Source organism: Rhea pennata, chromosome 1 (assembly GCF_028389875.1).
Source record: "Rhea pennata isolate bPtePen1 chromosome 1, bPtePen1.pri, whole genome shotgun sequence".
NCBI classification, from domain to species: domain Eukaryota; kingdom Metazoa; phylum Chordata; class Aves; order Rheiformes; family Rheidae; genus Rhea; species Rhea pennata.
In genome coordinates, this window is record NC_084663.1 from 14989254 (window position 1) to 15277611 (window position 288358).

Below are 288358 nucleotides of genomic sequence, written 5' to 3' on the forward strand. Positions count from 1 at the left end.
GATTAGCTTTTGCTGCATGCATCAGAACATACAAGACATTACATAAAAAGCTGCTCCTCTGGAAGACAAAATTTTCCTCCTTCAGGTACTGTTTTCTCTAATGCAGGACAACTATCTGTCTTTGCTGCTGGTACTGAGTGTTTGCATACAAAACCCCACTTTGCAGTTCAATTTCTTGCCTTTAAAAAGACTGCACAGTAACTGCGAGATTCTTCCCTACAGTACCTCCAAGACTGACCTTCCAGATACCTCATAAAGGAGCATAAAACATTTTCCCTAGATAGAGGAAGTTTGCAGTGAGAGGAAAAACTGCAATCCTCTCTGCAGAGCTGACAAGCCAATGAACAATTTAAGTCTCAATTCATCCATAATTGCAATACGTTTTACACAGATACTGGAATCTTAATGCCTAGAGAAAAATTGCATGTTTAATAACTATAAAAATTGTTATAAATTTGCAGTGCCAATTAAAGTGAGAATTCCTACGTCTAGAAGCTTCAGCAAAGTTATTTCTCACATTGATAAGGAATGTAAGAATGTATACAGCTAAGCAAAGGAATTTAAAAATGGTTTATCAGTACAAAAACTCAGTAGCCAGTCACGACACGTGTCCTGACATGTAAGTGTAAAAATACTTTAGATATGAACACCACAATAATCCCAGAGCAGTTCAGCCCTATACAGAAAGTTGGGCAGGTCATCTGAACTACTTCAGTCAAATTCCCAATACTGGTTATACATACAGTGTATACATATATACATACATACATGGTTATACATACAGTGTATGTATACATACAGTGTATTTCAGCCTCTGGAAAGAAAAAGCTTTCTAATACATGCCATTTTGTTTTGTAAAGATAAATAATGACAAAAACATCTGTTTCTTACAAACATATAAATTATTTTATTTACAAAGCCATGTTACAAAAAAAATAATAATAATAAAGCAAAAAACAAAAATACAATCGCTCACTAGAGAATATCTCCAGGCCCGGTGTTGAACCATGGCAGTATCAATCAGATACGTTTGTTCTGTTTTTCCTTTTTTTAAACTGTAAGCCATAGAATTTACTATTTACACCTACTTTAGACATTTATTCTGCTTACAATTATCACAAGCATGGAATGAATTCTATTTGATACTGCTAATACATAAAGGTGCAGGACGAAGAATGAAAATACTTAGTGTTACAAAATATGGATTGTAGAAAAGAAATTGGCTGTACAAGTATGGCATTTTTTTTAGAATGACTGGACATGCTTTCTTCAAAAGTCTTCTGGAAAAGGTTCTAAAATCTGTAGTAGGAAAGCACAATATAGCAGGTGCAAATTCATTTCTGTGCAACAACAGTTATTTAATATACCCCATGACTGACCAGCTATGCAAAACCCACAGAGTTTTGTTAAAGTGCCATGGGTCAACAGCATAACAAAATATAAGGTGTAAATAGAAAAATTTCTTTTTTTCTCCTTTTTTTTTAAAACAATAGTTCACTGAGAATCAGCAATAATAGAATATGCTGTATAAACTATTCTCTACAAAGGTTGATCAGCACTATTTACAATTGTTACATCAATACAAAAGAAGGCATACAAGTTATCCAAGTCGCTTTTTTATGGCTGACGGGCCTATGCATTGCGTATGTGTAACAACCAAAGCTTCTGAGCCTCTATTGCTGGAAACGAATCACAAGATTTTCAGGCAAATGGGGAAGAAAAATAACTACCAACTGAATGCTACACTAATAATGCATTATAGGCTGGTCCAGTTTATATCCATTTTTTTCAAATACTTATTTCCATTTCACTTTTCAAGCTGAAAATTTTAATATATAAAATTAAATAACAATTCTTTGATGGTGAAAGAATACTGTGGGGTTTTACTTGGTGCTTAACTTTCCTGAAATGCTGTAGGTGTAAGCCATTTGAAAAAAAAATTAAGCAGCATTCAAAGGACAGGCTTCATATTCCAGCTTTCCAATTAAAAGATGCATGGAAAGAGCTAAAACTTCCTAAAACTACAAAATTGCTCCTTCAGTCATCGACTAGCATTTTTCTCAGAAGCAGCCACTGAATCTCACAACCACTGTTTTTCTTCTACAACTAGAAATAGCAGTTCATTGATTACAGAGGATGACTTTGTTACTGAGATTTTTAAACTCCTGCAGTTTCATAACTCAAAATAAATTAAAAAAAATCAACATAGTACTGCTCCTAAAACAAGACAAAAATTGTGCAAAAATAACAAAGATATGTACACATTTTTCAGTCTGAAGAAATGTACAATAAAAACATAATTCAAAGAACATTTTAAAAATATAAACATTGCTTAAACTTTCCTAAGTTTCATACTGTTTCTGAAACTATTCCGGTCAGTTAGCTCTGAAGTATAGCAAAACATAAATTATTACAAAATTAACACTATAAAATTTATTTTAGGAATATTTCTAAACTTTTTTCAAAGGGTCTAGCCTTGTTTATAATTGCTTAAACATTTTTAAGTCTTAAAATTTGCCTTAAGCCTTCTTTTTTTAAAAAAGAAAGTAGTAATAATCTCCCTATTTGCAGTCTCTCGCCTTTTCCCAAAGATGTAAATAAACCAGCATATAAGTGCACTTTTAACACTGTAGAAATAAAAATTAACTCCTCTGTACTATTGTTCCAGTACCTAGTATTGGTTTCCTGATTATAAAATCTATATTTTATTAAAAAATTATTCAGTAATCCTATAAGAAACACTGTCAGTGCAATTCTATTAATGCAAGCCAATCTGCTCAACTCCTGTCCTTGCAAACTTACTTATCAAGTACTATGATCTTCAGGGTCTAGAACTCCATCAAGATATGGGGATTTTACATGTTGAGCCTCTGGTAACATTAATTGCCATTTGGTGCAAAAATCCTCTATGCATTGATTTAAGTATAGATTCCTTAAGAGCCTGATCCTGGAAGAGGCTGAACACTCAGAATTCCCACTGGAATTAATAAATGCTGTGGGTACAGAGCACCAGTCAGGATTAGTCCCTAAAGTTGCAGTGCCCCCAGCTGTTTGCAAATTGCTAAGAAATGCACCCAATTTTTATCCATAGGACAAGCTTAAATACAGAATTACTGTAGTTTTTGTTTAATTAAAAAATTGCAGATAATTTAAAATAAATTTAAATCATGATCTGATTTTGTTTTTTGAATGTCCAAAGTGTTGTGACAAGGAATCAAAGGGAGCATTGCAACGCTAACAGCTTGAAAAGGCATGAAACATAACTAAGCAGAATGCACAGATCAGTGGCAAATACAAGTGAAAAACTAAACAAATCACTATTACAGTTTTCTATAAATTTAATTCTTTTTAAAACCACAAATTCATAAAAGGTTAAATTCATCTGTAGGATACAGAAAAGAAAAACCCTGTGGAGTAGGGCTGCTGAGAGCTAGAGATTATAGGCTGGTTCCTTTTTCTTGTTATGGAAGAGTCCTTATTCTACCAGTCCGGTTTGATGTCTTCTAAAAGAGAAACCAGAGCTAGATTCAAAATCACAAAATGTCTTTCAGTACATAATACTTTAATAACATCTGCATCTGATAACGCAGGACTAAACCCAGGAATTTATTTCCAAGCTCCCCAGTCAAATTCCATCCCTATTAAAAAAAAAAAAAAGAAAAAGAAAAAACCCCAGTCCAATTACATTAGACCTTTATGAAAAGGAGCTGCTTTGAATAAACTAGGTATTTCCTTTTGGAATTGATTTGAGTACACTTTAGTGAATTTTGTGTTAGTTAGCTTAGCATATCAGGACAAATAAAGAACAATGAGACAACTCTGAAGAATCTTTTCCTTTACAGCTGCATGTATTCAGCACCTCAGGCACAAGGAAACACCATATGGCATACATGTTGTCACCTTCCTTTAATAAAATGATCTAGTTACTCAATATTTAAAAATCACAGCATACTGAAGTCTTGAAGTATTAACAATTCAGGCACCTAAAAACACTATGAAGACAAAAACATTTGATTAGTTACAAACCTACAGCAAGGATAAAATCTGGACGAAACAAACTTTTAATATATAGTATCAATGGGCACTGTCATTTGGACTGTAAAACAATCTTGTATTTGTACAACTATAAAAAATCACGTCATTAATGTTTATTAAAAAACAAGTAGGGTTTGTAGTATTTTATTAAACCACCAATAGTTGGAAAAAAAAAAAAGACAAGCTTTTATGTGTACAAACCCTTCTTCAGGTCTCAAACAGATGCAGCAATGTTCAAGTTAAACATGAACTGAGAACAAATTGTCTGAGTTTAACCTAACGGAGTTTAATGCAATGGGAGACAGCAAACAGGCTCCACAGCAGTATCACCACAGTCCATGAGTCCTACACAGCACTATCTGAGAATACAGTGCATTTCATCACATAGAGCTAAGGACCAGAAGCAGCTGTTTGGGTGAATCAAAACAACTGCCAGGCACCTTTAGTTCACAAATCAGTAATGGAAAACAGGCAGTTGTCAGTGGCAGGTCATTTTCAGGCACTACCACATAACCTCTCGCCTCTGAGGGACTTCTTCAGAAAGCAGCTGGGAAACTCACTTTCTTTGTATGACTGCATATAAGAAATCATAGGTTCAAAAGGGAGACTGGTTTTATGGCCCATTACTGTTTTCAAAATGCCTCATTCTCACTTAGTCCCTTAATGTCCTGTGGATGTTAAGGACATCTCTCGCTTTCCTTGAGAAATAAGAACCTTCTCCCCTGCTAACTTCCCCTCCCCCCTCAGCTTCCTAGACAGCAACTACTTTCTCTGACAAACTGCTTGACTAATTAACATAGTGAATGCAAGTCCAGCATAACTGTTCTAAACTAATACTTAGCTTGAAAGTTGCAATTCAATTTCAGCTGACTTGTTTAAAGTCTGTTGTTCAGACTTGTATTCATAACACTTGGCTGCTTTTTTCCAACCGTAATATCTCGTGTAATAATAGAGATCATCTCTGCCAACAGACCTTGCCTCAACTAGACTCCTTGATTATCATAACAACACTGCTGTTAAAAGCAAAAGAGCTAAGGGTGCCCTAATAATACCTTAGGTGTTTATTTCCCACTTATTATCACCTAATTAATAACTTCATAAAGTAACATTACAGTTTAAAATTTTATTCAGAGACTATACAATTGCCAAATGGGAGATAAAAAATGCATCTAATTTTACTTTTATTCTGAGCTCCAGTTTCAACTATCAAACTGACAGAAACAAATTTTGAACATTAAAGATTCTCTGGGGCTAAAAACAACCAAACATTTCTATCTTTCATAAAGTTACAGAAACAGGCAGCTGAAAAGTTCAGCAATAGCCTCTGTTTACATAAGGCTGTCACAGAATTAATGCTTTGCACTCTTAGGTTTTCCCATGGGATCTAGGCAACAGTTACCCAACAAATTCTGTTCCTAGGGTAGTGTGTATTTTATACAAATACAGTAGGAGGAGGTTAAAGCAAAAAAGATTATACTTCAAAACAGATTTATCATCTCTGTTACCAGCAGTTGGTAACAGTGTCTTACACTGAAAAATGCCAATCCATAGAAACATTTTGGTGTGAGTGGATTTTCCATATTATTTTCCTTTAAATGCAGTTACTCTTCCATATCTATATTCCTTTGCATCCAGTAGCAAAAAAAAAAAAAAAAAAAAAAAAAATTTACTATTTGGCAGTTCATCACAAGATAAGAGTGACTCAGAATATTTTTAATGGGGACGATGTTGTGAATTATCATAATGGTGATTACTATTACTGCTCTTTTATCTTTGTCGACATAGGGGAAATTAAACAGCACAGCCATTTGGAGTAACTGCTCCTGCGTAATTAGAATACATACAGGAAGTGTGGAATAGAAATTTTTGCTTACTTATGACTACACTTTCATGAGGTGGGAAACCTTATTCATATGTATCAAGAATCCTGATAGTGAATTCTTGATAAGCTACCGAACTTGGGAAGTCAAACAGTAAAGGCCAAATAAAAAAAAAAATCCGTGAGTTCTCAAAACAGAAAGTAACAAAATTACTCATCTACTAATCTTTGTGATAAACAGGTACGATGGATAAGTAACAAAATTACTCATCTACTAATCTTTGTGATAAACAGGTATGATGGGAGTGATAAGGATTTCTTACAGTGCAAGAAGAATTCTGATTGGGCTGCGATACTTAGTTTAGTTTTGCTGAATAGTCAAATCCCATCTTCTTTATGTCTTGTTTCCCTTTTTGCCTATTTATATATGCTGCCCCTTCTGTGCCAGTTTTGGGACTTTTCTGTGCCATCTTGCTTGACAGGAGAAGTTAGGAAAAAAAAAAAAAAACATTAGCTTGGCTGGATCCTGAGGGGATACAGTTTCTGCTGCTGCTACCATCAGCTGATTTTTTAATGACCAAAGAAAGAGCCAGTGGGTAGCACATACTATAACTTGAGCCATATTACAGGTGGTGAAAAACAAGCAGAAAACTCATTCATAAATCTCAGAGGATAAAGCAGCTGCAAAAAAATATTAAGTGAGAGGGAAAAAATCTAGTATTAGCTCACTGAAAAAACTTCAATTTATAAAGAAATGTATTTATAAAGAGATTGTATTTTAAGGCTTTACAGTATAAAATATTTCAGAACCACCTGAAAGACTATTTAAGAACATCTGTTTTTTAAAGCAACTTACTTGTCTGTTGTGTACCGGGTTTGATGTACTCGAAGGACTGGATTGTGACAAAGCTACACTGCTATTTTTTCCAATCTGAAAGACATTAATTGAGCAGCATTGAGAGGAATATTTGTCACTTGAATGCAGATGCTAGTAATGGCCTTCTCTTTCCTGTGTAAAGTGGCACTAATCGCTTTGCATTTGGAACATAGGTATTTTCGCTATTGCATATTTTAAAACATACTTCTTCATACAGTATCATAATTATCTCTTGGAGCCTGTATTCTTTAAAAAACTCTTTAGGCAGATAAACATGATTACAGATCAAAAAACAACCTAAGAAATGCTAACGAAAAAATGTAGGTTGTAAAGCCCACTTCAGGTGTCTGGTTTAGTTACGTTGTGACCAGTCTGACATGAGATATAAACTGATTAGGGATGGTTGCTTTAGTGTGTGCATCTTTTAAGAGCCTTCATAGTTAAACTGTGCTCTGCAGAACATGTGTAGAGAGGGGTGGCTGTCAGTGCTGCCACCTCTCATTTGCCTTATCAAACCTACAGAGTCAATTTGTGCAGCCAGGCAGCAACCAACAGAGCGGAGTGTGCACAGGCACAGAACTCCTTCCCAAGAGGCCTCCCCCTCAGCTTGGGACTCAGAGGGTTAAAGCCAGTGGCCAAGCACCAATATCATGCCTTAAAATTACTCCTTTTTCTTCCACGATGTGAGTCTTAATATTTGCTTTATTGAGTAATATTAAACCAGAAGGGCCAAACTTCAGAGGTTTAAATTTGCAATTATATCAATTTACTGGATCAGAATTTCTTTGGGAATTAGTGCAAATTAATAGTGTGTATACACACATTTAAAAGGTATTTAGTTAAAATACTGTAGTAGAACTGCCTCACCTGCATATTACAGTTCTTGAGAGATTATAACACTCTGCAAAAGCAGTTCCTCTTAATTTTTTTCTGTGGAGACCCATAAATATACTGCAGATATTTCTATTGCTACACAAAGAGAGGAGACAGCTGTTGAGTCAAAGGAACAGTTTCCCAGGGACTAAAAGGCTCATACACAATTAACTATGGACATCTGCCAAATCTGGCAGATAGCTAGATTTTGAATAGTTATTTACATGATCAATAGATTTCAATTAATTTCAATTTTAATCATTTGATGGAGAGGCAGTAAGAACCTGTTTTTTAAACATGGTGAGAAATATATTGGTGAGTTTCTTACTGAACGTATGGGACTTAGGCATTGGTTTGGAGGTTTTTACCGACGTCACATTTTTCTCCTTCCTTTTTGCAACACCATTTGCTATTTCGTCATTTAATTTGTATTGTAGACGGTAGCTTTTGTATCCGTATCCATGCTACTACCCTTTTTCACAGTGAGTGTTCAGAACAGTTTTCTCTATTCACATTCTGCCCAAAAGAAATATATTAAGTTTTCATTTACAGTCAATTTTGATGTGTAATAGGCAGTTCCTGTAGTGCACAAAGATTAAAAGGGTACGGCTCTATCTACCCTGTTCCCCCTTCAGCTTTTTGTTTGTGTGCCACAGCTGCTCTTTTCTAAGTAGTAATGTGCAACATCAAGCTTTTTTTCAATGTGCAAATCTTGAAAAAAGACGCACAACTTTGTAAAATCGTTCATAATCATTCGAAGCATCATGACAAACCTGCAACAGGCACCTGAATAATATTATCAGATAAAAAACACAAAGTCTGTCATTTTTCAACAAAACTGAGGATTTACCATTTTTCTTCTTTACATCTATCATTATGGTACTCAAAGCCCTTTAAAGCCTGGATATGAAAACTCTTTACAGCAGAGTACAAGTACATCCCCATTTTAAACATGAAAGAATAGCCATTAAGAAATTGATTTGCTGAGATACTAGAATTATGAAAGGAAGTAAAATATAGCTCTTTAGGCATTCATTCATTCAGTGCTCCTATGGCTAACAAACCGATTCTCTACATAACACAAACAAAGCAAGGAGCAACACAGCTTGCAGCAATACATGTTGCTTTGAGCTGCTTTATTAATATACTGTAATTCAGAGCTGGAGGGCTTGCATTCAAGAGCAGAAAGGTAATTCAGACTGAGACTGAACAATTATGACACTCAAAAATAAGAATGAATTCCCAGTTGTGTTGAGTCTTTAATGATGGGAAGACCATTTCAAAAAGATTAGGATGATGCCAGGAGTCAAATTCTTTTCTTAGAAAGTAAAATGTACTTCAAAACCAAATGATTCAGACTTTCAGTTACTATCTACGTGGGCCAGACTTGAGTTAGATTAGAAAAGTTCCAGAGCCTGTCACCCATCACTTGAGCTTTGGAAACAGGAGCAAGATTTTAAGTGACATTGATCTTTTGTGTGTGTGGAATTTTTACTGTGTTTGCATTTCTAGAACACAGAAAATCAAAATAACAGAGCTTAAAAGTGATTTAAAATATTCTGTTCTCCAGAGTTTCAATACTTACATGTACAGTATGCAGTATTATTTGACCCATATGTTTAAGTGGGTACAAACATCATGTGTTGACAGCACAAATGAAAAAAGCAATAGGAAATAACCTGGTTTGTATAGCACACCATTCAGCATCCTTGTCACAAAGATAACTAGCTACCAATTAGAAATCTGAAATACAATCAACTCCACTTTACCTCCTATTTTTATTAGTATAGCTCCAAAGGCTACACTAATAAGTCTCACTATATTTTTAGACATACGCACACACACACATATATAATTACTGTGTTTAAATATCCTCATAACAGTCATTATATAGACCTAGTCTTTCACTTAAGGGAAGGTTATTAGCTTAAATTACAATTTCACAAATACTAAAAAAGGACATCTGATTGATTCTTTATGGTTTATTTACTTCCGTTTTTGTGCAACATGCTGAAATACACCACAAACTGGAACAGGAATGTCCCAGAGTAACATGCCAAGTCACTGGGAGAGTTAGAATTTGACTCAGGACCTCCTGAATAAATCTGTAAGACTTCTACAGACTGCACGATCTACAGATACCGTCTATGTACTGTGAAAAGAGGATTCATTCCATTTCTTACAACCAATAGATGTACCAAAGCAACAATCTGCAGTTACTTTTTCTTCTCATTTGAGATACTGTATCTCAGGATAATTTAATCTTTTTGGGTACACTTACATTTCAAGCATCAGATGTGTGACAGAATGATGAATTTACACCATGCTCCACTCCACTGACTTAAAGATTAGTTCTGATTGCAAAACACGGATATAAAAGGCTTAGAATAGAAAGCCATTACCCATTTTTTAAAAGCCAAACAAATCATCTCAGCTGTATCTCTTCTGGGAGTAGGACAGAGAAAATACACTTCTTAAGCCACTCTGAGGCCATCACTCTGTCTCCTACAGACTGTTCAAACTTGTTTCCTTCCACTCCTGTCTGCTACTATTGTCTACCGATTGTTGTGCCCAAGATACTACCTTATTTCCAAATCTCATTTTATGACCCATGTCTTCAGAAAGTGAGAGTTTCATGATGGTTCAGAAGCAAAAAAAAAAAAAAAAAAAAAAAAAAAAAAAAAAGTCTTAAGCTACCTACTCTGGATTTTCTAAGCTATCCTATTTTCTCTGTTTCTCACTGCCTTCCAGAGGTTAGGGTCAAGCTTTGTTTTCCCTCCATTGCAGAGAACTGGACACATCAGCTGAATTAACAGTAGATCATTATATAGATACTATTGGCAGTATTTCACCAAAACGAATCAATTCTCGTATCTTATACTTTTGTCCTTCTATAGCACCATGATCTGGGGAGGAAAAAAAAGTGTACTGCTGGTTGACAACGACTTAAGAGATTGCTACCTTACCTGCTGCACTGACTTCAATATTCTGAACATTTGTATACTTAACCCTCCTCCTCCCCCCCCAACCTATCTATTAAAGGATTTTAATTTCTGATTAGGATTTTAATTTCTTATTTTTTTCCTCTTTCAAACAGGAAACAGCATCTGAGGTCTAGGATCGTAGATTCCCCCACAGGAAAAGGTAGACAGATGTAAGCATTTTACATAGGTGAGAAATGAGGTGACTTGCAAAACATTACAAAATCAATCAGCAACAGGTTTGGGAAAATAAATAAATGAACAGCAATGTTGACCCTTATCTTCCTGTTTTAGTAACAGACAATTTATTTCAGAGAGACCAGATTTAAGATAAGAAATTAATTCCTGGAAGTTATTTAACCATTCTAGACATTCAATTTTACTTTCAAAGATACAAATGGCTACTTTATTAATTGAATAAAATTCATTATAAAAATACTTTAATATAGTATAAATGCTTTTTGTAAACTCAAAGCATCTTCCCATAATGGGTACAAAATAAATACAAATATGTTTCTGTGTTAACCTATGGAATAAGTAGTGTGATTAAAAACAATCTGAGGCAAACATTATGTTGTCTTTTTCATAATGCAAGAAATAGTTCAAGTAAGTCAAACATGACCTGCAAGAAAACAACTGGAAGAGTCCCTTACCTGCCGAGAGATGGAGCTGCTTGTAGGATCTGGCACCGCAGAAATAAGGTTGGCAGTGCTCTTTCTATGAACACTATTCATACCAGGCATTTTAGTGATTTTACAGGCTTTGCTACTAGAACTAGAGTTTTTACGTTTTTTTCCTTCTGATTTGTCGAAAGAAAGGGGTAGAGAAGACACTGCATTATGTGCTCCCAGGGAGTGGTCCCCCGAGTGGTGCACAAGAGAAGATACAGACAAATTAGAAGAGTCAATACTGCTTACTACCATGCTCATATGTTTTACTGAGTCTGCTGAGCTACTTGATAATGAAGTCCGTCCTGAGGGCTCCGATTTGGCACTGAGTGGGCTTGTTCCATTATTTGTATTGTGCACAGACATACTGTTATAGGAAGATGTAGCCTGATAGGAGTTCAAAGTTGAGCTGGGGTTCAGGACACAGTTCTTTTTGTGGGACCCTGAAAATGAAGATGAGGAAGATGTCTGCAAAGATAATGAAGACGACGATGATGACTGCGGCTTTTTCTTTTTGTTACTTGAAGACTCATCACTACGAGATGACAGGTCTTTAACTTTTGAGGATTTGCTGGTTTTTGTTTTGGATGGCTTGTGGGATGGGGAAGGGATGACTGCCGGCACTGGTGACACAGCTGATGGCGCTTTGAAAGTTGAGTCCATGATACTTAAACTTGCAGCCACATGAGGAAAAGCTGTAGTGTGCGACATGATCGAATTTGTATCCGACGCCGTCACAAAGGCTGCATTTGGTAACATGGCTGACGTCATTATGTAAGAAGAGGTGATTCTTGAACTGATAGGTGTTGAAGGAATATACACTGCACTAGGGTTGCTGAAAGGCTGCAAGACTGATCCTGGAAAAGGAGTGGAGGCATGTGCTGCTGGAGAAGGCATGGGGCTATCTGCTGCAGGAGGAATTTTCCTGAAGATGGGGGGAGGGGAGGGAAGGAGGAGGAGGAGAACAAACAGAAGAAGAGGTTTAGATATATATTTTCCATTCCATCTAAAATTTCCACTTGAACAATGCAGATAGGAAATAACTTCCTGAAAGGACTTTAAAAAAGTCAAGCATAGGTCATTCTGATTATGACTCCTACCAATCACATGAACTTTAATATTCACAGTGCAAAGCAAGTTCTGTAGTCTACAACAGTGTAAAATGTTTTTACTCCTGATTTTTTTCCTTCTTTTTAGACTTGCAATTCAGACATTAAGTAATTGGGGATTAAGAATAATAGTATAAATAAAGGGCCAACACATGAGTTTTAATATTGTAAGGATTCAGTAAGGCTGAATCCTGAAGTGCGTTTTCCTAAAAATGTATTTTAAAATGAGGCACATTAAATCTATGAAGGTAGTGGAGATCTGACAGAAGACTAGGTAAAGAAATATGCAGCATAATTTTTCCTACAAAATTCTGTCATGACATATGACTCATATTCTTTGCAGTACCTCCACTAATCCAGAACTGTCTTATACTTCAGCACAAGGGCTTCACGTGGCAATTAACTGTATAATGTTGCCATTTAATCACTTTCTTACAAATTTAGTTTCGTTTTCCTTTCCTATTTTACAAAACAATTCAAAAATGCAAATAAAATGCCTGCTTGTAGACCTATAAATGTGCTAGTCACTATTGATTTGTGCTTTGCTTGAAAGTGCAAGTTGTAGAACAGTTTAAATAGTAACCTAAACTTATAAATTAGATTGATGAGGGTCACAACGGAGTCAGTTCTAAGGTTTGTGAATCACTATCACTGAGGTTAAAGAGGAATCAAGTGATTTAGTTCATCCCTTTCCCAATGCGCTATTCCCAAGGGCTCATCTGAGAGCTGGTTAGTCAGAATTAGCTAGGGAAGTTATTCTTTAGTTTCACTGATACTGAAAAATTGACAGAGTATTAAACAATGTTTGGTAAGCTCTATAACTAGTTGAATACTATTCAAAGAATAAAACATAATAATACCACCCGTGAAATTAGCAGAATATATTCAACTTCCTTTCTACAAAGCCACTAATAGTTTATCTTCTATCACTTTATATAGCCCAGTGTTAACAAAGAATTAGACTTCCATAATGTCTCTTACAAAATTATTATGTGGTCTTTTCTCATCATTTGAACCAATATTTAATTCTCAATTTAATTATATTTCTCTTGGTTAATATCCTATACATCACCAGCTCAGCATTTGTTATCCTTCATGTTGACATCTTTTTAATATTTAGATTTACTTTTCCCCTCAAAGAAGTATTCCTAATCAATCTTTTATGGGGTGTTAGTGCTTTATCATAACCTAAATCCTAACTAGAGATGTTCTGTCTTGCTGTTCTTCTCATGGAGACTCTCAGAACACAATGCTCACAACAGAAATGCACACAGGGTTACATGCAGACTCTGCGGACAAAAATGAGCAAGTTTACTGCCCAGGACTTGCTCTGCAACTTTGAACAAGTTGCTTTCAAGATCAGTTTCTCAGTTTCCTTATTTGTAAAGAAGGGGCAATAATCTTAGCCACCTTTACAAAATACTTTGGGGACTAGGGATGAAAGTACTTAATTGTTACTGTTCTCAAATTATGACCTTGCAATCTTTACCCCTTGTCTCAGCTGGATGAGCCATAGCTACAGCTCTGCACTAGCATCAGTTAGAAAATAGTAGTTTTACACATGCCCCTGCTTGGGGAAGACAAGGAAAAGTGTCCACAGGAGGGCTGAGGGTAACAGGAATACAACAGGGGATCAAGCACTGTGAGCTTCTTGTATTCTGTAAACAAGTAAGTATTGATGTAATTCATTACAATATTAGAGATTCCAGAAAGAGCTAGAATTTGAAAAAAAAAACATTTAGAACTGGATTTAGTTTGAGCAGGATGAGGCCTGTTTATTTCTTGTACCACAGAACTAATAGAGAGATTGGTTTTGTTCTTCATGATAGGGGCAATACTAGTGACACGTTTTCTCAGATGCATGAATGTCTCTTCCCCTGACAAACAAAACCAATAGATAAAAAGTTTTCATCCTTCTATTTGGAGATACCAAATTAGTTTTATTCTTGGAAGGCAAAACAGAGAGTGGCACACTCTAGTATAAACAGCTGAACTTATAAGTTAGGAGAGAGGACCCCCTTGCAGATCAAGCACTAGCTGAATAAAAAAAACCCATGAAACTGGCCTTTTTATGGTAAGCCCACCCATTTACAAAATAGGTCTCCCAGGGTACTAGCAGTTATCATTAAGTTCCCAGGTTAGTCAGACAAGTCAAGCTTTAGTGTTTCAAAATACGTATATATACATATATATATATAAAAAAAAAAACCCCAAACCTTGTTTATCTAATGGCTGCCATCCAATGAATATAACACAGTCCTGATAAACAGTAACACAAAACACTGCACTTCAGTGTCATTATATTGGAATACACATACACGTACCATAGCAGAATACAAAAAAGCCCACCTTATCTGTAGATCCCATGAGGCTTTCAAATATTTAATCTTTTTGATTTTATATATATACATGCACTAATTTTTATATATATATATATATATACACACACACACATGTATATTTTTTATATATATAATGCATGCGCGTAGCCAAGGCCTACAGTGCTAAAACCTGAACCATGTGATACAGAGGTGTTCAATATGCATTCATAAATAGAATTTTAAGACTTCAAAGCCAGTGAGTTTAGAGGACACTGGACTAAAACAAAACAAAACAAAAAAACACCACACGTTTTACACTATCTTACACACTCTGGCAAAGGTCTTAAAATATCTTATGGAGCAAACACTGAACAAGAAATCTGATGTGTGATACAAGTATAAAAAAGTTTTCCATCCAGTTTTGAGGGAAAGAGTAGCATGCAAAGGTCCCCTGCTCTACATAACCTGTTGTCTGGTCAGTAGTCTCCAGAGCTGTTTTAACAGCAGAGGAAAGGACAGTTTGGTATGTTTATTTCAATAGAGACACTTTTGCAAAGTTCAGCAAAGATTAGGTGCATCAGTGCATTTTTCTAGTTCTCTAATATTATGTCCATGATGTCAAGAATAACTTAAAGGCCTCTTAGCAAATCTCAGGCAGAAACTAGCCTGTGTGTAATACAACTATATGATAGCAAAACCTATCTCCAAACCCAGAACAGACTGGGCTTTAATGCACCTAAATGTTAACAGATCTTACAAAATTAGAAATTTTAAAGTATCCATCAATTATAAAACTCTCACTTACTTCCACATCTGTGAATTCAAATGTTTTTCTACCATGGAGTTTAGTGCGAATCGAAAATGGTCCCATCTTCTATCAAAAACATAGTACCCTCTTCCCATTAAGCGACTGCCATATGAACAAAACTGAAAGAAAAAAACATTTTGGTGTGTTCTATAAATTAAAAAAATATTGATACATTATAAACTATTATTTATAGATCAAGAAACATACGTATTATACAGAAAAAAAACTTTAAAAAGGTATTTTCCACTATCTACAGTATAATTGATTTTTGTATGACATATGAAATACATGCCTAATGTTTCAGGTTATTGTAAAGTATACTTCATACTTCACTAACAATTCAGTTTACTCTCAGGTAGCTATATGTAGCAGAGAATATATATAAATCCTTAGGTACTCTTAGGAGAGCAATTCTGGCTAATACTACTACTACTGCCTCAAAAACTCTGTTATGCTATTCTGTGCACATTAATCTCATAATTCTGTAAGAGGAATCAAAATAGAGCTGAAGAGGAAAAAGACTCAATGGGACTATCTTTAGCATCTATTTCATAAAGAAACAAACTAATGACATTTCAGTAAAAGAAAACAAAGCATCACCTATGGCACATCCTCTACAAAAGGGCACCCAATACACTCTTCAGAATGTATGAAAAATCAACCAAAGGACAAACAAATATTTTCTGAATTCTGCAAAACTCAGGAGTATCTGCATCATTTCTTCTGTAAAACTTTCTGAATTAATTTTAAACCACAGTTAAAAGGTATTTGGGGGGAAGATCTACCCTTTCTTTTAGGTCATTCTTACTGATCTCACATTAGGTAGAGAAGTGCCGTTTGCGAAAGAGAGAGACTTACTATAAATCATTGTGTTTTCACGATAGCTCTGCAATGTGTAGGGAAAAAGTCAAACACTGGCAAGAGGAGAAGCTACTGATGCAGTAAAAGCAGCAGCAGTTTATACTACTTTTCAGCTGATCAGACAGTGAGGGTGTGACTAACTTTTTATCTTCAGTCTGTTTCATAGCAAGGTTAAACAAATTATTATAAACCACCATCTAGTCGAAAAACTAACCTCGCTTTGCAGTCAAACAGCTCAGTTAACACTGAGAGGTAGTTTATGAAGCTACTGCCTTTTCACTGTTGATTACTACACCACTTAGTTGAGAGAAGAAGTATCTAAGGAAAACTCTTAGGACACCTTTATATCAAATTTAGCAAGGCAGTTTAAACTGCTGAAGGTGATTAAAATCAATCTCTTCTGACTTCACATCAACATGAACTAGAAGCACTTGCACTATCAATAATTGCTTCAGTTGAGACCTGCTAACTAAGATTTCAAAGAAGAGATGAAGCAGTCAGATTTGCCTTGCAACAGCACTAGAATCCTACAACAAAATGACTAGTGGTGCTGACAACCATGCCTCACTGATCACGCCTACACAAGAACTGGCTGGATTTGGATTATTCTTTAAATTGTGTGGACACAAGTGCAGTGAGCCTTGAGCATTCAATTCATAAGGAAGGAGCAGGCCAAAAAGCTCACCAGGCCAAACATGCATGGTAGACGTGAGCAAAGATCAGCATTCTCTAGGAACAAAAATAAGGGGAATACAGAACTACGAGGCAAGCAGGAGGCTACTGGATATCATTTTGTTATACGGAATATAATAAGAATTCTTATCTACTAGCTAAGAACCATATATGCAGTTTCATCTCATTTCTGTTCATCTAATTTTTTGTAGTGTCCTACCTTTACACATTCTCCTTTACTCCAGGAAAGACAGACAAAGTTACTGTTATCACAGTACTTAATTTTACTGTGCACATCATATAGAAAGCATACAGCTGAGCATTCACTAACTGGATTCCTTGATCTTTATGAGAAGTGACTGCTCAAAAGTTCAATAGTTCTCCCATTACTTCTTGTATTGTACTATGTAAACAAATACACACTGCAGATAAAATGCCATATGACAGCCCTTACTCCTTACAATAAAATTTGTTACTAATTTGGGGAAAGACAGAAGAGCTGCCAGAGAAACACACACTTAAGCCACTTCCAGAGCAGATGGGCTATGCTGTGCTGTACCCTCTCCATTTCTAGACGAATGAAGCAATAGCTTCTATGTCCAGATATATTTACATAAATGATACTTAATTATTGCTTCAAAACAAACTACAAAAATGAGTTACAAAGCACTGTAGTAACACTTTGCTGCCATATGATTTTCTGAGCTATAACCAGTCACAAGGGTTAATTTTATAAAAACTGAGACAAAGATTATTGGTTCATGTTATTTTTAAAACAATGCAACTCTTCTCAGTTTAGCAGAATTATGCCTGATTTACAGTCTACTGAGACAAAGGTCTAGAACTACAACTTCATTTTATTTTCTGTTTCTCATCCTGTCCTGAAGCCTAGTAATGTCACATGCACTGACCAGTCTTATCCTCCTATCTTAACCAATCCATACCACTGTTTTCTGTCTGATGTAGTTGTCCTTTTCAGAATACATTTTTTGGGGACATAAGGTCATAATTCCTTACATTTTTACTAAATTGTATCTTTTTTTCTCCCCTCCCTCATCACACAAGAATTACAGCCAGGCATGCCAGAGACAGAGACATACCCCAAGAGGTCTGGGATGGTGTCCAGAAAAATGACAGTCTAATTTCTCAGATTCTTCAGCTCCATCCACTTCTCCTTCATCACTGGATAATCTGCTAGTTAAATCTCCTCCCACAGAAGGCAATGGCAGTTCTGGTACATACCCACTGTGGTTTGAAGAACTGTTGCTGTTGATGCTATTTGCAGATGATGGTCTAGAAGGAGAAAATACATTTTAAAACCAGTGTTCAAAAGGCTCTGTAAAACCACTTGCCAGAGGCAAACTTCAAGTAAATTATGCAAGAAATGAACATACACAGAAGGAAAGTAAAAGATAAAGAATACCTGGCATTTGGTCTTGTCAGAAAGACGTCATGGGTTATCATCAAGTTAATGTTAATGAAAGTACATTTGTATTGCTTGAAATTACATTGGAAATTTGCCATAAAGCTGAGTTTAAGATTTTCAGAGAGGCAAAATATATTAAAAATGCAAACAAAAATAAGATGTGTAACATCTGTTTACATACCACCATTACTGTGCTACCGGATAAATCCTGAAAGTCCAGCTATGAAATTTTATTTCATACAAAAGTTCTACTTACATCAGTATAGTAAATATAACAGGAGTGTTTGGCTTACTTGCTCTACAGCTAGTTTAGTAAATGAAGAAACTGGAAGCACCTCCTAGAGCGTGTATGTTTTCTTTACCTTTGCTAAAACTCAATAAAACAAAGAGGGAATGTCTCTGCACCACCAGGGTGCAATGGTGCCCTGCCTTTCAAAATAAACTTGTAAACGAGCCAAATTAGAAGGGGAGATGAGAAGGATTCTTAATTACTGTCTATACAAGCAAGTATGTGATGTACGCAAACTCTTTGAGATTGGAGGACATGTTCACACTGAGCAAGATCGGAAGATTAAAAAAACGAGCTATCATTTAGTCCTCAGTAATCTAGTAAATTTATGCTATCAGGACATAGCACGAGCCTGTGGACAGATGACCTCTTCTGAACTGAGCAGGCATTGCTCAACAATGTCCAACTACTAGAAATTACTGCTGCGGTAGCTCTTCAGGGGACAGATTGTGCGAGTGCTCCTTAGCTGTCTTCAGGAAAAGTCGGCCAGGTCAAGCTAAGTCACTTGAAGTAAAACCAGCAAACTGCTGCAGCAGACCAGGAAGCACTCCCAGAACCTCCTCCAGTACCAGAGCTGCAGGCTTGCTGAGTCCCAGCAGAGAGCCAGGCTGCTTTTCTCTGGCACAGCTGCTTGCAAAAGCAGACAAGATGACAGAACAGAGGTACTGCAGTAGAAACAAGCATGAGTTGTATAAACACAAAATGTAACTACTAAAATCATCTTCCTCACATATCATTCTACCTTTCTTTGGGAATTCTTCACCTGGCTCTCACTGAATCCCATGCAAGTTTTGTTTGACTGTAACGCCTACTAAAAACATCTGCCAGTCCCTCTGTGCCCCCCTCTATGTAAGGGCCATATAAGATCCTTCTTTTAATGATAATTATGTAGGCTTCTCACCAACTTACTTACATGTATTCTTTTATTGCCCATTCACTTAAAGTCCTGCAATACCCATCTCTGTCATGGTATGGCTAAAACTTCACTATGACTTGATGAACATATAGAAAACACTGGAAATGGCTGTTTCCGAATAAAAATGGCGAAAGCAGATGTAGCAAATATCTGTTTGAGACAGGGACAGTATCTTTGTACAAATGCCCCTAAATAGGCACCCAAACCTAACTTAAGCCTTCTGGAAAGAAAATAAACAATAAAGAAAATAAACACCCAACTAGCTTAGCTATTCCAGCCAAAACTAGTACAGAAGAAAATATACGAGAAGTTTATCAGGCAATAATTAGAATTCAGTTGATTCAGGAACTCATACTAGTTCTTGTAAATGTGAAAGAGTTTCACTGATGTCTTTAGAAGTTTGGATTGTCTCTCTGAAGCCTGTTTTTGGATTGTCTTTCTAAAGTCTGTTTTGTCCAGAAAGAAAAATCTTCTAAATGGGGAATGATATACTCCAAACAGTTTCAAATTAATAGCTTTGAAACCCAGATGTTTATATCTTCACTTACACTAAATTACACCTTTCTTCACAAGTTATTCCACTAATAGCACCAGTGAAGTATCTGCAGAGGAAATTTCTACTTAAACGTGAAAATTTGGTCCTCCAGTACCTGTCCCGATTCATCTAAACAGACTCTTATTCCAAAATGTGTCAGAATATTCTGAATATAAGTGTTTTTAACTATTACTGATGATTTTAGCCAAAACATCCAGCTAGTGTGACATTCAGAAGAGAGGATGGGCACCACTACTTACTCCATTTCCAGTCAGGCAATAGGTACTGTAGAGAGATTTATGTTAACCTAAGTGTATTTTATATTTTCTACTGCTGAAACTCTTATATTAATATATATTTAATCATTCAATAGCACAAAAAAGTACAGAATGTATACTGCATAAGCTGTACACAAGAGTAAAGTATTTGTTACAGTGACATCAGAATGCAGCAGTTCACACTGAAGAACCACTTACCTTGGAAGTGCAGAATTTGGTGGTCTAGATTTTGCAGGAGAAGTTACTTTAGATTCTTGCCCAGAGTTCACTGAAGATCCTGACAGAGAGTCTTGTGCTGGTGTGGGCTGGCTCTGATAGCTTTCCCTTATAGATGTTGGATGCTCTTTGTCTTTTGCAACTTCTTTTTCCCTGGACCGAGCTTTGTGTTCAGCTAGAAGGATGTCAAACTGTTTTTTACGGCCTGGAACTGCTCGTCGATGGTTAAGTGAATGAGTCTAAAAATAGGGTGGTTAAAAAGTATTTGTGTGTGCATGATATTGTTTGTAAGTCCTCTATACTTCTGATACACTACAACTCTAAAAGATAAAAATCTACTTTAAACAACTTTAGGCACAGTTATGGAAATAAAGCTGTTATACCACATTATCTTTGATAATTTTTGAAGTCATTCACAAGAAATCCCAATGTCAATGCTAAAATCACTTTTTGCAACAATTTTCATAATATATACTACTGACTTACCTTTTCTAAGGTAGTAAATGTTATTCCAATAATTTTAGTACATAATATTAAGAAATAAAACCACTGTAGCTCTTAGCTTACAATGAAAAATTGGTTTGATTAGATTGAAAAATATGAATACATAGTGAAGCAAATTATCTGATTATCTCTACTGACAGGCAACACATACACATATAAATGTTCGTTATAAATGTTGTTGCTACTCTTTGACATGATCCTTATTATTATCATAAGGGCAGCCTACAAGTAATTTCTTGTGGGAAAATCACGTTCATTTTAACTAAAAATTGACTATAACACTGTTGTACACATGAACCAAAAAAGGAGCATTTTAAATAACACTCGTGCTTCTACATGAAACATTAATGCCTTCTGCATAACAAAATGATAAGAAGAAAAACATCTTTTTAAAAATATCAGTGGAATAATGCAGATGCTCTGATTCAAAGAAACAGAATTACTCAAAAGAATTACCTGAGGACAGCGTCTGAATACCATACCCATTGTCTGTAAGACAGGAGCAGGTATGACCTCTCAAACTACTGTGGTGGGATTTAAACTATAACAAAGCATCTGATATTTTATCTTCTAAGAAAAATACCTTGCAGGTGAGCGATCTTGTGCAAGGTTTCTTTGTTTCAGGATCCAGTACTCCACAGTGTTTATTTGGGTCAAATTCTCTTTCTGTTTGAGGACAGGAAAAAAAAGGGGGAGGGGAAGGGGAGGGAAAAAGATTATTCCAGAAATTTTAACCAGGCATAACTTTTGCCTGATAGTGCTTGATTTAACCAGGCCCAACTTGAACCACCATGCCCAACACCAGCACCCTGTAATAGTGCCACGTGAGTCATTAATACAATTAAGCATTTTTTTATCCTTACATGTTTCATATTATTCAGAGCAGGATTTCAACCACAGGCTTCATCGGAGTAAGGCTGTGTGCTCCAAGCACAGGCCTAAGTGACCTGCCTCTGAGTTCACGTCTCTCACGTCTCACCGCTAGCTCCCTCTGAGGAGCATTTGCGAATCTGGCCTCTGAGTTTGGCTGCCTAATTTAAGATACCCACAGAGAACATATCACACATGTTTAACGTTATGTCTCTGAAACACTCAAACTCTGAAAATCAACCAATGGTGTCTGAAAAGGTAAATACAAGATTACTAGGGCCATTAGGGAAAAAAAATCTAGATCTCTTTTTCAGGAAGTACAAAAGTGTGTTAGTTCGTATTTCCCGAAGTCACTAAGCTTAAAGTTTATAACAATTTTGAAAAAGATTGTTTAATCATTAACAACACTAAAACTGCATTTAATATTTAATGTGGTATATTTGCATATTTCGGTCATTAATATTTTAATACCACATATAGCATCACCTCCTTTAGATTAGGTTTAACGTAATATTAGGTTTTGTACTACAGGACAGCAACAAAAACATGGATGTATACTTTTTAGTTTATGCCACCAAAAAAACTACAATTATCTTTACATACCTAGACATCATATGTTATCAGTGGCAAGGCTGATTTGTTTTAATTTGATAGTGGAATATAAACTATTTGCCGAAGTCTATTTTAACTAGACAATTGTGTTGTATTCAGAGATAATAAACACTTCTACTTAAATACAATTTAAAATCTAAAAACTCTTTATGAACAAAAAAAATCAGTGCCAAGACGGAGAAAGAAATTCACAGCTATACTAACATGCTGAGACAGCCTCATAGTAGCAGAGTAACTAGAAGAAGAAACTGGACGCCAGGTAATCTATATTAGACAACTCCCATCTTCCAGACATCAGCATTACTAATGGTAATAGTAGCAGTATTGTGCTATCTGGACTTAAAATGATAAAGTAAACATTAAATAAATGGTTATGTTATTGGCTTAGCAGCAGAGATGTACCAAAAAGTGATCTTGGAAAAACAGTTGGCTGTATATCTTTTGGTGAAACGCAGAAGGAACTCACAGCTGTCACAAGTAGTTATAGGTGCTGTGACTTTCACAGCACAGCAGAAACAAAAATGTATCTGTGTTTGACTAAAAAAAAAAAGATTTTTTTACCTAATAGATGAGAATGTGTGTTTACATTCCCTACCCTAGTTTTTGAGTTTATAATGTGCCTATCACAGCTTCTTGAATCATCTGCCTAAAATCTTTCAATACAAATTTAAAAATAAACTGAACAAAATATATGGATTCATAAATATGCACTTGAATAAAAAATGCCATTAAGAGTGTCCTGATCAGGCAAGACTTTCAGGACTGATTATAGGAGAAGTCAGTTTTATAGGAAGCCATATAGAGGTAAAAATCAACATAAATTGGAGCCTGAAGTGGAAGCCTCTGCCGTCTACAGAACAAAATAACATGCTCTCTCTGAGAAAATACTAAGCAAACAGGAAACCGCTTCTCCTGGCTGAAGCTTATATGGACTTTTCAGAGGAGTCATAAATTGTTAGCTACAGATGTGCCTGGCTTGGGCAACATGTTAAATGAAGATCACTGTCTTCTTATTGATAATGAAATACACTTTCTGACTACTTTTATATTAGGTAATCCATAACATGAGACTCCCCAGGCCCTCGTACACAAGCACACTTTGGGAATGCTGTTTCTCCAGAACGGATCCCACCTAATCACATTCAGTGGTCAGAGCGAAGCAGCATTAGAGCTCTACCTAAAGAAAAGGTAGGGTCAGAAGTTAACTGTCTCAAACTCCTGTTTGCAACAGAAAAAACAGTCCTGGTTTAAATTGGACATCTGTATTCTTACCTTCTTAGCTTTACCCCTGAGGAAACAGGAACTAAATAACTTTTTTTTTTTTTTTTTTTTTTTTTTTTCCCCCCAATTTGCTGTTTGGTGACACTGATCTACTTGTGCTGGGCAGCTACAGACTGTCTTTTGTGGTTCCATGAGCTGTTTCCTCTCTTGCCTGCAACAGCTCTCCTGAAAGGAGGGCACGTTCATTCATCACCCACACAACCACTAACTCTCAGCAAAGAAAGCAATTTTAGCCACAGTCAGGAATGGGATGAGAGAAAGTGGAGGTTGCTAAAAAGGAAAGAAAACGATGTAAACCAGCCAGACTTATTACAAAGCTCAAAAATTAACAGCTGTACAGTTCCACAGCAGAGAACTGAAGGGATCTTAAATTTCCCAGTCACCTTTTCATTCTTTCTATGTGAAAGAAATTAAATCTGTATTATAGCTAAAATAATCATCTCATTGACCGTCCAAGATCTTTATGTCAGCCTTTGTAGAGTTCTGTATAGTAACAGAGAGGCATTCATCCTACTGACACAATCTACATAAAATTTATAGTGTTTACAGAACTTCTCTGTTACTTGCATCATCACTAATTTATTATTTCCTCAATATGTGAGACAACAGGAGCAAGATTTAATGGATTCTAAATCTGATGAGAAAAGCTTTTTTTAAAAAAATCATGGATTTGATAACCATTTAAAAGTAAACTAACATCCATCAGAGTACTGAACAGTCCTACGCAGAGCCTTAGCCTATTTAGAAGTTTCCACTAGTGAAACTTCCCTGGTCCTGAAGAGACAGTGAACGACAGCTTACAGATGGAGTAACGATGGAGCGTCACCTCCATGGAACAAAGCAAGCAGCTTGAAGGAAGGCCCCACAGAAATGATTCACCTTTATGAACACAGTGCAGTGAGCACTCACACTGAGTAAGCCCAAATATCACCTACAGTCCTGTGTCACTACAGGTAGTGCGTGACATAAGGAAAGCAAGCATCAGTTTCAGCTGCCTAAGAAACTATTCAAAACTGATTATTAAAAAAATTAAAAATCTAAAAAAAGCTTCAGAACATTAAAGGAAAGAATGGCTTAAAAGAAATCAGTATTTTAAATTAATTGTAAAATATACTATATATAGTTACTCATTAGACTAACAAATTGGATCTTACTACATGACACTGAAGGTATAAAAGCCAAATTGCTTCTCATTTTTTAGCTTTGTGGAATTCTATCATGAACAACTGTTTTGTTTTCTTATAAGCCACCTTTAACTAGTTAAGAAAGAAATCACTGCCCTGCATGCTTTAAGGCAATGGCATTGTTCCACGCCACACACAGCCCTAGCAAACACACCTCTCACTGCTTTGGAGTCAAGCCATGGTAGCTGTACCATAGAGCTAACTGCCAAATTCGAAAACATGAAAAAAAAAAAAAAACCCAAACCAACTGGTATTCAGTAAAAAAAAAGGGGGGGGGCATACTCATATTATTATCTTGTAAAACTTGGTTCATAACTAGTGCACATTTAGAAAATCATGTGAATTAACTTTCTGTCAAACAGATGATCTAATTTGGTTCATGCTGCCATTAGTAAAATTAGTTTTTCAGTACACACAAGAAGTTCCTGCCCAAATCAGAAAGTACTGCCAGTAGATGAATAGGCCCTACACAGCTTCTGAAGCAGGAAACTTGATTCAGTTACTTTTGCTTTAAAAAACAAACAAAAAGCCCACCACCTCAAAACGCTTTGTTTCTTTTCATTCAGAACAAAAATATGTTTTCAGCTTTAGGGGGGCAAACTCTGTACTCACTGCCCAACAGTTGGCATGGGTAACTCCTGGGAACTCCAAAGAGAAAATAAGAAAAAATTCTTCCTGCAGAATGGGTGGCAACAGGCCCTTTCTAACCAACTCTGTGGTCCCACAATGCTTCTGCCTGTGCTTCAGCGGCAGATTTGCACGGGAACCTTCACCCTCACTCCTGACCGCCTTTGGACTTCCAGGGCATTCCCACTCAACCCCCCTCTCCCATCTTCCAGAAAAAGACTGAGATCCCAACTCTATAAATTTCTTACTTCACTCATATACGAATCATGGGCAGAGGTGGGGAAGAAGGTTTATGACTTGTAAGATTTCCCCAGATTTCTTCCTAGAATTTCCCAATATTTACAAGCAGAATGAACATTATTAAAACAAATTATGACTTGGTGAATGATGTCATCTTAGACAAATACAAAATTGCTCTGCTGTTATTAGAGCAATATTTCATTCCCTCTCTTATTAGAATGAAAATTGCCTTTTTGCTAGAATTACAAATGAAATTCTGTAAACAATGTATACTCTCTACAGTCTCATCCCTTTTAAAGATGTAGCAACGCAAAATTATTTGTTATTTTCAGAGAGCAAGATTAACCACTGTATTTCTTCACAGTGCAGTTAATATATTAAGAAAATGTTTAGCATAGGCCCAACATTTAATGTGAAAGACTGATGATATACCTCATGGCCATGTATTTTTCAAGTGGTGGAAGTTACATTTTTCAGTGCAACTGTCTCTAAATTTTGTTACATTAATGTCCTAAATCTCAACTTTTCAACTTGATCATATTACTGTACAAGGAATACTAGGATCATCACTCAACTTAGGAATTTTCTTGTCTACTGCAAATAGGTTCAAATTATATAATAAGTTAAAATGAGGAGACCACCTTCGTTTTATTCGATTTATTCTCTTAAAATGTTACATTGATCCTGCTGGCTATCTGAGAAATGCATCACACAGCCTAATCCTAAGTAAAATGTGTATTTTGGAAATATTTTACAAATGAGAGTTTGAAAGCTCTTTATTCACATATGCAGAACAGCATCCTACAACGAAGAACTAAAACAAATCCAGCCTACAGCATTTTATTAGCATATTGTTTCTAAGCTATGGAAATATTCATGAAGACTGATGAACTACCTCAAAACGTGAACTACAACATCACTCACCTGAAAGTCTTTTGTAAGGCTTGTTACTGCTTTTAGTGCCATTTTGGTGTTTCTTGTCTATTGATGGAGCTATGATTCCTTTGCCGTTCAGAATCTTTTCTGGTGATGGTGGCACTGACTTAGATGTCAAACCAGATTTAACCAAAGTTGGAGCAGGTATGGTGGATGAAGAGGCTGAGGAGGAGGTGATGGTGGTAGTGGTTGCAGAATTCATTTTAACATTGGCACCATCTGCCTTCACTAGGTTAGGAATTTTCTCTAGACTGACTACTGGAACAGGAACACTGCAAAACCAAAGAAAAATCTTCAAGTTGTGTTTTCTGTACCACAGATTTACAATTCCTTAACTCCCTTCCACAAATATAAAAACTTTTGATGCAAGTGACATAACATCTTGGGACTAGACTAAAATGAAATACTTAGTACCATCAGTCACTCTTTTTGTTCAATCAAATGTTTACAAAATCAGCCTTTTTTAAAGCTTGGCAAGGTAGAGAACTATGAAAATGAAACTTCACATTTTTCAAGATCCACTTCCCTGCTACTAGGAAACAAAATAAGCCTTTGGTACTAAGTAAAACATATCCCCTTACATATATGGTCTCATGCCTTTAATACAAGTACATATTGTATATGTGCATGCTATACAAGACTCACGATGATGATGATGATGATGATGTAGTGTACTAACAATACTAGTATTTTTAAATAAACCTTCAAACAATGTCAAATTTTTCAGAAGCATCTGAATAGCATATGAGTTCTGGAGACAAAGAAAAAGGAGATTTTGAACCTAGAAGCTTTAACATCATCCCTTTAAAAGTATTAAAATCCTTGACAGTTTGAGCAATATTTTAATATTTTTTAAATAAAATCTTGTGAACTAACCCCAGTACAATTATTAGCTTAGCTGGTCCTTTTCAGAATAAACTCTGCAATAACTAACTCTACCTTATTTGCCTCTCACAATTAGGGTATTTCTGTCACTAACAAATGCAGTATTCTCAGTTTGGTAGCAAAAAAGGATAAGTAATTTTTAATTCCAATATTATTTTGACATTACTGGCTCATACCTAAATAGGTAAATATGTAATAACTGCAGCTTTTTACCTATGCCCAACTACAAAATGAGGTGTGTTGTGCCTACTAATTAAAATTGTATTTACTCCTCCTCACTCACGCAAACGCAAAAAAAAAGAAAAGATTACTTTAAAATATAAATTAAATTTAAGGATACATACAGATGCTCAGAGCTTTAGGCCCAGGTTCTGCTGCAAACAGAAACATCTTACTTATTTCAGTGCTTCCCATATATGGTCTGAGCAGTCGCTTTTGCCAGACGGTTGACTAATTGCCTTGCAAGCAAATTTACACACTGATCATGCAAAAGCTGCATTTTTCAGGGTATCATTTCACACTGAGCAAACAAGAAAACTGTAAGTTTCCTTAAATATAAATGCAATGGTGAGGTTTATGCGGTAGAACAAAATCCTCATCTAGAAGCACAAACATCTTAACAATATTCCTGTCTTTTCCTTCTTGATTGCAAAGAACTAAGATAATCTCCATAATTTTAATCCCAAGTATAAAGGTGACATTTGAGGAGGCTTCCTGAACAGCAACAGTTCTTAAACCCAGAGATTCCTTAATCTATTATTGTCTTAAAGGTTTAACTTGATGCGCATGCTAAAGGTAAAATGAAATCTGTTTGCAACGAGTATTCTCATCAAAGTTACAAAGTTGCTCCTTATCAGACTGTATACCAAGAACAAGCTGCTTACTGCAAATCACTGCAGTAATTCTGACTGCTAAGTGCTGAGCGTTCTACAATTGCATTACAGATACAAATGTGATGCTTGCTGAAAATACAACCTCTGTTGAATCACTATATATTTTGAAGCATGCTGGCATGTTATAGTTCAGTAAGTGGAGTTTCTTGCCAGAAAAGACATTTTTGCCAGCATGCCAAGAAAGCAACAGCTGCCTTCTTGTACTGTTTGGGATGTCCCCCCATTCACAAATTTCAGTCTGTTGTACCTGAAAGATGGCACCTTCTCTGTGTTCTCACTACAGAAAAATGATTAGCAATTATGGGATTTCTGCTATCAGAAAAAGATGATGACTTTGACAGTCTCTCTGTCAAAGACAGAGACTCTCTCTTTGACATGAAAAAGAGAGTCAACAGTTGATCTGTTCTGCAGTTTTAGCCAGTTAGAACCTCAAGCTCTAGTATATACATGGATCACTGTGCTAATGAACAGCACCCAAGGAAGGGACATGTAGGTTTAGCTTTGTTACAAACCAGTAAGTGAAGCTCAGGACAGGAATAATTATTCATTAAAATTTCTCTGCAGTGTAGTGGGGAAAAAAAAGAAAAATACTCTGGTATTATAAGACACATACTATAGCACACCAGACAGTCTACAGTGACTAGAGATGTTAAAAGTTACAGATGATATACACATTTTTTAAATATAAGTGGTACTGCATTCAGCATTAAAGAACCCTAGTTCTGCCTTAGCATAATTAATAAGGATGAACTGATAAATGGACTGCGAACTGGAAGCTGTGCAGGCCAGTGAAATTTGAGAAGGAAATACGTACATTGCAAATGCTCATATTTACATTTGATGATTGAAGAGAGTACTTCTTCCAGACTGAGGATTATGATAAGTGAAAATTGGGGATTTCTTTAAAAAGTTCGTTAGAAAAAGAAACATAACTCAAGTATTAAAAAAGGATTTTTACAAGAAAGGCCTATTTAGTTTAGTATGGACAACTGCTGAAAGAAACAATTAGAAAAACAATATACATCAAGCTAAAGAAGAGAAAAGGCACACAGAAGTCAGTACAAATGAGAGAAAAGGGAGTACAGAAGATTGCCAAAAACATATAAAAAAATCTGTATTCAGTAAAGGCAAGTTTACTGGGAAAGAAAGAAATCTTAACAATGATACCAGCAACTAAAGGACAGTAAAACTGTTATTAGTGATGCAAAAATGAGAGAAATGTTCAGTATTTCTTTTACGCTAAGATGGAAGCATGATAACGTACTCCAATCAGATAAGAAAGATGTATTTTTGTTTCCTTCAACAATTGTAAAGTGCCAGCTAAAAAAATACCACAAATATTTTTCACATAAGCAGAGCTGGATAATTTATCCATGAATTCTGAAACAGTTGAAGAGATATTTGATCTAAGCATATTAATTTCTAATTGAATCTTGGAATATTTGGCAAATTACAGAACACTAGATGAGTGCTGCTGTTACATCCATATGCAAAACCCCAAACAGAATGTCTTGGAAGAAATAATGCCAAAGCTAATAAAAACAAACTGATAAACAATTAGTTCACATGGCTGTACTAAAAACACATCTTAGCAAGGAAATCTGGTTTCACTTTTTGATGAGAATACAAGTTAGGCTGACAAAGATAACTGTCAAACTGTTCCAGACATTCAGAAGACACTATAAAACACAAAAACAGTATAAAGCAAATGTTAAACACAGAGTTAAAAACGAGTTTTCTGAGATTCATGATTCAGTAAGCATGAACTTACTAGTGTCCTAGTGGGGCACTTTGGCCACCATTACTAAGTCTGACATTATTGAAAATTTCATCAGTATTTAGAAATAAATGAAATATTATCACAGATAACATTTGCTGATGGAATCAGGATCAAGTGAAAGAGTGAATAATGAAGAGAAGGCAGCTATAAAAATTAATCTAGAATGATTTGTAACACTGGCTCATTTAAAGCGTATTTTACTACCACAAATGTAAGCTTATATAGGAAGAAACAATATTCAGTCAACAGTGACATACAGGGAAAAACACACTGGAAAATTGTGACAAGTATTTAGTGGTCACAGTGGATAAACAACATGAGCTTTTATTGTGTTGTTGTGATGAAAGGGTTAATGTAGATGCTTTTATAAAAATGGAATTAGTAAATATGATTAAGGAGTAAATTTACTTCTCACAAACCCTTGATCATTTGGCTACCGGGAGATTCCTTCCAATTTTGCTGACCAGTTTCAGTATGGATACTGATGAATTAGAAGGGAACCAGAGAAAGGCTACAAATACTCTCTGATGGCTAGAGAAAGTGCTTTACCATGATAATCTTCAAAAACTCAGTCTTTTACTTTTTCAGGTAATATGACTGTGTTAATACAAGTGTATCAAATATATCAAAATTAGAAACTGGGTAACTTAGAAGTTTTGCATAGTGAGACAGTAATCAATCGGACAAAAATCTTACTGGATCATCCAGCTAACCATGTTATGTAAGAGAAAATCCATTTCCTTACGTTTTCTCATGGCCTTATGCCTATGGAGAGAATAGTAACTCCTTTACCAGAATCCCCAACAAACTCCTGAAACAAGGAAGAATCCCCCTCCTCAATATCTCATGGAAAAAAAATTTTTTTCAGTTCCAGGCCATTGTTTGTCATTTCATTCCCAAGAAACTTAATGACCGTATCTCACAATACTCATGTTATTTATAAACCTCTCTGTCTCCTTAGAACCTATGTTTTCCTTTCTTCAGGCTTCATTAAATCACTTTTCCTTGCAGTCACATAATTTTGCTGTTTTGTTGTTATCCATAAGTGGATTAATTCTAAAAATCTCAGCCACATGTTCAACTCTTAATTTCATTTGCTTCAAATTAGTAAGAAAAAAAAATCACACACACACAAAAAAAAAAAACTTAAAGCACTATTCTGTTCTGCATTTCTGGATTGCCTACAGAGGTGTTAAAATGTAATCAAAGTATTTGTGGTTGAGTGGTTAAAATATATACTCCAAAAGAACTCTGCAGAATTTTGTTCCCAATTCCATGTTGCTTTAGGAATACTCTTAAATTTTGGCTAGCTTTGTTTTCTCCAGTTAAGTGCAAACAATGGTATTTTCCTATCACGAAGACATAAACACCACGAAATTATTAAAAAAATCCTTGTAAGTGATTAGATGGTTAAGTCTTAGGAATACCTTTGTGATCTTATTTCTATTTATAGAAAGACTGCCCGTTTCCTATATGTTGACCAAATCATACAATTTCTATCACATCATCTTCACTTTCAGAATTTCTAGCAGGCAACGGTAAAATCCTCTGTACTGTGGAGGTAAGGGAAATTTGCTTTAGCTGGTACCCCAGGTGTAACTGGCTTTAACACTTCTCCTCAGTTTTAGACTCACAAATGTGGTGTGGGGAAATGAACACCCTTGTAGCAACAATTCTCCCATCAAAATCCTGGCAGGCAGCACTCCGGGCCCCCGCAGGGGACAGCAGAGCTCTTTCGCGAAGAGGGTAAGTGCGTGGAGGAAAGGTGGGATAAACAGAGCATCAGGTGCAAGGGAGAAACGAGCAGATCATCACCTCTTCAACACCAGAATGACTTTTAGAAAGGAGCAAGTATCTGGGTTATTCTTATGCACTATTATTGCTTATTCATTGTTATTACTATCATTTCCAGTCATTTAATTCTTTGCCTTTTTCACTCTCTTTTCTATCCTCCTGCTACATCTCCTACAACTTCAACTGCAAGCTTCTGAAAATACTGCTTTGCATTTATCTAGAGCATAATATCACAGTGCTCCTGTACTGCTCCAGCCTCTGAGCACTGGTGTACTAACAGCAGCAAAGATACAGGGAAAAAAAAATCAGAACTGGCAAGTATTTTGGATAATGTGCTCTCAGTAATATTTCACATTCTAGTCACAACAAGAAAAGTACCAAAACAGCAGCTACAAAAATTATACAATTCCCAGTCTCCTTCAGTCGATAATTCTGATAGTTCAATATTTTTTCACCGCCTTTGCAGAGTTCTCTCAGCCCTGCTGTGCTCTTAGAACAACACAAGATGTGAAGACAAGATACTGGGTCAGTGTTTAAGATGGTGATTCGAGTAAACCAGAAATAATCAATGGAGGAGCTTGGTCAGCATGCAGGCAGGCGTGACAGCGTGGCAGCAGACATCCACCGGGCCAGACTAGTGCAGAAACCATTACTTAAATACTACTACTGACTGTAACAGATAAGGTTTAGAAGAGATGCTGAAAAAAATATGTAAGATGTGCAACAAGCTTAACCCAGGCATGGAAAGTAATCATTACAAATGACAATCCCCGAATCAAGGTAATTTGGTAACAGGCTGGAAGAACCTATGTGAAGTAAATACTTGTGGTATGGGACTGCAATGTAACAGACAAAATAATGAATAATTGGAAGCTTCTTAGGATGATAAATCTCATTTTACTTGAATATGTGATGAATTCTATATGCATTTTTTGAGACTAATATATTTCTGTCAATTGAATATTTCTTTCTAACACATAAGGAGGTAAAATTCTGTGGCTAGTACAAGTATCTGAATGGCAGATTATAATCTTATCTTAAAAATAAAATTTATGAATAAGAAAATCAGAACTGCTGTGTATTTGCTAGAGCTCTAAATAAAAATAATAATTCACTAATGGAATAAGAACAAACTCATCTTCTCTCCTAGTAACTGTCAGTGCTGTAACCTGGAATCAGACTGATTTTATTTTTTATGAGGTCATCAGATCTAAGACACTTGATACTAAATTTTGAAGAGCAATTTCTTTGGTCTCCAAATTTTGTTCTGTTGGTATCTTAGTATCTTTAAAAACTGAATTTCTCAGTTTTCCCCATTGCCAAACAAAAACCACAGTATCATCCTCCAGCAGAGCCAGAAGAATTTGATAATTAGCAGATAGAACGCTGATGCACACGTTGCCTAAGTGTTAACAAACTAGGACAACAGTTTTAAATAACTAAATAGACCTTCTTTATCATCAATAAACATTTGGGATGTTCCCAATCAGGGGAAAAGGAAATGCTTAGATATCTTGTTCCCTTTTGGCTTTCATGAATGACAGATTTTCTTTTAATTAGAGTTAAAAATATAAAATAACACTCTTGTATGAAATTTTTCCAACATTCAGAAAAGGTTACTACTCAGTCAAGAGTATTTTTCTTACAATAAGTGAAGCAGTTGCATCTTAACCAGTACCTCTGTCTCATCTGTATATGCATGCACATGCATCTGAGTAATCTAAAGATCTAGAATTCCTATTTTCATCAATTAAAAACAATGATTTTCTAGAATTCTCATCACACATATAGAGATGGCAAATTCAGATGTATAGGAAATTAGATTTTGATCAAGTTTGTTCCAATACAAGGTAAATTCTACAGCTAAGCAGAAGCTGCTTGCTTTGAAAGCATAGCAAGTAGCGCAGAATGTCTTAGACAGAAAACATGGTCTATTATTTTAACATAATTAGAGTTTATGTTTTGTCTTACTGATGAATTGTTTATATTAAATTGTTTATTGCTTTAAGTCATTTGTGTCCAGAAACTCTACCTAAAATCGTAATCTTCTTTTGCTTGGCATTACATATAAAAGAGAGAGATCCTTATGCAGTAAGTAGATAGGGAAAACAAAAAATGAAGCCCTATTATCTTAAGTCTGCAGACATATAACTAAGGCCAAAGAGCTAAGTCATAATAGTAGCCTGCATAGAACCAGGAACTGAACCCACATCTCTTGAGTCGCTAAGCTAGTGACCTAATCACAAAGCATCTTTCCTGTAAATAACAAAAGACAAAATTGTTTAACGCATAAAATATAGTGACCCAATTCTGCTCTCCTTTACGTTTCTGCAATTCTGTGCTATCATCACATCACAGGAGGGTGGTCTCAGCAGTTTCAAAGCCTGTATGTGTATACATCACAGTACGTGATGCAAAACTTTTTTAAAAAATAGTAATTTTTGCAGACAGAACTTTCTTTTGTCTTCTTAAAAAGCATCAAGCACTATAAGAACACTGAATAAGCTCCAGCAGCAGCTGGTATTGAAGATAAATGACTATTGCCAGCAAGTTTTCATGAACATCATCTGAGCCAATATTAAGAACTCTACAAAAATCATCCTGTTTAAATGCATCAGTTTTAAAGCCTGATATTGTCATGTCAGATGGACCTTAAAGATAATAAACTGGGTCACTAGCTATAAACTTTTTATATGCAGCTCAGAAAAGCAGACATTTGATGGAACATTAGAAAAGTGAATCATCGATAGTCCTTCCTCCTCCTCAGATTTTTTTTAAATTTAAAAACATCCCAATTTCCTCTCCTAGGAAATTTAGAAGCTTAAATTGTATGCTTAGAAAAGAAGAAAACACAGATTTTTGTGATGCTCATGAAAATACATAGAGATCCTTATTATTTTTCGAAAGCAAACAGCTCAGCTATCTGTTATTTTGGTACTTACCATGGTTTATCCCGTGATACTTTTGAAGGAAAGACTGTGTGCTGTCTGCTACTGGAGGTAAGTAGATTGTCTTTGGGCGTTTTGAATGGCTTTGAGTTGCTGCTGACAGGGTTATGGCCACTGATACAGGATTTCGGTTTCATTTGTACTAGGGATGTCCTGGAATTGCAGGCTGGAGAAGCTGGAGAAGGGGAAGGTTTACACATTGAACCGTGTCTTCGTTCTGTAACAGAAGAAGAATATACTTTACAGTATTTCATAGGCAAAAAAAGGGGAAAAAGAAGAAGTCAGGAAAGGGGAATTTGTGCCTCTATATTCTAATCACAATGATTTCATCACTCCATAGATAACTAATTGATAACCATTTTGAAAGTAATCATGCCAAAAGATTAAACCAAATCAGCTCTGTGAAGTGCTCTCAAGAACATAAAAATAGTGTAGTAAGTGCTAAGTAGCAACACAAATCTCCCAGGAAATTTCACTGAGAAGTCTCAAGCCATTTTGCAAACAGTAAATGACCCCTAGGAAGCGCGCGAGGGACGCTAGGTGGATGTCTCAGCTCTCGCACGGAGAAGAGAGACAGGAGGCTGCGTAACACGTTCCCAGATGACTCAGTGAAAAACTGCGACAGACATGAGATTGCTTCTGTAAGAGTTTGTGAAGAAATCATGTGACCCACTTACTGGGCACCTTACATTATGACTCTCTTGCTTTAAGTTTAATGGAAAGCTATATATAAAAAACATGAACAAACAAAACAAAAAAGCCAGAAGACTGAAAAATAGCTAAAGGAATACAAATCTCTTCTAAAGAGACAATCTCCAAGCTGTTAACCAAGCAGAGCCCTATCTCCAATATCAATTAAGGAGAAAACTCATTTTTGTCACATAGAGTAAGTAACAAGTGCAGAAGAGCAGAAAACTTATCATCAGTTAAGAAACACTGCACCTGGAGGTCGGGCACTTGCTGAAGGACTGTTCGGGCCAACACTGCAGACTCTGAAGTACTGCAAAAAGCAAGGCCTTGCCGACCCATCGCAGGAGAACAGGCTTTAAGACAGACAGACTTGAGTTAAAAAGCTTGGGCCTAGGTATCTTTTTTATCCCTGATATTATCCCTGAAATAAAAGTGTTGTTTTAAGGCAGCATTTGGTCATTTTTTCTTTACCAAAGCCAAACTTCTCATGGGGAGACCTGCTGGTGCTTGGCCAGAGCGCTGGATCACAGGACACCGCCAGCACCAGGCGCGCCACTGCCAGCTTGAGCGTGACTACAAAACACGACACGAGACAGAAAGAGGCAGGCGCGCACGGCACCGACAGTTTGGGGGAAAGAGGAATTTTCCAGTCAGCAGTTCTGCGCTAAACAGCCGCTGATTTGCGTTTGCAGGCTGCCCAGGGACGGAGAAATACTCCAGCAGCCCCAAGGCTGGGACCGATCAGGGCCACTCACCATCGATCCAGCAACCGAACGTAGCAAATACAATTTAATCACAGATTGAGAACTTTTGTCAAGTTAAAGTCTATCTTGCAAACACATGGTAATTTTTCTTGTCTTCAGAGTTTAACAGAACCCAACAGAAAGCTAATTTTGAACTTGCACAGTATCACTCCATTAGCCAAGAGCAAGTTAAAGAAGCAATAGCAACCTGCTGCTTGAAGAAGTTTTGTATTTGCATCATAGCCTGTGCACTGTCTGGTTCGGTATTTCAAGGAAAACTAAGACAAATTTTCCCACAGAGAATCGAAACATGACAATTTGTGTGGCATCTTCACAAGTAAAAACTTGCCTATAGCAGGAAGATTCATCCATGATTAATTGGCAGCAGGCAAATACCTCAAGAACAACGAGAAATGCTTAAAAATATATAAAGAGTATTTCAAACTGCTTTTAACGCACCTCCAATGACTAAATACAGGCATTTTCTATTAAAAATTAGGTACTTCCATATCTTCATATTCAGAACTTTAATTATAAATGCTGAATTCTCCTCAATACTCTCCCATAACAGAACAGCAAAACATTCCTTCTTTTTTTTTTCTTTTTCTTTTTTTCTTTTCTTTAAGAGAGGAAAAAGTAGCTCCCCCCGGCCAACCAAATGCCAACTGCCATTGGCCAGGTTTCCTCCCACCTCCCACCTCAGCATACGGCCTCTGCCTTTAGAAAGTCTTTCCCAGGATACAATTAATTTACATTCACTTCACTTCCAATCTGTGGAAGAACCATTTTAGCTATGCATCTGTTTCTGAAATGCAGAGTTGCTTTTTCCTAGAAAATATTTTTTATTTGGCAGAATATTTTATTTAGCTAAATAACAGTTACTGTTTAAAGATTTACCATCCTTCTACATGACTCCTTAATCTAATTTAAGCTACCTTAATAAAAATATTAATATCTTATTTTAAATTTTATCATTAATTTCTTGAGGGCTGATGAAAAGGAACGGCTATGTAACCAGCAAAATCAGTCAGTATATAAAGTGAAACTTTGGAAAAATCCTGTTTCTCATGTACATTCATGATTAATTACTCAAATCTTCACTACAGCTACTGGTTTTCTCCAGACTGGCTGCCTTCTGGTACATTAGATCTGTGGTATCATGCCTAAGGATATATTTGGAAGTGAAGCACACGATTCTGTTATTAAAATTAGTACTCTGTAAAGACAGACATTTGAGATACTGACCATCTCAAATTATATCTTAAAGTCATCTGAAGTATTGCATACCATAGCAGTTTTTTTTAAGAAAGTCTCTTTACACAATTTTTATTCAATCTAATGTTTGATTTTTTTTTCACCAACACAATTTTTCAATCTATTAATTTCCAAGAACAAAACAGTGTATTAACTTTAGATTTTTAAATATATCTCATAAAATGGTAGAAGTAAGAGGTATAGTTGTAATATGACAATATAATGAAGTGCATCCTACCACTTTAGATATGTGTTTACTTAAAAGATAGGGATGGAAAAGATTACAAAATCACTTATTTTATCAGAAGTGTGTCAGAGCAGAAGTCATTCTTCTGATCAGAACAGAATGCTCTAGTTGGCAATTCCTTTCATCTCCTCAAACTCCTCTCTTCCGCGAAAAGCTGGCCACAGAAAGTCTTCTGTATTTTGGACAAACTTTGATGCTGATTTGGGAATTATCAGCGTTAGCCAGATTCTCGTGAAATTTTCAAGCAGCAAAGTGGAAATTATGACCACTATAGAGTCACACAGAAGAGGGAACATAAGTAGCTAGTGTCGCATAACCATTAATATTTGCAGATACAGCTAAGATGGGGAAAAACAACATTTTTTACTTACACAAGTTAAAATCACCTTAGTATTATCAGGAGGAGAAGGAAGCAACACCTTACATGCAGAGTCACTGTGGAGTGCCAAAAGAATAACTCCTTTAAAAGGGGCAGAAAACCACGGTGACAGCTGGGCAAATATGCCTACAGGCTTTAGGGCTTTCGAAATGTGAAACCTTATGGACAAGTAGAAGAGAGCTGGGAGAACAAAATATAAAGAACTAAGTACTGATGAATATATTCCTTTTCAAGAACTGTTACATTGGCTCTCATTTTCCTTTTCCTCAGTGCACTGTGGTAGTAAATCAGCATTAGACATTGGGAAATAACTTCCAAGTGGAAATAATGGGAGCATTTTCTCTACTATAAATAACAAAGCAAAAATTGTATCAGCTGTCAAAATCAACTGCTTAAACCTGGGTGGCTGTGCTTCTCTAAGAAAACTGAGTTTCCTGGTCACACACTAGGACACAGGTATTCTTTAAAATTTTCTGTGAATATGCCTAGGGGGTGTTTTACATATACTCAAAGAATTACATACACACACAATATAAACCTACTTTTATATAGCCTATGTAAGAAATTAGTATGTGAATAAAAGATATTTGCACATCAAATATTCAAATTAGACATTCACATACTAATGCATTAAGAACATAATAGCCACCTGTGTAAAACTTTCTACACTCATCTGCGGTGCATGTGTAGGCAAATTAGGTCTAGCAGAGCAAATGAATTCATACACACACAACTGTGGATATGGCTATACCTGTTTGTATTAAGAAATAGCATATTCACTGTACACAACTCAGCCTAAAATAAAACGCAATCTTTTGCCCCTAAAAATGAAAAAAAAAATCTTGCAAAGCAACTAGAATGCCAGTTATCACTCACAAAACATGAACCTAAATTCCACAGCCATTATGATTTCTGCAGAATCTTGTTGGTGTGTGGTTCAAGTTTAAAATAGGAAAGAAAACTTTACCAATTCACTTAAATACTTACTATTACTGGTTACTTAAATGCTAAAAAACCCCCCCAAAAAACGCAACAAAAATCCTCAGCAAGCTAGTTGCTGTCAAATCCAAAAGCAGAGAGAACACAGAAGTTACAACCCACTTTACTGCATTAATCCTCCTGCACCCTCTCAGCAGTCTCAGAGCAGCCACTGCAGCCACTGACAAGCAACATGTGACTGCTGGTGTCAGACAGTTACTGTATTAATGACATTAATCTCTGAGAACAAACTGTGCATTGGTAGCCTTGCAAGTGATCTTAAAGTATTCCAGGAGATTCTCTGTGTCCTATGGAAACATGGATATAATCCAACTTTCCCAGCCAAGCCTGAATTGTTTACTAGATATGAAGTCCTTATGTTGTCTGAAACTTAAAGAGTCCCTGAAGCTCCAGAAGTTCTCCATCATGCCCTTCTGCTTCATTTCTAGTCCTCCTTCCTGCACCCCACACTGTGTAATCCTCTACCTTTCCCAAAAACCTCTGCTGCAGCTGCCAAAGTCCTCTAGGTCTCTTTGATTCCTTAATTGCACTGGATCCTCCGTGACCGGTCACCAGGGAATAGCAGCAGCTGTTTTGCAGGAAACGCCACATCTCCTTCTAATCCTAAGCAAAAAAGCATTGCAGTAAAAAGGCAACAGGATCTCCAGTTCCACCAATACAGTGTGTGGGAAGAAGAGGCAAAAATATATTCTGAACTAGCAAGCTTTTTCTCTAACACTTCTTTTTGCCTTGACACTCTCTCACACAAGATCAAGCACCTACTTAGCTCTCAGCAAACCTTAAAAGACAATGACTGAACATGAAGCATGTTGCTAGTAAAATATCCCAACCGTATATTTCTAGGTGGATTGCAGTAGTTCTGTACTCAAATGAAATCTTTTTACGATATTAAAACTGTAGTTTTCTCTAATTTGGACTACAAATAAATACAATTCTTGCATAGCATATTTCATTTAAATCTGTCCTTACCCAGCATGCTCTAATCACAATTGGTCAAATCAAGTGAACAGTTTTTGCCCATAGTTAGTGTCTTCTCCATCGGTGAGACGTAAAGGATTGCAATGGAAAAAAAAAAAGTCACGAGATACCTTGAAGGCAGAGAAAAATGTGCTCTTGGTCTTTCAGTATTTTTTTTTGTAGGTAGTTCAGACAGACAAAAAAAACCCCTCTAATGTTGTCAGAAGAGACATACTAGAACTTTGTCAGCAACAGTCATTTTGAAACACAACTTGCATTTAGCACAATCCTACTTCCTGCGTACAAAAGGCCTAAAGCAAAAACCTGTTTTACATTGATCTATGAGCAACTCAGTGACCCAGTATTAAGTTTTACAGTTTAGTATCACATTTGCTAAAAACAAACAAAGCATAATTGCAAAAAATCAGACATGGAAGAAAGTTATTTGCTGCTAGTAAACACTTAGAGTATAATAAAGTTCAATTTAATGCTTACTTTTGTCACAACAGGTTAGTTTACAGCCATTTTACTTACAATAGTGTAAACTAACTAACCAAACTATCCTCAACACAATAACAACAGTTTACATTTTTTCACTTACAGTATTTAACCAGATGTTAATGTAAACTAGTATCTCATCCACAATGTGATTCTGCGCTACTAATACAGTATCACAGTCCTACTGCTGAATACATTACTTATAGTAACCACATGCAACACCTATGCACGAATTACAGTTCTGTGTACAGTATGTTCTGAAGCGTTCCTTGCAGAGTCCTTCACTGTACAAAGTTGAGCAATGTATACTTACAATTTCAGTAAATATTAAGTGAAACTCTCCGCCTTGTACTTATCCCAGTTGAAAGTTTGAAAATGTATTTGGCATTAATTCTAATGAAAACCAAAACAGCAAAAAAATCCCACATATCCCCAAAGCTGCAGTCAGCAACCAGAAAATTGAACAACTAAATACTCGCAGAAGTGTGTCATCCTGCAGTAACTGGCAGCTGGTTCATAACAAGAGTTCATAAACACCTTGTAAGCACTTTCACTTTGTAGCCACAATCTTAAAAAAAAAATGCGTGAAGTTAAGTAAAAATACTTGTATTTTTTTTCCAACAAACTACAGAATAACGTTGCAAGACCAAAGGATAACTTTACCAGCTTGTCTGACAAAACACTAATCCAAGTCCAGCTGAAAAAGTTTGGAAATAATACCCGCAAAGTGTTCCGCCCTTGCACCGTGCACTGTAAAGGAAACGGCACAGTCGGTTTCATTTTGATACTTCTTGTAAACTGACAAAGGAAATAAACTGCCAGCTCAAACCCCAGAAGTGATAGGCTGAGTAAAACACAGCTCAAGAACTGTGCGCTTCATTCCAGGTCAAATGACATAATTGGGAAATTATCAACTGCTAAAATAACCACCCTTCTGCTCGTGTGTATTTACAACAAACACAAGCTTCACTTTCTGACCTAAAGCTATTAAAACAATTCTCCATTTCACCAGTCTATAAATGAGGAGGATCAGCAACATTATGCAAAACATCCTGCGAGAAGAAGAAATGTAAACTAAGCCACTTACAGCGAGGAACAGGCTGCCAACTTAATCTGATTCTACGACGACTGTAAACATGTACTTTGGGAATGTGAAACGATTCACGTTGCCACAGATGCCGTCAGAGAAATACAGCAACGTGATTAGGTATTCTGCACACGTTGAACAGCAGGCAGATGACCTGCTGCAGCAAATACCCGATCAGGGCTCACACACACCAACTGTTTTGACTACAGGCACTTGTTAAGCACCAAGTTTCAGGTCCTACCAGTTGGACACCAGAGCTGATCCCGTGCCAGAAACAACAAGCGGTAAAAAACTGCTGCAGGCTTTTTTTTCTTTTCTTTTTTTTTTAATTGTTGATACAACTCAAGTAACTGCAAAAGTGAACCAAAGTGCAAAATTAAAGGCAACAGAAATAGCAAGTTTATTTTTACAGGGAGCTACTCTCTCTCTCTTTTTTTTTTTTCCCCTTGAATCAGCAAAGAATTAAGGTATTTGTGTCTAAACCAGTAGGACAAACCTGTTGTTTCCCTGAAATATCTTTTATTTATGGAATAACTTTTATGTTTGCCAGGATGATTATATCAGAGATGGCAGAACTAACGTTCAGAACATCACTAAATTACTCTTAAGTGCAAAACCCTTTAAAAGTGGCCAATTTCTATAAAAAACCACACACAGCATTTCCCAAAACAGTTTTGTTTCTCTTCAGTTGAAAGCACTCACAAAAAAAAAAAAAAAAAAAAAAAAAAAAGAGGAAGGATCAAAAGGATCGAGCAGAACTCCACAATACAAAAATGCTTCAAATAACAGGATTTATTAAGTTATACGTGAAATAAAGCTGCTAGTATTGCTTGCTTCTTTTTGCAAGTATTTTAAGATTAAAGATGCAGCCCCAGCACATCGCTAACAGGGCAAGTTAAGGAGACAAGCAAGCATTGAAAGAGCGAGCATCTTGCCTAGGTGACAACGTTGGGCTCCACATCTCCAAGCCAGAAAGCCCAGATTTAATTCCGCTATCAAGGCCTACTTCTTCAGCTACAAATGAGGATACTAATGATTTAGGCTATCAACTTGCTTAAAAAAAGAAGTTTATGGGATTTATGTGGGAATTTGTCACACCTTATAATGTCACAATTCTATGCATATGAGTAGTAGTGTCCGCCTGACACACTGCTATTGCAGGAAAAACAACAATATTTCTACTCACATCATTCACTTTTCTCAACTCAGTGAGACCAGAAGTTCGTGGGGAAGACAAATAACTGGGCAAATGTATCGGCAGGGACTACCACTGGCAATTTTTCCACCATTTTTGTTCTTAATCAAGGAATTCCATTATCAGCACTAAACTACAAAGCTTAAGGGAGACATGAGGAGATACACTGAAATATTTCAGAAATCAGGTAGTGGGACTGATGTTCAAGCAAAGGTGAGCACTACAGATGAATCACAATTCTGTGGGTGATTTACATAGGTGAGGAGAAATCTTGAACCAGGCTACTTGCTGTATGCAAGAAAAAAAAGATACTTATGTCTAATGCAGAAATGCAATGAGGAACAGCACTCTAGTTTACTAAATAAACAAATTTTAAAAGCAATGCATCTGAAGATTCCTCCAAGAATATGACTTAAATAATTTTACTCCGGCTCATATTGTTGCAAACTGAACAACTCCTTCCCCTCTTATCCTTTATATTTCATTACAGACCTGCTTCCTCAGGCCTAAGGCAGACCTTCGGGGTCATCCGATAACGCATATTTTGATTTATTTGATTATACTTCTTGTGTAAAATAGTTCACTGTATCTTTAGCTCCATTTCAATGATATTTAAAAATTCTAAAGACAAAAAATTTAAAAAGGTAATTTATGTACATGTAATCACATGTTTCTCCTTGTACCTCCTCCATATACCTATTGTAACAGCATTTCCAAATTTGTTACTTCTACTACTTTACTGTTTTAATTAATCCAAAAAGAGATATAACAAGTTAGTAGTATTTTCTTTTACAGACAGGAAAAGATAAGCCATAGTAGAGTGAGGATGAAATAGAGAGGCGCTTTGGCCAGGCCACACAATGAGCACAAGATTAGATGTTGTGTATTTACTCCATATTCAAACCAGAACTATCAGATCAGGAGTATTTAGCCCTTCCTATGAAATGAAATGTAATCACTAAAGGTTTTCAGGCAATTAATTGAACTAATGGTACTAGCCAGGCATACATTTTACATTTTACATATGCTATTAGGAGTCAAAGTCATATTTCCACAAGTTTAAAATGACTGCTATGAAGACAAAAAGCTAAAGCAAATAAACACAGCTCAGCTTGCTATAATCTGAATAAAATCAGAAAATACTTCAGGTTTCCAGCAAAACCCAAGTGCTACAACTCAGAGAAAACCACCTAATATTTTTAGGAGACTTATGTTCTTCATCTGTTTATAAGCATAATATCGTGCCAGATTTTATCAAGTATCAAGACAATCCACCACCAGCTCATTTCATTGTTCCTCAGAAGACTCTTGGATAAAAATGGTAACTTTACTGAAATTCGCACAGAACAGCAGCTTTGTAGGAGCTGTATATAATCTGTTGTTTAAATCTTCTGTTTTTTGCAGCTCCAACTGCTATCTGGGGAAACAACAATTTCTTCTTTCTATATTAATAAGAAGCTGCTCCATAAGCAGAGAAATAAAGAAAAATGTTTTTCTGAAAGTCTGCGCTTCCCTCCCCCCAAATTTGCCCCATCTCAATTACCCTGTGCTTCTCTGGGTCCCTTCCCCCTAGTTTCCTCCCAAGCCCACTGTCTTCTGGGTCCGCCCCCAGAGATGGGCTATGCCCTGCACGCTCAGAGGTACGTGGGTGGCAAGTGGGGCAGTAGCACACTTGTACTGACACGAAACTACTGTTCTCTGGGGGCATGGTAAGTAACGTGTTCCTTCAGTTGTTGATTTTCACAAAACTGCAGCAGGAATGTTATACTTCGGAAGCCAGAGTGCTTCTTTTTTTTTTTTTTTTTTTTTTTTTTTTTTTTTTTTTTGGAAACAATTAAAATTCAAGTATTTCACCATTTACTTGCCCTTCTGTGTTTCTGTGTTTGCCCTGCCTCATGAATATTCCCAGGGCTCAAATTAATCCTCTTAGAATATTCTGATGTCTTTAAAAGTTAAAAAAAAAAAAAAATCTGCTCAGCTAAGGGTGCCCGTTTTGTTTTGAAACGGAGTGAGTTTATATGCGAGTGTCAACCTGCGTTATCAAACCCTGGTATGAAAGCAGCATGAGGGTCACTGCAGAGTGTTTTCTCATTTCTCGTGTTATAGATAAACAAGCTCACCCATCCTTTAGGTACTGTATTTGCCATAGATAATAAAAGCGATTATTTAGACTGCTGCCGGAATACACATCAATTATAATCCCCGAATATGCAGACTCCACCAAATAATTTCTGAAACGGTCATCTCCTCAGCTCTCTCTTGCTCCATACAATGGTACTTAAACATACCACCTTCTACAGAACGAAATTGGGAGCCAAAGATGTACCAAAATCCAAAAGAGGTCCACAAGGCACCTTTTTTGTTAGCTGTACTTCTCTCTTTAAAATCCCTTTAGTTCTACATTTACATGCAACTTCAGATGTAAAAATATGGTTTCTACTTTAACCTGCATCATTTATGACTTCTTACAGTGCAAACTAAAGCAGCTCAGACCTAACTGCACATGAATAAAACAGACATAAGGCCGCCTAAGAGAGTCAAAGTGAAAAATGCTTTATATTCTACATCTGAATGCGTCTTGATCATTCCTCACTACAATCTAGCTTCACCTACTACAAATGCTTCGTTCTGGACAAGCTACTTAAACTTTCATAATGCTACCGGCTTCCCATCCTTGCCTGAACAGGAGAGTGTGATATTAGGCTATGATTTAAAAGCCTGCCTTACCTGAATGATTTGTTTCCTGTAAGTCTTTACTCAGTTTTTTCAAAATTCAAAATAATCAATAATAAATCATGACTTCCAAAATTTGTTAAAGCATGGTTACTCTTTGATACGCTGTGTGAGCCAAGAAATTTTCCAGGACCAGACAGCACCTAGAGCCAGGATCTGAATTTAAGGCATTCCAGGTGTTTTCACTCTGCTCCCGTTTCCTCGCATCACTGGAGCGGGGCAGGAGGGGGACGGAGGAAGGGCGCAGGCGACTGCCAGCAGGACGAGCCACCGGGCTGCGGGCGCAGGGCTGCGCGAGGCGCCTTTCCCTCCTCCCGCTGCTGTCGCCTGCAACAGCCCGTCACTCAGCGCAGGCGGGTCGAACTCTCTGTGCGCCGTCTCAGAAAATGCACACCCAGCTGTTTTTTTAGAAGAACGTTTTGGACAAAATAAATGTGTAAACACTTAGCAGCTGAAGACATTGGACATTTTCTCTAGGTGGTACTCAAATAACTTTTCTTTAATTCTTGTATATTTAGCTATACATTTGTCAAATGTTTTCATTTAAATTGCATTGGGATTTTTTTTTATAAACTCATTGGGGGAAAAAAATCATTTCTTGTTAAAAACAAAGCATAGCTCACCATAGAACAATCTTATGATTGCAAGCAGAAGGGACAGTAAGCAAATAAACCAAGATCTTTAAAAGCCTGACTTGCAAACATACCCACACGAAGGATTCAGCCCTGCCTGAAGGTATCTGTCTATGAGAGATGCCACAGGAGGTCTCAGGGAACATGCAGGCAGTAAACATCTTTCCAAGGTATCAAATGTGTAACATGTGCCAGTTCTTTTTGTATTAAACTACCCCAGTCAATCGGAGCATGGTTTAAACACATTAGGATGATTATTTCCTATCAGGCTTGAGACAGCTTTTTAGAGTGCTAGAACCTGGCTTCGTCCATGCCAGGTGTAATGTGTCACCTCAGATGGAAAGAACAAGAGTACAACAGCTTGTCAGCACATGAGAAAAGCCTTAGGTCAGTCAAGAGATGATTACAAGGGGAGCAGGCTTGGGAGCTAACCAAAAGAGGACAAATTTAAGACATGGATTTCAAAGCGTACAGGCAGTTTATTTACAGAGTCAACACTCAATTATCTGTGGTCAGATTATCTGTACCAGAGATGCAGGAACAAATCAGCTCCAGCCAGGCTCATTAGCTTAGGTGCAGCTCTGTGCAAATGCTGCTATACTTCCAGGGATGACTTCAGTCTGGAAATAATATAGCAACTTTCAGCGTAACACTGAAGTCCTTTTGGAGCTAAACTGAGGATATTTTGGATGTCTCTGTATGGCATTTCCATATACAAGAGCACTGAGGAAAATGGCATAGAAGTACTCCTTAAAAACACATTCAGTTAGCTCAGATTCAGCTTGATTTTTTAGCTTTTGTCAAGCCAGAACTGAACCAACCCCCCCCACAAAGCCACCACCTTGCAGCGTTATTGCAGTGCTCCAGGTCCCAAGAACCGCTACCAGCTTGGGCACAGCATCAGGCCAGCACTGGCTCAGGGCACTCCTGCCCCGGTGCATCATGCCATGGCCACGGCCTCCTCCCGGAGCCGGGGAATGGGGCAGTTCAACGCGGACAAGCGCAGGATACTTGTGACAAGGCAGGAGCTGGCACCAGCCAGCATGGCAAACACTGATAAACCCGAACGCAGCTGAGATGGCCTCCTTACAGAGGGAGAGAGCTGTGAGAGCACTTTGTATTACTATTTACAGTTAAGTCATTTAAAACAGATACTCTAAGTAAATAGAAACTTATAAGAGCTTTTCTAATTGTAAGAAAAACAAAGCAACAGACAATACCAATCCAGACTGAAGCTCTTTTCCTGACCACAACACCAAAAGCATAATTAACAGTGAAATGAAAATGTAGACAGGGAAGGAAATGGAAAAACAAAAAACGAAAAACATTTCCTACCTGCCAATTGCTTCCTCTGAATCAGACTATCTGTGTTCATTCTGCAGGGCTGAGTCCTTTCTCCATCTGTCAGGAGATAGCAAACTCCAGAAGAGACTTTATGCTCTTTAGACCCTTCTGGAAGTTGTCCCTCCTCATCAAATTGATGCTGCTAAAGCTGAAAGAAATCCTACTATTCAGAGATAACAAGAGATGTTTCTAAATTGGAGGAGTTTGAGATTCAATTTATTTTTTCAGCTATGGGAGTTACTTGACCAAAGAGGCAGGGAAAGGACAACATGCAGGATACTAGCATGAAAAATCTCAGTATAATCAGCTGACTCCAGCTTGATTACAGAGGAGGAACTCAACTCTGTACTTGGCAAATGGATCACAGAGCAAGTTTTTTCTAAAGCTTATTGCTGAGTCTGCCAATTGGTAGCTAGACGGTTCAGCAGATTTAACCAGCAATGGCTAGCAAATGAACCAAAAGTAACCATGCCTAAGCTGTCACTGCTGGGGGTTGCCTGCTGTATCTACGTACTAGGCAAAGAAAATGATTTATCTACACTGGAGACCACAATGTGTAGCACAGAACCAGGTAAGTAGTCTCAAATGATAACAAGAAGCAGAGTCATGGAGTATAGGAGAAAGAAGAGAGACAGGGTTATCCATCCCAGCAGAACGTCATTATAGCACTTGGAGAAACCTGCAGAGCCTAAAGCTACCACCTCATTACCCCTCCTCTCCTTCTCCCTACATCCTTTCCTTCTCTCCTCCAGTTTCCAAGTTTAGGTCTGAAAAACAAGTAATTCAAGAAAAAACAATAGTTCAAAACCAAAATTCACCATCATATTATTTATCAGAGAATTCTGGCAGTTTTAGTTGTTATTGTTTCTTCTAGACTTCAGATTGCCTAATGGGTGATGGTAGTGGAAGTTACAAAAGGTTTGTTGTCCTTTGCTGTTTTATTTTAGGACAGGAAATTTATTCTTGTTATTAGAGACTAACATATATTGGATGGTATAACATTCAGACAACAAAAATAGAAAATATCTGCTGTACAGTATTTACAGGTCTTGTGTATGATGTTTTTCTTGGAATACTTACTAATGATGGGAGTATCATAAACACTAAGAAGGAAAGGGCTCAATTATTAATAAACAACTGGGAACAAAAGACTTTGTTAAACATTTGACAATTCATATGAACATAAAGTTTGAAAGCTTTCACTCTCATTTACTGTAACAGCGGTTATGCCCCCACTCCCCTGCTCCCCCATCCCCCCCAGCCAAACCCCATCCAACTGTGAATGACCACAAGTGCAAAACCTAAGAACTGAAGCCCTGCACCACATCACTAGCCTGCTCGAAGTTTAAGTTGTAAAGTCTGAGAAAATACACACCAGGTATTTCTCCTGCAGGTAGATGTCTGCCACAGCAAATTTCCATCTGCAACTTGCAGGTAACTTGTCTGGGTATCAGTCTAGCACATAGTCGCAGACTATACTTAAAAAAAACCTTCTGCTCCACTACTGACTCCAGAAGATTGCCATACCAGTAACATGATCAGCAATGGACTGCGAGATACTTTCAGTGAGCTCCAGAGGCGGCACTTATTAAAGGGCACTGCAGATTTTGTGGCCTGAAGGCCGTGAAGTGAATGGAGGAGGCTGGAACTGGGCCTTGCACGTCACATGCGTATCGAACAGAGATGCAATTCCTGCTTCTTCTCTGCTTCACTTTTGAAACGATCCAGGTTCGTCTTTGGCTTCGGCCTTATATTAACACATGGCAGCATTACTGGGTAGGGACAGGCAGCAGGCAAGTTATACAACATAACCTTGCTTCCTAGAATAGGTTGTTTCATCCTGTAGGTATTGCCCGTACTGCCTCTCCAGAGATGCGCTCCCATGGATTCTGTACATTGAAATAGCCTTACTGAACCCATTTTAATAAACAATCCAGATTCATCCTTTATCCAGGATCTCTACCTTTTAAATCATTTTATGCTAATTTGTTAGCCACAAATCTTACATTCTCCCCCCCCCCCGGTTACTGTTACTAAGTACTGTAATGATGTGGAGTACTTTTGTGCAGGACTTGTTTTCCCTTTTGTATGCTGTATAGCCAGCTTTAAACCCATTAAAAATATTCTATGTTGGTTTTGTATTTTAATTAAAATACAAAAGCAGCACTGGTCAGGTATCTCAGAACGACAGCTTTACAGAAATCAGAGCTCACTGAACAGCCATAGTTCCTCCTGGATTCAGACAGATAGCACCTTCCATCAGCTGACACTGGTTTCAGGTAAACAAATAGTCCCATCTCCTCCACCTTTCCCAAAACCTCTATTAAGGATTTCTAGTGGCACTTCCATTTAACCATTTAAAAATGATGTGATGCAAATGCAGAACTTTTTCCTCCTACTAAGCTCCTTAGTACAAATAAAGGCAGGCTGTAATCCATGCACACAGAAAGTAATTCAGCTGCATAGTACGGCATAGTGGAGATAAAGCAGTAATGCTGACATTAAACCTGATCCTATATAGCCCTTAAAGCTTGCAGGTAATCCTCCTCTCTTGAAGGACTCCAAACTGAAAGAAATCAGATATATTTAGAGAATAACTCAATATCATGAAAGTATTCACTTTTTTCCCTTTAAACAACAAGAATTGTATCTTAGCTTCCCAAAGTAAATGCTAAGTGATTCCCTTGTTCTTTTTAAAAAGCTCTATGGAATTTGTGTAAGAGATTAAAAAAATTTGACAGCTGCATGACTACTAATTCAACAGTCAGCAACTTCCCATTACAGTGGCACACTCTGAACTGCTTTAGTACCCCTGTCATGTTATAATAAAACAAATAAACAAACCAAACCTATGCATTATGTCTTTTTAAAACACTACCTGTTACCAATGTAATCAGACACAGCTCCCACTAGCTTTTGTGTATCAAATTGTCACATACAAAATTTATGCTGCAGAATGAAACAAAACACGCAGTAATCTGCTCTATGCAAAAGAAAGAAATTACGGTCATTTATTTGTATATATAGGCCTAGTTTAAGCATCTAGATACTTGCCTCTCTCTTCAACCTTTCTGAATAGGCAGGGATATGGATTACAAATGGTCTGTCTGACTGCTAGCAAGTTAAAATATGTTTCTTCAGGGAAATCTGCATAAATTTGTGCAGTCAAAAAAAAAATCACAAAAGGTTTTAGATTCCAAGATTCTAGGCAACATGAACTGTAATATTTGCACAACAGTATGCTGATATAGTTAGAAAAATCTGTGTAGATAAACCAAGGGTCAAAGTTCTGGTTATGCCCAAAGTTTCAATTGTGGTACTTCCTGATTGGAGTCTAAACTAATCTCGCTGAAGTCTACTTTGTCCTTCATTGCTTCCACCATAATGCAATGAACTACTGTTTTTTTCTTTCATATTTCATACATCTACCTCTAACTTTCTCACATCCTTAAAAGCATTGTGCGGGTTTTAAGAGGCTTCCAGCTGCCTCAGTAAGATTCTGCACTGAGCCTTTCTGAACGAAGCTCAAGGCAGGCCAGGAGGCCCTGGGGTGGGGTGGCAGCTGCAAAGCTCCCCTCACACCTTCAAATTCTCCGCCGGTCTGAACGAAGCCCGCAGGAGCTGCTGGCAGTCCTTAGACAGACACCACGCGACACACGGCTGCAGCCACGGCGGCGCGCGTCGGCCGCGGGCCTTGCGCCTCGCAGGCTCCTGCGCCGCTTTGGCAATACCAGCCTTTCTGCCCAGCAGCAAACAAGAGCAGGCCCTCGAGCGAACCGCGCTCAGACCCCTCGTTAGGGGGCTTTAGGGGGCTCATCTGCGGGCGCAGGTTCCCCCGCTGAGAGAGTCCGAGCCCGTTCGGGACGGGAGCCGCGGCCGTGCCCGGCCCGGCGCGGACTCACGGTTCAATTCGCGGAGCTCGGCTCCCGACACGGAGGCTCGCCGGGCCGCCAAAAGGGATCTGTGAGCTCCCTCTCCTGGGCCCGCGCTAGCACAGTGCGCGCCTCTCCGGAGCCGACGCGGAGCGGCGCCCAGTAAACAAGAGCCGCATCGCGGTGACGCATGCTCCCCGCGGGCCGCCGGTCCTCTCTTAAAAACAAAACGAAACCAAACAAAATGTCCACGCTCAAAGCGACAACCGCGAAAATCCCAAGCGGTTTAAAAGCTTGGAACTGACGAAGTGAATGCAAACCCCTCATAACAAAGTCAGCTATCACTCGATTCGTCCTAGGAGATGTCGTTTGCCGAACGCCGTTGCAGCCCAGGCAAACTGGCCGAAAGCAAGGCCGCCGGCACACGGAGCCAAGACCAGCACGCACGCAGCGATATCCAGCAGGCTGCCCGAGTTTCTCTCCGAGACCGCCGTATTTGCTAAACTCCACGGGACAGTGCACAGTAACCAAGAATTAAAAAATTAAGCTTCTGAGGGTCTTATTATCTTTGATTTTCTACAGAAGCGGGCCCAGTCAGAATTAAGATCTCGTTACAGTCAGCTGCTGCATAAACATCAGGTTCTTTACCAACTGCTTTTCTTCTAGAGTATTTACAAGCACGCAGATATCATAGCTCTGCTATCACGACCAGAAATAAAGAGCTACATAAACAAGTCGGGCTTTGCTGCAGCAGAGCTCTGCACGCTAAAGCATCTCTCAGCCAAACCTCATCCAGCTGCCCCCTGCTACTACATGTAGGTTCCCCATTAACTGGAAATATTTCTTTTGGCAAAACTCTGAGCATTTTGAGCAGAAGTAAATTTAATGCTCATATGATGCCATTATGACGCCAACAAGCAATTTTTGTTTCAGTTATATTTAAAAAGGTGACAGAAGAATTTGATTCATGAAAGGGGAAGGACACAATTGACGTGTGTAAATAAATGCAGTCTCCCTGCTCCTTCAATGTAGCTTCAAGTGCAGCAGAGTGGTTATTTCATTGAAATGTTGAAATTGAACATGTACTGTTCCCAAAACAGCCAAAAATATCAGCCTGTAGTGGACTAGCACGGGATGCTAGTTTAATGCAAATCTATTCTTTCATCTGTTTCCAACATGAAATACGTTGATACACAAGCTCACGTTACAAGATGCTTACAAATGCCTTAGGGTTTAACTTCCATGTATTTGCACCCATGTATGGAGCACTGTGCCTCAGAAATTAAGCTTGAAGACATTTTCTAGAGTACCACGCTCACTGCCTGCTCATCCTGCCTGACTCCATGGGGATCCTGACGGGGCAGGAGAGGAACAGCCCCAGGTGCCCTCAGTTTCTCTCTTAATCACACAATCCTCTGCCCGAGACCTTGGAAGAACAGAGAAAGTGGATAGGGAGTGTGAAAATACAAAGCAGCACTCTCAAAGATTAGTTAAGGGAAGTAACCTCTTCAACTGGCATTGCAGGGCCTTCTGGCAGTAGCTGCAAACAGAGTAGAAGACAGACCTCAAACTGGGTTCAGGATATCTTGGCCCACTGGACCTGAAACACAGCCCAGAAATTCAGCCAACATACCTGCTGTGAGGGTGCATAACATGTGGTTGGTTGGTTTGTTTCTGTGTGGAGCTTTAAGTCTGAAAAACAGATTATGTGCTTGGGGCATGAACCTACCCTAAGCAAAATAATCCCAACTGCTTTAGGGAATTCAGGGTAGGAGAGCACTCACTGCAGGGACACGTCCCTCACAGAAAGCAAAATCACCCAAGCCAAGGAACAAGAAAACAAAATACAAATAGGATAGAGAAATAAGTAGAAGAGAAATAAATAATAGGTACAGAAATAATAGGTAAATATTAATAATAAGTAAATAGATAATAAGACAAATAAGAAAGAAAGTTTAAAATGGATTGAAAAAAATACACTTAAAAACGTATGGTCATAAAATGCTCAACCAATGCTGTGGGAAACAGAGTTGAAAGAAAGTAAGAGTTGCATTGCATACGCCATCATTTTATGGCTAGGATGTTATATTATATATTGACAATAGCTATATATATATTCTTCTGGAGCACTGTAATAGCACGCTGTACCAAATAATCCTGTAGAGGCCTGCAACAACTCTTTCAAAAGCAAGGCTGTTGCAAGGGGAACATGTGATAATCAAAGTTCAAATCACAATTCTTGAATAGCCTGCCAGTCACATCAAGTTTTGAATACTTAAAATATAACAGAAGGTTGCATTAAGGAAGGGTCAACTTTCACATAAAAGCAAATTAGTGCACCAGAGTTTTCTTGGGAGGAAAAGCATACTGATCACGTGAAAAACTAAGCAAAAGTAAAGTAAATTAAAAATGATGCTTAGGTACATGAAAATAAAAATCCCTTATCTGAAAAGTGAGGCTACTGTTAGCTTTTGGTTATTGAATATTGGGATATTGAAAACTGACAGCCTCCTGGATGGATCTCAAGAGATCCATCAATGTATCACCTGAACTAGTGTTTCAGGAAGTTATAACCAAGTGCTTCCATTTTCAATCTAAAAAGGAGAATTTATCAAAAACATCAGTAATATTTTTTATATATAAAAGGAATGCTTTAGTAGAGCTGAAGACCATAGTAGTTTTCCTTATAAAGGGATTAACTTTCTGTAAGTGGCTTTCTTTACACAATATCATACTAACACAGGCAGTCTGTGCTTCAGCAGATGAAATCCTGCACTCATCACATGGAAGAAGTTTGTTCTGTTCTCGTTCTTTTTAAAGATTGGGAGTCCTGGAGCTAAAGCTTCCTGACTACAGTTCTAGAGATCTAGTAATCTAGAAAATAATTATTTACTGCGCAATACGAGTTCAAAATACAATTCTTTGTAACACAGAAAATCAAAGGATTTTTTTTAAGGATCATTCTCTTTACTCATCTTCTGGGCTTTAATTAAGTGACTAAGAAATAAGGACTGACAAAAAGCAATTCCTTTGTAATCTGTTTTTCTGAGGCCATAAATGTGGCTCTGGTAATAGCACTGCTTAGTAAAAATGTTCAGGGACTGCCTATTCACCCATGGCTGTACAGGTACATGAACGTGCTTGACCCCCGTGGCAGAAAAAGTCAGGATATCAGGGTGTTTTTAAGAAAACATCTAATAGATCTCTGTCGCTGATTTTGGACTAAAGGAGTTGGGATTTTTGCCATTAAATAAAAAAAGAACGGAGATATGCTAGCATCACTTTATAGCAGCTTTTTTGTGCTGTGCATCCAAAGAACATTCCTACAGAAGTTTCAATAGGAGGCCCAAAATTTAAAAATTTAAGCTTTTTCCTGATGGACACCATCACTATCTGACAGCTTCCTCATTTTAAGCTATTTGGACGTGTATCTAGTACAGAAAGAGGCTGCTGGGTCTGGAATGTGTTCTGGGACTAAAACTTCAAAAATGCAGAAACAAGAGCCCAATCTGCTGGGAAAATACGTGTTTTCTTGCTAAAGCCGTGTGGGCCTAAAATAGTTGCCAGAATTAATTTTGTTTCCTCATCGTGCTAGGTAGGTCAACACGCAGGGTTTTTTCCACATTGAAGCAAGGCTCCAGCTTCAGCAGTCCAGCACTGGCAAAAACAACAGAACTGACTCCAGGCAAAAAAAAATCAACCTGACAAGGAAGGAAATGGCAGAGCATGTGTTTCAACAGCAGCCATATTAAATGCGGTGTTTTGTTTTAGAAATTGTATGTTTATCTCAATCCAAGCCTAAATCAGGTTTCTGATGTTTCACCGCCAAGGGTATTTCAGCACTGAAGGACAGAAGAGGGGTTTTAAATCCTGTCGAGGTTGTTAAGGGCCGAGCCAGAGCGTTTGGGAAAGTCAGCGGCTGTACCGAGGTTGTAGCGAAAGCATTCCTGAAACTCTCTGCCTGATCGTTTCTGCAGACTGCAGGGGAAACCTGCCAATAGGGAGCGAAAACCAGGAGCGCGGACCCAGATTTCTATGAATTCAAAGCACTGACTCAACAACTCCGACCAATCGCGGGGTCTGACGTGTTTTCAAACACGGAGCCTACGAAGCGTGTTTGGGGCCTGCAACATACTTCTGCTATTCTTAAAGCATCATAGAACTTCACAAATAAATCAAACCACCAGGAATATCCCGAGAGAAAGTATGAGCGCTCTGCAAACAAGCCGTGCTTCAGCGATGTTCAGGTATGCGTCTGTTACCCTACAGACCAGCCTGATGCCTCAGCAGTCCCAAATTTTCGCAGCTGCTCCCCTAGAGAGGCAATGGCACCCAGGCTTCTAGTCCTCTTGGGGAGAACATGGCAGAAAAGCGGTGAACACAGGTTTAACTGAGGAGGGAGTACCTTAGTGCCAAACATTGCGCTCTTAAGGCAATAAATTATACTGGTATTTTGGAAAACTCCTAGGAGGCCTGACATACACCCAGCCCCTTTCTTTCTGTTTGATCTTGCCTTGTCCACGTGCCTGAGATTTTGCTCCATTCCAGTCAGCTCTACTCGCATGACGCTTGCCCCATCCTCACTGATAAAAGATGCATGCCAAATATAGTTCATTCTTTATCCAGGCCAAGAAGCTGTTGCCAATTTAGATGTCAATACGCATTCAAGAGACTTTCTAAAACAGCTTCAAATACCTAGAAAGCATAAGAGAAGACAACTTAGGATCTGCTTTCTTAGGAGAAACATCATCTTTTTCAAAAGGTGCCTATTCAACCTCTACTACAACAGAGTTCTCTTTCTCAATTTCGATCCCTACAGCTTCCTTACAGATGAATTTCTCTTACTTAAAAATAAAGAAAAAAAAAGAGGTATAGTAAAGATAAAATTAAGAAATTAACTTTCAACCTAAATCATCTAAGCAACTGGAAGCACCAAGGGGCCAATCACACTATCTTCCCAAAATATACCTACAAGTAAACTATAGCAGCAACACTGGGCCTCAATCAAAAAAATTCTCCCCGGACTACCTATTGCACAAATGCATAAAACCCACCGTCTTTGTTCTCGATTGCTTACAAATGAGGGTGTCTGTCAGTCTCAGCAGTGCCGAGGAGGTCCACGGGCCCACCCTGGGTAGAGCACCATGTCTGCAGGCTTCTAAGGAAATGGATGAAACTAATCCTGCGGGGAATGAACATTCCTCTGCTAATACTGATATCTGCAGTTCCTCGAGTAAGCTCAAACAGACAACAAACTCTTCAATATTAGATGTGGTCTTCTCTTACGCAACCTCTTCCCACTGCTCTAAGGCTAGGAAAGCTTTTGAGTATTTTTAAAGAATATTTACAGGCAAAGGATTAAAGTTAAATGATGCATAAAGAGTTAAGGCACAAGTACAAATATGCAAAAATAGCATTTCTTAGAATCATAAAATTCATAGAATCGTAGAATCAGTAAGGTTGGAAGGGACCTCTGGAAATCATCTAGTCCAACCCCTCTGCTCAACAGGGTCACCTAGAGCATGTTAGACAGGGTTGCATCCAGGCGGGCCTTGAAAATCTCCAGAGAAGGAGACTCCACAACCTCTCTGGGCAACCTGTGCCAGGGCTCCGTCACTCTCACAGGGAAGAAATTCCCCCTCACATTCAGGCAGAACTTCCTGTGCTTCAATTTCCGCCCATTGCCTCTTGTCCTGTCACAGGGGACAACTGAAAAGAGTTTGTCCCTGTTCCCTTGACACCCTCCCTTCAGGTACTTGTACACACTGATCAGATCCCCCCTCAGTCTTCTCTTCCCCAGGCTGAACAGGCCCAGCTCTCGCAGCCGTTCCTCATAGGGCAGGTGCTCCAGCCCTCTGAGCATCTTCGTAGCCCTACGCTGGAGTCCCTCAGTAGCTCCATGTCTCCCTTGCACTGGGGAGCCCAGAACTGGACACAGGACTCGAGATGAGGCCTCCCCAGGGCTGAGTAGAGGGGCAGGATCACCTCTCTCGACCTGCTGGCAACAGTCTTCCCAATGCACCCCAGGAGACCATTGGCCTTCTTGGCCACAAGGGCACATTGCTGGCTCATGGTCAACCTGTCATCCACCAGCACTCCCAGGTCCTTCTCTGCAGCAGCTGCTTCTGTACATTGTAGTGTTAAGGGTTAGATGAAAAAGGCCTCAAACGTATCTGTCAAATGCTTACAGTAAACAAGAACATATTGGTTGCCTGATGTGCGCAATACTGGATAAATCTTTACAAGCACCCCAAAGTTACATTTCTTAGCCTTAAACTGAGATTCCACAGTACAAGTTAATATCGATATTTCTTACTGACTTAACTAGGACTAATAATAAATGTTTTCTTTCAATTAATCTCACATTAGAATTAGTGACTTAGATTCAAACTATATTCACATCAGTATATTCACGTGTTCTGTGGGCATGTATGTTTTGACAGAACAAAAAATGTACTGTAAGTTGTACAGACACTGATTAAAACTGTCAAACCAGTATTTAGCTGCTTGCCGACATGTACCTCAATGAAGACTTTGGAAGAACAGCCCAGAGTGTATTTAACTGAACTTGCAAAAGTACACTTACGAACACTCAAAAAATATAAAATGCTTTAAAGTCATGTGTATGCATGGGACAAATACAGGTATTATTATTATATTTTTCTGTTCCTGAATTGCGTATCATACTTTTCTTCAGTCATTTGCTCTTGGGCTACAGCTACTACCTCAGACTTCCAAAATTTTTTTTTTCGCATAATGGATAACATTTCTCCAAAAGTCTGACAAAGTTTTTATGCTAAGATTACAAAACGTTAAAAAGTTGCATCAAATATAGAAAATTCCTTTTTTGTTTTGTTCTAATCTCCAGCCTTTGAAAACTGTAACATGCTCAGTGTCACTGAATACGTTTATTCAGATAGTGTACAGTAAATGCAATCTATAACTAAATTCACATAAAATTTTTGCAGAAACTTGTGTTCAGTGTGTTATCTCTTCCCTTCTAAATGCAAATGTCAATATTCTGGATATGCAGTCTAGCAAAAGTCGTCCCCTTCCTACTTTTTTTGGCATTTAATTCTCAATTTCTACCACTTAAAATTTTATTTTAATTCTATTCAGTCTGTATATAGGGAGTGTTATAGGTACTGAACTTGCCCCTTATAGATGTCTTCTGCCTTTAGATAATGTCAATATGCTTAATCAACATATTTAAGACTTACTTCCTACCACATCTCCGTTTAGAGCTCTGAATTCTTGAGAATAGATAGATGAATGTGCATTTCAGAGGGAAAAAACCCAGCATGCTCTTGCTAATTCTTAGAAATATCTATAGTCTGTAGCTATGAACTCCTAAGGAATTAATCAAACCAGAACAGGCATAGCTCAGAAAAGTACTGCTCTCAGGTGAATTCAGACAGCAAATATTTCATCTTTATGATCTGATGTCCTTTCCCAAAGATATGCTTTTAAGACTGTAGTTCAGCTAAGACTGATTTAATAATTAAATATTTAACTTAATATTTTTTAAAAGTAACCAATGTGAATAGTTTTCTCTTATTATTCAATAGCAAGTTGACTAGTCTCACCAAAGGATCAGACGACCTACAGGACCCACCGCTAGCAAGGAGCAGGAGGGCACCGCTGGGGGAGGACGGGCGAGACGAGAAGAGCCGCCAGCGCCTCTTCCTTCGGCAGGAGCGGGTCGCTAGCGCAGTTCAGTTGCCCATCGAACTGCAACGTGGCACAGCGACACCACTGCAAAACGGGCACTGGTGTCACTAGCGGCCAAAAAAAAATCCCGCACAGGTGATAAAGTTTGAAAGCTGCTGAAAGTCCCGTTGCTGTTGTTGGAACAGATTCTTTCAACGACTGCAACCGTCCTCGCAGTGAGCCGTCCACCCCGGCAACGAGCTCAGCTGCACCCTGCAAGCAGGCCAACGGCCGCTGCGGGAGTGCCTCGCATCCGGGATTTTTTCTTGCAATCTATGAAAATTCATCGTCAAGGCTGAACAGTTTATTCTGAAAATAATTGCTGAAAATGGTCCAGCATCTAAATTTCACAATAAAAATATCTGCATTTTAATTCGTCCCCAAGTTTTCAAATAAAAAACTTGAAAATATATTTGTACTATTTATTTTCTTAGTTAACTAGAAGTTCAATTTTTAATTAAATTGAGAGTTCCAAAAAAATTTCACTACATTAAAAGTTCCCTGGAAACCAGTAAGTGTGCATTGAATAAATGCAGAATTGACTGTCTGTCAAAGGAAAAAAATCAGTGTAAAAAGTGTTCAATAATTCATTTGCATGATAAATATTTACTATTGTATTTCTTGCAACACTATATTAATACTCCAAACATTAGGGAAAGACAGATCAGTAAAGCAACAAAAATCAGGAGTCTTTCAATAACGTAGTGAGAGTAAGTGGAGTACAAGGAAAGTTACAAAAATGAGCGGATACAAAACTAGGAGAATTTTACTGTTGCTGGACAATACACATTACTAAAAGCACTACTATACAGCATTACAATTAATCTTTTAATTTAGATTAATTTTGAATAATACATAATATATTTTAATGTAACAGTACAGGTTATATTTTAAAATTGTTTAGTCATTTTTGCCATTTGTACAAACTAATATTTCAAGGAATGCGAGTTATTTTTATGAGGCAGCCAGCTGCAGACGTTGCTGAATGTCAAGTATGTTCAGTTCCCGAAAAACTGGGATATTTACAGTTCAGTATATGCTTTCAAAAGATCCCCTAACATCTGAACAGAATCTATGTTTGAATGGCAAACAGCAAAAAAAATTGAGACTGAATTAAAGGAAATAAACAGAGATTTATCTGTAAAGTATCTTTATTCCACATAAAATCCACTTGTGTTTAGTAACCAAGACCTGGTCCACACTTACGAGAAGTTACTACTGCAATGATATATGGTGAAATAATCTTTAAAAAACTTAATTAAGAACAACTGCTTTAAAAGAATTACTTTCCTGCACACTGCAGTACAGAAGGCGATGATGACTAATGGGGCCAGGCACTGCATGGCCAGCTGCATCCTCTGGTGTGGGGGAGGCACTGCAAATGCCAATAAATGCTTGCAGGGCAGGTAAAGAAGCCACTCTCTTCCATCTAGGGTAAAAATATAAGAGAAAAAAAGCCCTACACAATCTGCTGTAAGAGGAAAAGCTGACCTGTTCATTAGAATAAGCTGCTAAAATGTCCGTATAATTCTGTTAAAATTCCTTTTGCTTTCAATTACTATGAAGCACATACTGAATGGCTAGCTTGCATATAGATGTCCATACCATCTCCACCTGAAGATAAATCCAAAGCTAGATCTCCATTTCTGTAGTATTTCTAAACCCACATAACAGCATCTTATTTTTTGTAATAATACTAATTCCTGAATATTTTAACATTTGCTCGTTTTACAAAGATATCAACAAGAAAAAGAAATTTCAATCCACAGCATAGCTCCATATACAATAATCTATATTGCTTTTATTCTACAAAATTAAACCTTATTAATCACCCAGCAACACTTCTGTGCATGTTAATAGATGAACTAATTAAACATCATGTTCTTAAAGGAAAAAAAGCAGAGTTTGGCTTCTGTAAATATATTTTCACACATAACAACAACAACAATCTCAAATTTCCCAGAAACTTTACATCCATCTCTAGGTGATCTGAATCAGACATTTGGTGCACCCATGGCAGTCTCTGAGGATGTAAAATGCCGCATCAACTAAGATTATGCTGACCACAGCGTTACATCCCGAGTCCCTAAGGGATGGAGTAGGCTCAGCGCCACATCCACTCAACTTTATGAAACCTCTGAAAACTTCCATGCAAGTATTCTGAGACAGATCTCCAAAATCATCATTTCTATTAAAACAAACAAACAAGCACTTCTTGCTAAGCAAGTGGATCTCAAAGGAGATAGCTACCCTTGCAAACTGTAACATATGTTTATACTACACCCATGGTCCTCCTTCAGCTTGGAGAGTTTTTTTTAACTGGGATGATCATTATTAAAGAATAATGCTCCTGTCAACTGCAATATTTCAAAACCCAACTGGCAACTGATTCTTGTGATACAGCTGAAGTGCAGCTTTAAAGCGTATCTTAAAAATGAGAACGACAAAGCTTACTGGTAAAACTAGTTGAAGTCAATACTGCTGCTATCTCACCCGACGTGAGCAGCTGATGGGAAATGCACTAAGAAAATGAAGAATTCCAGCTGAAAGAAAAAAAAAAAAAAAAAAAGAAAAAAAAAAGCAAGCAAGCAAATGACAGAGCCAGGCAGGGTGAAATACTGCTTTTAAAAACCCAGCACAGTTTGCAACATACTCACAGAGTAGCTAGTAGTTTCCTCTTTAAATTAAGCAAGGCTCTAACCTCTTCCTGTTTCACAGCTATACATGCTTACTTAATACATTTTCTATAGGCAGTAAAACAAATATCACTTCTATCAACTTCACAGACTTAAGTATATTTTAAAAGTTACATACTGGGATTACATCCAGTTTTAGGAGACTCATTTTGAATGAGTACCTTCAGATCTTTGCTATCTTGACTGCCCAGTAAATTACTGGTGATGAAACACTATTTATCCCTTAAAAAAATACTATTAATGTGAGGATTTTTTCCTAAACAGATGCTGTACAGCCATATAAAAACGCAAAAAAGGGAAAATACTGTCTTTATACCTCACTTAACTCCAAAAGATCACTTCACAAACTAGTTAAGCAAAGCTTTATTTATTAAATTTCCTTCAATGACTTAAAAATATACAGCAAGTCAGATCTTCAGTTAACTGGCTACAACACAGACACAAAATAAAGCTTCTAATAATCACCTGAATTGAATCCAAAATAAGACTTATTTGAGCTAACTTTACAATTTAACATTAGACTCCAGAATTGTCCCAATTAGGTTTTTTGGAACAACACACTCCAGGAGGTGAGAAACCTGAATACTTACGTTTAAGGATTTTATATATTTATTCTTCCTGAAATCACCAAATCTTGGCAAAGCTGCATTATATTCACATCTGCTTGATTCAACTTAACTGTGTTCTATTAAGTTTACTATTAAATGTCTCTCCAAAACCTTCGTAAAAGCAGCCATTTACCATAAGGTAATGGCTTACTGACAAGTAAAATATTCTTTGTGAGTAGATCAAAATCTCATACACAGCCAGGCTGCAGTATTTTTTGAAACAGAAACCTTCTCAAAGAGAGGTTTCAAGAGAAGAATGAAAGAAGTGGGTGTGCTTTTGGGGAGCTTTTTAGACAACTTTTTCTTCCACAGACTGAAAGACTGCCCTACAGAAAATGCGATTATGTCTGAATGAAAAAGAGTCAGAAGATCAGTCCTCATGCAGCATGGAGACTGCAAGTGTTGAGCGAGTTGATAGGTGGGATGATCTGGGCAAGGGATGACACGTCAGCCGAAAACAGAAGTGAATAAGCATAAAATAAAGTTGAAAGAGTGAGAGGCAGTTTAAGATAGAGAAATAGTAAATATAACTGGTCAAGAAGCTAATTCCACTAAATCATGTCTTGCCAAAGCTAAAGAAGGGAAGGCTGCAAAATACAGGTGTGATGTGATGGAACAGAGATGGTAGTTTTGCTGGATGATAAACAGATAAAGGTATCACCTGCCTCATCTGCTTTTCAGCTGACATTATGCAGCTCTGCAGAAAATTAGCCGCTCTATGCATACTCTCTTGTCATTAATCAAGACTTTCCAACAGATAGTCTAACCTTCCCTAAGCATTAAAGAATTGCATTGTGTTTTTTCTCTTTGCTCTTGCATGCTTTGAAACATCATTCCAATCTTGATGTGCCACATTAAATGTCACACTTCAAAAAAACAGAAGCAAAAGACGCAAGGCAATTCTACTAAAATGGGACTAAGATTCAGTTTAAAAACTGAAAACCTTGTTCTGTTTTTTATAAAACAGATCCATGGAACAAAAATCCAATGATTGAGCTGAAGAGAAAAGAAAAAGGCATACATTACTCAATGAATAATTAATGGTTAATGCAAAGCCTTGTACTAAGCAAGCTGAAAAGTGTTCAATGGAATAGATTTGTCTCCATATTTCTCTTCTGAAACCATGACATGTTAAGTTCCAAGTACTGTTTACTTCAATTTTGTTCCATCTCAGTGGAGCTATCTAGCTAAAATTGTCACATCTGTATCTGTGAGCAAAAAAACCCAAAACAACAAAAGAAAAAACTGTTTAGAAACTGCTTCTGGTGCTAATGATGGCAACAACTTCATAATTTCTCTATCCGACCTTATTGCATGACCAGCAGCTGGAAATAAAACTGTTCCGGCACGCAGGCTCCTGAGGAACTTGAAACCCTCCCTGTGGATGAACGCAAAGCAGGAGTGACCGAAGGCTGCTTTGCCAGGTTTTGCTGATACCAACCTATGAAGTGCAAGGGAGGAAATGCCTTGCCCCTTCGAAATCTGCCTTTATCTTTTGCTTTTTATCACACAACAATTGAATACACCGCTCATAGGATCAACGTGACTGGGCATCCTTAAATTAGGGCAGAGCCGAAGTTCAGCTTTGCTCCCTCGCACCTGCCCACGACAGCCTGCTGAGAGCACTGAGACAAAATCACAGTGGGAAGATAGGAACGCGGGGAGATAAAACGGCGCGAAGCGGCAAGGAGGGACGTAGGGGCACCCTACGCAGAGGCAGCAGCTGCGCTTGACCTGTGCTAACTGTAGAATAAAGGCTTTTTGATTTTTCATTTCCAAAGAAAATTTTGTTCCAAAAAATGTTTCCAAAATTAAGGTAGCATTCCTAATTATTGTAGCAATCTTGAAACTACTAATGTCTGTAAGATACAGTAGTCAAGTATTTAAGGATTTGCTTTTCTATTTTACAAAAAATGATGTGGCATATAAATGAAGCTGTGAACATGATACGAACTGGATAAGAAAAAAAAAATCCCAACTTCCCTCTCTTCCTAGTACCCCTAAAACCAGAACAGAACAAAACAAAAAAGCCCCACTAAACGTATCGTTTGCTGTAGCATTTTTTGTTCAACTTTCGTCCTTGTCTATTTTCAATTGCAAAGAGGGGGGCTAATTCTGATTTGATTTACTCCTAGAATGCCAGATAGGGCTTAGGGAATAGCAGGGATTTCAGCCAGGGAAGAAAAGGAAACTAAAACTACTCCAGTTCTTCCCAAGTCTGACAAGAGGTTAAACAGAAGAAAAAACTACAGATTACTGCATCTGAAGAAAAAAAAAAGAAAAAAGAAAAAAAAAAAGCTGAAATACAGGTACAAGATGAAGCATTTATGACTGCCAGGACTCCAAGCTATGAGATGTGAATTGTGATACTGAGGTTTGTGTGCAGTATTTTAGTGTATGCCTTTTCTCTGCTGTGGGGACAAGATACAAAGCTTTTTTTCCTTCCTTCCCTTTAACCTCTTTGCAAGAAAAGAATCTGACCTTGATAGGGCAACTGGAGTATTACCGTGTCCCTTGTTGGAGACTGTTTAACTCGGTGCAGGTACAGCCCATAGATCTTCATCCCAGACGGACTGACTGGACGATAGTTTGGAAGGGATGAGACAGAATGAACCATACGGGAACACTCAGTCTTTGTCAACCAACCAACCACTGATAACTGCTGTTTGAGCATCCGGATTGCCTTCAAAATCACTTTACATTCAGGACATGTCAGTAGTTATCACTGATCACATAAACATAGGAGCTGATATATCATAATGGCATTTAAGGAAAATTTACTACTTCCTGACAGTTCTGTATTTGGCTTTACATTTCTCTTAAAACCAGCTATTTCGGCTTAGTTCAGGAAGTGTATTTGTTTCTAAAATTCTTACTGATCAAAAAGCTAAATATTTCTAGATATATATATACTGAAAAGCTACTTAAATGCCACATCTCTAACTGAAAGGTGGTGAACGCCAGTCAGATGACTGCTTCCCTGATTAAAGCACTCACCTTCCTGCCACAAGTGATCTGAACCTAAACTTGCTGCTTTGCAGAAGAGGCCTCTGATGACAAAGTAGCGTGAAGGGGGTTGAGAGGTTCGGCAGGATTTCACTCATGCTCCTGCTGCAATTATTTCACCTTGTACAAACGATCCTTTCCCAGTCACAGATTGGCTCCCAAGTGAGTATCCTATTTGACAGAGCTAGGGATTTGCGCTCTTTCTTACTCTATTCAATTGCTATTTAATTACTTTTTTCAAAATAATAACTTCAGTAGAAGAGATGAAACCAGTGTGGACTTGAACCAGAAGCACTCGGTGCCTCAGAGTACAACTCTTCAACCCTTTCCATTTCTTTTCCGCAGGTCAGTCTCCGAAGCGGACACCAGCAGAGCCGTCGCACGAGTCCCCGCGAGAGCAGAGGCCCCAGCTCGCTGTTTGCATTCCTTCCTTCCGAGCAGGACACCGTCTGCGCGAGAGACTACGAACACCCACCAACACTAGATGGCCTGCTCTCGGCGCGCTTCATCCAAATCCCCACAGATTAGGGAAGAAAAAGGTAAATAGGATGCTCCACAGCCCAAGTGACTGTTCTAATCACCAAGCTGGGGGGTAAAGGAACAGAAACAATTTTGCAAATCTACTCCTTCACTTCCTCTATTTTTTTTCTCCTTCCATGTCCTAAAGAAAAGATGTCATCTCAGGTCAAGTGGAACACCTCACCTCTATTGGTGCGAAATTTATTTTGGTAAGAAAACAAGGGGCAAACTTAGTTATAATAAAATCATTTCTTAGCATGAAAAACTGTTTTTTTCTTTGCCAAGCCAGGAAAAAAAAAAAAGAGATCATTTTCTCCAAGGTCTACACAGAAAGTGGCACTGTAACTACTCCCTCACAGTTACTTTAGTATTAAAGCTACAATTGTATTCAGGGTACAGTGGGTTGCTCAGCCAATACACACATATACAGCTATATGTATGTATAAACCCACCTTTGTTTCTTTCCTTACCCTGACAAAATACATCTTCAGAGTCCAGAAGCCCAAACCACTGCACAAGTATTAGACAACAGAGGGTCCTCTTCCACTTTAATGAAAAAAATACAGCTAAGATATTCCAGTGTGACAGAAGAGGGACACAGAAACAAAGAAATTTTAAAAAATGAAGCTGAATTACTTGATGAATCAAGACATCAAACACATTCAAAAGTATGGAAAGTCTGAAACCTGTCAGAAAGCCTGCAAGAACAACGGATTATTACAGTTTAAAAGGAATATTCAGAAAAGATAAAGAAAGCACAACAGATTTTTTTTTTTTTTTTTTTTACATCCATGTCCCCTTTAAGAACATTTTGAGATTCCTATGCCAAAAGCCTTCTTCAGGAAAGGCTCAAAGACTCTGCCTCCCACTGAAGCATCAGCAGAGGATGCCACAAAGCACGTGGACCGAATCCCACAGTACGTATCCAGGCGTTCCATAGGCCCCTATGGCTGCATAAAGCCACCTTGAGTCTGAAGATCAGAAGGTAACACTAACACATGGGAGAACACATGGAAATAAAAACTAGCTAGTCTGAAACATAACCAGATGTGCTGTGGGAACTGTACAGAGGAATGAAATCAGTTTATATTGGGATAAATATATATTGGGGAAAAGTCAATTTATTTTGTGACAGACAGACGTGAGTCACAAATACACTGGAGTTCTTGGAAGGCATAAATGAGCATGTGGACAACAGAAATCTAGCTGACACAGCTAGCTGAATTTCCAAGAAGTAAAATGAGGGTAAGTATTAAAGTTTCTTAAAGGAAAAGTTTGCTACTATGGGACAAGAGCTAATGTTCCATTCCACCCACCCTCTGCATGTTACCGAACAGCTAAATAACTACCTAAAAGACAGGGAAAGGAGGGTGAAAATGGGCAAATTTCTTAAAAAAAAAAAAGAAAAAAAAAGAAAAAAAAAATCCCAACAACCAAAACAGTGATTTCTAGCAGGGGTCTGTGTTAAGGCCTGAACTCTTCAACACATTTAGAAATGATCCATAGAATTAGGTGGCCAGCAAGAGAAGTAATTTGTTACTCAGAGCAGTAAAGATGAGCATCAGACTGCAGAAAGAGTTCACAATATTGAATAGTATAATAAAATAGTAAATTAAATTTCTCTACATTGAATTTCAAGTAACAGACACAGAGGGGGAAAAAAAACACAACCAACATTATATACAAAATCATGGTTTCTGAACCATGAATAACCAGTAATGAGATACCAGAGTTGTAACAGACTAGTTGTAAAAGTTCTATGAAATTATGGCCCCAATGTTTGAGGCAAGCTGAACATTAGGGAACAGATACCATATAGATACCACTGCTTTCCCCCTCCCCCCTTCAAAAACTGCTCGGGAGAACCGGATAACATGCAAACACGCAGGGCAAAGACACGAAGACTCTCTGCGAGTGGCAATTAAGCAAACGAGGTCCAGGCAGCCTAGAAGAGTGATAATGGCAGAGGATTGCGATGCACGGTTCTTATGAAGGTGGACAGGAAATGATTATTCCCTGTTGGATGGCTGCTTCAAAAACCAAAAAAAGGTGGCATTTCTTCACATTGAATACGGTTAAGCCTTGAAAATCTTTTCTACAGGCTCCTAGCTGCTGAAAGTTGCATTAAATTCAAAAAGTCATTACTTTCAATAAAACTGCTTAGCAGCAAAGCAACAAAAGACCAGTCTTATTTTTAAGGTTCAATTTTTTGCTACAGCATTCCTATATGGATCTAATTGCATTTTTGTCTTTTGTATGCTTTATTTTAGGTTACTGAAAGAAAGGTTATCCTGTTCTAAAGTGACATGGAGCCAAACTATCTATATTGATGTAGGATTTGAACTTCTGCAGAATTATTTTTGAGCATATCCTCTTTGTTTTATTGCCGACAGTTTCTGCATCAAGACTGTCCAGACTTGACACCGGCTTTTTAGTTAATGGACAGCAAAAAATCTACTACTCAAAACACGCTGCTCTGCGCCATGCGGTTCTCTAAGCTTTATGTTTCGGTTTCCGACTGTGCCTTTCTTGCCTGTGCAGAAATGCTGAGAGTTTTCCTTCTCTTTTCAACATTGCCACTAAGTGCATCTGGCATTAGATAGTGACAGAAAGATTAAACAACAGCAAACCAATCCCTCGTTGTCTTAACAAAATAAAACCCCCTGGTTTTACCCATACCATAGAGTCTTCATTTACCTCATGTCATTGAATGAGAAACACCAGTTCAGTCTTATTTGGACACCTGCAGAACTACTGCAAGTTTGACAAGCCTTAAAATACATGCAAGGTTGCACTGTTCAAAGTTCACACTATCCAACCAAAATGAAACACAAACTAAAAATCAAACTGAACATATGTATAATCAATGTAAAACTTGTAATTACTGTTGGTCAAAAACCATTCTATGTTCTAGCTGTTTCACAGATAGATTCCTGTTTCAACCTAAGTATTTCAACGTAAAAGCTGCATCAAAAAACAGACTCCTTCCTACAAACCTTCTCCCTGCAAACTGAATTAAAATATGAAAAGATTTTTCAGTCAGTAAAAGCTTAAAACTATACTTTTAATCAAAAAAATCCAATTAGATATTAATAAACTACAATATGCATGATATACTCAACATGATAAGATGAGCCTATATAATACGTAATCTATCTAGAGAGAATAAAACTAAAGTAATTGTATAAAATAATAAGCTAATGCTTGATTTAAATGCATTTCACATATGCAATGTTTGACATTTTATGTAAGGAAGGTATTAGGTATACTTCACTAGACGCAGAGCAGACGCTAGGCATGGTGAAAGATTATATCTCAGAAACAAGAAGTATATCCAGAAGGGGGAAAAAAAAAGAAAAAAAATTGTTATTTCTGAGAACAAGTTAAAGAAAGTGTTCCTGGCTAACAGTATATTTATGCTTCATAAACATAAATAACTAATGAGGCAGATTTCATTTAGGCATCTTTACAATAGGTAGGAAGCTAAATCAAATATTTGAAATTGAATCAGCATAGACACCTCATGAGGTGATTAGTTGCCCATCATTATTTACCTAACATACTTTAAACAGTTCTTTCATTACATCTCATAGAACGTAACTCATTTCTCTAACTAGATCAATGCAATAATTTTACTTTAAAAATAGAAGCCTGCTTCTAACATACCTGTAATGATCAAATATATTTTAGAACAAGGCCTAATGCAATATTTTTGGATTATACTATGACAATTATTACATTAATATCACTAACTGAATAGAATAGCATCAAGCTATTAAGATAATTATATGAATCACTACAGGACTGTGAAATAAGAAACACACAGAGGAGCTTCAGCTATGTTTGAAATGATGAGAATTTTAAGTACAGTATTTTTACGCATGCAAATAAGATGTTTTGAATAATTTGGCACTATTCAAGCACCAAAAGGTTGTGTTCTACTATTACAATGAAATAAACAGAACTCACTGGATTTTAAACATAAACTTGTGACACCCACACTTATATTTGAGGATAAAATTGTATCAAAACAAACAAGAACTATTTAAAAATTAAGAAGGCATAAAAAAATCTGAAACAAGTATTATTGAACACTGCAAAACAAGTATCTAAAGTAGACTTGCAAGCTTGGAACTATCTAGCTTACGATAATTAAATTTCCCTCTATTAAAAAACACTTTTTTAAAAAAACATTAAATTAGAAAAAAAATCTACATGAAAATCATTAACGTAACTGCTTCTGATATTGAAAAACATAAAGCTCTTAAATGACAGCTCGATATTTATTTTGATTTGATTCAATCTCTGATTTCTATGCACTGCAGCTCTTTGGAAAAAGGACACATCACTTTCCTACCATCTGCTGCATGCGAAAGGACTTCTGCCTCCCGCACTGCCCCCTAAGTCGGCTGTAGGTGCTAGAAGCGGCTATGGAAACAGCAGTGGAAAGCAGCATTTCAGAGCATCGGAAAAAACACTTCTGCGAAGTAGCAGAGTGCCACCCCAGTTTCCTTTCCACTCACCACTGCATGTACCAACGTAGTCTAGCACTGGCAGCTGTGAGGGCCAAAACAGTCCTAACTATTTTCAGTTTTGCCAGGTTTTAACAGGTTATGATGGAAAGCGCTGAGCAACATCAGCAGGTGTATTACACACCTTCCCCAGCCTTCCCCCCTCTCCCTCCTGCCACAAGTGCCATCCTCCAGCACTGCAGCGGCTGGAAGAATGACGCACTGAACCCAGCCCTGCAAATTATAGCACAGAGGAGATTAAACTTAAGCCTAACGCTACAGTCAACCTTCAACAGCTGAGGTCTATAAACAGATACTCCTTAAAAGAAATCCTTACTGGTTACTATTTAAAGCCCCATCTCTTAAAAATCTCGACTGAAATGAATTACCAGTGATTCCTATCTCCCATCAACGCCATGACAACAACGAACAGTTCAAGTATGTACTTTGTCATTTAACACAATTTATGTGCAGTTAAAAATAATACTTAACAGCTCACTCAAACACTATTAATGAATACACCACACTAAAGAGATAATACCTATCATAAATTAGCTTATGCATAAACTAGACCAATGCACTTCCAGTACCCTGAAAAGTCCAACATTGTTATTGCTCTTTCAATCTACTTCCTCTGCAGAATTATTTAAGATCAGCACTAGAAAATTACAACAAATCAAGGAACAGTAAGAGGCACAACATACCTGAGATTAGAGAAAGGACATTTAATCATTATTTTATTTCCACATTTTTCAATTTCCTACAATTTCTTTCAATTTCATAGGTCCCTAAATAGGAAAGAAGGGAAAAAAGGTACTAGGTTTGATGGCTGTTGAATACACCCTATTCCCTGACGTACAAGCCTCCGAGAGCTCAATGGTGCCAGAATGTTTGTCCCTTATTTAAAGAATCCTTTGAATGAAAAAAAATGGAGTTATTGGAACTATTTAATCTATTTATAGAGAAACAAAAACCTGTTATTTTTTGAAGTGCATAAGTTATCTTTGGGCCATTGTGAGCTTCCTACTTATGCTAGTTATTGATATTGTGTAGCTATTCCTCTATGCAAAATTCTGTTTTAGGCTCTCTCACTGACCAGGAATTAGCAACAAACAAGACAGTAGCATCAGCAGATGGATGGGTAATAGAAATTCTTTATATGTATGCACGTACATATAAAAATACATAAAAACTAGCAAATTATAATTTTATACACACACACACACTATATACAATATATAAACTGTATGGTTTTTTTATATATATTTTACATAAACTAGCAAATATCGTGCTGCTTGTTTCCAAGCAAGTATCAGCGGGTCTGAACCCCGCTCCATCTGTGCTTCACGCGCTAGACTAGGACGAGAACAGGCCGCGCTCTCTCCAGCCTCCAGCAGACCCCAGCAATCGCGAGGCGAGCGCACGCCCTGCTTCCCGCGGCTCGCAGCAGCAGCTGCACCTTTTTCAGTCCCTGTCACGGTGTCTTCTGGCGTTATTCTCTACTCTCGGCATTATTTATTTTGTCTGATGCAAAAATGCAAAAAGCATGCCCGAGTCTTGTTTTAGCCTGGGTTACGGTCTGTCTGGCGGTTAGGTTTCTCCTCTCCTGGGAGGTGGGAGATGAGAGAATAGCTCCTGGGTGGCAAGGTTACTGAATACAAGTCTCTAGCTTCCCAGCCAAGTAAACACAGAGAAGGCACGGGGTTTTTTTTTTTGTTTGTTTGTTTTTTGAATGGATGAATGAACGTAGCCTTGCTGTTATACCTTTTGCTGAGCTCTATGTGGTACTCACATAGTTGTTTGTGGTTCTGGACAAGCAGAGCAGCCAGTACTGAGGTGCCCAACACTCTTAGGCATGTAAGCAGACAGGAAGGATTTTTTGCTTATTGCTTGATCTGAATCAATTACTAAAAATTCAGCTGATTATCTTTTAGGCATCTAGGCACTTTTTCTGGACCTGGCCAAAGTCTACTGGCAGCTAAGGTCTAGAGCTGTTCTCTCAAAGAAGGAAACCAAAAACAGTTTGCATTTCTGTATCTACTCAGAGACCCAAGAATTGCTCTGACAGTTTAAAAATACACAGCATTCCAAAAGGCTACACAGAGAAAAGATAATTAATTCAAAGGCCGTGCTGTTTTAGTTTAGCCTCTGCAAGGGTGACATTCACTTCACCTGGATTGTCCATGCAGTGCTTTACTATTTAAGACCTACAGGGATGACAGAGAAGATGGATAGTGGCCTCAGCTTCATGCAATGAAATGAGAGTTGCAGACAAAAATCAGTGTATCCTGTGCAATCGTACAATTACAGTTAAAATGAGTAAGATGCACACAAAATTTTCAAATACTTCCCCCTTCCCAAAGAAAAAGTAAACTTGGATTCTTGCCAGTCTGACTGCTAACACTGAACAACTGTTACACATTCACCAAAAAGCAGGAGGCACAAGAGTAATTTTCATTATTTTAATTTTCCTATGCATGCAACCTAGCCATATAGTTGACAGCCAAAGACTTAGTTGATGAGTAACAGTACCGTATCACAAATTCTGACAAGGCTGTGAACAATCCCTGTAACAGAAGGGAGAATCACTCAAAATGCTACTGCCCTGAAGGGAACAAGAACACTCCCACTGAGAAAAGCTAAAATGCAGTAGATAAAATACAAACAATGACAAACCCCCCAACTGTCTGCATTTAATAAAAACAAGGCATTGAATAACTGGAAGTAGTATCAAAACTGAGAGGCTCCATCAAATACGACAGCGATACCAGTATCAAAATCCTGATGCAAAAAAAGATGCCAGCTACTAGTTTTGTTCCAGCTCTTGTTAAGTAAGCAAACCATTCTTATCAACTCAGAAGTAATGGGGGGGGGAGGTATTTTTTTTCAAGTATAAATTTCTAATTAAAAGGTAGAAATTAGAATAACCTTAAGAGACAGGAAGGATGGATAGCAATGAACTTGCAATAAAAATATTTAAAATAGAGAGATCTTCACAGTCATTTTCCCTAAACAAAGTGTAATTGTTCTCTTCTATACACTGTTTAATCAAATGGAGCTCTGAACTATTCAGCTCATTAAGATAGCATCCACATTTTTGGAAACTGTTCCAGAGTGTGTTTGGAAACTTTCTTTGATGGCTATATTATAGTTATTGTTTAGCCAAGCGAAATTATTTCAAATAATTTAAAAATTATTAGAATTTTAATTTAACTAAAATTAAATTCCCCCAACTTCACTTTTAATACTTTCCCCACAGTCCTCATACTAAAACAAAAAGTAAAATTGACAAGCTCTCTGTATCTATACTGCTTGTTCTCCACTATTCTAGAGCTACCTTTATATGAGATCTTCCTTTTAACAGGAAAAGGTAAAAATTAATAAGCCTATTATTGTAAGGAATATTTTTGAAAAATAACGAGAACTGTATTTGACACTCTTTAGTCTGGTAAAAGATAACACAATATAAAAGCATCAAGCTTTATTCTGTCTGGGGCCAAAGGAATGCAGAAACATCTCCTGGGAAATGATACGGGTCCCATCTTAACAAATAACAGACAGGCTGTAACAGAATTCGAGTTAACAAAATTCATATGGCCAGACTGCTCTGCATAGATTGCTATCCTAAAATACTTCTAGAAAATAGATATATTGGAGGTGGGGGGGGGGGGGAAATCAGTCAACAAAAAGCAAGAACATTATAGTACTTTAGAGGTGCTCTTTTGTCCCCAAAAATGTTCTACTCAAAACTAAAATCCCCTCACATGGCAAGTACAGTTAAGTTTGCTACAAGCCATATAACCAGGTTAATATCTCATTTTGAACTACTTTATGAAGAAATAAATACATGTTCACACATTTAATAAAATTAAGATGTCATACCATTGCAACAAGGTAGTTGAAAGTGCTATTCACAACAACTAGGTTCAGAAGCAAGCAACACTATTTCAATCTCATTTTTAAATTCTATGATATATCATTTTCAAAAAGTACAGTAAACTGAATGGCCTCAAGAAATTTTGCTTTCTTTTATAGTTTACTTAGCAGTCTATGAAGCCAAGTCTCTCCCTCACTTTCAGCTGGGCTTACGTCACCTGTACATGAATGGTTTAATCCTCAGAAACAAATGTAAATCTTTACTCCAGAGATATAAGTTCAAGAAACTGCTCTTAAAGATACTTTTGTCTTTGCCCAGCCTAGAACCTAGGTCAAATCTATTTTGCAACACTGAGCTTTATGTTGTGATTATTCAAGGCTCTCAAATTTAGCAAGTCAGTCCCCCAGCTAGCCAGGCCCTTTCTGATTACTACCGGTCTAAGGTTGTAAGATGCATCGCTTTCATTTAAGAAGTCTGACCACAAACATATTGTTCTCTTTTCTGATCAATATTTCAGGAATCAAGCCCTTAAAAGTTAAACAACATCTACCTCTACAATCTTCACAACTTCCTTGTGCCATCAAGGATAGCTGCCACACGTCTAGAAATTAGAGACAAATGAAACACTGGATCTTCTTATGCTCTAGAGAAAGGCAAATGCCAACAAGTGCTCCAGAAGTGTTATAAGGCGCAAATGTTCACTCAACTAAGCATCCCAGTGCTGCTCCAAAGCCAAGACCTTCAATTTACAGTACAGGGAAAAAAGAGACAAAGCATATGTCTGGCATGGGCCTAAATCCTACTGAGAGGATATGAACTGGATCTTACTGGGGATATTAGTAAGAAACAACAAGTCATGGGAGATTCTGGGATAGATCTCTACAAGTTCTTGTCAGGAGCAATGAAGACACCCCACGACATAGCCTTCAAGAGCTAAAAAACAGCAGTGGTTTTTAATGCTTTCTCATTTCACTGTCTTCATTACAGCTTTAAAGCTGCAATTTAAGACATGTGAAATAAGACATTTCACAGTAAATAGGACAGTCTAAATTACCTAAAAGTCAACTGACTGAGGTGTCCAGTATCGCTGACTTTAAATGCATACTCCTGCATGACCTAATTAAAAAAACCATGAGCCACCAAATTGATACCAATGCTCGACAGGTGATGAAATCCTAAATAAAATTAAGACCAGAAATTAAGTATTCCTGCTTCACACAGTCTGCTGAAGTGTTCTGTTGTTTCACTCTCTTAACTGACTGCAGCCAGAAGCAGTGTTTCACAAGAAACCTTCACCTGCCCTTTATTGATGGATAATTGATATCATAACTTAATGCAGGGAGAGATTATACCAGCCCCAGGCAGCTTGCAGTTCATCTGTTTCCTAGTGCAAGATTTTTTAAGATTTTCTCCCTAGATAACACACATACAGACCTAATTAATATGGCAGAATGTCCAGCTCTTCTTTAGGTCTTACTCAGTTCTTAAGATCATTATGTATTAGTGGATGCCTGTCACTTACACAACACATACTACTTTTAAAACTTTATTTTTTTTAGAGTTGTTTTATAATAATCACCAAGGCCTTGGACAACTCTGTCTTCTGAAACTTCTTCTATATAGTTTTAAGCACATCACTTCTGTTTCTTCTTTTGAACAAAATATTCCATCTCGATCTTTAAAGCTTTTCTACAGGCCTTTCAGCAATACCCCAGTGTATCTTTCTTGAAACAACATGGATAATCTTAAGTAAAATCTTCAAGGGGATAACACCACCTATCAATTATTTTCAGTATTTTTCATTTCTTTTAATGCAGTCTACATTGTTTGCTTTTTAGGTCCTTATTGAGCTTAGCTTTTTAAAGCAAGCAATTCAGAACTTAACTCTCAATTGACCAGTGTAACAGAGGGCTGTGATAACAAAGATGAAGCAAAAGAAACTGCATAAATAATGAAATAATGAAGAAATGAGAAAGAAAAAAAGGTCAAGGATTCACGGGATCTTTGCAGCTTACGGGCATCATGCAGCACTGATGTTAGCTGGTTACTTACAAGGAGTTCAAAAAGTTTTTCAACACGGATTGCTTTATTCTCCTCTGAAGAAACTCCCTGCTTCATCATTTTGTCCCATTGCTTAGTTTTAGTATATCCTGCAGCTCCTTTAAATATCTTCAATATTGTTTATAGAATGCATTCATCTGCAAATTCTTCTACCTTTGCTCTTTAAACCACCGGTTTTCATGTTAAAACTTAAAGATCAACCTTTGCTACAGAATGCGGAGACACCGAGCTGTTAGCCTTCTGCAGTTTTAAAGGCCCATCTTTACAATCCTATCTTTTGATTAAAAAATTATATTGTCAGCCAATGTTTTCACTTAACCTCTTACTATAAAAGAAACACCATTTTAAGCTTGAAGAACAAGCAAATAAGAACACTGCAACTACATGTAGAAATCCTACTATCGATGTTTCTTTTGAATTAAACTTTTCTTTGTAGGAAGCACTGAAAATAGGATTCCAATGAGAGTATAATTCTAAATAATTGATCTCAGACAAAATTCTGTCAAATGTTTTGTGTTTGTGAGGAAACTAAGCTACTGCATTACCTTAACCATAATACTCTTAAAATGAAGCATCTATCTGCAGTGACCTATCCTATATTAAATGGTTGCTGTATCTAGCACTGTATCATCTGTCCCTCACAATCATACATTCTTTTCAACAAAATCTCACCAAGTCTCACTCAAAACTTCTGCTTGATAATAGCAGATGCAAACATTCTCTGCAAAGTTTCAACTTCCCCAAGTTTCTCCTAATAAAGAAAAATCTCATGACCTCTTTTCAGACTACCTATCTGTGACACGCTTAAGAATTTTTTGTTGTCTAGCTGGCTGTTTAAATTCCCTTGGCCATCTTCATTTCTGCCTTACAGTTACTTCTCATTATTTCTTTCCTATGCTGTATTTCTACTTTACAGATAAACCTGTAGGCAAACTCTTACGCTGTTTACTTTTCAATGACACATTTTTTTTTTTTTTACCTTTTTGAGTATGCTTATTTTGTAGCCTAGCATTTTTCAGAACATATTATTTCAAAGGTCATCCATACAACAAATTAAAATAATTTTACAGCTGACAGAGTTCACATTCATTTCCCCTTCCCTTCCATATTTTCCTATCTGGTTTTGAAAATGAAGCCCCTAAAGGGGGCTTCCCAATTTTATGTCTTGTTGCTAAAGCCAGAAGTTTCTTCTACCTTCTTCAAAATATAACTCTTCTGCCTTAGCATTGGTGACACATGATGCTATATTTGAACCATTAATGAAATACTTATATGGTATGATGTAATGCATGTTATGTTCAGGCCAAAACTCTGGATATCCAAGCTCTCCTGTGAGTGCTGATAACTCCTCTCCCTCCAGTGTAGGTCCCAATCTAGCAAACACATGGAGTCAATACATGGAAACTCCTTCTGCAGATCCATGTGTGGTGGGAACACATTCCTAAGAATGGAGAGGAGACACTTCTAACAGCTCTGCCTTTCAAAGTGGTTTTGCAGAAAGAAAACACTGTGGGAGAACCCCTGCACTGCACCGCATTCTGCCCTTCCCCTCCAACACGAGGGGACCGAGCTCTAAGATCAGCTGCACTGTGACTCCTGCTCAGCCCTTAACAAGGAACATGACTCCCAGGACATAAGGTGAGGAGAAAAACTTTGCTTTCTGTATAAACCTTGGCTTGATAGTGAGGTTCACTCCCTTCTAGCTGAAACACAAGCCTGTGAACATGAGATGCGTCACTAGGATCAACAGATCAAAGCCTACAACTCAACTCTAACTAAACTAAAACTAAAAGCACAGCTTTAGGCTTAACTGATGTTTTGCCTATGTAATCCTGTACCAACTTTGACTATCAGATAAAGAATCCAAAACACTGATCTAGCATTTCAATCAACACTTCTAGTAGTTCTCTATGCCTGTTGCATGAAAACAGGACTAACTCTCATCCTACTCCCCAAACCAGCATGTCATGACCAGAAAAAGTGTAACTATGAAAAGATATAGCAAGTCATTTTTCAGTGGTCAAGAATTCGGAAGCATGTGCTATAAAGATTTTTCTGTTCTCTAGTACATTTTATTAATGCATCAATTAAGGTCATGGTACTCACTGTACTTATGACCATATGCAGAGAAGCTTCTCTGTCACTGAAAGAGCCATAAAACACCCGAATCTAGGCAGGAGGAAACCACATATATAGCTATGTGTGAGAAACAAATATTTAAGAAAGATGACTCACTAAAACTCTGGATTCTCTTCCTGCCAAGTGAATTAAATTAATATTTCATTCTCCCAGTATACTAATGCTTTCAGATCTTTTCTTATTCACTGGATACTAAAAATGCAATTTACTTTTTTACAGTTATTTAAACCCAGGCCAAAGGTACTGTTGAGTAGTACAACTGCCTTTCAGCATGATTGCAGTTGCTTCTGGTTGGTCGTTAGCAGTCCATCCATATAAAACCACGGTAGCATTTTGGTAATCTCTCCTCCAAAGCAAACAAACTTTTACATTTTCTGTTCATTTCACTTAAGTTTTCACTTACTGAGTTGCTTTATTGCCAAGAAGAGTGAAAGAGAAATGGGATTTGTGAAGTCTATTGTGGTTTTTGAGCAAGTAAAATCCTTCTGGGTCATTCATTTTTGACCTTCTTAATGTATTTCATTGATCCCAAACTCAGTACTAGCTATCATTCTTTATTTTGCAATCACCTACAAACTAACATAATTAACTGAATTTTAAGAAAATAAATTAAAGAACTCATACAAAACTACCATTTCAATCACACTTTGCAATCCTCTTAGAAGACAGAAATAAACTTCTGGACAAATAATAAATAAATCAGATCTTAGAATGAAGTTTTTCAGGGAATATTACAAGTAGTTTGTTAATCAATTAAAAAAAATATACCTTTTTCCTAACTAAATCATTTCTACTTACAAAAAAACAAAACAAAACAAAAAAAAAACCTAGAAATTGTCATCTTGCTGTAGAGTCCTACTGAGAAATAAATATCTGCATATTTCTGCAGCTTCTCAAATTAACATTTTAAGAGAAATTTAATGAAAGTGACTTAATATCATTCATTAAAAAAATTAAACCCTATGAGAAATATAAAAATAAGCTCTATAAACCCCTATCTGCAAATCCCATCTTAAAACCATCCATCGTAACATCCAAATTCTAGTTAACATAGATCTGTATCTCATTGATCTTAGTGTATAGCTTTGATATAAGACAAACCAAGGTTATGTCATAATAGTTTTAACCTAGCTAGTATCTAGCTAACAGTATTTCTTTGTTGTAATAAGTTAATTTATTAAAATTTGTTCAATTTGAAAAGCCTAACTTCTAGAATAATTATTTTAAAAACTTTCTTTACAGGAAACATGCCTATTTGAAGGCATTCCTGATGTTTTCTGTGGAAAGAACCCAAGATAACCAGAAAAGTCTATCTGCAATGCCTCTGTCATGATCATATGCAATGATTCTTGAGAATCATACGCTGGTTTGGCACTGTAATTCAGGAAAGAAAACATTCACTTACCGCAGTGCGACTGGAAAACCTGTGGCTTGACTACCTGATTGCAGATATTGCACACTACAAGATAGAAATCATCATGAGCTGGATAATGGCCAAATAAGTGCATATCTGTGGGAAAGTTAAAAATATATACAAGAATTAGAAATTATGCTTTAAAGAATATATTAAGAAAAAATGAAAATACTGTAGGGCCACTACTACTATATTAATTAACACAAAGCAAATTTACACATTGCTCCATAAGACCTTCTTACTAGGTTAATAATTTTTTCCTCTTTTGCGTGCCAAGGTCCCCTATACTTAGGATGCAATCACATCACCTCATTCTGAGTCAGAATACAGGCAGCAACATCTTTGTCTTAACACTGACTACAAAGAAGTGGACTAAACATTTTTATACCAGCCAATTGTAGAAATAAAAGAAAAAGTGCATCTCTTAACATCTCTGCTAAGGGTTATTTTAGAAAACATAGTGCATGAGTTATGCTCTATGTTAAAATATTCTAAGCTTGACTACAGTTTGCCAGAGAAAGTCTCATGTTTAAAAGCTAGTTATTTGACCAAGGTCAAGGATACTACAGCTTAAAATACAGTCAGGAATGCCACCCCAGTTTTGACTCAGATGTCATGGCTCTGGGAAGAAACAGAGACAGTGAATGAGGTATTTCTCAGTGAAGGCATGAGGAATTTCATGAAATCTATCAATGGGTACAATCAAACTATCAGAGGCATTTAATCCTCGCAGCTGAGATACAATAGTGCAACACATGCAATCTTAAGCCATTACAAACACGGAATAAAATGGGTTTGTTTTAATTACACTGAAGGCTTAAAAGCTCTAAAATTACAAGTGAGTTAACTTGTGTCATTTTGCATTGCTACAACTTCAGGACAAGCTGACTTACTCATTCACCACACTTCAGCTTAGAGGGTCGTAACTTCTTACATCACTCTTACTCACTTGTGTGAGATCATGTCACCGCACCCAGTGTTGCTAAAGGAAGGTGTCTATATTAGACACGTGGTTCCTAATGCAGCGCCAGCCACGCAGATCACACTGCCCTTCAGAACAGGGCAGTGACCTTTTCATTTAAAGGCACCGTTAAGATGGCACTCCAATGTTAGTCAGCAGCATCTGAAGTCTATCGGAGAACTTGCAAATGCAACTTCTCACTCAGGTTTAAATATCAGCTTGGCAGTATTTGAGCAGGCATGTAAGCAGGAGCAAACGATAGATCTCAGGGCAAAACGCACAACAGCAGCTATGACTGATAAACACATCAATGATTAAATATTACTTCTCCAATGCATTTTTGACATGGACATTTTTTCTTTAAAAAATAGGCTTTGTTTCCAAAGGGTAACTTAATCTGGTAATTTATTTCATTAGTTATTACTGAAGACAAACATTCTGAATGATTTTGTCCCGTTTACTACTTTGCCCTATTTATTATTTCTTACGCAGCAGCTACAGGCTCAGGCAGAATTCCCACTTGAGTAATACTGTTCCTTATGATGGCAGCACTTGGAAGGAAAAAGTATCTTCAGTCCCTGAGAAGCCAACATAGGGATAGGGCAACCACCCTCACGCTAATTTAGGCAGTATCACAAATAGACCCAAAGATTCTCATTCAAGTATCTTTGGGCAGAAACCACCACTGCTGACCCTGAGGTACGATATAGCCTGATCAGATGTGAACATTTTCTCTATCCCCAGAAAAGCAGAAGTCTCCCCTGGTACTGCTCTTACCAGATTAGGAGATCCAGTTGAAAGACTAACTAATTACCACCTCTTGCCACTATTAGTCTTGGACTAACCAGGTCTTCAAATGCATTACAGATGAATGCTATCAACAAATTCAATGTAAGCTTGAAGTATTTCATTAGTTAGATACAACAACTTCTATAATTTCTTGCTTTTGTTAGTGTTAGTACTCATGAAGCCAAAATCACATGCTTTGATTAAATCTCCTCTGATGGCACTAGTAAAACAAACAAGCAAAAGAACTAGCCAGACACTAGGGCAGGCCTGTTTGTTTTACTCTCGCTTTTAATACGGTAATTTTAAAATTCTGGAAATAATTTATTCTACCTTAGCCTCTGGATTAAGTCAGCGATCTTAAAAATCACTTCACACTAGCAATTCTTAGCCAAGGATCTGTTTCCAATTGGGAGCATAGAGATTCCCACTGACAACCTTGTAAACTCCACAGGGAAGATTATTCGTTTAAGATATAATTTGACACAAAAATCTCAGCTCAAAAACATGTATTTAATTATATTTATAAAATATTTCAAAAATGGTTAAAACATCTCAACAACTAAAAATAATTTTTCTATTGTTCAAATAGCCCAGAAATTATTTTGCTGTGAAAACAAACAGACTTTGCCCTTTGCAAACATAAAAGATATTTAAAAGCTACATCTTTTTTTCCTGTTCTAAACTTTTCAAGTCCATTTAACCCTTACAGCTCTACACTGGACTTCAAAATAGGCCTCTATCTGAGGCATATGAAGTCTGGCGGGGTGAGAGTCTGAGTTTTATGAAGTCTGGCAGTAACTTATAAAAACATATAAGGTATTAATACCGCACAAATCCATTCAAGGTCATGGACAGGATTAGAAATCAGGTTAGTTTGCAGGATCACAGCATCATCTCTATTTTCACCAGACACTATGAAGGAGGGAGTGGTGAAGGAAAGATGCTATTATTTGTGACTATACCGCACGACCTGGCAAACAGCACAGCACTTGGGAAATAACAGGATTCAGGATTTTTTAATGATTTTGAAGTGGCAGAAGCTGAGATGCTAAGAAACCAAGCAGATATATAGGAGAACATACCAAAACAGTAGCATGATAAACCCAGCACCAAAACGATGATGCAGAGATGCAGTGTATGACGTTAGGAAAAGTGGCACTTTGGAAGTTTTCTTCAAATTGAAGATTCTAAGAAATAATCCAGTGGAGGTGCAAATCTCTGTGGTAAATGCCAGTCCTCTGGCATTAAACCCGCTGTTATTAGTTACCTGTCACAGAGCCACTTAAACAAATCCAAGAACCCCAAGGGCTGATGACCAGTTTGAAAAGCAGAAATAAGAGAGGTACCATAAATTATTGTGATTATTTAATCACTGAAGCTAAAAAAATTAACTAAATACTATCCTTCAGACATGATTCCTTAAAGGTTTGTTACAGAGGAATTTGTAAAAGGGAAAATTTGTCAGGTCTGGCAAATGCCAGACACAGGTTTAACTCACCTTAGCAGTTCCACTGATGTTAGCAGGATTGATACAAATCAAATTTCAAGATTAAACTCACAATTTATGACCACCTACACAGTACACAATTTTTCTTTAAAATTAAAAATCGTACCAAGCGTAAATACTGTCTCCCTAGAAATTCCTCCCAGAGACTCACTTTACTAGGCATGATAATATTACAAATGCAATCCATATCTGAGAATTTACAATGAAGAAAACAAGGAAAATATGAAATGAAAAAGGAAGTAGAAGATATAAATAAGTATATGCATTTTTAGCCATTAAAAAAAAAAAAAAAACAGTAACAGTTCAATGCTACCGTGTGCCACAGACAAAATGGTCTCCACTCAGGGAATTTCACTCAATTTGTTACCAGTTAAGATGTCTGAATTACCCTTTTGGATACTGAAAATAAAGACATAAACAATTAAATAAGCACTCAGGGAAACACCCTTCCTCAGGCTCCACTTTGGTGGAGTCTCCCCACCCCTGAGGGCCGTCTCGCCCCCTCCTTCTCGCCCTGGCGTACACTCAGGGCCCTGTCCCTCGGGTGCAGGAGGTGGGGACAGTGTCCAGTGGCTCTCTTCTGCTGCCATCTGCCTCCCCCATCTCATTTCTCCAGATGTTTCTCCTTCCATGTCCCCTTTCGCATCTGCTCCCATTCACGTGCGTCCTCACGTGTCCCCCTCCCGAGTCCCCTGTCCCCAGTGTTACCAGCAGCGGCTGCCCTCTCTCAGGTACGCTGGAGCAGCAGAGCCACGTGTCCCTCTGAGCAGCCGCCGCTTTGGTGTGCAATGGGCTGTCTGCATCCTTTTCGGAGCCACTGAGGACCAGCACGGGGCAGTTCATGGTGGCCTCCCACAAAGACCCTCTTGCAGCCAAATCCCTGCTGTTTGTGCCCAATACTTTTGTGTCCTCCTCAAAATAACCAGAGTTGAAGGGTTATTTTTGACACTCTCAAAATGCCAAAACCAGACTGAAGAACAATCAGGACCTTGTATGTGCAATAGGGTCAGTGGCCTCCCCGAAAAATATTTTATCACCTAAAGGGAACGATCACACCTGAGCACATGCTCACTGGAAAACACTGATCATCATTTCAGAACAGGTGGACTTTTGGAGAAGAAAACAGTTCTTCTCAAGGGCAGTTTGGGAACGACCTCTTCACGGGATAAGGAGGAAAGAGCACAGAAGATGACAGCAGATACCTCAGAATAAGGTCAGCAACCATCAAATAATACCAAAATCATTGTCAAAGTACAAAAAGAACAGGGAAGTGCAGAAGTGGGAGAGGAACTGGGAAGCATATTTGGTTTCTGCTGTCACTAGGATCCCCATAAAGGAGAAACAAAGCGACCGATGTCTGCGTTTCCCATCTCAGGCACGATAATCTCGGCCAGAAGCTGTGCTCTGCACATTCTTAACTGCAAACACGGGCAGCAGTAAGCGTAAGGTTGGAAAGAACTTCTCACCCTTTCTGCAAAGTAAAAGTCCACGGTCCCCTATGAGAGTTACCTTGCTTTACTGGGAGATGCTTTCAGAAGATCTGGAATAGACGGCAGAAAGAGCAGATAACTTATATTACTCTAGTAACTGTAGATTTTGGTGAAGCGCTACCTACACATATTCCACTCCTTGCCTATGTAATCACCATCCCCCCAAAATGAAATCTTTTGGCCAGCCATGCCTATCGATACTGTACACCAACAAGAGCTTTGCCTTGCAAATTAACAACTTGACTAACGGGATGTGATAGTGCCCCGTATCATGTGAAAAATACCCAAGACAGGAAATCAGAAACAGTGACTGCTCTCTAGGAATCCTGACTTTTGTGGATGAAAATATGAAACCAAGTATTACTGTGTACGTACTTTACTGTGGTGCTCAGAAATCAAATGCAACTTCTGCTTATAGTTTTTACGTTATTAACAAGTGCAAACAAAGGCAGCTGTTGCCATATGACAATTTTGTAAGACTTCAGCTTGGTAAAACATGCATTAAAAACACAGATATCATAGAAACAAAAGAAAACGTTGCTTCTGCAAACTATGGCACAAACACAAAACTGCAAATGTCAGATATGACTTTTTATCTTCTATAATAACACACACAAAGGAATTATTTTACTAACAGTCAAAACCAATGACATATAAAAATGAGTAAGGAATTTTATATAATTCATAATCCAATCATATCCAACTACACAATAAAACACAGGCTAGAAACAATCCAGAACATTCTTTCACTGAAGAATTAAGGTTGTCGAACAATAAGACTTCACAATACTACATGGGAAATTTTATTTTTTTAATGATGGCATTTTGCTTTGTTCTGAAAACATTAGGCGATGTGAACACACATATAAACATATATATGAACTATTCAAGTCACACCTGTTTAAGACTAAAAGAAAAGCTTAAAAAAAATGTAGTTGCAATGGAACAAGAAACAAATCCATCTGGATCTTCAGCTCTTGAAGATATGTTTTTAAAAATTTCTATCTAGAAATGTGCTTAGTATTCCCCTTCCGATCCAGAGGAAGGGCAGATCTCTGAATCACTCAGAAATGATGAAATGCAGAAAATCTTTCAGTGCATGAGAGTAATTTTAATTTTTTTAAAGTAATCTCAAATGTAAGTAATCTGAACGGTGAATTGAAACTTGAAACAAACAATATAAAGATGTCTTCAGTGCATTATTAAGACAGCATTCAAACATGCTTGCATAGACAGGACAGTCATCTTAGAAATAAATGTCAGACTCCTTCCATTTAATAACAGCACTTCTATTCTCCTTTGGTTTTCCTTTTTAAGTAAAAGTAGGTAAGCTGCTTTAGCAGTTAGTTATCCAGTATCATTTGTATTTACCCCTGAAAATGCCAGTCACAGTTGTAACTAATCGCAGAATAATTTAAACTTAAAGAGCTGAACTTCATTTACTCCAAGCCGCTTCTCAAATCAGGGCTAACTTCAGTCAGAATCACAAAGTAACGCTCAAGCCAGTTTCTTTTCTGATGAAATAAAAGATAGATCCTAGCGGAAGTAACCATAAATTTGAGCCAAAATTAAAATTCAGTATTTAAGGACAGAAATTGCATAGTGCCAAACAACTGGTACAAGTCCTGACTAATGTCCTTTGGGTGTTAATACAAAAGACCAAAGACTCTGCATGCTAAAACCGTGAGTGAATAATGAAAAGAAAACAAATATTGGACTTTTCAACAATGGCAACAACAAATGAAAAACAAGTGACCAAAAGAAGGGAAAAAAATAAAAGGTAGGGGGAAAAAAAAAAGCAGCAAACAGACTTGATAGACAGTGTCTGTGCAGTAGAGTCTAGATGGTGACACCTTTAACGAAGACCAGCGACATCAAACGGTATGCTGCCTCCCAGGTTAGAGCAATCATGAAGATGCTAGTAATCCTAAAGAATGTTGGGAATTTTCCATTAATTATAGTTTATGCAGGAAATACCACCCCCATTGACTGAGGATTTCATACTGCACTGCACTATCACAGGACAAAGTATTTTGAAACTCTATCAACATGGGAGTGGTGCCTTCCATTTCCAAACACCCATAATGAAAGAAAAAAAATGCTGATAATTACTAATTAGTGATTAAAACAAATATTGCAGATTAGTATCTGTATATCTTTTAGAATAACAATCTGTTTGGAAGAGATTATAAAGTGATCTACACATCACTGACATTAGTATTTTGCATAAGGCCTTATACCTCAAAAAGAAAAGAAATAAACATGGAAAAATATAATAAAAACTGTTTTTGTAGAATTCTGAAGACTTTTGTGAATTTTTTGTAGGCTATTTGCAATCCTAGTCTAAAACAATCTGGCAACACAAAATCAGAATTGCCTGTGCCACTCAGACTAATGAATACTGGAAGAGAAATTCCAAATTTCATATGTCTAGAAAGCATCCTACCTACTATAAAGCCAAGAAATCTTGTTTTTTCCACGTCCTAAAATACCTGGAGGATAATGCAGTAGCTAATGCAGGTTTCTCCTCCTGAAAAACCCCTCAGTTTTAGAATTTGCTCGTATGGGAGCACATACTCCCATAGCTGATGAATTTAGTAGAAGACAGTTCATCTGCTTACAGAGTCATTATTTCACTCTCTGTACAACAACTCTGATAAAGTACACCCTCCAACACATAATAAACTGATAAAGGGTTCATCAACAATTTTGTGTTTGCAAGGGCATTTAATTTCCTCTGCAATGGCTTTTTTTTGTAACGTCACACAAAAAACATTTACGTTGAGTTATTTTCCAGTTTTTTTGTTTCAACTGTAAGACTGGCTGCAGTTCCACAAGAGTTCAAACTGATTGAAGTCAGGTGCTGGTATGGCAAATTCAAGACGACTCTTAATCAGGAGAAAGGTATTGCTGTGTAAGAGCAGCCCCTTCTAGTTCACTGTAAAATCTGTCACACAGATTTTTAGGAAACACCTTTGGCTCCAAAAAGTAGCTTTGTAAAAATAAAGTTACTTGTCTCCGAATGCTTTGTTGAGAATTAAAGATAGCAGTAACCAAAGGTATTTGTAAATCATCTCCTTTCACATAATTCTTTGCAAATTTCTAACACTTTAGATTAGTAGACTGATCTTTAAAACTTTGTTCGTGTTTCACTATTTAATTTTTCTATTATTTTGTACAGTGTAACCAGACTGGTTAACTTTTATTTTTCCAGTTCCTAAACACAAGACACCCTATTGCCTGTCTTTCATTTAAAGATCTCATTGTTTTTTGATTTGAAGAGTGTAGGTAATAACACTAAGGAAAGCCAAGCACATCAGGAGAGGGTTGCGCATCATGGGAAGATCTGTTTGAATGGTTATGTGGATTCTGATTAACATTAAGCTTTTATACTGGGGGTTTATACTACTGGGTTAACGCAAACATTGATGCTATTAAAATATGTTAGTAAAGTTTAGAGGACATCTGCACTGACCTCTACAGCTCAGGACTGGTGCGACAGGAAGATAATCCTAGGAAGGTCCAGATGGCACTAAGAGATCTTTCATGGCACAGACCATTCTCAAGTCAGCACAGAAGAACTTAGAGAGTGGAACAAGGCCAAACAGCAAAGGCAAAAGACAGTTTAGCAGGGTGACAGGCAACAAAGCCAGTGCTAAGAAATCAAAAATGCTGCTGAAAGACGAATTAGAGTTATATTTTAGGACTGATCACTCATTTCAATTACACAACATTTAGTTTTAACTAGTAAGTATGATCATAATTTATGGACATGGAACAATTTAACAACTCTAGCAAAATCAAAATATTGCCTACAAAATTTTAACTGTTTTTATTTAAACTTTTTGTAATGATTAGATTACACTGCAGGGAAATAATCTCAAGGACCCTCCTCCTCACATACTTGCATTTTAAGATCCCTCCAGAGTCACATATGTCAACATTATTCGAGGAATAGAAGCAATTTCTTACGAAGTATTGTATTATAAAATTGCTTAAGGTCAATACGTGGAAGTAAAAAAGGAAAGAAAATCCTATCATGTGGTAAAGTTGCTTTCAGTTTAGGTATTAAGCTCCAAAGACAGAAACACAAAGAAAAAACCTCAAACTCACACTCATCAGTTAAATAACTACCCTCAAAATCAAGGTGAGCATTGCAGGGTCTCAGACCAGCAGATGGCAAAACATACTCAAGGAAACATACAAGAAGAAAATAGACTTTCATATGTTTGAAGGGAAGGTAAAAGAGTCATGTAAACGTACACAGTATCTTCAATTAGACGAACTGTTAAACAGCTGGATCTGGGTTTTGGGCTTCAAGGAGATTGTGTGTGCCAAAAAACATCTCTAGACCAACTGCAACTGGTAGGGAAAATAATCAAACATATTATCTTCAGCTACCAATTTCATCTTGCTTCTGTCAGGAGATCATTAGGACAGCAACATCATTATTAAATGACAGCCAAAACTGAACATATATTATTTATAAGGATCCAGACTAGGCACTCCATATCCAGAAGCAGCGATGACATTGCATTTGTAGAGCATATAGCACACCTACTCTCAAATTCATGATTATGGAAAACACTGCAAAGAAGCTTTCATCAGGACACTTTCTCATCCTGCAGAAAGAGTGGATTAATTTGTAGACTCACATATATCACTATCAGAAAACCTTTAAAGTGAGCAAGTGTGCTCACACACGTGTGCACACAAAGAAGAGAGAATGTGTAGGAGAGTTATTAGTTTCTGCATCAATCTTTTGATTTCTTAAATTCCTAAAGCCTGGCTATAAAGGGAAGAACAACTGGAAATCATCTTCACTTTCATCGTAATTCAAAGTAAATGTCAGAAGATACACCTTGACTACAGAGTCAAGAGTTCAAGAACCACTATATAGTAACAAAACAATTTGTATTTCCTCTGCATGTATCAGTAGAGGTCTTGCTGCAAATGTGATCTGTTCACATAGCATCCTTTATGGACGACAGGACTAAATTTCAGTTCAGATTGATATATGGCTCTCCTGAAATAGGCGTTTGACCTTCAGCAACACGAGACGGCTAAGATTTCAGATATGGCATATATCCTGAAGAGGCAAAGAAACAATGAGAACATCTTGGTACTGCAAAAGTAGCAAGGTGAAGATCTGGAGATATCAAAAGCAGGTTGAAATGAACCATTTTAATATATTTCTCAATTTTTCTTCTATTTCTAAGCTATGTAATACTTAAAACTATGAAAAGATACCTGGCACTTCTCCTCAGCTTTCACCATTGGCATTACAACAGTTGATGACTGTCACAGGGCAATAACTTTGTACTGCTGTCTTTCATTAGTGGAGAGGGCAACCCTCATTGGTACCTGACATAATAATAAGTTTTAGAAAAGCCTACTGGACTACCACAAGTCAGTAGAGTCCTGACAGTCTGCATACATTAAGCTGGCTAGCGTTAATGTGAAAACACAATACTGGTGACAACTAGGACATCTTTTGTTGAACAGGTGACTCAAATACTCCAATTAGAGATCTAATTCTCCTTGATAGTTTGGCACTAGGAGCCTTGCTAAGGATGCTAATGGTAAAATAAGGCTTTTTCCCCCTTTTCAGTGAAGATGACAGTTTTCTCTAAAAACATACCTCTACAGCAATACTGGCATCCATCCAAACATAGGTGATTTACGACCTTGCCAAGACTCGCACTGAGCCAGCCAACAAGGCCAACGATACTTGGGGGACAAAAAAAGGTTTTTCAGTTCCTTGAAAGTGAAACCTGCAGAATTTGAAGGAGATAACTCTGCTTGACAGGTGGCAAAACATACTAGATTAATGATGATTGAGAACAACTGTTATCTTGGGAAGCTGCCTATATACAATGTATTGTGGCTATGACCAAAGTCTGTATTAATGCAGATCTTATCCTGGTCCCAGTGGACCTGGATCTGCCTAAATTTCACTCTGAGTGCAGATTTAATATGAAGGAAACACTGCTAGCTGCAATCTGCTGCTTCTCCTCATGACTGGGTAGTTCTAGATCCTCCCTGTCCTTTTCTCTTTTTTATAAGGCCAAGCTTCTCGGTCAGCTTTATTTTTTTTATTATTATTATTTTTTGGTTGCTTGACTTAACTGAGCAGCAAAGTTTAGTCTAGAGGTTGGTGACAAAATCACAGTGGTTGCAATGAAAGATTAAAAAAAAGGCCTACCTGTGTATTCATTTAAATTTAGCAAAGTAGTAACAACTAGGACATTCACCAAGACCTATCCTGTCTTGAGAAAAAACTGAGGAACTATATGAGGAACTACCAGGAACAACTGTTACTACCTCCGCCTGACTTTGCCTGGGGAAGACTATAGTTTCGAACATCTGCTGACAAAACCTGACATTCACAGTTAAAAAAAATGCCTTGTGTCACATTTGAGTGGTATGGATCACTGCAGTGGAACTAACAGTAATATACACTCCAAGAACCTGTTTTATGTACATAAAAAGAATATTTCTTCCTAAAAGGACACTAGGTAGGACTTTTTTTTTAAAAGTAGTAAAATAAAAAATTCGGAGTAGTCATTCAAAAATACAAGAATTTGTTCTGTAGAAAATGCAGGCCTTTCTCTACATCAAGGAAACTCTTGCAAAAAAATTTTCATATTCAAATTTAGACTTACTTTCAGGCTGTCTACCTTAAAGGACAATATGAGCTATTGCAAGGTTATCAGAATAGCTGAGAAATAGGTAGAGTTACTAAAGAAATTTATTTAGATCTTAGTTCACCATAAACATTACTTCTGATAGCATAAACCATGTCAATCTTCTCACCTCTTCAGCCCATCATAACCTGTTTTCTGTATTATAGCACAATAATCCTAAAGTATTTGCTAATGATGCAGATATGCTATTGCTGGGTCTCAGACCAGCAGAGTTTCCACACGGACTTCCTTCGTGTAAAGATTTGAAGCTTTCTATTGTAAATAAATAACCTTCCTTCAAATTACAAAAACAGTGTACTACCTTAACCTACTGTAAAAATGATCTGTAAGCACTGAAGTGTTTTTTCCTTATTTTTCTTCACTTGTTAAAACTGTAGCTGTAAGGCATATCAAGTGTACCAAAACATTAAGTTTAAAAAGAAAAAAAAAACAACTCTGGTATTACTGAGGAGCCTAAATAAATAAATAAATAAATAATAATAAAAGACTAGAAGTGTTTAAAAAAACCCAAACAATTAATTTGCAACACTTTCTATTTTAGTAAAATCATTCTTTAGGAATGTGTTAGCAATGAAATATGACAAGGATGGCAGGTTTTGTTCTTATATTTGCTCGTCAGTACATGTTAATACATTGACTAGGGAGTCAAACAGTCCTCAGGAAAAAAGTTCAGTGCTAAAAAAAAAAAAAAAAAAGTGTCATTCCTATTTCTTCTGTGCAGACTGCCATGAAACAGACCTTAATTCTTCAACTGGCGTTTTCTTCTTAACTGCTCAGCAAGGCATGACTGGCACTCACATTCTAGCTTGGGAAGCTACATTATGTTCTGCAGAAGAGCAACGTTGTGGATTAAGGCACTGCAACTGGACTGAAGGAGATCTGGCTTAATTCCTGGCTCCACAACGACATTCTTGTATGACCCTGATTAGATTTTTCTGTGCCTCAGTATCCCATCCCTAAAATGGGGATAATATGGTCTTTGTCTGCCTTGTCTGTTTAGATTGCTGCCTTTCAGTATTCTCTTACTATTTGTCCATACATTGCAGCCACAAAGGGGCCCTTCATCGTGGCTGGGACTTCACTATTCCTATAAAACAAGCGATGAATAAGATAATTTTCAGTATGTTTTAGAACTGCTGTAGGACAACTGCGATACTATCACAAAGACTTAAAGAAATTTTAATATCTTTAAAGGAGCATTTTCTGATCGAAGGGGCACATGCAGTTACAGCAAATATTTTTCTTCTCTGAAATTATGAAATAAAACTTTTATTAGGTATTCTTTATAGAAACTCTGCTTTTTGAGTAGGAGTATAAGCTATTAAATGTTAAAAAAAAAGTAGTCCTATAAACACCATGTTCTCATAGTTTTCTAGCCTAGCTTCCTACCAACAAGATTACCCAACTTTTATAACAGTAACAACAACAACATTAAAGACAGTCTAGGAAAGTGTTTCTAAAAAGATGACTGAGTACACGCTTCCAATTTTTCTAGGAAGGAAAACAGTAAATAAGGAAAACCAAAAACCCTAATTTCACCTACATCACTTTACAAAATATTAAATATGCCATTGCTTGTCCATATATAGGAAGAGTAAACCCCCACGCCGTTCTCATTTCATCAGGTGTTATGTTACTTACTGCTGTCAGAAAATCCATTACTGCTGAAGATAGTCAGTATTTCCTTATATTCCACAACTCAGCCATCAGAAAACTCAAAGAAAATTCAAATCTAGTTTCTCCTCTTCTTTTACCATTAGGTATGGACTAAATCTGAAAGAAGAGAAAGTGATTCTTCCGCAGCCGCCTAATTGAAACAATTGCATTTCTCTGTCAAGCGCCTATAGACAGCAAAGTCCCAAACCTTTCCCAAATCTTACCTCTTAGTGGAACAGGAGAGATCAGGAAGTGAAACAGAGCCTTATTTGTCTCATACCATATCAAACGCTCAAAAAAACCCACATGGCTTCAAGAAAAGTCAGGTATTTGAAAGTTTTGCCAGCCCAAGAAAAAACAGATTGCTGGTTAAGTGCTGCTTTTAAATACTCTGTAAGAAAGCAAATTACTTTTGATTTTTGCTTTCAAAGTTATCCAACAACACCAAGTTATCCTTACAAAAACCCTAATATCTCCTCTCCCAAAGTATTCTGTACCTTTTCACAATCAAGTTTTTATTTCTTTATGACAAATAAGAAAAAAAAGTTGCTTCAGTACATCTAAGAAAAAAATGCAGTATTCAGAAAAATTACAAGTTTGGAATACATAACCTTTCACAATTAGATTGCTACTTTAAAGCAAATGGCTAATGATTCATACCAACTATAAAATATTTGGCGGCAACTAGGTAATTAAATTTTTTAAGAACAAGTTTCCCAACAGATATAATCTCAGCTAGATCAAGGACATCACTGATAGAAAATGAGCTAGATCAAGGACATCATTGATAGAAAATGAGCTAATCTTTGGCAAGTCACATCAAAAGATGCTCTGAGATAATTTGCTATTTACCTGTTCTATAGCCAATTTCAGTATCTGGGGCTGTCAGCTCTTCAAAAGCGTAACTAAAAGAAAAGTCAAATGTAACTAAACACTTTGCACCTCAAAGCAATCAGAAGCAGCTTCTGAACCTAATTAGTCATGACATTTACAACACATATGCTCTTTACAAGTGAAGCAATCTGCAACATGAAAAAGTTGACTAAATAAATTTAAAGATGGCACTTTCTAGGCAGCCACATATATCAATTTCAAAATTCTTCCAGTAACCAACCACCTGCCTTTTCATAACCTCCAAGTCCAATGATACCAAAAGGTACTTCTCTTTTGTTTCTTCAATTCTCCCTTCAACAGAAACGAAGTGCAAAGAACACCTTACAAACTCAGGACTCTCCTCTTGCTTAAGATGCAAGGTGCCTGTTCGTTTTTTATCAGTATCTGGATATCATATGAAAACATACGCATTTTACTGCTATTCTGAAAGGACACAAATAACTCTCACGCTGACTCTTTAATTTACTCTTCTGCAGCTATCTGTGCCTTTACCATACTACCTCCTACACCTCTAACAGCACTTCTCTTCAGGAATATTGACTCTCATGAAACTAGTCTCTCCTAAAATTTATCTTCAGCTACACTTTCAACCAGATGACATTACACCTACCTTTCCTCTTACCTGAAATGATATACTTCCAGGATCTTTTTGAAGTATGATGTAAAATATAAGAGGTGACAGAATGTCCAAGTCACATTTCTTTCACATCCATACTGTGGCAATTCACACTAACTAGAGGCAAAAGTCCTCACCTTACAGTACTTTGTACATGTACAAACCCCTGCATCCAAAGAAAGGGACTTCCAAGCACAACCCTTAGTATATGTTTCCAAAATGCTACATGAACTTGCAGTTGCAAGTGTTTCTGTAGGCTACTGCACAAAATATAATAAAGAAATTCTGTAGTCAATACATCAAATATTAGAAAATGGAACCTAGAATGTTAAGTACATTAAACTGTCCCCCCCTTTTCTTTTTTCCATCCCACAACTCCAACTGAAATGGATTTTGTTCCCTTTCTTGTTGGTGTGGGACTGCTTAAAGCTTTAAACTGCACTGTTTATTTCAGTTAGAGTGGTACACAAAAGAAAAAAAAATATACCAAAGAAAGTTCATTAGTGGGTAACAAGATGTGGAAATATGAACGAGAAACTTTAAAAAGGTTGAACACACAGAAACCCTACCCGAAGGCCACGTACACAAAGTAATTAAAACAGAAGACAATATTTCTAGTAGATTGAAGAATAGTTTTTAGTTCCATAAATTGGCAACTCTAGAAAATAGGTCTCTTGCTTTAAGAATTCTGTTCTAAGGGGATAATTATCCTGGAAAGTACAATCAATCACATATTTTACTGTCTAAAAAATAATGCATCATCAACCCTGGTTTTACACCAAGATTCACAGAGTACCGTTACATGCACACCACAAACATTTTCCAGAAGAGGAATACGCTACTACTGATAAGTATCATCTGGATGTCATCTCCAAGCATATGAAGGAAAAGGTGATCAGCAGTAGTCAGCATGGATTCACCAAGGGGAAATCACCCTTAACCAATCTGATAGCCTTCTGTGATGGAATAACTGGCTGGGTAGATGAGGGGAGAGCAGTGGACGTTGTATACCTTGACTTCAGCAAGGCTTTTGACACTGTCTCCCATAACATCCTCTTAGAGAAGCTCAGGAAGTGTGGGTTAGACGAGTAGACTGTGAGGTGGATTGAGAACTGGCTGAAAGGCAGAGCTCAGAGGGTCATTATCAGTGGCATGGAGTCTAGTTGGAGGCCTGTGGCCAGTGGAGTTCCCCAGGGCTCAGCACTGGGTCCCATCCTGTTCAACTTCTTCATCAGTGACATGGATGGAAGGGACGGAGTGCCTCCTCAGCAAGTTTGCTGATGATACCAAGCTGGGAAGAGGGGCTGATACACCTGAGGGCTGTGCTGTCATTCAGAGAACTGGACAGGCTGGAGAGCTGGGTGGAGAGGAACCTCCTGAGGTTCAACAAGGGCAAGTGCAGAGTCCTGCACCCAGGGAGGAATAACTCCATGCGCCAGTACAAGCTGGGGGCTGACCTGCTGGAGAGCAGCTCTGCAGAGAAGGACCTGGGAGTGCTGGTGGATGACAAGTTGACTATAAGCCAACAACGTGCCCTTGTGGCCAAGGCGGCCAGTGGTCTCCTGGGGTGCGTTAGGAAGACTGTTGCCAGCAGGTCGAGGGAGGTGATCCTGCCCCTCTACTCAGCCCTGGGGAGGCCTCATCTCGAGTCCTGTGTCCAGTTCTTGGCCCCCCGGAACAAGAGAGACATGGAGCTACTGGAGAGAGTCCAGCTTAGGGCTACAAGGATGATCAGAGGGCTGGAGCACCTGCCCTATGAGGAACGGCTGCGAGAGCTGGGCCTCTTCAGCATGGGGAGGAGAAGACTGAGGGGGGATCTTATCAATGTCTGTAAGTACCTGAAGGGAGGGTGTCAAGGGGATGGGGACAAACTCTTTTCAGTCGCCCCACGTGACAGGACAAGAGGCAATGGGCAGAAATTGAAGCACAAGAAGTTCTGCCTGAGCGTGAGAGGGAATTTCTTCACTGTGAGAGTGACAGAGCCCTGGCACAGGTTGCCCAGAGAGGTTGTGGTGTCTCCTTCTCTGGAGACATTCAAAGCCCACCTGGGTGTAACCCTGTCTACATGCTCCAGGTGACTATGCTTCAGCATGGGGGTTGGACTAGATGATCTCCAGAGGTCCCTTCAAACCTTACCCATTCTGTGATTCTGTAAAGCATGCTAAGTATAGACAAACTATGTTGGCATTGCTGCACTCTCTGGCAATGTAATCATCTTGCCTTGAACACAGGAGACTATACACACAGTTTTGCTAGTACAGCTGAGCCCATGCTGAAAGCCTGTTGCACACCTCAGTTCTCCCACCTCTGAGACACATACCCCTTACAGGAGGGTCCTGTCACACACGGCACAACTGTCAGGAGAAGTCTGCATGGCACTAACACAGAAAGTTCTTATTGAAGTTCTTATAAGAACATACCTACACATTGCATTCAAAGATGTTCCTCTCCTTTCCATGGGTATCAAAGTCATAGATTGTTACAAGTCTAGAATCAACCACAATTTAAAGCCTCTCTGTTGTTCACCCCAGCACTCAGACAATCCTAAGATTCACTGCCTAGATGAGCAAAAATATTTTTTTGTTGTTGTTGTTGCTAAATCATGCAAAAAAGAGGGCCTAAAGAAACTCAGAAAGTGTCACCACGAACCAAGAATGGCTAAAAGAGACCATAAGTATTCCTCCCCCTGAAATATTAGGGAACTGCAGTTCTGAAGTCTTTGAAAACTGAAAGTTTGAAGAAACCTTGACACCCAGTAGCACTGAAACAGCAAAACAAAGAAATGGAAAAAACAAACAAACAAAAAAAGCGTTAGTGGTATATATGATATACTTATAAAACAGTACATACACATAATCCAAACGATCAGTTTAATATTGTCACTCAGAGACATCCAAACTAGCATAAAAGCTATTAATGGGCATCTTTCCATCTAATGAAGCAGTTTAATAGTTCAATCACATTATTATTTTATTTTTGTGCCACATACTGAGTAGTGGACACATAATTTTCTGACATGCACCTAGGTAATTCTTGCTATGTCATTTAACACACAAAATTACTTAACAATTTCAGTTTTGTATTCTTAGAGACTTAGAAAAGCTTCAGTTGTATTTGCAGTTTTTTCCTGGATGGGAGAGAAAGGTGTTTTGGGGGGAATAAACAACTTAACATAATGATTTTTTTCTGGTCTAATTCTGTTTTAAGTGTAACTACTATAAGAAGCTTTCCAGCTCACTCTTTTGCATCAGGTTGCAGTAGAAATGACTTACTAGTACTTGCTTAGTACTTCAGGGTGCAGCATAGATACTACAAGGTAGTCCAGGTTTCCTTATTTGTGAAGGTTGAGAAACCCTTCGGTTTAAAGGAAGACCCCCACATATAATCAAAAATCAGCAGGCTGACTCAGCTCTTGAAATGTGCTATGCTGACATACATAGTAAATAATAATAATAATAATAATGTTTTACAGTCATATGGTCACTGAGTTAGTGGGCCTGCCTTCAGATTTACAACCGTTTGAGTCACTTTTCCTCACAGTGGGTACACTGTAACTTCGCTGCTGTTGGCACCTGAGTGAGGTTAGGATATGAAGGGCTCCGCCACTATGACTGGGGAGCAAAGGACCTTCTAGGAACATACACAAAGGTAACTGTGCTGCGATTAAAGAAAGTGCTGAAAATGGGTCTGTTCAGTGACAGTCACATGTTTATAAGCGTGACAGCAACAAAGGACAGCGAGAACATTCACTGACATGAGCTCGTCCCACCACCAGTGCCTTCCCCAGCACCCAGCTTCCCAGGTATTTAGTCTCATCCGTAACAGCAGCTCACTGAGATGAATGGACCACCTAACACTTCTTATGCTTTAATTTGATGCCTGTCAATCTTGCTTAGAAGGAATCTCCCTTCCAGCATTACACTGTGTCAAGGATTTGGATGTAATAAAGCAGTTGTTCATTTATTTCATCCAGTATTACAGTATTGTGCTAGCTCTGCAACCATCAACATCAACAAAACTGTTCAAAGATTGATTCTTTGAGTGTGTTGAAGAAAAGCTGAATAAACACGGATTCCAGGCTGCTGTGCCTCCTAATACTCCACAATTTATCTAATTATAGAGGCATTTGAACAAGAGGTTTCCTAGATACAATCCAGCATGCAGCTTTTCAGACACTCAGTCACACTCATACATAGAAAGACACACAAACATAGACATTCTCAGACACACTCAAATCTCTGATATACATCTGCTTTCAATAGTGAAAGCTTGTAAAAACAGAAAAACTAAAATAAAGCAAAAATGCATCATTTGGTCTCATGCATTTGAGGTATTGCTACGTCATAAGGCAATAAAAAGCCATCAGGGTTCTTGGACAGAAACTACTTAAAAAAAAAGAAACTTGTTCCACCAATCCTGTCAGAGATATCCTCTAACCTTTTAAAAAGAACAAAGCTTATCCCCATTTACTGTAACAGTATGGGTCCTTGGAGGACCATTAGCAACTACCATGCAGCCCAACAGAAAGGACAGTGCATGGAGGAGTCAAAATCCTGCACTCTTTCACAATCCCAGCGGGGAAAAAAGTTCTTAGTTTTGCTTTCCCAGTACATACAGAAAAGTTATACACCTTGTAACTCCTAAATAAGCACTTTCACATTTATTGATGAAAAGCTCCATGCAAGAAAAAAATGTGTACTTTCGTCATTTTATATATATATCTTCATATGCACCTCATCTGCAGGTCTTTGTAATAATTACAACGGTTTAAGTGACAGCAAATTCCTATCACAATGTTTCATCTGGGGGAGCGGGAAACAAAAAAAAAAAAAAAAAAACAAACAAACAAAAAAAAAACCCCACACATTCATATCACTACTTTTCCAAAACAGAGTTCAACAAAATTCAGCTTCTAGAGAAAAAAAAAAATCTAAATATGCTGCAACAGCCATATAAGTGAATATCCATCCCTGGAGGGGGAAAAAAAAAAGTCACTGAGAATTTTTGCACCTTCTCCATGTAGAACTACACTGGAGATCAAACTCTGAAGCGGCTTCTCTAAACCTTCAGTGTGCAAGGGGTACACACGTCTCTTGAGGGAGCCAAAGCATCTCAGTACAGGACTGCACTGTGTACGCTGTTGTGGTAGCCAGACCTGCAGGAGCTACCTGCCCCAGGACCTTGGCAGCAGTTGGATATAAATGAATGTAACGTCAGACAGAATCACTATTCTAACCTAAAGAGGTTGTGAAATTCTTTCTGTAAAGAAGACTAAATGTCTGAGCACAGAAAAAATGTAGTAACACCAACCCTACTCAGCACAGCACAAGACTATATACGTCTGCGGTGGACACTTGAGTGATACTCCAGGTATGTACAAGTTGGAAATGCACAAATTCATTATGAATTTCCTGTTCAACAAACGTGAATTTTGTTGAACTCTGTATCTGAGCTGCATGAGATACCATTTGCTAACATAAACTCCCTGTTAACGAATATTTTGTAAATGGACTATCAAACTATTTCACAGTTAAATACTGTTCTGTTTCTGAGGTTATCACAAGAATCTTCCCAACAACTAAGATCTGGAAAGGATATTCTGGAATTACCATAGTGGGAAATCTAAATAGTCCATTTGTTCTTTCAAAGTTCCCTGATAGTCTCTGCCTAAGGATACCTCTTAAACCTAGAATACATTGCTTTGCATAATGTTAACATAAAGTACCTCCAAAGCTTCTGTCATAGGCATTTAAGTCTCTCAAGTTCAAGCCTGTACATTATTTCATAGCTAAACAGAGTCAAATGGCCACATTTTAAACTTTGTCTCTCAACTGTAAGCATTAAAGACAAAAAAAATCTTTGTAGTTTTACAAAACTGAACTATGTTTTTTTAAAAAAAACATTTTTTCTACACTGGAGAGAGAAAAAAAATCATCAAGAACTGTAAAAATCATTATGTGGAAGCACATACTCTTGAGTAAATTATCAAGACTGCATAACTACTGCGTAACTACACAATAGAGTTAAGGCACTCTGGATACCTTAACTATGAATTTCTTCACTGATTTAATGAGTTTCTTTAATATCTGAACTTACAACTTTATCTCTGATTTCCTACATTTACACTACTTGTTTGAAGGATACTTGCAACATCCATCTAACTGTTTCAATCTTGTAATATTACCACATTCCCAACACAATTTTAACCTTATCTTAGTTTTATGTCAGTGAATTTCAGAAAAGAAAATTATTTTCTCCTGAACAAATCAGAAATAAAATTTACTAATTTCAATTCTATTTCTTTATCATTGTAAATGGAAGCAGTTTCCATTTCATGCACCAAGTGTATTTTATGGTTGACACTATCAATCATTACTATTAAGTTCATCTACAGAACTCTCATTAATTCAATGGAAATCAAGATCCACCCTTAGATTCATAATCTTAGCCTATAACCATACCTATATGAAGTAAGAGGATTTGAGCTAAGAGCTGTATTTTACAGCAAAGAGGATGTTGCAATGATCTATGAACCGTAATTCAGAAGCTGGCCATGGCTATAATATGTGGCCGACAGATTTGACCACATACTATATTCACAATTAATTATTTTGGCTCAGTATCAACAATGTAACTAGCAGAAATAAACTACAAAATGTAGTTCCTCTCCTCTGTCAAGAAAAAGACAGACAGAAAGACAGACAGACAGAAAGACAGACAGACAGAAAGACAGACAGGACCAATCATGAAAGAGAAAACATAATACTTTAAAAATTGCCAGTAATATAGATAAACTAATCATTCCTGTCCACTTAATTACCAAAGCATACCTCAATTCTTACTGAAATAACATGCTCGTAGCAAGCTTAGGATCACTGTTAACATTCCAACATAATTTACAAGCACTTTATAACTGCATGTTTCAGTAACTTTACAAGGACTTTTATTCCTCCGTGGAAACACGAGCATTACAAAGCGTCAAACTTGTTGCATAATTGCTGATGAAGTTACGAATAAAATCTTCTCCGCTAGAATTCCACCAAAAAGATAGGCCATCAAAAAAAGAAATTAAAACATTCCTCCCACATGCCTATTTTTTCTTTACAAAACTAAATGAAAATAAAAATAAAGGAATACTTTTCTAGTTCTAATATCAACTGTTATTTCACAATACATTACAATCACATTTTACTTTAATAAAGTGAGAAAACAAACACACAAGGCCTGAACTGGTATTTTAGTGACTGGATTACTGTATTATCATCATGACAAGGACATAAGGATCTCCTTAGTGACACACCAATTTGTCTGTACAGTTTCCAACTACATTCAGAAGACTTGTAAATCTTAAAGCCTCCAAATGTAAATGAAAAAAAAAGTGCTCTCATTTCAAAATTCTCAGATTTAGTCAAATTCTAAACATGTAAGAACGGGTTTTGGACACATAAGGGAAACAAGATCATTCATAATGGGAGCTACCCTGCCATTAATGAAAACTTTGCCTTCTAATTTGACGCACAGAGTGCCTAACACTCATTTCAAGGGCAATGTAATCCACCAGTAGCCCAGACACCATCAAGACTCAGGACACTCTGAGCATAAAAAATTCAATCATTTAATATGCCTCCTGATTCCTTCAAACAGATTCTGGCAAGTTGCAAGCTCCCATAGTCTTCCCATTAGGCATATCTGAAGCACTTACACATAAAGCAAATAAGGCATGAGAGAAAGCTCCTAGCCAGGTCACAGTCCCCGAAACTTTAGAAGAGAGATTCCCAGACCTCTACCATGGCACAAAACTTCCCCCTGCTGCTCCTCTCTATCTTCCTCTCACCTCTAGCCATTCATCCCCTCTCACCTGCAAACCCCCCTCTAATTAAAAGCAATCCTATTACAGAGAACACCAGGAGCAGCTCAAAACCAAGCAGAAGTATCATATACTATCGCAACTCTGAAGTTCCTTGCTGCAGAATGACTCTCTGAATTAGCCAACTCCATAGGATCATTCTGAGACAGTTTACTCTAACAAAATAGAAATAATAAATGGATACATACTAAAAACTGAGAGAAATCCTCCTCCAAGCTACTGAATATCTACAGTGACATCAAATTGCTACAATGCTAGATATTTGGAGCAAAAGGAAAATCTGGGGGAGGGGGGAATAGAAATCTGAGCTATTTGAAACTTCCACAGACAGGTGAGACATTTATAGATGCAGTCTGTAGTTACACCTGTATAAATAGTACAGTCCAAGGTAAGGATTTACCAGGGCTGCCTGGGCAGAGAACTAGGTTCTGTTAAGTACCTAGCAGGATTTGTTTGACTACGAGTTCAGCATAATTTTAAACACAATAAAACAACAACAACAACAACAAAAAAGCAGCACAACTTTTCTGAAGACAAAACCTCTATCATAAGATATCCCAATAAGACTAGTGCTTTCTGGAAAGATACAGAAAAGAACATTCTTCTCCTCCTCAAATGCGTGAAGTATTTAAACTTAACCCGCCAGCAGCAGGCAATATGAACCTATAGCTAGTCTCAGTCTCCAAGTTCCCAGATACCATATCTGGTCTTCCACTATCTTGCTCTTCATATATGTATCAATGGCTACTCAAAGTGAGGCAAAGTGGGATATAGCTTCTTTGCAGACGTTACCAACCACACTGCATAAACAACAGTATCTAGGTCTTTTGGGAATGCAATTACAAGCAGCATTTTTTTTTCTGAATTACCCTGACTTCACAAAATCTCCAAATGAAGGTGCACCTAACTAAAGCACTCCAGTAAGAGTTAGAGGTTTATCTTAAATGTTTGGAGCAAGTCCCTTTGCCTCTCTCTGTTTCTGTCCCTCCATCTGTAAAGTGTCATAGAAGGCCCCAGAGGCTTAACTGATTAACAGCAGGTCAAGTGCTTTAGACAAGTGCACTACTGAAGTATTAGAATTGTTTCATTAGTTCTGATAGCATAAATTGTTAGTCACAACAAAATAAAACAACAATATCCTTAAAGGAAGGCCACTCTATCTGAATAGAGAAGTATCATGTTTATCTTATATGCCTTTTTGGAGGAAAAAAGAAAAACTCTCCAGATGTCAGGTATTTTATTTAGGTAGGATACATGAAAACTGACTCTCTTCTGAACCCCTTTCCTTCTATTTATTTTTAGAGACCTGAGGGAGGTTATAAGCAGAGAAAAACAAAACAGTAAGGCCAAATGAAAGTGGCACATGCCTAAGCAGACCACTGTCTCCAGGCCACAGGAGAAGACACCTTACAGGCTGAGGCCCATCAGCAATCTTCAACTGACAGCCGACGTCATCTGATCAGCACAGAAAACTGTTGAGATGCTAGTATTAACAAGGGCAAAGTGTTATCAACACCTGCAGAAACAATAAATTAGTTACTGGTAGTGAATAGTATTGAAGCACTAGACTTCTTTCAAAAGCAGTACCCTCATGCAAGTTTCGTATCTATACAAACTCGTGTTTCAGTCATTTGCTCTTTTGTAAAATATTTGTTTTGCTGACAGAATTCAAGAACTACCTATGGTGAGAAAAAACTTTCAATTTAAAATAGTGATAATGGATAACAATCATCTAAAAAATACCTCCTCTATAGTACATACACATATTGACCAAACTTCCAAACAAGTTCCATGCAAAGAGAACATAATTCACTTACTCTTCATTCATTCTTCATAGCTAAAAGCAGTTGCTGTAAAAGACACTTTAAACAAAGAACCCCAAAAGAAAGACTAAGTTACAGTACTCGTTTCTTCTTGTAGTTTTTCAAATTACTAAAATATGAGTAGCAAAAAAAAGCAAATATTCTCCAATGTATCACAAATGAAAAGCAGCTTTCAGTGAGGCAAAAAGATCCCCCCCATACTGTGTAGAGTTGTATGATACATGAGGGAATTTAAGAGCAGCCTGACAAAGAGGGACATTTTGAATCATCAGATACTTAAGGAAAAAAAATAATAGAATCGTAAAATCAGTAAGATTGGAAGGGATCTCTGGAAATCATCTACCTCCCCACTCAGCAGGGTCACCTGGTGCAGGTAGACAGGGTTGCATCCAAGCGGGCCTTGAAAATCTCCAGAGAAGGAGACTCCACAACCTCTCTGGGCAACCTGTGCCAGTGCTCCGTCACTCTCACAGGGAAGAAATTCCCCCTCACGGTCAGGCGGAACTTCCTGTGCTTCAGTTTCTGCCCATTGCCTCTTGTCCTGTCACACGGGGCAACTTTTCAAAAGGAGTCTGTCCCTGTCTCCTTGACACCCTCCCTTCAGGTACTTGTACACATTGATCAGATCCCCCCTCAGTCTTCTCTTCCCCAGGCTGAACAGGCCCAGCTCTCGCAGCCGTTCCTCACAGGGCAGGTGCTCCAGCCCTCTGATCACCTTTGTAGCCCTACGCTGGACTCTCTGCAGTAGCTCCATGTCTCTCTTGTTTCGGGGGGCCCAGAAGTGGACACAGGACTCGAGATGAGGCCTCCCCAGGGCTGAGTAGAGGGCCAGGATCACCTCCCTCGACCTGCTGGCAACACTCTTCCTAATGCACCCCAGGAGACCATAGGCCTTCTTGGCCACAAGGGCACATTGCTGGTCTCTAAACCAAAAGCCAAACATTCCGACAGAGGTGTTCTTTTTTCTAAATAGAAAAAGGAAAAAAAAAAAAAAAAAAGGATATCTGCTGTAATCCACTTGTACTTTTTCAGCACATAAAGATGTCAAAGCTGTAGTGCCATCTTTCCTCTTGTTCTCGCTAACCTTTTTGTGTGCTTCAGATCTTTTTCAGACTCCAAACGTGTACTTGCACTACACTTTGCTGTCAGTTATCCAGCGCACAATTTGAAAGATGATTTAATTCTTGTTTAGAGCGTGGTGCTGCTAATGTCAAGGTCGTGGGTTCAGTCCCTGTATGGGCTATGCTGAGGGTTGGACTAGATGATCTCCAGAGGTCCCTTCCAACCTTACCATTCTATGGTTCTAACTGTCAGGATTGCGCATGGGCTCTCTGCATCGTTAAGCCCCTACACTGGCACAAAGTGTTTCAGTCCCACACTACTCTCAGCCCACACTGCAGAACCTACCCCAACTACAGCTTCGTAAAGAAGCACTGTATAGTCAAAGTAATAATTTCTTCTTCCTGAGGGGTCAGCGTGGCTCTCTCAGCAGGCGACTGGCAGCAAGAAAGCAGAGCTCCATTTCAACTGAACACACAGAGATTGCATACTCCTCTCCTACAGCTGGCATCTGACCTATACATCACATCAAGTACATACTGTTTAGCATGACTCAAGGAGCTCCTCCACATAGTCGCCTTCCAGGACAGGAATTGCTCTGAAGCAAGGGACTTGCTTGGTCTACTTGAGAAGCACACTCACATTCTTCTACAGGGAACAGGGAAGGCAGGAAGGACTTCTTCACAATCACACTGAAACACGTGATACAAGATGTCTTGCTTTTGATGTGTAGAATGCTGGCACAAAAAGTCAAGGAGATATGCAGACTACTTTGGTCCTGTCATGTGCTATATGAGGACTGGAAGCTCTACAACTCGTTTTGCCTAACGCAAATACAACTTTTTGAAGATGAGGTCCAGTTCAATGTAGAACTTGAAACAGTAGTTAGTAGCAATCCAGAGCATCATCTATTTCAACATTTACCTTGTTCTTGCAGAAGCTAAATGAGACATGAGAATTTTGGAGCTGCTAACTTTCTACCTAAAAAAGAGCTATGAGAAATATCATCTTACAGGAAGGTGAAGCCTTAAGTTTTCTACAGGTCAACAGAGTTTCCATACATTTAAAGAAGATTTTCATCTGATGGTAATTGTAAGATGCACCTGCCTATACTGCCCACTGAACCACTTTGTGGCTTGCCATAATGGGCAGGTAAAATAAAAATTGGAGAAAAAGTTATTTATCTGTCCCTACTGCAGGATATCCATCTCCTTGATGAACTGCTGCTTTCACAGTAGAAATGATCCTTTTCGAAGCTATTCATACTTTATGTCAAAGCAAATACTACCTTTCTGCAGGAAGAGATGATTTTGTCCTGTTTGCCACAGTCTCAGAGGTCATTTACATGAACACAGGGGGTGAGGTGTGGACTAAACGATGCTGATGAAGATTAAGTAGACCAAACATTTGCTTGCTGTTAACACAGTTGCTAGTATTCTGCAGGGCCGATCATGACTTAAAGTCAAGTTCAACATTTGCAAAACTGTTGATAGAGGAATCTACACAGTGTGGGGAACATGACAGCAATATTCAGTCCAAGTCTAGCTTACTACACCTGGAACAAACTACATGCAATTCAGAGAGCAAACTTCTAAATATTCTGTAATTACTCAGGTAAGAACTGATGGATCAGATGCCTGCCAAGCTGCATCACTTTCTCACAGGCAGCAACAGGGAACTGAGGAAGAGTCAGGTTCAACGGACCTTTAAGACTCTTACTACCAGGTAGCACAGGACACATATGACCCCAAACATTCACAGTCAGAAACTGCCTGAGTTTATGCACACAAAACTCAGCTCAAGAACACAATACACACTGACACACATTCAGAGGAAACCTTATCTTTTAATTCACAGTTTATTTTATTTCCAGTTGCAGGGAAAAAAAAAAAGACTAAAAACATCTATCCTTCAGTCCTGAATTGCTTTGGTTTCTCTTTTAGAATCTCATTTCAGTATCCTCATTTTACAAGTTTTGGAGGCAGAAATACTGGTAAAGGGATGAGACAGGAGAATTTATAAACTGGAGTTCTAGCACAAATACTTTTCATCATTTTGTATACAATGCTCACAAGAGTTACAGGACCATTGAGACTGGTGAAATCTCTTTACATAAGTCTTCACAGAAAGTAGGTGAGGTGTTTCCTTTAACTCTGTATACACAAAAGCTCTCCTACGAGTTGAACTGTACCTCAGCTCTGCGTTGACTGGCATTGCTGTAGGTGTAACCAAAAGAACAGGTGACACTTGCACACACACTATTTTCTGATTTCGCAATAAGGAGGTAAATTGAATGATTTAAGTGCTGAAGTCCTTCAAAAGATTCCTTTTGCAAAGCCAAGACAAAAAGAGTTCTCACATAATAAGAATTTACAGAGCTGCCTACCTTAAAGATTGACCAGCCATGCCCTCATAAATCCATAGACAAGAGGACAGCACCAGGAAAAACATGTCAACAAAGGTTGTTTTGCTTTGCAAACAAAGCAAAACCAAAGATGCTCAGGCCCAGATGTCAGTTATACAAACTAGGCAGAGGAAGCTCAAACTGTCTGCAGTGCTACTGAGAAGGTAAACAGCTATTTTAGTAAATGATTAAATTGTTCTTATGATCAATGAATGGAGGAACATTTGTGTTTTGATTACCAGGAAAATGGAAGTAGTACTTCCCCTTTTGTGTGTTACTGAGGACAGTTCCCTATTACCCATCCAGCTAGAAAGTTGTTTTGATCACCTACAAGATCTTATCATCTTTCAAATGAACCTCTAATGTAACAAAAGATGCATTTAACATGCAGGAAACTTCCATGGGATGGAGAATTAAGAAATCCCCCTTACGGTTTGGACTGGATTCCTACATTAAAACAGGCCACAGGGTTTCATCACGTTATTCTGGCTCAAAACCCAAGCTTTCTGGTTGTCTAAAGCATGCTTCCTGGTAAAGCACCAAGGCTTTATGCAAGGATTTTACACAATGGGAAATCTACTACATCCCTTGATAAGCTGTTCGTATTTAATTGCATCATTAGAAAACTGCATCTTATTTCTAGTTTGAACTGATCTAGCTTCAGCTTTCAGCCATGAGAATCCTCTTAATCTAGTCGACAAAGAACCATCTAACTGTCAGATACCTTCGCCCTGTCTAAGTACTTATAGTCTTATCAGGTAGCCTCTACCGTCTGTTGATAAACTAAATAGATTGAGCTTCTTAAGTCTTCCATTCTAAAGCTGATTTATCCAGACCTCAAATTAATGTAGATTTTTCTGAAAGCCTTCTAGTTTTTCAACATCTTTTTAAAGTGTGCACACCGGAATAAGATACAGTATTTCAGTAAAGCTGTATGAAAAGTAGTAATACCCACCCTCCTACTCTATTTCCCAGTCACGCACTTTCAATCTTCTTCAAGGCTGCTTTGTACAGGGAGTAATGTTTAAATTAATCAACCTTCTAGGGGTAATTCTTTCTTCCCTTATCTTTTTAGATACAAGTTTCTCCTAACACAACAAATTCAGAATGGATCATGACCAACTTTATCTCTGTTTGTTTAGCAGAAAAAGATACTAATTTTTCACCTCAATTGCATAAGCTGTACATATATATACACGTGGTGGAATGCACAAAATAGAAGTCTGCATTTTTTACACAGAAAAAAATGAAAAGCAAAAGATTACACTGCAGTCATATAATAGTTACCTAAATTAAAGCTACCTCGTTAAACTATTATTTCATTCAATAGTATCACGACACTCAGTCTGTTTTGCACTACAGAGTTCAGACGCACACTTGTAAATACACTTCTTGAGATACTAGGTGGTCACACTAGACTATTTTCAACAAAATCCACTTGGCACAATGCAAGATTGCTTTAGCTTTAGGCTGGAGGCAGTGTTCAACCAGAAAAAAGGCAGAGCTACAGGCTAGCAATGGAGGATTTGCTAGTGTTACAAATCTACCCACAGAGTAAAAATTAATTGCCAGTTACAACCTTCAATTGTTACTGGATCACCAGCTAGTTTCCCTTTCTATCTTAGGGGAAAAAAGAACTCAAGTACTATCATGAAATGTGTGGAAAAACTACTTCCACAAAAAACAAAAACAAAACAAAACAAAAATCAACAATCAACAAGGTAAGATTAGATCCTTTCCTGGTAAAGCATCCATGGTCCTCATGGGCACAGTAAGTACAGAAAAGAAGATAAAGCTAGTTTTTCTGCATAGGAAAGAAACAAGCAAACCAGCTATCGGAGCAATAATATCAAGTTCTACTTTTAAGTAATTTTAAAATGAAAGAAAGACCAATATTTATGGTGCCTTGCTAAAATATGCTAGTGAAATATTGGTTTATTTCCTAGAATAAGAACTGGCCTACTCTCACAAGCTCAATTTGGGTGACATTAACCATTCTTTAGGAGAAGACTAACCTCGATGCTGTATCTTAAAAGATGACGCTTTGATCACTGCTTAATTTTAATGAGCAAAATTTGGTGCCAGTGAGAGCACCATCTTTAGGAAACTGATTAACAGAGCACTAGTCACTGAAGTACACCAGGACCACTCACAGATAAAAGTAATGTGCTTTGGTCAAAAAGATATTTAGAATAAAAACAAATAACCCCAAAGCTCTGCCAACTCTATTCTCCCTGTAATTTTAAAATAAGGTATTGTTCCTTTCCCTGTCAAATGATTAGGTAGTAAAACATTTCAGTGGGAACTGTATTACACTTCTGTATTGGTATACAGAAGATTTTTTTAGAATTCTTCCATTTGACTGAAGGGCAGGCTGGGATCAAGCTTTTAACAGCAGCCACATTTGCATTCAAAGATCCCGTCACATAATCACATACACACATTTCAATGATAAATGGATTAATTTCTGCACATAGCTGGTAGAAGACTTTGGTTACTGATAATGTTTACACATCATCTTTCATTGGAAAAAGTTGCAAACCTATCCATTCTCATGGTTTCTTCCCAATTCATTTGCTCCTTCTGCCTCTCACCACAGTGATATTCAGGTATGCTGCAGACATGAATCATGTATTTCATATCCTTCCTCTGGAACATTGTGTTTTTTTAAATCATTACTCAAGCAGCTATCTATATGACTTTGAACATAGGAAGTCTTTTCCAGACGTTATAAACATAACCTCAAAGCATTAAAATGAATAAGCTTTTAAAAATACATTCTGTGTATTGTTCTCACAGCACTATGCTTGCACATGGTACCTTAGAAAACTGCCGCGAAAAGCCCACATTCAAGGGTTTGGATGTTCTCCTGAAATAAATTCAGACTTCAGTAGAATTTGGTCACAGCAGACAGATTTTAAGGATAGAAGGCTGTAACAAGAGTCAAAGCTGCTTAGAACTTCGTATCTCATTTAGCCTCTGAGCCTATGACATATGAGCAAATGGACATATAAAAACTAATTCAGAGGAAGGAGCAGCATGAAAGAAATGACAAATGCTGTTGTGTATACATCGTCTCAGTTTCTTTTCACTTTGTGGCTTAAAACTGGGGCATGATTCAAGAGAACAGATGAGAGCGAAGCCTAATAAAAAAGGGAATGCTTAAGGAGGCATGTTTAGGGAACAGGGTTAAACAAGATTAAGATTTATCTTTCAATGTTGATACCATTTTTTCAATGACAATTATAATTAGTTTCACTTTTCTTCCCCAATACAGTAAGGCAATATTATAAAAAGAAAAGCTTTCTCTGTTGTGTTAAACAAATACTCTGTTTTCACTAGAAATCTGTTCTGTACACTACTTTCCTGTGTGTTACACTATCAGCTTTGATGCCTCCTTCCTCCACATCAACTAATTATTCTCTGCCTCCTTCAAATTCCTCCTTAAAACAGCTGCTTGCATGAATTTTTTCCAGCATTCATAGATAGATTTTTATGTCTTCACAACACAAACTGCTTATGGCTTTGTCTGAAGTACGCTGCAAACTCTTTGGAATAAAGACCACATCATCTTACTTGTTTTTTTAAAACTACCATTCTTTTATGTTTCATAGCTATGCTCTATAGCATTTAAACACAGTTAATTTCACATCCGCTTAGAGCTTTTCCAAATATATGTTCAGTAAAAATGAATTAAAATAAAACCCTCAAATTCAAAATAAACTCTCACCTGCTAGAAAAGCAATAAAGATTTACAATACCTTTGGTTTTGTCAAAGAACTTGGAAAACAAACAATAAGAATAGCAACAGGTATATTAAAAGGCAGGAAAATATAATAAAAACTGCAAACTGAAACTTCTAGATGCAGTCAGTAATTTTTTTTTTGACAAATGAGAGACACCAAAATATTTAAAGCTGCCTTATCTCTTTCAAAATCTCAGTACCTACAAGGCTTGCTAACACATCCTTATTGTGTTGTGAGATACGAGAATAGATGAAGAAAACTTTCATCAAGCACAGATTACACAAAGACGCTAGGGAAAATACAGACCTATACTTAGCTCACAACTTACATGTTTTCCCTCTATTTTTTCCTTATATTTTTCAATTACTACGCATTCAACTTCTCAGCATACTTGCCCAAGATCCTCCAAGTCGTTCAAAAAGCATGAATAAATTAGAACCTAAAACTTTACAAAAAATGCTGATGACTGAACTTCGCAAGACAAAGGGACAGGCAAGTTGCTTGGTAAGAGCAGGTAATGACTAAAACCTCCCAAGCTAAAGGATCAGCTCAATCCTCTTTGTAAAGCGGACAACTTTTTTCCTTGGCATTCTCTTCTTTTCTCTTTCCTTTCACAGATGTTTAGCTCTACCAGAGACATGAAAACCTGAGATTAACCCCTTAAACAGTGAGAAGTCATGTATCAGAAGTGACAACTATTCCACGTAACACCTCAAAATCATTAAGCCCCTCTTTCTCAGAAGAAAAAGATTTTGTACCATAAAGTCTGCCTGCCTGAAACAGGTAGACAGAAATGAGTTCGCTCTACCCTGCAAGACAAGCAAAAGCCAGTCATGTTGACTGCAGTATTGTGCCCAAGCTCCGAGGATACACGCTGCTCTGTATGACTTAGCAGCCTGGGTTCACTCCACAATAATGTAATCATATGGCCTTATATCGGCTCTGAGAGCAAGAAGTATAAGTCAGTACCTTTGTGTGATGGATAAGGTAGACATACATTTACTTACAAAGCACTGTGAAGAACAGCTTTACTGAGCTAGAAACCAGCAAGCAAACTCTGCGTTCACATCCTTCAGGCCATGTGACAGATATGACCACTGACCAAAACACAGAACAGTTCTATTGCCTGAGCCATGGTTTACACACTCCTCTCCCTCCTTAGAGGAGGGGTGACGTCCTTTTGACTTCTCTAAAATCCTCCTTCTCCTCTTAAAAACTTGGTACTTTCTTGAAGACACTTTATGGATTCAAGCATAGAGTTGTTTGAGAGGCCAAACTGCCTGTAGTATCCAGTCATATCCAAACATGATCTTTCATTTAAAATTGTACAAAAGGCTGAACCGGCATATTCTGAATGACATCAGCTGTCACTCTTAGCACTGCCCATCATTCCCATCCCATTACTTATGATGGGCTCCACCTTCATCATGCAGCACACCTAGGACCTACCTCTTTCACAGTGATACAGTGTTTCCCCCCCCTTCTGTTTCCACTCTTTTGCATGTTTTTTTGCATCTTTCTCCTACCTTAAGTCCAACTCTACCTGCCTGATCCTTTGCTCATCTTAAATATCCATTTTCTTTGTTTTATTCTTGTCTGTCCTAGAATCTGCAGTGGAAAAGGAAACCAGTCTGGAAATGAGGTTATTGCACATTCACTCTCTCCCTCTCCTGGCTGCTTACTAAGCCGTGCCATTTCTCCAGTTGAGCTGAACCCACACCTGCAATTTCAGTTTTTGACTCACTCCTCAAACCTTTTCTGATATCCATTTCTTTCTCCACAACAGAATGCAAATATTTATTCTGAGAGAGACAGAAAAAAAATAATTTCATGTTCTCTCTTTCTGCTCCCTTTCTCTTCCTTACAGCTCTCTCTTCTCCCTCCTATTATAGGTACAAATCACATCTGTCCAAATTCTTCCACTTGCCTCACTCACATCACCCGATTCCTCGTATCTCCTTTCTTACTTTTCTGCTCAGCTTCTCTCTCTCTCTCTCCTTGTAAGGGGCAGTTACACATCTCATCAGTCCTTCCTACGCTGGGAAATCTACCTCCGACTCCTCGCTTCTGTCCCTCTTTTGACTCCAAACTTATTATAAACTGTTTAATGACAACCTGCACTTGTCATTTGCATGCTCATCTCTGCCTCCAACATGAACGCTCTTCAGCTGTCCCTTGCTCTCCATTGAAACTGTTTTCACTAAAATGTCTAAAACAACTCTTGCTATTGCAGCATCATTTCCATTCTCTGTAAGCCTTACCCATGTTTCATAAAAACCAGATTTCTCCTCAAAAGCATTCTCCTTTTCCAACTACCACAATTCTACCTTCTCCCACTTCCCTTCCTCCCTGTAATGATTCCTTCACTTGTCACTGGAAGGCCCCTTATTCCCTCTTCATCTTCTGTTAGGTCCCCACCAAGATACAGCTTTTGCCCTTCCTTTGTCTCTGGGAATTTAATCCATAATTTTAGTTCCTAAGGAGACAGGTCTCACATAGAATAGATCCATGTCTAAACAAAAATCTCAGCTTATCGTTCTGACATCTCTTGTCATTGAGTAACTGTCAGCTTCAGCTCAATACAGCTAGAACAGAACTTAGATCTCACCTCTCCCACCCTCCTTTCTCCATCTCCTTTCTTGATCACTGTGGACAGCATTATCATTTTGCCCATCATTCAGATATGAAAACCTGTCATCCCTGACAATGACTTTTCTCTTGGTTCATTTACTCAGGCTACATCTACGTCTAAGTGATTCTTTCTGTCTTATACTCTTACGATAAAAATCTTTAAGCACCTTCAGAGCTAAAGCTCTGGGCCAGGCCTTCCTCTCACATTAGTTACTACTATGCAATTTTCCTCTTTGGCACTCACAAACACTATCCTTCTTGTTCACTGTTCCAAAAGCTGGTTTTTCTATCTCGACATACTGATCTATCACTACTCTTTGCAACCTTCTATACACAATCCTCCATTTTAACTTTAAATGCTATAAACATCTCATCTTTGCTTTCCAGGCTTCTCTGTCCTACCTATACCATACTCTCTACACAGTGCTTGCTGTCACATCATTTGATCTCATTTCTAGTTGGTTCACAAAGTCAGTACTCATTTATAAAAACAAATAAAAGTCTATACTTTATTTACGCCAACTTCCACATTTATGTAAGGATATCTCCCAAGCACTTGCAAAGCTACTTCACTACCCTCCGAACATCATCTTAAAGCTTTCCTTTCCACAGTTCTAACAAAAGATCATTAGGCTACTAGTGTACAGTTAACTACCTATTGTGTTGAGCAATTATGTACTTTTGTTCATCAATACTAAACTCCTACTTTCTCATGTATTAAAATCATTAACTCTCTAGGACACAACAATTTAACACACATATATACACACATACTCACTCATATACACACATACTCACACAACCCCTCCCTCTGCTGGCAGAGCACACAATAATGTCTAGCCCATGACGGGACTGCTAGGCATTAGGATCAAACAAATCATAATATTCTTAATCTTCTTAATCATTGTAGGAACAGATGAATAACTTATGCTCATCAGATAATTGTCCTAACACAACTGATTTCATTATCAACCCTAAATAAACAAGGTTTTGGCTCTGTCAACATTTGTGGCAGTTTGGCTTCAAAAGACTTTCCAGATTTATATCACTACTAGCATCCTATCTCAATGAGGCATAGCTAAGAGGAGCATCAAAAACAACTGGAGATGCTAACTACCACAGACAATCTACCTAACCTGCACATGTGGTCAGCATAAAGGCCACTGAGGGCAGAATACCTACCAGAGATGAAAAGCATATAATGAAATACATTTCTGTAAGTCTCTGCTTCCATTTTGATCATTTCAGCTCACAAGAATGACAGGCTACAAACCACCTTCTTCTGCGACTGAAGAGGTCCCACTCATCCAGTTTTGTCTTGGTGGACAAGGTACTTTTTATTTTACTCCAACAAATACTGCAACAATTCTTAAAATCATGTTAGCAAGGTCCAATCTGAATATAACTTAAAATTTGCAGAGACTCTAGCCCCTGTGTGTGCTCCACTGCGTATCAGAAAAAGAATTATAAACACAAGCTAAGAAAAAAAAAATCACCACACAGAATCAGCCCCCACGAACTCCCGCCCTTTGCCAGTCATTCTTACATCCTGAAGTTTCTTCATCAGTCTTTCCTCTGTCTCGTCAGCTGAAAACCTGCTCCAAGAGAACGGAAAGGGAAGCAAGCCCAAGCCCCGGTGTACTGCGTGCAGCTCTGTCACAATGCAACTGCTTCCGTTTTACAGATGATGCAGTAGGAGCCTGGGGATTAAGCGAACTGCGCTACACAAACTGGTACCAGCAGAACCTAGAACTTTTGTCTTTGAGTTCTGTGCTACTTCTAGCAGAGGCCCTTTTTGATCTGGGAGAATTCCACTTTTTTTTCTCCAACACATTTTCTTCTAAACACCCACATATACAAACACCAAAAAGCAGTAAGACCAAGCAATTTGTAATTGCTGTCAATAATACAAAAAAACGGAAGATGTGTTGGGCTTATGGGCTGTATTATAAATATACTTTAGTAAAATACAAAAGGAAATTGCATAATGTCAAAAATAAGACATCTTTATTTCCTTTAAGACCAAGAGCAATCAGGAAGCCCACCATTCCAGCCACATCAGTGCCTTTAATGTACAACTTTTAACAAGTTATAACAAGTTAGCAGTCCCTTAAATCATCAACAATCAATCACAGAAAAAGGAACATAAAAAAGGAAAAGAACTGATGCATGAAATTGTTGTTTTTTTCTGCCCCATATGTGTCTTAAGTAACCATCTTGGATCTCATCTTCAATCTGAGTCAGCTTAGACAGCTGCACAACACTAAGCTAAAACGAACAAAACCAGATCACTCTCGGACTACTCAGGCTCTCTTCCTCATCCAGGAAGAGGACCATCAGACTCCTTGCTATAGACTTGTTGAGAAACCTCTGCCAAACACCTTTAACTTGCTTTACTATAGCATTACCCACAGGTTCTCTGTCATGCAAATTACCTTAAGACACTAGTTCCTGACATCCTGCATTACTAACTCCTGAATCAGATGTTCAACTTGGTGCAGAAGTACTTCAGTTGCCCTTCAATTTGGATGCTATATACTTAAAGAGAGACCCAGTAAGCCAATATTAATCCACACTCATGGAAACTGAACATCCTGTTTGCTAATTACTCCAAAATTACTCTTAACAGCAAGGTGGAGCATTTCTACAACCTTACAGTGGAGTTTGCTCTTTGGAATACCTGTATCTGCACACTATTCCTTCTGAAGGTGATCCCCACCAGCAGTGGTACAGTGTTAGAAATCTAAACTTTCACTGAGACTACCAAAAATTTAACCCATCTGCTACAAGAGTCCTGTAATCGATTACTTAGGAAAAAAGTTTACAATACTGTTTTGATTATAGGATTTTCCACTGCTCCCACCTCATATATCTTAGCTTTAGTTAGAAGACTAACATCTGCACACTGGTAAAACAGAACCTGACGACATCCTCCTTAGGTTATTATTAATCTCACATTAGGCTTTTAATTAAGAACAAAAGGCCCATTTCAAGGAATTCTTTTCCACAGTGGCACAGACACAGGCTTCAACTCTTGTCTCATCTAGTGTTTCTTTGTACATGAAAACCTATACTTTGTCTATAAACTATTAATCATGTACACAGGCAGATCAACAAGAAGACACACACATATTTGTCTCCAGATCTCAATCAAAAGTAGATACAACAGTTAGTACACTTTCTGTGGTGACAACAGGGCTAAGGGTGCGTGTTAGTCAATGTATGTCATTTCTTCCTCTCAAGACCTGCTATAAAGTGCAGTGAGTAAAGGAATGTCAAGACAAATCTTTAGAACCAATACTGTCAGTTGACAGAAGATCATACATGGGCTCCCTGCTATACAAAAATATACCCAAAACAAGCAAACAAAAAACTCCTAAACTAATTATGAACTAACCTCTTCAAAATAATTGATGTGCAAATACAGAGAAATAAACCCAAATTCTATCAAAATGTGCGCCAGGCCAAAGACTTTTCTCCCACGGATTAAGGGAATCCTAAAGACTACATTCTTATCTATCCTATGGGCATATTTTGATCTCAATAAAATAAGAAAAGACAATTAAATAACCTTATGTTGCTGAAAAAAGTTGGCTAGTGAGTTAAAAGAAGTTGTCAGCACAGTTGTCATATTTCTTTCAACTGCCAATCACAAGGACAACCTAAATAAAAAATAGAAACTTTCTAGTATCTTAGGATAAATTTTAGAGACCAGCCATATAACAAAGCATTTTTAAAAAGTCATTTCTAGAACAAGTTTCAAAAAAGTCAAAATCCACCTGATTCCACAAGTAGAATTGCTGATCAGAGAACATAACCACTAGTCTACTCTTTCTCTCACTGTGGGCTGATGAGCTAAAGGACACAGACTCCAGGTTTCAGAAAGTAACTATGCAACTATGATGCTAAACTACAATTCTGACTAAATCTCTGGGCTCTATCATAACACTATCCTATCACCCAACCATTATGTAATATGTTTCATGCTTCGTCTTTTTCCACTCCTGAAGACACATTAACTGAGGCTACAGCCACAACCAGGAGTTGTCCCCCTCCCCCCACCTTGCAGAAGCTATGCATAGAAAAATAAAATAAAAAATATATTGGAGCCAGATGAACATACACTGAATTGATCAGCATTTAAACACCAAAACACAGTCCGTTTAATCCCACTGTCATGCCTCATCCTAAAGACACCCTCCCCTACACACACAGGGGCTTTTGCTCATTATTCCCAGCAAATGAGAAGAAAAATTTCTCTGGACAACAGTGACAGTTCTGTATCTGCCAATTCTCAGCTCTTTCACTCATTAACCTCCACCTGAATATTTTATCTGTTTAAGAACCAGCATCTCTGGATGACCTGATGGGCTTAAAGGGAAGAGAAGGAAAATTACACAACAATCACTCCTCTCCTCTGCCTGCTGGGGAAAAACAAAACAAAAAACAAAACACACACATCAACCCAGGTGATCCAAATTTGATAACTTCTTTCTTTCTGGCTATGTGTTTAAACTTCATCATCGTTTTCTCTCCTTCTCAGCCCTTCCCAACACTCCCCACCACCGCAAGAAGATGAAAGATGAAGGTGGCTATGAAAGAAAGGAAAAACAAGAATGTTTTATTCTTAAGTTTTGTTTGATATGTTTTTAAAGGAGACAAACAGCACCATCCACAAACCACTAGTAAACAAAAGAAAATCAAATCCTATGCCTATGCTTACATTAACCAGCTGTTTTTGTCTTCTCTTCTTTCACAATCTCCTCATAATTTTAGTTCTTTTTCTTCCTTTTGCTTTTTACATAGCAGATTGTTGTACTCTATATCCTTTTTTTCTACAAAAATGCTCCCTGACATCTCGCAACCTCCTTCACTTCTTATTCTTCCAAGAATGATAAAATCATCAATTTTTTTTTTCTGGAAAAGAAAAAAAAAATACTTAAAACTAATTAGTATCCCGCTAATTTGTTCTGATGTTGCCAGAGCATTTCCCAAAAGCAAAACAAAACAACTTTCCTCTAGATATTTACCTGGAAAGTCAAAAATGAAAAATACACTGGAAACACCTAACCCTTCATCTAAATTTATTTTTAAATTATTCAGTAGATTTAAAACTGCAGTTTGCATATCTAGTCATCAAGTAAAATGGTCAAGTTTGGAGCTGTGCAATAGTGATAAATAAAACCTCAAATTTTAACATGATGTCAGAAAAATAGAGTGGATTTTTTTATGTAACATCCTTCATGCTAAACAATAATGAATCAGGATAGTTAGTGAAAAGATTCTCTAAGACAAAACACACACAGCATCAGATTGAGACCTCAATAATACAAACCCACTGAACTGAGAAACTGAAGTTGACTATGACACCGAGTACCCAGATATAGATCTAAATCCCACAGGTCATATTTAACCCTGCTGTAGTTAGTGAAGATAAACAGGCTATCTTTCACTCCTCTGTAGCCAGCGCCTGCCTAGAAATACTCCCAGTACTTAATGCTGCGCATTCGCTAAAGCGAGTACGTCTGCGTGTGTGTGTGTATACAAATACATACATATAAATATATATGTATACATACACACACACACATATATATATGTGTATGTGTAAATTCTATAAGACATACTATTTTCCTAAACATGGTATAAAGTAAAACATTTGCCTTCAAAATTAATCTAAGATCAGTGAGAGGTTATTATAGACATAGTGATCTTCTAGTATCAGTCTCAGTCATGCAGTTACTGTGAGCTTTTACAGCACATAACGTACAGCAAAAAGGAGTCTAAATTTATTTGATAAGTTATCTACAAGAAAATCTTCAGTTCTTCAAATATGCCATTCAATGTTTAAGAATTCAATATAAATTCCAAATATTGCTCCAACTCTGATAACCCCTGTTTTAGCTAAGCTGGTTGGTTGGTAGTGATTTGTCAGATAAGTTACACAACACTGCTTCTGCTTCCTGATTAGATAAGCAGATAAGTTTTTCTGGCGCACGTATTTATGCATAAAATTTTTCATTTTCTGTGAACATTTGCAACTTTGTAATCCTCTCTCCACAAATCTGTATGTCACCAAAAGTCAGCCACGGTCATACTGCATCCGCTAAAGGAAAACATAAGTGCATAAAATAACATAAAATAAAAAAAAAACATAAATTCTGTATGGATTGTATACAGAAAGCAATTCCATCTATCAAACCGATCAAACGTTCAGGGAACTCCCCTCTCTCTGTACAGCCTATATATACACTGTAGAATAAAGAAAAGCAGTAAACAATCTCTTTCTTCCCTGAAGATGGGGCAGAGTAGGCACACGGCCTCAGCGCGTCTCTTGCGTTACAGAAATGAACAGCATGGCTGGACTGCGAGCCCTGTGCCCAGAGATCGGCTAAAAAATATCAAGCACTCTGGACATGGAGATTTGACAGTGATTCTCCTCCCCACTATCACAGGGCAATGCTGGCTCCTGGGTCAGAGCCTGGGCCAACAGGAGGAGGAAGCACAGGCCATCATGCCAAGCACACGCAGTGCACAACCAGAAATGAGGCAGCAATGCAGGGAAAAAGCTGGCTGGAAGCAATTTTTAACAACTGGTTCTACAAAACCAAAATGAACTACCTTGCCATAGTCTGGAGGAGACCAGCTGACTTTCCACCCCTTTCACCACACTCCTCTACGAACAGTTCCCCTAGTCTCACAGGGCCCCTTGCCCAACTGCTTAAAGTGAAAAGCCATATAAATTTGATCATATTGACTAAAGTTGACAAAACCCAGATAAATATTACAAAAAGTGAATAGGATGAGATAAATCTTTACTAAATGGGACAGTAATTTCTAATACCTAAAGGGTTAACTCAAGTTAACTTTTACAGGTAAAGTCCAATTTTTGTAAGATGCTACTTACTCTCTCCCGGCATCACAAATGGCAAAAGTAAGCCTACTCAAGCATATGTGAGTACAGAGAAAAATGAGTTTGGTATAAAAACCTACCATGATCACAACCTTGGTCTATTAACAACTCCCCCCACAAAAGAACAAACCAACATCTCACACAACAGATGTATGCAAGATGAGAATAAGCACACAAGTGTTCCTGCAAATATGTCAGCAATGTTTTCCGTAGGCAAATCCAGCTCTTCAAATTTTTCCCCACCTTTTTAACAAGGACAGTGAAGCTTCAGGGAAGATTCACCATGGGTGTTCAGATACACAGATGGGTGTGGTGGAAGCACCTGTATTAACAGACTGCTTAAGTGAATACAGTAGCAGTATTTCAACATGTACTAATTTATTCAAACGTCTTGAAAGTTCTTTCTAAAATAATCCAAAGCAAGTTACTACTTGGAAGTAATAAAATTCCTAAAGTGTTTTATTTTCTGAATATAACTGTCATTTTTTTTTACTGTACAATTAAATATTATAAAAGCTAATAAATACTTCCCTTCTGCCACTATCATAATTTCAGCAATGAAGTTAAAAACATCATTTGAAAATAATTTTTCTGGATAAAACGTTTAAGAAGATTTCATTTGGCGAAGTCTCTACCCACCCCGGAAAACAAACAGTGACAGACTACAGCTGACAGTCTATACTGAATCATTCTAGAAAACAATTTGCATATTAGATATGACTAATTAGTAGTGATGCTCTTCAATCTTTATGTCTCAAGTAACTTTATAATAAGAATTTGTATTCAAGGACTTCAGAGAGCAAAACAGTTCATCTCAACAAATTAAACTCCTTATGGAAGCCAAGCTCCAATAGTAAGATTTTTGTCCAATTATTTCGGAATAAAGAGTATGCTCAGTATCACTGATAAAAGCACAAACTGTTTTTGAGCCTTGAACCTTTTACCTGTAAAGGAACTACATTAAAATCCCAGTTCTGCCTCTTAATTTATTTTCAGGCTGGCACAGTAGGAGTACAGGCAAGTTCAAGATGAAAGGCAGGAACATAATCAAGCTTGGGATCTCTGTAAAGATCTTTCAAAACTGAAGTTTTATGGTATTTTAATATGATTTATTTAATATGTACTTTACGTGATTTTGTAGTTTAACACACAGATTTATGTTACTGATTTAATTCTCAAGACCTTGTTTTGAAAACACGGTACTCAGTTAAGTTGCCAATATGCTCAAAATAAACCCAGATATAATGACAACTGTCATACAATAAGAACCTTAACATCATTCAGAATATATGTTATGACACTGAATGTAATAGTGGGATTTCTCTCAGCATCAGTATCTCGCACAGGAGTTTCACTATGATGGGGTTATTCTTTATGAACCAACTTCACAAGTATTTCTTGTGACACAGAGGTCATAAGCGTGTTAAGAAAGTGTTCAAAGAGACAAATAAAGCTACATAAAAATACATCCCACATCGTTTTACTAGTTTTGTTATGTGTTCCTCCAGCACGACGTTAGCAATACGCATCACAAGAAGTGTGTCAATTTGATTTGCCCACATTCACCATTAAAGTTTCTCCTTTAGCAACTGACGGACCTATGTCAAGTACGGCGTACCTGCAAATACTATTAGCTGGAAACTGATTGTTTGTATTTATGGTACCAGAAAACCTGATGACCCAAATGACCTATTACACTGGGTTTTGCACAAGGTGCTTGACTCGGGCTAACCTAAGGCAATCGTAGACGCTGGCTGCTCAGTTGAGAGTAAGCCACGCTCACCAGCGAGAACGAAAGACAAAAACGGAACCTGCGCTAAGGCGGATGGACGCGAAGACTGTAACAGGCCGCTGCTTTTTGAGGGAGTAACAGCGTTTTTAATGCGGTTGCCAACGATAACGTGACGCTGAAAGCTGACGCGCAGGTTTATACGATTACCTCCGCACAGAAGCGAAGGACACGTCGCACCAAGAAGGGACAAGAGTCCTCCAAAAAGAACGAAAAAATAAATAATAAAAAAAAAAAAATCCAATATGGCCACTGACGTGCAGTTGTCTTTTGCCTTGAACTCGCCCCTCGCCGCCGCGCCCCGTACACCTGTTATGCTCGCACTTGCCCAGAAGTTGCCGCGGCGAGGGGCGCAGCGCGGGGCTCCGCCCGGGCGCGCAGGTAGCGCGGCGCCCCCGCACTAGCCGCTTACCTTCCTTGCTGAGCCTCATCACCTCCCTGCTCTTCGCGCCCTCCTTTCCAGCCTCCTCCAGCTCCACACCTGCGGAGGAGAAGCACAGTCAGGCGGCGCCGCCGGCCGGCGCTTATTGTCTGCGGCGGGCGGCCCGCGCGGGGGCACCGCGCCGCTCCGCGCCCGCGCACGCACCCGCACAATAGCGGAGGCGCCGCCGCCGCCCACCCCCCGCCGCCGCGCAGCATCCTCCGCGCCCGCGCCGGCGCCTCCCCGCACGCATGGCACCGCGGCTCGGCGCGTCAGCTGAGCGCCGCGGAGCGGGGAGGCGGCACCGCGCGGCGGGGCTGGGGGGGGGGGGGCGGGGGGAGGCCGCGCCGCGCCGCGCCGAGCCGCGCCGGGCCGCGCCGAGCGAGCCGCGCCGGGCCCGCCGGCCGCCCCGCGCCCTCCGCGGCGCGTGTGCGCTCAGGGGGAGGGGAGCGGCGTGGCCAGCCGCGGGCCGGTCCCTGCGCCTGGCGGTGCCCTTACTGTGCGGGGGGGCGGCGCCGTGCGCGTGCGGGGGGGCGGCCTCCCGCACCCAGGCGGCCCAGGGCTGGCCCAGGAACGCCTCGGGACTGGGCACGGGCCGCTCCAGGGCCGCCATGGCGCCGCGCCTGCTCCTGCCTCCTTGTTGCTTTTCCCGTTTCCTTCGGCGGCGGCGAGCGAGCGAGCGAGACACGGGATCCGAGAACGCCGCACGTCATCCTCGGGACGTTCCGCCGCCCACACGGGGGTAGTGTCAGCCCCTGCTCCCTATCAGATCGGGCTCGCCGCCGCCCAGCGCGCATGCCCGCGCCGCGCGCATGCGCGCCGCCGCCGCCGCCGCCGCCGCCGCCGGGCCTGCCGCGCCGCGCCGCAGCCCCCCGCGGAGCCCGCGCGCCGCCGGGCGCTCCGCCGCCGGGCGCCTGCGCAGAAGCTCCGCGGCGGCGGCCGCTGCCGCCCGCCCCGCGCCGCCGGGGGCTGGCGCGCCCGCAGGTGGGTTCCGCGGCGCCGGGGGGCTCCAGGCCGCGCGGGCCCTCTCGCTCGCAGCGGCCCCGCCGCGCCGGGCCTGTCCCCCGCGCTGCGCTTGCGTTTCGTCCCGGCCCGCGTGGGGCGAGAGCGGGCGATGCGCTGCCGCGGAGCTGTTCCGACCTGCCGAAGGGGGGGACGGCCCAGGGCTGCCGCTGCAGCCTGGAGCCGTGCCGCCCGGGGCAGCGCCGCTCCCCCGCTGGCCACGCGTGACCGCCGCACCCGCGGCCCCGCCGCGCGGCCGAGGCCCGGCCCCCGCCGAGGCCCCCGGCCCCCGCCGCTCCCGGAGCCGAGCCCAGGAGCCCCGGTCGCTGCGCGCTTGCTGCTGGTTCCGCCCGTTGCGGGGCGACACGCGGATTTAACCCAGAAGAGAAACAACGCAGAGGGACGGCGCCAGGGTCGGAGCAGCGGCCGGAGGGGCCGGACGGGGATTGCTGCGGTCAGCACTGCTGCGGGAGAAACCTGCGTGGCACTACGCCTGGAAACAGATTAAACAGATCTCTGAGATCGACCAGCCCCGTCTTTAATACCTGGAGGCAAGCGTAAAATCTTCCATACCGTATGGCCTGGCCACAGTGCCGCCAGTCATGTAACGTTAGCTGCAGGAAACTACAGGAACACAATTAAAACACTAAAAGAAGCAGAAAACTCACCAAAGTATGTCTCAAAACCAGTCAATCGCAGCAGACTTCTTAGCAACTGACATGGAGCATCCCTGAGATGTGACCTTACATATATCACCTATGGAGTTTCCAGAAGCAGGAGAGTAGGCGTGCTATTATACAAAGCACGGGTAAGACCTATCCTGGAATATTAAATACAATTCTAGTCACCAGTGTTCCAGCCAGTTTAAATAATCCTTTCACAAACAAGTAAAGAAAGGGTTAATCAGAATGATCAGAGGAATTAAGAGTCTATCATACAAGAAGAGCATTACTTAATCTAACAAGACACAGCTGGGAATGGATATGATTGATGTCTTTAATTATAAAGAGGCATAATCATCAACGAGGAAGGAAAAAATAAGGTAAAGTACAAATAGACATAAATTGCTCATGAATAAGTTGAGGTTGGAAATTAGAAGGTTTCCATTAAGGAATGAACTATACAATAGTTACCTGCAAAGACAAGGAGCTGGACTTCACAATTCAGCATAAAAATAATTCCAGCCTGTGTTTCGCTTTTAATAAACAACCATCACATTTTTTTTTTAATTCTAGCAAAGCATCCAGGGATTTCTATTCCTGGCAAGAAAAATAAGCATCTTGAAAATCATATACCTCACAGACATGATTTCAATAGCACTTTAAAACAAACAAACAAACAAAAAAAAAAAAAAAAAAAACCAAAGCCCTGCCCCAAACTGCTTAGTCAGGGATAGCAGGATGGAATTCCCTAAGAATCATCATAAATGACACAAAGTTAATAGTTAACCGTGTCTGGTGTTAGTGCTTCAATTCACTGCAAGGTAGTTGAGCAGAAGTGTCTTTACAGCGGCCAAAGAGTCTCCTAATTAAAGATGTTACCCTACGCAGCCATATATGTTATTATTTCTGTGATTACCCAAGGTAAGTATCTCAAGAGAAGATTCAAAAGAAAGATGTGTGAGCACCCAGGAAATCTCCATCAATGAAAACCCACATAAGATTTTGAAGAGGTATGTATGGCCAAACATCTAAGTAATATTAAACACTGCAACATGGCCCAAGCAATAAAGCAATTCCTAACCACACAGCTGGAAGAAAAATGGGCGGAGGGAAGAGGAGAAGACTAATACAAGCTGCCACAAACCAAGAAAAAAAGTGAAGAACTTTCCAACTTTAACACATGGCACTAATCTGTGCTGCTTACCATGACCCACTGCAGAACTACAGTCTAGGCTCTAACAGAAAGAGACCATATGAAGGAAAAATTAGCATAAAATCAAAGATGCAAGATGTACCAATTCTTTCATAAATAAAAAACAATCTAGTGACCCACATTTTGAGGGAAACATTTCCAAAGCCTTCTCAAAGGAATTCTGCCTCCTCCCTAACGCATGTGTTCAAGAACAACATCATCATTAAGCAAGTGGTTATGTGATTGTCAGAACAGATATTTCCGACTTTCCAATGATCAGCACCTTTTGTTTGAAAAATGCAAGTTCTGCTTTGGTTACATTTACACTGCATTTGTGATCTGCACCAAGGAATGAACCTCATCCCAGAGCAAACTAGAGACTGTCTTCTCTCCATAACCTATCTATAGGCTGGACCTGGAGAGAAGTAGCCTCCATTCTACACCAAGGGTTCCTCACCAAGGGAGCTACTTGTTACACTGGGGTGGGCACTCCAGCCTGGAGCCAAATCAAACTAGTGTATGCAGCAAGGTCAACTATATTTTACTTTAGAGCTCAACAATAAAATAGGGGGAGAGAGTCAATCTGACAGTATAGACACATCCCAGAAGCTTTTCCCATAGTTGGGCATTTGAGAAGTTCACTCTTGTCAGAATTCTCCAATATAGTGGGAAGGCAGGGTGCAGTTCTACTGCATGAAGGGAACTTGAATGGTTTCTTCTGTTTTATTGGCATCTGCTTTCACAAAATTTTTAGCAATGCAGTTATATTTAAGACCTTTGCTCCTCTTTCAAATTTGGTTGGATCAGTCAGTGGATCAAAAGTTATTGGTGGAAAGGAAAAAAGGGAGGAAGACCCTTTTATCACAGAGGACTTATTTCCCTAGGAAACTAATAAAACTGCACATAAAGGCACAGATTAAACATCCGCTATGTTTCTTTTCCACCTGTGCAGTAATATAGAAATTGAATTTATTTCACTATGACCTTGAACAAGTCACTCAGCCATAGAAAAATAATTAAGTCAGTCAGGAAAGGTACTTTTTTCCTTCTCCAGTCCCTATGGATCTTTTTTGTTTCAACTGCAAAATAGAGACTTCCTTTTACTATGTGGCTTTTCAAAATTTAATATAACGCAGCCTTTGTCTTGGTTGCAGCTTCTAAATACTACAGTGATCCAATCATAACATGAAACTAAAAAAATAAACCATACACAAATTGTTCTTTAAGAAAGAAGGAGCAAAATACAGATTTAAGCTTAACTCTGATCTTTTTAGTCCACAAATCACTGGTCTTTTAATAAGACAATCTGCAAATAGAAGCTTTCCATGAAGCAACCAAGAGATAAAATCATATGTTCCTATATATACTTAATAGAATTAAAGGCTTGAGTTTTACAGCATCGCAGGAAAAGTTACGATATTTAGAAGGGACCTAAAGTGACGTCCCAGTCTTTAGCTTATGTTGAGACCTACCCAAAATATGTGTGATTTTTAGGATCTCAATATGAGCTATCATTCATATGAAACACAGAAATTCTCAAACGTGACTATCAGGAACATCACATGTAGTTACCATGTACAAATAGCCATGATGTGTTTATATTTCATCTTCACTGTCACGCACTGAGAAAATACCGTGTTTGCTCATGAGGATGTGTGTAGCCACAACCCCCCCAACAGTCTGTGAACTTCTGATTTGAATCATGTATACCTGACAGTAAGCGCACCAGATGGCTTTAAACTGGCTGCAAAAATATTACAAAACCCAGCTGTATAAGCCTTCAGTATCATAACAAGATTATAAACATAAGATGTTTTAGTGACAAAACCATTATAATTTAAGCAGGTTGGCAAGAGATTCGTTAGTACTTCTAAGAATTTTATTTTACAATGGATTTACCACAATAGTGGTTTTGTCTTATGCAGCAGATACTATTACATAGCGGACAGTTTTGTGAACACAGATACCTACTTTGATGGGAACGGAACTGTAAATGAATCAAGACTTTTCTTAGTCAATAGTGGAGCTTGCATAAGCAAAGCACTGGCAAACTAACTAGCTGTCAGTCACAGAAACCTCAATTGTCTTCCAGGATTTTCAGAAATATGAAATTAATCTATATGTTGACTTGTGTACAAAACATTTTTATAGCCTCTTTTTACACTCTTGCTGATTTTAACCCATTGATTATCTGTTTGTAGTAAGTCTTTCCACAATGGATAAGTGAAGTTTCTATTTAACGCTGAAACTCCATCTCAGGAAAAAAAAATCAAAGAACTTTAGATTCAGAAGGTGAAAAAGTAGCTAAATTGTCCTGCTTTGACCAGATGGAATTGATTCTGGAACTTCTTCTCTCTTTTTTCTTTTTCTTTTTCTTTCTTAGTAGCAACCTGGTCTACTATGTGATAATTACAGTAGCTAAATCCTTTAAATAAAATGGATAATTAAAAAAAAATCCTACATCTAGGTTTCTGCAAACAGACATACATAGGATTTCTGTTAAAACAACTCCACACCTAGAGAGCCAAATATAAAACCCAATGTGACCCAATTTCCCTATACATGCTCAGTAAGCAGATACTTAGTTCCATTTGTGTTTTCTTCATGATTCAGAAGGTGTTCCAGATGCTATGCAAACACTGTCATAGTAGAATTTGGCTAGAAAGCTGGATTAAATAGATGCATATAGCAGAGATCTATTTTAATGTCCTCTGAAATAAACCACAAGAAAAAAACCCTAAATTAAGCATTTGATTCCATCTTAGCCAACGAAGCCAGCACTTAAAAAAGAAACAACCAGAAAAATGGAGAAATGAAAAAAATGTATTCTTAGTGAGAATATAATTTTTCTTATATAACACCACTGCTGTATCCCAACAAAACATGTTTCTCCAACAACTGTTGCAGCTGCTTTACCCAAAACAAAACAATGCTTGACACACTATAGCAGCGTCAAAACACTAATCAGATGAAACTGCAAAACTAAAGAAAGATATATTGCACAGATTTATGTACAGAAAATGCACAATAAGATACCTTGTTACAGAGCACTCCGAGAAGTTCAAAGAAAAATGCTACCAGAAATGGCCATGAGCTAGAGATGGAAATCAGCAGTTAATACACATTTCAAACCCAGGAGAGTTACCCAAGCAGTGAGAAAAAGTAAATTGCAAGTCCTTCTGTTGCAGTGTCTAAAAGCCTTTTCTAAGTAATCTAACTCACATACTGGTTGTAGTCTCAATGCATTAACGTAGGACTGTACTACAGCTAATCTGTTCTGTTTTTCAAGAGGATAAATTATCCACTGCATTACCACAACTGGAATGCTTCTGGTAGGTGTCAAAAACTATTAACACTAGCTACCAGTGTACCTCTAGATAGGGCTGCATCCTACAGTGCAGCCCTACACCTGCCCTGGGCCAGGGTCTTACCAGTTGCTTGGAAGAAGCGAAACGGTTTCATTGCTGCAACTGTTTCAGCCACGAGTCCTGGAGAGCTCAATTCAAACCCATTTTCCTTTACAAAGAATCTTCCTCAAGAATGGTCTCCATATCCTGGTTTCCACCAAAAACCTCTATGTTCAGCTGGAGTGATACAGTGCAGCCCATATCAGATGTTGATCTCAAACCCACTTCTTAAAACACCGCTCGGGGCCCCGGGTCAACACTTTACAGATGGACACATGTCAAAGAAATTTAAGATTAGACCAGGTCAGAGGAATGCAGTCGTTGCAGAAGACTCATGAGTGGATTTTTAACAATACAGCTGTCCTGTCAGATAGGTGACCCGAATGACAGGTCGAAGTACACCTGAAAGGCTAAAATTGTATTTTCCTGTATTGGCAGGTAGCCAGAAAAGATGACATGATTTTTTTTTGAACAATGGTAATGTGTAAGTTTTGTACTACTTCTTAGCATTATTCAGCTTACTTAGTATTGGTGCAGCAAACCATTTACATTTTACCTATTAAATATTTATGTGGTTTGTTTTATTCAAAACAATTTCTTGGCAAAACCCAGCAATAATAATATTTGTAAATGCCGTATTCAAAATCTAAAGGAAGGTGCTTAACATCCAGTCAGCACAGAAACGAAAACATTGGTAGAAGTTCCCTGTGTTTTTGAAAGGCATGACAAAGTTCTGTAGATTTTTCAAGATCAAAACACTTAAAAAGAGAGGAAGTTGCCTTGCCTCAGTATTGTCTTAAGTCTATGTTCGAACAGCTTGTTACTCTCCAAAGTTTTGCTCTCTCAAAATGCTCGTGAATAGCTTCAAACTACCAAGCAGGTCCCTAAAGATCTTCCCACATTTCTCACGAGGTAGGAAAAGAAGTATATTAAAAATTACATTTGCCCTGCTGAATAATGTGTATTCTCACTTTTCATTCGTGGGCTGTTTAGTCCTCCACTCTCTCATTTATGCTCACCAATGACCTAGCATACTTTATAGTATGCCCTGTCTCACTTTTTCCTCCCCGCTTTGCCAGCTCATCATGAGGGACCTCTCCTCAGCAGAGGACAGGTCCCTGCCAGCCTTCGTGAGCCCACCACCTCCCATACATGTGCCCCTCTCCATCTGCCATCTTCTCACCTCCAAACCCTTCCTCCTGCCCCCCTGCCAGGCACTAGCTCGCTGCTGCCTCTACCACGGGGCACGCGGCTCGTGATCCACCATGGGGGACGCAGCTCATGTCGAGGCTGTGCGACATGGTGGCGGTCGTTACGGTGTGTCGCGTTCCCAGCTTGCGCTGTAGCCGGCATGTTAAAGTCACGGGGGAAAGCAAGCCTGTTCTTCCTGTATTTCTGGCTAAGGCTGGAAGCAGAGTGCCAAAAGCAAATTGTGTCTCATCTGTTGTACAGAGAAGCATCGTTGAGCTCCCCACCTTGAAACGCTGGCTCTGCAAAGAGCTCGGTCCTGGCCAGAGTCCGATCCCAACCTAGACGAGTCAAAGATAATAAATGGTCTTCAGCTAAGTCTTAGCAATACCCTACTCAATCCAAATGTATCCCAGGGGCCTTAGCATTTATTTGGATACAATGACCAATATGCCTGACAACTGAAAGCGCCCTATATAAAAATGTCTTTGATATTTAAGCAGTTGCTAACATGAAGCGGTAAGCTGTGTCGCAGACGTTTTGAGCCATGGGCTGCCGTCATCCTTCCAGTGCCTCACAGGCCATCCCGCGCTGTTGTCATCTAACTTTTTACTCAACATTTTACAAAGGCAAAATGATTCCACAGACCAGACGGGATGTATTTGGGCCATGGTTATGGTCTCACAGAACCAATGCTTATTTAATTAAATCCTCCCCCTAACGATATGAATTGGTCACCCTTTGATGGAGTAATTTAAAAACTATTGTTTGACAAGTGTTCCTAAGGCATAGTTTTGTTCTGGCAGACAACGCATAAAAACACAGTCCTAATGATACTCTGAAGTTAATGCAAGAAAATACCTCGTCAACAGGACAAGATAAAAATTGAGACTTTATTTAAAAAATCTAATGTTGCCTATGATGGATGCACACTTCTGAAACGCGTAGGAGCGAAGATTGCTGGCTAGCTCTCCAGGTTCAGATTAAAGAAATCTCTGTAGATCTGTGTTTGATGTAGCCATCAAACATTTTAGCTGGCTAATAGCCTCCAGCTTTGTACAGGTAAGTGTTATTTTCATGTGATATTTAGTACATACAAAAGTGGTAACACTGATGAAAAATAAGCAATATGGTTTTAGGAAAAAATTAAATAAAAGTTATAAAGTTAGAACTGAGATATACACATGTGCTATACAAGTTTGTGGCCAGGACTGGTTGCTCTTTTTCAAATCTTCTCTTCACAGGCAGATTAAAAAAAAAAATGCTGTCAGTGCCCACGAGACAGTGGGCATCTGTGGATTCCTCCGTCTCTGTTTAATTCTGCTAAATAATAGAAATAATTTTGATTAAAAGTCAAGTTCAAATTAGTTACTAAACACGAACTCGTTTTCCTTGTGTGGAAGTGGAGTCTTACTGCCTGTGTGCTAAATCTAAGCTGCTACCTTTTTCTTTTCACTGATGCTTACATTCAAGGACTCTGCTGGTAATCTGGTAATACAGTGCTAGTTTTTGCTTTTGCACTAACAATGTTCTTGGCAATGCAGCTGCTAGTAACTTCAGAGTGCCACTGAAACTGCAGCCTCTGAGATGGGAAAGGCTGCTGAAATTAGAAGGCTTTATACATGGTAGGCTGAAAAACCTGATGGAAGATGATCTGTCTGGGCATATTTGGATTTTCAGTCCTCTGTGGCAAGAGGTGTCTTATGTTTATGAGACCAATGGAGCTCTTTTTGCTGAACCCTCGAGCATCATCACGCTGCTGGCCAGCAATTAGCACAATTGATACAACAACTATCAAGTTTATCAGTGGCGTAAACAGTGACATTACATTGAATTGTGTGTTCACATCACAGCACAGTTGGGCATTTCTAAATATTTATGAAGCTATCCTGAACTAGTGGAGCAAATGGTGTGTCATGGTCATATACACAAATACAAATATGAAGTTAGAGGTTATACGTAAACAGAGTTATGGTGGTGAAAAGAGCTAACAGTAGTCTTCTTTTGAGAAACACAACATTTCATAAAAGTACAATATGCATTCCTTGAAATGGAGAGATGGGTCTACATTGATGGGGTTAGACGTGATCTTATTCGTAGAACTTAAGGCACTGAGCCATAAGGTCTTCTGGATTTGTAGAGGGAAAAACAGCAAGGGCAACTCTAGGTTCTGGAAGGGCTCATTTGTGAGAGATTCCTCCGTAGGTAGTTCAGGGCTGGTAAGGGTAATCTCTCCTGCCGTCTCCTGCCCCGCAACCTCTGCAGTGTATCCCCAGGGTACAGCACGTGGCAGGACCACCCTCTCGCTTGCTCTTAGCCTGCCTGCCTCACCTTTGAGATCAAGCTCAGGTGGCTTGCCGGGCTGCCCCTAATCTGCTGCTCCTGCTCTCCAGCCTTGGAAAGGCTTCAGAAGAATCACGTAACGCTATAACTACTCCATCAAACTGGAACGAATTTATGAAAGAGGGTAGAATTAACCAGTGCTTTATTTTAAAGGGGAACATGAGTAAAAAGTTCTATCGATGTCAAAACATCATGTGGTAATATTTAAGGAATGAGGATGATGTTGCATCACCTTATTTTCTTTTTCTCTTCTCCTTCTCTCAAGCTGGATCTGCCCTGGGATTAAATGATTAGCAAAAGAAATGTTACTGCCATAACTTGCTTCTCTTACTTAAAGAGCACAGATAGACTGACTGCAGCACAAAAAAGAAATGGTTGAAGTGGCCAGATGTACAAGACAGTAGACAGGTGATTTTGACTGAATTTTATACCTGTGGCCTGCTTTAGCATGAATGGCCACACATCAATGAGACAGAAGTTTGTCTGTCTTTTTTACTTACCCATTTCTTTAATCTGCCTAAACAAAGCAGCAGGAGTCATCTTCACAATTGTTAGTAAGATAAAATACAGAATCTGATATATCTTCTTTTCCCTCAGGAAAGACTTCTGGTAATTTTTTAACAAATGTTTTATTCTCTCCAGGATCCTCTGAATGTAAACGTAGAAGGAGAATTTTCTCCAAATTATTACAATTTAAATGCTGAATCCCAAATCTGTTTATTTCCATTGCTTTTTTTTGGTGCATATGGAAAATGTGCTTTAAGAGATTTCTTTTTTGTGGTTGCTATGGTAAAAAGCAGGCCTTAGTCCATTTACTTAAAACCCATGAACTCCAATTAACTGTTTAATGTTGTAACATGCAACAGCTCTAGTAACACCTTAACAGCTTTAAGCATGATACTCCGTCATCTCAACAGATGGTGATTTTTGGCATTCTGTGTTTTCAGTTTATTCTTCTTCTTTATAATCCTTGCCATTATATCTTTTGAAAAATGCTCCTGGGCTAACTTACTTGCAATTTGATTATGCTAAGGCATTCCTTGGATCTTTCTGAATTTCCATTAAAGATGACCAACAAACGAAAAAAAAATGTTTGATGTTTGTATGTGTATCCCTGGCAAGGATTATAAAAGCAGATTTTAAAGTAGTTTAAGAATATGTTTCTTCTTGTCTGTAACCGTAAATGTATAGTCTCAAAATACCCTCTGTGTACTGTAGGAACCTTACACCTCAATAGAGGAGACATAATTGATTTTTTTGTGAAGAAAGATCCACTTGAATGTTTGTTGAGAGTCTGAATTAAATAAGAGTTACCAAATTCAACTTGTTTTTCAGAAGGGATTTGCCCATTCTTCCTCCAGTGTTGAAGACTGAATTCCCCATTAATTTTGCTCATTATTTCAAAGATTTACAACTCATATAAATCAGTTTTGACATGGAATTATAACTATAATTAGAAAAGAGTTGCCTTTGTCCACACATTATCAAGAGTAAGATGGTCTAATGAAATTGTTTCTCAATTGCTCTTTCTCGTGTATAAAATATTTGCGTTCCATTTTTATTTATTTCTTTATTGAGATAGAAATGGATTCTTTGGATTCAAATCAGAACTGTTTTTCATTTTGCTCCTCCAAAGGATCTCATGTGTTATGCAATTAAAACACTTCAGATGTAGATATTGTCTTAAATTCTCTAATGCAGGACGTTCAGCATTGTACTGAATAAACTCTTTTTTTTTTTTTTTTTTTTTGTACCTTCATCAGCAGTACAGGCAGCATTTCTTATTATTTAGGAAAAGAAAACAACAGGGAAAAGGAAAAGAACAGTTTTCCCATTTTCCCAGAATCATAACAAGATAATCTTGCAGTTTCAAGTTCTAAAATATGAATGTCTCACTCACAGCTATTTCCTGGCTGACTCCAGGTTTCTATGATTATTATTTATTCAGTGCTGATAGTGTGCTTGACACTGTGAAAATATAGAAAGAGATATTCATGTGGATTATCTGCCAGGATTTCCTATTTGTTAGTGGCAGTGTTAGCCTCTTTAAGCAAAAGCTTGAGGCTGTCTTTAAGACGGAGATGCTTATCCATCCTGCCAATATGCAGGTTCATACATATGACCGTGGGAAACACTGCTCAAATGCACCAGTAAGGCTTTGGAAGGACTGACCCAGTGGAGATTAATTTAATTAGGACAGCAGCAGCATGTGGTAGCTCTGATCAAACCTTTAAGAGTAGATGATCTAAATAGTTTGAAAAGCTGGAACTTTTTTAGGGGAAGGTAACTGGGAAGAATCAGTTCTCCTGATTTGACACCTAAAGATCAAAGAAAGACTTTGCCTGACTACTTAATGCTTTTAAAATCCCCCGTCTTTTATGAAATCCGTGAAGCTTTTCTAACTTTTCCATAGGATGTACCGACAGCACATGTACTTAGTTCACCTGGACAGTGATGTTCGTGTCCCTCAGGTTGATGCTGCCACTGGCCAGGTTGTCAGCTGCCAGATTGACATTGGGCACTGGTGTTGTTCGAAACAGTATCTTCCAAATGCCCAGAGTGGAAGGCTTTTGTCAGGGAGGAATATCTCAGGTTAGTGGCATTTGACAAAATAATTTTTTTCTTCATTTAAATGAGATAATTGATTGTGTCTTTATTAAAAAAGAGTTACCATCTTTGGATTTCTTCCTGGATCCCCAAGAAAAGCATCCTCCTAGATGGGATCTTTGGCAACTGTCTCCTGACTTTATGCATGAAAGGGCAGAAGATTTGCTATTTCACAAATAAAGAATATTTTCCTCATGATTAGTTAAACAAAAAGCAACAACCCCAAAATCCCCCAAAAAACCAAAAACCTCTTGCAGTGAGGAGAAAGGCAGAATGTAAATACTTAGCTTGCTTACTCACTGGCCAGAAAGGGCATTTCATCATCTGACCTGTTCAGATATCCCAGCAGAATGAACGGATGATGACAATAAGCTTCTCTGTCTGCGATGGTGATAGCAAGCTCTGAACTAACACTCAAACCCCTTCATTAGAGCAACATAAATCATATATTTGAGTTAGTTTCAGAAAATAGTTTCAGAAAACCTCACTTGCAGAAGTGAACACATCTGCCATATATTGTACAGAGGCAGCCAAAACAAAAAGACTCAGAAAAATGCAAAAATGTCTGAGGGATTTAGAAGATCAAGTTGAATGTGCAGAGCTTAATTCAGAACTATGAAGGCAGTTAAAGAAATATATATGAAATCTAATGAATAAAACACAATTCCTGTATTAGTAATAGTTGTTAAAACCTAATTTTTGTTTGGCGAGAAAAAGGGAGTGATCAAATTTCTTTACCCCCTAAATAAGAAGACTTCCCCTTTGCTTACAGGCCGTGTTTTACACAGAGCAAAATCCTGGATTACACTCAGAGGAAAAGTTTAATTAATTCTCATTTTACAAATCCTCTACGATATTTATTCAAAAGACTGGCAAATTCCAGGAAGTTCATCCATCCCTGAAAGAGAAGTTTTATAAACAAATCTGACAACAAATTTATTTTAACAGCAGCAACCCTGGTAATCTGTCAAGATGTTGTTCATTTCTGACACTTAAGTTCTTTTTGCTTGAGAATAAGAAGCAATTTGCTACAAACAAGCCATTTAGCTGGGATATGGTGACTACCCCTCTGATACCTCCCAGGTCATTTAACCCTTTTCAACAGAAAACAACTAATAGCAGGATGTAAAGCATAAATATATATTAAAACAGAGACGTCTAAATTTGTGTATCCATTAAACAGCCACAACATTTTAAGTTTCAAGGTCTGTAAATCCTATTAATGGTGTACCTCACAACCTGGACCTACATTACTCCACCAAATACTTCCTCACTTGCAAGAATCATAGCATCAGTAAGGTTGGAAGGGACCTCTGGAGATCATCTAGTCCAACCTCCCTGCTCAAGGAGGGTCACCTAGAGCATGTTAGACAGGGTTGCATCCAGGCGGGCCTTGAAGATCTCCAGAGAAGGACACTCCACAACCTCTCTGGGCAACCTGTGCCAGTGCTCCGTCACTCTCACAGTAAAAAAATTCCCCCTCACGGTCAGGCAGAACTTCCTGTGCTTCAATTTCCGCCCATTGCCTCTTGTCCTGTCACACGGGGCAACTGAAAAGAGTTTGTCCCGGTCCCCTTGACACCCTCCCTTCAGGTACTTGTACACATTGATCAGATCCCCCCCCTCAGTCTTCTCTTCCCCAGGCTGAAGAGGCCCAGCTCTCACAGCCGTTCCTCCTAGGGCAGGTGCTCCAGCCCTCTGAGCATCTTTGTAGCCCTACGCTGGACTCTCTCCAGTAGCTCCATGTCTCTCTTGGACTGGGAAGCCCAGAACTGAACACAGGACTTGAGATGAGGCCTCCCCAGGGCTGAGTAGAGGGGCAGGATCACCTCCCTCGACCTGCTGGCAACAGTCTTCCCAATGCACCCGAGGACACCATTGGCCTTCCTGGCCACAAGGGCACATTGCTGGCTCATGGTCAGCCTGTCATCCACCAGCACTCCCAGGTCTTTCTCTGCAGAGCTGCTCTCTGGAATGAAGCTGTGATACACATTTTTTACAGCATTTTCGAAATCCATCATAGAAAAGGAAAAATTTCCTGTAAGGTTTATATTTGACAGTGTGAAATAACAAATTCTTAAAATATAAACAAATGTTTATAGTAGCCTCTTGCTTAATTTGGATTCATGCTATTTAAAAAAAGTATTTGTAGCTGTCTCTCATTCTAACTCTTCTCAGGCTGAAAAATATTGTTCATTTCTATTATTGACTCTAACTCCCTTTGTGATTTAATCCTTTTCTTTACACGCTTATTGAGTAGAAATAGTGGGAAAGTCACAACCACAAACAATAACATGCCAGTTAACTCAGAGCTACTCATGGGACATTTAAGTAAATTTAAGGCAACATACATAAACATTACGTTGCTGGCTTAAAATCTGGACATTGCAGCTGGAAGTTTTGATCGCTTAATTGATACTGATTTTCCAATTGCTTTTGAAATTCAACCACTGGTTTGAATCGACTCCAGATGGGTAGTAACTGAAAAGTGTTATAATCTGGCAAGTATTTAGTAGCATAGATAAGGAGTCAATCGCCTCATTAAAAGTATCTCAGACATATGCACAGATTTAAAAAAAGCTGCTCAGTGGCTCAGCAGAGTGTTGGCTGAGGGGAGCTGAACTGCTTTGTCACCCCTACGGGCTCTTTCTGGAATGACGGTGAAAGGAAGCTGCTAAAACTGCTGCCCACAGAGGTGAATGTAAAATATGTTAGGGTTCGTTTATCTGCCTTTCAGGGGATGCAACGTGGAATAGGTCAGTGCTAGTTTTCACTGTAGTCCGTGGAAATTCATTTGTGAATAAATGTCCCCTCACCTGAAAAAGAGCCACACAACTGAGCTCATGACTTCCAGGAATTTGGGAGTGGTACTTATTTTTCCACCAACAGGTTATCAAAGTTATTGCCTACCTGGTAACAAATGATATAGAGAGACAGGAGCTAGAGTGGTGGAGTCATATGAACATCAGAGCTAGCCACCTTAATCCCCTTTTATTGTCCCTGGGGAGAAGCAGACATTTCAAAGGCATGGTGTGTCCCGTCCGAAAGGAGAAGGCTAAAGATGCTCTGATGAACTGTGCCCTGGTAGTTCCTTGTTGTTTCTGAAAGAAGCCCAGGATGACTTGCTCAGATACAAGGGCTATATTTTAGCTTTCTTAAGGGAGGGGATCCCCTCCTAGAGTGTCACCCCATCATTCTGAGCGCCAATTGCTAAAACATTATGTGAATACTCCTACACTTTCTTACAATCTTTGAACCTGCTCTGTTCTCCAAAGCTTCATATCTCAGTTTCCACAACATGCCATTTTTTTTACAGAAGAAAATGCACAATTTTCTATAACAACCTGATCAAAGATACTGACCAAACTGAGGTCCCTGGCACAATTTTAATATGCTTTGCAACCACTGCATGAGTTACCTGTCTCTTTTCTACTGCAGACAGCTGGATTTCTGTGTGGCACTAGATGGCATTATTCCCTCAGCTCCAGCAATGGTCATGGGAACGACACACAGCAAAGGGATGTATTCTGACCTTGTCTTCTTGTTATCACCCACTTAGGTCATATTATAATGACCAGGTTTTATGAGAGTGAGGTCAGTCTGGACTGTAGAGGTTTTCTCCTCTCTCTCTGCATTCACCTTCCTATCTTTAGAGCTTCACAGTTCTTTGTCAGAACATTTGCTGGACAAGTGCGCTCACTGCATCAGGTCTTCTGTTTCATGCAGAAAGCCTTTGTGGTCTCAGTCTGTTCCATGAGGTTTATGTTCAAATCCACAGGCAAGAAGCATCTTTGTCTGGAATATTGTATGGCTTTCCTGCTGCCTTTTGAGTACTGACGTGGTCACAGAATCAGTCAAATCATTAATCAGATGTATTTTTGCCTCAGGTCACTTGGAGGTGACTCATTTTTTCACTCATGTTTGTTCTCAGCTAAAATAAACATAAGCTAAGTTCAGCAAATATAGCTCCATGATTCTGTATGTGTACCAGATGAATTTGACCCTATGTCAAATTAATTTCTAAAGATTTCCTCTAGTCACAGAAGTTACAGGCAGCAAGGAACTTAGAGCCCACTGGGCATATTGCATCTCTTCTGTATAGCTAAGAATTTGTTTGCCTTAGGGCCACTATATTCAGGCTCAGGACTACTGACATTGCTCCTTTCAAAATCAGGCTTGTCACTGACCTCTGTGAGACCAGGTTTATTATAATTATTTTTCAATAGCCTAGATGAAGTGCTAGTGATGCCCAAATGTAGGAAGATACCAAAGATGCCTGTAGAAAATGTGTGTCCCAAGCAAGATATTGAGATAGAGGCTGAAGATGTTATGGAAAAGTTATTTTTTGTTCCCTCATTCCCATAGGACCACCTCAAGCCTCCTCTTTAAGCATCTGCCTGCCGCTTCCCATTCCTCTCTACCATACAACCTCTTTTCCCCAACTCAAAAACCTGATTCCATGCTGCCACAGCTGTCTTGCCACGTATCTTTTAGATATACTAAGGTACAGCCACAGAAGAGGGCAGAAGCCACATTTTCCCCAAGAGAAGCCTATGCTAGGAGGTATATGGACTATCAGGCTTTTCTGAGGTAGTTTGGCCATACCAGTGGTCCAAGGAGAATGTCCTCTCTCAGCTATGAGGAGCTGTAGGGCTCCAATCTGCCTAAGAGAAATTAAAAATTTCAGTGCCCTTTGGGACTTGAGGCAAAGCACACTGGAGCCCCAAAGCAATGGAGGAGTAGGGAAAAGTGGAATGAAGCCAAGCAGCTAGGGTAGAAATTCGCTGTTGTTTTGTACTACATCTGATTAAGAAATCAAAGAAGCCTTTCAAAGGAGCTCCTCTGTTGCCCCTTTTAGTTGGGGTTTGGGTTCCCGTGTGGGGCTCCGGACTGCTTTTCTGTCTCTCAGTGAAGCCCTACGCAATCTTCAGTACAGACTGTGTCTGCCAGGCCCCTCGGCTTTTAGGATTTATTGGAGCATGTTGAGTTTTGTAAGAACTGGTTCCCATATGTTTTCTACTTCAATATGTCCAATCTCAAAGCTCTCTAACAAAGAGCTTTCTCTAAGCTCTCATGAACAAAAGATTTTTTACACTGTTACGAAATAGTGAATTATTTCCTCACTCCTATTCAAAGGATGGAGCAACTTAAGCTAAAAAACTATCCACTTCTGATCCATCACCCAAGTCCTAGCCTTGTGTCCAGCCACACTCTTCTGTAAATTCTATACTCTTTTTTTCAATCGGCAATAAAAATATTCTATTTGTGCTAAAATGTGAAGTCACTTATGCTAAATATAAGCAAATCCCTTTTGCTGAATAAAATATACTGAATGTAGTACGTTTCGTGATGCAAGTGCCTGTTTAAGTTCTTGGTGGTATATTAAAATATTTGACTAGGTGAAGTGCATCACGTTGTGTACATAGAAACCTCAGAGTTTCTGTACCCATGTTTGTCCAGAGCATTCTTTCTTGTTGCATTTGCATCATTTGCTACTTCAAGTCCTTGTTTATACATTTACCAATCAGCTCAGGTGGCCAAGCAATTACAATAACAGACAAACTTGTAATATGCAGTAAATGCTGTATCATGAGGTGCAAGGTATTGCTACACGGGCCCAGGTCCTGATCTAGTATGCTCAGAAAGGCTTCATTGGCTTCAGGGCATTTTTCACTGTATCTTTACTTGCACTGGACCTTTATACTTGAAGATGAATTATGAGGTTAAAACTCAAAAAACATACATGGCTGGCATGGACAAGAGAAGGCATTCCTTACAGACGTTGAATGTCCTACTTCACCATGCATTTTTGGTCTTGAACCACAAGGCACAAAACATTTGCTGGTCACATTGGCTTCTGCACAGGTAAATGAATATTGAATTTCATGCTATGTTAAAACAAAACAAAACAAAACAAAACAAAAAATGTAAAGCAGCACAAGAACTTAGGAAATTATTTGTTAACTACGTACTTTTTACATTCATGGTGTCCTGCAGTTGGCACGATTGAGCTTGGTACTGGAAACAAGTACTTCAGCTCTGCTAAGCTTTCTGCATGGCCTTGGAGAAGTCAGTTGACCTCTCTGTAGGGAGGATTCAAATACACCTGGAGCCTTCTTGAACTCATATGCTGAACCTGTCCTTGTAATCATCTGCCTCTGTTCTTCTTTGTTGCTGCTACAGGAAGGAAGGCAGAGGCTGAGCAGCCCAGATGAAGCAGAAGGCATGGGAAGGGTCAGAAAATCTACCCTACCTTAATGCCTTATGTGCCCTAGTCCTCCTAACGTAAGTGCTCATATTCCTTGGAAATGGCAAATGAAGCAAGACAGACTCCTAAGATTCCTTCTTCTTTGGCAAACGCTTTTGTCAGTGTGGTGTGCAACCACTGGAGCAATGGAAGAACTGGCTTTCGATACTGACAGCAGCTGTTTTCAGGCATCTGTGTGTATTCACTCAGATTTTAGGCTATTTTCTACTTAAACCCCAAAAGATGTTGATGGGATCAAAGCACTTATTAACAGGCACCTTAGGTTAGTTATCAAGGCAGTGACTAGTGGATTTACAGGTCAGTGCTAGAAAATAGATAGCTCAGGTAGTGTCTGGGATTTTTTACATAATTGCATGGGTTCAGGTACTAAATTGGCTAAACTGGGATCACTTTAGGCGAGATTAAGGTGTCCTGGATATTATGAGTGACTTTTAGTTTGCTTGTTACACGCAAATGATACAGAAGAAGCTTTTAGCTAAGGAATTAAATGAAATGGTGAATAAGTTTCTGGTGTAGGATGCTGAAGTAGTGTTTTAATATTTTAGGAAAGGTTACCAAGGCAGCGGACGGAGAAGCTGTACTGTTTAAAAAGGAAGGAGAAGAAAATAAAAATTGACAGTCTAGGTAATTTAATTAGTGGAATAATAATAATAAATACTCGGGCAAAGGCTGGGTCAGAGGTATGAAAACTCTCCTTAGGCTGCTTAATTTTTGGAGGGTGGTTATCACAGTAAGAGCAAGATGCCTCCTTTCCCGTGAGTGCTAAGCAAAAGAGTGCCACTACTCTGGCTGAAATAGCCATTAATGGGAAAATTATGTCATGAACCTCTGGTGAATTTGAAAAAGCAGAGAACATTTCTTTTCCATTGATAGACTGGAAGTCAATTGAGAATTAAATGCATAGAAAAAAGATCTATGTCCTGAGCCTGCACATTTTGTTATGCAAGCAGACTGCTTCTCTGAAGCTGGCCTTTGTTGCAGTCCCTCCTCACTCACTTGAGGACAAGCAATAGAAAGTTTGCACACCAAGTTCTGCTCTGCCTCACCTAATTTCCCCAGTTTCCCCTATTCTTTCTCTGTGCATCCCAATCTAATGCCAGTGCAGTCTCTCATACTCTGAGCTGTTCGTCTTTTCTCAGGAAACAAAATCCCTTAATTTCTTGATGGGTACAGCTTTTTTCTCCCACATTCTCTATCCTACTTGGTCCTCTAGAAGTATTTCTGAGCTGTTATAAAATGCCCAGGTTTCAAATGGTCTTGGAAAACAAGAATTGATTAAAAACCCAGCTCCCTTCTTGACCTTTCCATCTGCTCCAATTAATTTTTTCCTCCCTCTGGTTTTCTTGGAAACTCCCTGCTTATACTGTTGCTTTCAGTGCCTTGACCTCTTTTTGTCTAGCTGCTTTGTGTCCCCAGAAGTCTCATGTGTGTCCTTCCGGCAGCACAGAGCTGCTGTTGCCAGCATCACTAGTGAACTCCTACCTCTCTCACCTTTTCTTCACTCATCTGTTCCTAACCAGTTCTATATTTGACAAAGTGATTAAACTTTCTACTTGATTTTCTCCCTGTTCTGGGCTCTCTTTTAACCTGGTGTCTTTTTCACCTCACAGCCTGGCAGGATGAATCAGAGAACCACACAAATCCACACAGCAGAGGAATATAAAAAAAAGAGGGATCAGAGAAACGTTCTGAGAGATGCTGGCAGTGACTGAAGGAAGAAGAAGGAGCCAGAGCCCTTTCTGCTCCTACGTGCTCCTCATGCCTGTGCTGCCCTTTCCTCCTCCCTCACCACGTGCTACACTTGGCTCTTCTGCTGTCTCCCTCATCACCGCTACGGTCATCTCGAAACTGTGAGACTTATCATTGATTGACACCTGGAGAACCCAGAGACATATTTAGAGAGAAAATAGGTGTTCGCTACCATGTGAGTATTCACGTAGCACCAGAACCAATTACCTATTGCACTAAGGGAAGATGAAGCTGAGGAAAGGCTAGAGTTTTGTGTGCACGTGTTCCAAATGCCTTTGTCATCCACATCTCCCCTATCCTTCTGTGGAGTCTTATCGCAAGACCAGGTTGCTCTTTTCAAGTCCTGGTATCAACTTACTTTTATCTATGTCAGAAAATATGAAAGGTTTCTTGTGCAGATTCATGTATATGGGCACAGGACTCTTGTTGGTAGTAGATCTGGGTGGGTTCTCAGATGAGGGAAGAACAAAACAAAGAGGCTGAAATATATGTTTATAGGCAAGCAAAACAAAACAACAAACCCCTCTAAAACAAACCTAAGAAGTCAGAGAAAGAAAATTAAGGACCAAAAATGGTGACCTCTGAGGAAGGCTTGGTTATTTCAGAAGATAGACTGCACTTCGCAACTAAAAGGAGGGAAGAAATTAGCCAGCAGCAGTTTTACAGTATCCTGATAATCAGTAAAAGATTACAAGCTTATTGTACAAGCCTGGTTCATGTCTGTGTATGAAGGCTTCATCCTTTCTGGGTATCCATTTAGATCAAATTTCTGTGTGGAACCAGAAAATGCACATGAAAGGCTGGATGACAACCTGGTAGCTAAAGGCACTGGCTGGACTTTTTGCTAGTATAAATATATTTACATTAGTATCTAATCAGCATACCTAGGTCATTTAATGGTGAGTTTTTCCGTATTTTTTACTAACATAAGGTCTAGGCAACCATTTCCTGGGGCAGTGGAAGACTGGCTTCCGCACTACTACAGGCTGATGTAGCATGTGCTCCCAGATGATGTGATATGGCAATATACATCTTTAGATCAAGGCTGTATTTACCTTTGGCAAGGCCCTCAAAGTGCTCTGAAACAGATAAATGTCAACCTTCAAAAGAGTATTTCTCCTGATTCCCCAAACCAGTATCAGATATAATTCCTTAAGGCTCAGGCTCTATCAGTATATTTTGCTAATGCGGCTTTCCTAGTTTTGTTATACTAGCAAAATCCTCCAGGGTATATCTATACTGCAGTTTAAAGGCACGCAGGCAGCCAGCATAGACAGTGCCTACCCTAGTGTTAAGATAGCTGTTCACGTTCAGCATGTCCAATTAGCATGCCTATCCTATGCAAAGCATGGGAGCACAGGACAGAGCTGTCCGAAATGGCATCAGCTGTTGCCAGGACAGCCACAAGTGTCATGCAGAACCATGCAGAGACGGATTTGTGAGCTTAGCTCACAAATCAGTGCAATTTTTTCAGAGTTGTGTTAACCCTGAATTAGTAAATCCTACCTCCTAGCAGAGCTGATAAGTTTGTGGGGAGGTGTTCAAGATAGTACTAAACAAATTCCTGAGGAACTTGATCTAATTCAACCTGCTTTGAGCAGGATATTTGACTAGATTACCTTCACAGGTCTCTTCCAACCTAAATTATTCTGTGAGCCAATGCAAATGCAGCTATACTGCATCCAGTTCCACTATTAGTGCCATCTCCATATTAAGCTCCACTGAAAAATGCTAGGCTGGCTCTTAGATACAATAAAAAAAAGATTGTGTGGGCATCTTGTGGCTAGCTAACTAAATACCTACTCTAAGGGTGGGGTACATTTTGCATTGTGGTCCATGCTGTTTGACTGCAGTTGATTCCTGAGACAGCTGCAGTAAAGCTAACTTCATTATGCACATCAGCTACAACCACATGTCCAGAGACATGGTGTGTGTGGTCTGAGTAATTCTCTGATACCCAGAGCAAATGGGAAAACTTTAGGCTCTTGATGTAAGAAAGAAAGCATGAGTATTTCATCCTGGTCTGTGAAGAGAACACCTCATTTGCCAGAGCTCTGAAAGCGACACTGCATTTGCAGATCTGGAACTTACTAGATTCTTTTCATAAAGCTTCGTAACTAAGATGATTGCAGTCAATGGTCTTTTAATGACTGTCTTCTTGAATGTGGCTCAGGTCTGTTGATGGAGTCAGCAAGGAGCAGTGCTCTGACAAGCAAACAACGTGACGGTGTTTAGAAACTCCCTTAGAGACACAGGTCCTTTGTTTGGTTTCTCACTCAACAACATGATAAAGAGGAAGAATTTAGGTGGAGCTGATGTAAACTAGAGGAAACATATCATGATCTTCCTTCAGTTTGCATCCTGGGGACATGCAGGACAGGATCATAAGGACAATGAAGAACATGCTCCTTTTCTTCATTTTGGTGCAAGTAATATCTGGTAAGAACATGATTTCATTACGCTGCTAAACTTAGAGCACTGTTGGCTGTTATACTTTCTCTTGGGAGCTTGATAATGCATATTTAGGGATGAGACACGGATGGAAAAAATCAAATAATTATTTTCTTACTGAAATAGATTTGAGTTCTGTGGTTACAGCAGTATAATGAAGAAGAGAATTTGCTCCCTCCCTAAGACATTTTACTTGATGAGGCACTTCAGTGTTCAATAGCCTCTACTGAGTACGGCAATGTTGGGAAGAGAGGTCAGTTCTCCAAGAAACCATGTCTAGTATTAATACTCTACCATTCTCCTTTCAAGTATCAATGACATTAGTATTTGATAAAGTAAAACAAACACACAGAAAACCATTTGTGGAGAGTATTAGTAAAGAACTACCATTATCTTTGCTCAGTGTAAAAACCTGGAAGGTTTGCCAATAGGAATATGTATATGTTAGTAACTTAAAATAGCTCTTCAAACTGCAGTCTGTGCGTGGCACTTGGAGCATTTCATACTGCTTGTAGGGTCACATTGCTTTCAAGACATTGAAAGAGTTCTGCCCGCGTCATGAACCTCTCAATATTTTGTGTTATTTCCTGATACCCCCAAATTGTGATCAGGAGACCGCATATGAACCTCAGCTTTCCTGGGAAAATAGTGTCCTTCTAACCTGTATGACTGCAGAGAGAGAAAAACTTGACATGACTCAAGCATGCTGTAAAGACTGACAAATCACAGCCAAATAAGACTTATGTATCTACATTTTTCAAAGTCAATCGCACAATTTCTTTGTCTTGGGCTCCTGATTTGTTAATGTTTGGAGTTGATAATTCTGATAAATAGTGCATTAAATTGCTTTGAGGATGTTTAGTGCTCTGAAGTAAGGAAGTAACCAAGGACTTGTGAGTATAGATTTCTGTAAAATCATTTGGAGGAAGAAGTATTGAAAATTTTGGTTAAAACATAATGAGCGAGGAGTACAAATTTATGATTTAGAAAGAAAAATCCTGAATAAACAGCCAAAGAAAACTCTAGAGATTTTCTGAAAATAATAATTCTTTACTTTCTGCAGCCATTTGAAAAATGTTTTAAATTATTTCATTGATTTTTAAGTGATTTTTATTAATAAATTGTGGCTTGCTGAGAGAACAGGATTCATCGGGTACTGTCAACAGGATATTACGTTGAAAGTTCAGAGCCTTTTGTGGAAATATATCCCCAGAAGCTCCTCTTGGCTCAATCTGATTTTCATGGGTGATTTTTGTTGATGATGTTTTCCAGAATCTTTAAGAATATTGATAAAAGCATAGTTCTTCACTGGCTCCTGCTTCCACTGACATAAATCAGTCACGACTGCTGAAATCAGTCCTATGGAGGATTGAATGGGACCTGTTCAGATTTGCCTCCCTGTAAGGATGGTTCCCATCTCACAGTCTCCCACATCCCAGCCTGTACCCCATGCACTAGCAGGCCACCTCTGAAGACCCCTTTTCACACATGCCAGAGTCAATCCATCCAGCTATGCCTGGAGTATGGTGTCATGGGGGCCCCAATGCAGCGGTGGAGAAGGTCTTGGGCAAGGCTGCAGCTCTGCCAGTTACTGAAGAGACTAAGAGTCTCTCCAGAGGCAAAATCTCCCTCTGAAGCCTAGTATGGCTGGTTACACAACCAGGACCCCCATGATCTCCCCTTCTCCTCCTCATATTCAGTGTGTGAAGTCTTGCTGACTGTGAGAGAAGGACCTTGAGGAGCTGTTTGGTGGAGTTGCACTATTGTAAGAATTGTTCCTGGAAACCTTGGGAGGACCAGTGCTTCCTGGGGTGGGATGGAGGAAGAAGTGGACCATGGGACTCTACGTTTTGTCTCATTGACTCATCTACTCTTAACTTGTTTTGCTGTCTGACGAAACCAGGGCACTGGGATCCAAGCTCTTCTATGGGGAGCAATTTTGGAATCCACCAATAGCAATCGTGTCTGTCATACAAAGGCCATATGTGATCTCTCCCTAAAATGCTCCAAAATTTTACTAAAGATGCAGGAAAACAAGTTCTTGGAGAATTTGGAGAAAAAGTCACCAAGGCCTCTTCAAATATGACTGAAAAGCATTGGGACTGAACTCTCTCTCTGCAGATTAAAGATTCTGCTACTGTTGGAGGGATGGCAGATAGGGATTATCTCTTTGGTAGCTGATGTGCATGAGAAGAGAAAGAGGGAAGCTGATCTGTCCCACTGCCCAGAAGTGCTAGAAAGGAACAGATTGGCGTTACACCCCTGAACTGAAGGCTGAGCATCCTGGACATCCAGATGAAAACGTGCTGCAGCTCTAGTGGCCTCACTCTGGTTCCAGCAGCAGCTTTTTACCTTGAGGCTGCCCAGCAAATATGAAGACTCCTGTTACTTCTGCTACAGGAATTGGTGGTGTTATGAACAGCCTAGCCAGTCCCTTGAGTGTCTGTCTCAGTCCTGGCTCACAGTGTGTAGGAAGTTTTACTAAGCACAGCCAGCTCTCTTGGCAAGTATTTTGGACAAGCTGGCAAAGCCCCACAAGCAATGTACAACACTCAGTCATGTCGTATTCTCATACTGAGGTACGTTGCCAGTTTAGGGATGTGAGATTACTAAAATGTTGTCTCAGGACATGCCCTAAAAGCTCTCCTGATTTACATTTTCTAGGCACGCTTCACAAGGTAAAGCACTGCTGGCCATTTTTAAAATAACAAACTCCCCCAAAATAAACATCAGAGCAAGCAGAGATTTAGTCTCACGGAGTCCAGAGGACTGACCGAGTATCAAGGAGCTCCTGCAAGGCCACTGGCTGCCACAGGGCCCTGTGCTACTTCCAGGCACTTTTGAACCATGCATGGCTTCTGCTGGCCTGTACCTACTCCAGGGAAGGGGTTGCTCTTCTTCCAAGCTCACAGCAGAAGATGCAATGGCTCAAACCCCCGAACTATTACTAACTCACTACTCATGAACCAGGCACACACATAGCCATGCTGAAAGGAATAAGAGGGAAAATGGAGGAAATGGGCTCTGCAGATGGCATGATTCATAAGAATGATCACTTCTTTAGCCACCCCAACCTGTGGGATTCAAGGTGCCTTTTGAGGTGACTAGGGCATAGCAACAGTAATTAGCACCATGGGGTGAAATGGAGTAATAGAAACATATTGTGTTTCTCTGACTACATGAGGGCCTATCTGAAGGCAAACAAGACAGTAACAATACTTGGCCCTTTGGCGTCAACCACCGTGGATGACAGTAGCACAGGACTGAATCAGTCCTATGAAAAACTTGATTCCTTTGCCATTGGCACTGGATTTACTGGAGTGTGATGCCACCACCGTTCATAAGAAAAGGGAGAAGCAGGTCATTTGGTGCTCATTGATGGTAGCTCTGTGCTGCTGATGGAAGCTGTGTGTTTTTACTAGCCTAAGATTCCCAGAGGTAATTTTACATTCATTTTCATCTAGCAGGAAGAAGAATCCAGCTGTTTAGGGGATTACCTGCAACAAGCACTGTGGAAGAAAATGCACCAGCTGGTGTTTCAGTTCATACCTTTAATATAACTGTTTCACCAGTGTCTTCTGAAGGTGTTACAATACATCCTACCATAATAAATTCAAGTCCACTTACAAGAGCTTTTGATATTACACCCATAGGAGGTCTTGCATACAGGGTGAGTTTTATGTTTAGTTTGAGCAATGTTCCATCATGTATGCTGATGTTTCCTCGTTTATTGAGAACGGATGGCACACAGTGACTCATCTTTTAATCAGAAAAGAATTGCAAAAGCAGAGCGTGGTAGCATTTGGACATGCTGTAATAGATACAACAAATGAGTAGCACTAGTGATTACAATTTTTAATTGTGTCTGGGCACAAAACACTGATCATCATAATTCCATTTGTTCTGTGGTAGAAAATGTGATTTTTCTGGAAAATCTGAGGTGGAGAAGGACATATTCTGATTCTGCTTTGGCGGCTTGTCCATAATGTTTCAACTTAATTTCTAGGAAGTAATCATGAATTTTAAGCGCATTGGTAAAGCCACACACAGCTCCTGTTTGGCCACTCTCATCTGGAGCTGGAATAGATTTGTTTCACTTCCAAAATAGAGAGAGCTGAGTTCAGAGCTTAGATCAAAGCCACATTTAGGTCTGCGTGAGGGTTGTGATACACGAGGAAGTGATCATGACGTAACAAGCTACCACACTTCCACACGCTGCCATCTATTTCTATCCATTTGTGTGCTCTTCTCCTATGGCAAGTGCAAAACCTTTTCTATTAGCTCAGGCTCTTTCCATTGCATTGAGCATTCACACGTGGTAACATGCCACCCTGTCGTAACTTGCTCCTGTGTCTGAGCCTGAACAGTGACACTGAAGAGTGTCACTAGAAGCTACTGCTAGACACTGGGTAGTGTCTTAAAAAATTAATTTGAATCAATTCCCCTGGGTGTTCCCAAGAAAATTCTGGTTTCCACAGCTCTGCTATAGGCCCCTTCTTGCTCTCTCTTTGCTGCTATTTCAGGAAGAACATTTGAGGGGAAGTAGAACTGTGACGCCAGCGGGGTTGTGGCTCATTGGTACAACGTCCCCAGTGGGAGGCAGATGCCCGTGCTCCATGCTCCTGCCTCCCAGCAGATTACCAAAACTCTGCTGTGCCTGCTCATCCATTTCGTTAGCTGCTTTCTGAAGCAGCTCAGTGAAATAACCTTGGTCAGAAAAGTCTCCAAATTTTTTTTTTCACTTGACAAGCATAGGAACTTGGCTGGACAAACACTTGACCCAGCTCAGCTGAAAGGATATAACAAGTAGATCAGGATGGAGAAGTTAAACCAGCTTTGCTGCTAGAGAATTTGTAGTGTGGAACTCCCTTCCAGGTTGTATTTTGACATTTTGAATCAACGCTATCCCTTCTGCTGCAAAACACTGCCCTCTACACCACCTTTTCTCTAGCTGCTTGTTCCTCTCCTATGCCTTCTCTGGGCTGTGCATCACAAATGTTCATGTTGCTGCTTGATGAATGTGACTGAAACATTAATCTGGAGGAAAAAGAACATGAAAATAGACAGAAAGTAGCTCCTTGAATGAATATGAAAATGATTTCAGCCAAGAAAGCTGTAGACTGGAGACTATTTTTTCCAAAATATCAGCTTATCTTCACTTCAGACCACAGCCCCGTTATCAGAATGGCCTGTTGGGACTTTGAGTGGGGACTTGCCTGAACTGTGGCTGTTCTCAGCATTTCCTAACTTGCTCAAAGGGCTGGAAGGAAAAGATCAGCCCAGTGCAGCTCTGTCTTGAAAAACTCATAATGAAAGCTACATACAGCTTCTGTGAATTAGCAGCTGAGGGAATATATTCAATTCATAAGGCAGGGATAAATCCTCGTGAGTGTGCTTAGTTCATTTATTTGATGAGCATTGTTACTTTTAATTATTTATGCTATTTTGTAGCAGATCAGTGCTACATTTTGTCAAAGTATTGTGATCCAGTAATGAGATGCCTCAGTTTTATCTATTGCCATTAAATCTTGCTATGTTATAGAAAAGGACAGTTTTTTCATATATGAAATGATGGGAACTGCAGATCAGCAAAGTATCTGTTAGCACAGGTTCTTCTGTGTTTCCTAAGGCTATTTTTTTTCCTGTGTCAAGAGGCCTAGGAAATCTCACATTTCTGGGATTTCTGAGAAAGCCGTAGTCACCTTACTTTCATTTCGAGAGTCCTGTGCGGAGAAGATACATTGAATGTGTGACCACTTCCTGCTGTCTGAAGCTGCCTTGATACTGCTGCTGATGCAGCTCTGCCTCTGCTGCCTGGGAGCAAAGGTGGGAGCAGGGACTAGTGAGCCTCCAACCTCCAGTGCAGCGGAGCAGACACAGGAGCATAGTGACCTTCACATCAGGTGGAATAGATAATTATAGGGTGACTTTAGACTCCCTTTGATGAAGTCTGCAGTTCCTTCAAGTGCTTGCAGTGCTGCCTTTACAAGTAAGCATGGCTCCTGCCTGGACGTAAGGTAGGCTATGGCCCATTCCCACAGAAAGAGAGAATCTGGATTCATGTCTTCACTTGCAAGGTCTCTACAAAGGAGGGTGGAAGACATGATTTAAACAGTCTGGCTGTAGTTACAACACCAGTGAAAATACTTGGCTGTGAATTGGAGGAGTAGTCTCCAGAGCACGTTGTTTCTGCTAAGAATCAGAGAGTTTCTCATTCTGAATTCATTGTACCTGCTTACTACATTTAGTTCTCCAGTAAACATTCATTTTGGAGAGTAACCTTCTCCACTGGTGTCGCAAGCTTTTGTAGGAGGTTTTTCTGAGTTAAAGTCACTTTTACAGGCAGCTTCTATTTGCACAATATAGGACAGGAAGAGATGATCCAGGTAATAGTGGTTGTCTCTTGGGGTATTGCAACAGAAAGATCCACCGGGTGCCAGAAATTACACACCAGAAATCAAAAGAAGAGCATGACCTAGCTCACTCTCCTCTACCCGTCTGCATTAATCAGCTCTGTTTTGGCTTCTGTCTGCTAATTCTGCTGACACCACTTTTGCATTTGTTCTCTGGCCATGACATCACAGCTAAAATCAAGGATTTATTTCACCATTCCCCTTCTATACCCTCTGCAGACTCCTCTGTTCTGTGCTGTGGGGAATTCCCTCATGTGCTCCCTGGCACACAGGCTGTCGTAAGCCCCAGAGCTGCCTCCTCTCCAGCCCCAAGACACCCTGATATTGCAGTTCAAGCTTCAGAATTTTTTTGCTCACGGCAGTTTTAACCGCTGCCTTTTCCTTTCCAGCCCAAGAACAGGAAGGGCTGATTTCTTTATAAGTTGCAGCAGTGGGTTCATGGCATGCAACTTCCAGCATCCTGACATTGCTCTGGACTCATCCTAAATCCCAACTGCCCCTACACTCCTTAGGACAAGAAAAAGGCCTTGTCTCCACGCTCCTGGCTCTCCCTGAAACCGTGAAGCTCTCCTTGTGCCCAGCGGGTCTCTCTCCTGGTTTGCAGTCTCATAACAGCTCTGCTGGAGCTTGGTGAGGAAGGTCAGTACTTGGAGCAGGTCAGCACCAGACGTAGCTCTGCCCTCAAGGGCAAAGGCCTGTCTGTGAGGGAGCACAGCTCTTTTTAGGCTTTTTCCTTCTCGAAGTACTCCTTACACAAAAGATCCCTAAGTCAGTCCACAGGGCACAACATTTTGGTATTTCTAATCTCTTTTTCTGCCATTTCTGCCCTTGACAGGGACTGTGCCTGCAAATAGAGGATGCTCTACAGTGCTGCTCACTGAAGGAAGTTGTCCATTTACATGTATTCGCCCATAGAGGCTATAACTTGTATCTGTTGCATAGTGTACTAATAATAATTTATTGCATTTCAGGTTGTTACCACTGGAAACCCTGTCCTAAATTACGAAACTATGCCAAAGAGCTTTGATTTACAGATTTTTGTTGAAGATGCAAGTGGGAGAACTGACCTTAACACACTGACTGTCCAAGTACAAGATAAAAACGAACCTCCTGTATTTCAAGGAAATATGGCAATTCAGAGTAAGATAATGGTGGTATTTGAAAAGAACAACACTTGAAAAGATGATATCTGAGATAAAATGTAACTGTGCACAGTGCCTGTAGTTAAGTAGCCTAAACATTTTCCCTGATGAAAAGGACGGAGAGATAGGATGTTGTTGTTATCACAGCATTATTTTCAGCTAAAATTCTGAATACTTGATCGCTGGCAATGCCCTATTAATTTTGCTGAAGCATTGACCAAAAATTATTTAGCAGTTTTCAAGCATTTGAAGAGTTAAAGAGGAACTGTTATTCATACTAATAAATATTTATGTTCTTTTTTGGATGAGATGAGGTGCCCTACAGGTATGTATTAGCAACTTGAAGATTAGTAGGGATATAACCATCTAAGCATGCATACATGTTTCAGTATTGGTTTGGAGAACCAAGATAGATTTAAAGTGTATGTTATGCATGCGCAATAATTTTTTGGGGGGAAACAGTAAAAATAAAGCTCTGCCAATGTTTTGCATAATGCAGTTGCCATAGCTGTATATTGCATTTGCCCCTGCATATGAGGAATTAAGTGGAAATCAATTTGAAAAGTGAGATCTCATAGGCTGTGATTTATGATGGCGCAAATGGAAAGAGTTCAGGGAAGGTGCAGCGGCGAAGAGGCTCCAGCAGCTTTAGGAGCGAGGCTGAAGTGTCAAACCCTGGCGGGCATCAGTGCCAGGGTTGCAGGCTGTACAGCAGAGAATACGGGGGACCACACTGTCAAAAGAAAGAATAGCAAATAATTGCCTTGCTCTCTGAGCAATCTTACCTTGTTCTTTTTCTACTGAGAGGGTCCTGAAAAAATTGTGGCATGAAGTAACAGAGTATAATGACGTATTTATTACCTTTTCACATACAGATAGAACAGTTTAGGTAACGAGTAAAAATATATTCCTATTACTTAAGAGGTATTCAGACCAGTCCTGAAGTCTTTGCTAATATTCTAACAGCACTGTACAGGATAGCATTCACTGTTCAGAACAAAAATTATTTTCTATCTAAAAATGAGGAACTGTGACGGGTTCATGGCAGCGCTCAGAACTGGCTGCTGAAGTTTCCCATAGGCCCGGCTCAGGGCTGCGGCTCGTCGCCCCGGGGGGGCCGGCAGCGCAGAGCGGCTGCAGGCTTGATCGGGGCCCCTGGAGCCCTGCGCGGCTGCTGCGGCTCGGCGCGGCCCTCCTGCGATGCAGCCCGGCTAACCGAGGCGCATCGCTGTTCCCGCTCGCGTACAGCACGTGGTTTGTAAAGCAAATTAGCCTCCCCGAGGGAAGAGGCTGTGTCACCTTCTCCGTGTAGCTGGTGTCTTGCATATCATGGGTGCCGCTGGAATCTAGTAATAATTAAATGTGACACTTCAGGGGATCGGCACAGCATGAAACACCCTCCACGCGGGAGCTTGTTTCAAACAAATGCACCAGTTTAACTCTCAGCTAGAGCTGCCACAAAACTGGTGAGCGCACATGTCTGAGCTGTCTGACTGTACGGCTTTAGTCAACAGCCCCAGCTACAATTAGACACTAATTGCGCATTCGTTGGTTATTAAAAAGCATCTCCCTCTCATTAAACTTTATATTCGTAGCGTTGTCCTCTGGGAATCCTCATTCCCGTGCTCTGGGTTTCCCGCTGCTCGGATGAGAAGCAGCGCTCGGCGGGGGTCACGCTGGAAACGCGTAGTGCAGAGACACGGGGCGCAGCAGACACGCAAGGGCGCCGAGAGGATAGCGTGACCCGGAGAGCCGCCTGCCGGTCTGCGGGTCGCCGGGCCCGGCCAGCGCTCACGCTGCCGGCGACGGCCCAGGCGCGCGGGAAGCCCCGGCAGCCTGGAAGAAACACGCGCTGCGCTGAGTTAGCACCCCTCGCCAGGCGGCGTTTCAAGTTACCACAGACCGTTACTATTTATTTACCTTGCGGACGTAAGGGAAGAGCAGGACTGAGGAAGAAAGGTGCTGGGCTCTCCTGGCAGAGCCGGGGTGGACGGGGAAAGGGGGCTGGCGGGGGCCGCCTTCGCCCCACGCCATCCCACGGCGGAGAGGCGTAGGTGGGCCGCACGCACTCGTCCGCCCCACGCCGCCCGGGCGGCTGCAGGAGGCTGCGCGCGGCGGCCGGCCTCTGCCTCGACGGCGCCGTGCGTGTTGCAGCCGTCAGGGACGGCGCCCGTTCGGGCCGCTTGCTTTTTGCCTTTCGAGTACCCGTGCTCCTTCCCGTGGCGGTTTGGGGATCACCCCTGCGAAGTGAGAACCGCCTCAGGCAGTAACGCTCCTGCACGGCTTCGCTGTATCAGCGTTTGCCGCCGCGCTCCTCGCTCTTAGCCGATGACCTGACCGTGTTTCTGTCCACGCAGCCGTGACGATCTATATCTTGGAAGGAAGCAGAACGCCGCCCGGGTTTATTTACCAAGTCGAAGCAGCTGATCCTGAAAATGCCCAACTCAAAGTAAGTTGTATGAAAGAAAAAAAAAAGAGAGATAATGTAATCCTTTGTATCTGCAAAGCTAATAGCCAGCAGCTTTCAACGATGAATGTCCTTATCAGGAACACAGAAAAAGGTTTAGTCAGTTAGAAAGGAGCATTTTCAATAATAAATTAAGAAAACCAAGCCTCAACAGTTGGACACAAATTACATTTTAAGTTCTCATCACCCCGGGATTAAGGGACAGTGAAGGCAGTTTGATGTAGCTGATTGGAGATTAAGTAGCAATTGGCTCTCTTTTTTTGAAAATAGCTTCCCAGACATTTTTGACAGGAGCACGACCAAAACTAAAAGCAATTTTGAATCTTCTGTGTTGCAATGACCATTCTTTCAAATGAGACAGGAGAGAAACTGCTTACAAGGCAACTGAATCTCAGCTTTGTGGCAATCCTAGAGCAAGCTGTGACCACTAGTCAAGAAAATGCGTTAGCTGATCTGAAAATATTCTTGATAGGAGGAAAATTTTCTGGAAAGTAACAACTTGTTTACAGAAAGGACAAAAGTAACTGCACTTACCTAAGAATTATTTTGTAGCTTGGCTTTGTGGGCTGGTATGTTTTAAAGCCCTCATGTTCAGGAGCAGAATCTGAACATACTGCTTCAAGGTGGAGCTCTGTTTGGGAGAGCAATTACCTTGGAGACCTTACTTAGGCCTTGCCCGGTCCAAGCACCAAGCAGCGCGGCCTGGGGCTCGGTAGGAAGGAAGCAGAGGCCCAGGGACGCAGCGCTGCTTCGTTACCGAGAGCCAGTTACACCGCACTTGCAATCTTTAATGAATCTCAGACGTCGTAAGGAGCTGAAAACATAGAAATGCTGGACAACAGGTAAAATAATGTTCTGTAGAGGGAATTTAGACTGATGGCAAAAAGTTGTTAAAAGAACTGTGATCACACAGCTGCTTTTTAACAGTTTCAGTTGAATGCGTCACTGCGGGAGGCAAGTGGCTTCGCTCGGATCTCCTCCTTGTCCCACCCCCCCAAGAAGTCTCACACTAGACAAGTTGCTTCACTTGACAGATCCGCTCAGTTGATCTTGCAGGTTTCTTAGCCGTGCGGTGGATGCCGGACACTCGAGACTTCACGAGTATAACTAGCACCCGCGCTAGCGAGGGTCCCGTGGGGGCTGGGGGACCCCAGGCGGGTCCGGGGACGCAGCGAGCGCCCGGGGATTGCCCTCCCGCCGCCCAAGACACCCCCAAACCACTCTGCCCCCTCCCGGGTGCCCCGGAGCTGCCCCCGTCCTCCCCGGCGGGAGCCCTGCTCCGCCGCTGCTCACCGCCCGCGGGTGAAATTCTCATCGCGGAGATTTTCTCAGTCTGCGCTGCGACAAATCCTGCGCTATAACCCGGCCCGTTCTCCAGGCAAGAGGATACAAAGGTTAATTCACAGCTCTCTTAATTTCAGTACTCACTGGCCCCTGCGTCAGTGCCGTTCGCAGTCTTCGAAACTGGAGCTATTTTTTCTGAAAGAGAATTCGATTATGAGAAAGATCCACATAGGTGAGAATTTATTCTGTGCTTTGGTCTTTCTGTCTGCTCACTGTAGGCAGAGACAAGTGTCGTTGTGTAGCTACACAGTGATTCCTGTCTTGTTTTTTATTTAACAGTTACTTTCTAAATATAACAGTGACAGATCCAGAAGGACTCCACTCTACTAAAACAGTGAATATAAATATCATTAACACCAACGATGAAAGACCTTACTTTACCACGTGAGTGAAAAACTTCCATTTTATTCCAAATGCAGCTGTTTTCCCAGCTTTACTGCTTTGGCACCAGTGGCAAGGTACGATGTAAGGGTGAACTAATACAACAACAAAGAACTACCAAAAACAGTATTTTCATTTTCTTATGATTTGTGATGTCCTACTGGAAGGTTTTGCCATCATTTCCCTTTCTTATTCTCATTTTTATTTGTGGCAGTTGTTAATTTTCCAGGCCGAGCCTTCATGCCGAGAAAAGCCTGTGGTACTTGTTAGTATTTAGGTAGGTTAAAGCTTGGACAAGTTCAGACAATGAGGTGAATTTTACTTATATGAATACAATCATACAGAATTTACCCTTCACGCATGATGTTTATTCATGCAGAAGCGTCTAGACATAAAAAGGTCTCACTTTTGATCTGTCTTTTCCTCTTCTTCCCAGACACTTAGACTTGTAAACAATCGCAGTCATCTGTGAAACATTCCCACCTCTTACTGGGTCATAAGCAGGAAACGGCTGTGTCATAACACACAAGTCAAAAATAGCTTTTGGAGATTAATGGACTTTTAGCTGGAGCGAGGAATACAGCTGAAATTTTACAGAATGGGAAATATGCCTATGCCACCACACAGGCCATTTTGCCGGGGCAAGCACCGCGGACTGTGGTTTCTAAAGCGAGAACTCGCCAAGCTGAATTCTTAAAGAACTGACCTGATTCTGTTATTCATTCATCTTTGCCTCTTTGCATGAGACATTTAATAGGATTCAAGACTCTTTCTTACATCTCCTGATCCTGAGGATGCCCAAAGGCTTAGCTGGTCCCGTCTGTGACTATTTATGGTGGCTTCTCTCCTGTCACCTCCGCAAAGGGGGCAGGAGGCAGCGCGGCATCCAGGCCATGCCTACGAGCTTCTGGCCACATGTGTAGAGCAATCTTCTGGGGGCTTTGAGGAGCCAGAGCAAGGCACAGCTGCTGCACTGAGGCCAAGGAGCTGGACTTTGCTGGGGAAAGGCCTGCAGAATCTGATGAAAGAGGAGAATGAAATATTAGATATGAGTTTTTTTCTGCTACTTATGTAATACTTGAACTTCATGAATGAAATAATCAATAAGGAGAATAATCAATAATCAATAATGCTCCATGTTACTGTGCTGCTACAAGCAGGAAGAATCCACATCTCAATGCCAATATTTGCACATTGTGTTCTGGACTGATTATTTCCTCCAAATGTTGCCATTTTGTTTATTTATCCTTACAGTTGGAACGTTAAGGCAGTTCTTTTAATTATTTATCTACTTATTCAAGTCACTGGAAGCTGCAGTGACTTCAGCAGCCATAACATCTAAGGTGTAAGGCTCAGTTCTTATGTGGCACAAATAAGGTATGGTATTTGTTTGAATTTTCTCCCTTTTAGGAGTCAAAATTTCTAGTGACTTTATAGACCAAAAGAGAAGGTCAAACAGTTTGTAAAGGGATTGAGATTAAATTACACTCCACAAGCTGTCCTCGCTATGTGCATATATCCCCTCTCCCCTGCTAAAATGGGATCTGCACACTGGGACTATTTTCTGACACCAGTAATTATTATTGTGATGGGAGTGGGGGAAACTTGATAAGTTAGCAAACCTTCTGTATTTTCTCCTGATCAAAGCTTTCTTACCAAAATTTGAAGGGGTCTTTTTAATTGTTCGCATGGTACATGCTAGCACATCTGTTTTTGGTGTTCACAACACTGCATTGGCATTCAGCCTTTTGAAACTCTGGCTGCAAAACAAAAGGAAAACTTTTGAACTGTGGAAAACTGAGGAGAAGACAAGAAAACAAACATATGCTTCCTTCTTCATTACATGACAGTGTCTAAAATTGCTGCTTGAACCATCCTATGCAAAGGCAGTGGTAGGTTGCAGATAGATTGACAACAGGACACAGCCCAGACGTGGCTGTAGAGGAAGTGGCCCAAACTCCTGTGCAGCTGTGGTAGCACCCGCTGCTATGGGGTTGTGCTCGAAAATGTCCTGCTTCTTCACAAGAGATGCAATGTGGACAGGACAAGGACCCAGGCCAGGCCCAGGAGTCCTGCTCCTGTGAGGTGGTGAAGAGAGACTGTTCACAGGGAGGTCGGCGTGGGCTTCCCCGGGGGTCTGAGGATGTCCCTCCTCCGAATCAAACCCATCAGACCCCGTCCCACCCATATCGCCATGGGATCAGAGACAGTTGCTGAAAGAGATCTGCTGCTGTTTGTTTTGCTACTGAGTGTCTCAGGAAGGAGGAACAGGAAAACAAGGCAGGAAGAGACTTAACAGCAAGAGTGAGACAGAAAATTAATACAGTGGCTCCACAAGCTTCAAAGACTCCGTGTTTGCTTCCAGCTGGAAGTTGAGTGTTCTTACTGAGCAAACGCTATATGATTTCTCTGCTATGTGCCTTCCTCTTTCCATATGAGCTGACACAACAGCTGGAAATACTGTGTCTTCTTAATCTTAAAATTGAAAGTTGGGGCTCAGAGACATGGGATCCTCTGTTCTGGCTCCAAAATTCTTGGCTCCAAACACTACGAGCCACCCCGTGATGCTGGCTTTCAGAGGGCAATGAAGGGCACATTGCTTTCCTTGAGCTGGGAGCTGCAGACTAGTCCATGAAGTAAGGGATGGCATAGGAAGTTTAAAATGTGCAATAAGATACCATCTTGAAACACGTTTGTAATGCTTTTCTGATTGTAGAGCCCTACAACTCCCTTTGATTCCCGTGAGCAGAAATGTGTGTGTGTGTATTTCGGTAAAATAAATCAGTCTTCACTGGCACAGTTTCTGTGTGCTCACCCACGCCTGCTTTTGCAAGCGGTTCAGGTACCATAATTGCATACCTGGGTACCCACGTGAACAGGCAACTGCAATCATTATAAGCAATCCTGCATGACCGCCCGCCAGACTCTATCTGATCCATAAACCATTCACTTCATGAGGAATCTGGGAGTACTGGTGTGCCAAGCAACCACAGTAACAAACTATTTTCTCTGTATAAAATGAATCAAGAGAGTCAGGTGTCGCTGGCAGCACTGGACACCTGCATCTGGGGCTCCCTCCTGCCTCCACCTACTGCAGGGGCAACCTGAAACCTTTTCACTAATACTGTTGTCCCCCTAAAACCACCAGTATTCATTCCAAAACAATTAATTGTATTACATTTTTTTTCTCCCACAAAATGATGGAACTAGAGGAAGTGGCTTTGCAAGCTAGTGGCCCTGTAGGGAGATAGACTACATGTCTGAACACTCACCATCCCCATCTATCTTCAACTTCCACGATTCAGTGAATGTCAAATCACTTTTACTATTAAAAAATAACAGGATATTACTTGTGTGTCTGTGAAGCCATCTCTGAGCCCAGCATGGTCACAGCTTTGCTGCTACAACTGACTGCTCAGCTACATCTGTGACCAGCTGCCCTTGCAAACACGCACGTTCTTTGATAAATTTTCTTTTCTCTTGTAGAAAACAAAGAATCTACAAGATTCCGGAAGAGCAAAGCCCAGGGACTGTTGTTGCCAATATAACAGCTAAAGATCCCGATGATGAAGACTTTCCCAGCAGACTTTTCTACAGCATCCAGTCTTCCAAAAAGTATTTCTCCATAAATCCATGTAAGATGAACAAAAATGTACCTTCTGGCACCTTAAAACCAGATATCCAAGGGTTGGAAAAGAAAGCTTTTGCCTCAGTTTTAAGCTGACTTACTTTCCTCTGCGGCCACTGCTCTAAAGAGGAAATGCTCAGTACGGACGTTCTTAGGGTCCAATTCTTTGGTCGGCTGACTAGAATTCAACAAGATACCCTGAAGAAGGTAGACCAAAGGTGACTTACTGACAAATATTGTCTTACTTCTGGATGACGGTGGTTCCTTTGGCAGATGTAAGATCAGCCACCTTCTTTTTAATCTCTGAGGACTGTAGAGACTCTTTTGGGGCTCTTGCAACAGCTATTTAGTCCATAGGACACTCCTGTTGTCTTCCTCCTGCCCACATAAGCACATGTGGCTGACAGGAGTTCAGAGATGGCAGGGAAATCTGTGACATTGGAATCTCCCCTGCACAAGCAGGCATTTTCGTTGCCATCTGAGGGCAACTATTGTCCCTCCTGCACTCTTTAGATTAGCACAAAGTGGTCAGGTCACATCTCAAAGATGCCCTGTGGAGCAAGGCTGAACTCTGCCCTAGCGTTGAGACACACAGTGAGGGAGCTTCACTGCACAGGCACACTGCACTGCTTGAGCCCCTCCGCAGGCCAGCCAGTCCAAAAGAGGCAGTGCTGACATGCTGGCCCTGCTCTGCTGCTCCCCACGCTCCCTGGGTTTGCTGCTTCAGGGCTCTGAGCTTTTTACTCCAGGGCAAGTAAACCATGACTGCTCCCCACAGCTGCTCTTGCTTTAGAGTTGCTTAGCACCAGTTCTTATGGGTGTACAGGAGATATAACCGCTTTCCCAGTTCTCTGCTGAGGCTCTTGAGGGTCTCCAGAAGGTGAGACTCTAACTCGTGCTTCCTCTCTGCCTAGTGACTGGCGTGGTACAGGTGGCCAGGAGAATCGATCGAGAAGCCCTGCCACTTAACCCCAACATCTCGGTGATTGTGCGTGTGGAGGACAGGCCCAGAGGAGGTCAGGCCAGTGAAATGGAGATCATGATCATTATTGAAGATCTCAATGACAATCTGCCAGAATGCAATCCTTCTACCTTCAGGTACAGCCTTTGAGCAGCCTTGTATACCCAGCCCAGCCCAGAGCGCACCAGTCAGGGTCCCCAGCCCTGTTCAGAGGGACATTCCTCATGAGCCTTTAAGGCTTAGTGCTCACTGTAGGGGACAAAATTCAATGGGCAGAAAATATCTGTATGTCATTAGGTACTTTATTTTTCTTTCTCTTCAGGTACCAAATCCCTTAAGATATCAGAGCCATGACTTGTGTAGAGTTACTTTTCCTATCCATATGGAACAAGGCTCCTTCTTTCTCACTTTATGCTAAGCTATGGGGAATCATTCCCCACATAAAGTCTATCAGACAGTTCTGGAGCTGTATGTTAAACTTCCTGAACTTTTTTTTCTAAAACTCTTCCTGTTTATCTCCATTTTTCTTGTCTGGTGCATTCTGCAAGGTCTTCAGTGCCCAGTCCTCCTGTCTTATCTGTGCATGGTAACCTGCTCACGGACTTTGCTATGACTGTGTATGCTCTGAGACATTTGGGACAATCAGTTAGTTTTTGTTAGAAACTGTGTTAGAGGAAGACATGCCATTATCCTCATTTAATAGATGAAATGTGATGCCATAGAAAGACTGATGTCAATATTGTCCTGTTTGAAGCATTCAGGTGCCTCACAGATTTCAGGTGCACTTTAGGTAGTTTGATGGTCCTGCAGGTGAGAATCCAGAGTCTCAAGCCAAGATGTGTATCGTAACACATCAGACCTGTGCAGAGAGGGATTTCCAGTTAGTGGCTGTCTGTTTAAATTGCTTGCTCAGTGACTAATTTAAATGCTTTGCACTGAAATCACAATTTTATGGAGCAGCATTTCTTCAGAGCACTGCTTGGTTACTACAACCATGACACTAAACGCAAGAGTCTGTTTAATATCTAGTTGTTATTCAGATAATAACTTCAGCTCATATTGTGATCTGAATGAAGCAAAGAAAGATCTTCAGGGAAAAACGTGATCAGCTAATTAAAGAACTAGTCATACAGGGACTGTACAAGGAAAACAAAATCAGAGCTTAAGGATATTTCAGCTAGTTCTCCTATAGTTATTCATATGTAATTCTCTAGATTAAAAAATAAAATTGACATCTTCCCCTGGTCCCCTCCACCCCCAAATCCATCATGTGCATCACAGTGACATTGCATATGTCAACTGCAGGGCCAGAAATTCTAGTTTCAAAACACAGCATAATGGGCCACGTACTAGTTAAGGAAAAAAGTAAGCATCTCAGCAGGAAAACATTACAATATACAGAACAAGTGAATGTTTTAAGGATTTTTAAAAATACGAATTAGTAATTGAACTAGTTTTGAACATTAAGATCTTGAGGCAGCTTCTGAAATTAGGTTGAGTTCCAAGATACTGGTTTGGATCTTGCTAAATGTTTAGGTCCTTCCCATTATGCAGCGCTGCTATCCACCACAGCATATAGGTCAGATTCAGGGTTGTTTCATCAACTATTGTCTATTTAGATCTAGAATTTCACTCTGAAAGTAAAATGGAAGTCAATGTTTTGGCATGTAATATATAAACTGCTTAAGAGAAGAAATGTTAAAGAACTCTGATGGGAAACATATTTCTTTTAAACAGGGAAGAGAGAAATGAAAATACTACTGTTGGGACACTTCTTGATCTTAGAAATTTCTGTAAAGATATTGATGTTGATCCACCAAACAATCTATTTAATTTCACTGGACTATCTGGTTTTGGAAGCAATAAGTTCGCTCTGGATCCCATGTCTGGAAGACTTGTGGTCAGTCATTTATAGCTTTATGTTAGATAGTCTTATTTCAGGAGCTAACTTTTGAAATACTGTTAAGGGCATTTCTTATTTTGAATTCATTGTCTGATCAATAAAAAAGAATTAGTGTATTTCATGTCATGGTAGCATGACATGAAAAATGACTGCTTTGACTAGATGTGAACTACTTACCTTTTGACAAAATAATTTGTATGGATTTTGGAGAATTTGGTGAACTGAGAGCTGTTTTCTCCAGTTCTTAATCTAAGTGGTAGATATGACTGAAAAAAATTCCTTTTTTAGGGAGTGTGAAGCACCAATTTTGATACAAATAAGCAGAGAAGACTGATGCCATTTCATACCCATTTATTCAGGCAGACCACAGAAGATCCTTGCTATTCAGCATGAAGAACTAAAACACTTGAGAAATCCCAGACTGAGTAACTGCTTCCCAGATCGGTTGATCAGAATTGTGAAAGCACTTAGAGTGGTAAATTTTCACAAAAGCAGGATGGGATTCTGCACCTGTGCCATTTTGTGTGTCAAAATTTGGGTGCCTTATGCTGATAGCTGCTGTCATATTTGCAGTGGCCAGAACTCCTGACAGCTGTTGGACATGTGCAGGGATGGTTGTTTGGTTGATTTAAAAAGAACAGGGGGCAAATAAAGAAAAAAAGGTGCAGTTTACCCAAACTAGCAAGAACACAGGCATTCCAGCTAAAAGAAGAGTGCTACAGGATAAGCAAAGTGATTTTGGATACCTTTCTTTAATTTTTGAGCTGAGGTATTAATGTCAATGACCACTGTCCTTTTAGCTTCATCTACCGACCTACAGAACATTTTTGTAGCTGCACAGGGTATTATTATCATCACGGCATCTGTATAATGTAACAGACTGTCTGAAGTGTCATGTCCCTCCCGAATTTCCCTGTAGAGGATAAGCTGGGGCCGCGCATGCTTCAGTTCTGGAAACTCAACGTTTATAGGGCTCCTCTGGAGTGTCCAAGGGATTAGGATTAAATCTTCGTGTGAGCCACCATTCAGTAACAGCTTTTTCCTGGATAAACACTTGTGGCTGAACCCGACACCTCTGAGTCAGTCCGCAGGCATGATCTCAAGGAGTTACTCTTACTATTTTGCAATAGCAGATTCTTCTTGGGCCAACACAGGGCTCAGTAAACACCCCTTTTATTGCAAACACTTTGAATTCACCAGGTAGAAGGCTGAGACCTTTTGCTCCAAATGATACAACTTCCTGCGCTCCGGGGCACAGATATTTTCTTGGCAGAGGGAGGCACTTTTGAATTGCCAAGAGACAGAGGAGAGTGAACATGAAATTCAATGTTCTGTGATTGATTAATAGCCTATATTACTCCTATATGGCAATACTACATACCCAAGGGAGATCCCACTCACAGAATATTGAGAAAAACTAATCACCACCATGTGTATTGTGACTTTATGTAAGGAAGTATAAATACAACTGTGTTTCTTTTTAATTTAGATGACGGAAAGTATTGATTTAGAAAACCCAGCTAATCTAGGAGCTGAAGTTTTTTCTTTGACTGTCAGGGTGCAAGATATTGCCTGGCCTAACTACTCAAGCAAGTATCCCCTTTATGCTTTTGGTATTTTCCTGTGCTGTAACAGCATGGAGAGAGAAGAATGCCATACTTATTTTGAAAACATGCATGAGAAATTTTCACAGTCATACATAACTCTGATTTAATCTTCTGTTGTATTTCCAGATATCATCTACATTTACATCAGGATAAAGCCAGTGAATGAATTTTTTCCAGTCTTCAGTAGTTTATCATATGAATTTAATGTTTCAGAAATTACTAAAGGTACAGTAAGTAGCACCTACATGATAGCAAAAAATGATGTCATATTGAAAGTACATTTTTGCTTGAAATATATTTTTATTTAATTGAATGAGGAGAATGGCTCAAAGTCCCAGTTTGATTGGGGTTGCACTGTGCAGCCACCTTGTACACCTAAATAGACAGGACTGGCAGCGACTCCAATGGTACAGATGGAAGCTGAGACACAGACAAATCCAGCAAGTTGCACAAGAAATGTGTGACAGAACCAGGAACTGAACTTGGATTTCTTGTTTTAGATTGTCTTTCTGCTCTTGGTAAATTAGCTTTTTGAAAGGATTGCAATGATGTAAAGAAGCCACTATAGACGGTGGTGCAGATGAGCGAAGACCCCCTTGGCTAAGGCCTTTGCCATCTCCGGTGAGTCCTGCATCTCATGACTTTGTAGAGTGGTGCAGCAGCTTCTCACCTCCTCAGCGAGTGTCCTGCGCCTGGTGGGACTGGCCCGCTCTGTGCTGCGCTGCTCAGTGCTTGGAGGAGCTTGGCACATGTGAGGCATCTTCCTCAGCTTCAGCCTCTTGCTGTGGTCTCTCCCTCACACAATCTAACACAATAAACACAGGCCTTCTGTCCCAGGACCTGACTTACTGTTTTTTAGGGATTTTTTTTTCTGTTGACTGAGAAAAAAATTAGAGGTCTTCAGATATGAAAATGCCAAATGATACTCATTCTGGGCTTCCTAGGATCATAGAAAACTGAAGGTGGAAGGGATCTCTGGAGGTCTTGAATCCAGCACCTACTCAGAGTGGAGTTAGTTTCAAAGTTAGACTAAGTTGTTCAGAGCCTCATCCAATTAGTTTTGAAAATCTTGAAAGATGGAGACTCCACAGCCTCTCTGAGCTCCTGTCACACTTCAGCAACCCTCATCCAGACAATTTTTTCTTTGTATCCATGCTTGGAAGCTTCCATGTTGCAGCTTCTTCCTAGTTGCAGCTTCTTCCTAGTTATCCTTTCACTGTCCAGTTCTGAGATGAGTCTGTCTCTGTCTTCTCTACTACCACCTTTCAGTGGAGGGCAGCAATCAAAGCCCCCCTGCCCTTGCCTTCCCTTCTCCAGGCTGAACAACCCTGCTCAAGCAGCCACTCCTCCTGCAGCCTGTGCTTCTGGCTCCTTGCCATCTTGGTGGGCCTCCACTGGCCTTTCTCCAGTTTGTTGATTCTCATACTGGTCACAGTTTTGTGAGTGCTGAGGAGAGAACAACCACTACTCGTGATGTACTGGAAATGCTCCTGTTAATACCACCTAGTATGTGGTTTCCATCGTCCAAGGGCGAAGTGCTGGTTAAGGCGTTGTCCACCAGGACTGCCTGCCTGCTAAGTCACTCCCCTACCTGCACTGAGGCATCCTGAATATCCCCAGGCCATAAGGATGTAGATAGGGTTAATTCAGTGTCTACAGAGATGGGTGTGCGCAGTCCCATCTTAGTCCTCCCAGTGTACAGCGCTACCATCCGTAGCTTGCTTTCTAAATCCTCCCTATGAAGGTAATTCCAGCTGCCTTTTAAACATCTTGGAAGGAAGAGAGGCAACTGCATTTCAAGGTGAACAAAAAGAGAGAATCTTGTTCCTCCTACCCAAGCTAGCGTTTGGCCTCCATAGAGCAGCAACTAGTGCAAGTCAGTGCAGGGCTCCTGGGGTGGCCCTCATTGTCAAAGCACTTCTGTTGTGGTTCTCTACAGACTCCTTGCGTTTTGGCATTTATTGCTAACAGGCAAGCCTATACATGGAAGAGCTGTAACAGAGCATGATAACCTAGTATTTCTCACACCTTTGCTTTACATTTTTTGGGTGGGAAACACTAAAACAAATGTTTAGTTACAGTTTCATCAAGCTTTGGTATGAATAAGTACTCTCTATTTCCTTTTTTTATACATGGAAGAGCTGTAACAGAGCATGATAACCTAGTATTTCTCACACCTTTGCTTTACATTTTTTGGGTGGGAAACACTAAAACAAATGTTTAGTTACAGTTTCATCAAGCTTTGGTATGAATAAGTACTCTCTATTTCCTTTTTTTTTAAGTTCAAAATGTTAATAAAATATGGATTTTCTTCCTTTCAGCTGGATCCAGTATTGGAAAAGTGAATGTCAAAGACAAAGATTGGCCACCCAGTGTCATCACTTATTCCATTGTAGCTGGAGGGGGTACCAGGGATTACACAAATATATTCTGGATCAACCCAGCTGAGGGAGATGTGAAGATCTTGGCTAGATTAGACTATGAAACCACTCAGAGATACCTTTTCACAGTACAGGCCTCAGACCAAGAGAAGACTGCAACAGTATCTGTGAGTAAACCCACTGGACTTCTCCCTCTTCATCTACATTTTTCTTTCTTCTTCCTGACAAGAACAGTAAGACATTGGGCAAAGCACTTTGGTGTGTATAAGGCAAGTTCACCCCTGCACAGGGCTGTATGTATCAGATGAAAGAGATGGTATTCATTTAGTCTTATTTCTTAAAAAAGGATTGAAGCAATATTTTATTTTTTTAACTCTGTGTTTTTTGTCTTTCAGACTTTTTTATTTTATCTGGACAGTAAGATTGTTTTCTGTGTCCTAGACAACTTAAGGTATTCTCTATGGCTACACATAAGCCAGAAAATAGAACAAGGACAGGTCCTTGAGGACAAGTAGCACAGCCTAATTGCTTCTATGCTTAGCACCAAGTCTTTTCTGGACCTCAGATAGTGCTCCTGTGGCCATCAAGCATACTTACAATTTTCGTGTGTGCCCTTTTTTTCACATCAAAGTACCTGTGGTAATGTGGGGACTGTGTTGCAGCCCACTAGAATTGTGTTTTCATGATGCGAGACAGAGGGAATGTGCTGCATACGTGAGGTATGGGCTGAGGGCCTGCGCAGTTTGTTAGGATAATATCCAAGGGGCCCAGGCTGAGACAACCTTGTCCGTGATCTCTAATGGGGCTGAGGCCCTGACACGTGCCATCCCCTGGCAGAGACCTAGCTTTGCCCAGACAGTGCTATCTGGCATGAGCCAAGAGTGTGCCAGGGTCCATGGTACCATTAAGCAGTATGGTTGTGCTCAAGCTTCCTCCCTCAAATTATTTTATTTAGGATAGGTGGTGTATCCACAAAGGCATTTGCAGTCCTTCTCTTCCAAGAATCACAGGCTTCTTCACATACTACTGGTTCATATCTCCTCTGTGAGGACTGCCTTGCATTTGGTTTTTGCCAAATACATCTGTTGGATGGGATACAGGAATTAGGCTTACTTTTTTATTCAAACAACCATCCACTGAGAAGCTGAGAGAGAAATACTTTATCTCCTTATCTCTTGTCATGTTTTAAGGTGATGATTATCTGTTTTCTGAGTTTATCTGTTGGTGTATTAAAGATCAACAAACATTAGAGGATAAAGCTTGTGAGAGGGGGAGCCTCCTTCTCTCAGGTGGCTAATACCAGCTGGCATTAAGCATAGCTGGCTCCAGCTATTGTGCCTCCACCTTGCAGAAGGCTATTACCAGCATTTCTTTCTCACTCAGAAGGGTCAATCTATAAGGAGTGTTCCTTCTTTCCATGGATCACACTCTGAATTATTACTAATGACTGCGAAGCAATTTGAGATCTTTGAAAGGAAGCTTAATGAATACGTTCTACTATTATTATTTCTCATTCTTACTATGACACACTTCAGGTAATTCAAATCAGCAGACAAATCAGAAAAAAAATTATAACATGATTCGGGTTAAGGAACCTGTTCCCAAAGGAGTACTGATTGCAATATGAAGAGAAGGTCAAACAATCATCAACGTTTTCTAGTAGAAACCAGGTTGGAAGGGAGTTTCATTGCTCTTCAACAGCTGTTTGTCAAAAGAATGAAAAGGACAAAGCCAAACAGCTTCTGAAACCGATTCAATTCTGTCTTAGCACAGTGAAGGTGTTTCAGCTGGTTATTGCTCTTTTCTTTCAGGTAACTGTCAATGTTTTGGAAGTAAATGATGAAGAACCAGTTTGTTCACCCAATTTCTACTCATTTCAAATCCCAGTTAGCTTAGCTGTTGGGACTAATATTAATGGCTTCAGGATTGTATGTCAAGATCGTGATTCTGATCCCAGGTCCTTCCGTTACTTCATTAATGAAGGTACTGTATCACAGTGTTTAAGCTTGGAGCAGCACAAAAATTCTTGAATTCTGAGGGCTTGCTTGCATTTGTAAACAAAAGTCTGGCACAGTTTATGTGCTGCTTTTCATGGAGAGCTCATGATGATCCCCAGTTTTCTCATATCATTATTTTGTCTCGCTCAAAGTTGGCTGCTGCTGCTATCACCCAAAACCATGCCCTTGCAGGTTTGGGTTGCCCACCACATTAGTTAATTGACAATTAAGTGCAAAATTGACCTGGACTTCTGTGGAATGAGCGGGAATGACGTGCAGGGTCAAATTTCACTTCTAGTTGCAGCTGAGTAAATCTGGAGAAATTTGTGATGATTTCTGTTACTCTGCATCTCTCACCTATTCAAAACCTCTGTGCAAACCTGTATGTCCCTATTCCATGCTGTATGCATTAAATCCCATTGTAAGAACACGTATTTCAACTCAGTGATCAACTGCACTCACTCAGAAAAATGCAAAGGCAGGAGATGACATTCAGCTTCACAAAACAGGGAATGTACTCTCTTAGGGGAATTTCTTTTTTTGTTCCTGAGATGATCACTGAGAAGGGGTAGATTGTTCAGGGGCCAGTAAAGAGCTGTGAGCAAAAGAAGAGAGAACTTCTGTCTTATTCCAGCGCCTTAGTGCTGCAGAGGAGCTCTGCCTCAGTGTTGCTTACCCGCAAACCCACAGAAAGGCTGTGTTTAGATCAGTAAATCAGGGTCAGGCCACAGGCCTCAGTACTGATCCCCACTGCTGAAGAGTTAAGTTTGGCTGCTGGTGTGATTTAGGTCTATGCCAAGCAGCATGTTTCCAAAGACAGCTCAGACATTACTGAGGGATCTGGGACCTTGCCTGGCAGAGGCTGTGTGTGGGTCCTCTGCTGCAAAGATTAAGGGGGTTTGGCTGCACGATGTGCAGCTGGCCTTTGAGCCAGAGACCATTTGCTGGCCCACTTCATGTTGTAGCATAGACATGGTCCTCTAAGCCCCTTCAGCTTCAATTCTGGAGCTCTCCAGGGCAACAAGAGCAAAAACAAAAGCACAAGCATACATACATAGGTGTGATCTCTTGTGCATGTGGTCTGCTTGCCGCAGACCTACAGTCCAAGACACTCACAGATCTCCTGAGATCAAGACAGATAAGTTTACTTGCACCCAGCTACGGGGACAGAAAAGAAGTGGATTGTGGTCCTAGACACACAGAGCTCCACTTTCTGGTCCACATAGCATCTCACAGTGCAGACAAAGTCCTGGTCTGATTTGTAGATGAATATTCCCACTGCAGAAAATTAAAACCCCTCATTTATTAGCTATCTTGTGAGGGATTTGCTAAAGGCTTCACAGAGAGAGTGCATTCTGGGTAGAAGAAGCAGCCATGGAGAGTTGCTGGAGATGGACCTCTGGTGATGCTGGAGGTGCCCATGTGACCCAGAGGGTAGCCCCAAGAACATCTCGACTGTGGGAAAGTCCCTGCAGCACCATAGGGACCTTGTTGTGGCTCAGTGCTGCTCTTTCTTGAGTGCCCTCCAGGCTATAAGGCCAGCTCATGTGGGTGACATCAGGGTCTCCTGTTGTGCACCCTACAGGACTAAACCATTTCCATGGCTGCATCTTAGCTGTGTGGCCCTGGATAACGTCTTATTCCATATTTTAATGGTTTTATGACCATATTATTTTATATAGTAGTCAAGAAGATCAAGCCATTCTTGCCAATGATATTTCACCACATGGTGTAAAGTGATCCATAACAAGTTGTCAACAGAAATTGATCTTTTTACTTGTTTCAGGCATGTATTTTAATGTGGAATTGTTTTTCTCTTTTCTTCCTTCTGTTGATGTCAATTTGTTTTTTTGCTACCACTTGCAGGCAATGTGAACAATCATTTCACCTTTTCACCAAGTGCTGGCTCCAACACGTCTCAGTTGATTCTTGCATCTAGGTTTGACTATGACAGTGGTTTTGATACAAATTGGATTTACAGACTCCGTGTCTATATAACAGATGACAATTTGCTGTCTGCCAGGGACAAAACTACAGACTTGATTAAAACTGGAACAGTTACTTTAAGCATCAGAGTTATCCCAAACCCAACTACAGTCATTACCACTACGGTAAGTTCACTGAACTTTATATCTAATATGCTTTTCTTTCATGGGCTAATCTCCATGGGAGCTGAGAAAAGGGGGTAGACATATGCAAAAGGAAAACAAAAAGACTGTAGTGTGTCCACTGGGAAGTGCTGAGCCCTGTGTTTTTACACTAACGCCAATGGTGGTTAATATGTTCACTGTTGTGAAGGATTGGTCCCACGTACAGACTTTTAACATATGTTTTATTTTAGTTTTTAAAACAAAAAAGGCAAATATTCAAAGGGCAGGCACTGTGCCATTACCATGTAACTGGAAAGTTAAAGGTTTTGGAAGCTGTATTGGTAAGGACAGAGTAAGGGTTAACCTTTGCCTGGAACATTAAAATGACCTCGTGCATTTTACAGAATCTCTTTTTTATTCTTACCTGGTCACTACTTTGGCTGCCTTGCAATTCTACTTGTTTCTTCGGAGTGGGACACAAATTAATCTGTAGCTACCAAGGTCAAAATAGGCAACAACAAGAACAACAGGAAATCCTCATCATTTGGACGGGACATTTTTCCATCATTGAGGTCACCCTAACATAAAACTTTGACGTGCCTGCCAGGAATTGAAGTAGCTCTGCACATCCTCAGGCTGTTGCTGAGGTTTGAGATGGGCGACATCGCAGGTGCAGGACGGGGTCTTTCCTAAGCTCCTGCACCTGCGGTGCTCCATGGCTGAGCCAGGGAAGTCTACACAGCTTTGGGCAGCCAGAGGGGCTCCAGCTTTGCACCCTGATCCAGCAGTTGCTGTGAAGTGGGGAGGCCTGAGGCCAAGTGATACTGGCAGCTCATCCACAGCTCTATCCCAGGCAAACTCTGGCTTTAGTTTCCACTTTGGAGCTGATTTCCATCAGGCTGATGCAGGATATGAGGAGAGCCTGTTTTTGTCCTGCCTGGAGCGGCACAACCTGAGGGGTACAGAGCACGCTTTGCACTCATCCTGGTGCTCTTCCAGGTGCAGATTGCTTCCCTCACCCCTTGACAGACCACCTATCTGTCATCCAGAGTCCCTCTATTTTCTGCCTGACTGCTGATGTCATTAGCCTTTTCTTCCTTACACGCAGGAATGAAAATATGATGATGCTTGTGAAGTGATAAAAGAACTATTAACTGTAAAACTATCTGATCTGCTAAGGACTACCTGTAACTGAGCCAGAGAAGGGGAACCTGCACACGCAGCTCATGAAAGTCTGAAAGCTTTGTTATGAAAATGCTTAAGTCCAAATTTGCTGACTGATTAATAACCCTATTATTATCTAATGCTCTGCTGGAAAGGAATAAATGGTTTTCTCACAGCCTTCTCCTCCCCCTGCTTGATGTGGGAACAAAAAGTTAAGCTAACAAAACTTATTCTGTATTTCTTCCCTGTGCTCTACCACAGCTACAGTATGGTCTAGATTGTATACCACAGCCTTAACTCTGCCTCCCTGGAGATAGCAGCCTTCCACTTTCAGACTATTTTCCAGAAGAGCACTTCCATTACAGCGTCTGCTCCTCTCACTACTAGTCATGTGTGTTCAGTGTAGTAACTTGGTGAAACAGATGCTGGAAGGCTGGGGGTACAGAGAAGGATCCCCGTGACCAACAGTCACTCATGACTTTGGTCCCAATGAGATTGGAGTGATGGTGGTGACATTAAGATTATTTTAAAGTTTCTTTAATGATTTGATGTACTCAGCACTACAGACTGAAAATAGATCCTTCTTCATTCTAAATATTACCTCCTAACAGTTACTGACAGTATTAGACACAGTCAAACCCAGTCCACCTACCTGCCAATTTTTGCCAGAATATACAAGTTAATTTAAAGTTATCACTAGACAGAGAACAAACAGAAACTCTACTGATTTTTTAAACAATGTAACTACAAATGTATTATAGAAAATATAATCAAAACTTTGGCAGATGATAAAAACTTATAGCGCGAAACATACTATGCTACATGTTGACCCAGGTAGAATACAGGAGTCATTTCTGACCTGTATGAAGCTAGTGTCATGATGGGACCATAATGAATGAGCTGCTAGCTCCAAGTGATGTGCCAGCTCAGATCACTGTCTCCTGGCATGTGGGGAAATCTAGGAGCTCACAACTGCTCAGAAAGTGTGGTTCTCCCTTCCAGAACAAGTCACAGGGAGAAAAAAGGAGTTTCATTTATTTTTATAGAATAACCCAATTCCTCAGGGTTCAACTCCTCTTACAAAGGGAGCTGAATGATCACTGCAGTGAAGATGACCTACTTCCAGTTTTGCCTTAGGTAACTAGAAACCATTATCTCGGTAATGGCAGTATTCCCTGAACTTCCTTATCCTCAGACAGCATGCTCACAGCTTCTGAGGCAACCAGGGGCTTTTAAACAGCACTATGGCATGCATCTTGTAATATAAGACATTGAAACATGATCAGAAACCTCCTTTTCGCATCATGGGCGGGCTTCACTTCGCCTGCCTGTAATTGTCCCACAGCTTGGTGGTCCATCTCAGTCATCTGAGCTGCCTCAGCAGTCAGCAGAGCAAGGTGTGTGGGGTGAATCACTGTCTCCAGGAGACATCATCTCCCTCTGCCTATTATCCAGAGTGCCCTGGGGGGAAGCCTGGGCTCGGTGTCTCCTCGCACAAGTCAAGTTAAGCAAGACGAACAGCACTGTCAGTATCAATACCTTACAAGTATGCAGCATCAGGGATTTTATACTCTTTTGTTTTAAAAGCCTGGCTTTACTCTTGTGACGAAAAGGGAAAATCTCTATTCTGAATCAGCGTGGTACGTGCCATTCGTCATCACCCTCGGCAGTTTGCTGCTCCTTGGACTACTAGGGTATCTGGTGTTGCTGCTGGCAAAATGTGTCCACGCTCACTGCCTTCCAGCGTGCAAAGCAGACAGCGCTCCACTGTGAGTCCTCCCAAATGTCATACTGGGGAAGTACCTAGAAATACCTGTTAATGACAAAGATAACTCAGGCTTTTGAGAGGTAATGAAGTCTAGGCTCTGAATATTTTATAGTGGTATGTCCTTTGCTGAAATAAATGCTATTACTGGCTACAATGATATTTGGTGTTAAAGATATGAAATCAAGGAAAAATGTCCATGGATTCCCCCCCCCTTTTTTTTACTAATTATAAAGTTTAAGTCTAAATATAAAGTTTAAGTTTACCCAAATGCAATAGCTGAAGGCACCTGTGGAATTAATTATTACCTGTAAAGACAGCTAAGCCTGGGAAGCCCAGCCAGAGTCAGCACTGGCTGTGCTGAGCACAAATACAAATGTAAGCGGGTGCCCGCTCCAAGGGAACTTCCCATCTCAGTAGTTATCATATGCATACTTCTTCCTTTTAGCTAAGGATCTCAGAGTCCTTTTCAAACACTGGTGCTAATCCCCAGTTTTTTATTCCGATCAAAATTCTGCAGATTTCTTGGAATTTTGCCCAAGCCCATTGTAGGGCTCTGGCTCAGAAAGCTTCATGGCAGCTCTAGTTACTCTTGCTTGGCAAAGGCCAAGGAAGCACCTCAGAACAGCTCTGCTTCCTTCTGGGAAGCTGTAGAGATGCCCAAGGACTGCTTTTTCATGGGGCTTGAGTCAGAGTACCTACAATTGACATTTTCCTTCACAAAACAAAGGTGAGCAGAACTTTAAGTGAAGCTATTCTTAGCTTAAAAAAAGTATTCTGTAAGTATGCTCGGAATTGGGACTGAAATTCATCAAGTATGGTACATTTTAAAGAAAAGAGGTAATATATGACTGTGATTATAATTCAAATGGTGTGTGGAAGAAATTTAGCAATTTGTGATAAAAATGAAAAATGAATCTAGTACCATATAACCTGGCTATCGTTATTATTTATTAATGGGGCAACTGATTCATTGGCATTTAGGTTTTCCCATTAAAAAGCAATTTTTATATTTTCAGATACATTTTAAATCTTTCAAATGTTTTAAAAGGCATTATCTTAGCACAGGAGATCCAATAAATTGACCTTCCTCTAAGGATGGAACTAGATGAGAATAATACTTGAAAATACAATTTTCCAGATTATATAAATCCATCATGCTATCACCAGCAAGACTTTTTTTAATATTATCACTTTTTGGAGAAGTATTAGAACAATACTCAGAGTTGTTTTGCTGTTTGGGAGCAACATTAAACATTGCAGGCAATCAGTGAAAACAAAAACATAAATCAAACAAATCAAGCAAATCCCCAAACTCAGGGACACAGATCCTTCCTGCCAAGAGAAGAAAACAAAGCATGATATTCTTATCTAGGCAAAAATCTGACGTTTGTTAACTACACTCTTAATCTTCTTCTTCTTTTTTTTTTTTTTTTTTTTTTTTTGTTGTTGTTGTTACAGGATAGATATTCCAGGTGTGTATCTCTTTTCTGAATTTTAATACTTCTCAATAACATCTTGTTTACTAATCAGAGTAAAATTTGTAAATCCATTCCCAGTTAAATAAATCTGGCTTAGTACAAGAATGCTCCGACTAAGTATCCTGGCTGACTATAGGAGGCCAGCCTCACTGATTTCATGGTCCTTTTGGTCTTCAAATCTATTCAACTATTAGGTAAAAAACAAATTCAGAGTAGCCTGAAATTCTGGCATGGATATATTTTCACACATATGCTACTTGTTAAAAAAGTAATTCCATTTCTCAACAGCTGCCTTCAAGATCCCTCTCCTCTCTAATTCCTTGTTCTCCGATCCCCTTCATTTTCTCCCTTGAGCCCATTACTTTATATACCTGAGGATTTATTTTCTAGTATCAGTGTTTTTAAAGGGGGTTATACACTTAGCAAGGGTATGTTACATGTACAAAAATACAGTGTTTCTGAAGCAGCCTTGTTTCGTTTAGTCCCATAGGCTTTCATCGAGCAAGCATGGCTTATAGCTTCTCTTTAAGAGCCTGCTTTTGTAATTCCCTCTACTCAGTATCTCCCAGCTTGAAAAAACACCACTAGCAAAACCCAGCAAAATTGGCTGTTTTCTTGATTGCCCAGTTTGAGACATCTCAGTGTTGGCTGGTTTTCAAAAAGGAGATGCCTGGTGCTTTCTGAAAAACTGGTTCCCAAATTTTGGGTGGAAAAGGACAGACAGAACAGGTTTCCCGTGAATTTAGAGGTTAGGCCCATCTGCCACATGTCAGAGGTCTGCTTACCCAGGTGTGAAGCACACTGGTGGACAGACATACTGTTCTCCAAAGAAAGGACATTAAGCAAATTGGCAAGGAGCAAGTGAGAAGAAATCATAGCAGCTAGCTGGGTATCATCCATAAATCCATGCTGTCGAGATGTCCGTGGCACTGCTGCTGCATTTGTTTGCATGTGGGATGAGTTAATTGTGTGGTAAATTCACACATAACCAAACTGTTCTTCAATCTGAATTTTAGTTGACTAGATTTGCAGCACTTCCCTGTTTTGTCTCCAAATGAATGTTTGAGTGCACACTCTTTGCAAGTACAAACATTCACGGGAGAAGAAAAAATCTACATTTCTAGTTCAAATATCCTCTAAGGTGCAATCTGCTTCCTGGTAGACAGCCAGTCCGAGGTCCATGCAGCACAGGAGTCCTCGAAATACAGCTCGAACGTGAGTTACGCAATGCACAGACCTGTGCTGGCTGCCTGGTGCCGGGGACGGGGAGGAATTTCACCCCTGAAGCAAACTTCAGTTGTAACATTTTGGAATGAGTGGCAGGCAAAAGAAAAATTATTCACTGAACAAATGTGTGAATAAGTTTCCATAAAGACCACACTTGAATTTCTGTATCTGTTCATGTTATTTAGAAAGGAAAATTTGTCAAAGAAACTATTGTTATTTATTCATTACTGAAGGACTAAGACTTTTCAAGGCTAAACTTTTCACTAGTGATTGGCAACTGTGCATTCTTAATCCAAAATATTAGGAAAGAATCTGGTTTTCAAAGACTAATAGGGATCATTCTTTGAAAAGAAATAAGGCTCATCTGAGATGTCTCAGAAGTCGAGTACAAAACATCTCTATCTGCTTGGGGAAATCATGGCCTTAGTATCTACAGTCACTGTCAGAAAAATCTTTTTCTTTACAATATGCACTTTCTTTCCCATAGAAAAGAAGAAACCTAAGAAAGAAGTGCTATTGGTAAGTACTGCCAGCCTCAAAAAAAAAAAAAAAAAAAAAAAAAAAAAAAAAAGTTTGTCCACCCTGTCACACAATATGACTATAGAATCTTTTATATGAAAGATGTCTATTTTCCAAAGAAAATATCAAAATAACAAGAGAAGAAAGGACTGTCAAAATGCATCTCCTGCTCAGATGGCCTTTCTGGAAGCAACACCAGGGGAGTGCTGCTCACATACATTTTGGCCCCCTTTCTTCCAAGAGCCAAATTATCCATCTTCTCTGGTACCCCGTATGTGGGAGGCCAGACAGGCCGTGCCTGGGGCAGTGAGAAAGGAGACTCACTGCAGCTGAAGAGGGAGGAGGACAACATGCCCCAGCTTCACTAAAACCAGAGTTGTCTCCTACTCAGGAGCTACTCCTGAGCTGTGGGAGTGTAAGCAGTAAGTGTAGCCAAGTGAACCCAAGCTGCAAAAAGTTTGGATCTGATAGGCTGTTTGCAGCAAAATGCTGAATTTACTTCCTCTGTAATAGGTGTTTGCTCGCAGACACAGAGCATCTCAGGGCTCCTCTTCTTAAAGGCATAAAGGCTGCAAAGCGCTGTCAAATTGAACTCCCTCTCCCCAGGTTCTTTAGCACGGGGATTACCAGACCTCTTCAGAGTGGAGATAACCCTCCTGTGATCACACATGTGGAGGCATTTAGTATGTCAGACCTTATTACTTCACCTTTGAACACCCAGTAGCAACACCCTATACCACAAATGGCTTTTGTTGCCAGTTCTGATTAAACTCAGCCTGCAAGAATGTGATATACAGGCCATACAAATCTGCCTCCATCCATGTAGGTCAGCATTTCCAAGTCATTGCTCCTTCTTGCTTAACTAATTCACAGGATTCATTTCACATTTTGTCTCCCTTCACAGAAAATGACAAAGCTAAACACTGTCTTTGATGGAGAAGCCAGAGACCCAGGTAATAAAAAGTAATTAACAGTGGGCATGAATATTTGGCCTGAAACAAACTAGGTTCATTGACTTAAATATGGTTTGACAGTTGCTTTCATATTTCAGGATTGCTGTTTCCAAGGAGAGTGGGAGCTATATTTCATAGTTAGTGAAAATCAAGACAGTGCCCTAGTAACGGTTTTAATGGTAAAATATATTTATGTCCCTTGAAAGCATGCATCCAACAGCTAGGTTATGCACTGCTCCTCTGGCAAACTGGCTGTATGGATCTGGTACTGGGAGGTGGGAGAGGAGGGTGTGAGGGAAGGAGGAATTTGCTCCACGCCTCCTGCTCTTGTGCTGTCATGCTACATGGTTTTACCCTTCCCCCATCTGGGAAATAGCCAGCAGATTAATGTAGCCACCAATGTACTGACTCCATCTCCGAAAGCTCTCCGTGGAAGCCCAGTGGGTGGTGAGTTACTTGCTCCTGCACATTCCTCCTCTCTTGTAGCAATGCTGCATCACTTGCATTCATCTGAGGCTCAGATATCGCTTGCTAGGGAGGACAGGGAAGACCACTTGCTTTTGGATGCACTTATGGTGGCATCGGCTACCAAGTGTGTCACCTCAGACAGCAGGAACCCTCCAGTTATGCTATCACTGAGTTGTGCTTAACCAACTGGGCAGTTCAGAAGGGCGAAATTAGGGAAAAAGCTGGAAACAGCAGGATAGCCCAGAAGGTTTAGTGCTGATCCCCTTTCCCATATGGTGGCCACCATCCTCCGCACCAGGGTTCATTGAAGAGAAATGTTTTTTGTCAGGGTGGATGCCTCTCATCTCAGCCCCCTGAGCAGGGCCCCCATGGCAATGCCTGTACTGCAGGGCTTGCTCTAGCCACGTGGCCTGGCATTAGGAGGCACAGCTCTACATCTAGCAGCTAAGGGCCATCAGCATAGAGGGGCCAGCAAAATGAGACACTATCAGTTAAAACAGCTCCTCAACAAATAGTTATGAAGACAGGTCTGAAACATTGGATCTAAAAATTATCCAGAGAAAGATAGGCTTATTTCAAGGCTTGGACTCATCTGGCCAAATTTCTGCCCAACTACCTGTACCCTGTTTCTTATTAGCTGGCCCTAGGCTCTTGAGGATCTTGAGCTAATAGGAAACATGAGGCACATGGACTTTGGCAGAATTTAAGCAAATAAATAGGACCTACTGGTGCAATTAAGCCTATCCATTTTCATGCCATTTTGGTCCAAGCCTAAGTCCACATGCTATTTATAAAGAGAATCTGAAGGAACGGGCTCCAAAGTCCATGTTTTTTTCCCATAGATAATGGTATTTTAAAAATACTAGACATGGACATTCCCTGGGCCACTTCAAGAGCTGCTTCCCTGTGTTTTGGCAGCACAGTGGATGGTTTCTTTACTTAGCAGAGCTTACCACACCAGACTTACAGATATTTGGGCCCATGCAAACTGCACCACAGTGTAAGGGCATTTGTGTCAAACACAAGCATTAAGTTATAATACAGCATTGTGGTGTCAGCAGAGAAAGGTGTGCTCCCCTCTTTCCTCCTCTTCCCTCTACGGCTCACAGAATCACAGAATGGGTAAGGTTGGAAGGGACCTCTGGAGATCATCTAGTCCAACCTCCCTGCTCAGCAGGGTCACCTAGAGCATGTTAGGGTTGCATCCAGGCAGGCCTTGAAGATCTCCAGAGAAGGAGACTCCACAACCTCTCTGGGCAACCTGTCCCAGTGCTCCGTCACTCTCATAGGGAAGAAATTCCCCCTCACGGTCAGGCAGAGCTTCCTGAGCTTCAATTTCTGCCCATTGCCTCTTGTCCTGTCACACGGGACAACTGAAAAAGAGTTTGTCCCCGTCCCCCTGACACCCTCCCTTCAGGTACTTGTACACATTGATAAGATCCCCCCTCAGGCTTCTCTTCCCCAAGCTGAAGAGGCCCAAACCTAGAGAGGATCAAGTGTTTGTGGTTTCGAGGTGAGGTTTAATAACTCCCAGGATATTATCTATTGAACATGATTAGGAGGGCTGCTCAGGAACTGCTCCCTGATCTGGGCTGCTTTAACATGCCTGCCTTTTAAGTAGTCATGAAAATAATACGCCACGAGATCTAGTTTCATCTTTAATTGCTTTAGTTTTAATTAAAAAGAGGAACGGCTGCAAGAGCTGGGCCTGTTTAGCCTGGAGAAGATGAGACAGAGGGGATCTCATCAATGTCTACAAATACTTTAAGCAGGGATGTCAAGAGGATGAGGCTGGAGTCTTTTTGGTGATGCTCAGGGATAGGACACGAGGCAACAGGCACAAACTGAAGCACAGGAAGTTCCTCCTGAATGTGAGGGGGAATTTCTTCCCTGTGAGAGTGACGGAGCACTGGCACAGGTTGCCCAGAGAGGTTGTGGAGTCTCCTTCTCTGGAGGTATTCAAACCCCACCTAGATGCAATCCTCTCTAACATGCTCTAGGTGACCCTGCTTGAGCAGAGAGGTTGGACTAGATGATCTCCAGAGGTCCCTTCCAACCTCAACCATTCTGTGATTCTGTGAAATAGTGCTACTGCATCAGAAAAGATTAATTTTTATGCAAATGATAACATGTAGTAACATGTAGCCTCTGTTTCTTTTCAGGCCTTAATGGTCTTTTGTCTGTCTAATATTAATAATGTTTAATTAGAAGAACTGCCACTAGAGCTTCTGATTCTCCATCTGTTTAGGAAAAGGCAGTAATTCAGATTATGCGGCAATCACACTGGATGCCTGGCAATTTTTCTTCCTATCTATCTCTAAGTAGTAAATGAACTGAAGGAAAAGATACTTGTTTTCAGTGTAGAGGTAGAAATTACTTGCAAAATCTGAAGAGGGACAGAAATATTTATAATAAGAAAGGGTAACAATGTATTCTAAACAACTGAAACTTAAGAGTATTTATATATATGAGGGAAGCATGCACTTGTGTAAATAGAAAATACATGTTATTTCACTGTATTAATGACTTGTCTTTTGAGACAATGTACACAGCAAGCCTCGAGAAAAGCACTCAGTGCAAATTGTAAACTGATGTGTACACCTAAAATCTGTGAGGGGTTCCAGACTGCAGAGCCCTGGGTCACTGTGGACAACCTAACATGGTCCACAGGATGTCTGTAGCATATGGTGCTGCTAGCAGGTGTTGCTCTGCTAAGTAGGTAACACTACTTGAAAAAATAGGTGCACACATATGCAATGGCCTTTCCTAGCACAACCAAAGAAAAGGAAGAGAGCTAGTCATAACAACTAAGGATTACGTATGAGTTTGTCATAGTGATCAGGTAAACCAATGCTAGCCTTAATTTGGATACAGGTGTAGGATGAAGTCCTATTTTAAATATTCATTTTCTTCAAACTGTAAAGCCTATTTTGTATTGATGAATGGTGTTTCTCCTGAGAGACTGCTAGAGCTCCCAGGTTCCTCACGCTCAGTGGAGGAACTGAGGCTCTCTCTCTCAGGGCTACCTTCCCAAACTGATCTGATTTTCCAGATGCCTTTCATTTCCAGTTTCATCCCCATACTGAAGAGAACTGTCATGTCTTAATCTACTGAAGCTGGAATGATTTTAATTGCTTGTGTTTTCTCCCTTGCAAGTCACAGGCAAAATGTATGAATTCAATACGCGGTCGGGGGCACGGAGATGGAAAGAGACCAAGGAGCCCCTTCAGCTGGCTCCAAGTGTGCAGGTAATTTCAAGTGCCACAGAAAATGGTGGTGAAAGGAAAGATAAGGCAGAGACTCCAAGCAAGAAAGAAGCTACAGAGAAGAGGAAAGAGCCAGCAGCAGAGAGAAAAACGCCCGCCAAGCCCTCAGAAGGGCAAACAAACACACCAGGGCAGAAATTAAAGAAGTAGAAAAAGGAGTCTGTGAACAAGGGATTATCCTCACCAAACTGCCACGACAAACTACTAATCTGCTCTCCTAGAATTAATTACCATTAAGCCACCCTTAAAGATAGGACATGAAGCTCTGAGGAGCCTCCCAAGCAGGCAGTAGCTCCAGCTCTAAAGAGCCGAAGAATCGACAGATGCTGTTTCCTCTCTATATATATATCTTAGCTGCAAAACATTAGGTGGCCACTGCTGTGTAAGGTGGACTCTGAGGCAGAAACAAGCTGGACTTAACCCTTGCTATGTGCAAATAAGACTGAAAGAGAAGGGAAGGCATTACGGTAGTCGGTGCAGTGATCTAGGAATAGGATCCAGAATAAATGCAGTCCACCAGCTTCTCTGAGCACAAAAACAGTTTCTGGATAGTGTGGAGGAGTCAGTAGCTCCTTGAAAAGTGGAGGAAGCTAAAGGGGGAAATGAGAAAATAAAACCACAGTCACAGAGAAAAGTATTAACTGCCCACTCCCCCTGAGGTACAGCAGCTGGCAATTTGTTTTTGGAAGACCTCTCTGGTCCCAGGCTGCCTTTGGCCCATGCTGAGGTGGCACGGCCGCATCCTCTGGCTGTGTTTGGAGAGGTGAAAGGGCTGGACAGCATCTACATGGACACAAATTCCCACCAGCCAATTGGAGCCAGGAACAAGGCTGCTCGGGGAAATTAAAAACAAATGTGAGGTCAAGCTGCTTCTCTTTTTCTTCCCTACTGAGTTAGTTGCTAAATAGCAGAAAGGGTGAAAGGCACACTGGAACTGAAAAGTAGAATTCTTTTCTTTTCATTCACCATTTTATTTCAGCCCTTCTTCCCCATCCCTTCTTGCTGTAGAAGGGAACATGGCTTGAAAGCAATTTTGGATTGGAGAAAACTCACAGCTTGTAATGAGATCTCAGGCTGTCACGTTAATGTTTTCAGCTTATTTATCTTTTGTAACACTAGCAGCATTCAGTATCTTTACCTTTGCCATTTCCTCTGGAGTATTAGAGCTTTGCAGAATCAAGTGGAACACACTCAAAAGAATAATTACAGTAAATATATGTGGTGAAATAATTTTTTTCCAAGTATGAGCCTGTATAATGTAAGTGCTGTCTGAGAATCTGATATAAAACAAGCAAAACCTACAAGATATCAGAAAATTATTTTACTCTGAAGAAAATTAATTATAAATGATGACTTAATACTCAAAGATGTTCTAGTTTCTTTCTTCTCTTTCCTGATTACAAAAATTTTTGGTAGCAAGGGACACATTTCAGCTGGGTGGCAAAAGAAAACATTTGCTTTAAGTTCAGCAGGCCCAGTAAATCATGATTTTATCTAATCCATCAGACATATCATTTTTTGTCATTTCATGGGGATCTGGATGGAGAGGCCCAGGGTAATTTCACTGAGGATCCTGCGCTTTACTAAGCCATGCTCCGTGGTGCTGTGGCTCTTCTGCACACTTCAAAGGAGTGGTTTGGCTCAGGAACAGCTTTCCTTACAAGCACCAAACGTCTTCAGTCAAATGACATTTCATTGAGCAATCAGAAACCCAGCCCGTCACGAACAACACAATGATAAAGATAGGAGAGAGTGATTTATATTCTCTGAACTTGTTATCAGTTTACTGTACCTGCAGTGGTTGTTATAGTGTTGTTTGACCCTTCAGCACCAACAGGGCTAGTCACATATTCAGAACGCCAACTCACCATTGTTTGCATTGGTTTTCTGTAAATAAAATATATCCAATTTCTATGTAGGTGGCTTTGCAGTGACATAAAGAAGTTCTGTGGTAACTGATAGTACTGTTGTAACTAATCTTTCTATTATTGTGACACAAAGACACCCACAGGCATGCCTGGCACCTACAAACTTTAAATCTTCGTCCCTTGAAGAAGTTACTTGTATTGTTTACATGACAGGAAGACAGCACAGCCTTTTAAATTTATTATGCTGAGCATTTCTCTAGTGCTGAATGCTCCACTTCCTGAATTCCTTTCATTCTACTTTTGTGATTAAGGGATAATTATCCCCCCTTTTTTTAAACAGACAGCAAAGGGAGGTAGAAATAGGCTGTAGCTTCAGGTAGAAAACCTGAAAAGAGAAGGATGAAAATGCATCTCCCTTTACTACTGTTCCTACTGCTAACCTACACAAACTTCCTTCCTTCCTTCCTTCTCAGGAAAAATAAAAAAAGCATTACATGGTATCACACCATGCCCTGGACATTCATGTAAGCAAACTGCTTTCAATGCTAATAGTGCTGGTGTCTTAGTCTCCCACAGCTGGACAACAGCTGGATGAAAAGCAGCTACCCTAGTAGTGGTGTTGGCAGTACTTGTAAACAACTGACCTTTCTGCATGGGGACACCGCTGACCCAAGAGTTGCCAGGTCCAAGAGCTATTGCACTCAGCCTTTACAGGGGCAGGCTGGGATAAAACGAGCCATGTCCTTGTGTGTTCCATGAAACTTACTGTGTTTGAAACAAGGAAGCTGACTCCAAAGCAGATCCACCTGCTTCCTCATTCACACTGTTGGTTCAACATGCATATGCTGATCTCTGGCTCCAACTAACTCTTCATTCTGGTCTTTACTTCATGAGCTTTTTGTGGTAATGCACAAAACTGGTTTAAAACATTCCTTGCTCAGAAGCCACAATGTCAAGGAACAACAAGGCTTTGTCTGAGTGTCAGTTTTATGTAAAAGGAGCAGAATTTGCCCATCAGCTGCCCCTAGCCCTGTTGTCTTTCCTTCTCGTGAAGGAATTCAGAATGACTATGGGTCATATCAAGCCAAAGAAAGAAATAAATTTCTTAGGTCTGTCTTTGGTAGAGTAAAAACTAAGGAGATAGAACTGACTGACCTCCTTAATAGTAAGGAATGTAAAAGTGCTGATACTGTATTTGTTCATGGTTTCTATGAAACACATCTAGCCACACTCATTTGCTCTAAGATCACATTTGAATTTCAAAATGTCATTTACTTGCATAACACAAAAACACAATATTCAGGAAACACAACACAACCAAAAAATCCCCTTCCCACATTAACCACCACCTTTACCTTATATAATCAAAACCAGAGTTATTTTTATGCTGGTTATTCTGAACTGCCTATTAAATCAAAATATGTAGATCTTTTTGCCAAAAAGCCAGACTTTTTGGCATTTGATATTCAGTAAAATCTTTCAAAGAGCAGGAGCACATGCTGAGTTGTTCATACCTGTTCTGTTTCTTGTCCTATCACTGACATTATCATGGTAGTTAAATCACTGAAGGGTGGATCTGGCAAGGAGGCTACATCTGGTAAGGGCTCTGGCACCTGGGCATTAGGAGTTGCAACACTTACCAGGAGGGTTCCTGGAGCAAAAGCCTGTACTGGGGGCCTGCTCAATGAAAAAACATTTTAACAGTAAGCAACCACAGCTGCATTTTGCACGTGTCCCAGGCCTGCCTGTGTTTGTCAGTTGTCTCAGATCCCCAACCAAATTAGGCCCTTTGTAAGGCTCCAGCTGAAAGAGGCTAACATCTGGGACTTTATCCAACTGCAGCATGGGCCTGGCACCTGCTGGGCTTTACCTGCACATGCCTGTATCTGAGCTAGTCACTGTAAGTTCCCTGTGTAGTCAGTGGAGAGAAAAAGGCTCTTTCAGGGTGACTTATCTCATTGCAAAGCAGACATCTGTTTAGAAGAGGTCAAATGAACTGTGCCCTAAAGCAGCTCCTTCTGGCTGACCAGATCAGATATCAATGCCTGTGCACTGGACACGTAAAGTTAGATCAGCAGAATCTCAACCCAGGCTGCTCAGATGAGGACAGAGCTGTACTCCTGCACCAGCTGCCTGAAGAAATTTAAAATCAGCAGGCAGCTGAGTATGGTAACAAGCCCAGCTCAGCTGCAACTTGTTCAGATCACAGTAAGGCTGTCAGGGACCTATGCTCTGCTGGCCCTCTGAGATCCACAGGTTGCCTTCCAGGAACTACCTTTGTGGTCATTCTGCTTCTGGAAAGATGTTATGAAACATGCTTCAGAGCAGCCAGGTAGGAGAATATGGGCCTGGCTGGGAAATCAAAGTAGACAAATACGAGCTTCAGTGAGTTTTTGCAGCAAGCTCCAGATTGCTGAGTGAAAGATGCAGTTGAAGACAAAATAGATCTTATTGTCAATATTATTCAAGGATGCCACTGCTCTGTAGTTCTCTGATGCCAAAATCCAGCTGCTGCAGGTTAACAGACCCACTGGGAACTGAATTTGAGTTAAGGTCCTCAGTTAACTTTCCGGGCATGAAGAACACAGATAATGAGTGATACTGGGAAAGCAAGGCTCAGTTCAGGTACAGTCTTGCCTGATTTTCAGTTCCTTCCAATAGATACAAGCTGAGGACACTCAGATAGTTGTTACATGCACTGTGCCATCATTGTTAGCTCTCCAGCCTCCAGACTGGGTGGGTCTGGGACAACCTGGATAAAGCAAAACCATAGACACAGCTGCTGTTTCTATGCTGCCACTGGCCCCAGGAACGGTCCTGCTGTGTTTGTGCTGGACTTGCATGGATGAGCCCGGCAGGGCCCAGCACAGCCTGCTCTTGGCAGTGCTGCACACTTGCTGCCCTCCTTACCAGTATGGAGGCAACCCTGTCTAACATGCTCTAGGTGACCCTGCTGAGCAGGGAGGTTGGACTAGATGATCTCCAGAGGTCCCTTCCAACCTTACTGATTCTGTGATGGTAAAGGCCAGGGAGGTTTTGTAGGCTCATGCCCTACAACATGTGTGGCACAGCTGGCAGGCCTGAGAGCTGCCAAGGTCCGCACACTTCACAGGCCTTGGACACAGCATCCTTCAAGGGCCAGGAAGGCTGCTGGGACAACATTTGCATGTTCTAGCCACAGCATCCTTGCAGAAAGAAGAAATATTAGCATCACCTTTCCTGGCCTGATCCCTGCTAGCTCTATCCATCTCTCCCATTCTGTAATTACTAAAACCGATTGTGAAGAAGGGACTTCTGCCCATATGGTCAGTGACTAGCAGGTTCAAGTCCTTCACCAGCCTCTCTGGGCACTGCTGACAGATAAATATAGGATGATGGAAAAGAGACAGGCTAGCATAATCAACTGCTTTTCAGACAGAGAAACTTGGTCCCAGGGCTCCTCTGCAGAAGCATAATTGCAGTGTATTGAGATGTACCAGATTCAGCTTTACTCTTACTAGTATGCTTCACTATTAGCAGAGTTATGGCAGCCTGGGACTACCTCCCAGTGCTTCACCAGCGTTCAGCCTGAGTTTCATGCTGCCATAGCATCCCTGTGACTGGAACCTGGGCAGGTGCCTTACAGCAAGCTGAGGTTACAGCTGCACAGGGCTGCAGCCACATCTGGGAAAACACTTGCTGGAGACATGACTGTTTCACAGCTCACATCTCTCCCCTCACTGCCCTTTTCCCCCCCGTGACATTGGCCTCCCAAAATATGCTCTGCTCTTACAGATAAACAGTTCTGTAACTTCAAGGAACTGTTTTCCTCCACTGGCTTTTCATTCAGCAGCTGCATGAAGCCTTAGACATACCCTGACCAGCACTCAGCACCCTCAGGCCAACGGATTGGTAGCAACATCCCAATGGCAGGATTGGATTGGGTCCTCCAGCATCATCTTGCCACTCACTTCCCCATATATTTTGAAGCCTGTGTATCACAGTGAGGCTGCAAGAGACTGACAGCTCTGCACCAGCCCTAAGTGGAAAAGCTTGTTATATAAAAAGCTAGAGGAGGACAACTGTGGGGAGCATGAGCAGCCTCTAAGTGCTACAGTGGCATCACCCTGTAAGCTGCCACATCAATCTCCACCACCTTCGTGGCCACGAGAATGGAGATGGTGAGAGCCTGAAAGGGAATGACGTTCCTGCATATGGCTGCAGCGTCACAGTGCTTGGGACCTGTGGTGGCCACCTCAGCAGCAAACCCCTTGTCTTGGAGCTGCTTGAAACTGCAGACAGCACTGCAGCAGGCCAGGCCCCTGGGGAATCTGCAGGGCTGGGGATCAGCTGGGTGGGAATGGAAAGACCCCAGTGTCCCGAGGGCAGCAGGCCCTGGGGCCAGGGGAGACCTGTGCAGAGGCCGAGGAGACTATTAGGCCTCCCCGGGCAGCTCCTGCTGCCTCAGATTTTCATGGAACAACACTGACCCCCGGTGGTTTGACAGACTGATGAGGTAGGAAACTGGGCAAGAGATTTTTTTTCCATATGGAAAAAAATGTGTAGATGCAAAATTATATATAGAGCAGTTGCATGCAGCATGACACTTCCTCTGAAAGGCAGCCAGCCAAAAGAAAAGAGGACATTACTTGTACTGGGGCTTGGAAAAGAAGACAAAGAAAGTAAAAACAAGTAAATTTGAGAAAAATAGAATGAGAGCGCGATTTAGGAACCAAAACACTTAGACTTCTCTGTAAAGAGCTGATCCCATTACCTTTTTATTTTATTTTTTTGTGGGGCACACTGAGTCATTTCTGGAACAATAAAATGGTGTATTTCCTTTTGAGCTTTTACCTTCACCAGACTTCACTGAACTCCTTCCTTAACATTCATACAGGATGGATACTTCATCAATTGTTCCTTCATTTCTGTGCAGAGTAGGTCCAAGTATCAGGCTGGCAAGGCAGCTCCAAAGTTTCTCTCAAATATGGACAGCAGAGCAAGAAAATAGGAATGAGGAATCAGATCTGATCTACTTTCACTTTGAATTCCTTAAACAGTCCTCTCTGCAATATCCAACCTGATCACGTCTTCCCATTTCATGCAGGCAGTATAACCACACTGTTATCTACAGAGGAGCCTAGGCTTTCTCCATTGACCATCAGCAACCAGCACAAACTACATAATGCACTAATTAGGAACTGCCTTAAAGACTCAAAGACTCAGTCTGTGGCAGGAACACATATGAAATCAGACATACACCAAAAGTCCATAAAAACCAGCATTTCAGAAGCTCAGAAAAATGAAAGAGTTCAAAGAGATCAAAATGGATTCCAGTTTCTGCCAGTGATTTTCTGTTAGACATGCTGTTTTCTGTTCCTTACACCAACAGCAAGACTGGTTCTTACTTGTCATCAAAGATTAAAAGGCAAGGACTAAAACCTCAACATGCAGCATCACCTAGTCAGCTACTACACAGCTCTAGAAGCATCTGAAGACTTTTGAGAGCCTGATTTGCCAATCAGCCCCTCCTAAAAGTTCCCCAGATATCTAAATATCCATTTCCAAACCTGCCTAGAAAGATCAGAGTCCTGACAATGTTAAACAGCAATATGTCAGGCTGACAGTTCAGCCTCAGTGAGGGATTTCCCCAACTACTTTGCTGGAAGCCAGGAAGTATTTTTAGGTTATACCTATCTACTAGCTCTGGAGGGTAGAGAGAAAGCAAGCAGACTGCTGGTATCATTATCCTTGGTTATCTGCACTGGGTGGTTGGTCTCTGGGACAGCTGATAGCTAATCCGCTTTAGCATACCCTCCAAACTAACCACTGCATAAAACTAGAAAAGTTGAAGCTGGTACCTTGGTACCCTTTCACTCCTTCTCTCCATCACTGTCATGCTTGGCTTGAGGAAGCCAGCTCAGTAAATCAACAAGGAACTAAAGTGACAGAAGTTTTAGTCCAGTATTTCAGTATTGTTCTGACAGATAAGTCAAGACAAAGATGGATGCACCCAGGGATTTCCCTATGCACAGCCAGGGTGGAATCAACCCCATGCTGTTGCTTGCTCCAGAAAGATCCTGCCTCATCACTGAACTGCAAGATTTTTCTCAGAATTAGAAGAGTAAAACAAACTTACTCACCTAGCAAGATAAAGCAGCAGCCAGCCACAAGGTGTCTGCAGCAAGAATCTGGAGGTAATCATTTCTGCAGGCTCTCCTTGGGTGGAAGACTCTCTATCCTTTCTGCTTTGCCAGCTGTAGGTCATGATGTGTAGTTTCAGCTGAATGGTACCCCAGGGGCTTGATCTTTCACAGTCCTGCCTGTTCTGGGGGCACCAACACTGATGCACAGCAGGTGTAAACTCTCATTCCAGACTGAAGACCTATTGAACTTACTGTTCACAGCATCTAGAACAGGTTAATGGCCTCTGGAAAAAGAAACCAGAAACCAGCCCTGCTCTATTTTGAATAAGGTTGCAAGCTCTGAAGCGCTCATACTGACCACTCCAACAACATGAACAAAGAACTCAAGACAGCTGCAATGAATTTGATCCTTGATTAAAACCAATGTAAACACACAAACCTCAAACCTTGACTCACATTTGTGCTTCTCCTAAGAGATAAATGGAAATAATTTGGTAGAGGTTTATGATGGCAACTGCTTTTCCAGTAGATTTCTTGCTGGAGCTCTTTGCTTTGTCAATCTAGCCAGGAACTGTGCTGACATTTGATCAGTAAAATTCAAAATGAAATTATTTCATTGACTAAGCTTCCAGGGCTGAGGAAAAGATCAGAATATAGGCCCTTTAACTTTTTTGATTTGGCAGTGCATTTCTCAAACTTATGTCCTGATTTAGCTTCATTTTACAGATGCTCTTCATCAAACTCAGCACAAATCTCAAAGGCTCCTGAGCCTGCCAGTCCTCTCTCATTACTTTTAACGCATAGTTTCTGTGGAAACTAATGCTAAAAATAACCATGCTGATCTAGCCTGGCACATGCCAAATTCTTCTCTTATTGTAACCATTTGGCCTACTTGTGCTTATGAACTTCTGGAAACAGACACTACCAGTACCATGTCCATTTCTGCAGCCTCCGAGTCCTAGTCAGGAGTACTCTTAGCATCATGACTGGGCTTATTGCTTGAACTCTGTCTTGAAAATGCCCTGTACATCATAGTCACTTTTGGGAATATATGATAACTTTGCATTCAGCTCTGAATTTTCACAGTTTGAAGGACCTTCTCTTTGTTCTTCTGCTTTGCAGCCATTATTACATAGTGCTTTTCTCCTCTCCTCTGTTTTCTGTCAGGGATCTCTTTGTTGGCCAATTCAACTGACATGAAAATGAAACATTAAGTTTAATTGCAGGCTGTTTCTATGGTGTAAATATGACTTGTTCCAGAAATACTGCAGAGAGCTCTGTGCTGCTAAAGAGCTCAAAGACAATGCTGGTCCTTTTGGACTAGAGGGAAGGCAGCTTGAGGTACAACCTATGTGTGAGAATTGTACAGTTTTGATCTCAAGGCTTTACAGCCTGTTTTTTGCTGCGTTTAGGCTAGAACATTGCATGGCAGTAGACAAAGTGTTTTTTATTTAGCTAGCTGTTGTGCATCATTTACAGCTTGCCCACTCTTGTTTATTTGCTTGACAAAGAAGCTTTAAGTCCTCCCCTGTAGGTAGTGATCTCAACAGGCAATTAATTAATGCCACCCAAATCCAGCTAACTGATCCAGCTGAAGATCTGGTCCAGGTAGGAGAATCAGCACCTCCTCTACTCCCCACAAACATCTTCCAGGTTATAGGCACCTCTCCATGGAAGAAAGGATATGACATTTCAGCCCACAGGACAACGGGTGATACAGAATAAATGTTCTCTAGCTAGCCTAAAGGTTATGAACTGAAACTTGAGGATGAATTTCCTGTATCAGTGGCACTGTTCTGGGAAACAGCTAAAACATTTTGTGCTCATAGAGTCAATGTAAAAGCAGAACATCAACTGCTTTGATCTGAAAATTGTGTTCTAGAAGAAATTACTATGAAACCTGAGGCAATCTTGTGTTTTTTTAAAAAAGGAGTAAAAATGTAATAAGGAAATACAACTTTCACTTCATAAAAAGAAAAACTGCAGAAGTAGAAAACTGCAGAAGCACGTAATCCTGCAGAAGCAGGATTAACATGCATAGCACATGATTCACCCTAGAGCAAGGGAGAGCTCCAACAGAACTTGATCATATTAAATGTGAAGCTAAAATTAGATGCTTGCAAAAGCAAGCCAGGATGCAGAAATTAAAAATAGCTGTTGTATCTGAAGAAAGTGTGAGAGAATTAGATTGGAAGCCAGAGGAAGATGACTTGAGGGATGTATGAATGGGAAAAGAAAGAGGAGTTGGGAACAGAAGCATACACGAAACTAGAAGATTAGCACCCCAGGGGCAAGGACAGATGTGGCAGGTCAAACTACTGCTGCTGTTACAACACAAGAAATGGCCCCGGCGATTTCAGATAGATAGCGTGGGTCCTGGGCCACTGAAAGTGGCACGTTACAATGCACAATTGTGTTTTCTTTCAGAAATTACTTCAAACTTTGAATTAAGTTGAAATGAAATACATAAATTGATCAGAGCTTGTGCTACATCAGCTTTACTTGGATTGTGAATCTAAAGATCTAGAAGGTCAATCTACAGCCTCCTGAATGAGTGCATTATGTCAAATTGTCTAGCAGATAGGTAATTAAAAAAACACAGCTGGTAGCACTAACATTAATCCATGAACAGAGAGAAGAGTATTCTGTGAACAGAGAGTTGCTCATACATTGGAAGGATGTAATATCCAAGCATCAACCACCCATTCCTGGTGGAGCACAGCTAGCATGGCTCTCCTGGCAGCTATTACAATGAATCAGGTTGCTTGAACAGCAGATGAATTATGAGAACTACCTGCCCAAACACATGTCCACTATTCACAACAAATGCTGATATAGCAGAATGAAGTGGATCCCACTTGGAATCAGCTAGTAAAATAGTATGAAATATTACTGAGCATTATGCAAAGGAAAAAAAAAGAAAAGGGGAAAGTTCTTTTGTGGGCAAAGTAGGACCAGTGACTTAGAGAACTAAGGATATTGGTAGTAGAGGAGACTAGAAAGTGGCTGAGGTAGAGGAATAAGGGAAAGAGGTACAGAAAATAATAGCAATAGGTAGTAAATCAGAAGAGGATCACGCTCATAAAAGGGCATGGAGATTGTTAAAAGATTTAGAAGATATGACAAAATGGGATGGAAAGAAAACAAAAGATGTGCTGGTGTGATAGGACAGCTGACAGGAGCAGCATTAGCTGCAGTGCTGCTTCATCATTCATCACTCAGCTCCACCTCCTCTCTCTCATTTCCCTCCTCCCCCCACCGGTGAAAAATCAACAATACAAGGATCTGCTTTGGGCCCAGGATAGGTACCTGTGTACTAAATACATTGGGGTCCTAGGGAGTAACCCCAGTTCCAAGCACAAAGTAGAGAAAAGACAGGTACTCCTCTCCTGGGCACAAGAGCATCAATTGGGGAGTCTACAGATTTTCTTAAGAAAAGAATATAAGAAAAATCAGAGTTGGCACCAATTTCTCTGGGACCCAGAGAGCTTGGCCTGAAATGCAGAGTAAAGCATTTGATTGTACCCACAAGTGTGTATGACCTAGCTGTAACTAGTGCCTTCCTGAATCAAGATGAAAAACAAAATACCTAGGCAAGAGTGCTATTGAGTGCAGGCAAGTCCCTGTAAGTTGAATATCAGGTGAAAAAATATAAAGAAGCCTTCTAAAAACAGAAGTCAGAAATTTTCACTTCTTTTTCCCTGCTCTAAACATGGAGTGTCTGTAGGATGGCAGTGGAATTAGAGACACCCCTTGGATTCACTCAGCATGCCAGGAGAAAAGGGCATTCCACATTTGAATAGGATTTAAAATATAAGCCTGTTGCTACATTATTTGGATTTAGTTTTAATCTTGAGATACATCCATTTGCCAGTATTTAAGAGTGGGGATGCAATCCGGTCATGTAGCTTTCCCATGAATCATTTCATTATTCAGGTTAATATTTAATGGTAGCTGAGCAGCAAAAACTGGCCTCCAACTTTGTGACAACTTTGCTTTAGATTATACAAATCTGCTAGGAATGAATACATCCTAAATATTGCCACAAGAAATGGAGTAGAAGACCCGAACATCTCACATGCAGTCAAGACTTGCTTGAGTCAGTCATTTGTGGAAGCATCACTGGGGATTCTAAGACAATTTCCAAGGATTCCCTGATATCCTACCAGCTTCCCAGAAGTTTACAGTAGGGCAGGTAGCCAGACCAGTGTGGTGCAGCACAGGATGGCCAAGTTCCCTAGCTTTATGCACTTCTCAGTTCTAGAGGCAAGGAAAAAATAAAAAGGCTGTAGCTAACCCAGTGTCCTTGAACAGGTGATGAAATCAGTCTTACAGCTGTTCACATCAAGGCAGCACTCATCCTCTTTCTTGTCTTCAGCAAAAGCCACACATCTGTATCTTCCACCGCTAGCAGCAGGAGGAGCGTAAGCAGATAGAGCTCTTATGACTTCACTACACACCACAAAATACCACTCAGATCTAGATAAATACAAGCTACTAATACTGCCAGCCTGTCAGGTTGCATTTCAGCAGCCTGGCTCTAGTTTAAGAAGGGGCTAGGTTTGCTAGCTGCAGTAGTAATGGCCGTATGGATGTAAATCTGTTAACTCCATTCAGCACTTTCTGTACCAGCTACCAGAGATCTGGCAGTGCTAAATCTTACTTGGACTTGAGCTCCTGGGGCTTTTCTTGTAATGTGGTGGTAAAGTTCTTCACCAGCAGTTCACAGACACCATGCTAGCTCTAGCATTACACCAAGCCCCAGGGACTCTTCTGGGAATCAATGCATGCAATAAGTACGTTTCTCAGCCAGGCCCAACTCTCAGATGACTGGTCAGAGCATCCTAAACAAGTGATTCATATCCTTAAACATCCCCAAGTGCTGATGAGATTCTACTCTCTGAAAAAGGGTTCCCTATTAGTATTCCACCTGACCCCTCAGCTTTCCTCCTCCCTCCTTTTTTGCCACCACACAGCCTTTCTTCCTGCCATAGGTTTCAGAGCACAGTCTCCCCCTCTAACATCACCATGTACATCATTCCTCATTCCCCTTGCTGGAGCTGCATAACTATAGATCCCTACTAGGAGGATTCATGCAGGGAAGTTGGAAAGGGGTGAAAATGAGAGAATTTTTATGAGCTTACTCCACTGATGGCTGCAAGAGACTGTTGCCAGCTGAGGATTCCTTACCTGTAGAGATCTGGCAGATTTCCAGGCTTTTTGTTCCCTCAGTGGTCAAGCACACTGCATCTTCTTTGAGCCATGGTGATTCTTGTGCAGTGAAGATAATGATAAATCAGAGTCTTTTCCTTCCCCCACGAGTAAGACACTGAGCATCTCAGCACTGCCAGCATGAATGCAACGTCAATTCAAAGGCAAAGATTTCCTAATGCTTTGTGGGCATCCAGTGTAAATGAGAGCTGCTGCTTGCTCCTGCAGCATGATGCTTTCCATTTCATCTCAGTCACAGGACTCTAGCAGACATCAAAGCTGACAGCATTCTGCATCAGTCCCTCCTCCTTGCAAAGGGAAACAAGTCTTATCCTAGTGAATCAGAAGGGGACACGTGGCTATTTTCCCCTTTTAAAGTCTTACATGTCACATTCACCTTAGCCTGCAGAGCCAGGATGCTACTAATATTTAGCTGTGTGGAACATTCCACATGCTGCTAGTCAGAGGAAGGATACTGCAGCCAAAACAAATCTGTACCCGTTAATTGTTGTAAGTAAAGCATCATCTATTGCTTTAGAAAAATATGCATTTTGCAAGAGCTGCACCTTACTTTCCAAGAGCAAGATGTAACCAAGCCTTACGTTAATTGGTAATAAGGTGTTCTTGACAAGGTCTGTTCACTAGCTGAAGTCTGAAGTCTTTTTCCCTAGCTCATATATTTATGGTTGGATTGTACACATTTCAGAAACAAGCTCTGTGTTTTGCCAGCTGTAGCCCTGTCTGCCACATTTTCTCTCCATGCCTTCTGAATGAAGATGCTCTAGGAATGGCACATGCTTATTTTATCCATGAAAAAAAAAGCATGAGAAATTCCCATTCTCAGCAAGACTGAAACTATCTCTTTACATGAGCATTATAGAATGAGTGCACGTTAAATTTAAGTTGTTGAAAGAAGCTATTGCAGTATGCTAAGCCTTCCAGCTTACTTTCACTTGCAGTAAGTCCTAAAACATTAGTGAAGCTTATACTGACCTAATCTATTCCAGCTTTCAAGTGTGCAAAGCTGCACACAATTACTATTCTACAACTGCAAGCCATCCCACTCACAGGGCTACCTCCGATAAAGTCAATGAGCTATAGGACTGGAGCTTCAGTTGGTAAATATGCATATACTAGGTACACAGAAACATAGTTCTGTGTAAAACACTATAGGTTAGTAAAAAGTGCTTTGTGTCCATCATACACAACCTTCAATCTCAAAGAATTACAGGGTTGAAGAGTTTAACTTATAATTAGCAGTATTTTCTTGGGCAATAAGAAAATTCATAGAGATTTTAGATTTGGGATGAAGTATACGTTTTAAATAAGTAAGAACAATGATATAAACAGAAAGCCTCTGTCTTAAAGACAAAAAACAGGGCAAAGACAAACTATACATTCAGTACTAGAGAAGAGAATATTATAGAGAAGGGATCTCTACAAGGTTACATGTTTCAGCCCCTTGCTCAAAGCATGAAAAACTTCAATCAAGTGACAAAGATTCATTTGCTACAGGCCTACTTTTAAAAGTTAACCTAATAGAATTAGTGAAAGGCCAAAATATTAGTCTTCATGATAGCCTTGTACAAGTGCTCCTATCTTGGTTCACACCAAGATCAAATAGCATGTACTATTTTACTGCAGGCCCCTATCATTCCATTAAGAAAATAATATTTGAGAAAGCTGAGAGGTTTTGACTGCCCTTCCTCACTCCCCAGATCAAATGAGCACCATATATTATGGAATAATAAACCTTCTCTATCAGTCTTTTCTCAACTATATTCAGTGATATAGACATAAAAGTTAGAGATTCTAATCCAAGACAGTGTTAGACAATAAATAAATGCTGTTCAAGAATAATGAAGATCTAAAGGTTTAAAGTTAGAACTTGGAACATGGAATTTATGCAAATTATGAGGTGAGAAAGAACCTCACTAGAGTCACAGCTGACAGAAGGTTGAGAGCCAGCAGAACAGCTAATGTAAAGACACTTCAAAATATGCCTTCTTAATATTTATAATCAAGTATCTGCCTCAGTACATGAAATCTTGATAAAAGCTTAAGTCTCTGCATTAGCTAACACCAAAACACTTTAATTGCTAATATATACGCTGCCTTTCCACAAGATTCATGCTGTATCTATAGTTCACACTGCAGTTCTGCTGGGAATGGTCAGATAGTGGAAACTGAAGAAAAAGATCAGGCTCATCTTTTATCATCAAAGTTTCCAGCAAAGCTTCAAGACTCAATTTAGATTGCTGAAACAACAAAACAAACCCAGCTAAAAGTAATTTCCTGATGGTTTACTATGAAAGTGCCAACAGCATGGGATTACTGGCAGAACGCCCACATCCTGGCTAATTTACATCCCAAACCCATCCAAGTAAGGTTGCAAAAATAGGTGGGTCAGTGTGTTAACAGCAACCACCAACAGCTTGAAGACAAACTATACACCCAAAATGGCAGATGAAACAGCCAAAGCCTCATGCTTTTGACCATAGTTTCTGCAGAACAGTCTACATGGGACTTGATCCTAAACACCAGCCCCAGAGACAAGGCTGCCAAAAGCATTCAGCTAATAGAGGTGCTGAAACATGGCCTGTCTGATTTTGGAGAGCCTGCCCTTGTTACTACCTAAGTAAGCCTTAACAGTGACTTGTTTAGCATCTTACTTCTGAGGACAAGGCACTTTCAATGAAAATCAGGTTGTCCTCCCCAAATCCTATGTTCCAGTCTGTCCTTTGAGAATTTCATCTCACCCAGCTGAAGATGTAGTAGGCAGCTTCTTTCTCAGCACTACATGAAGCAGGATACAGAGTGCAAAGGTCCTATAAAGATCATATTATGGATTTTGAATCGCATGCTTTTGATGCAAGAGTCACAACCAAGTACCACTTTGCTTCTACCTTCCCTTCTACCTTAAAAGAGGCCTTTGTAAGGTGGGATAACATTTGATATTAAGTAACCATTAAGGAAATGCAAGCCATTTTTTTTCATGGCAGCAATATAGCTAGTAGTTGCTAACCAGAAAGCAGATGAGCTTCTACCATTTTCTACTCTTGTATTGGAACTGGAAGCAACAGAAAAGGCAAGATTCATGTACCCTTCTCTAAAAATATGCTATTTCATTTGAACTTCCTTTCAGAAGCGGTAAGAAAGTTTAGAGAATGTTAACTAATAAAAGCCCTCATCACCGTGGGCTATCAATTAGAAAGGAGCATTGGGTAGCCTTAGGCAGTTGTAGTTTGCAACAGCAATAGATAGCCTTCTTTACAAAAAAACTAAGGCATCAGTGTAAAAGTCTCCCTGCCACACAGATAGTATTAGATATTGCTGACCTCACTAGCTGAATAAGTTATGTTCCAGAAGCTGTAAAGCCAACACATTTGCTTCTGTTACAGTCAGTATTTAAAGGCACATTCCTTCAGCAGCAGTCATTTATTTTGCTCTCTGGACTGGAAGCTCACTACCAGTAAGTTAGCATCTGGCACAGTGAACAATTAGTGATGTGTTATATGCACACCACTATGCCTATTTTTAAATCACAAACAGTTTAAGAATCTGAAACTGACAGAACAGCAGCTTGTTTATTAGATTTGTCAAAACAAACATTCTTTCTGGACAATTCACAGTAAGTCAGATATCTTAGTAAAGAGACCCACATGAGAAGAATCAAGTATTGCTCCCAAAGATTTTAACAAGTTGAACAGCATCAGTTAAGACTTCATCATGTTCAGACATCTCCAGTTACGCCTCTTCATATACAACCATTGTTTGTGCACCTCAGAGGAATTTATAGCAACTCAAACATTAGCAGTTAGAATATATTAGCTTTGGTTTCTACAGTTCTACAGTGTGTGTGTGTGAATTTGGGACAGTATTCTTAAAAGTCATTTCTTGCACACATACACACTCATCTCCATTAAATCATGATCTTATAGTTAAGGTGTAAGTTTTCTTGTTTGGAGATTGTCCCAAGCCAATAACAAGTAACAATACAATAAGCATGGAAATAATATCCTTCCAGACTTGTCAGCAGATTTTTTTGCTACAGCACTATGAATGAAAGTTCTACAAACATATGATAGCTGCAACAGACAGAGCTGTTTTACTCAGATGGCTTTCATAAGGTATCAATCATAGTAAGATGTTGAACAACCACATTTTCACTGGAATTTTACATCCCAGTTGCATTTATGTATCAGTTTTCAATTGAGGCTTGTTAGAGCTAAGTAACCTTACATTAATAACCCAAATGCAATTGCTCTCCTAACCCATCCCTCCTATGACACTAACCTAAGAACCCTCTTGAAGGAGTCAGCATGTAGGTAATCTACACACTTTGCTCTTCAAAACTGTGATAAAAAAGCTGCACAACTTCAAAAAGTTGAGATACCCAAGATCTTATGCCAAACCATAGTACAAAGAAATTTGTTCAAAATTTTATCAATTATTACTGAAACAAATCCTAATGGATCTATGCTGTTGGTAGCATGTGGCAGAAACAGAAGCACTTCAGAGTATTCCTTGTTTTTATATTCCTCTTGGAGCTGGATATATTCCTGAACTTTGAGAAGCTTTGTTTGTCTGGCTGTGCAAGTTGGTGTCCTTGTATACAAACCAAACATTTCCTCCCCACAGAATCATATTAAGCAAACCAAACACCTGTAGGTTTAAAAAAAGAGAGAGAAGTTTGAAGACTTCAAAAGAAGCCAGAAGCAGCAGCAACCACCTTTGTCATCCCTCTGATTTTGGTACAAGACACTTAAGAATATTCTAAAGCATGTTATAAGCTATTTTACAGACAACTTCGGAAGTCAGAGAATCGACTTATTCTGTCCTTTGTATGGAATTAGAAAAATTCAGTCACCTAGTCAGCTCTGCATATGCACATCCAAACCACATGACTGATTACTACTGGGCCAACACTGAAAACTTACTGTTGTTACAGTAGTGATCAAAAAGTACGATTTACCAGGAGGATCATACAAGCCTCATTTGTCCTGCTCTGGAGAAGGGAGTTCTTTCTATGAACATAAGCACCCTATGCAAATCACGGCATTATAAAGAACCTCAGTTTGAGGTGTGGAAAATTCTCATAATTAATAAAAAAACCAAATTTGATACCAACAGGCAGAGCAGGGATTATAGTTTTTCCTCCTTACTTGCACCACTCAGCAAGCCACTTGATTTACCCAGTAACATATTACAAGCCGCTATTTTATCCAGACAGAAGTAATATGGGAACTTAAATGCATCTGTAAATACCACATCTAACAGCTCTAGAAACAGATTCTAGAAGTTTTCTTCAAAGAAAGGAAAAATATATATATGGTGTATGTGTGTGTATATACATATGTATATACACACACACACGTTATTCTGGCCAACAGTCTGCCACAGTATTAACGGGCCTGAATGACTAGTAACCCATAAAGAAATCTTAACAAGAAGCAAAATGTGACCAGCAGCAAACAGGAATCACAGCTGCTGTAGAATATTTTACACCAAATGGGTACAGTAGATGCATCATAAGACATACATACCACTGACACATTCAGAGTTCCCATGCTGGTTACAGAAGCAAAAATACAAGTTGTTCCTGGGGCTTTACAAGAGTCAACTTCTAGAATAATGCTGGCACCAGTGGATATTTTGATGTCAGTAAGTGCCTTTGCCCAAGCAGAAGTACTGGCCAGCCACAGAAAGGCTGTTATGACAGTGATAGCCAAGTCCTGCAGAAAAGTATTCATTATTAGGTTAAAGAAAAATCTGTGTGAATGTACACATAAGGCAGAGACAGTACAATTACATGATCAAAATAACCACATCAGTGCTAACAAGCACATTCTAGAGACTGACAATACTGTGTTTACAACCTAAGTTATGATGTGTTGATTATCAACTACAGAAAACTGTCTGCCTTTTGTATCTAAACAAGCATAAGCAATTTTATCCTTGAGAAGAAATCTCATTGTAAATCAGATATCTAATACTTATAGTAGAAACTTTAAGCCAAAGTTTGGCAAACTGAGGCCAGCAGGGGAAGAATGCAGAGGATTTAAGTCTGGTTGACTGGTATACTCAAATTTAGTATCAAAGGTCTCTAGGTCTGTTTCTCATCTTGCTCAAGAATCTCCTCCTTGATGACACTGGTCAGGACTTCAGTATTTAAGTTACTTCCTTTTGCTTATTGCATCTGTGCAGCAAGTGCTCTACACAGGGTATATTCCCAGAGCCTAACAGATGAGGCTCCCCATATGCAATAGTGGAATATTCAAATGTATAACAGTTGTAGAGATGACACTGTTCACCTGGGAAGGTAGAACTTCATTTCACTCTTGATTCAATAATTGCCTAAGAAAAGATACTACAGATGTTTAAGAACTTAATATCCCCTTTTCTATTCAAGTGCTATAGCCACCAGTCTCAAAGACTTGTGCTCATGTTCCTTTTAAGATTTTGTAAGTTTGTTCAGATACTCAAATTAGCAGTATTTCTCATTTCTTTGTGGTTTTAAAAGGGGAGTCATTAACATTTTATTACTTACAGTCAGTGGAAACTTGCTGTTGCGCTGATAAACATGCATATATCCAATATATATCACAAGGGCAGCAGTGCAGTAAAGAAATACCAACGCTGCAAGTGTAACAAAGAACTGTGCAGAAGAGGCAAAGTTGCCCACAAGATAGAAGTCAGTCCAGGTACCACCACACTGTTTTGGATCCGGCGCACTAAACACAACGGTATTCAACCTGAAAAGATTATATCCCTTACACAGTTAGGGTTTGCTACACAGTGAAAATTTCATGTAGTTATGCTTTATGAGAACAGTGCTTCAGCATTCTGGTTGTGTGAAGTTACTCTATAGAACTATATTTGAATCATGAAGTAGTCATGTAATGCTAAGATGTGTGAAAATCTAGAACAATAATCTATGAATATTCTTTCTATATGAATAGCAGTTTCAAGAGAGAGATCTTGATCATATGTCAAGAGTAACTGAAGAAAAAAACTCCAATTTGGAAACAGACCTAACTGAACTATTAAGTTCAATCAGAGACTAGCAGTTAAACAAGCAGATTAGGGTTTATAAGGCACTGAGTTGCATCATTAATTACAAGCAAATGGAAGCACTGAACCTACAAGTACATTAAGCTGCTGGTCACTGAGAAGGGAGCACAGAAGTGTTTCAGATTCCCACTCTCCTCTCCAAGTGCTGCTAAATGCTTGACTTCATGTCTGAGTTTGGTACTTCCGTAGCAACCTTTACAAGCTTGCATCTGAATCCACCTCAGTTGTTACATCTATGCTTATTGAAAGCTTACTGAACACAAAGTCTGAGCTTGTTTTGACTGTGCAGCTGCTAGATCAAAGAGGAAGCCTTGCTCCTCACACTCAGGAAACAGGCATTGGCCCATCTTTTCTATCCTGAGACCCTTCTACCTGCAAAAGCACTACAAAGGCAGACGAGTATTGGGTTACTGTGTACCCAGCACCTGTGGCAAACATCATAGTGGAATAAGCTGAAAAAACAAGTTTTTCCATTCAGTCTTTAAATAAAGTCATTATACAAATGGCTTATACATAAGATTATCTGGGTTATAATGCAGCTACAGTTTGATGAATAAAGAAAATGTTAAGGTTTTAATTAATAAGCAAATTAAATAATCACTTCCTGTATCAGTCATGCAATGCTAAAAACATAGCTTAAAGTATAGTAATAAAAAGCAGCAGTGTACCTTATTGCCATACCTACTTCACTCTGCAGGGCACTGACAACCAGAATGCTTTGAAGTACAACAAAATATTTACACTGACTGCTGTGGAACAAGCTAGAGGTTTCACATTCCTCTCCCCCCCCCCACCCCCAGATACACATCTAGAAGTATGTATTCATATGAGATAGACTGGGAAAAAACAAAAAACACCACCACAAACTCAAGGGGGGGCACAGGGGGAGAATGTATATGAGCAACAACTGAAAAGGTATACTCACCGGAATGGATAAGCAAAAGCAGCTGTAACTGTTTTGTTTACCACTCCCTTACAGGAAACTAGAAGGGTAATTTCACCTTGAAAGCCTCCACATGTGGCAAAAGCAAAGATGGAAAAAATCTACAGAAATTTTTACAGGAACACATTAGTACAATAGCAGTCCCTAACCTTCAGTCTTCTTCCAGTTTCTATGGATATGTATTTCTTCAGATTAATAGCCAACTCATTTAAGTCTGATTTCATATCCAAAGACACCTGGAAGAAGGAAAAAACTGCCATGCTACATGAAAACAATTTTAACATTCACTTAAGAGGCTGTATTTCAGCAGTCAACTCTATTCATAATCATTCACTGAAAACTTTCAAAGAGCAAGAATCAACACAACCTGGATGTTTATTTTGTCTTTAGCTAGAGCTACTGCTCTTATTTCTAGGGGAAGTAAGGAGATTTTTTAGAAATACACCAGCAGAGCTCAAAGGAAACAAACCCAATCTTTTAGCTCAAGTAATCAGTGAAGGCAAGGAGCAAGTGAAAGGCTATGTTAGCAGTAGGAAGGCAGTAAGTGACATCAGGAGGAAAGAGCACATCGAGCTTCCGTAACTGAAAACACAGGCAACACAACTAACAAAAAACAATTGGAAAAGTGTAAATTAAAGATCTTTCTTAACTCTACAGTGAAAGCATTTTTTTTAAATTTTAAATGCAGACATCAAAAGCCAACACAGTATTTCTTGGGGGTACCTTTTTGGCAAAAGCCTCAAACATCCAAAAGTCTGCATTAAAGCAGCCAGCAGCTACACATGCTCCAAGAATCATATCGGACTACTGCAGACCCACTGCTTGTGCTTCCAGGAAGCCAGGTTTGTTACACAGCTCTCTTGACAGCTGAGAGTTTCCCCTTCTTCACTAGCACCCCCCCCCCCCCAAATTTCCTGTGATGAGGAGAGACACCACCACCATTCAGCAGCACCAGTCACTGCAGCAGAGCTGGTGGTAACACCCATATTCTGGGCATTGGCAGAGCTGTTCCCTCCCCATAGAGGGCCTAGCTGAAGAGCTGCCTTGTGCCAAGCAGCCACCACCACCACCAGTGGCACACAGCAGGGACAGGGCAGCCTGCCAGCAGCCCCTCTTTGGGCCCAGCCAGCTACAACAACACAGCAGCAGAGGCAAAGCCACCCCTCAGCTGGGCAGGGCCCTGCTGCAGGCCCCAGGGCACCAGATACCTCAAAGGGCCTTGCTTGGGCCCTAGAGACAGGCCGGGCGGGAGGAGACAGAGCCCCAGAGGGCAGTGCCAGGCTCTCCCAGCGCCTCCACTCACCCACTCAAGGACCTTGATGAAGCCCAGGGGCTCCAGGAGCAGCCCAAAGTCCACCCGGAGTCCAAGCATGCTGAGAGACACCAGAGACCCACAAGATGCCACAGCAACCCACCAGCCTGCCCAGGGCCTTAAGAGGGGCACCCCACCCTGCCCCGCCCCTTGCCCCACTCTGGGGCGGAGCCACAGCTCCTGGCCCCGCCCACTGCCCACCTTCTCGCTCTCTGGGGCGGAGCCACGGCTCCTGGCCCCACCCATTGCCCCCTCTCTGGGGTGGAGCCACAGCTCCTGGCCCCGCCCACTGTCCACCTTTTCTCTCTCTGGGGCGGAGCTGCAGCTCCTGGCCCCGCCCATTGCCCCTCTCTGGGGCGGAGCTGCAGCTCCTGTCCCCGCCCATTGCCTCACTCCAGGGCTGAGTGGCAGCTCCTGTCCCCGCCCATTGCCTCGCTCTGGGGCTGAGCAGTGGCTCCTGGCCCCGCCCACATTGCAGCGGCCATCTTGTTGTGGAGCCCACGGAGGAAGGCTGGTGTTGGGGTCCCCCTGGTATGGGGACCTGTGTGTGGGTCGCTGGTGCCTGCTGGGCTGGTTTTGGGCGAGTGGCCCTGGACTGTCCACAGGAAATGGCTCTGCACGCCGCAGGCCGAGGCAAACGTCACAAGCAATAGCTGCGGCCATTTTGTGAAGCTTAGCCACAGCTGTCAGAGGTCGAAATGGGTGTTCTTGGCTGACTGGGGCGGCAAAGCGCGGAGAGTGCTGCCACTCAGGAGCCTCAGCTCGAGTCCCTAGACAACATTGAGGAGTAGGAGGTGGTTCTGCAGTGGGGGCACAGACCATGGTGTGAGCACTGCGCTTCCTCGTGGCTGAGCCTTGTGTGAGGCAAGTGAGGAGGGATGGAGGTGGTGGGCAGCCCCAGGGCTGGAGGAGCTGTGATGTGCTGCTCCTTGCATCTCCTGGCTGACACGAGGCTGCTATATCTTGATTTTCGGTTTAACAGTCCTAATAACAAACTGACACAGTCCTAATAGCTAGCTGAACAGAAGCACTTAAAAAACTCCCATGCACTGAGAGTTTGCTAAAGTCTTCTTGACTACTTTTTTAAAGCTTTAAATAATTTTTGTGATTGTGCTGTGTAACTGAGATTTTAATCTGCAAAACCAAAGAGCTAGAACTCACAATGAAAAAACAACTGGTACCTGTGAGAGAGACCACCCTCTTGCCCTCTTCATGTGACTCAAGAGACCATGGCTGATGGAGGCAGCAAACGGACACAGCAGTTTCCAGGTGCTCCTTCTTGTTCTTCTAGAAACTTCTTCTGAGATCATCAAGGGCCTCCTGGGAACCTTCTGAGGAATGTCAAGGTGCCAGCTGCTGCCAGGAGAGCACGGCTGCTGGAGGCTGTGACATCTAGAAAGCTCTAGTTGCTTCCAGTGAGCTCTGTCAGCTGTTCCTGATCCACGGGGGCTTGGAGCTTTGTCCAAGCTGACTTCTGACTGAGGATGGTGAGGCACAAGTCCAGCAGGTGCTATGGAGAGGCCTGTGTTAGGGCTGGCCAAGGGCACATCTCTCAGAGGTAGCTGACAGATGCAGCAATTTGTGTGGAAGGCTGTACAGAAGGGGACTAGAGACTTTTCTCAAGCATCTGCCTGCTCCACTGTGGTGACAGGAGTAGTCAGCATGGATTCACCAAGGGGAAATCCTGCTTAACCAGTCTTCTATGATGGCATGACTGGCTGGGTAGATGAGGGAAGAGCAGTGGACGTTGTGCATGTTGACTTCAGCAAGGCTTTTGACACTGTCTCCCATAACATCCTCCTAGAGAAGCTCGGGAAGTGTGGGTTTAATGAGTGGGCATTGAGGTGGATTGAGAACTGGCTGAAAGGCAGAGCTCAGAGGGTTATCATCAGTGACATGGAGTCCAGCTGGAGGCCTGTGGCTAGTGGAATCCCCCAGGGCTCAGTACTGTTCAACTTCTTCATCAACGACCTGGATGAGGGGACAGAGTGCATGCTCAGTAAGTTTACTGATGATACCAGACTGGGAGGAGTGGCTGACACACCTGAGGGCTGTGCTGCCATTCAGAAAGACCTGGACAGGCTGGAGAGCTGGACGGAGAGGAACTTCCTGAGGTTCAACAACGGCAAGTGCAGGGTCCTGCACCTAGGGAAGAATAACCCTAGGCACCAGTACAAGCTGGGGGCTGACCAGTACAAGCTGGGGGCTGACCTTTTGGAGAGCAGCTCTGCAGAGAAGGACCTGGGAGTGCTGGTGGATGACAAGTTGACTATGAGGCAGCAATGTGCCCTTGTGGCCAAGAAAGCCAATGGTCTCCTGGGGTGCATCAGGAAGACTGTTGCCAGCAGGTCAAGGGAGGTGATCCTGCCCCTCTACTCAGCCCTAGGGAGGCCTCATCTCGAGTACTGCATCCAGTTCTGGGCTCCCCAGTCCAAGAGAGATGTGGAGCTACTGGAGAGAGTCTAGTGTAGGGCCATGAGGATGATCAGAGGGCTGGAGCATCTGCCCTATGAGGAATGGCTGCGAGAGCTTGACCTCTTTAGCCTGGGGAAGAGAAGACTGAGGGGAAATACTTGCCTCTGTGACGGATGTTACTGCTGTGCATAAGTCATGGGAAGCTGGGCAAGGATGGTAACATGGGGAAGCTGCCTGGTCAGGAAATACTTGTGAGAACGGTAGTAAAATGTCAGTCTTTCAACTGGTCTGGGGCTGTACTGCTGCAAAACGTTGGCAGCAGGGATAGGACACTCATGCAATTCACTTCTCTGTTCAAGGAGAAATTTCTACCTTACCTTTCTGATGATGAGCAAGAGAAGTATGGAGGCCTCCTGCTGCTGTGGTTTCCTGGAAGCAGTCCAAGTTTAAAGCTGTGAAAAGGATTTTTCTTGTCCTTTCTTTCACTGCTGCCTTACAAGTACAACTGCTGCCCAGCCTGGCCACCTCCTTCCTGACTGGAGGCTTCTGCTTCGTTTTCATTTGTGATAATGAGCCTAATCTGAACTACATGCACAATATATAGTAAATCCCCAATTGTCAGACTTTGATGTGCCTGTCCTTGAGGATTATATAAACTCTTAATAGAATAAGATCCTTTATGACACAAATATTCTGTTGTTGATGCCTCAAAATAAAATGAATTCGTGTCATTGGTTCTCTTTGTAACAGTACCTGTAAACTATTTTCAAATCTGATGTAATTGCAGATTTGCTGACATTATTATTAAGCTTGTGTTATTACTATGTGACCTTGCTTTTAAGAGCAATACACAGAATAGTAATAAATTAATTACAAGTGAAGACTATTTGGCATGTATACTAGAAATTCCCAAGAATATGTGTTTGTTGGTACAAAAGACGCTTGGTACGGGGCAGTGCCCTAAATGGCAAGAGCACTTGCATAGTGAAGGCAACGTGTGGATCTTTGTTTGGCAGACTGCGCTGTCCTGCGAGGGTAGTAGCACTTGGGGCATATGGTGCCAAGCTTCCTAGGACTGCACCTGAATGGCCAGACAGCATTGAGCATATTCTAAAACTGATTTTAAATTGTTTCATTGCCTTATTTATGTCATAGCTGTAGAGCACTCCCAGATGTGTGTAAGCTTTCTAAGCAAAGTAAAGATTTTCTGCTCCTCAGAGCAGGCCAACCAAAACATTCCCCATGCTGTCAGATGTCATAGCAGGGTATGCTATGAAAGTCCCAGAAGTGGGAGTGCCCAGTGTAACAGGGTCTACACAACCAGTCTGCAGAATTGCACCTTAGATTTGCAGTGAGGGTGACAAGATCTGTGATGGTCCAGACCTCCTGTGTGCACGCCGGTGCAGTCTTGGATCCAGCCTCAAGGAAGCTCTGTCTCCTGCAAATGCGTGGCGCTGCAGAGCCATCTTTAGCACTTCCAAAACAGAGCTGTCTGTTCAAGCCTTCACCCTGTGGCTTCAGGGATGTTTTAGATATGCTGAGCATAGGCTGTCTGAGCACCTCTGATTGTCTAAGACAATAAAACTTTATTTCATTAACTAATGTTGCAAGGGGAGAACACTAATCTGTGATTTTCCTGTTGAAATTAGTCCCCATTAAAACCAGTGATGTTAAACAGGGTTACAAATCAGGGAACAAGACCACAGCAAAACTGTACGAGTCTGCTGGGCTATTTCTCACAGGGATATTGCAGTGGCACATCTCAAACAGCATTTAGTTTGACCCAGGCAGATCTTGTAGGATCAGAGTTGAGTGGGTGAGTCTCTCGGGGGAATTGACAGAGCTCTCATCATTTTTTTCTCGTGGTATTTTTAAAGTACTCAGTGTAGATTTTGAAAAGGCCCTCCAATCTAAGGATCTGACACAGTCAACGTAATGCCCCCTTGAATTAAATGAGCAGTCGCTGAATTCATAAAGCACACCCTATGGAAGACTGTCTGTGCTCCCTACCGGCCATGTATTACATGAACCTCAGAAAAAAAACAGTCCAGACAAGCAGTGTTGTGGATTCAGGCCATCTTAATTAGCTTAACCACCTTGAACAGCCAGTTCCTTTAAGGAGTAAAATTGAAATATAAAAAAGGGACAGGACAAGATAAGAAGATGGAAAATCTATTTGGTCATTGTCTTCACCACATGCTTTAAGCCCAAGAAAAACTGTTCCATATGTTTAAGTGGCATTTCAACTCTTGTTTCAATCTAAAAGAACTAAACAATCCTTCCCCACCAAACCCCATCCATATCCAGCACACCTTGGTATTCTTTCATGTCTCTGTCTTCCTTCCTCCCCATCTTTTACTTAAAACCCCATAAATAATGTGTCTCCCTGAAAATACATATAGACATTTGTCTGACTGCTCTCCCTTTCCACTTGTCAGTTAGCTAAAAATATTTCATTACTTAAAGTATTCTTCAAAAGTGCTCTCAGCCCTTGACTGTTTTTTTTTTCCAAAGTCTTTTCAGGTGTCAGATGTCTGGTAGAGAAGTATTCTGAACTACATACAGTATTCTAGATACAGGCTCATTAATTCAAAATTGAAAAAGGCTCTTAATTTTTCACTCCATATAACTTATCTCTCCACTGGGGTTAAAAGTATTTCAGAACATTTTTGCTAGTGGATTGCATTCAAAAGTAATACCAGACATTTTAAATATATCTGGTGCTTCCATGGGGCCAGTTTCATAAACTGAAACCAATTGGATCAAATCTCTGCAAGGAAGAATTTCAGCAGGTGAACCGTAAACTGCTTAGGATCACTATAATAAGTGAAAAAGCCCACAACAGAAAAAGAGAGTTATTTTGCTTAGAAAACCAGCTTGGGTTAGAGAGAAAGGTAAAGAAGTGTAAAAATTATATAACAAATGGAAGAAAGAAGAAGTTGGTAATAAGAGATATAAATTAGAAGGTAGACTATTGCAGAAAAGTAATAAGGAAGCAAATAGACTATAGCAATGCATTTTTAAAACACAGAAGGAAGAGAAGAGGTTATACCAAGGTGAATAGACAGAAATGGCAGAAATACCAGCTAAAAAAAGGCAGGAATGACCAATATTATGTTCTGTATTTGGAAACGAGCAGGGAAGTCTTAATGTGCTAATAGTGTAATAAATCCTTTCCACTCCAGCAGGGCTCAGAAGAATGTTGAGTCACAGCTGCTAAAGGTTTCATATCCGCAGATGTCAAAACCCAGCAGCCCCAGTTGGGACAGGGCTGGTGAAGGAGCTCTGTTGATTTTAATAAATCTTTAGAGATCATTTAGTTCAATCTCCCTGCTCAAGCAGCGTCACCAAGAGCAGGCAGCCCAGGACCATGTCCAGGCAGCTTTTCAATAGCTCTGGATGTGGAGACCTGCGACCTCTCTGGGCAGCCTGTTCAGGTCAAACTACCTGGATGGTTAAAGGTTTCTTAGATCAAAAGAGCTTGGGTGATGCAGCTTAGCAAAGTGAAGGGTAATTGAAGATATTACTATTATGTTGAAGTACACCAGGGAATAGGTGCAGGGAAGGCAGAGATTTATGCTAGAGGGGCAATTTCACCACAGGAATCATTGCATATAGTCAAAAAAAAAAAAAATTTATGCTGAATATGAAGTGGAGGCAGGAGATTCTGGAAATGTCTCCTAATAACAGTTGTTGGAAGTTGTTTTAAGAGGGAGGTCAGAATATTTGAGATATTGTTACAGAGGAATGAACTTAATGACTCATGGTGTCTTTTCCCATCCTAATTCTCTACACAGTCCGAAGATTAATTCAGGGAAGTTTATAGATAAGGCAAGAGTGGATGATTAAGTGGATGCTTATGTGGCAGGAGAAACACCATTACACTGCACCATTCTCTCCATAATCCTGACTATTCAGCAGGTCTGACCTAACTTTTGAAACTTCAGGTGGAAAAAGTGCTTTTCTTCTTCCCATATTAAGTATCTCATCTGCCAAATAGCTGTCTACAGGTAGTTCCTCTCAATGCAATAAGTTGCATTTTTCTGTCCATTTTGTTAGCTTTCTACGTCTTTTCTAGTATCTTTACATCATTTTATGTTATTTGTCTGTGCACTTTGATGTTTTCAACCTTTCCTCTTTAGAACTATTAGTATATTTATTATTCTATTTATTTCTCTTTTGGTACTCTAATTACAATGCTAAATTACATTTTACCTTTTTTCTGATCTCTCTGGCACTTGTTCGCCATTTCTCCATGCCTTTGGAAATCACTGTTTAATGTGGCCCTTTGCTAATAGTGCATAAAAGATTTTTCACTCTGTGTGACATTCATCATATCCAAGCCATTTTCAAATACTGTGCTTTAAATAAGTTAGATTTTGTAAGACATTGCATCAAAATGTTTTAATAAATTCTAGGCATTTTACACTGACTGCCTTTATTTCTTCTACTCATAGCAGCTCTCTAGCTCAGCTATTTCAGAGCTATTATGTTGTTTATTAATATTATTACTGTTTCTAGTTTTAATTTCCTACTTCTACCTGTGCAAAAATTCTTGTTATTCCCCTTGATCCCCAATGAAGCATTAATGTATCCTGCTAGTCACTGCTACTCTGTGAAATCCACTGAAGGGCAAGTAATTATCTCCCTATACTCCCCCCCCCCCCCCAGATGACCACAAGATCTATGGGGAACCTATAAGAATCTTTTTTCCCCCCAAGCAAATGATTAAATGTGAAGTTTCCTGCAGTTTTGGGATTGTGGGCCTGGCTGAATTGGTGAAATGTTCCTCAGATGCTGTGGGATATTTGCATCTGGTGGAGTTTTTTAAAGGAGGTGGCAGAGATTGGTGTCCCTTTGAGTCAAGCAGGTGGGTGTTGACCAAGAAAGCTGTGCGTGCTCTTACTGTGATTTTCTAAGTGTACTAAGCAACATTTCTGAGTACGTTTCCAGAGGTCATGAGGGAAGATGTTACTGCCCAGCGAGAGGGGGGGAGCTTCTCTGGAGGATGCTTCTGGGCAGGAGTCTCTCCTGGCTGCCATCACCTCCCAAGCAGATACCTGTAGGAGTTTCCAATCAAAAAATGAAACGTGTGGTTTATCACCCTGCGCATATTAACTAAGTAGTTGTGAGACTTAATTTGTACTGCAGTGTAAATTGTTCTTTAAATACACCTTACAGATTAAAATTCTTGGAAAGGCATCACTGGAGTATTGGAACACAACATTTAACTGTAAAGACAAAAAATATCATATATGCCCTTGTGTGACAAATTCTAAATTACACTGTAGAGTTATGAACCTTCAGCCGGAATTAATTCAGTTGCTTACTGAAAAGCTTGTAACCGAGAGTACAAAGTGACTGCCAAATTATGCAGTCGGAATCCTGTTATACCATCTAGTGGCATGATGAGATAGTGCACACTATGGAAATTACTCATTTTCTTGATGAGGTGGTTATTATTAGTATAACAAATTATTACTAATTTATGTTCATCATCTGTAAAACCCAATACTAATGAGTTGACTGTGAATTTCTAGGAAGAAGGGAAGACAGGTAGGAGTCTCAGAGATGCTGATTTAAAGTGGATATTGGTAGTGGAAAACACAGAGAAAAGGAGGTGGAATATATTCTGTGCTTCAGCCAAACGTGTTAGGCTTGGTGTGGGCATCTATTAAGATATATTAGTCTCTTCTAAAGCCTAGCATTTACTGCTACATGTGATCTGTATCTTTTGCAAAAGCATACCTCTGTAGTGAATTTGCTAACTTACCTTTGATGAATTCTAGAGCTTTATTTAGAGCTCTTGGTTGACACTGTCGCTTAAGAAAGCATTCTCCATCCACGGCTGCACTGTTCTTTGCAGAAGTTTGTACTGTCACATATTGATCTGATCAGGATAAAAAACAAACACATAGAAAAGATTAATTTTTGTCTGGGTCATTTCCCCAATCTGGTCCACCACATGGCTGCACGAAGCAAGAGGTGGCTTGGGGGCAGGAACAAGCAACTGGAGACACGAAGTATCTTCCTTTTTTCAGCTGCTTTGTTCCAGAGATTTCTTCTTGGCCAAAGACGAAATCATAAAAGACCAAAAAAAAGAGCTGACTCCTACAAGAGATGTCAGGTGCCCCCTTGCAACAGGGAAGGAAGATAATTCCCCTTCCGAATGGCATCCTACGAGTGGTCAGAGCACAAAGGGCAGGAGAATTCAGCACCCAGCTGAAAGTGCAGGGTGAGAGAAAATCCCCTGGGAACGCCAAAATGTACTGGATTGTTTTGAGTTGGGCTCAAGATGAACTCAGATCTATATAACTATTTCAGGTTTCAAAGGACCTGTTATAACTAACTGAGTTTGAGAATTAAAGAAGCTTTAAAATGTATGATGTTTAACTTACTTGGTGGATGAATAAAATGTAGCAACCATTCCTCATCCTGAACTAATGCTGCTATGAATTTTTTTTGTATTTCTGACCAAATCTCATTAGAAGTCTATTTATAATTAATTTTATGACTAGGCTGAATGCATTACTTTGGTTTATTTTTTTTAAGGCTGCAGATTTCCCTACTGTTGAGAAAGGATGTGTTAATGACATCATTGTAAAATTCTGTTGTTTACTGTTTTCTTCAACAAGAGGTAATTTTATTGACTTTGGCAGAGAGATTGGTGTTTTGCCTGATTTGAATAGATTTTGTGACACAGAGGCATAATATAAACCGAGATATTCCAGAATAAACAGGACTATTACTACCAGATGGAAATAGCCCTGAAACATTATTGGACTTGACAGAAAACGAAACAAAACAAAACATTTTAGGATTCAGATGAATCATCCTGAAGCAATATCTCAGTACAAAATGCTGGGTTTTTTTTTGAAAAAAACCTCTGAGAATATAAACTATTTTTTCAAGTATTACTACTTTATTGTCTATGTACATACTTAGAGTATATTAGTCTTTAAAAGACATGCTGACACACTTGAATTAGTGAGATAATTGTGCAAGTAATTTGAATCTGAAATGAGATATATCTAAGACAAATAAAAGCAGCTAAAACTCAGAAGATTTTGGGAGGGAGCAAACTTAATAATGTATGAACTTAAAGGCAAGAAATGTTTGCTGACCTTATTTGTAGAGCTGGTCAAATTATTAATTGGGAATTTATTTTCATTTCATATGAATTCTAAATTTATTGTGGTAACAGTAGCTCCTGCAATCAGTGGATAATGAGACCTAACACATGACAGGTTTATAACTCAAATCTGGATCAGGTATATGAGGCCACAAAAATTAAGCTACTCGACAATATAAATATCTCTTATTCTAAATTTCTGGGAAAGGAAGTCTTATGTATTTGGGATGAATAACTGTGCACGAATACAGATGTTGCGATGAGTATCACTGAGACGCAACAGATATTCCTAGAGAATCTGTTAAGAATTTAAAAGCAGTGAAATGCATTGAGTAGATTGTATCCTTTAGATCACAAGTCGCAAAAATATGTATGGATTAAATAAAATACAAACAGCAGTGAGCAACAAAGTGAAAACTGAAATAGAGGGTATAATAAAATTAAAACCGTGAATTCAGCAATCATCTGACCGGATTAAATTTGCTAGAAAACAAAACAGAAAACGAAAAGAGACTCAAACATTCTGTGTAAATATAAAAGCCTTTCCTAAAACCATTAAATACAAATGCTGCTTAGTGAAGAGTTTGTAAAATCCTTAGTCCAAAAGTTCACAGCCTTCAAAATGCAAGGGTAAGCTCGCCCTTCAGTGCAAGCTGAGAGTTTGGCCAAGTTCAGATTAGAGTAGAAAAAGCACACTGTACTCTTGGCACTGTAATTTGGTAGCTACATGTTTAACATCTTCCCTTTAAGCCTGCTTCAGTACTTGACATTTAACAGAAACAACCTGTGTCGGTGCCCGGTTGACTCCTGCCCTTTTCTTGCTGCATTCAGAGTCGGGCTAAATTCAGTCACTGCTGATGCCTGCCTGTCACATCGGGCTGTTCAACAGAAGCCCAATTTTGGCAGAAAACGAAGCAAATGAGGACATCTGTTGTGAAAGAGAATGATGCAGTATCTCCAGAATATCCTAGGAAAACTGTATGGCAGAGAAATCAGGAGAAAAGGATTTCCTATAGGCTACCTGACAGGTCCAGACCTTCAAATACGTGAGCTCCAACCGCCCCTCCCCACCTCAGCCCTTACAGAAAGCTTTTTAAAAATCAGGTCTAAGATTTGCTTTAAGAATTTTCCCAGTTTTCCCAGCTATTCGGGCATGCACCTGTTTGCCCAAGCCAGATTTGTGCCCTGGAGCCCTTCATCAGGGTGCTGGTGGGATCGACGGCACTGCAGGGCAGGCGGCACTCCTTGGCACATCTGCGTTTTCTAGCTTAGACACAGGCTTTTCCTAGGATGGCACCAGCAGGCCACAAAAAGGAAAAAGTTGCCTGGGATTTCCTTCGTGTTCCCAGTTCCGGTAACTCATTGCAGTCCTGTCTCTCCAGGCACCTAACTAGTTATGTCGGTCTTTGTAGGCCTGATTTCTGTCTTCAGCCATCACCTCCCTCCCTCATACTACCTCTGTTTTTCGTGGGATCTCTCCCATATTAATCAGTTCCAGAAGAATTTTCCAGTCTCCCGGGACAGGAGATAGCAGGCAGGAGTCGGCTGGCTGGGAGCCAGCCAGGCGGGGAGTCACCGCACCAAGCCCTCCTCATGGTCTGCATCCTGCTGCAGGAGCCTTTTCATTAGCCATTTTTTCAGTCTCACAGACCAGCCCTTTCCTCCAAGAACATCTTGAAGATGAGCAGAAAGCTTAGAAGGACAGTTGAGATTGCCTAATTCTGTGGTTGCTTTGGGGTCTTTTACACATAGCAGCGCTGCTGTCTTGCAGTGTGCCTTTCGGCAAATACTTGCATGCGAGTAGAGCACGGACAGGAACGTTTGCTCACCTGTGTACAGTACTTGAAGATCTCTGGCTCTACAGTGCCATAAAAGGTACCTGTTGTGCTGTCATCTCATGCTCATGGCCTGGTGCGTGTGTGTGTCTGTGTGTGTATGATTTAAAACCGCCAAACCCAAGAGTCGGTTCTAGGAACTAAAACAGCTGATGTTTCAGTACCGGAAAAGGCTTCGTTTTGACTAGGTTCCTGGGGATTTTTCCAATAGTGCAGGTTTGGTTCAGTCTTCCTGGTAGTCTGCTGGCCCCGGGCAGCATTTCTGTGGTGCATATTACTGAAACATAAAGCTGGAACAAACCAGAGCCTGCAGCCACAGGCAGCAAACTCTGAGGCTGCCCCAGTTTGGCTGGTTCTGCAGAGGCATAAATCCACTGTTCGTTCCTCTCTTCAGCTCTTCTGCACTGAGTACACACCGAATTCTGGGCTGTGCATAACGCTTAAAAATTTCACCTTCTCCACATTTTTCTGTTAACATCCAAGAGAGAGATTTTCTTTGGAACTGCCTCATACAGGTATATATGTATGCTTGGCACATAACATATTCACACATAATTTGCATTAAGCCATAAATTTCAAGCATCTGATTAAAATTCATATTGTTAACAGCAGGCAAAATTTAGGATCTAAGTATTTTGACATAACCTTCTGTAAGATGGAGCTTCATTTGGTTTTTCATTAAATCAGTATAAATAAAACCTCCTTGGAAGTGATATCCTAAAAATGGGTGCCATTGACTATCATCTTTTATGGAAATAGATAGTTTTAATTGAAGAATCGGGCTTCAGAGAAAAGCCACGAACCTAGCATCTACTCAAATATGATCTGTCCTGTATAGAGCGTGTGCATTCCTGTGGGAATACTCTGCTCTTTTCTGCTAATGTAAGACAAGATTTTTGCCCAGACAGATAGTATGAAAAATTATGATCTCTCTTGGTTACATGGATTCAGCCTATTCCACCAGCTTTTCTCTCGATGATGCAGTGACAGCGGTGGGATTCTTTATGAGATGTAGAAAAGCTCTCCTCTTTTGTTTGCCTGCTGGCTGTACCTGTGGCAAATGGAGCCCCCCACCTTGGCTCACAGCTCACTGGAGGCTGGGAGAAACACCTCTTAGTCTCAGGTGTCTTTCCCCTGCCTTTGGGCAGTGCCGGAGAACAGACTAGAGAGTCGGACAGACCCTAGGGCTGATCTAGTATGCACGTTGTTCTGGTGTTGATTTCTGCCCATGTCTTATGTGGCAAGTGTAAATATAAAATTTCCCGTTCCACACACTGGTGAGACTCCTCTTCGTATGCTCACAATAAACTAATTCCTGACCAGCTTTCTCCTTACCACTTTTTTTTTCTTTTTTGGCAAATGTCCCTTGCTAAGTGATAGGGGTTTAATGGGTCGGCACAAGATTCAGGGGGTGCTGGAGGAGTCCCCGCCGATCTGTGGCTGAATATCAGCAAACCATTAGCTGTGAGTGTTTATTCCAGGCTGGCCACTTTACTTCCACTTAAACTGCTCCGTTAAAAATAAATGTACTCTCCTGATGGCAAGTGGATGGTCGTTGCACAATGCAAAGTCCAACTGCTCGCGGTGCACTTCTGCAGGCGGAGCTGGTTCAGCCCCAGCTCTTCGGGCTGGAGACTTGGCTGTCGGCTGTCACGTGCTCGCAGCAGCCCCGAGCTCTGCCGTGCCAGCTCTGACACGGCAATGTCCTTTCACACTTGCAAGACCCCGACATGCCTCTGTCCAAAACACTCTGCATGCTTGGCAGCCAGCCTGCTTGTGCTTTTCCAGTGGCACATGGTCAGTGACTGCTGCTGATGGCTCTGGCAGATGCAAGGAAAACATTTTGTAACCCTGGAAAATCCCCAGTCCTCACATTCTAACTAGTTAACAACATCCTCCTCCAGTGGCATCTCTGGAGTGGGAAGCATCCAGGAAGGTAAACAACAGCTTTGAGCCCTAAGAAGGAAGGAAGAAGGGGAGGGAGAGAAGGAGAGAGCAAGTAAACAGCGTTTTTTCTCTCATGAAGCATTTCATAGTATCATTTCTCACTCCAAGTATTCAAAAGTCAATAGCTGGTCCTGAAAACTATGCAGTTGGCTTAAAAATCAGCCTCTTGATACAGCTGAGATTCTTTTCCATTTGTCTTCTGATCTTTTTACCTTTTGGAGGTGACATTTGCCAGCATTTCTCTGCAGCCTCAATGGTTAGAAACTTCCTTTTGATTGTAATGAAAGCTGAGATTCTCCCATAATCATATGGCTGCAGAAGCTGGGGATATCAGAAGCACGTTGCGTGCTATGGGGCCTCCAATCAAAGCATTGGCAGCACTGCAGAATTTCCGTGGAGAGCTCCTCCTGCGGTGATTAATGTCCCCAAGATAATGCGCAAGGTCGCAGAGGAGCTGCAGGAGCCCTCTAAAGGCCACAGCCAGCCTTGTGCAATGAACCAGCACTAGCTATGTGGCACGTACCTCCCAAGTTGGACCTGTGCACCCAGGCCATGCTGACATTCACGTTGACCTCTGCACTGGGCTGGATTTCACTCCAGGTGCGCTCAGGAGAGCTGACAGCTCTACTGGTGCCTGCAAAAGTGAATGGAAGCAAAACTGCAGAACTAGAAAAGGGCTTGGGGCTTGGGTCTCTCTCTCTCTCTCTCTCTCTCTCTTTCTTTCTTTCTTTTGGATAGATAGTGTATTTAGTCTAAACTTGTTTTTTGTTAACCAAATGCTGTATCTAATTCAGAGGGTATCTTGTGAAGGAACATAATAGTACAATATGGATAGAAAGAGATATGAAATGTTTTGATTAATGCATATTGCATACATATATATATGATATATAGATATAGAAATCAGAAGATTTAATTTTTACATGTTTTCAATTAAAATGCTTTAGTTTTCGTTTTGAAGACATGTTTTATTCTTAAATTTACCGAAGTTAATAATTAAAATAGAGTCAAAACTAACCAAACACAAACCAGACCATTTTGGAGCCAACACAATATTTCAGCTCTGTATGGTAAATAACATTTGTTTTATTTCAGCTGCCATATTCAGAAAATCCCTTCTCAGCATGGGACCCATTGCAGGCACTCTGCCAGCTTGGGAGATTTTCCTTGCGTCTCTGCAGAGCCCGCGTTCGAGGCAGCATGCCCCCGACCTGCCCCACAGGGCTGCGAGGTTCATTAATGACTGTTTCTGCGGGAGCTGCGGGGCTGGAGGAGGCCCCGCTGCGCCCAGCCGAGGCTTCCGATCTGAGCCAGGGCAAGGCCACGGCGGCTTTAGCCAGAGCTTGCGCAAAAGCCTGGGACGGAAAGGGTGAGGACGCTGAATTTTGCAATCAGCTGGCTGTACGTTCTCCGTATTTCTGAGTTAGGGTTAAAAAAAAAATAAGTGCCCGTGCCAGTAGCCCTCTGACAGACATCAAGACGCACTGCACCCAAACAGAGCCTACTTCTCTTAGAATATAACTTAGCTCTTTAGTCCTGTTACAAAACAAAATAGCTCTTTATTCTTATTATATGAATTATTATTAAGGAAGCAAAAGCAAAAAGATGCTTGTCAGTGTTTTTCTTTCCCTCTGTTGTTTGCATTGCTAAGTAGAAGATTTTTCATTATTTTTATAATTTGGGTTCTGGAGCAATATTTTGCTGCAGATTGTGCATAGGATTGGGTGGCCTGTTTGTGTTTGATGCACAGCTCTAGGGGGATGGTGGTGCTCTGCGAGAGGGGTCCTCGGCTGATCCGGAGGGGCTAGGACCCCCTGCCTTGGGAGCACCTTCCTGGGGACGGGCTTGGGAGCAAACTCCACGGGGGTGTTTTGTGGCACTTTTTGCCTCCGCAGTGCTTTCTGGGCCTTTCCCACGGCAGGGGCCTGGATAGAGTGTCCCAGCCCAGGGTGGGGTGACACACATGGTTGTGGCTGAGCACAAAAATAAAACGCTGAGCGATGGAACTTGCTCTAACAGGAAATCACTTATTTCCTTGTGCTTCTGCTATGACAGCAATGTTGACGTTGGCTCTTCCCTCATTGAAGGGGAAAAAAGTAAGTTCAACAGAAATAGTTAGGGCCTGTCTGCTGTGACGATGAGCTGTCACCTTGCCCTGAGAGATGGCTTCTCAGAGCCCGGGTGCGCCGTGCTTTACACCAGCCTGCCAGAGGTGGCCTCTGAGCCATTTATCTTCCTTTATCTGCAAGATGCACAGCCCTGGACGGGGAAAAAAAATAGTAATTTAATTCTGTTACAGTTGAACACAGTAAGAAACAAGGAGGGATTTTCCAGTCATACTTGAGGCAGTTTCATTTCCAGTGCCCTTGAGACAGAGATTTATAGTGCTGTCACTTGTCGGCAGCTGCTTGAGCTCTTAACTCCTGTGTTGCCTTTGGGGAAGAGAGTGATGTTCTTCAATGACCAAAAACCTGCTCTGGCCATTTCATGTGGGAAATCTCAGAATATTCCAGCACCAGAATTGGCTCCATTACAGTTTTCTTTGTGCTTCCTCAGTCCACTGGAAAAAAGAGGACTAACCTAGTCTTCTCGGCTGGTGCGTTTTTTTCCTTTCAGTCAGCTATCGCTGTATTGTTGAGAAAAGAAAATAAGACAAGAAGAGCTATTGTCTAATCAACCTTCTCTGCAGCACCACAGGCGAATTTTAACTTCTGAACAAAGTCAGAGCAGGGAGTATTTGCTAAGCTGTGTGGCAGCAATTGACTGTAAAGGAAAATCAATGTCCCTCATCAAAACAGCTCGATAGCGTTGTGTGCATTCGCAGCGGTTTTGTTTCCAGATGCTATATTTTGCCCTAGTAGCATTTCCAGTTGTTATCATTAACCTGAGTTTTATGTTTTACCTGTAAACATTTCAACTTCAACATTTTCAGGTTCAGGTTCAATCACCTTTAAAATGTGCGGAAGATGAGATGAGCACTGAAGGGTTCAGTGTTGTCTGTGAATGGATGTACAAGAAACTGAGAAAAGCAGTTCAGATTGCAGTAACGTGCATCTACTGGCTGAAATGGCTTTGGACCCAATCTGCAGTGGGCTGTATGAGCTGGGCCCAGCCCCAGGGAGCTGTCCGAGGCTGGGGACAAACCTATGGCACTTGCTGAGTCTGCGTCTCTCTTGGGGGCTTCCCAGAACCATAGCAAGGACCAATTTAAAGTGCTGAAAAGCATGATAGCGATATAAAAATCGAAGTGATTTCAGTAAAATACGTTTTTCTTTTTTTTGCTTCTGGGAGGACAATCACATTTTTAAACTTCACTTTCAGCCATGCGGGGTAAGAACATCTAAAGGGGAAGGCTGAGATTTTGGCATGATGCCAGGGCTCCAGAGTCTGCAGCTTCTGGGCCAAGCCTGGGCTGATGTAGGACTTTTGCGCAGGTCATTCACCACTACTCGGGGCTCAGACTGGTGAGCCAGGACCTCCATAGCTGCTGCACACCTTGTACCCACAGTCCCCAGCATACACTTGGCAGCTGCTTTGCAGTTCCTCATCTTGCTCATGGAAAAAAATGACAAAGCAGCAGCAGCTTCCTCATCCTGCTCAAGGGTTTCCTGTTCTTGTGCAAAAAGTAGTTCTTTTCTTTGAAGAAGTGACATCAATATGACATCGTACTCTCATTTCCTTCAGTACCTCTGGGCCATGCCCATGGTTTGCCCTGGGTTCTGAGCCTGTGCATCCCACCATGGCCTCGCTGGGTTTGCAGGCAGCCCAGCTGCGCTCGCTGGGTTCCCAGAAGCCTGACCAACGCTGGGCTTGTCCTGTCCACTTCCTGACACTGCGACAGTGCCTGCTGCTGGGAGACAGGGCATCAGGCGGCCGACTCATCCAAGGCTGAAGATGAGTGCACATCCCGCTTGCTGCTGTCATGGTAAATTCACTCCCGTTGCCTCCTAGGCAGGTAAGGTTGAAGTCAGTGATGGTGCAAGTCAACAGATGCATCTGGAAGAGGCAACAGAGATTGTCACAGCTGTGATAACACAGGCAAACTCAGCTCAGCCACGGCAATCTGAAGTTGTGTGGTGAGACTGAGGCATACATCAACCTTCTCTCATCTGAAATCCCCTCTACTAGGCCTTTGAAGTCCATCTACTTTCATTAAAAGATCAGCAAGTGGATCAACAAGTGAATAGTGGTGACACTGTGGCAGCAGTGATGAATGACATGGGGACTTGTGCAATGCAGGGAGGTCACTGTGCGCTGGCTGCACAGGTGTTGTGACTCCTACTCTGCAGTGGTGATAGAGATTGCAGCAAGCCTGCCAGTCCTCTTGTCAGCTTGGGACCGTGGACTGAACCCTGAGAACATAGAGAAAAATGTCTTCCTCTTGCCTCCCTCCAGCAAAGCCTCTCAGTGAGGAGACAGGTAAGAAACCTGCCTGAACCATCTGGGACATAGGGGACATGCTCACAGGATGAAATGGCCCTTCATATCACTGAGGTTGGGGCTGCAAACAATAAGATCATGCTGTCCAAGAAACCAGTTTCTTCTGCAGTTCAAGATCCCATTCCACAGAGCAGGTTTAGACAAGCCACCTGGCTCCAGCAGCTGTGCAAACACCCGTGAGGGCACTCACTGCCAGTGCTGTGTCAAAAGATAAGGATGGGCTGTTGTGGGTTTGGGTTCCCCCTAACCACGACTGGCCTCCAGAGATCAGGGCAAATCCATCAGAGAAGCTGTCACGGACCACGGCAGGTTTGCTGCAGAGGCGCAGCACAGGCTTGGTGCAGCACTGATGGGAAATCTAGACAGTTTGTTGTCCTTTGAGGAAGGCAAACCTGGTCTTTTGTTCCAGGAGATGTGAACCTACATTGCAAGATGCTCATTGCAAGATGCATTTCTAGGTCTTAACTAAAGGGTTCCTACGTGCTTTTCTACCCGCTCTTTTGTTCTCCAGGTAGTATGCAAAACCAAGCAAGGTTCAGTATAATCTTAATAGCTGGGTATGGGCCAAATACTTATGCCTAAATGTACTTGTTTTCACAAAACATTTGTTGGGAAGGTTTGAGGCCAACTAGAATAAGGAGAGAGAGAGAAAGAAAGGTTTTGTTTATTTTGTCAAGACATGGTCTCGAGCACTGGCCTGTGATGCCCCATGACATTAGCTGTTCGCACCCCTGCCGGCCTGTGCTGAGAAGCACGTTGGCAGCCCGGGCTGGAGGCAGTGTACACCTCGTGCACTTCCCTGCACGCAGGTTCAAAGGAGCCATGGCTCTTTGCAGAGGGGAGAGGGCTTGGGCATGTGGATGTAAGCGGGTCCGGGCCAGCCAGCCTCAGGGGCAGCCAGCCATCCCTGGCATGTTTTATTTATCAGCACAGACCTGGTCAGAAAGCCCAAGTTGAACAGATGGTTTCCATATGATGTAGTGCAGCTGTGAGAATGTTTGTACAACAAGAGCTGGAATCCAAAGCTCCAGCGCAGGATGCAAACCTGACTTCCAAATATAAAGAATTACAGTGGGGAAAGAAGACAGACGTTGAAATCTTGTAGACTACCATGAAGCAGCACTGTTTTACTCTGCCCTGCTCTGCACTGATCTCTGCTTTTGATGAACCATTTCTGACCCCAGGACATGTTGTGACAGAGCTGCTCTGCAGCTGCCCAGCGCCTAACGTTCTTCAGAGCTCAGCTTGGGTCCTTCACCCCGATGGTGAGACACTCACTGCATCTGAACCTGGGATTTGTCTGCAACCTGCAGGGACTGATCTCAGCCAGTGCAGAAAGTCTTCTTCTAAAGCAGGAAATACTTTGCAAGGAAAATGCATTCTTCAAATTGGAAATGATTTCCAAATGGTCCAGAGCTATCGCATGTTTCAGAGACAGACTGGCTTGTCATTCAGGTCCTTCAGAGATTATTTTACTATGATTTCTGCATGCTTCCTGCTGTCTCATCTGGCTAAGAGCAGCATCTTGATTTCTAAAGAAGCTGCTCTGTGAGCCACAAAAGGAATCTCCTCTCACATGAGATCCCTTTCTTACAGCAAAACGAAGGCAGCTGCTCTTCAGACCACTTTACCTTTAATAAGAAGGTTGTCCTAATCTTCACGCTGTCACTCAGACAGGTGAATGGATAGCTTCTGTGATTAATTGAGGTTACACAGGATTTCACCATAGATGCCCCGTAGACCACCTGCTCTGGTTTTGTGATCGGAAGGCAAAGCCAGCTGTAACACACTGTAGCAGTGTCACAAGGGTACAACTGAGCACCCTCTTCAAGTCCAACACCAGTTTCCAGTCCGAGAAACCTAAAGCAGGTCAGGCTCAAAGCTGCTAGGTCAAGAGCCAAGGTAACATTTTTATACCTGTTGGCTATGGTCATCCAAATAAAGGTAGTCAAATGAAACTCATTCCATCTAACAACGGAGGGGTTCAGAGAGCTGAACAGAGGTGGTTATTTGATGGATTCCCCTAGTTCAGTTGTGGAAATAAACATTCTTACTGTGTTTTCACACAAAAAGACCCTGAGTTAAACAAAATTCAGTTGCACACTATTAATATTTGAACTAGGGCTATAGTACAGGCTGGATTTAGGATTGCGCTTGATATATTACTTGACTTCCCATAAAGCACATACTGCTTTGCAGAGCTGAGGCCAGGGACATCACTCGACCCTGAGTGGCCCCTGCGGTCACTGGGCAGGAGCTTTGCTTTCTGTTAAGTACTGCAAAGCCTGCGCTTGCCTGAAGAGCACAGTGTACAGTCATTATTATTTTTTCCATGCCAGAGGCAGGCAGGACAACTCATAAATACTTAGAGTACAGGTTTATATTAAATTGACTTCAATGGCATTATTTGGGGCTGCAAAATGATGTTATCAGGCTGCCCTGCTTTGCTCAACTCCTGCCAGTGCTTTGCAGGTGGCCTGGAGACCTCCAGACCCAACCGGGTTGCCCATGGCTTGGGTGTGTCCCCTGTGCCACCTCCACGCAAGTGGCTAGCTGCTTTGGGAGTCCCATGGCACCGTGATGGCATGGATGGGCCCTGGCTGAGTCCTGCCCACGATTTCCAAGGGCAGCACTGGGGCCCAAGACATGGTGATCCCTGGGCCAGATTGTCCTCCACTGGGAGGTAGCTCCTGCTCCTGTGTGCTGGAGTTCCTGGTGCAGGACAGACTAAAATAAGTATTAAAAGATAATTGGGAACCACATGGTCCAGTGATGGAGCAAGTAAATGCACGTTAAAGGCATTCTGGACTTAGGTTCTTTGGATCTGGACTGTTGGTCGTTTGGATTTACGCTCAGAATTCCATAATTTACATTTTTTGTGACTATGGATTTTTTATGACACTTGAATTACTTATTTCAAGCGTAGGAAGGCCTTCAAATCTCGCTCTCTTTGTTATATTTATTAGATGTGTTTAAGTGTGATGCTTTTGAGTCTTGGCTGTTGTTAATCAGGCTGTGTGAACTTACCAAAAAATGATGCCATTTTATTCCTAAATACTCAAGTAAAAGTGAGGCTCAGCTGCAAGGGAAAAAATAAGCAACAGAGGATTTTCAAAAGAGGAGATCCTATTTCCTGAGGAAGGATCCTCACACAGAGCTGCCAATGAGAGTAGTGGAAATGATCAACTGAGAGAGAGGGAATGGTTTTGTCTTTCTTGGTTTCAAATAAATGCACCTCTTGCTCCAGCTGGGCACCTGAGCAAGGGCAGATTTGCACTGATTATACACTGACAGGTTCTCAAATGCCATTTCAGCCTCAGGAGGGTAAAACCCAAGGGCAGCAGCTCTTGAGAAGAGTTGCAGCAGGATGTGGTATCAAGCAATGAGGAGGAAGGGCTGGCCACTTTGTGTCTTCTCTAACAACCAAAACCCGGCACATTTATTTGTTTCTCAGGAGTTTGAATACGAAGGGCACAGCTGCACACAACCTGATCTGTTACCACCCCATAGATTATGAAATGTAGTGTGCAAAGATAAGTCGTTCTCATTGACATTTTGGCTGTAAACCACAATAATGAGCTGGTGTTTGATGCCTTTGGCATGCCACGAGGCATAAGGCTTCCTCATTTCACCCAGCTGAGAAGTGCATTAGTGCTGTACCAGTGCGGCTCTGCAGAGTGTTATTCCAGGGTGAACTCTTTTTCTTTTTTGGCCTTAAAAAACCTATATTTTTCAAAATTAGAATGAATGTAATTGCCTCTGTGTGCTTGCTCAGGTTTTTCTCTACTGCAGAAAGCAGGGAAAATGGGAAAAAGAAAGGCAGATATTCTACTTGCCTATTTTTAATTATTTTCTTTTGCTACTCCTACTCCTCATTTATTCCCAGCATATTTCCTGGAAAAGAATACTTTTAATGGAGTGAGGATATTGACTGGACCTTTATCTTGCTCTAAAGATTCTTCCTACTAGTTTCAGCCCAAAATGCTTCCTTTTGGGGATAAAAATCAGTTACGTAACAGTGCTGAGCCTTCTGGCTATTTTAAAAGGCCAACACATAGCTTTAGCATTATGTTCATTCTTTTTTACCACTTGACTTCTTGCGTGGCCTTTGATGAAGAGGGAGAGAGCCAGAGCCAGGAATGCTTCCCCTGTTGCTTTGAAAATGTGCTATTACGAGGAAACAAATTAAAATTGATCCATCAGATAGTAGCAGATTAATAAAACAAGTACAAAAAATAATAATTAGGGAGTGAAATTCAGAAACATAGAGGTGTGTAAAGGCTGGAGAAGTCTCCAGAGCAGGAGATAGAAAGTCTGAGAAGCAAATCAACATCTCCACTGCCTTCCCCAAGCTGCATTTAGGCTTAGGCAAACCACGCAACAGCTGTCTCACCTTAGAGCTGCTCGTAGAAAACGATAGTGAGGCACAAATGGCTTCCTGATTTCCAGCTGATGTTATTTTTGCACCAGCTTATTAGATAGCTTTATTTTGTGGGCAGTTCTTCAGCAAAGGCAAGGAACCAAAGGCACCTTGGCAAAATACAGTCAGAATATGTGCTCTGCATGGCCATGCTCACAGCCGTATTTGAGCCCACTTTGGGATAGATAGGTATAAAAAAGTAGCTCTGCTGCACAATTTTGGCATTTTATTCTGGCATATACGAGTGAAGCCCTGTGCTCTGCAACTTCACTGCTGGAGCTGGTTAAAAGTCCTCTCCTGGGAGAAGCTGAGCTTTCTTTCTCCCCAAAACTCAAAATTACAAAATTGTTACAGACTGATGATTGTTGGATTAGGTCAATTTAAACGTTTTGTTGTAAATGATGCAAAAATACTTCATTTTTATTTCAATTATATTTATATTTTAAAATCTAAATACAGATAAACTTAATATTTGAAGAGTTATTTTGACAAAGTCAGAGCTTCAGCAGTCTGGAAACTTCTCTAATTGTAGAACCATATTGAATGGGCAGATTCACTGGAAACAACCCTTTCTGCAAACAGTTCAGGTTTTAACAAATTGGCATTTTTTAAGGGAAAAGATGTTTCACAGGAAAAGTTCCCAGAAGTTCTGCTCTTTGCTCAAATTATTCCGTAACAGCTTTCACAACACTCAAAAAGGTCAGTTTGTTTTCTGAGGAAAAGAAACTTTTCATATTTTCTCCTGCTCTCCTCCTCCAACTAAAAAGAAAATAAAAACAGATTAATGTTCGCCTTTTGGTAGTAAAAATACCATATTATATTTCAATACGGACTTTATATATTTGAAATACTGTAAAAATAGAAATTATGTAGCTTAATGCTTCTGTAACTGAGCTGGTGAACCTGAAGTTTTGAAAACGCTAAATTCCTGACTCTGACAAGTCCCACACTTCTTGATTTTTAGGCATCTGCAGCAGCTGAGGGCTCTCGGGAGGTTTTGAGTTTCGCCGCTCTGTGAAGGGTCACTGGGTGCGTTACTATATTTTAGTCTGCGGTAATCTGCCAAGGCATGCTGACCTTTCAGGAAATAGGAAGTGAAATTCTGAGCGTTTACTATGAGATTTACCAAAAGTACAAAATCCCAAAGCCTACCTCAAACTCGGAAGTCTATTCAATGAAATCAAATTCTTCTACCACCGGATTTACAGTTCCTTTTCAGGGCCAGAATTTTGTCCCGGCTGGAAAAGAGTTACTTTGAAAAGGCCTTGAAGGTCACCAGCGACATCCCACCAAGCACCTGGTGCTGGCACCTGGTGCTGGCACGCTGCAGCCACGAGCCCGAGCCCGCACGCGCTCCCGGTGTCTGACAGGGCAATAGGGCGGTGGTAGGTTTTAGCCTGTCAAGGGAAGGATGGGGCAATCGCTGGCAGCATGGCTGTAGGAGCTACGTGGGGAGAACGTATGACATTAAAGAGGACCCTGACACAGCCAGCCCGACAAGGCATAACGCCGGGACCAAGAAACCCCACGTGCAATGTGATACAAATTTGCCGGGGGAGTTGTTAGCCATGAGGACAAAGGATTAAGGCCAGGTTGAACCACTGGCCAGGAGGGTGGCTGGCAGCCCCATCCCCACCACCTCAGTTGGGGGCCTGCACTAGCCCCGCGTCACGGCTATGCAGCACTGCTGCTGCCTTGCCTGGCCCGAGTGACAGGTCTCTCTTCAGACCATATCTTGGTTGCACGAGATGGTCTCTGCTCAGTGAATGCTAAAATTCTAGCGCTGGCTGCACACTTTGGTTTGCAAAAGGAGAAGCCTGCAGGTTGTAGCTGTGACTTACCTGTCAACCAATTAATTCATCTTCTTCTATTTACACCACACCAGTGCTCAGGATCAGGATTTCTCTGTGCTCTAGTACAGGGGGAGAGGTACAAGGCGCGTTATATCTAAGGCAGCAGAGCAAGCAGTGGAGGAGGGAGAAGAATCAAATAGCCCTTTGGGAGGGCGTTGCACTGTTACCAGCGTCACAGCTATCGGGCTAACTACTTGTGTCGGTGGATTTTGTTGACATCTGGATTGATGCAGAACACACAAAATGTATGATCTGGTGTGAGACACTTCACACTGAAACCACTGAATCACCAAAAGTTGGGGCGGGAATTTTATTCCTTGCTTGATGCAAGAAGTTGCTAGCTGATCAGGCACAGGAGATGGCATCCGATCTCCAAAGACACTCTGCTGATTTAACAGTGAACACATTTGGTTTAATTAAGAGGAATGGCTGGACTTTTCCTGGGTAGGAAGGGGTAGAATGAGAGTTAGGGCAAAACCACTGCTGTGGCTGGAGAGTGAGGAAAGGTCTGTGGGAGGCAGCTGGCTCGGGCAGGCTAGATTGCTGGGCTCACTCAAGGTGTGTGCTGGCCCACCATGACATTGCCTATGGGGAGCATGTTGGACTGTTATAGCAGTAATGGGACATCTTCCTTAGTGTCTCTTTCTGTTACTGCCCCTGCCTAAAACTAAGATGCTCGCGCCCAGCTTCACTCTGAGTGTCCTGGCTGAGCAGCACGTGACACAGCTAATTCAGAAATGTTAGAGAGGTAAATAAACATTGCATTTAGCTCTAAATGCAGAAGCACAGGCTCAGCATGCTCTCTTTGAACTCCAGAACTGGGGAACTTCACCAAATGATCCCTAAAGGATCACAGTCCCTTCCTCTGGGCTATTATAGAGGAATCAACTTGTTTGCATTCCCAGCGAGCACCTGTGCAAGGTTCTGATGTTCCTCTATAGTTGCAATGGCTATGGCTCATGTTTTGGCCCCATGAATTTTACACTTCCTGCTGCTCATTCTCCTGTGTCTTAGAGTAACAACCTTGGGAGACAGTTCCAAAAGCATCCTTCATGCTCTGGATTAGTGATGCTCTGAAGAGTTACACTACCAGAAGATGAATATCTTTTACTGGGTACTTAGACTCTGCTCAGGCACTTGCTGGAAGTTCAGGGTACATATTCCTTCCCAAAGCAGCATGTTCCCAGAAGAAAAGTCCCAAGTCACAAACAACTGAAAATAGCAAAATGATCTCACAGATCAGTTGCTAAAAATATGGGGAAGAGTCTGGTTACAAATGCTGTGGTCTGTTAGTTTATTATTCATCCAGCAGAGGAAGGCGTCCGAGAATCCTGCATTCTACCAATTTTGAAAGCATTTTTCATTTCTGGTGTTGCCTGCCATCCTGTTTTGATAGACACTGAGCTAATACTGAGCCTGTTAAAGTGAAGTTTATTTAGAAGGAAGTGCCAATGAATACAAAACATTTCACGTGGACAGCTGCCTTTGGTGATACCTGACTATCACCCAAGGGTACTCCTGTCCCAAGCATGGATCCATGGGATAGAAAAGACCTCACCCTCTGTCCTCTTGTCATTATACTTCTCTGATTCAGACCAGGTTTGGAACTAATGCACCAAGTTAATATTAGAGTGACAGCAGTCATACGTCCACTCTGAAGATGTCACAATCAGCGGGGCCACCAGCTTTCTGCAGACAACGAACCTCAGACATTAGTAACGCAGATTTCAGCAGCTGTAACAAGCTGCTTTGCCCAGCCATGTCGATCAGAACAAACCCTCTCCAAAGCACTAAAAGGAGCACTGGTGCTCCTTTTAGTTATGGGATGCCTTGTCACAGCTGGCATATCTTTGCAAGTGCTCATGCTCTAGTTTATGGTTAAAAGGGAATTCTCCCTTTTTGATAGCAGTAAGGCAAATACTAATGTTGCTCCTCAGGTCCAGTGCCCATGTGACTGCATTAGTGCTGCCAATAGCCTCTCAGCAATAATCACATGGTGGCCTCCCTTCACACTGCTGCCCAGAGGCCATAGGAGCACAGGACATGAGAGGACATGGTGGCAGGCCCGCCAGTGTCTAAAGCAGGAGGAAGGAGACTGCAGGGTTACTCTGTGGCAGTGGCTGTCCTGCAAAGCTGGAAAACACCCTGGACAGAGCCCTTTTTGCTGCCCCACAGGTGGCCTCCTAGCCTCAGAGAACTGAACTTTGAGGCTATAAATGTGCACATGAGCATTTTGGAACGAGAAGAGAGCTCCTAGCTCCCAGAGAGTCCTCTGGGCTAGATGAACCTGAAGGTGGCCCCTGTGCCTACAACATCTGAGCACCCCACAGCCTCGCACCCCCTTTTTGAGAAAGTGCCTAGACTTGGATTGTGGTATTCCTGCCTCTCCTTGCAAGGCAGGCAGACCCCAGACTCATTCTTTGATGGCCGAGTATGCATTATCTTCAGGAAATCTATGCTGAGGGAGAATCACGTGGGCCCTCATGTGTGTGCAACTATACACTGCTAATGTGACAGGGCTGGGGACAGTCCTCCCCATCAAAGAGCAGGTATCACCAGTCTTCCCCAGATCATCTGTATGATCATCTCACTCTGAAGAGTGAGATCTTCCTCAAATATATTGTTCCCTGACCATCTTTTCCTACCTAATCCAGCACTGCTCACTGTTTTGTGGTGGCTTTTGGCACATAAACATGAGTGAACATTACATTTATGTTCATTTCAGAGGCCTTCAAATGTTGCTGGAGCAGTGTGTTGGGGACATAGCATCAGCTAGGCTTAGGCCAAGGGATGGACAAGGCGCCAGGTCAGAGGTGCAATGGGCAGGGCAAATTGCAGGGTAACAGTCTGCTCTTCTTGTGTGGCGTTCCCTTTTAGGTAACACACAGGTCACGCTTCTCACCCGGGCACAGGGCTTCCTCCAGCCAGAGAGTCCCAGCACGTTCCTTCCCTAAAGATATTTCCTTTTGCAATGGGAGTTGCAGGAAAAAACACTACTTGCCTGGCTCAAAGCTAAAAGCTAAAAGAAGGAGAGTGCTTAGATCCTTCCAGCTCACAACACTTCATTGGCTACGAGGTGTGAAGTGAATTAAGGAGGGTGCAGGTCTAAAAGCTGTTGTTGTTTTAATGATGGGATTGCAAGTCTGTTAAATAAAGGAAACTATCTTAACATAATGTTAGTTTCTCCAGCATTGCATTTTGTTTTGAAAACTTGTGCAATATGGAATTAGCAGGGATTAAAAACTGGTTCTTTCACTGATCTCAAAATACTGATCAGTGAGGACATCAGTAAGCATGGCCGCTTTTCACAGGGACCCCAAAGGCTGTTCTTTTTTTTTGCCACAGTTCACTTTGTTTATCAGTGAACTAGACAATGACATAAAATTTCTGCTGGTAAAGTCTGCAGAGGGCGTGTAAATTGGAGGGTAGTGAAGACAGAGAAAGACACTGTTATGCAAACCTGACTTGCCCAGTCATAGTCCCATGACATCCAATGGAAGGTAGCTAAATACCAACTTATAAAACAGAGACAGATGTGCAGGTTAGAGCTGCAGGCTCTCTTGGCAAGCAATAATTCAGACACAGATTTAGGAGAAATCGTAAATGATCACCTCAACATGAGCTACCAGTCAGGTAGTATCTGATTACACAGCCCCTTCACATATAAAAGGAAGGATCTGGTGTCTGTACACAAAAGTTATGAAAGATCATAGTCCATGGAAGCTCACTATTAGAGTATCTTTAGTTTTACAGGAATTTCCTTCCATATATAGAATATATATACATCTATGTACAGAATATACACGTGTGCACACACATGACGTGATCATATGTATAAAGTCACTATACATGGAAGATCAATTGCTTATGGTTGCTTCATGCCCAGCCCATATGCCACTGTCACATGACTGAGGTTATATATCAATTTTCTGGGGACATGACATATGGCCAAAAGGACTGCACAGAGCTCTAAAACAAATTGCTCTTTGCTTAGATAGCATAATACAAATATCTAGAGAAAATTAAAAAATAGGCCTATGTTAATTTTCTGGCCTCAATTTCCCAAGTTCTTTTAGTCTGGTCAGAAGCTCCTGTTGAATATCAAGAACTTTTTCAGAGGCAAAGGATGAACACTGCGCAAACTAGATTATCTCTGCATCTAGTACAGATCTATTTACTTGTGCAAAGGCTGGTGAGGAAAGCTGGTCTTTTATGATGACCAGCTTTCCTGTTCATTTGACTCCCTGAGAAGCATCACCAACATGAAGAATAAATTTGTCCTAGTGCCTAGCCCTTGTTCTTGTCCCAAGGTGAACAGATGACCATCATCACTGAATAAAACCACTGAATCCTGTTAGCACTTGCCATTCACCATTGAGAATTTTATTCTAATATGGCAAAGATGAGAGAACAAAGAGCAGTTTCACAAATTCCTTGAGTCTTCTTGAGTCAGATTACCCTAATTTTCAAAAGTGTTTTGACCTTGCTGACAAAGGGCTAAAACCACCAAGAGGCTGGAATCTGAAGTTGGACAAACTTAACTTTGCAATTAGCAGTGGTAGAAATGAATACAAGGTTTTGGGGAAGATTCATCCTGACTGTTGGAAGAGGAAGTCGTATTTCATGGACCACAGTTCTTTGATGGAGTTAGCAGGTGTGTGGGTAAGCGAAGTCTGGTCAGTGCAGCCTACTTCAGTTTCTCAAAAGCTGTCAAGAAGGTTTCTTATCAAATGTCTTTAAGAAAACTAAAGCAGCCAGGAGATATGAGAGGAAGTCAGGGAGTGGATACAATATCGACAAAAGACAGGAAACGGAGAGTAGGAAAAATACTCAGTTGACATAGACACAAGTGGAGTTTTTCAGTGATCTGTGCTGGAATATATTCTGCTCAATATACTCATTAAACAATCCAGAAATGTATGAGTAAATAGGTGACAAAGTTTGCTGGAGATGTTAAGTTACTCAGGACATAAAGATGGAAGCAGATCATAAGGATATGCAAAAGGATCTTATGAAACACAATAACTAGAAATCAAAATGGCAGTGAAATTCAGTGTAGATAAGCATAAATTGATTTGCATAGGAAAAATAACCCTAACTTCACACATAAAATGATGTGTGAGATTATGAATCATCTACAACCACTTAAAAACAAAATCTTGGGTTTCAAAAGACAGACTCAAAAAAAAAAAAGAAAAAAAAAGGTCAGCACAGTTCTCAATAGCAGTAAGCAAAAAAAACCAACCAAGCAAATCAGATGTTAGGGAAAGAACGGAGAACGTAACACAGAGCATTAGACTACTGTATAAGCCATGGTTCACTTACAGCTTGAATACTGTACACACTTCCACTCATCTCATCCCTTGAATTAGAAAAGGTTTAGAAAGGGCCAAAAAGGAAGAGATCATAAGCATGGAAGAACTTCTGTTCAGGAATACGTGAGGGCTGGGACTCTTCAACTTGGATGAGGCTGTGACACAGATCCATATGAGCACGAATGGCTCGGAAAGGGAGAAACATGTTCTCTCCTTTTTCCGAGGTAAGAATTCAAGGGCACAAGAAGCTAGTAGTTGGCAGGGTCAAAACAAATGAAAGAAACTAGCTCATCACACAGTATGTAATTAAACTGTGTTATTACCATGGTTTGTTTGGGCTTAAACTGAGATTGGACAAATTCAGGGAAGAAAAGTCCATTGATGGTAAATACAGGAAAATCTACGAGCTCTAACTTGGTGGTGGTGGAGAAAGAGGAGCTACCATTATACATTTCACTGCTGGACTTGAGCATTGGCTGGATGTTGGCTTCTGCATTTTATCTGTCTATGGCACACGTGATTTTAGTTGCCTGAGGACCAGAACACATTGATCTCACTATAGAGACATCAGCATGAAACATGACAGTCTGCAATATGTGCAGGATCAGGTAGAAAGGCGTCAGAATATCTTGATCAGCCTTTCTCATTTTGATGTAAAGATTTATAAAAAAAATTTTAGGAAAATTACATGTGATATTGCCTGGTGGGAGAGCCACTTTGCAAAGTCAATGCTTTAAGAGACTAGTGGATACTCAGTCAGTTGAAAAAGAACTATAGGTAGCCATAACCCAACATGCATCTTGCTACTCTTGCCTTTACTACACTGTTATAACAACCATCTCAGTGATAGTGCTTGTGTCTAATTGACTGACTTGCACAATAGAAAGAAAATTATTATGTATAATCATTTCACAATCTGTAAAGTCACTCCCTCTTTCCCTGCTGCTTTATTGCATACCACATGTTCAACCACCATATAGTTTCTTTTCTCAAAATGCCTTTGGGCAGTAGCAATATGTAGCATGGAACAAACTACTGAAACTCCAAGTCTTGCATAACTCAGCATGGGCTGTAAAAGATAGGTCAGGAATTGAACATGCACACGATTTCTTGTTACACAACAGCTGCAGGAGCTGGCTTCACAGCAGAACAGGAGCTGAATTTGGCCTGTTTAAAACTCATCTAAAATTGTAATTTTTCCTATTGGGTTCAAGATGGAGGCAGGACACACATATATAACATATAAAACCAAGCAGAAAGCGTTTTTCAGAGGACAGAAGACTCAGTGTTGCTGTCCTTATATACTAGAGTACATTTGCTCTTGAATGTACTTGAGTAGCCTCTTTGATGGGATTATGTATGTGTGTAAAGTGTGTGGAATCTGGCTGAGACTGGTGAGTCAAAAAGCATCCCCAATAACCAATTTAAAATGTTAGAGCATTCAATTAAGTTTTATTAATTACTAGAAAGACTGTAAATGTAATTTTGTTTCAATATAAATAAGTTAAAATAATTTTATAAGAAAACAAACTTTTCTTAGTTTTCACAGACTTACGTGTCCATTAACATTTCCACGGTCACAACTGAGGACATAGAAAGCAGCAAAGGGAAAACGCTTTCTTTTGGTTTTATTGTGTTAATGTATTTGCTTTTATCTGAAGGTGTAAAGATTGCAAAAACTTGTACAGAGGGGAAATCTTCTTCTTTATCTTGTGGAGATTTATAGCTGCAATAAAAGCAAGCAATAGTCTTCTATCAACAGTGCTGGAGGAGAGCCTGCCAAAACACACAATGTGTAGGAAGAACGGTAGCTTTAATTAAATTTGTCATTACCATTTGGCTTAACAAGTACCTACAGACTTGAAAAATGGCTTAAGGTTTGTCTGAGGCAGGTGAACAGATGACAGCTCTGTCACAGAGACACTGCTACACTTCCTGGTTTGGTTGAACAGCTTCAAGTGTTCACAGCACATTACAGGACAGACCTGAACCCACTCAGCTGGGACAGAAATCATGGGGAAGCACCCTCAGCAAGGGGAGATTAGTTGCAATACTCTGACCTTTCTGTGACTTACGGGCTCATCTCCACCCAAAACTGTTTAGCTCCGAGATTATCCTCTTCAATTGCTAGGGTAACTGACACACCCTACCAGCAGCAGCAATTCCTTACGCTTAAGCTCAGGTAACAACTTTCAGAATATGGATAAGTGCCCCTCTAAAGGGAAGAGCACATTAGCCCTGTTTTTTACAATCAGATACCTGAGGAATCTATACTCCAAACACTCTGAGAAATTAAAGCTTTTCTTGCCTCTTTTGTGGGGAAAGGAAAAGAAGTTTGAAACTGGTCTTGTTCACTTTTCCTTAGAAGATACAAACGTTGGAACACACACAGGCTTCTGAGTCCACACAGTTCACCTGGCATGAAGATTTACTGTCTTTATTTATCTTTTGGTTATACGAATACTCAGTCATGCCAAAATAAGCCAATTTCCAAACTGACAGCTTTTGATAGCTACATTAATAACCTAAACTGGTGACTAAGAAGTGAAAATGTCCATCCCGTAGATCCCAGCATTCTTAAGCTATTCTTTCAAATTTCTCAGACACTTTAATTGTGGAAAATGCTGAAGCCATTTTCAATGTATTATAATTATCTTGCTACGTGCAATATAATATTTACTTGACACAAGGACAAGAAGAACAACTAAGTTGTTCCTGAACAACAAGATCTTCAAATCTCATGGGCCAATACTATCAATGAAACATAAGAAAATGCAAGTAGTTATACATACCAACAAATTATAACATACTTGCATAACTACATCTGATGATCTAGAGGCAATTGATTTAGATACAATCTAAATTTTCTAATTTTTGTCTCTAACATAGACTGGTAATAAACTTGTCCTTCTACTCAGGAGAGTTGTAGCAGGTGAAAATAGAACTATTGCTGGAGGCATGATGACTCCTTATCTTTCCTTAAGAGACCTCTCTGCTCCAGAAAAATAGCAAACATTTCTGATTCCAAGAAACTTCCCCATAACTTTTAAATTCTAAAACTTCTATTCAAAAAAGCAGCTTTGAGCAGTTATGAGCATTCAGATGAAGATCAGTAATGGAATTATACAGAACAAAATATATGACTGGAGAAAAATCCTTTAAGGTTTGAAATTCCTCTATAATCTGTTTTGTGCAATGATCTGGGAGCCTACTAAAGCACACTCAACATTCATAATCACTTTTAACCTTCACAAAGGCTGACTATAATGAAAAAAACCCTGGAGAGTTGTGGCTGGATGCTTTTGTTAGCTTGGACAGTAGGAGGAAGTAGTCTCAACCACCTAGGCTATGCATGTTCTTTGTAAAGATAATGTAAAGGAGACTTTAAATCCAACTGCTAAAAGCCATTATTATAGGCTACAGAAGACCCTTTTTATGTTATAGTATGACCTGAACAGGCCAGCTACAACTGAAGATGACCATCTTTACACTAGATGCATTTGCTTGTGTTTGTAAACTACATCTTGCAATTCTGAAGTTATAGAGGATATTTTCTTCCAGTTATGGAAAATCAGTCCAAAGGGCAGTCTATTCCACTAAGCAGTTGAAAATATTGAGACTGAAGTGAACTGAAGGATGCATCATCTTTAATTAGGTTGCTTTTAAGCAAACATTTTTATCAGCTTTAAAGCAGGTCAAATCTAAATAACTGAATAATTGTTTGACAAGTGATTATGTGAAATATAAATAAAGGAATAGTTCTTGGGTTATCATTCAACCTGATTTAGGCTCCTGAATGTAAGTACTCCATTTTTAAGCGGATGTTATAGAGTCTGATGTATAGATGTGTTCATATTCTGCAAAAAGAAAAGGATGCCTATGTTCTCTTCTCTAGAACTGAGCTGACTGTAAACTCCATCACTTCACCACAAACTGTGTGCAAACCAAGAGAGCAGTTCTCCTGCAGTGGACTATAATGACAGCACAGCTACACTCCAGTCTGTTTGACAATGGAGAACAACCAAAATCTGATGCCCAACATTACAACTTTAAGACACAGTCAAATGGCTATTATTTGCACTGCCAGAACTAAACTTTATTTCCATGTGTATTACATACTGGTATTTGATGCCAAGTACATTAAAATTACTTTAACAGAGGATTTAGGTGAGGAATATTTATTCTTCACTAAACAGGTTAGAAAGGAATGTAAAAACCTATAGGAAAAACTGTTTAAACTTTGTTTTGATTTTTGGCAAACCAAACAGCAAGTACTTTTCTATTCTCTCAGATCTTTCTAGGTACCAAAAAAAGCATCTTTTCATAATCATGCATCTCAGGAAAAAATAGTCTTACAAAATCCATTTCTTATGCTAAATACTAGTTACAAATAAGAGTATTAACACAAAACTCCCAATTCCTATTTTTAAATACAAATATTGTTATATTATGAAATGGGGATAAGTAAAACATATTAAATCTAGTAATTTAAAGCAAACTGAAACATGCTGTTTACTTCTATGTGGAAGAATTAGGATATTATATGGTTCAAGCACTGCAATAATTTTTATCAACATCTTGATGCCTAGAATGTCAAACTGCTGAACAGAAAGACGTGTATTCAGATCTGAATAGCACCAGTTTTTTCTTTTTTTTTTTTTAAAAAAAAAAGATACTAACATTTATTAAAATGAGTGACATGACTACTTTTTGAAAGTGACATGCACAGGTAGAGAATTTGCTTTAAGTCTCCAACTAATAAGCTAAGTTTTAGACAATACGGAACAATTATTAATGTATTTCATGGTACACAAGAAAACAGTGCTTCCACAGCATATCCCTTGTTCTCAAGTACAAAAATATCAATTATGGGTAGTCAATAGTTATCAAAATTTTTATTGGTACAGAATGAAAGCAGCATTTAATTTTTTTTTTCAACAATACATCATAAAATTCCCTAGTACACAGGTGGAGGAGTGAAACAGGCTCTGTACTATTCACCAGCTACTAATCCTATGTCTGGATTTATTTGGCCTTTCCTAGCCAAGTACGACCAATATCATTTACAGCAAAGGGCAGGCAGTTCTTCAGTGTGAAAGGTCAGTATTTAGTCTTACTAAAACACTATTTTTGAAACAATACATCACTTAAATCTATAATCACATACATTAAGAGTGGAAAAAAAATTTCATTAACAAGAACTATTGAGACTGGGCATAAGTGTCTTAACCACAAACCCTGGAAATATGAGTGCTTTGATGTGGCCCTTTTTGGTGAGAGAATAAGAACAACGAAGTATGGCTTTTCAATCTTCCTTTTAAAAGCATGTTTTACATAATTTTGTAGGCTTAAATGGTTTTAAAAGACCTCTCACATTTTCCTGTAAAATCATTTGCTAATTGCTATTGTTAATTATAACATCAGTACAGTAAATCAAAGCCTGACAGTTGATCATCAACATAATACAGAAGCCATTTGTTTTTGCTGTTGATTTTTGTTAAGGGAGGTATTCCTTTTGTAGTAAGAGCCATCCTACAGTACTATCAAACATCTCAGAGTCTATTACTACATAGCTTCTAAAATAAAATCCTCAACAGTTTTGTTTTCCAGCAGATATTCTAATCAAGCTTATGCAGAGAGCAAATACAATCAAGTGCAGACAGTTCAAAAAGCATCTCTCATACATATTCTTTTAGTTATCCTCTGCAACATAAAAGCCCCTCCGCACCCCACTAAATGGGGGGGAGAAGGGGAAACAGGTCTGCCATTCATGTAGGCGTTTGGCTAGCATAAAGTTTTATTCAAGTTGTTAACAAAAATAGTTAAACATTTTTACAATTTAACATCCAGTCTGACAAAAGGCAAATCAATGAAAAAAATACAAAAAAGTAAAAAAGTGCACTACCCAGTCCAGTATTTTGCTTTAAAGTCATGTCACTTACAGTATATGAAAAATAAACCCAGAAGTGTAATTACTTTAAAATACACCGCTTCCATATTTCAGTATTTTACACATATATTCTATAGTGGAAGAGGAGATCTCTTAAAAACTTTACTCTTAAAATATTGAGGTGCATATGCCAAGTAGAATAAACTTGGCAAGTTAAGTTGCAGTAGAGAATCCTTTCAAATTTGGCATTCCATTTATATACCTAACTGTGCCAGTAAGGTCTATAGTACCTAAATCTTCTAATAAGAACAGTAACTTTCGTTAATGTAGATTTACTAATACAGACAGCTACAAGATACGGTGAGGTCAGCAATTCTATGGGTTCCTAAGGGAGATATAAGTCCTGATTTCTTCTTCAAATGGTACAATGTCACAACAAGCTTTAAGGCCATGTTTTATTTGCTGATTAATGGACAAAAGGCAATGGATTCCCCCCCCACACCAAATATTTTCTTGAAAGTCTGTGCTCATAAAAATCATGAAAAGTTGGAAAGACTTAATTATTGAAACTTTAAATATATTTTACACAATCTTGTTTGTACAAAAATACAAGTTAAATATAAACATAAAGCAATCATGATAATTTTATGTAAATCCATTTTGTGATATTCTGTTATATATAAAAAAGTTTCTCAGCTCTGTCTCATTTGTGAAAAGATCAATACCAGATTGAACCACTACTGGCAAATGGCCCTAAAAAGCACACTTTAGCATTAAATATGTTTTACACTGTAAGTACCATTTCCTGATTTCATCTTTTCTAAAGACTGGCAAAAGATAGGGCAGTATGTCCATAAACCAACAAATAACTTGGCTACAATGTCATAAAACACAAACACACAAATCTGTACAATAAACCCATTATGCAGTACATACTTGTTACACACACATACACAGACATGGAATGAAACTTAGTGAGACGCTGTTTCAAGTTCACTGTTCTTCAGCCTGGCATTTTGTCTTACTTCATCAAACGAATATGACTTCGTTACCTTTCCATTCTTAAACACTGTATGAAGGAGATCCTGCAAGAAAAAACACTGTTTTAGTAGGAGTGAAACATCTCTCAAGGAGATTTGAGAAATGAACAAATACAGGTTGCACAGGTTACACAAACTTAAAAGCAGGCACCCAAATCACATCTGTCAGAACTAGAGCCTCATGCTGTTAAGATACTTGACCTTTTCAGCTTCTACCTTTCCATCTTTAGCTAACAGTTAGACAGAAAAGAGAATTTAAGCCATCCTGTACACTGATATAAGTTTTATACCAAATATTCCCCAGAGTGAAATGCCCACATCCGGCCAAAGCGAAAGACATACGCTAAACATACCCTGCTAAAGCAGCTAGTAAGAAAGGATGCTCACTTGAACTAATTAAGTGCAATTCCATTACAGAGCTTCAGACAAAATCTTTATTTTCTCCACAGCAATTGCAAAAAAAAAGCTTTCTTTGCAATCCCCTTTACACATATACTCTGTAAAACAGAATACTAAAGAGTTTTCACAAACAGCACACTGAAAGAGCAAAGCACAAACAGAAAATACAAACCAATACCAGACAGCAGCTATGCTTGATTAGCTATTGCAAGGATCTGTGGTTTTAGGAAAACAGGTCTACAAAAGTTCCCCTTCCATCTGCCCTTCTGTTCCCAGAATGACGAAAACCACATACATGACACACACTAACAAAGAAGTTTTCTGTACTGGGATATGAGTTATTTCATCTGCCAAAAAATGAAGGAAAATGTTTGCATAATTTAAATCCAATTAGTTGTGATTGAGTTGTTTTGAAGAGAGATTTTACACCATTTACTGCCTATATATAAAATTTACAGGTGCGTATCATAAACATATATACATGGACTACGCTGAGGGTTGGACTAGATGATCTCCAGAGGTCCCTTCCAACCTTACCATTCTATGATTCTATGCATAGGCATACATATAACTTTGAAAATAAACAAGTTCTAAAACTGCCCTTCTGCCTTTACAGGCTTGAAGTTTTCCTTAAGTTTTCTAGTAAACAAAAGCACCTTTAGGTTAAAGGCAGAAGGGTATGGAAGAAGTGGAGCTGTAAAAATACAACAGTGATTGTAAAACTGAGATCTGTCTGATAAATTTAAAAGAAGAAAGCAAACTTCGTTATATATGTAGATAATATGTGCTCTGGATGCCAAGATCTAAGAATAACAACAAGGACTTTAATACAGAAAGACACTCAATACACAACTTGCCTACTGAAAACTTGCTTGCCTATTGAGATATCAAACCAAAAGTCTGAGACTGGGTTAAAGTTTGTGCTCATTTTACTGAAATAGCATCTAATTTTGCTATGCTAAAGAATTAACAGGGCAACTGGTTTAATTTAAATCTTTGAACACTGGTGAACTACTCCATGTACAGATATAGAACATTCCTACCTAAAGGAAATGTTTACAAATCTCAGTGAAGTAGAAACAAACTTTGCTTAAGTCTTGTGTTTTCACCTCTTCCCTCCTCTCCCCTCCCCCCCCCCAAAAAAAATCAGACACTACTCAAATTGAGCAATATAGCCCATAAAAAACTACTCAGCTAGCATATACTATGCAAATTTTGGAAAAAATTAGCAATGACCCTTTTCTTTTCCTGGACAGACAGACAGACTAACTGTGAAACTTGAAGAGGTAACATTCTATTTCTACTGAATTTAGCCTGTGGACACTTCTGAAGTAATAATAAGCTAAATATTAAGACAATTAAAACAAATTTCTAAAATTAAGTTATGATCTGCTTTTTATCAGTCTACTTTTATATGGAAAGTGATTTGATAAAGCTTGAAAATTCATACCTGTCCATATTCTTCAAGATCTCCCTTGCCTTCTTCAAGTGTTACATAATCTCCAGCAGGTGTCCTATGCAAAGACAGTCGGCCTTTCTTTGATCTTTTGTTTGGATCGGCTACAGGATCCTTGAAGACATTTACCTAAAAATCAGAAGAATGTCTTATAAAAGGAAAGAGCTTGGTGGGGCTTCTGTACTTTATGCAGATGGTGGTAATGTAACAGGAAATGTGAAACAGCTTTTCAAGTTGGGAGCCTTCTGTTGAAAACATGATGGTAGAAGCAGTAGAAGACATACCCCAAGACCGTTCGTCACCACATAACTACATTTGAAGGAACAGTTCAAGAGATCTCTAGTTAGTTTCTGCAGCAAAGCTCCACCAGATCCAAAGGCAATATTCTCAATACTCCATTTATTCTTCTTCATTCCCTCCACAATCTAATAAGAAAAAGAAAAGGATGATAGAATCTATTTTTAAACCATGCTATTAAGAAAAAAAAATTATACTACTTAAAGAAGATGCTTTTATAGACAATTAAACCTACTAACATTCAGTTTCCAGAAGATATATGTAACCATTTTGTCAATATTTGGCCTGCTGTTTACTTTACAATTGTTATTCTAGCACATCAGAAAAATTAGAAAAAAGTTTTTGCTATATTATCATCATCATGCTCACATATGCAAAAAAGATCACTTTTTCCTTCCCAAACTAGGACAGCTCAGTAATGTAACACCCAATCAGAGCTCTAAAGAAAATAGATGACTCTGTGGGGGAGTACTTCAGAGCCTTCCAACCTCTCAAAATTATGGGCAGGCCTCAAAGTATAATGTGCATCCTGAAAGAAAGCAATCATCTTGCACATCCACTCCAGAAAGAGATCTGCCCACTTTGACCAATGACTGCAACAAAGCAGTTCTTTTAAAGCTAGAAATAGTTGCATTAGAAATTTATAGGATGGAAAATGGAAATACAATTTGAAACATCAACAGAACATGCCAACCAAAAGCTACTAAAAAAGTTTGTATGCCACCTTCTCAGGCAGGTTCAGAGCACTGTGAACTGCATGCCTATCAGCAGGCAATTTAAGATTTACTACATCATTTCCTCTCCACCCTAAATCTAGCCACAGAAAGACATGTCATCCTCTAGCTGGGAGTCATGAATGCTGGTTAAGTCATACTCATAAATGGTCACGATTTGTTTCCCTGACCCGTTACCCATATGACAATCTGAAAAAATGGCTATAGGCACAACAGGAGTGTGTTTGACTTTATAGCTACAAACATTCTACTAACAAGAGCAGGTGAGAAAACTTTAGAGTGGGTGAAATAGCAAAATCCCACACCATCCAGGAAAAGGAAGCCGAGGAGTAGAATGGATGGAACTAATCCAAAGAGAACAGTACGGAATTTCAGAAAACAACAGCATCAGAATTTTTTGTGCACTCTCAACCTTCTGTATTAAAAGCAATATGGCAGGGTAACACTAAACAGGGCTGTTTTAGCAGCTACTGAGGTCATTTCCTTAAAGGATGGCTAAGGCAAAGCGAAAGTTTCCTATGGAAAAAAAAAGAGGCAATTCAACTTCAGACACAGACAGTGGCAAACTGGTAGTTAATGTAAACAAAAATGTACACTAGTATTTTGTTTATTTATTTAGTGACATGTAGATCTCTTGAAGGATACTCTCAAAGTCTGAATACCTGGCAGAGACCAGCCAAAAGAAAAGGTGACCTGCAGAGCCATAACCTTTCAAGAGTACACCCTGAACATTTTCCCACCAGATTCAACAAAGATCTGCTGCAGAAAGATCTCATTCGTGAGTTTCCCTCATTCTTACAGTACCCTACTCAGCTTCACCCAACAAGCCAAGCAAAAAAAAAAATTTTTTCAGACCTGCCTCCCCTCTGCCATGATTTTCACTTAAGAGAACCCTTTGGAAAGTTCTGCATCTTGAACCAATACCTCTTCAATATGTGAAAATCCTGTGGATTTTAGCAGCAGTCATCATCATCAGAGGTGACTCTTCACAAAAGGAAGCTGTATTTTCAGGTTAGTAGGTTCTCCTGGAACCAGTTTTAAAGGGGACACCCAAAAGAGGATAAAGGATTTTGGGCAAATACGTGAATGAGATACTCCCTTAAGCATTCTGGAAATAAATGAAGGTAACAGAGGAAGCGTAAGAAAAGAGATTTTCATCCCCTCTCCTTAAGCTTAAGGCCAAATAGAACAGTAAGAAATTAGCCTGGAATAGGCCTGCATAACATCTGTGCTTATCCACACTGTCTTTAGAGAAAGCAAATGTAGGTAAATTCCACCTAAATTCTGAGCAAGTTCTGTCCAGACTCTGATCAGTCCTGAAGCCACACAAACTGCTAGCCAGGCCTAAGCCTGCAGCACATCCTGCCTCTGCCCTTATCAGGTCTTATAAATCATGTCTGACATTGCCCTCCTCTCCAATTTGTGCAAATGCTCACAAGTAGAACTTGCTTGAATGTATCTACAAGACGTGGCGTCTGCAAGGTGGCATAAACAACATCTCACTAAGGCTTAGACTTCATGGCCATTGATACTTGTAGATTAACAGATGCTAGTGCAAGTATAGAGCAGCTGGCACACGACTGTTCAGTCCCTTGACTGCATCAGAAGCCCTTTCAGCTAGTGTTCCTGCTCTCACTTACAGACAGTTTATCCACCTCTTGCCATAAACAAGAGGTGGATAAACTGAGTGAAGAATTAGCTTCCACTGTCCATTCTTTCCCAAGGGATTTTCCTTAGTCAGACTGATCTTTGGCTGATAAATCATGGAAGAAGGTAAGGGATATTGAGACTAGAGCTGAAACATGGCTCTGAAGGTACCTGTGATCTACAAGAGAGTCCCAGATTGCCCTCTCTTCTCTATACTTTCAGAACCTCTAAACAGCAGCAAAAATGGAGAGAAGAAAAGAGAAAGATCCCAAACACAACTGAATTTTCTCCTAGAGGAAACCATACAGAAGAATTCATTGTATCACACTTTCAAACTTATACAAGGAGAATAGTTCAAGTGTGCAGGTTTTGACCACCGTCCTCTGACCATTCTGGGCATGATTATCAGTTGTGACCCCAGATTAGAGGATTTTCTCTGGATAATAATTTAAAGATAGCTGGAAATTGAATGTTCAAAGAGAATTCTTTGAAAGTGTAGTATATTGTGGAGTTAGCAGATTGGAATGATTTAAAAAAGTGAAAATGCCAGAAGAAAGTCAGAAAAGGTTCCTTACCTGTTCTACCAGCATCCCCTATTAAAACAAAGAATTTTAAAATCCAGTTTATACTCTGAGTTGTTTTCTGTATTTTTTTTCAGCTAGTTTGGATAGTTAAACAAGACTGATCAGTCATTACTCATTCCATTTTTCCTGCCATAGCCATTATCATAGATTTGATCTACAACAATAGATCATGTCTGAAGTCTAGGACTGACAGGGTAATTAAGAGAATCTCTTGCATAGGCTTTAACAGGGGCAGGGGAAAAGGGAAAAAAAAAGTCATGATACTTGTTCATGTCATCTCCTTGTTGAAAGGGAAGAGTTTTACTTCAGGGGTTTTTTTTAAATGGCATTCTACTGTCCAGTCTTCTAAAAGTCCACATAATAACTTTGACTTTGCTGACATAAAATTGTTCCATGAAATTTTAAATGGAAGTAAAACCAGACTGCAAGCTCTTCTGCTCCAACATAACTTGCTGCTGCCAAATGAGCAGCATCTCTTTCCTCCCTTCCTGCTTCCCCCAACTCCAATCAACAGTTTGTTTTCTTTCCTGTATGGTGCTGGTGATTACTGGACCCTTCATTGGGCCAATTCAATCACTAGAACAACAGAAAATTGACCACTTTTGATTGAATTGGATTCCTACTACATTTGTGATTAGTTTGGGGGATTTAATGACCAAAGTTGACACGAAACATCCAGCAAGATTACAGAGTCAGAAAAAGATGACAGGGAGGTCCCTAGGCAATAGCAAGTTGCTATGCCTGCTTCATGAGTCTTGTGGAACAAGATCCTCAACTGTTTTCTACTACGTATTACAGGTAGATTTGTTTTCATAATCAGTAATAGTTTGAATGAGGAAAATATGTAAACAGGCAGATCATCTGAACAAAGAGTTATTCCTTCTATCCATATTTTCTCCCTTTAGCTGATGGAATTATTTCTCTATTCAGTTAAGAAAGAAAACTCTTTACAAGAAAATATTAATCGTCCAACTTGTTTCCTGTCACAGACTCATGAAAATCTCAACAGGGACATGTTTTGCCTAATACAGGCATCAATTCATGACTAAATTCTGTTAAACAGTCATTGAGAATAAATAGTTTATAAAAATCAAGCAATTTTTCTTCTCTCAGTATCTAACAATAAGACTTTCCTTCTAGCTATTAACCTTTCATGCTTGCGCTCTGTTAAACACATTAGCACAATTGTATAGGCTCAAAAAAAAAAGTCACAGGAAAAGCAAATTTGCTTTCAAGACCTTTGGAGCAGGAGCAAAACTGTACTGCATAATTGCACTAAAGTTGTCGTATCAGGTAGCAATCTCAATATTAACTACTCATTAAAGATTTGAATAACAAGCATCTCCAAAATTCTGTGGTTTAGGTTCACATTATGCACTCATGTTAAGTATACAGATAGTTTCACAGCAGCTAGAGAACTAGCTTGGTGTCTCTCTTGCTCTGAAACTTGAGAAGTGGCAAAACTCAGCTTTGTTAAAAAGAATCTAAAGGTGAGTCAACCTAGAAAACTAAGACAGACGTCCACAAAATACAGTAAAGTTTATCTTAGGTCCATCCAACTTGTTTCTATTTTTGAACGCTAGTTCAGCTAACGATGAAACGTTCCAGAAAAAACCTGATGAGGTCAAGTCTTCCTTTACATACTCCTCATCATGTGTAGTTACTGTAGCCTGTACCATATTGATCAGATTATATCAGCTAGCATCTTCCTCTAGCCAATAGTGGTGAATTTATAATTAGCTTCTAGCATGCAGTAGCTACTAAATAATTAATTCTTGTCTTGCTAAAACTGTACTTTTCGCATCATTAGTAAAAGGTTATGTATATTGACCAGATTCAAGCATCAGTAGTTGAACACAGTCCAATTTGACTCAAACTATTAGTCTGTTTTCTGTATTTTCTGGGTTTTCAATGATGTCTGTTCTATTAGTTGCCAAATCAATGGACTCCTTAGCCTTGTTTTGAAGCGTCTCCTTCAAAAACCACACCTTCAAAATTTGAGTGCAAGCACACTTTAGATGCTACATAACCGATCAGCCAAACGCTATTACTACTATTGCTATAGCACAGCAGTTGTGCAATGTACTTTAGATATCAATGGAAGGAACAATCACTGCTAGATCTTGATCTTGATCTGAATTAGGCTTGACAAGAAGGATGAAAGTAAACAAAAGGAGAGACAGTGGGAGGATAAGAGTTACAACACTGAGATTAGGAAATGCCTTTTAATTATTTATGCATCTTAATCTCGTTTGGAGTTGTAATGAATTTGTTTTATTCATTAGGATATTACTGCCACTGTCTAGAACGAAGGGCAGGATGGGATCAGTAGGGAAGCTGCAACAGCTAACTAGCCATGATAGTTTCTAGATTAAACAACAACATTGCCAACTTCACTGTGAGACATGAACATGATCCCCTACCTCTTGCAATGTGTTGATATCCACGCCATCCCCTTGAATAACTCTGAGATATGGTGGCAGCAACTTGTAGCCTTTTGAGTTCTCTGTAATGGGAAACTTCTTCCCTAAGATCTCTAAGACCTATTGAAAACAGAAGAGAGACATTCAAAAAACAAAACCAAACAAAAACCTCATTCTCCCCCACCCCTGTTCTGCAATTCCAGCAAAGAAACAATTTCCACATTTGAGTCATGTTCTCAAAAAAGCTAACCCATAAATATACCCACATACCCTGCTCTAAATATATCCACATAAACACACAAACAAAAAGTATGCCAGTCATTGTACTGGAAACCATTGGATTAAAGCAATCAGAAACCACATGGTCTTTACAAACTTGTACACATGAGCTAATTGTAAACACGCACATCTCTTTTCATTTTGGTTGCTACAATCTATTAATGTGTCAGCTAACATCCTGCTCTTTCTTTGACCTCCCTTGAGATGGTGCATGGGGCTTTGAGTTTTCCGAAATTTTGTTAACCAATGATAATTAAAATAAAACTCTTCAGCCAGGATGTTTTTTTCTTATCAGCTCTGATAAGATTATTCAAAGTTCCAATCTGTTATTTGTCACTTATCTCAAAGGAAAAAAAAATTATAAATGGTTGTATAAATCTGATCTGATAGCCAACATATCTACAATCTCCTCTACTTTCTTATTAAAACGCTGCTGAGAGCTACTCTAATTCAGAGGTATCAACAGTTTTTACAATGAATTTGCAAAAAGCATTATGCTCTCTTAAAAGCTACAAGGCAAAAAGTGTCTTTCAGCTTTAACGTCACATGTCACTGACTTCAGTGCAAGTCTTACAAAACAGGGAGGAGTGCTCAACTTGTGTTTGTAGTATAAAACAGTGAGGTACACTATTACAGGGTTCTAGATCACACAGAATCACAGAATGGTTGAGGTTGGAAGGGACCCTGGAGATCATCTAGTCCAACCCCCCTGTTGCCTCTTGTCCTGTTGCAGGGCACTACTGAAAAGAGTGCAGCCCCATTTCCTTGACACCCTCCCTTCAGATACTTGTACACATTGATAAGATTCCCCCTCAGTCTTCTTTTCCCCAAGCTAAACAGGCCAAGCTCTCACAGCCATTCCTCATAGGCAGATGCTCCAGCCCTCTGATCATCTTTGTAGTCCTACGCTGGACTCTCTCCAGTCTCCAGCTCCATGTCTCTCTTCAACTGGGGAGCCCAGAACTGGACACAGTACTCAAGATGCGGCCTCCCCAGGGCTGAGTAGAGGGGCAGGATCACCTCCCTTGACCTGCTGGCTACACTCTTCCTGATGTACCCCAGGATACTACTGGACTTCTTGGCTATAAGGGCACATCACTGGCTCACAATCAACTTATCCATCAGCACTCCCAGATCCTTCTCTGCAGTGCTGCTTTCTAGCAGCTCAGCTCCCAGCGTGTACTGGCACATGGAGTTATTCCTCTCTAGGTGCAGGACCTTGCACTTGCCCTTGTTGAACCTCAGGAGGTTCCTCTCTGTTCAGCCCTCCAGCCTGTCCAGGTCTCTGAATGGCAGCACAGCCCTCTGGTATATCAGCCACTCCTCCCAGTCTGGTATCATCAGCAAACTTGCTGAGGAGGCACTCCATCCCTTCCATCCATGTCACTGATGACTAAGTTGAACAGGATGGGACCCAGTACTGAGCCCTGGGGAATTAGACTCTGCACCACTGATGACAATGCTCTGAGCTCTGCCTTTCAGCCAGTTCTCAATCCACCTCACTCTCCACTCGTCTAACCCACACTTCCTGAGCTAGGGAAGCTTCCTAGCTAACCCACACTAGGAGGGTGTTATGGGAGACAGTGTCAAAAGCCTTGCTGAAATCAAGGTACACAACAACCACTGCTCTTCCCTCATCTACCCAGCCAGTCATGCCATCATAGAAGGCTATCAGATTGGTTAAGCAGGATTTCCCCTCAATGAATCCATGCTGACTACTCCTACCACCTTCTTTTCCTCCATATGCTTTGATGACATCCAGAATGGGCTGTTCCATCACCTTTCCAGCTATGGAGGTGAGGCTGACTGGCCTGTAGTTTCCTGGGTCCTCCTTCTTGCTCTTTTTGAAGACTGGAGAGACACTGACTTTCTTCCACTCCTCAGGCACCTCTCCAGTTCTCTATGACCTTTCAAAGATGATGGAAAGCAGCCTAGTAACATCCGCCAGCTCCCTCAGTACTCGTGGCTACATCCCATCAGGGTCCATGGATTTGTGGATGTCAAGTTTGCCCAAAAGATCTCTAACCTAATCCTCCTTGACCAAAGGAAAATCTTCCTTTCTCCAGACCTTCCTTCTTGTCTCTAGGATTCTTGAGGGCTGCCTTTAGCAGTCAAGGCTGAAGCAAAGTAGCCATTCAGTAACTCTGCCTTCTCTGCATCGATACCTAACCTTAGTGGTAAGAAGTCTTATTTGCCTTGTATTTATTAATACTTCAGCTGTTTCCTGTTTTATTTGTTAAGTGATGAGAGACCTCTCTCTATAGAATCATTCCAACCTCATTAGACAGTAGAACTGATCACTGTTGCAAAAGCTTCGGGAATGGCATGTGAGAGCTGATTTGTTGAAAAAGATAATCTATTTAGGCTGCAAAAGAGAGTTTCCGTATCTATATTTAACAATATAAATGCTTAGATTTTATAGAGGTCTAAAATGTCCAACACAAACTATATGCTATACATATGTTTCCTATGTTTGTTAGCTAGTCATTACAAAACAAAAACAACCACCATTCCAAATCTTGTATACAAATGACTTCAAGAAAGCATTACCTTTAAAACAGTGTCAAGAGGATTCCCGGAATCTGGTCTAATAATAAGTGGTGCCTCTGGACTTCGGGCTTCAATTATGTGCCTTAAGTCATCACCCCATATTTTTTCACAAGCATTGTATATGTCGTAGCTGTCACTAACCACAGATACAGGCACTGAAGAGAACTGTGTCACTATATGTTCAAAAGCATCTTTTTCATGATCTTTACCCCAAGCTGTTATGGTACTGTGAAGTCAATTGAAAGTCCACATTAGAACAGTATTTATATGTTAAATCACACATTCAGTATTTCCTATTAGCAATAGTTCAAGGTGGTATGATTACACAGATAGGATATACTATATGCTTATCAATTCTGTGTTGCATGGACAATAAATACACTAACAGTATCTTGAACTCATCTTTTACAACTCAGAGAAACCCTTCTCTTTCTCATATATATACATATACATATATATATACACATATACATATATATATATATACACACACACACACATATATATATATATATATATATATATATATATATATATATATATATATGAGAGAGTGGGAGAATTCTTTGCTAAAGCTGAAATTCAGACAACTAGAGAACTACCGACACAAGTACTGCACATCCACTCCAGCAATTTCAGACTACAGAATGGAAAGTAGAGAACTAGCACCTAAGTTGGAAAAATTTTAAAGAAAACATGATTTATTTATTTATTTTAAGAAAAAGAGATTTAAAAACACTGTGGTGGTTCTGACCATTCATACAAGGGCTTTTCTCCTAAGAAAAATGCAGAGTGTTACCATTGGTATAAGGGTACAAGCAAGCACATACAACAGAGTTGCTAAGAGAGGTAATAAGTTACTGAATGCCAGCTGATCAGCAGTGAGAGTCTGCATTTAGCTGCCACAGACCAGCTGATAAAACTTACATTAATAACTTGTGCATGAACCCCTAAAAAATGTGCTCACACAAAGCACGGATGTGCAGTAAGAGCTAGTGTGCATTAAATTTATACTGTAACATGCTATCATCAGCTTCTCTGTCTGGACAAGCTCTGGCTTACAGTAGTGAAGTGACAGAATAAAATGCTTTTGAAAGAGGTCAGGGCAGTCACAGGAACAAACCTAGTGGTGTGCCAGAGGCAAGCACCTTAATTATAACACCACCTCGAGAACTTTGGAACATTTTGGATTGCTTCCAAGAGCAATCTTTTGTGTACTAGCTTGAAAAAAGAGTGAGTGAATTCTTCATTTGTCAGTGTGAACTTTAACTAGGACAATTTAAGCTGTCTGCTGTGATGCTGTCACTTCAATATGCTGTGCGAGATACATTTCTTCTCTAGCTTCACGTGTTTTCTTTCATTATGGTTAATTTCATAGCTGTTTGGTCAATCATTTTTTGATTTAACTGTAGTATTAAGCTAAACTAAAGAGCAAAAGTTTCCATTAGGTTTTGTTATTTCTACTCATCAAGTGGGAGTTCTGGAGTGTCTCTGCTGTAGTGCTCCAGATCAAGGCACTAGATGTTGTGCTTGCTAAGAGAAAAGCAAATGTCCCTTCCTTTATATTACTCTCATTTCAGTATACAGATACAAAAAGGAAATCCAAAAGATTTCTATTCACTCCTGACCTTGTAAGGATTCAGATTTAAAAAGAGAGACAGACAGACAGACAAAGACATTAATCTCAAATATCTATTTGAGATTAGTACCATATTCTCAAAGCCATCCACAATTCTTAGTGAGAGATCAAGGATTTACCATAGGCTGAATTAGTTATGCTGATTAGGAAGCTTCAGAGTAACTGCCTCTTTTGGAGAGAGAACATGATTTTGGAGAGCCTAGAGCTGCAACTTTTATGACTGTTCAACTTATGATGTTACATTTAAGAATTTTTAAAAACTCTTATCAGTGCTTTGCAGCTATTCACAATGTAAATCTTCAATATCTATTTTGTCTGTAAGCTTTCAAGTCCACTTGTAACAAGAACAATCTACATTTACTTAGAACCTGAAAGGAGCATTCCTTACAACTAAAAACAACTGTACCACCATTGTACCCGTGGAACATAAAGGGGCAGTCAGCAAATTTAGCGTTCTGCCTAAACAGCTGGATCAATCGTTGCTAATACTGTATGATACAAATGAAACAGCTTATGCCTGCCTCCTCTTTTGGAGTGAAACAGGTGTTTTTGGATACAAAAATGGATAAACAAAATTATATTTTGTTAAACTCTTAAAAGGTTTTTTAGCTGAAAAAAATCTAACCTGTGTTCAGCAGCTGGAACAGAATATCCTGGAACTGGATCTTTTGTTCCATAGTACTTTTTAATTAATGCAATTCCTGCTACAGTGTCTGTTCCTTTGAAGTTCACCAAATGAGCTGAAGCTCCTATTCCTGCAGTCTGAAAGAGATGAGACTTTCCGTTGCTACACCAAATACAGAAGGCTAACATCAACTACTGCCTAACAGTAAGATTCCAAACAGCAAGATTCTAACTCAGTTACCATTTCATTCATATACTCTTCACTCATTTCCACAGGAAAGAGTTTCCATAAGGAGAAAAGCCCTCCCAATCTAATACTTGGGTACAGTTCAGGCATGTGTGCCCCCAGCAACTTCCTCCCTCCTTCCCCTCATACGTAAGTCCAAACACCGTGCTCTATGCATCCTAATTTCACAACTGTATTTAGATCCAATAGTTAACAAATACATGCTGTAATGCTCTAAAGTATATTTAAGAAGGATTAGACTTCTCAAGCTGTTAGACAATTAGTATTACCTCTTGCGAAGAAACTCCTCTGTAGCCGAAGTCATGCAGTTTGTACTCCAGTCCTTCTAAGCTGCCAGAAGTCTCCAGCAAATATTTGGCCAAAATCTTTTTCTGCTCTCTAGAATTTGTAGCAACTGTGATTGGATACCATGATTGAACAAGAATAGTCTAAAACAAAAAACAACACATTATCAGGTACATATTTGCTTAGGACTAAAGAATTCCCACATGGCATTTAATCAGACACAAAAAGGTCTATTTATTTTCAGCACCTGCTGAGAAAGCAGTAAAGCTGCAATACTTTGCTTTAGGGTTTAAGTAACTGGCCTTTAGTTATAAGGTAGGTCAGGTATTGAGTGACCATCTCAGGAGTAATTTTTCTCAGACACACAATTCTTCTCTCTTTTCCTCCTTCTTCTCTTACTAGATATAAGTACTGTTGTGATTTTCCCTTAAAATTACTACAAACACTTGTCAGGTAGGAAAAAAAAAGTCTCTATAAAAGCTAAAGAATCCATGCTTATTGAAAGCAGAAACTGAAAGCTGCCAGAGATACGTCTTAAATTAGTAAGGTTTTCATCCTTTAACTTAAGTGCATTAATGTTTATTTAGAAAAACATGCTAACATTCGAAAACTAACCTCAATCCAATTTGTGAGCCAGTAGCACTCTGGATCTGTGTTTTCTACTGTGAAGAGAACATTTCCTCTGGGAATGACAGAGCCCTCAGGAACAGCCTTTATTTCTATAGGAAGATGACCATCATATTTCTGTGAGATAAACAGTAATATTGTTAGACAATAGGAAAGATTGAGACCTATTTCTGCTTTATTTGACTGCAGTGGATGTAAGTCAGGTTGTAATTTTCATGAAAATGAAGTTTTCCTTTTCTTTCTTTCTTTCCTTAAGCCCTCAAAATAATTTGGCTTATTTGCACACCTATCCAAGTATATCATAAAACTTATTTATCAAAAACAGAACCAAACCCTGTAACCTGAAAAGGAACGTCTCCTCATCAATCTGATTGATGGTTATCAGTTTTATTTATGATTCAGGAAGGTTTAAATATTCTATAAAAACACACATGCTTCATAAACAAAAGAAGAAATAGTTGCTGCTCTGTTTCTTTAGGCCTTTCTCACGAGGTAAGCTAAAAAACTTGAGCCATTAAGTCTTAAAAAAAAGAAAAAAAAAAGCAAAACAAAAACCTGACCCCTCCAAATATTCCACTTTGCTTACTCTAGGTGAATACTTTGTTATTTTATTGGAATTGGATCCATTTAACAGCTGTTTTAAAGACTATTTAATCCTCAGCTATTCACTAAACATTAAATCCAGTCTTGAAGTGTCATTCTTTTTCAAATGCAGTCTTGCATTCCTGAAAGATTAAACATTTTGTGGAAAATGCCTTTTGCTAAAGAGTAAGTTGCAAACAATAAAACAGTAATTATAACGTGCTGAGCTTGGAAGCTCTGATAAAAGTACTTAAAACATTTTGTGTTCTAAAACTTTGACAGAAAGCTTCACATGAGATACTACTTTAAAGGTAACAAAAAAATTGCATTTCATTAAGAAATTACACAGCTTTGTAAGCAGCACCAATGCATGTTCTTTATTGCCCAATACACATCACAAGTCTCTCCAATATTACAGTTTAAAAGTTTCTTCTGAACAGTATTATGCTGAAGCAAATTGTGTTTTTATACCACAAAAGTTTAGCTGTCAGATTTGGAGATAACTAGTCTGCATTAAAAGACAATGAGGCCTTCAAAATGACCAAAAATTATTTATTAATGATTTATTGAAGAAAGAAAAGTAGAAAAAAGTAGAAAAACAAAACTTAAAGGGAATTAAAAGCGCCTATAGGTGGTGATTTTGTGGAAGAAAATAGTAATACATTCAAATTATAGCAGTGTATTATAGCTTTTAACATTTTTACTTCTTTCCTGTAATAAGGCATCTCTGTAGCATACACTAACCATATCAGGCAAACATTTTAGGCAAAACACATTATCAGTTTCCATCTTTCTCCCCCAAGATTACCTCCAAACAATCAGGGCTTAGGTTTCAATCCATTCTCATCAATTTCTGCTCACTTTCAGCCTTTCTATCACCTGCTCATTCCCCAGACAGCCTACTGCTCACTTCTGTTCCTTCACCTGTGAATATTTACTCATTCATCTATTTTCTGAGCAAATTCATGTATGTATGTTTCAGATTCATTTGGGCACTTCATTCACACAGCCATTGCTCCCTCTGCTTTACCTAGCACAGATACTGGTCTCTACACGTAGGCCTTATGTGACAACAGGAGAGCAGAGCCAGGGAACAGGCAATGGTAGGTATGTATCTGAATACATACAGGAATTCAGCAAGCAAGGTGGGGGGCTCAGTGTGCCTATAGAAACATACAAGGACTCAAAGAAAACATATACTTCCAGTTTGAGACTCATCTGTATTTAAGATCAAGCAGCAAAAATGACACTTGTTTTTATATGTGCATCATATAAATCTGAAAATCTGATCAAGGAAATAAAGTAATCAAGGAACAAACCACATGCACAGAAGTACTTGGGAAGTCTATTTTGACTAAACTCAAAAAGCACAAGTTCAAACAGGATTAGTTAAAATACACTAAAACTCAGTGTGGACAGGCGTGCAGCATTAAAAGGGCTAAATTGAATTAAGACCAAGGAGGGATCAAGATTAGTTTAATTACTAATGAGAGTAGTTCTCAATGTAAAATGTAGCTTAAATATGAATTTGGTTTGAATTCACATCTGTAGGTATTTCAAATAGATGAAAGTCCTCTACAAATCTCTCCATAACTTCATCTTGGAAAACAGTGTTTTTATTTACCATGCTGCCATTTTCAACACTTAGTTGAAGTTCTCTTTTCTTTTCTGCACCTTATGGTCCACTCGGGTTGCAAGATGACACCCAGATATATTCACAGATGCATGCCACCGTAAAATACATGTGGTCAGTTCATCCAGAGGAAGACATAAGGGACTAAAAATTGCTTTTTCAAATGCAAAACATATGCATTTACTAGAACCCACAATGAAACTATATTTAATTAATCTGCAGAGATCAGAACAGCTCTGATGAATTTTATGAATCTGAATCTGCTGCTTTTACAGAGAAGAGATGTTTCCACTTATTTGAAAAATGACACCTTTTTATACAACAGGGAAAGAGGAAAGGATAACTTGAACAGACTTTCACATCTCTTCACACGGGGAGGCTTTGCGCATCAGAAGTGCTCAAGCCTTGTATTGCATAAAGTTGAACTTAAGTATTGCTGAAAAAATTAGGAAACCATTGAATAAAACGTGTATTTTCTTGAACTATTTATACAGGCAAGCAGTTGTAATGCTTTCTGCATTAGAAGAAAAAATATTTATAATTAGATAGAGAAAGCAATATAAATGACAACCAACCAGCCACTAAGCACTATATTATATAAGGACTTGCCAACAAGACCCCACTTATTCTAGCTGGCTGATGGCAGCAATAAATCCTTATTACCTGCAAAGTCATATCTGGCATTTGAAAGGATGAAGATTGCTTTTCTCTATGGACTTAAAATCATATGATTATTTTTTGACAACTACTACTCCCTATAGGCTGAACATAAAAAGCTAAGTTTATCCACCTTTCACTATCATGGTTAAAATATCTTTGTTTAAAGGAGAAACTGCTATATTTATTCTGCAGTTGATTCACAAATATTTTATGATGATTTCTTAGATTTCTCATTATTTTTTACCTCCAGAATATAGTTCCATCCTTTTTCATTGAAGACATCATCTTGAAAATGTTCCCTGTACACTTCTTTGGCTTCCTTGATTTTTTCTTTGGTCACCACTTTACCTGTAGTTTCAGAAACAGATAAAATCTCAAAAACTTAAAGTATTGATCAATTTATAAAATAACAAAAAAAGGTTCAGAATCCCCAAAGTTATCCTCCATGTCTCTTTTTGAAGACAAAGAGAAAGAGAATATATTAGCTATGCTTAAACCAAATTTTACTTTAATTTATTGTACAGATTAGGAAAATCAGCAGGGTAATAGATTTGTGGTTCGCAGGTTACTCAGGAACAATTTGAGGTCGTTACCATTTTAGAACTGGTCAGTAATCTATGAAGAGTTTTGGTCTCAGTACTAATCCCATAGAAGTGTCATGATTGTACAAGCTGCTATATACAACAAGATATAAGTTGACTGGCACAAGTATTAAGCTATACTGTTCCACAGAGAATCCTTCTGGAGAGACCTTACAACCAATTTCTGGTTAACCACTCCTGTGACAAGAACTGACAGACTAACCACATTATTCAACTAAGTATTGCTACTACTTCAGGAGTAATGTCATTTGAAATAGTAGAAAATGATTTTCAGATTACTAAAGACAAAAGAAAAGAAGATTTTCAAGTGTTTTGATTTTATTCTAACGCCAATATTGGACAGGAATTGGCAGAAATATCTGTGGCAAAGATACATAAGCTATGACTAAAATTCTCTTTCTAAAGCTTGACACGAGGTAACTAAAATTCAGGTCAGAACAGCAGACATTTTCACATAATGCTAAAAGCAAACAAAATTAAAATTTGAATAGCACCAAGGTATTTTTAGATGCTACTCTTAAAACTGCCAATACTGAAAATACTTTCATATGTAACTGCCATATTCAGTGATCTAAATGGAGTGGCAAAAGAAACTTAAAGGAGATTTAAACAGTTATTAGCTTATACACTAAATATATCAGCAAACAGACTATAGTTTATGTTCAAAATGAGAAATATTTTCCCTCAAATCTTCAGTATTGTGATTCTGTTAACAGCCTTACTCCATTTCCATTTATTTCCATTTAGCCCACAAATTATGCATGTCAGCACCTACACTGTAACAAAATAACCTGGAAATTGTTTCAACTATATGACTCCAGCATGGTTGAGAAAAATGAAAGTATTAATTCACAAATATACTGTTACTGGAATTTGAGAGAGTTACCTTTTAAGTATTTATTCAGAATGTACTGCAAACCATAAAAAACCGTTTCCTCATATTTCACTTTCCTTAATTTGGAGTTTTCAGTCTTCTTTTCACGACATTCAAAGTAGGAATATACTTTGCTTGTATTAGGTGGATATTGCTTGTAGTGTGTAACCTACATTAAGAAAAATTCCAGTAAGAACTCAAACCATCACTACAAACCATAAAACAAATCAAAAGTCATTGGGCATATTACAGTTTTCAGCAGAGCTCTATTGTTGTATATTAAAGCTTGGAGCAACTTCAATTTTTCTGGACTATTATTATTCCCCCACTCACATTCTAGATAGCCAAAAAATAGTTAATGGATTTCCCCCTTTTTTAGCCCTCTCCAGTTTTCAGTTCGAAAGATTGATTCTACTATCTCATTCTTTGCTTCAGTGTCAGGCCTTTTCCACAGAATAAACAGTTTTCATGGTCAGCTCCTCCACTCCTATGACAACTTCACTTTGATTAGCTAGGAAAGACACTGGCTAGGATTTTTGGAAGCAGCAGCGAGTGCTGACAGGCCTGGTCTGTTTTTCCCCTGCTGCACTTTGGCAAAACCTAATAGCAACAAGAAGTAAAAATTTGTTTGCCACTACCAAAGAGAGGTATCTGTTTGCAGTTTTGAAGGCTATAGTCATATGGCTCAAAACAGAAGTCACCTATACCCAATAAGGCATTGACAATGGCATCTACGCAAGTGTCTCATTTATCATGAGTGGAGCAGATTTCTCCAACTCTGATTACGTCAAAGCCAGCTTACAAACCTGCTACTGCTGGTAATGCTGTTACAAAATCTATCAGAGGTTTGTATCCCCCTGAAAAGATTGCTATATGGCCCCTTGTAAAATTTTACATTAGGCATAAATCAAGGAAGAAAAGTTGCAGTCTGAAAGCCTATGTTACATGGATATCGGTCATATAAACATATGATGTTATAGGAGATTCAACCATAACAGCTTGTACTAGCAACTGCTAACTAGTAAACCTACCCAAAGATTTATTCAGGGTAATACACTGTTTGAAACTACTACACTCTGAACAATCTAGTTTCAACCTGCAACTTCAGTATCTCCTAATAGCTAAAAAGCAAATTCCGTGCAAAATTCACAATTCCGTATCACACAAAATGAATACACAATGACATAAATTTGATACTATTAGTGTTTAAGTTACAGGATAAATAAATCAGCTTAAGACATTCAAAAAAAAGCTATCAAAATCTTTTTTTCTAATTATGACCAAAAGAAAAATCTATCAACCCATCTATAAATTCTGTAAGAGAAAACTGTCTCTAAGGCAGAGTAAAGCACCATAATACATCAGAGCAAAATTCAGAGAAGCATGAAAGGCACATCAAATTTTTTCTTAAAGCCCAGTAGATTCAGAGGTTCAAGCATGAGATCACTGTAAGTTACTTGCTGCTACCTCTTATTCCAAGTCACCTTAAAAATGTATTTTCTAGTATCTCGAGAAACTGGAAAAGAGATAGCTTCAAGAATAGTTCTAAAAACTCTTGTTTATTCTCCTTTTTAAAATGTACCTCTGACACTTTCAAAATAAAATATTTGTAAGTTTCCCTTACCCATATTACTAAAACTGTATATTAAAGGATTTTAAAAACACAGTTTTCTTTTTCCTCTCAAAGGCTGTTTATATTTAGCAATTCACTCAGCTTGGACAATGAACTAGACTGCTCAACTGCATTTTCTGGTTCTCCTATACCAGCACAATGCTGCTGTGTTTGGGTTTTGAAAGCTGCAAGGAAACATTCAAATAATAAAAAAGGCAATTTAAAAATCTTTCCATTATTTTTACTTGCGTGAAGTCTTTAAGGCCAATCAAATAAATACCAAGCTTGTCATTGCACGGTATCTGCCTTGACTTCAAACAAAGCACTGCAAAGCAGATACACTTAACGGAGCACAAGCCTATTCTGTTCTAGTATCATAACTACTCCAAAAGCAGAAGGCTTATTATTAATAATGTCACACCTAAAGACATCAGTTAGCTTTAGCTTCAATTCTAGCTATAAGGAAAATGTCTCCCTCCACAAATTATAACATGTCAGTTCTATGTAGAACTTCCAAAAGAGTCAATCACGCTGCCAGTCCGCAGACAATTCTTTCCAGGATATTATCACACTTGAAGGAAAACAAACAAACAAAAACCCCTCCACACTACAATGAAGCAGTCTGAAAAAAAAAAAAAAAACAAGCTGTATTTGACATGTCTTTCTAACTAATGGCATTATGAATATGCACACAGAGTGCCCTTACAGAAAAAGGGCATTGAATGGTCTCCAAGAAAAAAGCATGAAACAAACGATCAGAAGTTTCAGTTGCTTTAAGGCAAGGAAAGCAGAAACTCCTTGCTTCGCACTGTTACCACAGACATTACTGTAATGGTGTGAAAAATTTTATCTTTTCCAAAACCATGCAAAGAAGTGGACTTTTAGCTGAGGCTCCTTCTTGATTTGATTATATCACTAGAGAAATTTGTTTAACTTTATTTCTATTCTTCATCCTACTGGTATCCAACAGCTTCACAATTTCAGAGTAATCCCTCAACACAGAGCCTAGTAACTTAAAACGTACATAGCAGACTTCCCAGGAACAACTATGCAAGCCAATAATTAGAATTCCTTGTAACACGCTCTAGAACAAAACAATGTAATGCTGCCGTTTTTATTCACAACAGTTCAAGCAAGGTAAAGAAAACTATATCCATGTGAGACTTGCCTACTCAGGTTTCTATGACAAAGTTGAATTACCCAAGTTAACTCATATGGGCATGTTCCTGAAGTCAACATCTATATTATAATGAAAACTTGTGTGATCTTTAGCTACCACCTCCAATAAAAACTTCGGTTTTTGCAGTTCAAAGACATCTCCTCCAGCCAAACGTTTCTCTATCAAATGGATTACAAACCCCAAATTAACTTACAGTGTACACTGGACACAGTGAATTAGTTCCATCTTTTCCTATTGCGTTTAAATGCAGTTTTCTTTAGGGACTTCCTATACTCACTCTGCCTTGAAGCATGAGCACAAAACAAGGTGTTCTGGTTGTAGGCCAGAACTAGAGGGCTGAAACCAGGCTGAAACGCTAACAGCCAGACTGAAAATGCCAGTCAAGCAACCTAAAAAAACACTGAAGTCCCTCAAACATTATCACTGATTTAGCTGCTTTTTCTGACTTATTAAATTAGATCTTCATCTGAAAATATATACTGCCTAGTATCCAGAAAAAAATTATTTCTAAGGATTCAAACCTAAGCAAAATCAATGGTTATGACAGAAGTGTCAATTTATCAATTATACTGCATCAAGTATTTGAAGAAGACAATTTACTAATTTTACAAGTTGTATCTGTAAGATGCAATTTTATTCCTCACATATTAGAATCTATTTAAACAGAGTGAAAAGTATGCATCCCTGACAGTTAAGATACTTCACATCTAAGCACTCTTTATATCTGTAGTTCTAAATAACTTGTGCTTCCTTTCACATTCCATAAAGCTATTAGTTTTGTCTATAAAAATCAAAACACTCTTTGGGATATAGAACATGTCTGCAGGACTTCTTGCAAACTACTCCTTTTCAAAGAGTCAGTAAAAAATACCACACTTTCCAACCTTTGCTTACTCCAGGTACACTGTATAGGAGGTATACAAGAAATTAAGCCTAAGACCTATTTCCACTGTTCTTAAGGTGTTTTACTGAAGTTTAGAATCTCTAGGTCCATTCCCAAACTCTGCTACAGGTTTCTACTGTGCTAAGTTTTTTCACTCTGCATTTCAAGTCCTCATCTGTCAGTCAAAAAATGCTTATCTGGTTTATGTGTTTTGCTTTCAAGCTCTTAGGCACAGGCTACATTTATCTACAATGCACCATGACAGCTCCAACAGCTAACTAGGATTTCTGGACTACTAGGATGCAGGGAAATAATATGCCCTTACCACAGTGACATTCTGGAGGTTTGGTATGTAGTGAAATGTCTGGTGGAAAAAAAAGTCTGGGGGAAGATCAAGCCTTAAGGAGCAGAAATATTTTACAAAGGAGACAAAGAATGCCATTGAAATAAATCCGCAAGACACTTAAAACAATGAAAACGATGTTTACGATGTTTATAACGATGCCTAAACTTTTGTTATTGTTAGATAAAATTCTGCATCTTTCTGTATTCTAAGGATGAGCACAAAGACAAATCAGTGACAATGGACAATACCTGAATCAATATACTATTGATGAGATAAATCAGTGCTTTCAGTTTGGAGATGATAGAAGCAGGACTGGTATAGATGTGCTCTTGATAAGCAGGAGTGACCATAAACTCAGTAAGAAATCTCTTCTAAACAGAAAACCACCAACCTCCCTCAACCCTAACTGAGACTAGGAGACCCTTAAGATTAAAAAAAAAAAAAAAAAAAAAAAAAAAGAAAGAAAAAAAGTAGCCCAACAGCCTTTCAAAGCTTAGTTTGAAGACTGTGGTTTAGATTTTCTCTACACAAATTATGATGAATAGTCTTGGAACAACCATCTACAACAAGGTTATGTTATGATTGAAATAGAACACTTCTGTTACAGTTGTACTAACTCCTTATTAAATTTAATCAAAATAAAGCTGTACTCTGAACAAAGAGTATCTCTATCGGGACTACCCCTATTTAACTAAATTAAGTCAGTCTGTTGACAAAAACTTGCAGCACAAATTCTGTTTTGATCAGCCATCCAATAAAAATCCATCGAACATTAAGTTAAATTTTGGGAGGAAAGGAATTAACAGGTATTCAATCAAAAAAAAAAAAAGGTAGAGGCTGCATTTTATAAGCTAGATAAAGACAATTTTTTGGCATAAAAGACTTTATAATCCACAAGCTGTGTTATGCAACAGATTGCAACTATATTAATGAAATGGCTTTAATATTAAAGTCTACACATTTGAACATGAACCTAGGTCTGACATGAGTAGAGAACTCAGGTGTGGCCAAGTTCCTTTTCATTCCTAGTGCTCAGCTAGGTCTGGCAGATACTTAACATGAACAATCAGAAGGCTAATTCAAAGCCTTTTCTAGAGTAGAGGGAAAAAAAAGGCAAAAGAACTCCAGAATATCTAGCCAGCAGGATTTTGCCTGTACTGAAACTCTACAAGTAACAGTATCAGTTCAGATCAAATGATATTTGAACTTTCTGGAATTATATTAAAAGATCTTTAGTGCAAAATGTGTACAGAACGCAGCTACTGCAACCACGGCACTGTACAGCCAGAAGCATGAAGAATTATGGGAAGAGGAGGAAAATACATCTGAAGGAGCCTAAACATGGAAGCTGGTAGCTAGGCCACCCAGCTGGGGCACTTCAGGCTGTGCAGCAAGTATTTAGGGCTCAAATTACAGACTGGTCACTGTAGTGCAAGCCTTTTTGGTACACTGAAATAGATATGGCCCATTCCAGTTTACATGGAAAATGACCTTAACCTGTTAAAAGTGACCAATAAAAATGAAAGCTAAAGTTGTGGGAAGCAATGTTAGAATGGCTTATTGAAAGAAGGAATACCTGAAGAGATGTATCTGGGGCATCTTCATGCTCATATACAACCTACAGAGTTAGGTGATGCAGAGGTGCTTCCGGCATTAATACCAGATATGCTTCCATAAAGCACTCCTAAGGTCCCTTAACTTCCAGTATTATATATTATTTGAAATCCTTGCAGAAAGATGCCATGATCTGAAAGACTGGCTCACTTAAACCTTCATCAGGTTTAACTAATAGAGTGGTTGAAAGGAAAGGTTGCCAATAACCTCCAGGGAAAATAACACTGTTAACACCAGAGAAGATGAACCAGTACCTGGGAACAAAGGGAATGCTTTATCAGATATAACTCACTGAGATGAGATGTAACTAACAGCAGTTGTAATGTAAATTACTGACCCCCTTGAGGAAAAAACACTGTTCAGCAGTTCTATTTAACAGGAAAGCTACTGCAGTTACCAAAGCAATCACAAAAGGAAAGTATACCACACACAAAAATGGAAATGCAAAACCAAATCAAAGGTCAGTATGGTTAAAGAATGAGGTTATCTGAATGCAAGAGGAAACCTCAGAAGAATCAATCTTTAAGTCAACAAAAAGGGCATCCAACAATAGGAAGTGAAGTGTAACGCACTCGCTAGCAAGTGTCAAAACAAAATTAATAATTAAGTAAAAACTTACCATTTTGGTCAAAAAATTACCTTACCTTCAAATTACCATAGATAGGTAGCCTTATAGAAACCGCCAGCAGACTTATTGAAACAGCCTAAGTGAAGCAAATGCAGATTAAGATACTTTTTAAGATCTAACAGTGGAAACACTGGGAGTATCAGCTCTTACGAGATGAGAGGGATACACTAATGCAGGTTATGCAAGACTGAAGGCTGATCCCACTGTACCATTTTTGATGTCTCTGTGTTCTATCACTATCCATCACATACAGAGGATGAAAGATAAGGGGATCAGAGGTGAGGAAAAAAATTTAAGATATCAGTCAACACTAAGAAAAACGAGGACAGCCTGTAAGCACCTGAATTTCTATGGAAGTTGCACGTATCAGCAGAGATGCTGTAAGTGACCACATTCACTGTAAAAACAAGGCCAAGTGTAAGCACTAGAACTAAGTATATTCTAAATTGCTCAGAGAAGATACAATGTTTTTTTAAAAAAGTAATGCTTTACGACAGATTTCTTTGCCACCAAAAATTCCTGTTTGGCATTTAAGATGATCGTAACAAAGATGACAAAATGCCTTATGTTTACTGTTTACACATTTGTGAAGTCAGCTGCACTATTTCTCATACTGCTACAAGTCTCCTGTTCCTTAATGAATATGGAAAAATATCAACTTCTCAAGAGTAAAAGCTGCAGTCACACAGGAAAGAGGGACCTACCATTAATTTAAAAAATGTCTGAATTCTGTACATTTACAGTATTTCTTTAGAGCAATGATGACTTGGGATTTGTAACAGTACAAAGTAAAAAAGGCTTAAACACGACAAACCAAAACGTGGAAGATAACAGACCTAGATACAGCAAAAAGCATCTCTTACAAAGAAGGGTCAGTCCAGAAGTTTCCAATGCTTTCCACTGACAGCATCACAGGAGATAACAGGACACATTCACATCTCAACCAAAAGATTTTAATTAACCCCTCCCCCAAAAGTGCATCTGAACAGGAATATTTTATGGTTATAAAGTACTAATTAATCCCAACAAATTAAAGAATATTCATGTTTTTTCCTTGCATACCCATAGTTTTCTAAATGGCATACAGCCTGTTAGAAACCTGAGGATAAATACACAAACACATGAAGTCCTCCAGAAGCAAGTGTTCTTCTAAAATCCATGTAGAGAAAGAGTCAGTCAAAATGATAAATATTTTAAATTCAAAATATGAGATAAATAGTGATGAAAAGTATCTTTTAAGCCTCACTGAAGCATCCAGAAAGTACTGAATTCAGAAACAGAGCTCATTTATAGTCTATATAGCAAGTCAGCTCCTCCTCTAGGGTAATTGCATGGCAACTTATTACAGCTATCAGCTTAATTACAAAACATTCCAAGCAGCAGTGGTACATTTTACTGGTAAAAGCAAAATAAGCCATTATAGCTTTAGTGAACAATGTCCAGTCCTCATTTTGATAGTCTTTCCTCACTTGCAGCTCATGCTGCAGCCAACCTGGGCCAAAAATTTCAAAACATTCAATTCTTCAGAAGGTAGAAGATCATTGACTTTGAAGAAAAATGGAAGCTAGAATATACAACTTCAGGCACATGTTTAGGAGGTCAGGTAACTTCAGGGAGTTCTGTAAAAGCCTCGATGTATGCCAGTCACTAACATCTTCCTATTGAACAATACAATTCTTCTGAGCTGATGCTCCCAGTACAGTTTCAGACTACTGATACCCTGAAGATTTATTGCCTGTGCAGAAAAAAATAAATCTGAAAACATGGAATAACCAGAGCATTGGGCATCAGAGAGAAAGAAAACAGTCAGGTAGTACATCAGGGATTAACATCAGATGAATGAAGAACTGGAGGACAAGAATCCTGTGGGTTGGGAAGCATGATCAGTGAACACAACCCTCATGGTCTCAGAGGGTGATGAGAGAGATAACAACATGGAGAAGAACAACACAGCCCAACTGGGAGAAAGGGAAAGACTAGGATGCATAAACTTTTTCATTAAAAAAAAAAAAAAAGCAAAATAAAAACAAAAAAAACCCCAAACACTAAGACTGTAGGAACTTCTTGATATGGACAGAACAATGAGCATGCAGCAGGCAGGTATGCAGAACTTCAAGAAGCCAGCTGAAATCCCCTCACTAATTACAGCTTTCAAACTACCGACAAAAATTTTGACTTCAAATGCTTCCCTTTTTCAGTCACACCAAGTCACTAATATAAAACACCAATATTAAAAACCTCATCTGTGTACCGGAGAGTCACACAACGACATTCCCCAGATAACACTGCATTCGTGACTCTTGAAAATGTTATGATCAAAGGACAAGTAACCAAAGAAGTAAAAAGGCTGCTTTTGTTTATCAGCAAGATACATACCACCAAACCATAGACCCCATGCCCAGACTCCAAGAGGACAGCATTTAGGAGATCATTCTGTTAGAGGACTGAGGAAGCTTGAGAATATAGAAAGAAGCATACAAGGAAAAGAAAATGTTGTAAAAATACTTATATTATTACATCAATATCATGGAGCACTTGTACAGTTTTGTAAGCAGTTCACAACGGAAGCTCAGTGATAGGGCCAGTGTATAGTAAGTCTCTGGGATTCTCTCACCAAGAATGATTCCTATCTAGAAATACTTAGTAGATTAGAAATAAGCATGAAACTCAATTATTTTTCACAATTAGCTTTTAAGATTTTGAATCATAGAATGGGTAAGGTTGGAAGGGACCTCTGGAGATCATCTAGTCCAACCTCCCTGCTCAGCAGGGTTGCATCCAGGCAGGCCTTGAAGATCTCCAGAGAAGAAGACTCCACAACCTCTCTGGGCAACCTGTGCCAGTGCTCCGTCACTCTCACAGTGAAGAAATTCCCCCTCACGTTCAGGCAGAACTTCCTGTGCTTCAATTTCTGCCCATTGCCTCTTGTCCTGTCACATGGGACAACTGAAAAGAGTTTGTCCCCATCCCCCTGACACCCTCCCTTCAGATACTTATACACACTAGCAAGAAACTGAATGTTTGACAATCTTCTATGACTTAAGAGGAAATGTCCTATGATTCACAGACAAATAGAAAGATGGTTTAAAAGGAGGACACACTGAATTAACTGTCAACAGAATAATGCTTAATCATCAGTTTAGTTGGTCTTACAGTACTTGTTTTTAAATTCTGTATCGACACAGAACCAGCAACCTATCTTCTCTCCTCCCCAGATTTCTAACTGTAGCAACACAGAACTGGAACACTGAAGCTAATGCTGTTTGGACTCAGATTTATGAGTTATTAGAGATATGACACTGAGATACTAATTTTTTATTTGTGAACAGTTGCCTGAGCCAAAGTGGTACTGTTAGGATGCTCTGCAAATTCTTTTTCCAAGCTGTTCCATGAGACTTTTGTTACTGATATTACCTTGCATAGATACCATCTACTGCAGTAGAACCACCAAGTAAATTTTTGAAAACAGATACAAGTTTCTCCTCAGATTTTGTTATATATGGTACTGCACAAACACAAACTCTCGATATGGCTGAAATAGCTATAAAAAAAAAGACAAGATCAATTTTCTCTCTCTTTTTTTTTTAACTACTAGTCAGAGTATTCTGTAATTCCTGTAAAAAAGCTTGATGTTGCAAACTATCAGATATTTTAACGCAACTGTTACTGAAAGTGCTTTCACTAAGTATGTTTCATTGATTGGAAGTGATGGTATCATCCAGGGAGAAGATAAGCGATGTTTGCTTGGATTACCTAACGAGATATAAGAAGCTACTTGTTTAAGCACTGTTCAAAGATGTTAGAACTTTTGAGTTTGGGAACAAAGCATATAGGGAGAGAGACACTTTAAATGGCCCTAACAAAGCAGTCATTTCCAACTGTTCTTAATAAAATGAGACATACTCGAAATTGTCACAGTAAACTTTATCCAAATTCATAGCTTTAGATTAGGAAAAAACATAAGGCCTTTAACTTTACTTCTTTAAGATTTCTACCACTCCTAGAATGCTGCCAAAACATCTTTGATTTAAAATAACAAATAAGACTGGGGCAGACCTGTCATCTGTCGTACCATCATACCAGTACTCCTTGGTACTACTAATCCCAAAGCAAATGAAATTAACAAAAGTGCAATGCAAAATAGATTTAAAATTGATACTGTTTAAATCCAACCCTATAGTACTTCATGTTTTCATGTTTTCCAGGCTTTAATGCTTACAAGGCCTACTTGTGATTAGCCTCAAACATATAGGGAAAAGTGGGCCTTCCACAGTTGAACCACGTTTACTGATGATCACTTAAAGGTTATTCTTAGAGAGTGAGACAGCAGCTAGATTCAGCTAGTACTGAAAGCAGTCTCCCTGACCCTCAATACCAGTGTTAAGATGTTCTGACTGAGCAGCTCAAAAATTTATCAGTTTCTTCAAGTTTTTCAATACGCATTCCCTCAAACAGTAAGAAGCGTTAAGAATTTCTTCGCAGAAGTAATGGCTTTATGTAGCATCAAGTAACACTAACATCATCAAAGAAGAGCTGGCAAAGATACAGCCACACAGGTCAGCAATCAGAACATCTTACTGCGGCTTGTACTTTGGTAATTAGTCATTAACAAGACCAGGCCATTTCCTTCTGTTTCCTCTTCTGTCTAGAAGTAGACCAAAGAAGAATCACATGAATGTTCAAATCTTTAAATACTTTATAAAGATAAACCATATGGTTACTCTAGCTTTGTTTAGGGCACCACCAACCTCTTTGACATTACAAATTCAGCTTCCCCTCCCCCCCCAAAAAAAGTTAGGTTTTTCAAAGTCTAGAAGATAAGAGCACATCTATAAGGCCAGGCTCTGGGAGTCACATGTTAGCTCTCCCCCATGTCCTGAAACTGCATTAACACAACATGGAGCAGAAGTAGGACTTGGGCATGGGCATCATGTTCTGATGCATTCAGAGAGCTTCTGGGCCAGAAATCAGTCCTCTAGTGGACTGAAACAGATGGTGGACAGCTGCCTGTACCTGATCACTGCCGATCAAACATCATTAATTTCAAGGAATGGAGAGAGGATTGCAAAGTCAGATGCCGTACTATGAATGAGACGCTTGCTTGCAAAAAATGACATTGCAATGACTAGAAAGTACGTATGACTAAAAAATACATAATTCGGTTCCTCAGAGCGCTCTGAATCATAAAATCACACAAAAGCGTAGGCAACCAGCACAGTTTCGCTGTCCAAGTTGAGTGAAGCGGGAGAAACCAGGCAGGGGAAAAGAAGAGTAACTGCCTTTCTCGCTTCCACAGTCCTGGAGAGGCAACATGTGCGCTCGCTCCCGCCGCCGCAGGGGGAAGCCGGCGGCGCCGCGCTTGCCGCGGGCCGGACGATGCTCTGCCCCGGCAGGCGGCCCGTGCCCGCCATGGCCGCCCCTCGCCTCCCTGCCCGCTCCGCTCCCGCAGGGCGGCGGGACGGCAGCGCCCACCCCGCCCGGTTTCACTTTCTTTCTCGCCCCCACCGCGGGCGGCGGCCCCCAGCGCGGCCCCGGGCATGCGGCGGGGGAAGCCGGGGGCTGCGGGCGGCCCCCTGCGCCCGGGGAGGCTCTCAGGCGGGTCGGCCCCGCCGGGGGGCTGCTCACTCCCCCCCCCCCCCCGCGCGCCGCCAACGGTCGCTCCGCGCGCCGCTAACGGTCGCCCCTCAGGCCGAGTGCCCTCCCTCGCGCCTCAGCGGCCCCGGAGAGGCGGGCAGGGCACGGGACCCGCCGGCCGCGGGTACGGCCTGGCCCGGCGCCCCGCGGATGCACCGCCCCGGCGGCGGGGCCCGGCGGCGACCGCTGCGGCAGCGGCCCCGCCAGGGCGCTCGCAGAGGTGACCCCCGCCCTCCCGCCGTGCCCACCTTGTAGGAGTCGGTGGCGAGGAGGATGTTGAACTCGGCCCCCACCGCCGCGCACTCCATGTCGCCGAGCCCGAGGAGGCGCCGCCGCCCGCACGGACAGGACTGGGCTGCGCCGCCTCCCGCCGCCGCCGCCGCCAGGCGCTCGGTAAGGGGAGGGGGCGGGGGGGTAGGGGAAGGGGAACGGGGACGGGGCGGGGCCACGGGGATTACGGCCAGGGGCGGGGCCACCGCCCCGCTTCCTACCCCATCGATTGGATTCACGTCTGGGCCGGCGGAGGCGGGGCCGCGAGGTCACGGGGCGGGAGGGGCGGGGCCAGGGCGCCGAGCGTCCTCTGATTGGGCCCGCCGCCCGGTCGGATTTTTGAAGGGAGGGGGCAGCTCGTGACGTAGGGGCAGGCGGGGAAGAGCCCGGTGCTGCACGTTCCCTACCATTGGATTCCGGGCAGAGGGCAGGAGGGGCGGGGCAGGCCGGTGACGTCACTGGGCGGCCGATGCGCGCTCTCTTTCAATTGGCCGGGAGCGCGGCGGCGGGGCGTGCGCAGGGCTCGGCAGAGCTGGTGACGCCTCCGGCGGCGGCGGGGGATTGCGGCGTGCGCGTGCGCACGGAGCCGCTGGTTTCGGTTCCCGGCGGCCGCCGCTGGCGAGCGGTTACGGGAAGGGGGAGGGCGAGGCCGCTCCCACCCTTCCCGCTGGAGGGGGCGCCCCGAGGTGGCGCGTCCGGCGCCAGCCGGGTCTCGGGGCGCCGTGACCAGGCCGTGCGGGGAGGCTTCGCGCTGCCTCCGCCGCGGCGTGCGGGCGTGGAGGCGGCGGGGCGCTGGGGCCTCGGCGGGCGCGTAACGGTTGCCAGGCCGAGGGCAGGGACGGTCCCGCGCGGCCGCTGCGAGGCGGGAGGTGCGGCCTGGCCGAGCAGACGAGCGGTCGGGTACCGCCGGCGGTGCGCCAGCCGCCCGCCGCGGTGCCGGGAGGTGGCGGTTGGTGGTGCCGCTTGCGGGCGTGCCTCAGGGAGACTGGGAGAGCGTGATAAGGAGGAGGAAAGAAAAGGGCCTGCGGGCTTGGGGTCAGAGCCTGGGGAGAGAGAAGGAATAACAAGATGGAGGTCGTGGGGTGGCACAAAGCGTGTGTAAGTACCTGGAAAAGTCGGGAGCTGCTGCTGCTTCTGGTACCCAAACTAAGTTTAGGAACCGCTCAGGAGCGTTGCTCCCTCGCTGTGGCTTCGCGCACTGAGGTGCTGGAATTGCTCCGTGGGAAGACCGGATGGTCTTCTGCACCATTAGAGCCTCCATCTGTGCCTCCGCTGCTTGTGTTCTGTTGCTTCAGTGGAAGAGTGAGATACTCTTCTATAGAAAATTACTTCCTAGCCCCCATTGATCTGAAATTTATATATAAAGACATATGTGCCTTCTGAAATTTTTCTTCTATACTCGTAATCAGTCTTGCAATCCATGTGAATACCTGATGGTTTTGAATCATATTTGGCTTTTGGTTGAAGAACTGCTTTGTGGCAACAGGAAATAGTACTTCTTTTGGGCAAGCAGCAAATGTGGTTTATAGCAGTGTTACGGAAAATTAGGCTCGCCAGCCACCGTAATAAGGTCTGACCCTAGGTTCCCACTGTGAAAGAAATTTGAAGCCGAATCAAGGCAAAATGAGTTTTAATGACATATGTGCAGTAAGTACAGCTCAAAGGGGGTTCCTCTGAAGAGGGACCCCTCCCAGTGGTTCTTAGTCCTTTTTTTTCCCATTACAACCCGATTGCAAAACCTCTTTCCTTATAGTCCTGCTCCTGCTAACTAATCCCACAACTTCTTTTATTCATTTTCTTGTGGTCCATTGGTGCTCTCTGTTGCTGCAAGGGATTTCTCTAGGTTATTGCTAAAATGGTTATATGTGATGGTTAAAATATTGCCTTGTTCTGTAAAAGCAAGCTTTGGCTGGCCTTGGCTGCAACTTTGGCTGCAGTTTTGGTGGTAGTTTAAGGCTTCAGTAAATTTAGCTACTAATGCTAAGCGATTAACTCTAGACAGCTTCAGTTCAATATTCTTTAACAAACAATCATGGCAAGCTCTACTAATTAGATGTATGGAAAAATAATGATAAATCTTGACTGCGCTACTAATCAATGCTGCAGTAAGAAAGCTGCTTAATTAACCTTTTCAGTAAAAACAGGACATTAGCGAATAACACATAGGTTGACATTTGGTGATATATGAATCCAAAACCAAAGTTGTAGAATTAATAACTATTTATGAAGGTGATCCAGTAAAGATAATTTTCACCAATGGGGTTTTCATAAAAACACAAAAATCCAACAGAATTGCACAGAGCAAGGTAAAGAATGAGATACAGATATTTGGGGCCTGATTTTGCGACATTGTTCCTCTGAGCTCCATAATCACACAGTGAACTATAGTCTCTTCTTGATTTTGCTTGTGTTCCCCTGTTGACTTCTTTATGCACTTGATTTATACCAATTTATATGAGAGAAGTTCAAAGTCTTTTGTTTAATAGTAACTAGTCACTTTTAAACTATTTACAGTTAACAAAAGAGAAGGTAAACATGGACATTTACTAACAATTTATGTGAAACTACCTTCATTAGTTTTCTCAAGAATGAAAGGGTTCCTATGGGGCAGGAAGAAATTAGGGAAGCAGTTGGAAATATGAAGAATAGGTGTGTATCAGAAGGTTTTTTTTATATGCTTCCCTTTTATACTGCTGGTCTTGTGTGCTATTTTGCATACAAAGTGCTATAGTAGCAATGGTAATTATCTGTTTAAAGTTAGTTCCTGGAATAGTTTGGATGAAGGAGCTATGCAGAATCTATCGACCATGAACTTGCAACTAACCTTTCTCCAGTCTTTCTAACCTCTTCTGTCTTAAATTTTCCACTTGTTCAGTCCCTACACATGAAGTTATCTTATTTACATGGACTTCACCGCAGCAAAAGAGTTGAAGTTTCCAATTTCTTTTTCAAGGATCTGTGTAACTGTTCCCCTTCTTACCTCTTTGTTGTGTTTGTTGCTGCAAAGCCCATTCGGTCTGTTCTCTTCTGTTAGCACAATTCATTTTAAAATGCTTTTTATATGCTGGTCTAGCAAGCGCCTCTGTGTTTTTTCCACATCCCTCTTGAATATAAAAGGCTTTTCTGAAGTAATCTGGACTGGACTCCTCCTTAATTCTTTTTGAAGACCTGTTTCTGTCAAGGAATGTCTCAGCGTCTCATCAGTGTGGGAACATGATTATAGGGTAGTCTTTATGTGCAATTCTCCCTTGTTTTGTCCCGAAACTTTCTTCTATGATCTTGTTTACAATGCAGTTTTCCTCCTTGTTATGTCCTCTGTGTATTCTTTCACAGTGAAATTTCTCTGTGGCAAAGGACAAACCTTCACTTTTTTTTGGAAAGACTTTTAATATAAGGCTTTTATATATAAATATATATCAGGTCAGTCATATCTTAATCAGAAAAGTTGGAGAGCAGAAATACTACAAGATTTGTTTTATTTCTAAATGGCTTTTCATGCTACAAGATTCTGCTGAATATCTTCAAGCCTTCAATAACATGATTACTGATGATTTGCTCAAACAGACTTTTTCATTACCAGCATCTTCCCCCTCTTCCTGCTGGTTCATTGTTGTATCTTGCAACATGCCAGAACTTTAATAGTGATTTAATTTAGCTCATATGAACACATCTAAAGCTGTATCTATAATGGAATGCTCTAATGTTGGGACACTTCAGAGTATAAATAGAAAACAATATTATGCTAAACTGTTTACGTTAAATCAGTTTGCTGAGGAAGAGAATATACTTTAAACTTTGCAAAAATTAAATACTCCAACTCTTGTAGCAGTAGATGGTGGGAGTATAGTCACACTGAGGAGGAGAGATGATCCTAGGGACCTGAAACACTTGGTGCCTGTGCTGAATTTGTCATTTATTATCTGTGAAGCTGACTTTGGACTGTTCATCTGGCATATCGAAACCAGAATTTGTAACATATGTGGGACTTAACTTCTGTTTTCAGAAGGAACCATATTAAGAAATCATTTTCTTCAATTTAAATGCAAGTTCAGCTAAATTACTTCGGACATTTTTTAGCCCACTGATATAGTTGGGCTCTTCAGTAGTTACCTTCTAATGTTTTTCTTTGGCGTATAAGAACTTTTTAGAGGTACTAATTTTAGATATTTTCAATAAACGAGTTCTAACGGTAGCTTTAGTAGACTCATGTTAATTCAGGGACTTGTTTTGCTCCTCAGGGATTTCTGATAATAAATGATATTCTGCTTAGTAGAAGTGTCCAATCAGCATTTTATGTATATAAATGCTATAATGTAGTCAGCTACTATATTCAGAGGAAAGCCATCCTGCAAATCTGTCTTCAGGCTGATGCCTGAGATGGTATACAAGGGCAGACAAATTGAGTATTACATCATACCGCCTCTTTGATCATTATCAAAAATCTCAGTATTTGTTTTGTCTAGTTATGAGAGTAATTTCACAGTTGCATAGAAAATCTATGTGACTGATATTTCTGAACACACCATGGTCATGGAGAGACTGTAAACTTTTGTTCTAAAGAGGATCTGATATTTTTTTTTAGTTGTTAATTTTGAACAGTCCCATATGCTCCATTCATCTTGATGATAATTCCAAAGGATATTGACAAAATAAATGCCAATGTTATCCTTTAATAATGATCATTTTATTAAAATACGGCGATGAAAGAACAGAATTTTATCTACACTCCTTTGTGTTTTAGGTTTGGTTCAGGTTGGTGCAATGACTGCTAATGGTGGTGTTTAAGCTTGTAACGATTGATGAGAAGTCTCTCAGTGACTGACAACCAGGTTGACATTGCTGGAATTTGTCAGACATCTGTCACTCTCCATCTCACTGCATACAATTCTTTGTTGTGGAGCTGTGAGGAAAATAAAAGTGGAATGCGGAGCCTTTCTTTTTTTTTTCAAGGCTAAGCAATAATATCCTTCCTAAAGTATCCTGTCCTACAGCAGTCTGCAGCATCTCAGTATTTCCTCTGTGTTCTTGTTGCCTCCTTTCATCTTGGATACCTGATTGCAACTCTAGAGTTAATCAGAGCATAACTGATTAAGATGTTAGTATTATCTAAATACACTTTATTGAGCTTGAGAATTATAGTCTCATTGCTAAACTGTATCCATCAAAAGTCTTGTTAAATAGTATCCCAAGCATGTGGGATCAAGGAAAAATTCTCTTGAAAAATTCTGTGTTATGCAGACTGTATAAATAACTGAATATAATATGTATGAAAATAACACAAAATGAATATTTATCTGGTATCTAGGACAAGGTTAAATCTAGTGCAAAATTCTGTTTACAGGCGATGGCAGATTTTGCTGGTGAATAGCTACACTAGTTCATGAAATTTACAATTTGATACATAGAATTTTTGTCTGTAAATATATTGCTAACATAATGTTAAAATCCTGCTTGATGGTCTGAGGTTCCTGGTCAATCCATGGCACAGCATCTATGTTCTGAACTTCAGCCTACCAAGAGGTCTTTATGAGTGCAGGATCTAGATCAGTATGATTTGCGCTTAGTAGTGTGAACATTCAAATGTTTAGCAGGTTTTGTGGTAATAAGTTTGCAGCAAGTTAGTTTTTCCTCATACCTTCCTAAGAACAGTATTCCAGTCTTATCCTCAGAAGTAAATGTATGTATTTCTATTTGAGCTTGTATTACTAGCTTTTCAGATGTGCTGCAAGACTACTTCTTTTTTGGAAGAGGTGAATTTACAGTTATGGTTGTGGTTCTGCATCACAACACCTGAATGTATATCTCTTGACATACATTGCATTATCACTACTGATGTCTGTTCTTATTCTTGAAAACAGTTACTCAAAAGTAGGAGAGACTCAGTCACTTTATTGTTCAGAGCAATGGGAAGCTGGGATAACATGAAAATGGTATCCTACAGGCAAATACTGTTGGATACCCTGAAGTTTCCTGTGCAGCAGAGATGCTTGACTGGTTCTGCGTAGTCACTGTGGATCCAGCACAGTTTATCGGCTCTGGCTTAGGCCTGAGGCTGCCTTCACAACCAACAGCTACTCAGGTATACCTGCTCTCTGTTTTGTTTTTGTCGATGCTGAAGATTCTTCACGAACTAGGGAACTGGAGGGCAAGTGAGTGTGGTGCAAGGATATTTGAGTGTATCTGCCGAGAACCAATTTGGATCAACAAGGGCCTGCCTGAGCTGGCTTGTGTGGCTTTCCTATGGCTCCATGAAGATAAGGGTGTCTGTTGCACTTCTGAATCAAATTGGATTTGGACTGTGGTCAGCCAGCTGAAGGGAGCTGGCTTGGATCAGTTATGCTCCAGATCACTTAAGTGTCTAAACTGCTTCCAGATCTGAACTGTCACTGAAAACTATTAAACCTTGTTTGTGTAGTGCTGCACCTGAGCCCATATGCTTTGTGTTAATAACCTCTGAGCTACACAGAGTGCGTCCGTAGCATAATTAACGTACAACTCAAATAATCCTCCACAAATAGTTAAGAGTTGGATGTGGAGTGTGGGATGCAGTGAATGAAGGTAAGTAACATAAATATTAAACTGAGTTACTTTTGCTTTTCTCATGGATCAGGGATCCCAAGGCTGTTTAAACATCCAAAATCTGGCTAGGTTTCTTTTTCTTTTAAATCAGATAAGCACAAAGTATTTTCCTCCAAAACAGAATTTCCTCTACCACATTACAGTGACCTGAGTTTCAGCTTGGGTAAATAAAGTAGAGCTCATGGTAAATAAAGCATCTGGCTTTTTCAGGAAGAAGAGTGAAATAATTCCAGTAAAATGTATTTTACGATTCAGGAGTACTTCTCAGTAGTTTGTCCAGCCATGTTTGGCATTATGCAAAGATTTTACTGTCACTTACCTAGAATCACCTTCATGATTCAGTCACTTTTTGCTACTATTGAGCAAAACAGTAAATAACGAGCTCTCTCGAGTTGAGACCATATCTAGTTTTGTTTGTTTATCACCTGTCTTGGTGAGGACTGATCCAAACCAGAGCCTTGCTCTAATACAATAACAGCAGCAAACACAGTGTCTGTAGGGCATGATTAAGCTTTGTGTAGGTGGAGGGATAAGAGACCTCCAACTAAATTAACTGTTGTGTGTGTATTTGAAAGGACCTTTTTAAGGAGCCTCTCAAATACGAGATGTGCATTTGTGTGACTAGGTAAAAATACATGGTTGACAGCAACCAATACCACCATTGTCATAACAAAACATGCAAACTTCAGCTGCACTGCCACAGTTATGCTGGGGACCAAATGACAGCTGTCAGATTTGGAAAAAGAGAATATGACTTCCCAGTGATCCAGGACTCTGCATTCAGTCTAGCAAACTGAAGGTTATTTTTATCTTCATTTTCACTCAGTCTACTCTGGGAAGAAGAAGAAGAAGGAGGGGGAAAAAAAAAGGGGGGGGGGGAACTAAAACCCTCTAGTAACTCTGATTTCCCCAGAATTTCTGTTTTCACTGTCCTGGCAACATGTTTCTGTAATATTTATGCTATTTTCCAGGAGAATGCCTTGAAGCAAAACAAGATATATCAACACACTTTTTTTTTTTTTTTTTTTTTTTAATAAAAAGTAGATGGCCCCGACACTTAGCATTTTGCTTCAACCCATCAGTTACAGGAGTTGCAGTTGCAGTTTCAGAGCTTATGACATCAGCCAGTCTCCTCACATGAACCTTACCCTTGAACTGTCATTTCTGTGCATTGATGTGCTCAGACACTTTCTACTTGGGATGGATCCTCTACGTTCAGAGCTTCTCCAGTGAGGACTGAGCACCCTGAACTACTTCTGACTTTAGTCAGCTCGGTGTCCTGTAGACTGTTCTTAAAAGAGGAAAAAATGAATAATTTATTTCTGCTTTCTGAAAGAATGGTACTGAGGGCAAACAGTACAGAACAGACAGCTTTCTGGCAAAAAATACCAGAGAGCTACAAAATGTATTACACTACAAGTTCAGAAGAATGTGTCATTTTTCCGACTGTACTCTTCCTAAAAGGGACCTAGGAGGTTTATCAGGCAAAGATCTTGGTCATACTGTAATTGAAGAGTGTGAGTATTTAGGTAATTGAGGGATCAGGAGAGAGCCTCAAATGCTGTCTGCTTCCATACCAGTTCATTGCAGCCTTATAGTCTGGGATAAGTTAAGGCATTTAGCAATCAGCAAGGGAATCTGTAACTGTGGCAGGAACTATGATGCTGCATAAGGATGCCGGGCCGTTCTGCTAAGTCATCCTAGCTCTAGGTGAGAAAACTCTGCATACAGATGCGGAATCATTTCTGCTCACTGAGTGCTGGTGCATTTGAACTGCTGCTAGCCTGTGCCATGAGTTGTGGTTTTCCTATACAGAGATGGAAAATAGAATCCTCTAGGAGAACACCTTCAAATTCAGGCATATTCTAGTGAAAATTTATCTTCAGGCTTCTATTTTCTTGTTCCTTAAGGTAAAAATGAAGGTAGGAGAGGTGAATTTAGGATATTAGTCTAAGTCCATAACCAGCAAAAACTTCCTCATGTACTTAAATTTAGGACGTAAGTCCTAAATTGATTTGAGCAAGATGAAAGTTAGGAGCTGTCATGACGAACTGCAGAAGTGGTGAAGTAGTATGTGTGCGTATGTGTGCGTGCACACACTGTTTTGGCAGAGCAGGAGACCTTTTTGATGTCAAATGGAAATGATCTCTGAAAAAATTTTAAGCGGACTTAGTATTTATGTTGTACATATAGCAGTATGTGTCACAGGACTTCTAGTGATTGCTCTGTGTAAAACAAGCATTTGTTGGAACAGTATGCACATCTATAGTACTACCCCACAATCCTTGTACTACACATTAGGTAGAGTCTCTCTTCTTCTCTGAGGCCTCTTTTGGGGCGCAGTCCATCTTTAAATGCTCTCCAGAATAGACCAACTTGAGTAGGCTGGCACCCAACCTAGGCTAGCCTATAGCCAGATGGTCAGGAAGCTCTCCAGGAGGGGCACACGCCAGGAGCAGCCAGCCCTTCCTCTTCCTGGGCAAGTGCTCTTACTGCTGTGCCGCAGTCTGTGTGTGGGCAGTTTTCTGCTTTCACTCTCCGCAAGGAAAAGGACTGCAGCTGTTTTTTGTGCAGAACTTAATCCTATTAGTGTGCGTGAAGCATGGCCTAGAAATGCTCGCTGGATGTAAGCAGTAGGGTGTCATGTGTAGATGCTGGCTGCTTGAGGAGAGGGAGGCACCGAAGTAGTCAGAGTAGGGCAGCTGTGGATGTGCACAGAAGCAAACTGATACGTATCAAGAAAGTCTTTGGGCCAGACAGATAAAGGTATCTACTATGTTAGATAGACCTGCATGGAGTTTTATATGAATAGTGTGTTTCAATTTAGGCCTCCTTTTTTTTTTTTTTTTTTTCCTCTCTTTTAAATAGCACTTTACTTGCCTTTTTCCTATTTTTAATTTAGTACTTTTTCCTTTTCATGTTTAATTATACTGGCGATCAGAGCCTACTATGTCAGGAGAAGGAGATAGGAACTTTATGCATCAGTCTGATTAGTGCATACAGGAAATTAAAAAAGAAAGAAAAAGAAAAACACACATTACCTCAGATTATGAGGAACTACAAGAAATGCTGAGAAGAGGAAGAGAGGGAAAAGCTGCCTGAGACTAGTAAGAAGAGAGATGGCAGCCATGCTATGGAACAGCTTGTGTTGCATCAGGAATCAGTGTGGGATCCCAGTTTGAGCTATGTCATTTGGATTACAGTTACCCAACAGATACCTGCAGTCTGGTTTTTGCTTTCACTTTGGCAACATTTGGAGAGTTTGTCAATCTGATAAGTTTCATTGAACTGAAATACAACATGGTTCCCTGCATACAATATGTTCTCGCCAACCCCTCATCCTGATTTGCCAAGCTCCCTGAGTTCAGGTCCTGCCTACTGTCTCATTTCTTCCTCAGTGCTCTCAAGAAATGAACAAACAATTAAAACAGATCCCTGAAATCCCTAATTATTTATGGATTGTCCTTTTGTGGGATCATTAACAAGTTGTTTGTTATATTTGTCTCTGCAGGTTTGATGCTGAGGTTTTAAAGGCAGTAGATACAGAACTGGGACCTTAGATTGCAGACTTTTAGATATAAGATCTATGTGACAAACTAGCATTAAAGTTATTGCTTGGGATGAAACAATAATCAGCTCTCTGGCAATATTACTTTTTAAACCTGCAAATGGGATAATCTTTATCATAAAATTAAAAAGCAAGCTGTTTAGCTGATTGGGTAGCAAGTAATAATCATGATTCCAAAAATGTTTTGAATAATGAGTTTCCAACAAACTAGTGAGGTGAATAGTTAGTTGGTTTATGACAATTCTTCATGTCAAATGAAATTTAACACTTTCCATAGTCCCTGTAAATTCTACTGTTTTGAGTAGGTACCTTCCTTATGATTTTCATTTTTTTCATCATTGTCTCTTTCCATCTGAAGAAACTGTGTTCCTCCTCCTGGCAGTAGCTTCATTTCCTTGCTGGGGAGGCAGAAGGTATGTGATGTATTTTTTTTCTCTGTAGATTCTTCCTCCTATGGTTTGAATAGTTATGATTTCTCTCTCTTATAACTGGCCATGGTAGTGGAAACAAATCTATATTCCTGTTAAGAGGATTTAATTCTGTCACCTTATATTTATGATTGTGTATGTATTACATGCTCACTTAACTTGTACTGCCACAAAGATCATCAATTTGATAATAACTTGACTGATTACAAGTTTTAAGGTACAAGACTTTTTAAGATTTAGATAGCAGTGAACTGATAAATGTTGTACAGAATTTGTTAATCTCAAAGGTCTCTTTTACAGAGAAATGGGAAGTGCAACACTGGATGGAAATTGGAGGGGATAGTATAGCAAAAGTCTAACACAAACACTGCTGGGGTAATCTATGAATCATAGCTATGGGAGGGTTCTCAGGAATTCCACCAGGTAGGAAATCAGTAGGGAAGTTGTACCTTAATTTATGTTTTGATTTACAAAATGGCAAGCTAGTGTTTTGGCTGATTATCCAGTTTAACATCTATTCTAGCATGTCAGCTTCCCGAGAGATGTACCTGGGATTATTCTGTATGGTGCACAAGGCAGGGTCAGGGCAAGGAGAAAAGAGGGGACTGCAGTTAAGTTCCAGTCTCACAGAGATGTTATAAGAGCTCCAGATACAGTCAGGATGTAGTATGGTTGCAGACTCAGGTTTGGGAATTAGACATGTAGTGTCTAAAAATGTTATGTTATTTTCAGGTGGTGAGGGAGGAGCTGTATTAGAAAGGGAAAAATGGTGAGCTGAAATTTTGGGAAATCCTGACTCCGTTTCTTTTCCTCCCTGCCCCCCCCCCCCTTTTTGGGGTAGGGGGTGGGAATCTCAAGCAAGCTATTTAAACACTGTGAGAATTCATAGAGCCTTTCATGTTAGAAGGGACCTTGGGAGGTCTCAATTCTGACCTGCTGCTCAGAGCAGTTCAATATGGAATTCAGATCCATTTGCTCAGGACCAGGTTGTCATGTCAGGTCTTGAAAGCCTCTGAGGACAGAGGTTTCCCAATCTCGCTGGACAATATTTTTTTCAGTGCTTAATTACTCTCTTTAATGATTTTTTTTCCCTTATATCCAGTTGAAACCTCTCTTGTTTCAATATATAACCTCTACCTCTTGTTCTCTACTGTGTACCACTGGGAAGAGTCTGGCTACATCTTCTCAGTAACCTCCTTGTAGGTATGTGAAGGCTGCTATTAAGTTCCCCCTAAACCTTCTCTTCTCCACACTAGACAGGGCTCAGCCTCACCTCATAGGTAGGGCATGTGCCATCTGGTTCCATGGGATGAGTCAAGATTTCTTGATAGCTGCCTTGATCCCCTTTCAAGGAAAAGGCAGTTCTCCTTGGATCCCGTCTCTGGGCATGATGGTCTGGGAGATCTTGCTGGTGAAAACTGAGTTAAAGGAGGCACTGAGTATCTCAGCCTTATCTGTATCTACCGTCACTAAGTTGCTATCCCATTCAGTGGCAGGCCTACAGGTCTTTATTATGGTGTTTTTTATTCCTTTAATGCTAGTATAGCAGTAGAAGCTCTTGTTTTCCTTGACATCCTTTGCAAGGTTCTCCTCTAGAATTTAGCTTTACCTTTTTGGCATCATCCCTCCATGCCTAGTCAATGTTTTTATGCCTATTCAATGTTTTTGTATTCCCTTTGAGAGCCTTTGTCCATCCATCCCAGAACTCTGCTCATATGAGAGATCCCGTAATGTGTCAGTAATTCCAATGCTGCTATAGTTCTGGATCCAGATGTGGAGCTCTAGCTACTTCTGTTTCTTTCTTGAGCTGCATACACTTGAAGAAACCTTTTTTCACCTGTGTTCTCTTTCCCAAGGGCTCTCTTGCTCCCATCACCTTTCCCCATGTACTTACCACCCTGAACTCCCTTGCTTAATTGCAAGCTGTTATCACCACCCTGATGTATCTTGTTTAATGTCCTCTTTGCCCAGCTGGCAAGCCTGCTGCTGGTAACATTAGAATGATTGTACTTTTATGTCTTGCAGATGTCATAATGATAAATACATGAGAGAAATGTGAGCAAAGCTAGTGGAAAGCTGAAATTTGCTTTGTGGGAAAACTTGTCTGTGATGGAAATTCTTTATGTTGAAAGGTAGAAGAGTCAATATTTCCTGTAGAAGAAATTCTTAATAATTGTTTTAACATAAATACAAACTTATTGTCAAAAATGGTCTTTAAAAATACTAAAATTGAGGCAGGGAGCTCAGCTTCAAGACACCAGATTCAGCTGTGGTGCACGGCTTGGATGCTGTACTTGAGCCCCAGCAGTATGATAGAAACTGGAAGACTAAAACCCCTGGGAACAGTGGATGAACCTGGAAGCTTTAGAAACCATGATTAGCCCAGGGTTTCTGGGCTCCTCACTCTGTCAGAGCACTAAATAAAACTGGATCATCCATAACTAATGGGTTTCTGGTAAGGTCAAACATGCGCTAGTCTAATAAATGAGTTGGCAACAAGCAAGATTAAGGTTTTATCTGAACTTCTCAATTAATCAGAAACTCTCTAAACCTGTATGTGTTCGTGAAATGCATTAGTCCCAGCTATTCAGTGTTTCTTGATCTGTTAATCAGAAAATTTCCCAGCTGATACGGTACTGATGGACTGTAAACATACAGTGGTGCATAATCCTAAATTTGGTTGGCAGCTAGAAGGATTCTGTGTGTTCTGTGCTATTAGCTAACTCAGTTGAACACATGCTGTAATTCTCTTGCTCAGGATTACTGTGAAGACTCTTTGAAATCTGGAAGATGGTGGTCTCTGTCATCATAAGCAGAAAATGTACAATACCCTGAATGTTACATGACACTGTAGCCACCTTCCTTCACTGTTGATATGGGGATCACCTCTCTCTCTTTACTGAAAATACAGAAAATAACCTCTTCATGAAACTAACTGACTCTTCTTGATGAACCAAGTGAGTTGATTAGAAGACCCATCAAAGTAGGGAATATGGCATTCCACACTGGTATCCCCTTGAGGGACAGTACAATATAGGCACCTTTGACCAATTGCTGTAGTCACTAGTTTCTCTCCTTGTTATACTTCAGACGAAAGTAGTTCAGAATGGTTCTAGTTCAGAAGGTGAGCACAACATAGTGGGACAAGTCTGCATAAGAAACACCTACTGAAATCTTTCTCCATATAGATATTTCTGTATACTTTTAGAGATTCTAAAGCTGGTAAATTCATCATAGGGAGTTTAGAATTTCCAAGACTGTTGCTATTACTGTGAACTATTAATGAATAAAAAAGTCATATTTTATCTTTTGTAAACATTCTTGTCCTCAATTGTGTTATCTAGAAATTGTGAATTCCTGAATAGATTTTATACCTTTGATTATAATTTACTAGGGAAAAGCAGGACTTCAGTACTCATATATATATTTTTTTTTTTTGAGTAACTGCTAGGTGTTGCTACAGCAGCAGTGGGATTGAAGTGCTTTAATCTTATACAGCTCAAGTCTGTGCTGCTCTACCTGATACTTAGTAGCAATTACAGCCAAGTACAGATACTCCGTTTTTTACAGGGACTGCTAAAGCATAATTTCTTACTCCTTTCATGTATACTGATCACATACAACTGAGTTGTATTAATAGGAAAGGTTAAGAAGAGTACAATTAAAATGCTTAGGCCTTGTTTGAGTCTCATTTAGACTGATATAAAATAGGTGTAAACATATTGACATCAGTAGTGTTATGCTGTTGTATAGAACTGGTGTAATGATTACAGAATTAGGCAAATCTAAGTTTACATTTTCCCTTTTTATGGCTTAAATAAAATGATTATCAGACATGAGCTCTGACTCAGCAAAGACAAAGGACTTATCATTAACACAACATTTCAGTATGTTTTTTTCTGATCAACACATTAATCAACAGATCTGATCAACAGATTAATTAATCATGACAATTCACAAGACCTGTACTTATTTCTGTTTACATATTTGATGAAAACAGTTTTTTCAAATAATGGATAAAGCTGCTATATGTCACATGAGTGTGGCAGGATATCATATCAATGTGAAACTCATTAATTCTGATTAAGTCTGCAAGGACTGGGATTATCAGCGTTAAAAGCAGGAGCATGAACAGTAACAGATTGTTATCTTCTATGGGCTAGCCAGGGGACAAGATAAGTGGACTGCATCTTCACTTTGTGAATATTTATGCCATTATCAGAAGGTCTTGCAGTGTAGAACAAAATAAGAAGTGTCCACATCCTGAATTGTTGGAAGGTTTTGCTAATGCCATCAATGCAGTTAAATTTTGAAAATGTACCTCTCTGTAATGAAAGTTGATCATATCTGTATTCTTTGGTAAATACCTTTTTTATGCATTATGCAGATTTATCTAATAGTTTATTTCTTCAAGAACTGAAGTATAAGATTTTTCTCTCTCTTTCTGCATCAGATCAGACACCCAAGGAGCCTTTAGATTAGAATTCATGTCTGTGTTTTTTGTGATTTATTATCTTACAGAATCTTACAGATATTTTAAAAGAAAGAATATCAATCCAGTATTTTGAATAAATATCCATTCTCTTCAGCCTAACTGGAATAAGAGATCTGGGTCATTTTGCACGTGTTATCCTACGCTACTTTCACTGCAAAGTCACTGCAACTCAAGGAGGAGTCCAAATATGAGAGATTTTGATCAATAAGAAGATGGTAATCACAAAGTATGAAGAATGTATTTGTACTTCTGTTTCAGTCTTTTGAAGATCTTCTTTTAACATCTGTGGAATGTAACCTATAAAATAAATCAAGTATGTAACTTACTGTTTTCATTTAATAAATTGAGAAATTAAAGTGTACAGATTTAAAACTATTTTAAAATGCTTGTTGGATTTAGCAGGGAAAATATTTAATTCTAGGCCCTGGATTCAGATCCTTTTACAGCATTT

General features: G+C 40.1%; 4 protein-coding genes across 9 annotated transcripts; 1 reads left to right on the forward strand and 3 right to left on the reverse strand.

Moving 5' to 3' along the window:
- Window positions 1-2379: 2379 nt before the first annotated feature.
- On the reverse strand, window positions 2380-124430 carry ATXN7L1 (ataxin 7 like 1). 6 transcript variants are annotated; one of them, XM_062582141.1, is made up of 12 exons: window positions 124181-124430; window positions 123674-123742; window positions 80401-80505; window positions 35233-35455; window positions 26927-27210; window positions 21772-21854; window positions 20667-20923; window positions 18125-18317; window positions 15489-15610; window positions 11239-12178; window positions 6711-6785; window positions 2380-3503 (listed from the first exon to the last, which is right to left on the reverse strand). In XM_062582141.1, the coding sequence occupies exons 1-12, from the start codon at window positions 124293-124295 to the stop codon at window positions 3462-3464; spliced, it is 2508 nt and encodes an 835-aa protein (XP_062438125.1). In that variant the 5' UTR covers window positions 124296-124430; the 3' UTR covers window positions 2380-3461. The 6 variants fall into 6 exon arrangements, with proteins under 6 accessions (XP_062438125.1, XP_062438074.1, XP_062438085.1 ...); XM_062582090.1 differs by having other exon boundaries at window positions 2380-3521; window positions 124181-124408; XM_062582101.1 differs by lacking the exons at window positions 123674-123742; window positions 124181-124430 and adding an exon at window positions 81359-81392.
- Window positions 124431-146469: 22039 nt separating this feature from the next.
- CDHR3 (cadherin related family member 3) lies at window positions 146470-183858 on the forward strand. The gene is made up of 19 exons (XM_062598834.1): window positions 146470-146539; window positions 150019-150221; window positions 153936-154104; window positions 156464-156555; window positions 157995-158089; window positions 158197-158301; window positions 161785-161933; window positions 162841-163024; window positions 164625-164787; window positions 166280-166379; window positions 166524-166622; window positions 168719-168945; window positions 170590-170761; window positions 172642-172886; window positions 175617-175798; window positions 177256-177269; window positions 178990-179021; window positions 179926-179974; window positions 183599-183858. Exons 1-19 carry the CDS (start codon window positions 146470-146472, stop codon window positions 183856-183858), a joined length of 2610 nt encoding a protein of 869 aa, XP_062454818.1.
- Window positions 183859-201445: 17587 nt separating this feature from the next.
- SYPL1 (synaptophysin like 1) lies at window positions 201446-206301 on the reverse strand. The gene is made up of 5 exons (XM_062598946.1): window positions 206233-206301; window positions 204912-205030; window positions 203463-203667; window positions 202459-202647; window positions 201446-201577 (listed from the first exon to the last, which is right to left on the reverse strand). Exons 1-5 carry the CDS (start codon window positions 206299-206301, stop codon window positions 201446-201448), a joined length of 714 nt encoding a protein of 237 aa, XP_062454930.1.
- Window positions 206302-239667: 33366 nt separating this feature from the next.
- NAMPT (nicotinamide phosphoribosyltransferase) lies at window positions 239668-272966 on the reverse strand. Its single transcript, XM_062582189.1, has 11 exons — window positions 272816-272966; window positions 260683-260839; window positions 259439-259542; window positions 256308-256436; window positions 255677-255835; window positions 255162-255298; window positions 252898-253123; window positions 250069-250188; window positions 244668-244808; window positions 244378-244512; window positions 239668-242573 (listed from the first exon to the last, which is right to left on the reverse strand). Exons 1-11 carry the CDS (start codon window positions 272873-272875, stop codon window positions 242460-242462), a joined length of 1482 nt encoding a protein of 493 aa, XP_062438173.1. The 5' UTR covers window positions 272876-272966; the 3' UTR covers window positions 239668-242459.
- Between the last annotated feature and the right edge of the window lie 15392 nt (window positions 272967-288358).

Bases quoted from the DNA above. Each gene is read 5' to 3' on its own strand.
- ATXN7L1 (XM_062582141.1), bottom strand. From the start codon at position 124,295: ATGGCGGCCCTGGAGCGGCCCGTGCCCAGTCCCGAGGCGTTCCTGGGC. The intron at 35,456-80,400 runs GTAAGTGAATGT...CTTCTGTTACAG, and splicing joins GGTTTTCCAGTCGCACTGCG to AACGAAGACACGGTTCAATG. The intron at 6,786-11,238 runs GTAAGGGACTCT...AATGTCTTTCAG, and splicing joins GCAGCTCCATCTCTCGGCAG to ATTGGAAAAAATAGCAGTGT.
- CDHR3 (XM_062598834.1), top strand. From the start codon at position 146,470: ATGCAGGACAGGATCATAAGGACAATGAAGAACATGCTCCTTTTCTTC. The intron at 158,302-161,784 runs GTGAGTGAAAAA...TTTCTCTTGTAG, and splicing joins GAAAGACCTTACTTTACCAC to AAAACAAAGAATCTACAAGA. The intron at 161,934-162,840 runs GTAAGATGAACA...CTCTCTGCCTAG, and splicing joins GTATTTCTCCATAAATCCAT to TGACTGGCGTGGTACAGGTG.
- SYPL1 (XM_062598946.1), bottom strand. From the start codon at position 206,301: ATGCTTGGACTCCGGGTGGACTTTGGGCTGCTCCTGGAGCCCCTGGGC. The intron at 202,648-203,462 runs GTAAGTAATAAA...ACTTTTCTGCAG, and splicing joins ACAGCAAGTTTCCACTGACT to GACTTGGCTATCACTGTCAT. The intron at 201,578-202,458 runs GTATGTATGTCT...TTAAACCTACAG, and splicing joins GAACTCTGAATGTGTCAGTG to GTGTTTGGTTTGCTTAATAT.
- NAMPT (XM_062582189.1), bottom strand. From the start codon at position 272,875: ATGGAGTGCGCGGCGGTGGGGGCCGAGTTCAACATCCTCCTCGCCACC. The intron at 244,809-250,068 runs GTAGGGGATCAT...TTTTCTTATTAG, and splicing joins ATATCAACACATTGCAAGAG to ATTGTGGAGGGAATGAAGAA. The intron at 242,574-244,377 runs GTATGAATTTTC...TTTTTCTTGCAG, and splicing joins ATCTTGAAGAATATGGACAG to GATCTCCTTCATACAGTGTT.